The 281,601-nt window shown below is 46.5% G+C and overlaps 11 protein-coding genes, 1 long non-coding RNA gene and 1 other non-coding gene across 32 annotated transcripts; 3 read left to right on the top strand and 10 right to left on the bottom strand.

Moving 5' to 3' along the window:
- Positions 1 to 1,629: 1,629 nt before the first annotated feature.
- AJUBA (ajuba LIM protein) lies at positions 1,630 to 13,331 on the bottom strand. The gene is made up of 8 exons (XM_033188587.1): positions 11,364 to 13,331; positions 8,449 to 8,550; positions 6,749 to 6,816; positions 6,569 to 6,631; positions 5,393 to 5,523; positions 5,258 to 5,309; positions 4,493 to 4,561; positions 1,630 to 4,011 (listed from the first exon to the last, which is right to left on the bottom strand). Exons 1-8 carry the CDS (start codon positions 12,367 to 12,369, stop codon positions 3,886 to 3,888), a joined length of 1,617 nt encoding a protein of 538 aa, XP_033044478.1. The 5' UTR covers positions 12,370 to 13,331; the 3' UTR covers positions 1,630 to 3,885.
- Positions 13,332 to 17,012: 3,681 nt separating this feature from the next.
- Positions 17,013 to 44,320, bottom strand: CUNH14orf93 (chromosome unknown C14orf93 homolog). Of its 2 annotated transcripts, none has more exons than XM_033188588.1 (7): positions 44,257 to 44,320; positions 31,069 to 32,036; positions 28,580 to 28,900; positions 20,853 to 20,914; positions 20,529 to 20,632; positions 18,035 to 18,147; positions 17,013 to 17,766 (listed from the first exon to the last, which is right to left on the bottom strand). In XM_033188588.1, the coding sequence occupies exons 2-7, from the start codon at positions 31,663 to 31,665 to the stop codon at positions 17,347 to 17,349; spliced, it is 1,617 nt and encodes a 538-aa protein (XP_033044479.1). In that variant the 5' UTR covers positions 31,666 to 32,036; positions 44,257 to 44,320; the 3' UTR covers positions 17,013 to 17,346. The 2 variants fall into 2 exon arrangements, with proteins under 2 accessions (XP_033044479.1, XP_033044480.1); XM_033188589.1 differs by lacking the exon at positions 44,257 to 44,320 and adding an exon at positions 32,919 to 33,180 and having other exon boundaries at positions 31,069 to 31,791.
- Positions 22,128 to 22,788, bottom strand: LOC117069987 (40S ribosomal protein S3a-like). The gene has a single exon (XM_033188590.1). The coding sequence runs from the start codon at positions 22,757 to 22,759 to the stop codon at positions 22,289 to 22,291; it is 471 nt and encodes a 156-aa protein (XP_033044481.1). The 5' UTR covers positions 22,760 to 22,788; the 3' UTR covers positions 22,128 to 22,288.
- Positions 44,321 to 65,507: 21,187 nt separating the features above from the next.
- On the bottom strand, positions 65,508 to 75,981 carry PSMB5 (proteasome 20S subunit beta 5). 2 transcript variants are annotated; one of them, XM_033188585.1, is made up of 3 exons: positions 75,432 to 75,981; positions 74,212 to 74,518; positions 65,508 to 66,020 (listed from the first exon to the last, which is right to left on the bottom strand). In XM_033188585.1, the coding sequence occupies exons 1-3, from the start codon at positions 75,627 to 75,629 to the stop codon at positions 65,734 to 65,736; spliced, it is 792 nt and encodes a 263-aa protein (XP_033044476.1). In that variant the 5' UTR covers positions 75,630 to 75,981; the 3' UTR covers positions 65,508 to 65,733. The 2 variants fall into 2 exon arrangements, with proteins under 2 accessions (XP_033044476.1, XP_033044477.1); XM_033188586.1 differs by lacking the exon at positions 65,508 to 66,020 and adding an exon at positions 67,657 to 67,788.
- A 7,398-nt stretch (positions 75,982 to 83,379) lies between these two features.
- Positions 83,380 to 84,530, top strand: PSMB11 (proteasome subunit beta 11). The gene has a single exon (XM_033191380.1). The coding sequence runs from the start codon at positions 83,433 to 83,435 to the stop codon at positions 84,333 to 84,335; it is 903 nt and encodes a 300-aa protein (XP_033047271.1). The 5' UTR covers positions 83,380 to 83,432; the 3' UTR covers positions 84,336 to 84,530.
- Positions 84,531 to 88,330: 3,800 nt separating this feature from the next.
- Positions 88,331 to 98,888, bottom strand: CDH24 (cadherin 24). 4 transcript variants are annotated; one of them, XM_033188571.1, is made up of 14 exons: positions 98,560 to 98,888; positions 96,692 to 97,015; positions 96,220 to 96,514; positions 95,910 to 96,029; positions 95,668 to 95,835; positions 95,306 to 95,493; positions 94,664 to 94,917; positions 93,641 to 93,777; positions 90,986 to 91,107; positions 90,791 to 90,902; positions 90,292 to 90,540; positions 89,190 to 89,743; positions 88,731 to 88,783; positions 88,582 to 88,644 (listed from the first exon to the last, which is right to left on the bottom strand). In XM_033188571.1, exons 1-12 carry the CDS (start codon positions 98,878 to 98,880, stop codon positions 89,244 to 89,246), a joined length of 2,790 nt encoding a protein of 929 aa, XP_033044462.1. In that variant the 5' UTR covers positions 98,881 to 98,888; the 3' UTR covers positions 88,582 to 88,644; positions 88,731 to 88,783; positions 89,190 to 89,243. The 4 variants fall into 4 exon arrangements, with proteins under 4 accessions (XP_033044461.1, XP_033044463.1, XP_033044464.1 ...); XM_033188570.1 differs by having other exon boundaries at positions 88,331 to 88,644; positions 88,731 to 89,743; XM_033188572.1 differs by having other exon boundaries at positions 88,331 to 88,644; positions 88,731 to 89,743; positions 90,986 to 90,996.
- An 85-nt stretch (positions 98,889 to 98,973) lies between these two features.
- Positions 98,974 to 104,340, top strand: LOC117069983. The gene is made up of 2 exons (XR_004431746.1): positions 98,974 to 99,189; positions 102,655 to 104,340. It is a non-coding gene; the product is annotated as an uncharacterized LOC117069983 (long non-coding RNA).
- ACIN1 (apoptotic chromatin condensation inducer 1) lies at positions 99,705 to 136,710 on the bottom strand. 8 transcript variants are annotated; one of them, XM_033188562.1, is made up of 19 exons: positions 136,070 to 136,710; positions 134,608 to 134,673; positions 132,379 to 132,490; positions 131,840 to 131,959; positions 122,421 to 122,509; positions 120,224 to 121,483; positions 119,495 to 119,713; positions 118,834 to 118,949; positions 109,892 to 110,033; positions 106,385 to 106,427; positions 104,753 to 104,886; positions 104,503 to 104,655; positions 103,836 to 103,977; positions 103,428 to 103,573; positions 102,912 to 103,019; positions 102,664 to 102,771; positions 102,115 to 102,439; positions 101,901 to 102,001; positions 99,705 to 100,609 (listed from the first exon to the last, which is right to left on the bottom strand). In XM_033188562.1, exons 1-19 carry the CDS (start codon positions 136,379 to 136,381, stop codon positions 100,283 to 100,285), a joined length of 4,023 nt encoding a protein of 1,340 aa, XP_033044453.1. In that variant the 5' UTR covers positions 136,382 to 136,710; the 3' UTR covers positions 99,705 to 100,282. The 8 variants fall into 8 exon arrangements, with proteins under 8 accessions (XP_033044453.1, XP_033044456.1, XP_033044455.1 ...); XM_033188565.1 differs by having other exon boundaries at positions 104,503 to 104,619; positions 104,753 to 104,883; XM_033188564.1 differs by having other exon boundaries at positions 104,503 to 104,619; positions 136,070 to 136,509.
- On the top strand, positions 136,309 to 139,705 carry CUNH14orf119 (chromosome unknown C14orf119 homolog). Of its 7 annotated transcripts, none has more exons than XM_033188580.1 (3): positions 136,362 to 136,504; positions 136,871 to 137,135; positions 138,754 to 139,705. In XM_033188580.1, the coding sequence occupies exons 2-3, from the start codon at positions 136,975 to 136,977 to the stop codon at positions 139,175 to 139,177; spliced, it is 585 nt and encodes a 194-aa protein (XP_033044471.1). In that variant the 5' UTR covers positions 136,362 to 136,504; positions 136,871 to 136,974; the 3' UTR covers positions 139,178 to 139,705. The 7 variants fall into 7 exon arrangements, with proteins under 7 accessions (XP_033044468.1, XP_033044471.1, XP_033044474.1 ...); XM_033188578.1 differs by lacking the exon at positions 136,362 to 136,504 and adding an exon at positions 136,555 to 136,715 and having other exon boundaries at positions 136,871 to 137,062; XM_033188579.1 differs by lacking the exon at positions 136,362 to 136,504 and adding an exon at positions 136,574 to 136,715.
- Positions 139,706 to 140,150: 445 nt separating this feature from the next.
- LMLN2 (leishmanolysin like peptidase 2) lies at positions 140,151 to 146,041 on the bottom strand. Its single transcript, XM_033188584.1, has 16 exons — positions 145,715 to 146,041; positions 145,500 to 145,584; positions 145,358 to 145,409; positions 144,785 to 144,933; positions 144,587 to 144,662; positions 144,405 to 144,500; positions 144,044 to 144,169; positions 143,748 to 143,832; positions 143,459 to 143,604; positions 143,207 to 143,381; positions 142,951 to 143,020; positions 142,778 to 142,874; positions 142,400 to 142,672; positions 141,960 to 142,189; positions 141,609 to 141,788; positions 140,151 to 140,571 (listed from the first exon to the last, which is right to left on the bottom strand). Exons 1-16 carry the CDS (start codon positions 146,025 to 146,027, stop codon positions 140,364 to 140,366), a joined length of 2,361 nt encoding a protein of 786 aa, XP_033044475.1. The 5' UTR covers positions 146,028 to 146,041; the 3' UTR covers positions 140,151 to 140,363.
- Positions 146,042 to 158,417: 12,376 nt separating this feature from the next.
- Positions 158,418 to 161,520, bottom strand: CEBPE (CCAAT enhancer binding protein epsilon). The gene is made up of 2 exons (XM_033188576.1): positions 159,703 to 161,520; positions 158,418 to 158,935 (listed from the first exon to the last, which is right to left on the bottom strand). The coding sequence occupies exons 1-2, from the start codon at positions 160,210 to 160,212 to the stop codon at positions 158,600 to 158,602; spliced, it is 846 nt and encodes a 281-aa protein (XP_033044467.1). The 5' UTR covers positions 160,213 to 161,520; the 3' UTR covers positions 158,418 to 158,599.
- Positions 161,521 to 166,951: 5,431 nt separating this feature from the next.
- Positions 166,952 to 228,899, bottom strand: SLC7A8 (solute carrier family 7 member 8). 2 transcript variants are annotated; one of them, XM_033188574.1, is made up of 11 exons: positions 227,782 to 228,899; positions 209,935 to 210,139; positions 208,880 to 209,031; positions 184,720 to 184,845; positions 182,085 to 182,238; positions 181,042 to 181,165; positions 179,541 to 179,644; positions 173,115 to 173,211; positions 171,325 to 171,474; positions 169,656 to 169,833; positions 166,952 to 168,981 (listed from the first exon to the last, which is right to left on the bottom strand). In XM_033188574.1, the coding sequence occupies exons 1-11, from the start codon at positions 227,930 to 227,932 to the stop codon at positions 168,815 to 168,817; spliced, it is 1,608 nt and encodes a 535-aa protein (XP_033044465.1). In that variant the 5' UTR covers positions 227,933 to 228,899; the 3' UTR covers positions 166,952 to 168,814. The 2 variants fall into 2 exon arrangements, with proteins under 2 accessions (XP_033044465.1, XP_033044466.1); XM_033188575.1 differs by lacking the exons at positions 208,880 to 209,031; positions 209,935 to 210,139; positions 227,782 to 228,899 and adding an exon at positions 196,725 to 196,893.
- On the bottom strand, positions 198,761 to 198,866 carry LOC117071665. Its single transcript, XR_004432430.1, has one exon. It is a non-coding gene; the product is annotated as a U6 spliceosomal RNA (small nuclear RNA).
- Positions 228,900 to 281,601: the final 52,702 nt, after the last annotated feature.

Raw genomic sequence — 281,601 nt, 5'->3', positions numbered from 1 at the left:
GTTGGCCAAACAAGGTCTACCTTTTGATGTATACTTGGCAGCACCCCACGAATCTTTCATCATCAACTGTAAATACTAAAAAACTGTAAATACTAAACAGAAATATTTAGTCTCCCAGCAAATAGGAGGAAGGGAAGCTCTTGTGATGCAGGATATACCTGGGAGCCTGCCAGTGATGGTGTTGGGGTGGCTGGCACTGCTCTTTTGTCATGGCCTGCCCTTATCAGCTATTATCATTTATTTTTCCTCAGGAAGAAGTAGCCTCAGTGGCAAGAACAGAGTGTTGGGGAGCCCCGAGGCTAGGACAATCAGCACAGACCTAGAAAGGAATGAGTCAGATCAGGAACAGAAGAGGCCAAAATCAGTAAGAAACAAAGGGTCAGGAGCTGGGCACAGCAGCTCATGCTTGTAATCCCAGTGACTTAGGAGGCCAAGGTGGGAGATCACTTGAGGCCAGAAATTTAAGACCAGCCTGGGCTACATAGCGAGATGCTGTCTCTAAAAAAATTTTTTTAAACTTAGACAGGCATGGTGGTGCATACCTGTAGTCCCAGCTACTTGGGAGGCTGAGGCAGGGGAATTGCTTGAACCCAGGAGACAGAGATTGCAGTGAGCCATAATTGTGCCACTGTACTCCATCCAGCCTGGGTGACAGAGTGAGACTCCCAACTCTTTTTCCTTTTTCCTTTGAGATGGAGCCTTGCTGTCACCCAGGCTGGAGTGCAGTGGCACAAGCTCGGCTCACTGCAACCTCCGCATCCCGGGTTCACGCCATTCTCCTGCCTTGAGTAGCTGGGACTACAGGTGCCTGCCACCATGCCTGGCTAATTTTTTGTATTTTTAGTAGAGACGGGGTTTCACCGTGTTTGCCAGGATAGTCTTGATCGCCTGACCTCGTGATCCACCCGCCTTGGCCTCCCAAAGTGCTGGGATTACAGGCATGAGCCACCATGCCCGGTTTTCTTTTGAGACGTAACCTTGCTCTGTTGCCCAGGCTGGAGTGCAGTGGCGCAATGGCTCACTGCAATCTCCACCTCCCGGGTTTAAGTGATTCTCCTGCCTCAGCCTCCTGAGTAGCTGGGACTACAGGCATACACCACTATGCCTGGCTAACTTTTTTATTTTTGGTAGAGACGGGGTCTTACTATGTTGGCCAGGATGGTCCTGATCTCCTGACCTCATGATCCTCCCACCTCAGCCTCCCAAAGTGCTGGGATTACAGGGGTGAGCCACTGTGCCTGGCCAAGACTCCCAACTTAAAAAAAAAAAAAAAGAGGTGGGGCTCAGTGGCTTATGACTGTAATCCCAGCACTGTGGGAGGCTGAGGCAGGCGGATCATCCGAGCTCAGGAGTTTGAGATCACCCTGGCCAACATGGCAAAACCCTGTCTCTACTAAAAATACAAAAATTAGCTGGGTGTGGTGGCGCCTGCCTATAATCCCAGCTACTCAGGAGGCTGAGGCAGGAGAATCATTTGAACCCAGGAGGCAGAGGTTGCAGTGAGCTGAGATTGCACCACTGCACTACTGCACTTCAGCCTGGGCGACAAAACGAGATTCTGTAAAAATGAAAAACAAAAACAAAAACAAAAAACCTGAGGGGATGGATGTAAAGTTACACAAGCTTGTCTGGATTTCCCATCACAGGGCCTTTGTATTCACTTATTTAACAATAGTACAGAAGAAGCGATCTCAGCTGTACAAGAAGTAATTCAGTTTCTAGAACATTTCTCACTTCAACAAGGTGCATTTTCCCCTCTGGCACTCAGCTGTATAAATCTGAACTCTTTCCCTCTCACTCAAGAGATCTCCTCTATGTATTTCCCAGGTTGGCTGGCATAGTCATCTTAGAATAGCCCCCAAATGTGGAATTTCTGTTGTCAGGAGTCATCATTTCCAGTATGAAACTCACTGAGTGATAGAAAATGAGGACTAAAGATCAAAGATTACTAGATTAATTTGCCTAAAACCAATTCCCCTAAAACCAATTAGTCTAAAATAAATATTTATCAAATCTGCAGCATTTCAAAAGGGTTTAGCAGATTCACCCTCTTAGTTATTACTGTTGTCTGTATAACTTTTCATTGTAAGTCAACTGAATATGCCTCATGCCTATTCATTTGTTTAAGATATACTGGCCTTTTAACAGTAGGAATGTAGAAGTTAGACCAAAGCATCAAAATCACATTGAACTCCATTACATTTTTCAAGGCATTTAATTTGTAAAGGAATATTGGATTAAGAAACAAAAAAATGATACACAAAATGCCTGTACCAATTGTATTTATTGCTAGAAACTTTAAACTTTTTAAAAAAGTTTTTGAAAGGTAGATAACATAGAAAAAGACATCCATAAATGTAAGAAGCAATCTCATCATTTACAAAGTGCTGCAAATTTGATAAATTTATGTTGCTGATAATAACTCAGAAGTACTCTTGGATGAATAGATATAAATCCTTGAAATATCCAAAGCAAGACAAAAAGGAATAGGACACCTAAATGGATATAAACACACCAAAATAGGAATTGAGCTTTTGGCAAATTAGTTATTAAGTCATTAACTTTAAGCAAATAAGTTTTCAGTAAATTGGTTTTAAGAGATCTAGCTTTAGGTGAACTAGTTTCAGGCAAACTGACTAGTACCAAATCAGTGTTTTGCTCCCTCCAGTTCCCCCCAACTGTAGTTTTGGGATTGTGATGGATGCAATCCAGGACCCCTCTGAGAGGTGGCAAGTGAGATTCTACTAGGAAACCAAGTGTACAAGTGACCTAAGAGAGTAAGAGACAGAGAGAGAGTGTGTGTGTGTGCGCGCGCGCGCATGAACACAACCACACATGCATACTCTGGGCTGTATGGCTCAGTGCACCTAAACTTGGGAGTGTGGCTAAGCTGAAGCTTCCTAGACATCCCCCCACCAAGCTCCACACCCACGCAGACCTGCTTATTACCTACCAAAGCCAAGGAGAAGAGCAACCACGTACAAGCACCCACCTAGCCTCCCCAGACCCACGTGAGTCCCTCAGAAACAGGGAATACAGGCAGCAACCCCACTCAGAGCTGGTCCCCATTCTCAGCAGACAGATGAGGGGCTCTCCTAGTCCTTAGAAGAAGGCCAATAAATAACTCATTAATGAGGTCCAGAGTTTCTACTTCTTCATCCAGATATAGGTGCGGAACCCCCTATCTGACATCATGTGTCACAAAAAAGTGAGGAGCTTAAATTTGGTTGCCTAGCAGGAACTCACCACCCTAGACTTGCTGCCTCTCAGGGGGATCCCATCCTGCATCAACCACAACCCCAAAACTCTGGGGTTTGGGGGAGCTGGAGGGAGAATTACACTTTGATTTGGTTCTAGTCAGTTTAGCTGAAACTAGTTGATTTAAAGCTAGGTCCTCTACTCTTGGAATCCGGGACCAGAACATTATGTGACTCACGCACAATCATATACTAGGCCAGACACAGTGGCTTACGCCTGTAATCCCAGCACTTTGGGAGGCCAAGGTGGGAGGATCACTTGAGCCCAGGAGTTCAAGACTAGCCTGGGCAACATGGTGAGATCCCATCTCTAAAACAAACAAAATATATATACTGAAGGTACAGAATCAGATGTTCAGAAAGTACTGGAACCCTCCTGTGTGTGCCTAAGCTCAGGATGCACACATGGGAAAAAGGCCAGTCACCCCCACCCTGGTAAATATAAGGTTTCTCTTCCACAATCCATTTGGAATGTCATGATCTTTGGGTCTCCAGTCCTTGGGGTCCTCCCCAGAGGACTCTTCTGCCAGGCCTGTAGAGTGCATTATTTGCCTTGGCTGGCCTCAGAGAGGCCCACTGGCCACAGCAGTTTGTCAGTGGTGGTGACAGCAGCAGCAGTGATTGCAGCTCAGATATAGTTGGCAGGGGCTTGTCGGGCACTGAGCCGCTGCATGTGGCAGCCATGGCAAAGCAAGTGCCCATCCAGAGGGAAACAGCAGCAGCCTTCCTCATCACTCAGCTGCATCCGGCAGTCCTAGGGAAGAAGGCACCTAGTTCACCTCAGCCCAGGCACCTTGGATACTGAGGGCATCTTAGGAGTCTGCCCTGCTCAACACCTGACTCCTAATAACTGGAAGAAAGGGATGGGGTGGGAAGGGCAGGATGGAAGAGACGGAAGAGCAATCTGAGAAAATATTAATACCTCAGCTGGACACCAGGTGTCGCTGCTGCAGCAGAAATAATGACACAAGCCTGTCTTTACAGCAGTTTGACCAGACTCCCTACTCTTAGAAAGTCCTGACTCTGGGAGAGTCAGATTCAGAAAGGACTAAGTAACTTGGACCAGAGAAAGTGGCTGGAGGGGACAAAAAAAAAGACGGAAGATAGGTCACAGTATCTTTCTGGTTTCCCATGCCCTACACCTCTCCCATAGATGTCTGGTTGTTGCAGGACTTGACTCCTACCCTCTCCCCATTTCCACTTCTTCTCCAGCACCGCTGAACCCCAACACTCACCTCACAGTGGTAGCACTCAAAGTGATAATCCCGGTCCATGGATATCACTCTCACGATGTCCTCACAGCCCTGAAACATGCAGACCCCCATGGAGATGAGAGCAGCATATTGCTTCACCTCCACCGCCCTCATATATAGCCCTTCCCACCCCACGGGAAGATCATACAAATGGCCCCAGTGTCTCTCTGCAATCACCTGTAGTTTTAAGATGCCTCTGCAAATCCTACCAGAACTCTCCTTATCTCCTTCACTGGGCTGCCCCCATGTAGCACACTCCCTCTGTACAAGAGCCCTGGCCTTACCTGCGTCTCCCAGTTGTGGGGGAAGGAAAGGGACAGGAGGCATAAATAAAGTAGGCTAGGCTGACAACAAGGGAATCCAATAAGATCTGACTTCTCTCCGTAGGTACATCCTCTACACACAGCATAAATCATTTCTGACCCATTCCTACCAGTGCTGAGGATTCTTCCCACCTTTTTCCAGCCCCTACATCTGCAGTCTGGTGACCTCGACCTCAAAGAAAGTCTCCTCCTCTGGACTGGGATAGAAAAGATGGAGCCTGGGCCCAGTTAGGCTTTCAGACATGTCCAGGCCCGGATGTTAGGGTCAGGGTGGTGACCCCAAGAGGCAGAGTCACACGGGAATCTTCACAGAGTACATTCCTTGGCACTACCGCTTCCGGCAGGAGGCCAGGCAGCATGTCCCTAACCCTACGCCAGAAGCGGTGGCACTGGCTGCCCTGAAGGAGAACCCAGACATACTGACCTCAGAGGGGAGGATGGGTTGGCCACAGGCTGCACACTTAGGAGCATAATTTCTGAAAGACAGAGGAAAGAGATGAGCTGAGGTTGGGGAATCCCTGGACCCAGTTCCACACTGTATCCCAAGGGGTGGACTCACTTGTGGTAGTCGGTGACACAGTATACTTGGTTGGAGAAGTCCACTGTGAAGGGGATGCCATCCAGGCACTTGTTGCAAACAATGCATCGGAAACAGCCTGGGTGATAGGACTTCCCCATTGCTTGTAGGATCTGGCTCATGGGGTAGCAAGAGAATCAGTCTCCCTCCAGTCTCAGTTCTCCAGCTGCCCATTATGCTCCTTATTACTCCCATTAACCTCATCCAACCCGCTGCTATACCCCTAGAACAATGCTATGTAATGTGGAGGAAGAAGTCTTTAAATGGAGGCAGAAACCCTGAAAAATGCCTGACAGAGCATTCAGGCCAGTAGTGTTTAACTCTGGCTGCATATCAGGATCATCTAGGGAGCTTTTAAAAAACATCAATGCTTGGGCCCTCCTCCAGGCCTATTATCACAATCTCTGGTGATGGGATCCAAACTTTTTTTTTTTTTTTTAAGTTCTTCCCAGCTGATCTGCTAGGCCACCATGATTGATAATCACTGATTTAATCCTATCTCTCCTTTTTACAGGAAATAAAACTGAGTCCCAAGTGATTCTAACCAGTAGCAGAAAGGGGATTAAGACTCAGGACCCCAGGCTGGGCACGGTGGCTCATGCGTGTAATCTAGCACTTTGGGAGGCTTAGGCAGGAGGATCACTTGAGGCCAGAAATTCGAGACCAGCCTGGCCAACATGGCAAAACTCGTCTCTACTAAACATACAAAAATTAGCCACGCATGGTGGTGCACGCCTGTAGTCCTAGCTACTTGGGAGGCTGAGGCACTAGAATCACTTGAACCTGGGAGGCAGAGGTTGCAGTGAGCCAAGATCATGCCACTATGTCAGAGCGAGACTCTGTCTCAAATAAATAAATAAATAAATAAATAAACTCAGGACCCCACACTCCTAGCTCAGGCTGGAAGGCCTGGCTGTGCCCGCAGAATTAGGGAGGGGCCAAGTCACAGAAGCCTAGGTTGACAGGCTTTTGAGCCCAGACTTGATACCATAGGCAGAGGGAAGCCACTGTAAACAGCTGCTCTGGGGAGGAATGGGATGAAAGTGATTCATCTGGTGACAGGCTTCTTCCCCCAACCTTCTCTCAGTATCCATTTAGTCCCTGATTCTGCTCCTCAGCCTCACAGTGAGAGTTCTCAGCTGAAGGCACTTTACTTACCTTCTCCAAAATCAAGTGACCACAGACACAGCATTTCTCAGCTGCCTCCTGAAACCCTGAAAACTAAAGTAAAAGACAAAGGGAAGCTGTTATCAAACTCAGAATGATGGTACTCCAATGGGCCACCAAGAAGGGGGTCAGTATGGAAACCAATTCCAGGTCCAGGTGACCCTTACTCACCAGATAATCTTCCTCACAGTACACAGAGCCGTTGACACTGTAGAAAGCCTTGCAACGCAAAGTTCGCCCTAGAAACAGCAGAAAAGGGGCTGGAACCTATCCCACAGCCCAGGTGCAAGACTTCTGGGGTCACTGCTCCCCAGTGCTGCATAATATATTTAAACCTGGACTTTGTACTTTTCCTCCTAACTGCTGTCTGTCCTTCTTCCCCACACAAAAATTTCATCTGATGCAATTCCAATTTGCTTTGGCTTCATTCCAGCCAACTTCCCCTCTCTTCTGCTTGCTGCTCCTCCAGCTCCTGCCTCCTTAACAGTTTTCTAGGGCCCTCCCCTAAACAAACTGCCTTCCTCTCCAGTGCATAGGAAGCCACCTGGGAGAGTAAAGCCAACTACATGCTGGAATACATGAGCTCTTAATAAGGTACTATATGATTTGCATAGAGAGAATCACATTGTTACAGGCCTTGCCCTCTGGGACCCTTCAACCTAGAAGCCTTTTTGCCTGAGCATATCTATCCTGCTCTCAAAGGCCTATCTGTCTCCTTCTAGGGACAGACTCCATGGAGGTCAGGACTGGAGTTACTGCAGGAGGACAAAGTGCTTTGTTTGGAAGCAAAGCAGGTCCCCTTTCCTGTTTGTTTAAGGCTGCTTCCCTAAGCTTAGAGGGACCCAGAGTCTCTAGGGTAAGAGACAACCCAGGATCTTCTTCTAGCAGACAAGGCAGGACCATTCCCCATGTGACCAACCCCCAGGAACTGCTCCCAGGTGTCTACATTATCAGGGATAGGGGAGGAGTGAGAACAGGTGGAGCATGAGCAATTTTCCCACCTTTGCCTTCTTCCCCTCAAAATCCCCACTTCCAACTCTGTCCAATGGGTTAGGAAAGCTGACTTAGAAGCTCATGAGACACAGGGGAGGAAAGAGAGGGAAAGAGATATAGCCAGAAGAGGCCCTGTAAACAGAAGGATAGACAGACAGATGAGCCTAAAGAGAACGAGGCAGAAACTGGGGGAGTGAGAAAAGCTGAGTGCTGAAGTCAGACAGGCAGAGATAGGAGATTAAAGGTTTAGCAAAGGAATCAGAATGGGTAAGCAGTGAGGAGGGGGTAATGAGGGAGGGGAGGGGGGCAGTTAAGGCTGCTGGGAGCATCCCCCCTTTCCAAGTGGGCCTCCTGAGCTAACAGTGGCAGGCATTCCTGGAGCGTGATGTCATCAGCTTGGCATGGCCCGGTGGCCTGCACTCTAGTGAGGTGGCTGAACTCTGACCAGCCAAGAGAAAACCCCCTTCTCTGCCCCTAGCAGCTCCCCACTCCCCCAGCCTGCCCCCACCCTCCCCACATTCCAATCTTTCACTGTCGCCCCAGGCAACTTGGCTGCCCAAGACCAAGCCCCACCAAGAAGCTGGAGGGCCAGGCGAGTCCAGGATGGGCAAGCAGGGAGGCACGAGAGGGAGAAACAGAGGTGAGGAAGGAAGGAGGGACTCCAGGAAGGAGACCCACCAGGGGGAGGCAGAGCCAAGTAGAGGGCAGACAAGGAAGCAAGAGAGGTGGAGCAGCTGCGGACCTCCAGACACTTGGTGGGGATCCAACAGCTGCTCTGTGAGCAAATGAAGAGGCAAAAGCTCGCCTCCTGTTCCCTATAGCACTTCTGTGTATGTGGGCAGGGGAGGGGAGTGCTTGAGTGTTGGGGCTACACTCACCACAAGAGCAGCAGACAAAGCACTGGGTGTGGTAGAGGCTGTCCAGGGCCTGGCAAGCATTGCTCTGCCCATAGATGCCTTTGTTGCACTTGATACAGGTGCCTGAGAAGAGAAAAGAGTGTCACACTCTACTCCCCCAGGTCAAAACCAGGGATTCCCAAGCTTTCCTGACTGCCCTTTCCTGATGTGCCAGGGGTCACAGTCTCCCTTTGATGGGCTCCCTTCTGGGAAGAGACGATAAGAAGTAATGACATGTAGCAAGATCTTGGTTGAGCAGATCCATTCTTGTTTAATTGCTCAACAGATATTTTCTGAGCATCTATTTTGTGCTTAACACAGCACCACTACCTGAGGAAACCTGGAGAAAGTCAGAGATATGGTCCCTGGCATTCAGATGCTTAGTTTCTGTTGGGGAGAAAAGATTATACAGGCAAGGTATGATCTCTGTTGCAGTGTGTAGGATGAATGGTCAAAGATGCCGGTCCACAGGTGCTCAGCAGCAGACTTAAAAAAACTTTCTAGAGAAAGCAGGCTAGGCCCAGAAAGCCTCTCTGGGACTTCAGTTTCCCATCAGTCAAACGAGCTGTTCAGTTATAGAATGATTTCTCTCTGCTGCAGACTTCCAAGGATGGAGAAAAGGATCTGGCTCAGCAGAGGGCTGTGTGCAGAGGGGACCATGTGAGCATGACTCCTGTGGGGAGGTGGCTGCTGAGAATGTAGGGTGTGTTCCAGGAACCAGGGTTGAACAGGAAAGCAGGGAGAGTAGCAGAGCCCCTGATGCCTCCTAGTCACCTTCTATCTTGGGAAGAACACAGAACTGAACTGCTTGCTATTCCCCAAAATCCCCCGCTAAGATATATACACCTGGCTCTGGGACTCGCCTTTCCTGGGTGTGTTCTTCCCTCCCTCCACTCCCCAATTCCAGGCCCATGAGTGAGGGCTAGGGCCTGTCTTTGGGGAGCAGATCCCAACGGGCCCGCCCCACCTCTCCCCCTCGGCAGGCTGCCACACTCCCTGCCTGTTGGGGCCCATCCCAGTCTTTGCCCAGGGGCTTGGGAGCCTGTGCAGCAGCTGCAGCAACTGATGGGCCCAGACCTGTCCTGCTCCCACCCTCTGGCAGCTGGGCAAGGCTGAAGCCAAGGAAGAGGGCCCCTACTAGGGGCAGGAGGAGGGTATAGTCAAGCTGGGGCTGGCGGCACAAGGGGTATGTAGGGGTTGTCAAAGGAGGCAATCTGACTCCCAGGGAGAAGCGGCCCCATCTCTGAATTCAAAATGTGGCTTCCTCATGGAAGTGAAGATCTGCCCCAAGATTGCCATGCCAGGGGGTCCTGTCAGAGCTGTTCTTTAGGAAACCTTGGCCGTTATGGGAAGAGCAAATGAAACTGTTCAGGCACATTGGCCTTACCTCCTCTAACCCAGCATATCTACACCTACGTTCTTCCTTCTATTTTATTGCAGTTTCTCTGAGTTCCTTTCTTCCTTTTGGCTCGATGGTTCAGCCAAAAAGACTTCTTTACTAGCCACCTCTCCTGGGCCTCAAAATGAAACTGCTAAATGGGCCCTGTCATTCAGTCTTCCTTGATCAAAGCGGTTTGGCATCATCTCCTCTGGGCTTTCCTCTTGGTGGATTTGGAGGTGGGGAAAAGAATGGGGGTGGAGGTTGGGGGTTGAGTTATGCAGCGCCCTTGTAGCCTGCCCCCCTGCTACCTCTGAACCTCCTACCCAACCATCCCTCCCTGGCCGCGTTCCTCTTCCTATTCACTTTTGTAGCCATAGAGTTCTACAGCATGGGGTCCAGGAGTGAGGCATGAGCGGTGAGAAGAGATGCTTGGAAAAGTGAAAGAGGCCCACAGCCCTTAGGGGGTAAGCTGCCACTGCTTTCCAATCACAATCATATTCGAAGTTTTTTAGGTGTGTAGTAGTGCCTGTGAATTCTGACTAAAAGATCTTTCAAGACCCTAATGTTCCTCATAGCTGAGACATATAATCAATCAATACTTCTTGAACAGAGTAGGGGAGGGAGACAGCGACCAGGTTTCCTTAACAGTGTCAGGAAGTAAGGCGCTACTTCTAGCCTGAATTCTGACAGGTTATAGCCAGAATTCAAGACCAGGTTATTTCTGGCAATAACACAGGGTCGTTATCCATCCAGAGGTAATGGTGTCCCAGTAGTCATGGCTTTTGCCCTGACTTCCGGAGGATGGGGAAAATAGAGGCTGGTACTACTGGGTCTCTGATTAAATGCCCACGCACGCACCTAGCCAACAGGACTGGGGAGGGACAGCAGTTGGGTCCCAGGGCGCTCCATCCTGCCTCCCAGGCTCCATTTCCCCGACAGCCGCCACTACTGTGTGTGTGCTAGGGAGCGCCCCTCCATCCCTGAACCCTACCCCTCCGCCGCGCGGCGGCGGCCGCCCCGCCCATGGGCACCTGGAGCGCCCGGGCAGGAGTCGGCACGCACGCGGCCAGCCTGCCCCGCCCCCCCACCCGCGCATTCTCCAAATTCCTGCGGGCGGAGCCTGGGCCCGGGTGGGGGCGCGGCGCGCACAAACCTCCAGGGGCACCGCAGTGAAGGGGGGAGCAGGTTGGGGGGGATGCGCCCTCACCGCCCCACTTGGTCCCTTCCCTACGAGGCCTCCTGCCGCGAAAAACCGAGGTTCAAATGCTTGAGAAACGGACTCACGCGCTACCAGGAGGGTTGAATTTAGCAGAAATAAGGAGCCCTGGTTCATTTGAAAACTAGCAAGAAGGGGAAAGTGCTCTGGGGCCGCCCCCAATCCATCCCTCTTGTTTCTTTCCTAGTCCCGCGTCTTCACTTCGGACCCCCGGGCGCCGGCACTTTGGGCCGTCGGGACAGTGGAGAACCGAATGCTGTGACGGGTCCTTTCCCGTCCCTAACCACTTCTCTCACTCACCGAAGTAGTCCTCCCTGGCCTCCGACTCCCGCATCCTGGCCCGGGCGGCCTCCGGAACGAAAGGACCTGGCGGCTCTTCCAGACCCGACGGCTCAATCCCCGAGGGTTCTCCGCGGGCGCCAGCTTCTCGCCCACCGGTGCCCACCGTCAGGCGAAGCAACGCTGTTAGCTCGTCCTGGTACCGGGCGCCCACGGCGCAGTCCCCGTAGCCGGTCACAGAGTGTCGTCCGGGTTGCGCCCCCCGTCTCTCCAAGGGCCCCGCCGCTCCCACTCCAGCCCCGGCTAGAGCTCCAGGGCTGCCCAGGGCCGGGGGATACGAGTGGCGGCTTTCCTGGCAGCCGAACCCCGCAGGCCGCTGAGCATACAATCGGTCCAGGGCGGCGTGGAGCTCCGGATAGGCGGACGGGACCCCTCCGGGAGAATAGCCTGCCGGTGCTCCGGCCAGCGGTGGGCCAAACAGGCACGGCCCCGCTGGCAAGGGGCTCCCGTGGCGCTGGTCGTAGCCCATGCTGATGCCGCTGGTGCGATTGCTGCAGGGCCGGCTACCTCCAGCTCCGCCAGCCCCCGCCCCGTCCAGCAGCAGGCTGCCCCGGGGGCTGGACGGCTTGCTAGCGTCGCTGGCCGAGCTACTGGCGAAGCTGGAGCGGGGGCTGAGGGCCGGGGCCGTGGCCTCCAGCCGAAAATCGGGGGGCAACGACTGAGGTAGAGGCAAGGCCCGGGTGGGCGGCGGCCCCCCGGGAAAGGAGCCTTCGTAGCGCGGCGCCTCAAAGGAGCCGCGCTGATTCCGCTCAGCGTCCAGGGAACTTTGCTCCCGGGCCGGCTCTAACGGCTCATCCCCAGGTCCCCCAGTAGCTCCTCGGGGCCCTGACTTCCTAGGTCCCCCCAACCCACTTAGGCGCCCCTTGCCCGGCCCGGGGGTCCCGTCAGACCCAGACCGGCTAGATTCACCCTTTCTGCGGCCGAACTTCTCCAGCAGGCGACTGGCTTTCTCTCCTAACCGCTCCATGCCCTCGGGTCTGGGGCCTCTCGCCCCCTCCCCGCCTGGCACCCTGCGGCGTCTCGGCGGCCGGTTCTCTTTCTCTGCAGCCGGACTCTGGTTCCCCAGGGGCACAGGGGAAGTACAGGGGCTTAGCGGGCGGCCTGGATGCCCGGCGCCAGGAATCCCACAGCATCCCCCAGCGGGAGGGGCTGCGTCCCCTCGCGCATCTGGGGCTGAGCGGGGCTAGCAGGGTCTCTGGCCGCGGCTGTCCCGTCCGCAGGTCTATCTGTTCACGCGTCGACTCTCCCGACTGCCCCACTCTCCCCTGCCCCCGCCCCCCTCGCTCTCACGCTAGCCACGGACCGAACTTCTCTCCCAAACTTTTGTCTGCTTGGCCGGATCTACTTTCCTAGGAGGGCGGAGCGCCGTGTGTGTGAGAGGGCCGGGGGTGTCCGCGCAGGAATAGCTGGTGTGCGTGCAGAGAGGGCGCTGGCGCTAACTGCCCTGGATGTGGAGGCCTGCGGACTGTAGATGAGAGGCGGGCAGGGGCAGTTGGGGCAGCTGCCCCTACAACACTCAAGAATTGAAACAGGAAAGAGTGTGGGGGTAGGGGACGGGGACTCTTTGTCTGCAGTTGGAATGCGCGGAGGGGCATGGTGGAATGTGTCGCGGCTTGGGACCCGACGACAGGAGGCATGTTCTGCGCTAGCACCGTGACTTTGTTCCCAGCGTGGGGACTGTGGGAGAGGTGGAGAGAGACTGGTACAGAAATGGTGAGACAAGGAGAGAGCCATAAAGAGGAAGACAGAAAGAAGACAAATGCATAAAGAGGTTCAGAGACGTGTACGTAAAGACAGCCCTGAAAGGCGACGAAGCCCACAGAGAGAGGTGGAAGACAGGTAGCGAAAGAAAGGGAGAGCTGGGGAGCAAAGAGGAGTGTGGACGATGCAGAGACCGAAGGGTGCGCAAAGGAAAGGACAAGCTTGACCAGATAGAATGAGAGACAAACAGATAAACTGCAATTAAAAGGCACCACCTTCTGGACCCAAAAGTTTTGTGATGGTGGAGAAATTTTGTGTTTGTAAAAGCAGTGAAAAGGAGTGAGGAAAATGGGACTAACCTCTCCCTTGAGAGGGAGGGAAAGAGATCTACTGTGTGTGTAGAAGCAGTGAAAAAGAGTGAGGAAAAGGTTTGGGACTAATCTCTATCTTAAGGGTAGGACAATTAGAGAGATAGACAGACACCCCCTGGTGTTGGGAAATGAGATTTTTAGCAAACATTTCAGGTGATTATGGAGATCGAAGGCCTGGTTTTAGGGCCAACGAATACCTTCCCCCGTTGGTTTTGGTCGACAGAAGACTGGTGACACGGAGTAAGTATTAAGAGGAAGAAAAGAAATGCCATGTAGAGGATTTGCAAATGAAAATGAACAGGATGGAAAAGAGACTGATATTGAATATTTTAGAAGGATCAAGAATAAGGAAAAGAAACCCTGGCTGAAGCGGCCGGGCGCAGTGGCTCACGCCTGTAATCCCACCACTTTGGGAGGCTGAGGCAGGCAGATCATCTGAAGTCAGGAGTTCGAGACCAGCCTGGTCAACATGGTGAAATCCCATCTCTACTAAAAATACAAAAATTAGCCAGACGTGGTGGTGCACGCCTATAGTCCCAGCCACTCAAGAGGCTGAGGCAGGAGAATCACTTGAACCCGGGAGACAGAGGTTGCAGTGAGCCAAGATCACGGCCACTGCACTCCAGCCTGGGCCACAGAGCAAGCCTCCGTCTCAAAAAAATTCTAAATTTTTTAAAAGAAACCCTAGATGAAGCTAAACATACCTAATTAAATACCAGCCAACGACCGGGTGCGGTGGCTCACGCCTGTAATCCCAGCACTTTGGAAGTCCGAGGCGGGTGGATCACGAGGTCGGGAGTTTGCAACCAGCCTGGCCAGTATGGTGAACCCCGTCTCTACTAAGAATACAAAAATTAGCTGGCATGGTGGCACACACCTGTAGTCCCAGCTACTCGGGAGGCTGAGGCAGAAGAATCGCTTGAACCCGGAAAGCGGAGGTTGCAAAGAGCCGAGATTGCGCCACTGCACTCCAGCCTGGGCGACAGAGGGAGATTCCGTCTCAAAAATTTTTTTTAAAAAACAGCCAATTAATTTTGCCCAGACTAGAACATCAGGGGCAAGGGGCGGAGGAAGTAGAATGGAGAAGGAAATGACTCCTTTGTATTTAGATAGTAAACGAGTATGAAAATTATATGCAGATAAGTTGTGCATACTATTTTCATCTCAACATTTTGAACACCTTTTATAATCTTAGTGTAGCCTTAGGGAATGTGGAAAGAAAGGAGGTTAATATCTTTTGGGAAATTAATTTGTGCCAAACTATTTGGCTTCTTTGTCCTAGTTGCATTGTCTCCCTGACCTCATCTCCCCTGAGAATCAGCCTCTCTGTTTCCCTGGTCAAGGCCACAGCTTTTCTCTGATCCTGAGGAGAGTTTCCTACCAGACTGGAAGCAGGGAGGACTGAAAGCACTAGGAACAGAGGGGAGCTATCAGATTGCATCTAACACTGCTGTGAGCAACATCTTCAGAATTAACCATAATGTGTTCCCTCCTTTCCTGTGTCTGGATGGGGAAGGAGAACCTTGATTCTTCCTTCCAATTGCATCCAAAATATCCACACAACTTCCAAATACTAAGATTTGGAAGCTTTGATCCTTTGGGGTGAGGATGGGAAAGGAAATCTTACAAAATGTTGAGACGTCATTAAAGGAGGCCCATGCAAGAGGTGGTGGTAACATTGGGCACAATTGGGATGAATAGCCTGTGTTTTCAAGGGATAACTGGAAGCAGAGATGAGTGAAGGGGAAGAAGTAGAAGATGCATATGCTAATAGGGCATGCTCCAATAGTGCTCATGACCTCAGCTGGCCTCTCCAGTCTGAACTGGAGCTGGGATCTCCAAAGGCCCTCTTCATCCCCAATACTTTAATTATAATCTGTATACACAGGTGACTCCCTAATCCATATTTCCAGCCCAGTCTTTCTTGGACTTCAAAACTCAACGAACTACTAGCATCTCCACATGGCTGTCTCAGAAGCACCCAATATCCTAAACTGGGATCTTCTCTGCCTCATGAAACTGGCTCCTCTAGCATTCTCTGAGTAAATGGCACAATCCTGTTAGCTGCTTAAACTAGAAATCTGAGCATCAACCCTATGTCCTCCTTCTCCCTGAACCTCAAATCCAACCAAGTCCTATCAATCACCAAGTTCTATTAATTCTGCTTCCTAAACATCTTCCAAATCTGTCCTCCCCTCATCACCACTATATATGTCAAGTCACCATCTTTCCTCTCCTAAACCAATGCAAAAGTCTCCTGGTCAAGGCTTGCTCCCTGCAATCCATCTTATACCCTGAGGTCAAGTGATTTTTCAGTACAGAAGCTTTTCAACTTACAATGGAGTTATGTCTGGATAAACCCATCCATTATAAATTGAAAATATCGTAAGGCAGAAGTGCTTCTTCAACTTACGATATGTTCAGCTTAAGATGGGTTTATCTGATGTAACTGCATCATAAGGTGAGGAGCATACCGAATCATTTTGCACCTTCGTAAAGTTGAAAAATCCTAAGTCAAACCATCCTAAGTCAAACCAGTGAGTTGGGGACTTCCTGTAGGCAAAACCTGTCGTTTTATTTCCCTGCTAAAAAAAAACTTTCGACGATTTCTCACCGCCCTTGGGCTGAAGTCTGTACTCTGTATGATGAGGTCTCACTCTCCAGCCTCTCCTCTAGCATTATCCCTTCCCCAAACCAGTCTGCAGTAGAACTGGACCTTGTCTGTACTCTCTCTTGCCCCTGGACTTTTGTACCTGCTGTTCCCTGTTTGGAACACTCTCTTAGCCTCCCCTTTCCTTCTCCTGATTAACTCTTCCCCAGTTTAGACATTACACCCTCTCAGAAGCCACCTTTCCACACTGCAAGAGTAGGTTAGCTACCTGCTGTATATTGCTATAGTGCACTCCACTCCATCCACCATGGTCACCCTTATCACAGTTCATTTCATTGCCTACTCCACTGCCTGGCTTCCTGACTAGACTAAAAAAAATCTCTGTACAGCGTCCAACCTTATCCACCATAGCACAGTACCTGACACCTAGTAAAGCAATCAATATTTGTTGTAAGAATGAATAAATATAAAGCCATTTTTGCTTTTCAATCCATCCAAAATGCACACCCCTTCTTCAAAATACAGCTTGGCTAACAGGACCAAGAAATAGCTGCAAAGCTGTGTATTTTGCTTGGTCACATAGTGGGAGAGACGCTGCCGGTGAGACATGGGAACTCTTTAAGCCTAATTTCCTCATCGGCAAGATAGGAACAGTAAAATTTTCCTCATGTAATTCAATAAGCAATAGCTATTATATCAGGATCCCAATTCCCCAATAGTGAGAACTTGTGTTCCTCTGGTCAGAAGACTCAAGCTCATGACTGAAACTGCCCACCAGGTGGCGGTATTAACCTGGACTGGTCCTGTTCAGTTTCCACTGCAGAGCAAGACCAGTAGTCATGGGGAAGCAAAAGGTGCAACCTGGGAGGCTTCCTCAGAGCTTTGGGTGGAACTGGGCAGGGGCAGAAACAACTCAGAGACGGGACATATGTCAAGAAGGCCTCATGTTTCTTGGACCCATCCTCCTCCTTTTCTCATCCCAGGCTTCTCCGAGACACTGTTTATGCTGAGGAATAAACATTTTCTAGCTTACTGTTCACAGAGGAGGGAGTTTCTCCCCTTCTAGATAAGTTTTTATCCCACCAGAGTGTTCTGCTTCCATTTCCAGTAGAGACTGTGTTAAAAAAAAAAAAAAAAAAAAAGAGGCAAATATGCTTTCTCAGACTGCACAGAGCATCTCATTATTTTGTGAAGCCCCATGGCCACCTATTTCTGAGACATGGGGCATGGCGGAAGCCAGAGTTATTCTTGGTTGTAGATTTTATTCATCCTTTTCCACCTTGATTTCAATGAATGAGTTCAAGTCAGGACAGCAGGTTTTGTGGGGTTGGTCAAAAGATGGGGAGACAGGTGCATTCTCATCCCCTCCCTCATCTTCCTCTTCTTGGAAATTAGGATTGTAAAGTTCTGGTGGAAGGAGCTGGGCTTCAGCAGAAGGCAGTCTGTCTGAGGGAGGCCCATACACACGGTTGGCTTTGGTGCCATGCTTAGAGTTAGCATCCAGGTGGTAGCAGAGCTCTGTGAGGCGCTGGGCCCGGAAACGGGGAGGGCGGGCCACCCACACACCTGGCTCATTAAGACTGTCCTCTTCATCTGACATCAGCTCCTCTGTCACATCCTTCCACAGACGTTGGTCCTCAGGTCCAAAATGCCTCATGATACTGGATCGATTGGCAAAAAGCTAAGGCAGGAACCCAGGAGATAGATTAGGAAGGTAAACATTCTGTGGATTAGATTTGGGGAAAAGGTTTGGTGGGGAAGGCTGTGTAAAATCTGTGCCTAAGTGAACCCAGTTCCCAAGTCAGATCTTAGCACTGGCTCACTGTTCTTCTCTATCTTCCTACATTCCTGGCTCTCAACCCTATTCTCAGATGCCATGTCCTCTGGCCCTTCCCACTTAGGGAAGGGTTTAGAGTTTAGTTTCTTGAAAGAAAGGCCTAGAAACCTACCCGATATCGGCGACTTCGAAGTTTCTTCTCCTCTTTTTCCTTCAGGCCTTTAAAGGGGTTCAGGGAGTTGCGATACTCACGCCTCTTAGTAAGGAAGTAGGCCACACAGGCTCCTGAGGGGGAGGGAAGGGAACAAGAAGGAGGGTCCTCTAGAGTAGTGGTCCTCAGCCCGTTTTTCTGCCCTAACACTAATGAATGGGAGGTTGGGGATCACTACTTAGATGATGGGCTTTTTTTTTTTGAGACATAGTTTTGCTCTTGTTGCCCAGGCTAGAGTGCAGTGGCACAATCTCGGCTCACCACAACCTCTGCCTCCTGGGTTCAAGTGATTCTCCTGCCTCAGTCTCCCGAGTGGCTGGGATTACAGGCATGTGCCACCACACCCGGCTCTTTTTAGTAGAGACGGGGTTTCTCCATTTTGGTCAGGCTGGTCTCGAACTCCTGACCTCAGGTGATCCACCTGCCTCAGCCTCCCAAAGTGCTGGGATTACAGGCGTGAGCAACCGCACCTGGCCTAGATGCTGGGCTTTCTTGGCATAGACATTAGCATCTATTCACTCCTCTTTGGTTTAGGTTTCTTTTTTTTAATTTATTTATGATTTGGTACAAGACAGGGTCTCACTCTGTCACCCAGGCTTGGGGGCAGTGGCATGGTCATAGCTCACTGCAGCCTCAAACTCCTGGGCTTAAGTGATCCTCCAGCCTCAGCTTCCTGAGCAGCTGGGACTACAGATGCACACACCGTGGCCGGCTAATTGGTTTAGCTTTCTTTGCCCACCTCCATCTCCAACACTAACTCCTCCCAAATATCTCCCACTGGAAAAAGACAACTCCACTTGCTCCTGTGTCTCCCAGCTCCCTCCACCAAATAAAACCTACCCCTTCTTGGGCGTGGTGGCTCACACCTGTACTCCCAACATTTTGGGAGACCTCCTGCTAAGGCAGGAGGATTGCTTGAGCCCAGGAGTTTGAGACCAGCCTGGGCAACATAGTGAGACTCAGTCTCTATTTTAAAAAAAATTTAGGCCGGGCGCAGTGGCTCAAGCCTGTAATCCCAGCACTTTGGGAGGCCGAGACGGGCGGATCACGAGGTCAGGAGATCGAGACCATCCTGGCTAATACGGTGAAACCCCGTCTCTACTAAAAAATACAAAAAACTAGCCGGGCGACGAGGCGGGTGCCTATAGTCCCAGCTACTCGGGAGGCTGAGACAGGAGAATGGCGTGAACCTGGGAGGCGGAGCTTGCAGTGAGCTGAAAGCCGGCCACTGCACTCCAGCCTGGGTGGCAGAGCAAGACTCCGTCTCAAAAAAAATAAAAATAAAAATAAAAATAAAAATTAAAAAATAAATAAATAAAAATAAAAAAAATTTTTAAATGGCCGGGCGCGGTGGTTCAAGCCTGTAATCCCAGCACTTTGGGAGGCCGAGACGGGTGGATCACGAGGTCAGGAGATCGAGACCATCCTGGCCTACACGGTGAAACCCCGTCTCTACTAAAAAATACAAAAAACTAGCTGGGCGAGATGGCGGGCGCCTGTAGTCCCAGCTACTCGGGAGGCTGAGGCAGGAGAATGGCGTAAACCCAGGAGGCGGAGCTTGCAGTGAGCCGAGATTGCGCCACTGCACTCCAGCCTGGGCGACAGAGCGAGACTCCGTCTCAAAAAAAAAAAAAAAAAAAAATTAAAAAACAACAACAATCTACTCCTATTGCCACTCTTGATATAAGATTACAAGTATTTTTTCTTTTTTTTGAAACAAGGTTTGCCCACACTGGAGTTCAGTGGCACAATCTTGGCTCACTGCAACCTCCACCTCACAGGCTCAAGCAATCCTCCCGCCTCAGCCTCCCAAGTAGCTGGAACTATGTCATGCATGCCATCCCACCCAGTTGATTTTTCTTATTTTTGTTTGTTTGTTTGTTTTGGTAAAGATGGGGTTTCGCCATGTTGCCCATGCTAGTCTCGAACTCCTGGGCTGAAGCAATCCTCCTGCCTTGGTCCCCCGAAGTGCTAGGATTATAGGGATGAGCCACGGTACCTGGCCCTACCAGTACTTTTTCAGCAGAAGCTTTCGTAATACTGCAGTGTTAGCTACAAATAACAAAAGAGAGCAAGGAAAGAGAAAGCCTGGGAAATAATATTTAGGGACCAAGGGGCAGGCCTGGCTTCTGAACATAACACCTCCTCATAACACCTTAGATTCCTCCTTCTTATAACACCTTAGATTCAAGACCTGCATAAACAGAATACATGATGGTGTTCTAGCCCTTTCCTTCTCTCATTTTCGTTTCAGACTGAGAGGGAAATAAACAGGCAATTTGAGATAATTCTATGAATATATTTTAGGTGAGAATAGCCCAAAAAAGTTTCAAATCCACTATTTTCAAAACCACCTAAATCATCTCTATTATTCCTCTTCTTCTCTGACCAAGAAAGAGGAGTGGGAGGAGAGGGGGAGAAAGGATGGCATAGGAGTTAAACCAGTTTTTCTCACCTTTTAGCTCCTTATCAGTGTAATTGTGGGGACTGGTCACCAGCTCTTGCTTGAGCTTTTCCAGAAGAAACTTCACTACTGAAATATTCCAAGAGGACTTGATGCTGCCACAAAGAGAAGAGAATGAATAAGGTTGTTGGCTTTGTAAGAGCCAGACAAACAGAGGCACCTGGCACTAATCAACTTTGTGGCAAATCCCTCCATGGCCTAAGAAGGTGTGGTGAGATCAAAGCCTGAGTCTCATTGCTGTATTGGAGCATCCCCCTCTACTTCCCTGTCCTTAGCAAAGTACCTTCTCATTCTTTTTCCTCAAGGGGACCATACCTTTCAGACCCATTGAATCTCTTGTCATTGGTGATGTGGTTATGCACATTGTGGACCAGTTTCTAGGGGAAAAAAAGAAAACATAATCAAGCCAAGAGTGGATATTATAAAAATTCTCCTCTGGTCCCTACTATAAAAAGGCATTATCCCTAAGGGGCTCTCTGCCTGAATCCTTCCCATAGCCTAGGTACCATTTCAGTAGATGCCCTTTCTAAGCCAAGAGCCTATCCAAGTTACTATTTCAAGTGGGGTCTTCCCTGACTTTTCATTTCATGTGTGTCAGGATTCCAGGATCATCCCTGGCCTTACTTCTGCTCCTGAGTAGTGTGATCACTAGGGCAGAGGGTCTCAAACATTTCCATGAACATACCCCTGATACCAGAGAAAGCAAGTATATACCAGGAGTACTGCGAGTGAACATTTCTTTTTTACTTTTCTTTTTTTTTTTGAGACGCAGTCTTGCTCTGTCACCCAGGCTAGTGTGCAGTGGCGCGATCTCGGCTCACTACAACCTCCGCCTCCCAGGTTCAAGCAATTCTCCTGCCTCAGCCTCTCAAGTAGCTGGGATTATAGTCACCTGCCATCATGCCTGGCTAATTCTTGTATTTTTGCAGAGATGGGGTTTCACCATGTTGGCCAGGCTAGTCTTAAACTCCTGCTCTCAGGTGATCTGCCTACCTTGACCTTCCAAAGTGGTGGGATTACAGGCATGAGCCACCACGCCCAGCCAAGTGAACATTTCTTTTTTTTTTTTCACAAATAGCACTTTTTATTTGACACTAATTGAAGTCTGAACTTTAAACAGATTCTTGGACTGGTGGTTCATATCCATCAGCTTGTTCAACTTTAGCACCTGTCTCATCCCCAGTGGCTTTTCCAGAACTACTGCCTTCACCATGAAGCTCCATGAGCTTTCCCAATTCAAACTTGGGCTTCTTCAGCATTTTTGCTTTTCTTTTTTTTTTTTTTTTTTGAGACGGAGTCTCGCTCTGCCGCCCAGGCTGGAGTGCAGTGGCCGGGTCTCAGCTCACTGCAAGCTCCGCCTCCTGGGTTTACGCCATTCTCCTGCCTCAGCCTCCCAAGCAGCTGGGACTACAGGCGCCCGCCATGTCGCCCGGCTAGTTTTTTTTTTGTATTTTTTAGTAGAGACGGGGTTTCACCATGTTAGCCAGGATGGTCTCGATCTCCTGACCTCGTGATCCGCCCGTCTCGGCCTCCCAAAGTGCTGGGATTACAGGCTTGAGCCACCGCGCCCGGCCTCATTTTTGCTTTTCTAACAAAGACATCGTGGAGAGGATAAATCGATTGGCAAGCCTTTTCTATGTCTTTTCCAATGCTGTCTGGAATCAATTTATTGACCACTTCTTTCAAGTCATTTGCACCTCTCGGGTCATGATTTCCATCATCTTCTTCCAGATTTGGCGGACCTGTTGGTGCTAAGCATAAGAGGTCTTCCGTATCTGATTGTTGCATTTTTTAGTAAAACCAACACAGAACAGACGAAGCAAGTAACCATCGGTAGTCTTGACATCAACATGAGCTTCAATCATTGTCTGCCACTTTTTGACCATGGAACATATTTTGTCACGGGTAAGATCCATGCCATGGAAGTTAGTCAGGCAGTTTTTGCCCTGAACATCTTCAGTAATCAGCTTGAATTTTCTAAATGCAACTTCAACATTCTGCAAATCAGCAAGACTCACTTCAAACACACGACCCTTGAGACCATCAGATGCAATTTTGGTTCCTTGGGTCCTGGTGACGAGCGTCTTTCCAATATTTCTTATATTGAACATAGCAGGTGCTTTCACATCATACCAATCTTTCTTAGAAAATGGATCAACCACTTTCTTCTTGGCTCCCTTTTTGCCGCCTTTCGTAAGGCGCTTGTTCTTGCCAACCGCCATGGTGCTGGTCAGAGAGCCGAAAGGCGTGAACATTTCTTTAAGTCCTCTACTCTTGCACTTTTTTTCTTTTCTTTTATTTTCTTTTTTTTTGAGACAGAGTCTCGCTCTGTCACCCAGGCTGGAGTGCAGTGGCGCAATCTCAGCTCACTGCAAGCTCCACCTCTTGGGTTCACGCCATTCTCCTCCCTCAGCCTCCCGAGTAGCTGGGACTACAGGCGCTCGCCACCTCTCCCAGCTAATTTTTTGTATTTTTAGTAGAGACAGGGTTTCACCGTGTTAGCCAGGATGGTCACGATCTCCTGACCTTGTGATCCACCCGCCTTGGCCTCCCAAAGTGCTGGGATTACAGGTGTGAGCCACTGCACCTGGCCCCCACTCTTGCACATTTAAATTTTTTCTTCAAAATGTATTTGTATTTCTTTTTTCTTTTTTTTTTCTTTTTTTTGTGAGACAGAGTTTTGCTCTGTCACCCAGGCTGGAGTGCACTCGTTAAAATGTTTTGCCCGCTGGGTGCGGTGGCACATGCCTCTAATCCCAGCACTTTGGGAGGCCAAGGCGGGTGGCACAATCTCAGCTCACTGCAACCTCCACCTCCCAGGTTCAAATGATTATACTGCTTCAGCCTCTTTTTTTTTTTTTTTTTTTTTTTGAGACGGAGTCTCGCTCTGTCACCCAGGCTGGAGTACAGTGGCCGGATCTCAGCTCACTGCAAGCTCCGCCTCCCGGGTTTACGCCATTCTCCTGCCTCAGCCTCCCGAGTAGCTGGGACTACAGGCGCCCGCCACCTCGCCCGGCTAGATTTTTGTAGATTTTTTTAGTAGAGATGGGGTTTCGCCGTGTTAGCCAGGATGGTCTCGATCTCCTGACCTCGTGATCCGCCCGTCTCGGCCTCCCAAAGTGCTGGGATTACAGGCTTGAGCCACCGCGCCCGGCCTGCTTCAGCCTCTTGAGTACCTGGGATTATTGGTGTCTGGCACCACGCCCAGCTAATTTTTGTATTTTTAGTAGAGACGGGGTTTCATCATGTTGGTCAGGCTGGTCTCAAACTCCTAACCTTGTGATCCACCCACCTCAGCCTCACAAAGTGTGCTGGGATTACAGGCGTGAGCCACCACACCCGGTCTGTGTTTCTTTTAATATAAAAATGTCTTCTTAGCCGGGCGCAGTGGCTCACGCCTGTAATCTCAGCACTTTGGGAGGCCGAGGCGGGCGGATCACGAGGTCAGGAGATGGAGACCATCTTGGCTAACATGGTGAAACCCCGTCTCTACCAAAAATACAAAAAATTAGCCAGGCGTGGTGACCGGCGCCTGTAGTCCCAGCTACTCGGGAGGCTGAGGCAGGAGAATCGCTTGAACCCGGGAAGCGGAGCTTGCAGTGAGCCGAGATGGCGCCACTGCACTCCAGCCTGGGCGACAGAGCCAGACTCCATCTCAAAAAAAAAAAAAAAAGTCTTCTTGAAATTTTTTTTTTTCTTTTTGAGACAGAGTCTCACTCTTTTGCCAGGCTGGAGTGCAATGGCATGATCTCGGCTTACTACAACCTCCACCTCCCGGGTTCAGGTGACTCTCCTGCCTCAGCCTCCCGAGTAGCTGGTACTACAGATACACCACCACCACATCCAGCTAATTTTTGTATTTTTAGTAGAGATGGGGTTTCACCATGTTGGCCAGGATGGTCGCGATCTCTTGACCTCGTGAACCACCTGCCTCAGCCTCCCAAAGTGCTGGGATTAGTGGCATGAGCCACCCAGCCTGGCAGTCTTCTGGAATCTGCTAGTAAAACTGATGACCCAGGAAAAAGCCCTGGGTTTGTCTGTGGCTTTATATATCCCCTCGTGTGTTACCACGAATCTCAGGAGTATATACACAATGGTCTGAAAAACAGAAATCTAAAATAACAGAAATGTGAATGTGAAAGAACCGTGGAAGCTATATTTTTTTTTTTTTTTTTTTTTTTTTTTTTTTTTTTTTTTTTTTTGAGACGGAGTCTCGCTCTATCGCCGGGCTGGAGTACAGTGGCCGGATCTCAGCTCACTGCAAGCTCCGCCTCCCGGGTTTACGCCATTCTCCTGCCTCAGCCTCCCGAGTAGCTGGGACTACAGGCGCCCGCCACCTCGCCCGGCTAGTTTTTTGTATTTTTTTTAGTAGAGACGGGGTTTCACCGTGTTAGCCAGGATGGTCTCGATCTCCTGACCTCGTGATCCGCTCGTCTCGGCCTCCCAAAGTGCTGGGATTACAGGCTTGAGCCACCGCGCCCGGCCAGCTATATTACCCAATCTCCCTTTCACATCATTCAACAGGCTGTCTTTCCACTTTGTTTATACCCATCTAATGATGAGCTCTCCATTTTGAGTCAGCTTATTCTATTGTCGAACATTTTCACTCATTAAAAAGTTTTGCCAGCTGGCCGTGGTGGCTCATGCCTGTAATCCCAGTACTTTGGGAGGCTAAGGCAGGTGGATCACCTGAGGTCAGGAGTTCGAGACCAGCCTGACCAACATGGTGAAACCCCATCTCTACTAAAAATACAAAAATTAACCAGGTGTAGTGGCGTGCGACTGTCGTCCCAGCTACTCGGGAGGCAGAGACAGGAGAACTGCTTGAACTCAAGAGACGGAGGTTTTAGTGAGCTGAGATTGTGCCACTGCACTCCGGCCTGGGCAATAGAGTGAGACTCCGTTTCAAAAAAAAGAAAGAAAGAAAAAGTTTTGCCTTAGATGCTTCAAAATCTGTTCCCAGTTTTGTCCATAATGGCACCTAAAATATTTATTTATTTATTTAGAAATGGAGTCTTGCTCTGTTGCCCAGGATAGAGTGCAGTGGTGTGATCTCAGCTCACTGCAACCTCCACCTCCCAGGTTCAAGTGATTCTCCTACCTCAGCCTCCCAAGTGGCTGGGATTACAGGCACATGCCACCACACCCAGCTAATTTTTGTATTTTTAGTAGAGATTTGGTGTCTCCATGTTGGCCAGGCTAGTCTCAAACTCCTGACCTCAGGTGATCTACCCGCCTTGGCCTCCCAGAGTGCTGGGATTACAGGCCTGAGCCACCACACCCAGCCTTAATGCAGGGTTTTACATTTCCTTCAATTAAGTTTAGTTGTGTTGTTTCTGATTATATTTTCATCCCAAGCTCCCTCAGTCAGTGGAAATTACCCAGTCCCAAACTGACAGATTCATATCCTAATCCAAGGACTTTTCAGCTCCATATTCAGAAATCCCCAATTTATGCTTCTACCTCTATGGCTGATTCACCATACCAACTTAGGAAAGTATTGTCAACTCTTTATGGCTAGGGTCTCCACTCTGTAAAAAGGACCATTATTATACTAGCTGCATATTCAACACAGTCATTTTACCTCTTAGTAGTCCACACTTAAGGAATCACAAAGGAATGGGTGAATGTTTCAGAAAGTATTTGGGAGAGTTTCAAAAAAAAAAAAAAAAAGCAAAAAAAAAGGAGAAAGAAAAAAGGGAGTTACATAGCTTCTAACTCAAGTGGCTTTGAAGAGATCAGCTGATAAAAATCAAAACAGGCTTGACATGGAAAGGGAAAATACTCGAGACAGTAAGTGTGAGGAGTGTAAAGGCTGTTGGCTCACCTACCTCCTGAATAAGCTAAAAATATTTCCCCAAGGAGTGGCTGGGATCTGCAGCATTCCAAGGAATTAAAGAATTCTGGTTTGATCCTTTTGGTGTATAGGATCCCTAGCAGCAATCCTCAAGAGCCCCAGCCGATTGGAGAGATGCCTCTTTGATTCTGTCCCAGAGCTAAAGATTGGAACAACTGTCCCTCCCCCTCTAAACCCACAGTCTGCCACAAGAATATTTTAAACCTTCCTCCATGATGAGCAGCAAAACTCCCTGACTGGTCCTCCAGATCCTTCTCAAGCACAGAATAGAGAGAGCATGATGGTGAGTGAGCATACTGTCCTTCCTGCAGGTCTTCAGTTCCACCACACTCTCCTAAGGGAAGGAAGAAGCCAGGACTCAACGCTGTACCTCTCTCTGGAGGCAGCAGGCACAAGTGGAATGGAAACGATGGAAAATCCTGCTTTTATGAAAATTGTAACTATAAACTCATTATAGTCCATATGAACATTGTATGGCTAAAGAATATCTCCAGCTGAGTGCGGTGGCTCACGCCTGTAATCCCAACACTTTGGGAGGCCGAGGTGGGTGAATTGCCTGAGCTCAGGAGTTCAAGACCAGCCTGGCCAACATGGTGAAACCCTATCTCTACTATAATACAAAAATTAGCCAGGTGTGGTGGTACACGCCTGCAATCCCAACTACTTGGGAGGCTGAGGCAGGAGAATCGCTGGAACCTGGGAGGCTTGCAGTGAGCCGAAATCACGCCACTGCACTCCAGCCTGGATGACAGAGCGAGACTAAAAACAATATCCCCATGATTGTCAGAAAGAAGCTTTTGTGAGACCAGCCTGGGCAACTAAAATAAGCCAGGTATGGTGGTGCATGCCTGTAATCCCAGCTACTCTGGAGGCTGAGGTGGGAGATCACTTGAGCCTGGGAAGTCGAACCTGCAATGAGCCATGATCACACCACTGAGCTCCAGCCTGGGCAATGGGAGTGAGACTCTGTCTCAAGAAAGCAAAAAAAAAAAAAAAAAAAAAGAAGTTTTTGCATATAGAGTTGATCCCAAAGACTGTGGTCACTTTAAAGAAGATTTCTCAACCTCTTCACTACTGGCATTTTGAGCTGGATAATTCTTTGTTATGGGGGCTGTCCTGTGCACTGTAGGTTGTTTAGCAGAACACCCACCCGATGTCAGTAGCATTCTCCTTCCCCTGCCCCCAGCCACCCACCAGTTGTAATAATCACAAATGTCTCCAGGTGTTTCCAAATGTCCCCTGGGAGTAAAATCACCCCAGGTTGAGAACTGCTGCCCTAGAACTTCTCTAGGTTTGGTCAGCTGCCAGGATGGGGACTCCCAGCTCAGCAGGATGTTCTTTGGGCTCCCAGCCACTCCAAGAAGCTTTTAGGCAGACCTGGTTCAGGCCAGTCCCTTCCTGGCTAAGAGCTCTTGGGATGACTGGAATCTCCAAACCTCTATAACTGAGCTGAAGGTCTAGTGACTCTGCATCTCTGAAGCTTGAGACTACCTCAGGACAGCTTCACTTGCTTTTCCACCCAAGTTGTCCCTTGCCACTTACTCTGCACACTAGCTTAATTTGCAGGCAATTTCCAGAGTTACCCTTTGGTGATCAATCTGCTCAATCCCTTAAAGATCTTCTCATCAGGATTATTAGAACACTGGGAAGGCTGGTCATGGTGGCTCAAGCCTGTAATCCCAGTACTTTGGGAGGCCGAGGCAGGTGGATCACCTGAGCTCAGGAGTTCAAGACCAGCCTGACCAACATGGCAAAACCTGGTCTCTACTAAAAATACAAAAATTAGCTGGTGGTGGTGGCATATGCCTGTAATCCCAGCTACTCAGGAGGCTGAGACTGGAGAATCACTTGAACCTGGGAGGCGGAGGTTGCAGTGAGCTGAGATCGCGCCATTGCACTCCAGCCTGGGTGACAGAGTAAGACTCCGTCTCAAAAAAAAAGGACAGCAGGAGATGTGATATAAAGGAAGATTCCACATTATCTGGAAAAGTCTAAAAGTTTGATGTTTAGCAGGGGACTTCCTATCCCTAGTGTTACAGAATAACCTCTCTCCTTATCCCTCCCACTCTGGTAGGATTCAGTATAGTATTCATTCAATATGGGGGTGCCTAAAATCAACCCACCCTTCACTCTTCACTTATCTTTCCAGACTGAAGAAAAATTTATAGAAATTGAGCTCACTCACAGAGAGTACCAGATCCCGCTTGCGCCTGGAATTCTTCTGCCCACTTCCTCTGGTCCTGCATGGGGAAACAGTCAGCCCTAGAGAGTGTCTCAGCTCCCCAGTACTCCCAGGGCCTGAGTCTTCCAAGGCACTGTCCAGCGCAGCAGTGGCATTGAGCATGTCCTCAGGGCGGGGTGGTGGCAGCTTGGTTCCATTTTCTGGTCCTGTCTCTGAGGTTGCCCGCTGGATTGCCAGTTGTGTGGCTGGTGAGAGCTGTTTGGCATAAGCAGGGACCAGAACTCGCTGTACTGCACCCTCAGAGGCCACGTAATCATCCACCAGCTAAGAATGTAAAAAAATAATAGCCTATTAGCCAGCCAGGCTTAGGGGAACCTGGTTAACCATCATTCTTTGGCTAAGAATAGTGAACAGAAAGTGGTAAGAAGGGGGACTCTAGCACAGTCTTTAATGCTCAATGGCTTGTTTCTCTGGGACTCCTATGAGTGTTGGGCAAATATTTCTTGTGTGTACAGGGCCTCTCATGTTGGGGTGTTACCGTAGGGCTGCTCACAAGGAGAAAGCATGTTTCTGACACTGTTTGTGAATCGTCATTTATGGATAGCTCTTGGATATAAGAAATGTAGCTAGGTAAGTGTTTTGTCTGAAAGGACTGGGAGAAGAAGTGAAACCAAGCAAGAGAAGGAGTAAGAAAACAAAGAAAGAAAGAAACCAAGCAAGAGAAGGAGTAAGAAAACAAAACAGTGACAACAATAAAGAGGAGACATAAAAGAAAAATGAGCAAAGGAGGAAGATATAAAGTCAGAAATCCCAAGAGAGACTGGCAGTGACAGCTCCCCTCACCTATCCTCCATTCCCAGAGTCAGTCCATGCCCTCCCCTTGATCCTACCCCAGCCACATTCGACTGTCATAGCCCCTGACATCTACCTGACTGCCTGTGCCCTCAATCAAGGACATACAGAGCCGGGAAAGGAAGGAGGGAGCAAGGGAGAGAGGAAGAAAGGAGGGGGGATTTCTGCAGTCAAGAAAACAAAACACTGAAAGTGGGGAGACACACACACACAGAGAAAGAAAGAAGCGGGGGAGGAGGCTGAGATTTATAGACCTGCGAGCTGCTTTCTGCACTGTGAAATCTAATTCCATCCTGTCAGCCTGGAAGCCTTTCCTGCCTCAAAGAACCCACAGCTCAGGGCAATGCCTGGCCTGGTACCCTCCTGCTTCCCACCTTCCAGGTCCTCCTCTCTTGAGCTGGAACAACTGAGAGTCCTGACCAGCCACAGACTGGGGTGAGCAGCAGTGGCCATTACCCATATGGCTGTGCCTTCAGGAGAGCAATGACCAGTTGCTGTGTTACACTGGAGGGGGAGAGGGGGGTTATGTATTCATTTCTCAGATCCAGCAGATGGGCTGGGAGTTTCATCCCTCCCATCTACTCCATATGTTCTGCTCCTTTACTCTTTACTGGGGTGTCTATGTCTTGTCGTGGGGGGAGGAGAAAAAGAGAGGACAGACAGAGAGTAAGGTGGAGGAGAGCTGATAGAACTCCCACCGTCTCTCAAGTGGTACCACATCTGATATTTTCCTATCTCTAAGATCTCTATAGTTGCTCCATCTCCTTTTCATACTTCCATGTGTGACATTCTGCAGTTCTTACTCTACTCAGCCAGGATTTTCCTGCTCATATGGCCCTTAAGCAGTAAAGAAACTGAAATAGCACAATGTACATCTATGTCTTTTCCTGCTCACAAAATATGCTTGCTTCCTTCTTTTCTTCCCTCTTTCTCCCTATATGTTATTATCTTACTGTTAACACTCGGTTGGCCATTTCTTTTTCTCATTTCCCATTTTATTTCCTTTCCTCTACCTCCCTCTCGCCTTACGTCATAGTCTGTCTCCTGTGGTGTAGATTCTCTTTCCACATAGACTCACCTTTCTTCTGTGCTCCCTTTTTTCACTTTCTCTCCTCCCTTAGCCCTTCATTTCTACTTGTCTCTTTCCCTCCCTATACCTGTCATCTGTTATCTTCATCTTTGTCCTCTCACTTTTTCCTCCTCTCTCCACCTCTGCCTCTCTCCCCTGTACATTCGCATCTCTCTTTGTACTGAATTCCTCTTGGCAAGCAGAGGGCCTGCGATAAAATATGAATGAGCCGTCTGTGCACGGCAGGCATCCTCACCAGGAGAGGCAGAGCCCATGGAGCAGCTGAGACAGCTGTGGAGGAAAAGGTGCCATGCGGAGCTATTGAGAGAGAGGGAAGGGCACCCTGTCACTACACACAGCAAAAAATGACCTTCTGCCAAAGAGGCTAATGGTTCAGGAAGAAAATAGGAGAGCTGATTATCCCTGAAGGAAAAGGAAACTTGGTACTGTTTTACTTTATCACAAATACAAACAAAAGGTTTAAAGATGGAAAAAAAAAGAACAGAAAGGAAAAAGAGTGAAAGGCCAGGAAAAGCACTTAGGAGCAGCAGCCCTCTGCTGCCATACTCACAGGATTGAGCAGGGGGGGCCCCTCGCTGGCAGCCAGTGTGCACCCCGGCAGCCGCATGTCCCTCTGAGTTGCTGGGAAGCCCAAAGGCCCAGGCCCCACTGAGGCTGCTCCCAGCTGCCGCAGCTCCTCAATCACCACCTGCACGCCGCTACCCACGCTGTCACACTCCTCTTCCACAGCAGACAGAGCCTTAAAGGCTTCCCCGGGACTTTCCTTGAGAGGCCCAGGCTCCTCAGGTGGGGAACTATGTGCCCGGCTTTCCCCGTCTTCATCAGGGGTGGACACTTTCCCTTGCCTCAGCTCACCCATTTCCTCCTGGAGATGTTTTAACAACTCATTGTTGGCCCTGGCAAGACCCAGAGCAGCTTCAGCCAAACCCACTGCCTTATCCACCCGTTGGTAGATAATATGCAGGAGCTGCTCTGAGTTCTGAACAGCCAGGCCATGTCCAGTCACTGTGATGGGGGTGCTGGGAGGAGGATTCCCACCCTGGGAGCCTGTGTTGCCTCCATTAGTCTCACTCTTACAGGCACAGCAGCAGCATCTGGCCTCACTGCCACTGGGAGGGGAGAAGAGAATGGTGGCACTGAAGGACATGGTGGATGGGGCAGTAACAACCACGCTTACACTGCTGGGCCACTCCAACAGGTAGGAATCATCGACTTCTCTTGACTCACTTTCCTTTCTCAGTAAGGATGGTCAGAGAAGCCCAAGCTGTAGGGTCTGTGAAAGAAGAGTAGATAAGCCATGAAGAAGCACACAGTCCACGGCAGCCTCTCCTCGGCCTGCAGAAGGGAGACAGGTGCCTTCTATTTGCAGATCCTGTGCTCTCCTAGCACATCACAAATCAAGGCCTTCCTGATGAACGGTTTTAGAGGGTAGAGAGCGTTCCTTCTGCCCCCAAGCATGGAACCCCCGACTAGTGCAACCTAAGGAACAGGGAAGGGATCAGAAGGACCTTCCGGCATCTGGAAAGATTAGATGATTAAGGAAGAAAATGTAGATCTGTCTCCTCCTCCTCCTCCTCACCATCTTTACTGTAATAATGGTTCTGAATTTCATTGCTTTGACATTGTTCAAAGTTCAATGTCTGAACGCTTAAGGAGTTCAGAACGCTTCATCTACTCAACAGCACTAGGAAACATATATTACTCCAGGTCCAGAGAAGAGACATGCAGAGAAGTTATATGTCTTTTTCAAGGTCAGAGGAATAACAGCAGAATCCAGTTATTGCTACTTTCAATGTAGTGTTTTTTTTTTTTTTTTACCTGATACCACTTTTTGTTGACATTAAGAATCACAACAATGGCCGGGCGCGGTGGCTCAAGCCTGTAATCCCAGCACTTTGGGAGGCCGAGACGGGCGGATCACGAGGTCAGGAGATCGAGACCATCCTGGCTAACATGGTGAAACCCCGTCTCTACTAAAAACTACAAAAAAAAAAAAAAAACTAGCGGGGCGACGTGGCGGCGCCTGTAGTCCCAGCTACCCGGGAGGCTGAGGCAGGAGAATGGCGTGAACCCGGGAGGCGGAGCTTGCAGTGAGCTGAGATCCGGCCACAGCACTCCAGCCTGGGTGACAGAGTGAGACTCCGTCTCAAAAAAAAAAAAAAAAAGAATCACAACAATCATGATTCTACCCTCTCTGTAATTTTCATACAAATGCATTTAGAGTAAAACTCCTAAATAAGGAATACATCCATCACTGCCCCCCTCAGCATGTCACCAACTCCTCACTATTATATCATTAATGCTTTGGGGATGAGGGCAGGGAAATGAAATGAAAAGATCAAGGAATTGAGCAGGGGTAACCCAGGGCTGCACAGCCCCCTTTCCCACATAGTCGTATACCTGGGCCATGAGCCTCTGTAATGGAAACTAGCTGTCCTGAGTCTTCCAGCCAGGAGCCCAGAGAAATCACCTGTGGGGCCCCTTATCTTCATTTCTCATACTCCTTAAGGGTGGATCCAAAATTCAACAGGAATGTCTGAACAGCTATGCTGCCACTTTGCCTGCATGACTAGCCCCCATAAAAGGAGAAACCAGAATGTCAGTAATAAACCAAACTGCCTTTCTTTTAAATTACTGTAGTTAAGCAACTAAACTACTCCAGGAGAGAAAAAAAGGAGTAAAGAAGTTGATTTGAGGGCCGGGCGCGGTGGCTCAAGCCTGTAATCCCAGCACTTTGGGAGGCCGAGACGGGCGGATCACGAGGTCAGGAGATCGAGACCATCCTGGCTAACACGGTGAAACCCCGTCTCTACTAAAAAATACAAAAAACTAGCCGGGCGAGGTGGCAGGCGCCTGTAGTCCCAGCTACTTGGGAGGCTGAGGCAGGAGAATGGCGTAAACCCGGGAGGCGGAGCTTGCAGTGAGCTGAGATCCGGCCACTGTACTCCAGCCTGGGCGACAGAGCGAGACTCCGTCTCAAAAAAAAAAAAAAAAAAAAAAACAAAGAAGTTGATTTGTACCACTGAGAACACTCAAGGGAACTTAATAAATATTGTAATTTTCTAAATAATACTTGATAGTAGAAAAAAAATCCTTCTGATGCTCCATGTCAAAACCTTAAGTATGTTTACAATTTCCCTGAGAGATGCATTTCTCTCTTACCCTGTAAATTAAAACATTACAATTAAAAGGAGAGGAGAGACCGGGCATGGTGGCTCACGCTTGTAATCCCAGCACTGTGGGTGGCTGAGGCAGGCCAATCACCTGAGGTCAGGAGTTCGAGACCAGCCTGACTAACATGGTGAAACCCCGTCTCTATTAAAAATACAAAAATTAACCGGGCATAGTGGCGGGTGCCTGTAATCCCAGCTACTTGGGAGGCTGGGGCAGGAGAATCACTTGAACCCGGGAGGCAGATGTTGCAGTGAGCCGAGATCATGCCACTGCATTCCAGCCTGGCAACAGGGCGAGACTCCACCTCAAAAAAAAAAAGAAGAGTAGGAGGTTAGGAGAATTTTCTACATATTGAGGGTTTTCTTTTCTTTTCTTCTCTTTTTGAATAGGCAATCTCATTTCAGAAACAGGCAATATCAATGCCTCTGAGGTACTAAAACATAAATCTGACAATGCATTTTAATTACATGTGGTTATCAAAGAATAGTCTTTAATTTGCTCTTTCCACCCTTTATGTTGAAGAAATGGCTTTTTCTGTGCCAGATACTTACTTCTCACAAAAACTTAACTCAAATACATTTACAGCTTCCTTGTCATTATAGTCACTGGAAGGCACAGTTAAACCTGAAACTAAAGGTTAAACCAAATTAAAACTAAAGGTTAAAGGAAAGTACTAAGCGATTCTATGTCAATTTATGGATGAATCACTTATGTATTCTTTTCCTTCCTAAATAAGGGCCTACACTTCTCCTGCAGAGTTTTTTCTTTTTAATTCTTTCTTTAACCTACATCATGCAGGGAGTTTGCTCTTAAACATGGATGCTGTGGGCAAAAGAATATTTTGGTGATAATAAATAATAGTATTCAAATGCTTGCCAGCTCGTTCAGTATTTGTAAAATCAGTAATTATTAAGATGCATCAGGTTGGGACACTGGGTGAGTTGTCTAACTCCTTTCTGGTACCAAACTCTCTTGCCTCATGCACTTACTCTTTCTTGCAAGAGGCTTTTACCCCTACCAGTGTTGAGCCTGCCTCAAGCTCTTCCCCTCTCTTTTATTTTTATTTATCATTTTTTGAGACGGAGTCTCGCTCTGTTGCCCAGGCCAGAGTACAGTGGCAAGATCTCGGTTCACTGCAAGCTCCGCCTCCTGGGTTCAAGTGATTCTCCTGCCTCAGGCTCCCAAGTGGCTGGGATTACAGACACGCACCACTACATATGGCTAATTTCTATATTTTTAGTAGAGACAGGGTTTTGCCATGTTGGCCAGGCTGATCTCGAACTCCTGACCTCAAGTGATCCACCCGCCTCAGCCTCCCAAAGTGTTGGGATTACAGTTGTGAGCCACTGCGCCCGGCCCCCTCTTCTTTAAATAGTCTTTCCTTGGTCGTCTTTCCAAAACAGCACTGTATTGCAGGTTAAAAAGAAAAAAAAGGCCAGGCGGTGGCTCATGCCTGTAATCCCAGCACTTTGGGAGGCCAAGGTGGGCGAATCACGAGGTCAGGAGATCGAGACCATCCTGACTAACAGTGAAACCCTGTCTCTACTAAAAATACAAAAAGCCGGGCGTGGTGACGGGCGCCTGTAGTCCCAGCTATTTGGGAGACTGAGGGAGGAGAATGGTGTGAACCTGGGAGGCAGAGCTTGTGGTGAGCCAAAATCGCACCACTGCACTCTAGCCTGGGCAACAGAGCAAGATTCCATCTCAAAAAAAAAAAAAAAAGGGTGGCCAGACACAACAGCTCACACCTGTATTCCCAACACTTTGGGAGGCTGAGGTGGGTGGATAACTTGAGGTTAGGAGTTCGGGACCAGTCTGGCCAACATGGTGAAACCCTATCTCTACTAAAAATATAAAAATTTGCCAGCCATGGTGATACATGTCTGTAATCCCAGCTACTTGGGAGGCTGAGGGAAGAGAATTGCTTGAACCCAGGAGTCAGAGGTTGCAGTGAGCAGAGATTATACCACTGCACTCCAGCCTGGGTGATAGAACGAAACTCCATCTCAAAAAAAATTTTTTTTAAAATGAGGTTCTCCCCTGGCTGCACCATGTATAAGCTGCGTGAACATGAGTAAATTATTTCACTTTTCTGAGTACAAGTTTTCTCATCACTATCTACTTTGAGTGTTTTTTATGAAGATTATACATAATATATGTAAGGCACCTATAGAGTGCTGGCACATGGTCAGTGCTCCACTAGTAATGGCTACATGATATTATGATTATTCCTGTAATCTTTTGTGTTCCCACCCTGGACCCCATCCTGATTCCTAAATCTTTTTTTTTTTTTTTTAAGAGGCAGGGTCTTGCTATGTTGCCTAGATTGGTCTTCAACTCCTGGTCTCAAGCCATCCTCCTGCCTCAGACTCCTGAGTAGCTGGGATCACAGGTGTGAGCCACCACCTTGACTCCTGATTCCATAATTTTGAATAAAATGCAATGGCTTGAAACAGAATTTGGGGAAATTTGCCCCCAAATTTAATATTGAATTTCTAAGAAACAATACATTATTCCTCAAGTCTATGAGGATGCATTTATAGGTACAAAACCTTCTATGATGCAAATTAGAAAGGTAATTGAGTATTTGGAATTTACTTGCTATCATGACTTGGTCTCAGACTAAGGATAATATTTTATGCTAGTTTTTAATGCTAAATGTATTTTCCTATTGTGAGTTCAATTTGTTCCTCAATTTCTCTTCTGTTTTTCTACTTTGTATATTGAGTTCATCTTAAAACATCACATTCAGGGCAACAAATAAGTGTTTTCTTGAATTAACTTGCCTATAAAAACCTGGTACAGTGTGGTCTAGCACAATGGGCATTCAAATAATTCTTTTTTGGTTTCCATGGACACTAGTGCTAACTTAATTTCCCAGCCTCTTGCTATAGTCTGTCACCTAAACTTTATATTATAGAAAGAAATTGGGATCACCAGGTAATAAACGAATATTTCATGTTATATTTACTAACCAGGTAACTACTTAAGTGCTGGATACATGACTGAAAACAAAACATTAATTTCATTAGCTGCATATATCCCCATTAAAGAAGGTGAGGTGGGCCCGGCACTGTGGCTTACGCCTATAATCCCAGCACTTTGGGAGGCTGAGGCGGGCAGGTCACCTGAGGTCAGTTCGAGACCAGCCTGGCCAACATGGTGAAACCCTGTCTCTACTAAAGATACAAAAAAAAAAAAAATTAGCAGCACATGGTGGCGCGATGCCTGTAATCCCAGCTACTTACTCAGGAGTCTGAGGCAGGAGAATGGCTTGAATCCAGGAGGCAGAGGTTGCAGTGAGCTGAGATCATGCCATTGCACTCCAGCCTGGGAGACAAGGCGAGAGTCTGGCTCAAAAAAAAAGGTGAGCTGGTGAGTGCAGGCAGGTGTTTTTAGGTTCATATATATATATATATAATTTATTTATTTATTTATTTGAGACAGAGTCTTGCTCTGTCGCCCAGGCTAGAGTGCAGAGGCGTGATCTTGGCTCACTGCAACTTCCGCCTCCCAGGTTCAAACGATTCTTCTGCCTCAGCCTCCCGAATAGCTGGGATTACAGATGTGCGCCACCACAACTGACTAATGAATCCTGACCTCAAGTGATCTGCCCGCCTTGGCCTCCCAAAGTGCTGGGATTACAGGTGTGAGCCACTGTGCCCAGGCTCAAAAGTTTTTATATGTAAGGCCATGTTAAAGGATGATTCACCAAAATGGATTGCACCTACTAAGTACTCAAATGAAAGGAAGACAAAGTCTCTACCTACAAGGCACTTAAAGTGTATTTCAGATGGGAATGTCTTAAGAACATGGGATGTTCTAAACATGGACTATCTAAAAAACAAAGTGAGGCTGGGCGCAGTGGCTCACGCCTGTAATCTCAGCACTTTGGGAGGCCGAGGCAGGCAGATCACCTGAGGTCGGGAGTTCGAGACCAGCCTGACCAACATGGAGAAACTCTGTCTCTACTAAAAATACAAAATTAGCCAGGTGTGGTGGCACATGCCTGCAATCCCAGCTACTCGGGAGGCTGAGGAAGGAGAATCACTTGAACCCAGGAGGTGGAGGTTGCAATGAGCCGAGATTGCACCATTGCACTCCAGTCTGGGCAACAAGAATGAAACTCTGTCTCAAAAATAAATAAATAAACAAATAAATAGGCCGGGCGCGGTGGCTCAAGCCTGTAATCCCAGCACTTTGGGAGGCCGAGACGGGCGGATCACAAGGTCAGGAGATCGAGACCATCCTGGCTAACACGGTGAAACCCCGTCTCTACTGAAAAATACAAAAAATTAGCCGGGCGAGGTGGCGGGCGCCTGTAGTCCCAGCTACCCGGGAGGCTGAGGCAGGAGAATGGCGTGAACCCGGGAGACGGAGCTTGCAGTGAGCCAGGATCCGGCCACTGCACTCCAGCCCGGGCGACAGAGTGAGACTCCGTCTCAAAAAAAATAAAAAATAAAAAATAAAAATAAAAAAAAAAAAAACAAATAACAAAGTGAAATACACGCAAGTCCTAATAATATGGTATAGATTGAAAAATTTCTGGCCGGGCGCGGTGGCTCAAGCCTGTAATCCCAGCACTTTGGGAGGCCGAGACGGGCGGATCACGAGGTCAGGAGATCGAGACCATCCTGGCTAACATGGTGAAACCCCGTCTCTACTAAAAAAAATACAAAAAACTAGCCGGGCGACATGGCGGGCACCTGTAGTCCCAGCTGCTTGGGAGGCTGAGGCAGGAGAATGGCGTAAACCCAGGAGGCGGAGCTTGCAGTGAGCTGAGACCCGGCCACTGCACTCCAGCCTGGGCGGCAGAGCGAGACTCCGTCTCAAAAAAAAAAAAAAAAAAGAAAAATTTCTGAGTAGTTCAAAATAACGGAAAGATTAACAAAATGAAATCATACTGAGAAAGAGTTCTTACAGAATAAAAACTTCCAGTTGAGCCTTGAGCAATGTATCAGATGAACTGATAGGGTAGTAAGACATTCTAGGGAAAAAAAAATTACAGGACTTAACAGGGTACATGTCAGAGGTCAGAGCAAAGGGGCTTATATAGTAAGGTAAGGAGAATTGACAGAGGTATAGAGATGGGGTATAGAGATAACTGGTTTGGCCGGGCGCGGTGGCTCAAGCCTGTAATCCCAGCACTTTGGGAGGCCGAGACGGGTGGATCACGAGGTCAGGAGATCGAGACCATCCTGGCTAATATGGTGAAACCCTGTCTCTACTTAAAAATACAAAAAACTAGCCGGGCGACGAGGCGGGCGCCTGTAGTCCCAGCTACTCGGGAGGCTGAGGCAGGAGAATGGCATAAACCCGGGAGGCGGAGCTTGCAGTGAGCTGAGATCCGGCCACTGCACTCCAGCCTGGGTGGCAGAGCAAGACTCCGTCTCAAAAAAAAAAAAAGAGATAACTGGTTAAAGACAACTGCAAGATTATAAGCCTAAGAGTAACAGGATGGTACCACCACCACCACCAGAATGACAGAAATGAGGCAGTTGACAGGAAATACCATGGCTGGGCATGGTGGGTCATGCCTGTAATCCCAGCACTTTGGGAGGAGAGGAGGATCGCTTGAGCCCAGGAGTTTGAGACCAACCTGGGCAGCATAGCGAGACCCAGTCTTTAAAAAAATAAAGAGGAGGCCGGGCGCGGTGGCTCAAGCCTGTAATCCCAGCACTTTGGGAAGCCGAGACGGGCGGATCACGAGGTCAGGAGATCAAGACCATCCTGGCTAACACGGTGAAACCCCGTCTCTACTAAAAAAAATACAAAAAACTAGCCGGGCGAGGTGGCGGGCGCCTGTAGTCCCAGCTACTCGGAAGGCTGAGGCAGGAGAATGGCGTAAACCCGGGAGGCGGAGCTTGCAGTGAGCTGAGATCCGGCCACTGCACTCCAGCCTGGGCGGCAGAGCGAGACTCCGTCTCAAAAAAAAAATAAATAAATAAAAAAATAAAGAGGAGACACCAGTATATTAGTGATGTGTATTTATTTAACATTTTAAATTTCAACTGATGGCAACATGTTATGTAGACAGTCCTGAAAACAACTGACTAGGTCTAAAAAACAGAAAAAGATCTTCAATCTTGGGATGAGTTGCCAACACAGCAATGACAGTAGATGTCACACTTAGGTTTGCAAAAAATATATGCATTTGGGGTTCATTTCAGTATTGGTCTAATTTAAATACATGTGAAATGAGCCTTAAAAATGTACTTTCCAGTACTTTTGGTATTTTTCATAAATATTCAGATAAAAAAGAAAGAAAATTCATCTCCTTTAGACAGACAGTTGAGGGTAAGACTGTCCATAATTTTAACTATCCCTTTCCTCCCAAGTCACATTTTTGTTAGGAGTAAATATATCATACTCTTGGCAGTTCCCTTGCTTGCTTTCTCCCCATTCTGAGTTTGAATTTTCTGCATGACTGAGTTCACCTCCAAACTATGAAAAATAAAAGTTTTCTCACTATTTAATAGATGTGTATGATATGGTATCATTCAGATGATATATGTTTTTATAATGGGCGCTTGACTCATTCAGGGTCATGCTAGCAATAGACTTCCTTAAATGTGATTACTGAAAGCATGGCAATTCATATCATAATCTTCATTTTAAGAAATAAATAAGGTAAATGGCCACTTAAAACTCCTGCTGTGTTGGTCAGTCCTACTCCTCCACTTCAAGGTGCAAAATGGCTCACCTGTCAAAAGGTTCTCTCAAAACCTATTTTTATCAGAAATGAGCTCCTTATCACACAAGAGCAGCTAAGTAAATATCACAAAATACTATTTTCCCACATTTTAAAAGAGTGACTCGTCTAATGATCTGCAAAAAATCCAATACTTTATTTTTAGGGGTAAAAAACAGAACTGTAGACCCAGAAGGCCGAATGCGGTCTTAAAAGGATTCCATGTAATCTGAAAATTCCACGTATATTTCTATAACAGGATGAGAATTTTTAACCCAGCATAGCACAGTCCTTTTTATTTACATTTGCTAAGATTATATTGGTAAGATTAATATTTCCGATTTCAGGTTTGCCTAATGTAAGGGAATCACTACATTTATGGAGAAACTGAAAAATTAAAAAGTAGCTCCTAGAACTCTCTCTTGTGCCAGCGAGAACTTGGTAAATGTTAGTTGATTAAATATTAGTCAAGGATGACAAGGTGGACCCCAGGGACCGCAGAACCATTTCCGATGGGTAAGTGTGATTCAGCTACGGGCAGGGCGATCGCAGCGACGCAGGCGGCAAAGATCGGCGACTGCTCAAGAGGCCGCAGGCGGCAGGGTGACTCGCCACTGTGCCCAACCATACAGTGCGCTCTGGGTGTCCCGGGTAAAGGGGGTCATTCCCGGGAGGGCTGCGGAGAGCAGGGCGGCCGGAGGAGCGGCTGGGGATCTCGCCGGGTCACCGGGGAGGGTAGACTACGTAGCCCCGAGAGCTTTGAGAACCTGGGCTGAAGGCGGCGCTCGCCGTGAGAACCGACGCGGAGGTGCAGCTTAGCAGCCCTACGGTTGTTCTACCGCGTGTGCCCGGCGCTACCGCACAGACTGACTCAGCTAGGGTGGGGCTGAGGCGGGCGCGCCGCAGAGGAATCCGCGGCGCCTCCCCGTGTACCCGGCTAGCTCGCGCACGCGGGGAGACACCGCCCCGCTTGCCTTCTAGCTCCCGGTGATTGGCGGTTATACGACGGTTGGGGAGCAGCGTCACGGACACTATTGGCTGCAAACAACAGTCACTCAAAAAGTCAGGTAGGGGAGGGGCCTCCTCAGGGAGGGACAAGACTGGGAGGCTATTTCAAGGCCGTCAGACGCCATCTTTAGCTTGTTTTTGTTTACTTGCTTTTGTTCCCTGCTGCTCAGAAACCTGTGTGTACACGATTATAAGCACAGTGGCCACAAATCGGCGTCACACGTTGGGTGGTGGCCGACTTTTAGTTACTGCTGGCCTTGGTTACATTTCTTTCACATGTCACCTGCAAATTACTAGCTCATAGTTTTTAAGTTTCCGATACTAGGGGCCCCGAGGATTCCCAGGCAAAATCAACAGAGTTTAGTTTTGCTTTGCTTTGGAAGGCCAAGCCAACGATATATATGTGCGAGGAATTATCTCCTTTCCTACAAAAGAAAGAAAAAGCAGTAACTGGATATGACCCTACGTTCCTGGTTGTAGAAATCAAATGGCCTAGGAAATCAGGGACACGGGCTCTGCACTGTTCTGGGGAGAGCTTCCTTATTTTTTGAGAAGCTAAAAAGTAAAGTAAAAAGTATATGTGATGACCTGTATTGATGTGGAAAAGAGCTAAAAAGGGTAAAACTCCATTAAAAATTGCCGTCACTGGCTGGGCGCGGTGGCTCACGCCTGTAATCCCAGCACTTTGAGAGGTAGAGGTGGGCGGATCACCTAAGGTCAGGAGTTGGAGACCAGCCTGACCAACATGGTGAAACCCCGTCTCTACTAAAAATACAAAAATCAGCTGGGCATGGTGGCACATGCCTGTAATCCCAGCTACTCGGGAGGCCGAGGCAGGAGAATTCCTTGAACCCAGGAGGCGAAGGTTGCAGTGAGCCAAGATGGCGCCATTGCACTCCAGCCTGGGCAACAAGAGCGAAACTCCGTTTAAAAAAAAAAACAAAAACAAAAAACTACTGCCGTGATCACAGAGGTCACTAGAATCTGACTAGATTTCAAAGAAATGCAGGCCTGAACTTGTGGAATAATCCACAGTCGAGCCAGTATTTATTAAGCACTGGTCTGACTTGAATTGTTAGAGAATAAAAATACACTCAGCACAAGTAAGAAACCCAGAAAGCCCAAACAGGGCCACTTTTGTTATAAATTTGTACAAGTACTTTTATTGCAGTCGGTATTTAGGAGTCAAATACTGCTTGAAATAGAATAGGATGCTAGCTGTGTAATAGAAATGCATTATTATACAGAGGTTTTGTTGTAATGAAATTTAAATTCTACAGTAGATCCTTTCTTTTTAATCTCCTGGTTGTCACTGCATCTGTGACATTCCAGTTTCTCCCTCAGCACCCCATATACCTCCTATGCTTTCACTCCAATCTGCGAATACAAATTTGGATACAGATATTTTCCATACGACTTCTAATGAGGAGACAGTGATTCTGTAACCGAATGAAGTGAAAATAGGGCTCCTGTAACAGGAGGTTCTGCTCTGCGAGCCCGTTTTTCTCTAATTCACATACTTTTTTTCTGTGACTCTTAGAAATGAGGAGAAGGTTTTCCATTCTAAAAATGCAACATGATAACCAAAAGGCATTTCTTATCCCTTCTATTATTTGCCTTTGCATCCTCTTGGCTCCCTATCACCATCACCATGAACAGTTTTTGAGAATCAGACTTGACTGGATTTTTTTTTCCTGATACTTTGCCAGCTGTGGAGCTTTTCGAATAGATTCCAACCAATAAACGACCATTTTGTCAAAAAGCCAAGAAAGAACTTCCTTTCTGAACACACCAACCAAACCACACATAAAGGCCAAAATATACACAGCTGTACATTTAAGAACGTGAGACAATAAAAAGCAAAACCACTTAGGCAAAACAGTCACTGAAGGCTTTGAACCACAGATTCAATAAATTGCCTACTCTCATTTGCCACATGGACTATATACGCCTTGGCAATTATTTAATTATTCATTATTCTGATCCTTTAGGAGCAGAAAAATATAGTAAATGCACATAGAAAGTGCCTAAGTATGCTGAGCATAGGATTTCTTCTAAGCTCTGCTTTGCACACAAAATGTTTCGATCACATTTGGGAAGACAACAGAAAAAAAATTCACATCCTAGGGGATACTTTGCACACATAAAACCAGATATATCACTTTTGAAAATAAAATCTGATATGGCACATATACACACACATTGTACATATACACAACCCCAAATTATAACTTTACAAATTTGTTTCAAGAAACACACACACATACACACACACAAATGTTCTAATGAAAATGTGTGTGAAAGACACACTGTAAGGTCTGTCCCCCTTCCCTAGGGAAATGAATGTCTCCATTATTATATCCCAATATTAACCTATTGGCCTTGGACAAGTGCCACATCCCAGCCACTTGGTTTTGGTTCTGGGGAGTGGGTGTGTAAAAAGCACGCACACGGCTTTCTGTGGGAGCCTCAAATCTCTCTCTGCTTCCTTCGATGTTGCCTGTGGCAGAAATTTACATTATCCCTTCAGCCCGCTTAAAAAAATCTGTACTTCCCAAGCGGCTAAATTTTTAAAGTCCCTCAACCACAAAACTCTACCAGTTCTTAAAATGTGATATGAAAAAAAAAAACTATAAATTTGGCTGGAAACGGTTGTACACGGCCATCCTGTTTCTCAACTTCTTGGTATATTTAAAACCTTGACCAGGAAAAAGAAAGAGGAAGAGAGACAGAAAAAGAAATGGGGGAAAGAGCAAATTCCCCTTAGCAACAGTTTCCTCACCCCAGCACTGCTACAGATCGCTATTTTTAAAAATTTGAAAACACACACAAGATTAAGGAGGGAAAAAAATGGAAAAAGGATACCCGAAGGTCGTATGGCTCTTTGTATTCGTGTGTGTGCAAAAAGGAGGACTCGCGGAGCCCGAGCCGGCAAGCCCCGCCCCTCCCCGGACGCCCTCCCGGATTGGCCGCCCGCGGCCGCGGGGCGCCCCGCCCGCAAGCACACGCGCCGCGCCCGAGGCGCCAACCCCGGGCGGGGGGGCCCCTGAGGGCCACCGGACCGCCGACCCCCAACCTCGCCTGGACCTTGGCAGACACCTTCCCCACCTCTATCCCTTTCACTTTCTCACCGTCCTTTCACTCTTTCCCATCTTTTTTTCTCGGTGAAACAAGGCCCAGTCACTAGCATAACAATCCAGTGAACGACCTCCGGACACTTTGTTAAATTGGGCGAACTAGTCAGTAACATTCTAGACTGCGATTAAACATCAGGGACTTGGTGCATGGGCCCTACTCCGGGTTTCCAGGTGGAATGTCTCTGGGTCACGTGTGTTACTTAACACCCCCACGTTTAAATGAACGTTCAAGTATGGAACATTTTTCTGAAGAAAGGCAAAGTCTTACACTTCAGCCAGAGCTCCCAGTTTCTCTACCTGGCTCAGACCACATTCTCAAAACTAAAATGGTTCCTCTTTATTTCCTGGAAGACCGCTGGTATCCCTGGATTTTAAGCCAGCCATAATCTGGTCCCACTCACCTATCTGTTATTTATTTATTTATTTTTTTAGACAGAGTCTTGCTCTGTCACCCAGGCTGGAGTGCAGTGGTATCATCTCCCCTCACTATAAACTCCACCCCTCCGCCCCCACCACCACCCCGCCCAAGCGATTCTCCTGCCTCAGCCTCCCAAGAAGCTCTCGGCCTCCCAAGAAGCTGGGACTACAGGCACGCGCCACCGCACCCAGCTAATTTTTTGTATTTTTAGTAGAGACAGGGTTTCACCATGTTGGCCAGGCTGGTCTCCAACTCCTAACTTCAGGTGATGCACCCACCCTGCCTATTTTTTTTTTTTTTTTTCAGTGATGCGATCTCGGCTCACTGCAACCTCCACCTCCTAGGTTCAAGCGATTCTCCTGCCTCAGCCTCCCGAGTAGCTGGGATTACAGACACGTGCCACCACGCCTGGCTAATTTTTTTTTTTTTTAAGTAGTGACGAGGTTTCACCATGTTGGCCAGGCTGGTCTTGAATTCTTGATCTCAAGTTATTCCCCAGCCTCGGCCTCCCAAAGTGCTGGGATTGTGCCTGGCACATATTTGTTCTTAGTTCCCCCTGCGCTCATCTTATCAATCTTGTATTATTCCTTTACTCAAGTGCCTTTTTTTTTTAAGCCTGAATGATGCGTCTCCCATTCCCTGACTGGTCAATTTTTTTTTTTTTTTTTTTTTTTTTTTTTTTTTTGAGGCGGAGTCTCGCTCTGTCTCCCGGACTGGAGTGCAGTGGCCGGATCTCAGCTCACTGCAAGCTCCGCCTCCCGGGTTTACGCCATTCTCCTGCCTCAGCCTCCCGAGTAGCTGGGACTACAGGCGCCCGCCACCTCGCCCAGCTAGTTTTTGTATTTTTAGTAGAGACGGGGTTTCACCGTGTTAGCCAGGATGGTCTCGATCTCCTGACCTCGTGATCCGCCCGTCTCGGCCTCCCAAAGTGCTGGGATTACAGGCTTGAGCCACCGCGCCCGGCCGACTGGTCAATTTTTATCCATTCTTTCAGCACAGACCGCTTACTTCCTTCTGTCTGCTCCCATCAGCATGAACTTCATGCATACTCCAATTAGCAGCACGTAAATCTACCTTGATTCACATATTTTAGTAATTTCACTCCAGTGAACTGTTTGAGGTCAACGATCATATCTTAAAATTGTTTTTCCATCCAGGAACTGTTTGATTCTTACTACAATAGCTGCCATAATTGCAGATATTTGGTAAACACTGACAAAAAATTATTTATTTATTTATTATTATTTATTATTATTTTTTGGTCGGAGTCTCACTCTGTCGCTCAGGCTGGAGTGCAGTGGGGTGATCTCAGCTCACTGCAAGCTCCGCCTCCCGGGTTCACACCATTTTCCTGCCCCAGCCTCCCAGTAGCTGGGACTACAGGCGCCAGCCACCACGCCCCGCTAATTTGTTGTATTTTTAGTAGAGACGGGGTTTCACCGTGTTAGCCAGGATGGTCTCGATCTCCTGACCTCGTGATCCACCCGCCTCGGCCTCCCAAAGTGCTGGGATTACAGGCGTGAACCACCGCGCCCGGCCAAAAATCATTTATGATTAAATAAGTGAATTTGTTTTCTAGCGAAAACAGATTTTGAAACTCACATCCCACAAGAATTTGCCCTCTATAGTAAGTAGTAATTTGTGAGCACTTATTGTGCAGGAACTATTCTGAACACTTTATGTGTATTAATTTAGGTATTATTATTACTATTATTATTAATTTTTTTTTTTTTTTTGAGACGAAGTCTCACTGTCTCCCAGGCTGGAGTGCAGTGGCACAATCTCGGCTCACTGCAAGCTCCGCCTCCCGGGTTCACACCATTCTCCTGCCTCAGCCTCCCGAGTGACTGGGACTACAGGCGCACGCTGCCACGCCCGGCTAATTTTTTGTATTTTTAGTAGAGACGGGGTTTCACCATGTTAGCCAGGATGGTCTTGAACTCCTGACCTCGTGATCCGCCCGCCTCGGCCTCCCAAAGTGCTGGGATTACAGATGTGAGCCACCGCGACCGGCCGGTATTATTATTTATTTATTTATTTATTTATTTATTTATTATTTATTTATTTATTTATTTATTTTCGAGACGGAGTCTTTCTCTGTCATCCAGGCTGGAGTGCAGTGACCTGATCTCGGCTCACTGCAACGTCCGCCTTCCAGGTTCAAGCGATTCTCCTGCCTCAGCCACCCCAGTAGCTGGGATTACAGGCAGGCGCCCCCACCCCTGCTAATTTTTGTATTCTTAGTAGAGATGGGGTTTCACCATGTTGGCCACGCTGGTCTCAAACTCATGACCTCATGATCTGCCCGCCTCAGCCTCCCAAAGTGCTGGGATTACAGGCATGAGCCACTGCACCAGTTTAGGTACTATTATTATGCCCATTTTAGAGATGGGATCAAGGCACAGAGTGGTATAACAATTTGACTAGGGTTGTATAGTTAGTAGAGGTGGACCTGGGATTTGGACCTACAAAATCAAGCTCCCTAACCCAAGTTCGTAACTATTATACTATGTCTCGCTGGCTTTAAAAAATAGTTTAAGGCGGGGCAACATGGCTCATGCCTGTAATCCCAGCATTTGGATCATGAGGTCAGGAGTTTGAGACCAGCCTGACCAATATGGTGAAACCCCACCTCTACTAAAAATACAAAAAGTTAGCCAGGCGTCCGTCGTGGTGCGCACTTGTAGTTCCAGCTACTCGGGAGGCTGAAGTAGGAGAACTGCTTGAACCCAGGAGGCAGGGGTTGCTGTGAGCTGAGATCACGCCACTGCACTCCAGGCTGGGGGACAGAGCGAGACTCCATCTCAAAAAATAATAATAAAATAAAAAGGCCGGGCATGGTGGCTCACACCTGTAATCCCAGCACTTTGGGAGGCCGAGGTGGGTGGATCACCTGAGATAAGGAGTTCGAGATCAGCCTGGTCAACATGGTGAAACCCCATCTCTACTAAAAATACAAAAATTGGCTGGGCTTGGTGGCACACGCCTGTAATTCCAGCTACTCCAGGTTAAGGCAGGATAATCCCTTTAACCTGGGAGGCAGAATTTGCAGTGAGCCAAGATCATGCCACTTAAAAATAATTTTTTTTTGGCCAGGTGCAGTGGCTCACGTCTGTAATCCCAGTGCTTTGGGAGCCCAAAGTGGTGCGGCTGATCCCTTGAGCTCAGGAGTTGGAAACCAGCCTGGGCAACATAGCGAAACCCCTGTCTCTCCTAAAAATCCAAAAAGTAGCTGGGTGTAGTGTCGCATGCCTATAGTCCCAGCTACTCGGGAGGCTGAGGCATGTTAATCGCTTGAACCTGGAAGGCGGAGATTGCAGTGAGCCGAGATGGTGCCACTGCACTCCAGCCTAGGTAACAGAGCGAGACTTAGTCTCAAATAATAATATAGGGACATGACAACTACATGCAAAGTATGATCTGGGTCAGAAGAAAAAATGCTATCCTGGATGCTACCAGGATACTTGGGAAAAATTAAATATGGCCTGGATATTAGATAATTTGATTGCAGCAAAGTTAGACAGATTAGTGGCATCACCATTTTACAAGAAACTGAGGTTCAGAGAGTACTTACTACAAATTTACACAGCTAATAGGTGACAGACCTGAACCCCCAAGCCAGCTGTCTTATCAAGCTATTCAACATACACACACTCACACACACATTTTGACACTGGCCATCAGTCAGGCCTCGTCCACAAAATTGTTGGTTCTCAATGTACAGGGCATTGTTGGTAGGATCTAGTTCTCAGCAGAAAGGCTCAGTGCCTTCAATGTTGTTTTCACCCTAGAAGCACCCTAGCTTAGGCAATAGCTTTGCCTTTTACCTGAAAATGAGGTGCTATTGTTTACTTTCTCAAGGATTATAGACTTTCTGTGTTTTTGTCTCTTTTTAGAGACAGGATCTCACTATGTTGCCTAGGCTGGTCTCAAACTCTTGGACTCAAGGGATCCTCTTGCCTCAGCCTCCCCAATAGCTGGTGCATGCTACTGTGCCCGACATGTGTTTCTTTTTAGATGTTTTTCTTTTTTTTTTTTTTTTTAGAGATGGAGTCTCGCTCTGTCACCCGGGCTGGAGTGCAGTGGCCGGATCTCAGCTCACTGCAAGCTCCACCTCCTGGGTTCACGCCATTCTCCTGCCTCAGCCTCCCGAGTAGCTGGGACTACAGGCGGCCGCCACCTCGCCCGGCTAGTTTTTTGTATTTTTTTAGTAGAGACGGGGTTTCACAGTGTTAGCCAGGATGGTCTTGATCTCCTGACCTCGTGATCCGCCCGTCACTTTAAAAAAATAACACAAGCCTGGTTGGGCACGGTGGCTCATGCCTGTAATCTGAGCACTTTGGAAGGCCGAGGCAGGTGGATCAGTTGAAGTCAGGAGTTCAAGACCAGCTTGATCAACATAGTGAAACCTGTCTCTACTAAAATACAAAATTTAGCCGGGTGTGGTGGTGTGCACCTGTAATCCCAGCTACTCAGGAGGCTGAGGCAGGAGAATCACTTGAACCTGGGAGGCAGAGGTTGCAGTGAGCCGAGATCACACCATTGCCCTCCACCCAGGCAGGTGACAAAGTGAGATTCTATCTAAATAAATAAATAAATAAAGCCATGAGATCACTAGGAAAATATTAAATATTAACTCTTGATGAGAATGTACTAGGACATCTCATATTCTCAAATGTACAGGTGATATATATATATATGTGTATATATATATATGTGTGTGTGTGTATATATATATATATATTTTTTTTTTTTTTTTTTGAGGTAGAGTTTCTCTCTTGTTGCCCAGGCTGGAGTGCAGTAGTGTGATCTTGGCTCACTGAAACCCCTGCCTCCTGGGTTCAAGCAATTCTCCTGCCTCAGCCTCCAGAGTAGCTGGAACTACAGGCACCTGCCACCACACCTGGTTAACTTTTTGTATTTTCAGTAGAAACAGGGTTTCACCATGTTGGCCAGGCTGGTCTTGAACTCCTGACCTCAGATGATCTACCTGCCTTGGCCTCCCAAAGTGCTGGGATTACAGGCATGAGCCACTGTGCCCAGCCACAGGCGATATATTTTCAAAAATGTTAGGATTTTTGAAAATCCCTAAAGGGAAAACAGAAATGTTAATAATTATTAAAATCAACAGTTACTGAGAGTTTACTTGGTGCCAGGCACTCTGTATCTCATTTAATCAATTCTGTGAGATAAGTACTATTATTCTCCTTCTTTTACTGAGGAGAAAACTGAGACTTACAGGGGGACTGCTAAGTTACCTAGAGGTCGTTGAGCTAATTAACTCCATGGTGGTCACTAGTGGAATCATAGCTTGAACCCAGGTGTGCTCACTACAGAACCTGTGCTCTTGACCATTCATTAGTCTCTGTCTAAATTGAAACCCACTCTGCCTTGCTGTTACCCTCTTTTGTTCTCTTGTTCTGTCCATGAAAGACAAGCTGTCTTCACTTTGATGATCAATGGAATGTTCATAACTGCCATACAGTCTCCTGGGATATATTTTTAATTATGAGTCCATTACTCAAAGGTCAAAGTTAAGTTGGAGAAGCTGTATCTTGTTTTTTTTTTTTGAGACAGAGTTTTGCTCTTGTTGCCTAGGCTGCAGTGCAATGGCGCGATCTTGGCTCACCGCAACCTCCGCCTCCCGGGTTCAAGTGATTCTCCTGCCTCAGCCTCTCAAGTAGCTGGGATTACAGGCATACACTGCCACACTCAGCTAATTTTGTATTTTTGGTAGAGACAGAGTGTCTCCATGTTGGTCAGGCTGGTCTTGACCCCTGACCTCAGGTGATCCACCTGCCTCGGCTTCCCAAAGTCCTGGGATTACAGGCATGAGCCACTGCACCTGGCCTTTTTTTCTTTTTCTTTTTTTTTTATTTTTGAGACAGGATAACTTGCTTTGTCACCAAGGCTGGAGTGCAGTGGTGCAGTCATGGCTCACTGCAACCTCTACCTCCCAAGTAGCTCAGACTACAACTGTGTGCCAACATGCCTAGCTAATTTTTAAAATATTTTGTAGAGACAGAGTCTAACTACGTTGCCCAGGCTGTTCTCAAACTCCTGGGCTGAAGTGATTCTCCCACCTTGGCCTCCCAAATAATTACAGGCATGAGCCACAGTGCCTGGCCTAAATTTCTATTTTCCCCATGGTCATAGGAGAATCTTTGAGTAGAAGTTTTGAGTAATGAACTTGTGTGCTGTTAGGTAATGATAATAGGGAGAAAATGTACCATTTTCACCTAAAAATTACAATTTTCAACTCCAAAACATCTGAAATTTCAAATGTTAGACTTTACAGATGACTTGTCGATTGTAGAAAATTGCTAATTTGGCTTCGAATCAAGCAGATCTTTTATTTTAAGCTGTTTCTGTTCAATGAGATCCCAAAGGGGCCTCCCCTACAGTGAAATGTAACTTCCCCTAGAGTGAGGCCAGGAAGCTGTTTCTGATAGTCATTCGTTAACACATGGGAGAGCATTTTAGAACAGGAGTGGAAGGAAATCCTATAGCCAGCTGAGAATATGTCCTAAGAGACACTGGAGAGGAAAGTATGAGAGAGCTGAGATTCAGAGTTGAGAGAGGGTACAGAAAGGTGGAAGGTAATGCAAAGGAAATGACAGAAAAGGAAGATGGCAGGCAGCAGAGAACAGCCCTCAAGGAAGAGAGAAGAAGGGGTTTGTGTTGTAGCAGGAGTGAGAGTAGATTTGATTTTAAAGAAAAAAGTTCTGAATTTGATTGTTAGATGCAAAAATTTGATAAAAATTGTAGAAGCAACTGGAACATCTTAAGATCAGTAAAAAAAAAAAAAAAAAGTGTCAAAAACCAAAACAAAATAAATTAAAATATCATAACAGGCCAGGCATGGTGGCTTACTCACGTCTGTAATCCCAGCAGTTTGGGAGGCCGAAGTGGGCGAATCACCTGAGGGCAGGAGTTGGAGACCAGCCTGGCCAACATGGTGAAACCCCATCTCTACTAAAAATACAAAAATTAGCCAGGTGTGGTGGCAGACACCTGTAATCCCAGCTACTAGGGAGGCTGAGGCAGGATAATTGCTTGAACCCGGGAGGCAGAGGTTGCAGTGAGCTGAGATGGCACTCTAGCCTGGGTGACAGAGCAACACTCCATGTCAAAAAAAAAAAAGAAATAACATAAATGTAAAGAAGAGAATGAAGAAGGGAAAGAGGAGAAAAATGAGTAGATAGATGCCAGCTATTATATGTAGAATAAATGACAGAATTTGAAAAAAAAAAAAAAAATTTGGCAAACCCCAATGCAAAAATTAATAGGCAGGTGCAAGGTTGCGGGAGAACAGGATATTCACATTATCTCAGATAATCACTGTATTAGTTTGCTAAGGCTGCTACAACAAAACACCCTAGTCTAGGTGGCTTAAACAACAGAAAGTAATTTTCTCCCAGTTATGGGGGCTGCAGGTCCAAGATCAAAGTATCAGCAGTGCTGGTTTCTTCTGAAGCCTCAGTCCTTGGCTTGTAGAGAGTTACCTTCTCACTGTATCCGCACGTGGTCTTTCCTCTGTGCACTACAGGTATCTCTTTGTATCCAAATTCCCTCTTATAAGGACACCAGTCAGACTGGCTCTACCCTAAGTACCTCATTTAACTTAATCACTTCTTTAAAGACTCAATCTCCAAATACAGTCGAATCCTGAGATACTGGAGGTTAGGGCTTCAGTATATGAATTTTAGGGGAACACATTTCAGCCCATAACAATCACTCTATTTATTATTAGTTTACTAATTACAAATGGCAAATATACTTCTACAACAGAGACGTCTAGCAGACATGAATAAACTTGCAGTCACCAATAATAGAACAAACTGACATTATATGCCTCTTGATATGATACAATAAGAAGTATACAAAATTACCTAAGTAATATTCTTGCCAAAAATGTTTAACCTTGGTCTTGATGTGGTGGCTCATGCCTATAATTCCAGCATTTTGGGAGGCCAAGGCAGGAGGATCCCTTGAGCCCAGGAGTTTGAGACCAGCTGGGGCAACATAGGGGGATCTTGTCTCTACCAAGTAATAATTTTTTTAAATTAGCAGGGTGTGGTGGCATGCGCTTGTAGTCCCAAGCTACTCAGAAGGCTGAAGCAGGAGGATGGCGTGAGCTTTGGATGTCAAGGCTGCAGTGAACTGTGATTACATCACTGCACTCCAGCCTGGGTGACAGAGCAAGACCCTGTCTCAAAAAAGAAAAAAATAAAAAAGCTTAACCTGAACCTAATCACAAGAAAACAGATAAATCAGATTGCAAATAATGTCCTGACTCTTCCAGTATAAACACCACGAAAGATTCACACACATGCACGTGGCAAAGGAGCACAGCATTCAGGTGCAGTGCTGCAGAATCCTGTCCCACAACATTGCAAATGAGCTTGTCCTCAGTCTTGGGACACTTGTGGATGTGCCTCATATTGTCACAGTACTTGATTTTCACAGTAACTGGTTGCCAAGGAGAAAAACCATAAAGGCACCTATAATCCCAGCACTTTGGGTGGCCAAGGTGGGCAGATCACTTGAGGTCAGGAGTTTGAGACCAGCCTGGCCAACATGGTGAAACCCTGTCTCTACTAAAAATACAAAAATTGGCCAGGCACGGTGGCTCATGCCTATAATCCCAGCACTTTGGGAGGCCGAGGCTGGTGGATCATCTGAGGCCAGGAGTTCGAGACCAGCCTGGCCAACATGGTGAGACCCCCGTCTCTACCAAAAATGTAAAAATTAGCCAGGCCTGGTGGTGCGTGCCTGTAATACCAGCTACTTGGAAGGCTGAGGCAGGAGAATCGCTTGAACCCAGGAGACAGAGGTTGCAGTAAGCTGAGATAGCGCCACTGCACTCCACCCTGGGTGACAGAGCGAAACTCCATCTAAAAAAAAAAAAAAATTAGTTGGGCGTGGTGGTGGGTGCCTGTAATCCCAGCTACTCAGGAGGCTGAGGCAGGAGAATTGCTTGAACCTGGGAGGGAGAGGTGGAAGGGAGAGGTTGCAGTGAGCCAAGATCATGCCACTGCACTATAGGCTGGGTAAGAGACTCTATCTCAAAACAAACAAACAAACAAACAAAAAACATAAAGGACACATTTCACAAAATCATTAGTTTTTTTTTTTTTTTTTGAGACGGAGCCTTGCTCTGTCGCCCAGGCTGGAGTGCAGTGGCCGGATCTCAGCTCACTGCAAGCTCCGCCTCCCGGGTTTACGCCATTCTCCTGCTTCAGCCTCCCGAGTAGCTGGGACTACAGGCATCTGCCACCTCGCCCGGCTAGTTTTTTGTATTTTTTTAGTAGAGACGGGGTTTCACCGTGTTAGCCAGGATGGTCTCGATCATCCTGACCTCGTGATCCGCCCGTCTCGGCCTCCCAAAGTGCTGGGATTACAGGCTTGAGCCACCGCGCCCGGCCTAAAATCATTAGGTTTTAAGATGAGTGTGTATTTGAAAGTTTTGTGATGATTGTTTCTTTTCTTATAGGTTGAAACTTTTTCTCCTGTCTATAAGAAGCTCAAAGGCAAGAATGTTAATTTGGAATTCCCAGGTTCCATTGTAAACAAAAATGACTAAATAAAGTATCATTCATGGTTTTATGTTTGTTTGTTTGTTTAGACAGAGTTTGGCTCTTGTTGCCCAGGCTGGAGTGCAATGGCACGATCTTGGCTCACTGCAACCTCTGCCTCCCAGGTTCAAGTGATTCTCCTGCCTCAGCCTCCCAAGTAGCTGAGATTATAAGCGTGCACCACCACACCTGGCTAATTTTTGTATTTTTAGTAGAGATAGGGTTTCATTGGCCAGACTGGTCTCGACCTCCTGACCTTGTGATCTGCCCGCCTTGGCCTCCCAAAGTGCTGGGATTGCAGATATGAGCCACTGGGCCTGGCCCTAAGACACCATTTCTTTTTAATCCTCCCCTCCCCTCCCCTCCCCTTACCTCTGCTCCCTTCTCCTCTCCTCTCCTCTCTTTTCATTTTTTCCCCCGGAGATGGAGCCTTGCTCTGTCACTCAGGTTGGAGTGCAGTGGCATGATCTCGGCTCACTGCAACCTCCACCTCCCAGGTTCAAATGATTCTCTTGCCTCAGCCTCCCGAGTAGCTGGGATTACAGGCGTGCACCACCATACCTGGCTAATTTTTGCATTTTTAGTAGAGAGAGGGTTTCATTGGCCAGACTGGTCTTGACCTCCTGAACTTGTGATCTGCCCGCCTTGGCCTCCCAAAGTGCTGAGATTACAGATGTGAGCCACTGGGCCCAGCCAACACCATTTCTTAAAAAAAAAAAAAAAAGAAATAAGGCTGGGTGCGGTGGCTCACGCCTGTAATCCCAGCACTTTGGGAGGCCGAGGCAGGCAAATTACGAGGTCAGGAGATCGAGACCATCCTGGTGAACACGGTGAAACCTCGTCTCTACTAAAAATACAAAAAAAAAACAAACAAAAAAAAACTAGCCGGGCATAGTGGCAGGCACCTGTGGTCCCAGCTACTCAGGAGGCTGAGACAGGAGAATGGCATGAACCCGGGAGGCGGAACTTGCAGTGAGCCGAGATCACGCCACTGCACTCCAGCCTGGGTGACAGACCAAGACTCTCTCAAAAAAAAAAAAAAAAGAAAAAGAAAAAAGAAAAAAGAAATAAAATAAATTAAGGGAAACTAAAATGATAAGACAACTAAATGGGATATGTGAACCTTGATTGGATCTTGGATCAGGGAAAAAAAACCTGAAAAGCTGTAATGGACATTATTGGGACAGATGGGGAATTTGAATATGGACTGGATATTAGATAATTCGACTATAGCAACGTTAAGCTTTTTTTTTTTTTTTTTTTTTTTTTTTTTTTTTTTTTTTTTTACGTTAAGCTTTTTGATGTGATAATGGTACTGTGGTTTTATAAGAGAATACCTTACTTCCTTTTGTGTGTGTGTGTGTGTGTGTGTGTGTGTGTGTGTGTGTGACAGAGTTTTGCTCTGTTGCCCAGGCTGGAGTGCAGTGGTGTGATCTTGGCTCATGGCAACCTCCACCTCCCGGGTTCAAGAGAGTTTCCTGCCTCAGCTTCCCAAGTAGCTGGGATTACAGGAGCCTGCCACCACACCCGGCTACTTTTTATATTTTTAGTAGAGACGGGGTTTCACCATGTTGGCCAGGCTAGTCCCGAACTCCTGACCTCAGGTGATCCACCGCCTCGGCCTTCCAAAGTGCTAGGATTACAGGGGTAAGCCACCGTGCCCGACTGATAATATCTTACTATTTAGGAGACACATTTAGTGGTAAATTGTCATGATCTCTATTACTTTCAAATGGTTTCGGAAAGTAAATATATACTAATAAATAAATGGATGTACATAGATAGAGATAAGTCGATTGTGGTTAAACAATACCAGTGAATCTATATGATATTTATATGAGTATTTGTTGTACTATTCTTTCAACATTTCTGAAGTTTTGAAATATTTTGAAATTTCTAAAAATTAAAAATAGATATTTGCTTGAGATATTTAGATTCTCAGCCCTTTCTAGAGGCAAGGAAATGATATCATGGACTCCAGCATTCTGTGATTTATTCTAGGGCTACATTGTAATGCTTCAGAAAATTCCAAAGTGCACATTAGATGACCACCTAGGCTGTCAAAGCTTTTTTTAAAAAAATAGGTAGAAGAAAAAGAAATGGTGACAATTCTAGATTGTAAAGAAAACCAAAACATGAAGAAACATGGCTTTTCTACCTTTTTAGGGCATGGGGCTTGTTGATACAATTTATTCTCTTTCACCATTAGGGATCAGTCCTGACCTTATGGAGAGCAATGCATTCAAGCACCCGGACATCCAGGGACCACCCACACATCCAGGGACCACTCACATATTCAGGGACCACCCACAAATCCAGGGACCAGAGTTTCAGCTAAGCCTCTGTCCATGGGTCTAAAATAAACAAACAAAAGAAAATATGCTAAGGTAAATAATCTACAGAGCTACACCTGGGGCCCAGTTCTTCAGGGGCTGACCATATTTTGTGTGAGACTTATCCTGCCTTTTGAATAAAGAGACAGCAGGGCTGCAGAATGTGGAAAAGGCAGAAATGGGCAGGACTGCTTCCGAACTGGTTTTTATGACACCTAGTTGCCTTCCTTTATAATTAGGAGGTGGCATAACACTTTAAAAATTCACAAAACAGGCTGGGCACGGTGGCTCAAGCCTGTAATTCCAGCATTTTGGGAGGCCGAGACAGGCAGATCACGAGGTCAGGAGATGGAGACCATCCTGGCTAACACGGTGAAACCCCGTCTCTACTAAAAATACAAAAAAAGTTAGCTGGGCATGGTGGCGGGTGCCTGTAGTCCCAGCTACACAGGAGGCTGAGGCAGGAGAATGGCGTGAACCCAGGAAGTGGAGCTTGCAGTGAGTGGAGATTGCGCCACTGCACTCCAGCCTGGGCAACAGAGCAAGACTCTGTCTCAAAAAAAAAAAAAAGGCCGGGTGCGGTGGCTCAAGCCTGTAATCCCAGTACTTTGGGAGGCCGAGACGGGCGGATCACGAGGTCAGGAGATCGAGACCATCCTGGCTAACACGGTGAAACCCCATCTCTAGTAAAAATACAAAAAAAAAAAAAAAAAAAAATTAGCCGGGCGTGGTGGCGGGTGCTACTCGGGAGGCTGAGTCAGGAGAATGGCGTGAACCAGGGAGGCGGAGCTTGCAGTGAGTCAAGATCGCACCACTGTACTCCATACTGGGCAACACAGCGAGACTCTGTCTCAAAAAAAAAAAAAAAAAAAAAAAAACTCAGGGCACAGTGGCTCACACCTGTAATCCCAGCACTTTAGGAGGCCGGGGTGGGTGGATCATGAGGTCAGGAGATGGAGACTATACTGGCTAACATGGTGAAACCCCATCTCTACTAAAAATACACAAAATTAGCTGGGCATGATGGTGGGCGCCTGTAGTCCCAGCTACTCGGGATGCTGAGGCAGGAGAATGGCGTGAACCCCAGAGGCTCAGCTTGCAGTGAGCCGAGATAGGGTCACTGCACTCCAGTCTGGGTGACGGAGTGAGACTCCTTCTCAAAAAAAAAAAAAAAAAACAAGTAATTTTAATTTGTCTTAATTTTAAAAATTAATATATACGTTTCATAGTTTTTGTTTTGTTTTGTTTTGTTTGTTTTTTTGAGACAGAGTTTCACTCTTTCCCCCAGGCTGGAATGAAGGGGCACAGTCTCAGTTCACTGCAACCTCTGCCCCCAGGGTTTAAGTGATTCTCTTGCTTCAGCCTCCTGAGTAGCTGGGATTACAGGCGCGTGCCACCACACCTGGCTGATTTTTGTATTTTTAGTAGAGATGGAGTTTCATCACCATGTTGGCCAGGCTGGCCTTGAACTCCTGACTTCAGGTGATCCACCTGCCTCAGCCTCCCAAAGCACTAGAATTACAGGTATGAGCCACCATGCCCGGCCCACAGTATGTTTAAGAGCAGCAAACAGCATCTTAAAATTAAACAAATGGGAGTCACAGTGCTAAGAAGGGTAGGAACCACTGGCAAAATGACACCATAGTTAAGTCATTCATTAATTCTTTTTTTTTTTCCTCTTGAGACAAAGTCTTGCTCTTGTCTCCCAGGCTGGAGTGCAATGGCGCAATCTCGGCTCACTGCAACCTCCACGTCCCAGGTTCAAGCGATTCTCCTGCCTCAGCCTCCTGAGTAGCTGGGATTACAGGCGCCTGCCACCATGCCCAGCTAAGTTTTGTATTTTTAGTAGAGACGGGGTTTCACCATGTTGGCCAGTCTGGTCTTTAATTCCCGGCCTCAGGTGATCTGCCTGCCTCAGCCTACCAAAGTGCTGGGATTACAGGCATGAACCACCGTGCCCAGCAATCATTCATTAATTCCATTTATTTATTTATTTATTTATTTAGAGACAGAGTCTCGCTCTGTTGCCCAGGCTGGAGTACAGTGGCTGGTGGGATCTCTGCTCACTGCAGCCTCTGCCTCCCAGGTTCAAGCGATTCTCCTGCCTCAGCCTCACGAGTAGCTGGGATTACAGGTGCATGCCACCACGCCCAGCTAATTTTTGTATTTTAGTAGAGACAGAGTTTCACCATGTTGGCCAGGCTGCCCTGGAACTCCTGACCTCAAGTGATCCACCCACCTCGACCTCCCAAAGTGCTAGGATTACAGGCGTGAGCTAATGTACCCGGCCTCATTAATTCATTTATTAAAAGTACATTTATTATATATCTTTTCTGAGTAGCCAACAGCACGCAGCATGCTAGACACTATGTGGTAACAAATAAAAACTACAGTGTAGTGCTTAACCGAAAAAGCAGGCAGACATGCCATGAAACAACCAGAGACACTACATAGATGCTCTTTGATGTGGCACATGCCTATGGCTGTTTTTTTATTTGTTTTGTTTTGTTTGAGACAGGGTCTAAGTCTGTCACCCAGGCTGGAGTGCAATGGTGTGATTACGGCTCTCTGTAGCCTCATGTCCCAGGTTCAAGTGATCCTTTCGCCTCAGCCTCCTGAGTAGCTGGGACTAGAGGTGTGTACCACCATATCTGGCTAAATTTTAATATCTTTTGTAGAGATGGGGGGAGGGTCTCATTATTTTGCCCAGGATGGTCTTGAACTCCTGAGCTCAAGTGATCCTCCTACCTTGACCTCCCAAAGTGTTGGGATTACAGGTGTGAACCATGGCACCTGGCCCTAAGGCTGTTAAATGAGATGTAGAACAGTGCTGACCCCTAGCCAAGGACCACACTTGGATTGACCCACCTTTATGCATATTTTTCCTCTTTAGGAGATGCTTGGAAATGCAGGACTATGCTGAATATGTTGTGTTGGTTTAAAATGCTCCATTGCTTTCTTTTCTAAAGACTAAGCTATGAGCACAAACTCAAGACTCAAGGGAGACATGGTGATTATGAGCCCTCCCACATAACCATGGTGCTCAGAGGATTCCCTCTAATCAGACGATACCACACATCACTGCTGGAGATAAGCTGCTGTGTAAAAAAGCCTGTGTATTGTGTGAAACTCTGTGTCATGGGGAAGCTTAGAGTGCATAGATGTCCCTGGGATACTGATAGTGTTGAGGCTAGAATGAGAAAGAGCTGCAGTAGTGCAAAAACATCCCCTCTACCTTGGTGCCTTGTAGTCTACATGTACTTCTACTTGGACCTACTTATTTCCCTACTTACCTGACACATGTGCTATTCCTCAGTCTCCCTGGGAGGTAGTGGCTTCCCTCTCCTGACTTAGGCATCCTTGGCCCTGATCTGCAGGCATGTATGGAGAAAAGAGGATGAGTTATATGTGTATGATGCGTGTGTCCAAGGAGTATGGAGGTGTGGGAAGAGAAGGCTTCTTAGTGAACCTAAAAACAAATTTTCAAAGGTACTGAATCTGTGATCCTGCCTCCCTCACCCTGTTAACTTTTTTTTTTTTTTTTTTTTTTTTTTTTTTTTTTTTTGAGACGGAGTCTCGCTCTGTCACCCAGGCTGGAGTGCAGTGGCCAGATCTCAGCTCACTGTAAGCTCCGCCTCCCGGGTTTACGCCATTCTCCTGCCTCAGCCTCCCGAGTAGCTGGGATTACAGGCGCCGCCACCTCGCCCGGCTAGTTTTTTGTATTTTAGTAGAGACGGGGTTTCACAGTGTTAGCCAGGATGGTCTCGATCTCCTGACCTCGTGATCCGCCCGTCTCGGCCTCCCAAAGTGCTGGGATTACAGGCTTGAGCCACCGCGCCCGGCCGTACCCTGTTAACTTTTATGAGAGAGGTTTCTAATTTTCTGTCTTTGGCCTGGCTGGATTGAGATGGGGATTGTGAGAGCCCCAACCTTCTTTCCAACCTTGCATAAGTGGTATAGACATGGAGAGATTCTTGCAGAATTTAAGTGACTGTGACAGTACAGGGGCAACACACAGAGAGGCACGTGTTCATTACGTATGGCTGGAGAAATTATCTGTCTCCAGGGGGACATGTTTCACTGTGCATTAGCTTCGAGCCGCTTCCTTCCTCCCTGTTTTTCTGCCCACTCTCTCTATCACTGTCCTTCTCAGTCTCCTTTCCCACTCCCCTCCCTGTCTCCCCCCATTCACAGTCTAGCTCTACCTGTCAATGTCTCCATCCACCTTTCTCTGCCATGTTCACATCTCCCTCTACACTTTGCTCAATCTTGTGCTTGCTGCCTGGGAGTCGCTTTTCTGTTTGTCTCTGGTTTGTCTCTTGTTCTCTCTAGTTCACCTTCTGCCATTCCATCTGCATTTTCCTCTATAATACCAGGTTTTTGGGTACCCTGCAGCTAATGATAACCTTTTCTTGTTACATTAAAGCCTATAAGCAGCCCTTGGTTTACTGATTGATTGGTTTTTATTTAAACTCTGCAGAGGAAAGATAATTTTTATAAAGTGAGAGAGCAGAGAGAAAACATGGAATGAGGCAAAGGGACGAACAGCCTAAGATGGGGCCGAGGATAAGAAACGGGAGGTATCAGAAGATGTCGAACCCATGGTGTCTTATTTCCTTTCAAATAAACTAGGTCATATCTTTATGGCTGATGACAGCTTAATCTGGACCATAAAGAGTTAAATACCAACTTAGGCTTGGCACCTAACTCAGAGGCAAAAGCTTCTGGGAGAAATGAGTTGGGTCAAATAAGCCCAAGAAGCTGATGTGCGTAGAATTTCTTCTGCTTGACCCACTAACTACTGCAAAGGGGACATTTTAGAAATGTTTTTATTGAAATGCTTCAGTGGGGGCAGAGCTCCTGGAAACCAGAACTTGTCTCTGAAGCCAGGCCTGGGGAGCATGGGAGGCTGGCTTTGGGGGGAAAAAGAGGGGTGGCCCAGGTCAGGCAGAAGGTGGCAGCAGCTGCTGATCAGGGCAGTTCTGATTGCTGTGTTTGCACTCTCTCTTGCCCACTATAATTAAAGCTTTCCCAATAGGATTCTGGCTTCCTGAAGGGAAACTAGAACTTATAAAAACAAACAAGAGGCCGGGAGCGCTGGCTCAAGCCTGTAATCCCAGCACTTTGGGAGGCCGAGACGGGCGGATCACGAGGTCAGGAGATCGAGACCATCCTGGCTAACATGGTGAAACCCCGTCTCTACTAAAAAATACAAAACACTAGCCGGGCAACGTGGCAGGGGGCCTGTAGTCCCAGCTACTCGGGAGGCTGAGGCAGGAGAATGGCGTAAACCCGGGAGGCGGAGCTTGCAGTGAGCTGAGATCCGGCCACTGCACCACTCCAGCCTGGGCCACGAGCGTGACTCTGTCTCAACAAAAAAAAAAAAAAAAAAAAAAAGAAACAAACACAAAACAGCAGAGATGCTTGGTTGCAATATATGTATATTTTAAATTATAGAGCACTGCTCTACACTCTATACAGTTTCAAAGTCCATATCTGTTATAGCCCCGGGAGCAGGTCAGGGGAAGATCTAACAAAACAAATAAAAATAAAAGAAAATTAAAAATCTAAATGTAACCAATTAAAATTAGGTGTGATTATGTAGATTCTCTCCTAACCCAATCATCCTATCCTTGTTACTCCTGACACAAGAGAAATGCTCCCCTCAAAATTTCCGTCCACCTTTTTTTTCTACTTTATTCTCTTTTCATCCCACCTCTTGCTTCTGTCCCCTAACAGACCACATAGAATCCATGGGCCAGAATAAATCAGTTGTTTTATTTCCCCTCAGAGGATGTGACCTTACACTCCCCAAATGGCTTTGACAGTTTTCTCATTTGCTAGCTGAGGAGGATATCAAGAGACATTGACCTTCTGGTTTTGCCTAAAGAGGAACACTCAGTAACTATTATGCTTCAGTCTTTGATTTGCATTAACTGTGCCCTTCCCCCTCCTCCCCCACATCCTCACCTACCTTTTCACCTTCCTTCATGAACATTCTACTCACCCCGCAGTGCACTGCTACTCCCGACAGCCCTCCCTTGCCTGGTGTGCAGATACTGGAAGGCTAGCAAGAGAAAGCAAGGGGACTCCAGGAGTATTTGCTCCCTATTTAATCAGATTAGTCCCATCACCTACCCCGAGGAGCCAGATTTTGGTGTTACTGAGTTATCTGTTGAGGGAAGAGAAATTGTCAGACATCACTTAAAGAGCCCAGTCCGTTGGACGCCTGGGAACTGCCGAGAGAAATTAATCTTCCAGCTATTTAAGGCAATTTCTTTTCCATCATCCTTTGTCAAGAGGACTGCACTGGGAAATGAATCTGATGGGAGTCCCTGAACTGGTACACTCCACTCAAAAGCATCTCTCCAATCCTATGCGGCATCCATCATCCCCACACAAGCAGAGCCACACAACATCGCTGCAAAGCCAATTTCCCCCCAGTAACCGTCAGCAAGAAATCACAAATCACAGGGTGGATACCACTAGCCTACAGACTTGCAGTTTTTCTCTACCTCTGTTCTACTTTCTTCCCAGAAAAACCTACCACAAATTGAGCTCTTCCATTAAATGAGTCTTTTACCCAAGACCCAGGAAGGTAGATCAACAGGGATATGCCAGAATGGAACATGCATTTTCTCTTCTAACATAAGGACTCTGCCAGTGCAGAAGAGGTGTTTCCGTTAAACAGCTAAACCACTGCCAAAGCAAAGTGTGAGACAGAAACAGGGCAAAGGGTTGCATTGTTTCAAGATCATCCCTTCTCTCTAGAATGAATTTTCTGTTCATGGACCAAAGCTGGGGTATTATGCTCTCTGGGGTCATGTAAGGAAATTCCAATCTTCAATTATCTTTCTATCCTTAAGGCTATTTCCCAGGGAAGGGGTTTTCAAATTGTGTTCCTTGAGGTTCCAAGAAGTGCCAGGGACTATGTATGTGTATAGGGCTAACAAAGGGTGCTGCAGGGAGTGATTGGATGGGGAAGCTCAGTGGTTGAGGCTCTGGACCTCTCAGCTCAACTTCAACCTCTGATTTTTTTCAGGCATTGGGATTTCCCCTAAGAGTGCTTTTTTTTTTTTTTTGATCTGCAAACCATTGTCCTAAGTGAGAGGAAGATGACTGTACCTGTGCTTCTCACGCAGCTAACCATTTCCCAACAGTCTATGAGAAGGAAGATGTAGCTTGGGTCCTGCCTATTTCTTTCTCTCTCTTTTTTTTTTTTGAGATGGAGCTTTGTTTTTGTTGCCCAGGCTGGAGTGCAATGGCACGATCTCGGCTCACTGCAACCTCTGCCTCTGGGTTCAAGGAATCTTCCTGCCTCAGCCTCCTAAGTAGCTGGGATTACAGGTACCCGCCACCACACCCAGCTAATTTTTTGTTTTTATTTTTAGTAGAGACAGGTTTCACCATGTTGGCCAGGCTGTCTCAAACTCCTGGCCTCAAGTGATCTGCCCGCCTCAGCCTCTCAAAGTGCTGGTGCTGGGATTACAAGCCTGAGCCACTGTGCCCGGACCAGCTCTTGCCTATTTCAAGCGTGTAGTCTGAGTCCACACTAGCAGCTCCCTGACTCCAGGGGCTCCTGAGATACTTTTCTGCAAAAAATCTCCTTAGGCATGTCATTTGTTTTCCAAACCCCCTTCTCCGATTTCACTAATTCCCAATTTCCCTGCATTTGACAAATGCAATTAACAAGACTGATCAGTTCCTGGCCGACAGCCCTCATCAATCAATACAAAGACTGCACAAGGCTGAGAGGGGAGGGAAGGTAGCTGCAGTACAGGGGAGGTAGGCTTACCCCTCTTCTTCTACGAATGACTCCTCCAAACCTCTCAGTCTCAAAACATGACACTGGGTTGTCACCTTCACCAACCACTTTCTGCCTTCTGGCTAAATACAAGGTGGTATTGTTTGTGTCCTCCACTCCCATGTTTTAAAGGTTTCTCCCACCAACCTCCTCTATCTCCTGTCTTCTCCTTAACAGAAGGCCTTGCCATCTGCTGCCACCATAGCTTGGGAACTCCCCCCAACCCCAGTAGTGCTGGGTGTGATAAATCAGCCATCTCTGTGCTCTCAGCAGGGCCTCTTCCCCACCCACATATTCCATCGACAATTTAGTGCTGCTTCCTGACCAGGGGGCTATAAACTCCCCATCACTACCCTCTCCTCTCCACACATATGCACCAGAGGACCAAAAGGACAAGGATCACCAACCTTGTGGTTACTACTGCTTTCATAGCCGCTTCTTTGCCCTCCCCTTCCCAGGGTCCAAGCCTTCCCTTCCCAGTTGGTTTAAAAGTCAAGATTTACCCTCCTCACCCTTCAGCTCTGCAAGTAGCCTCAGCCTCCCCTCCCTCACCACAGGGTGACAGCCTTTTCCCCTGGAGCCCTGCCTGGTACAGCCCTGTGCATCTTTCCACCTCATCAACTTTTCATCTCTTTGTAAACCGAATCGAGAAGTGTCTCCCTCCTCCCTCCCTCTCTCTCCTTCTCCGTTATTAGCTTCATGAGTGGGGATGTTAATGTATTCACTAGACAATGTCTTCACATCACTGTTTCCTGTAATTACAGTCACTTCCTTCCCACTGTCCTGGCTTATTTGACTGAAAAGTGCTCGGAGGAGGGACAGTGTGACAAAAGACGCAACACAGGCTGAGGTTGAGTAGTGTAATGTTAACATCCAAGAAAGTAAAACAAATAGTCACTTCTGCAGCAGCTCATTAATGACTGGTAACACATAGAGGTCAATGTGCCAGAACTCAAAGTATTGATACAATTGAAGGCCCTTCCACTGTAAATAGGATGGGGGATGGGTCACTGTATCCATATTACCAATGACAGTCATCTCAAGAAACACAAGCAGCTGTATCCACCCTCTTTCAGGGAGTAGAGCCACTGTACTTCTCATGTAGATCAGCTACATTGTCACTGGAGACTCGGATCCAGCCATCCTCCCGCACGTGGTAGAGGTTGACTGCACCTCCTGAGTAGGCATCTCTGTAGGTGGCTTGGTAGATGGCTCGACGGGCCAGATCATAGGCCTGCTCCACTTCCAGGTCATAGGAATAGCCCCGATCCATGACCCCATACGCATACACAGAGCCAGAACCTACAGAGAAGGTGGCCCCTGAGATCCGGTTCCCTTCACTGTCCACGTAGTAGAGGCCTGGAAAGGGAGATCAGGTTAGCAGGAAAAAAAAAAAAAAGATCACCCCTTTTGATATCTAATTCATATGCCAAGGCAGTAGTTCTTTTATTTTGAAATGGAGTTTCACTCTTGTTGCTCAGGCTGGAGTGCAATGGTGCCATCTTGGCACACCACAACCTCCACCTCCCGGGTTAAAGTGATTCTCCTGCCTTAGCTTCCCAGGTAGCTGGGATTACAGGTGCTCGCAACCATGCCCAGCTAATTTTTGTATTTTTAGTAGATATGGGATTTCACCATGTTGGTCAGGCTGGTCTTGAACTCCTGATCTCTGGGGATCTGCCCTCCTCAGACTCCCAAAGTGCTAGGATTATAGGCATGAGCCACCTCGCCCTGTTAGCAGTTCTCTTAAAACCTAGAATAAAATTTAAAAAATAAAAAAGTAAGGCCGGGCGTGGTGGCTCAAGCCTGTAATCCCAGCACTTTGGGAGGCCGAGGTGGGCGGATCACGAGGTCAGGAGATCGAGACCCTCCTGGCTAACACGGTGAAACCCCATCTCTACTAAAAATACAAAAAACTAGCCGGGCGCGGTGGCGGGCGCCTGTAGTCCCAGCTACTCGGGAGGCTGAGGCAGGAGAATGGCGTGAACCCGGGAGGCGGAGCTTGTAGTGAGCTGAGATCCGGCCACTGCACTCCAGCCTGGGCGACAGAGCGAGACTCCGTCTCAAAAAAAAAAAATAAATAAATAAATAAAAAAGTAGGTCAGGTAAGGTGGCTCACACCTGTAATCCCAGCACTTTGGGAGGCTGAGGTGGGCAGATCACCTGAGGTCAAGAGTTCGAGACCAGCCTGACCAACATGAAGAAACCCCGTCTCTACTAAAAATACAAAATTTGCCGGGCATGGTGGCACATGCCTATAATCTCAGCTACTCGGGAGGCTGAGGCAGGAGAATCACTTGAACCTGGGAGGCAGAGGTTGCGGTGAGCCAAGATCACGCCATTGCACTCCAGCCTGGGCAACAAGAGCGAAATTCTGTCTCAAAATAAAATAATAATAAATAAATAATATACATTAAAAAAAGAGAAACCCAGGGAAGCCAACATAAATACAAGATAGGACTTCTATGAAATTATTATTATTCTTTTTTCTTTTTTTTTTTTTTTTTGAGACGGAGTCTGGCTGTCGCCCAGGCTGGAGTGCAGTGACCGGATCTCAGCTCACTGCAAGCTCCGCCTCCCGGGTTTATGCCATTCTCCTGCCTCAGCCTACGGAGTAGCTGGGACTACAAGCGCCCGCCACCTCGCCCGGCTAGTTTTTTGTATTTTTAGTAGAGACGGGGTTTCACCATGTTAGCCAGGATGGTCTTGATCTCCTGACCTCGTGATCCGCCCGTCTCGGCCTCCCAAAGTGCTGGGATTACAGGCTTGAGCCACCGCGCCCGGCCTATTATTCTTTTAAAAGCTAGCTGGGTGTGGTGGTGCATGTCTGTGGGAGGTTGAAACAGGAGGACTGTTTGAGCTCAGGAGGTGCAGGCTGCAGTGAGCTATAGTCACACCACCACACTCCAGCTTGGGCAACAGACTGAGATGCTGTCTTCAGAAAAAAAAAAAAAAAAAAAACCTGAAGGAATAAAATTTAATATTAAGACTCCAGGATTCTACAACATACCACCCCATCTCACCTTACATTATGGTAACTACCTTGCCATGTTGCCGATCCTCTCAGCACACCCACAAAGCAAGTATATTCCAAATGACTTAGGTTTCAAGCACAGAACTTCAGACACTGTTAAAGATAACATTTAAAACATAATCCCCAGCCAGGCGCAGTGGCTCAAGCCTGTAATCCCAGCACTTTGGGAGGCCAAGGAAAGTGGGTCACCTGAGGTTGGGAGTTCAAGACAAGCCTGACCAACATGGAGAAACCCTGTCTCTACTAAAAATACAAAATTAGCCGGGCATGGTGGCACATGCCTGTAATCCCAGCTACTCAGGAGGCTGAGGCAGGAGAATCACTTGAACTTGGGAGGTGGAGGTTCCAGTGAGCCGAGATCGCACCATTGCACTCCAGCCTGGACAACAAGAGTGAAACTCTGTCTCAAGAAACAAACAAACAAAACATAATCCCCACTCGCCCACCAAAAGACCCCATAATCCCAGTCACTTGAGCCCAGGAGGTTGAGATCACAGTGAGCTGTGATTATGCCACTGCACTCCAGCCTGTGTGACAGAAAAACAAATTCCATAATCCCAGAACTCAAAGAGTTTAAAATATCTGGAGAACAAGACATACTTTACACAGGAGGATAATAAAGCCTAGAGTTCGTAATCATATTGTAAAGACCTGCACTGTCCATATGGTAGCCACTAGCCACATGGGACTAGTTGAGCATTTGAAATGAACTAATACTACCTGCTGACATAATATTTTGGATTTATTAGGTTAAACAAAATATGTTGAAATTAATTTTTTTCTTTTTAATTTAAAAAATGTAGCTAGTATAAAATGTAAAATTACATATATGGCTCACATTATATTTCTATTGCTGGTATAGAACAGGGTTTGGCCAGGCCAACTGCCTTTATTTTTGTAATTAAAATGTTATTGGAACACAGCCACTGTTTCCATACTGTCTATGGTTGTTTTGTGCAACACCAGCAGAGTTAAGTATTTGAGATAAAGATTTAGGCCTGCAGGCCTAAAATATTTACTATTTGGCCCTCTATGTGCTCGCTTCGGCAGCACATATACTATTTGGCCCTCTATGAAAAAACTAGCTAACTTTTGGTACAGATGAAAATTTAGACAAAGTGTTCAATCCCAACTGCCTACTGGATCCCTCCAGCTGAATGCCTTTGTCATCAAGTTCAGATTCATACTTCCTAAACTTAGATACCAGTGGTTCTCCATTACCTACCAAACTCATCTCTCTTGTGCGCCACTAACCCACGCTTCCTCCTGTCTTCTGAAATTCTGCCAATGGCATCACTACTCTTTTTCCTATTTTAGTGGTTCTCACATCTCACCGTGCACTAGTCATCTAACAAAGATTTTTTTCAAAAATGCATAGGACTGCCGGGCGCGGTGGCTCAAGCCTGTAATCCCAGCACTTTGGGAGGCCGAGACGGGTGGATCGCGAGGTCAGGAGATCGAGACCATCCTGGCTAACACGGCGAAACCCCGTCTCTACTAAAAAATAGAAAAAACTAGCCGGGCGAGTTGGCGGGCGCCTGTAGTCCCAGCTACTCGGGAGGCTGAGGCAGGAGAATGGCGTAAACCCGGGAGGCGGAGCTTGCAGTGAGCTGAGATCCGGCCACTGCACTCCAGCCTGGGCGACTGCGAGACTCCATCTCAAAAAAAAAAAAAAAAAAAAAAAATGCATAGGACTTACCCTAGGTGTTTTTTATAACTGGTGTGGGGTGGGAAACAGGTATGGAACTTTTTTTAAGTCCTCCAGGTGATTCTAATGCAAGCCAGCTCGAGCACCACTGCCCTTATTGGTTTTCAGGTTCAGGTGATTCTCATGTCTACTTTACTGCTTTCTCTGGCCCCTTCTCAGCCCCACTGCCATGCTCTTGCCTAGGGGGGTCACCATCTGATTCCATCGTACCCTTCTGGCTTTTTGGCTCATTATTCCCCTTCACCCACTTAGTTCCAATTAAACTGGACTTTCAGTTACTCCTCAAAAGCTTCATGCTTCTTTCCTCCCTTTCTTTGTTATGTTCCCTTTCCCTTTTTCACATCCAGGACAACTACCACCAATCCATGAAGTCTTCCCTAATTCCTCCCATCATAAGTAATCTCTTCCTCCTCAAAACTCCTTCAGCATTTGACTGGTTCTTTTTATTGATTGACTGACTGATTTTTGAGACAAAGTTTCGCTCGTTTCCTTCGCAAGCTGGAGTGCAATGGCACGATCTCAGCTTACTGCAACCTCCGCCTCCCAGGTTCAAGTGGTTGTCCTGCCTCAGCCTCCTGAGGAGCTGGGATTACAGGCATGCCCCTCCAGGGTCCAAGAGATTCTCCTGCCTCATCTCCCTGAGTAGCTGGGTTTACAGGCATGTGCCACCACAATTTTGTATTTTTAGTAGAGACAGGCTTCCACCATGTTGGTCAGGCTGGTCTGGAACTCCTGACCTCAGGTGATCCACCTGTCTCGGCCTCCCAAAGTGCTGAGATTACAGGCGTGAACCACCGTGCCCAGCCAACTGGTTCTTTTAAAAATGGTATTTATCAGGCCGGGCGCGGTGGTTCACGCTTGTAATCCCAGTACTTTGGGAGGCTGAGGCAGGTGGATCACGGGGTCAGGAGATTGACACCATCCTGGCTAACACGGTGAAACCGTGTCTCTACTAAAAATACAAAAAATTAGCCAGGCATGGTGGCGAGTGCCTGTAGTCCCAGCTACGCAGGAGGCTGAGGCAGGAGAATGGCGTGAACCTGGAAGGCCGACCTTGCAGTGAGCAGAGATCGTGCCACTGCACTCCAGCCTGGGTGACAGAGCCAGACTCCGTCTCAAAAAAAAATATTTATCTTATTCAGCCTTGGGTTAAGTACAGTCATCCTTTTGTATATGAAGGGGATTCGTCCCAAGATCCCTGCATATACCAAAATCTATGCATACTGAAGTCCCAAAGTTGGCCCTGCAGAACCTGCATATATGAAAAGTTGGCCGGGTGTGGTGGCTCACGCCTGTAATCCCAGCACTTTGGGAGGCTGAGGCAGGTGGATCACCTGAGGTCAGGAGTTTAAGACCAGCCTGGCCAACATGGTAAAACCCTGTCTCTACTAAAAACATAAAAGTTAGCTGGCAGGGTGGTGGGTACCTGTACTCCCAGCTACTTGGGAGGCTGAGGCAGGAGAATCACTTGAACCCAGGAGGCGGAGGTTGTAGTGAGCCGAGATCGCGCCATTGCACTCCAGCCTGGGTGACAGGAGCAAAACTCCACCCGCAAAATAAATAAATGAATAAATAAATTGGCCTTCTGTATATTCGGGTTTCAAATTCTGGGAATGTGTATTTTCTTTTTTTTTTTGAGACAGAGTCTCGCTCTGTCGCCCAGGCTGGAGTGCAGTGGCCAGATCTCAGCTCACTGCAAGCTCTGCCTCCTGGGTTTACGCCATCCTCCTGCCTCAGCCTCCCAAGTAGCTGGGACTACAGGCGCCCGCCACCTCGCCCGGCTAGTTTTTTGTATTTTTTTAGTAGAGACGGGGTTTCACCATGTTAGCCAGGATGGTCTCGATCTCCTGACCTCGTGATCCTCCGGTCTCGGCCTCCCAAAGTGCTGGGATTACAGGCTTGAGCCACCGCGCCCGGCCCAGGGAATGTGTATTTTCAATCAGAATTAGGTTGAAAAATATCTGCGTATAAGTGGACCTGAGTGATTCAAATCCATGTTGCTCAAGGACCAACTGTAATATGAGGCAAGGGGCTGACTCACAATGAATGGGACGGCATAGTCAGGAAGGCCTCTTGAAAGTACTATTTAAATGATGCTCAGTCTCCCTGGATTTTCCTTGCTACCCAGTCCCTGTACTCTCTTACACTGTTTCCATCACCTAGAACAAATCCACCAGTTAAGGGTTCAAAGCAGCAATTCTAAAATGCTTCCCTGGATCATGTAAAATGTATGGAAACTGTCTTTTCCCACCTTTCAGAGAATAGCGTCTCAGTTTCCAAAGTAACAAACTGAGCTCCTCTCTCACATTCAGTTTTTAATTTCCTTTCATCCTCCATTGGGTAGTAAGCAGATACTCCCTACATCCCTTTCTATTCTCATTTGAAAGCAAGTGAAAAAGTGGTAGGTATCCTATAATTGTTCCACAAGGTAACTAGGTATTTAGTAAGCAGATAAATTAATGAAGCAAAAAAAAAGGAGGAAAGAATAATTATTTTCAAGCATATGGAAGGGAAAAGTAGAAAGTGACTAGCTATACTCCAACTTTACTAAAGGGACAATTCAAAACTGGCTGGTGAGGAAATGACATCAAATACAAAGTCGAACTTTCTGGCAAGTTTCTTAAATGCTGGAAAGGAAAAACAGGCTAAGGAACTTATTTTCAGAGATGATAGAACAGGACCTAGCACGATTGTTAAGGGTGATTATAAAAGAAATGAGCCCAGGACTGGGCGCAATGGCTCACCCCTGTAATCTCAACACTTTGGCAGACTAAGGTGGGCAGATCACCTGAGGTCAGGAGTTCAAGACCAGCCTGGCCAACATGGTGAAACCCTGTCTCTACTAAAAATACAAAAATTAGATGGGCATGGTGGCGCTTGACTGTAGTCTCAGCTACATGGGAGGTTGAGGCAGGAGAATCACTTGAACCTGGGAGGCGGAGATTGCAGTGAGCTGAGATTGCGCCACTGCACTCCAGCCAGGGCAACAAGAGTGAGACTCCATACCCACCCCGCCCAAAAAAAGAGAGGAGCCCAAAAGGCTCCTTCTAGGCCAAAGACTCTCTAAAGAAAAAAGGAGAAGAGGCCGGGTGCAGTGGCTCACACCTTTAATCCTAGCACTTTGGGAGGCTGAGGCAGGCGAAACACCTGAGGTCAGGATTTTGCGACCAGCCTGGCCAACATGGTGAAACCCCATCTCTACTAAAAATACAAAATTAGCTGGGCCTGGTGGCGGGCGCTTGTAATCCCAGGTACTTGGGAGGCTGCGGCAGGAGAATCACTTGAACCCAGGAGGCAGAGGTTTCAGTGAGCCGAGACAATGCCATTGCACTCCAGACTAGGCGACAAGAGCAAAACTTCGTTTCAAAAAAAAAAAAAAGAAAGAAAGAAAAGAAAAAAAACAGAAGAGAAATGACTAACTTTTGAGGGACAACCATATATTAGAGTCCAATACCGTAGCCACAAGCCACACATGGCCAATGAACACTTGAAGCACCACTGCTACATGTAGGATTCAACAAATTCTTAAATTCTTTTTTTTTTTTTTTTGAGACAGAGTCTCACTCTGTTGCCTAGGCTGGAGTGCAATGGCATGATCTCTGCTCACTGCAACATCCACCTACCGGGTTCAAGCGATTCTCGTGCCTCAGTCTCCTGAGTAGCTGGGCTTACAGGTGCCTGCCACCATGACGGGCTAATTTTTGTATTTTTAGTAGAGACAGGGTTTTGCCATGTTGGCCAGGCCGGTCTTGAATTCCTGACCTCAGGTGATCCACCTGCCTCAGCCTCCTAAAGTGCTGGGATTACAAGTATGACCCACCACGCCTGGCCTCTGGGTCTTATTTTATAGGAGAGAGCACAGATGGAAAATTATGAGCCAGACACTATACTAGTAGGTTTACATTTGTTACCTCACTTAACCAATATAACAGATGATAAAACAGAGGCTGAGAAAATATGCATGCCCACTGTCAAACAGGTAGTCAATGACACAGCTGATTTAACTCCATCCCTTTTCCTATACTACAGTGCCTTCCTTGAAAAAAGAGAAGGAACAGGCTGGGTGCGGTGGCTCATATCTGTAATCCCAGCACTTTGGGAGGCCAAAGCCAAGGTCAGTGGATCATGTGCATTCAATACCAGCTTGGCAAACATGGTGAAATCCCATCTCTACTAAAAACACAAAAATAAGGCCAGGCACAGTGACTCACGACTGTAATCCCAGTCCTTTGGGAGGCCGAGGAGGGTGGATCACCTGAGGTCAGGAGTTCCAGACCAGCCTGACCAAGATGGCAAACCCCCATCTCTACTAAAAATACAAAAATTAGCCAGGTGTGGTGGTGCATGCCTATAATCCCAGCTACTTGGGGGGCAGAGGCAGGAGAACTGCTTGAATCCCGGAGGTGGAGGTTGAAATAAGCCAAGATTGCACCATTGCACTCCAGCCTAGGTGACAAGAGCGAAACTCCGTCTCAAAAAAAACCAAAAACCAAAACAAAAACAAAAACTAACCAGGTATGGTGATGGGTGCCTGTAATCCCAGCTACTCGGGAAGCTGAGGCATGAGAATCGCTTAAACCTAGGGGCGGAGGCTGCAGTGAGCTAAGATCATGCCACTGCACTCCAGTCTGAGCGACAGAATGAGATACAGTCTCAAAAAAAAAAAAAAAAAAAAAGAGAGAAAGAAGAGCTAAGGACCTAATTACACTTCCTCAGCATTGACATCAAACCCTTTAATTCATCTGTCCATACAACTCCTCCTCTCTGTAGTGTCAGCCCAAGGATAATGTGGTTGCAACTTAACTCACCAGGGCCTCTCTTATCCCAGCCACAGATCATGGTGCCCATGGACAGCCCCATGCCTTTGTACTGATACACCATGTTGGCAAGCAGTTTGGAGGCAGCTGCTACAGAGATGCGTTCCTTATTTCGAAGCTCATAGATTCGACATTGCCGCGCCAACAGCCGTTCCCAGAAGCTGCAATCCGCTGCGCCCCCAGCCATGGTGCCTAGCAGGTATGGGTTGATCTCTATCACCTTCTTCACCGTCTGGGAGGCAATGTAAGCACCCGCTGTAGCCCTGGAGTCAGCTGCAACTACGACTCCATGCCGGAACTATTAAGATCAGAGGAAAATACAAAACAGGCCACATAAGACCACAAAAACACTCCTACCATACTTCTTTTTGCATCAGTCCAAACCCAGCACATCTCTTTCTCTACCTTTTTATACTTCACAGTATACTTCTCTACTTCCCCATATATTAATATCACCTAAGCTTCACATCTCACTCCCTTTACATGGATATAACTCATATTAAATTCATTTTATAGGATGGGCGTGGTGGCTCACTCCTGTAATCTCGGCATTTTGGGAGGCCAAGGCAGGAGGGTCGCTTGAGGCCAGGTGCTGGAGACCAGCCTGGGCAACACAGGGAGATCCATCTCTACAAAAAGTAAAAAACTTAGCCTGTCGTGGTGGTGTGTGCCTATAGTCTCAGCTACTCTGGAGGCTGAGGCGCTGGCACTATTGCACTCCAGCCTGAGCGACAGGGCGAAGCCCTGTCTCAAAAACAAAAAGAAAATCATTTTATAGATGAGGAACCCAGTTTCCCCTTTATGCCAGTTTCGGTTACCCTTGCCTTGAGGGGCCGCCCAGTTTCCAAAACTTTGGTAAACGGTTACAATAGCCTTCCCTCGGCCAAGGTTCATTTTTGTTGCGGCCTTTCCCCTTTCCCAGCTAGAAGATCCTGAACAGCAGCAACCTGGGGTCGCCTAGGAATCAACCCAAGAGGCCTCAGTTTCCTTCCCCAACTTACCCCCGGCCCCACCGCCACCCTCTCCAACCAGAGCAAAGATTCAGGGGCCTCCTGGGTCAATGAGACAGCAAAACTGCTGCGGTCCGAACGAGAGGACCGCGCCTCCGCCTGGGTTGGTGGCCAAGGCCACCGCAAACTCTGGTCAGGCTGGGAGGCCAGGCAAGTCGCGGGCGTTCAATAATCAGCCTGGCAAGGGGGCTGGCTCCGCACCTTGAAGGCCAGGGTGGTTGTTCCATGAAGCATTTCGATTCCTGGCTCTTCTGGGACACCCCAGCCGGGCGCGGCCAGGCTCAGCCCATCACTGGGACTCCCTGGACCTAGATCCAGCAGATCTGCACGACCCCCGAGTCCGAAAAACCCGCGCTGGTTCACCGGTAGCGGTCTCTCCAACACGCTGGCAAGCGCCATGTCTAGTGTGGGCAGAAAGAACTAACTCTGAGAACGCCTAGCAAAGATAGGTCGGGCAACGCCTCGCCGTCATAGCTTCACTTCCTATTAAATCTATTCCCGAAAGGAGCCATTTTGACTGCTGGCAACCACGCCTCCAAAAAGAAGAGCCAGATGGGAAAGACCATTTTCACGAAGGGGGTTGGGGAACTAGATGGCTTCACTAATCTTAAATTGTTAAAGGGCGTACCTGCCATCTTGGCTTTGGTCATGCAAGTAGTCCTAGATCAGAGTAACCTCAAATTCACAGGAAGTGTCTGAAAACGTCCATGTTGCGTGAGGGAAGTGAGGTCGGCCATCTTTGAGAAGGGCGTGACTGGTTGAAAATCGGTTCTGAACCCTTAGCGGTGAGTCCTCCCACTCCAGCCCGGTGTCGAGGCAACAGGTTACATCGTTGCTGCTTCAGCACCTTGTTAACGCCCCTGAGGTTGCCATCTTGTTTAAGGGCACCCTCTAAAATTGGATAAAATAATGATCCATTCTGAGGCCATGTCCCTATATTAGTTAAACCACATTAATTAGTGGTAAAAAAAACGCAGCAAAATAAAGTGCTATATCTCTTGTTGTCAGTCGCCATGCAGCAACCCTTCTTTAACAGTAACCGGTTTTTAATATCCAATATTCCTTCTCTTGACTCCTACCGTCTGGTGGAAATTCAAATAAGTAATGAATTGCCTAAAAGGCAGATGGAAGAAGAAAAAGCAAAGGGTCCAGTTAATCCGCAAACTAGATTCTCAAGTCAGACCTGAATAAGTGTCAGTAGTAATTTGCCATCTCAGAGCCTGGAGGACGGTTGAGACTGCATAAATATGTACCAAGAGATTCTCTAACTTCAACTTGCTAAGATGATGCCCTTTATTCAGGAACGTACTATATTTCATTGCCTCTTCCTCCCTCCACCCACCTTCATTTTTCAATTCTTTGGGAACTATAACAAACCAGGAAGTGTGCATATGTAGGAAATGTTGCCTCCTGCTTTGTGGTCCTATGAAGTCAGTGTCTGGCCTTCCTTGTTGGATTCTAGCAGCAACATCTATCAACATCAAAATTCCACTTCTGATGTCCAATTCAGCTCCATCTTTCCCCCAGCAGACTCTGCGTTTTTTTTTCTTTTTCTTTTTTTCTTTTTTCTTTTTCTTTCTTTTTTTTTTTTGAGACGGAGGCTTGTTCTGTCACCCAGGCTGGAGCACAGTGGCACAATCTCTGCTCACTGCAACCTCTGCTTCCTAGGTTCAAGTGATTCTCCTGCCTCAGCCTCCCGAGTAGCTGGGATTACAGGCGCCCGCCACCATGTCCAGCTAATTGTGTGTGTGTGTGGTGTGTGTGTGTGTGTGTGTGTATTTTTAGTACAGATGAGATTTCACCACGTTGGCCAGGCTGGTCTCGAATTCCTGACCCCAGGTAATCCACCCACCTCAGCCTCCCAAAGTGCTGGCATTACAGGCATGAGCCACTGCGCCCAGCCATATGCTGTATTTTGTTTGTTTGTTTTTGAGACAAAGTCTCGCTCTTGTCCCCCAGGCTGGAGTGCAAGGGCGTGATCTCAGCTCACTGCAACCTCCGCCTCCTGGGTTCAAGCAATTCTCTTGCCTCAGCGTCCTGAGTAGCTGGGATTACAGATGCCTGCCACGACTCTGGCTAATTTTTTTTTTTTTTTTTTTTTTTTTTTTTTTTGTGCGACAGGTCTTGCTCTGTCGCCCAGGCTGGAGTGCAGTGGCGCCATCTCAGCTCACTGCAAGCTCCGCCTCCCGGGTTCCCGCCATTCTCCTGCCTTAGCCTCTCTAGTAGCTGGGACTACAGGCGCCCACCACCACGCCCAGCTAATTTTCTTTTTCTTTTTTTTTTGTATTTTTAGTAGAGATGAGTTTCACCTTGTTAGCCAGGATGCTCTCCATCTCCTGACCTCGTGGTGCGCCCACCTCAGCCTCCCAAAGTGCTGGGATTACAGGCGTGAGCCACCACCCCAACCTCACTCCTGGCTAATTTTTGTGTTTTTAGTAGAGATGGGGTTTCACCATGACCTCAGGTGATCCGCTTGCCTCAGCCTCCCAAAGTGCTGGGATTACAGGTGTGAGCCACTGCACTCGGCCTATGCTGTATTTTTAATGCTGAAATTGGCAACACTTTCCAAGCCCAATCATCAGAATGCAATTAAGCAGATCTTTGTGTTTCACACTTGGATAGAGTGGAAAATGCAGTGTGTCTGTTTACTGGGCATATATTATTTTGCAGTCACTCCTGCAGTGCAACTAGTCCTTCTGGCTTCTTCCAGTGGTTTTTCACTCTGCCACTGATAGCATGTGTACCTCTCTTAAGGCCCTTTCACATTTTACCTGGTTAGAAATTACATTTATCTCCTACTGGATTGTGAGCTTTTAAATACAAGTTTTTACTATTCATTTCTGTACCCGCTGTATGCTTAATACATATTTGCCAAATGAACACCTGAAAGAATGACAGCAATGATCTTCTAGTCACAAAGGCTTGAAGCCCTTGCTCGTCTTTGACAACTTTTTTTTTTTTTTTTTTTTTGAGACGGAGTCTCGCTCTGTCGCCCAGGCTGGAGTGCAGTGGCCAGATCTCAGCTCACTGCAAGCTCCACCTTTCGGGTTCACGCCATTCTCCTGCCTCAGCCTCCCGAGTAGCTGGGACTACAGGCGCCCGCCACCTCGCCCGGCTAGTTTTTTGTATTTTTTAGTAGAGACGGGGTTTCACCGGGTTAGCCAGGATGGTCTCGATCTCCTGACCTTGTGATCCACCCGTCTTGGCCTCCCAAAGTGCTGGGATTACAGGCTTGAGCCACCGCGCCCGGCCGACAACTTTTTTCTTTCCTTCACATCCAGTTAGTTGCCTGCTCCTGTGATTATTTCCACTTCAATGTTTCTCACATTCTTTTTCATTACAACTGATACCACCTTTGGCTTCTTATGTCCTCATTCTGGAATTGCTGAAATATTCTCCTGATTTTTTTTTCTTTTTCTTTTTCTTTCTTTCTTTTTTTTTTTTTTTTTGAGATGGAATCTCGCTCTGTTGCCCAGGCTAGAGTGCAGTGGCACAATCTTGGCTCACTGCAACCTCTACCTCTCGGATTCAAGTGATTCTCCTGCCTTAGCCTCCCAAGTAGCTGGAACTACAGGAGTGTGCCACCATGGCTGGATAATTTTTTTTTTTTTTTTTTGTATTTTAAGTAGAGATGGGGTTTTGCCATGTTGGCCAGGCTGGTCTTGAACTCCTGACCTCAGATGATCTGCCCACCTCAGTCTTCCACAGTGCTGGGATTACAGGTGTGAGCCACCGTGCCTGGCCTTCTCCTAACTGATTTGTGGATCTAAATTTTCACTCTCTAATTCATTCTGCACAGCATCAGATTTGTTTTCCTAAAACACCATTTTTTTTTTTTGAAATAGTTTTGCTCTTGTCACCCAGGCTGGAGTGCATTGGCGTGATCTCAGCTCACTGCAACCTCTGCTTCCCAGGTTCAAGTGATTCTCCTGCCTCAGCCTCCTAAGTAGCTGGGATTACAGGCGCTTGCCACCATGCCCAGTTAATTTTTTTTTTCTTTTTGTATTTTTAGTAGATACGGGATTTTGCCATGTTGGGCAGGCTGGCCTTGAACTCCTGACCTCAGGTGATCTGCCCGCCACAGCCTCCCAAAGTGCTGGGATTACAGGTGTGAGCCACCGCGCCAGGCCTAAAACACCATCTTGATCTTAACACCCACCTGCTTAAAAATGTTCTGTGGGCCAGGTGTGGTGGGTCATGCCTGTAATCCCAGCACTATGGGAGGCCAAGGTGGGCGGATCACGAGGTCAGGAGATCGAGATCATCCTGGCTAACATGGTGAAACCCTGTCTCTATTAAAAATACAAAAAATTAGTCAGGCATAGTGGCACATGCTTATAGTCCCAGCTACTCTGGAGGCTGAGGCAGGAGAATCGCTTGTACCCGGGAGGTGGAGGTTGCAGTGAGCAGAGATCGCGCCACTGCACTCCAGCCTGGGCGACAGAGCGAGACTCCATCTCAAAAAAAAAAAAAAAAAAAAAAAAATGTTCTGTGAATTCAAGCTCCTCAGCATAGCAATCAAGGCCTTCCATAATCCATTCCCAACCTACCTCACATGCGTTCTCTGCTCCAGGGTCCCTATTCCTGGGGACCTCATTAAGGAGAAGTACGAATGGTAAGTGCTGTGGTTCAGGGGTGGGTGAGGGAGTCAATATAGATTGAAAAGAGGCTGTGGATCCAGGATGGCTTTGTCAAGGTCTGGATTCATTTTTCTAAATCTGACTTGGTCCGCTCACAGCCTCTCCTTTCTCAGCCCATACCTGGGAAGGAATTTCATAACAGGTGATACTTAAGCCAGATTGTGGAATAGGATTCAAATCGGTGAAAGGGAGGTGGGAGATGTGTTAGGAATAGAGAGAAAAGAGCCTGTGATAGATAGATTTAGATTGGACCATAGTGGGTCTTATATGCCAGCTTGGGATAGAAGAGAAAATCAAATCAGCAAGATTTGATTTTATCTTATAACTCTCCAAGTTTTCCTAGCAGAGAAAACACAGGATTTGAGTAATACTTTAGGAAAACATGTCCATGTAGAGGGTAAGATTACAATGGGAGACTGGTGAATGCTCAATTAGGAGGTCATTCAACTGTTCAGACCTGACTTGATAATGGCTTGACCTAGGGAGGTGGCAATCCATCTATAAAGAGTCTAAGACTTAGCCTTTAGAAAGACGATATATTCTAGGCTGGGCTCAGTGGCTCACACCTGTAATCCCAATACTTTGGGAGGCCGAGGTGGGTGGATCACCTCAGGTCAGGAGTTCGAGACCAGCCTGGCCAAGATGGCGAAATCCTGTCTCTACTAAAAGTACAAAAATTACCTGGGTGTGGTGGTGGGTGCCTGTAATCCCAGCTACTTGGGAGGCTGAGGCAGGAGAATCGCTTGAGCCTGGGAGGCAGAGGTTGGGTGAGCCAAGATCACACCATTGCACTCCAGTCTGGGTGACAAGAGTGAAATTCCATCTCAAAAAGAAAGAAAGAAGATATATTCTCACCTTTCAGCAAGATTTCCTGGTAGTCCTACGCCAATGAGAAGAGAAGGACTGGTTGGACCTTAGCATGCCCTTTGGGTTTCTCCAACTTTCCCATGGCCATGTTTACACCTTTCCTTAGTACTGAGGCCCCAGAAAGCTATGATGCCACAGCCCCACCATCATTATGTCTGGAAGGTCCAGACTCTTTCCTTTGTGTGTGGATCTGTTTCTTCAAATAAATCCATTTCCACAGCACCACCTTGAGCTGCAACGTTTAGTAAAAGATAAGTATGGCATATGTTGCTGGAGTAGTTGCAGCTTGTCACTCTGCCCCAGTTAACTGGCCTTTTTTTTTTTTTTTTTTGAGACAGGGTCTTACTTTGTTGCCCAGTCTAGAGTGCGTGGAGTGCAGTGGCACAATCTCAGCTCACTGCAGCCTCACTCAGTGAGTACTCAAGTGATCCTCCCACCTCAGCCTTCCATATAGCTGGGACTGCAGACACACACAACCACACCCGCCTAATTTTTCGTATTTTTTGTAGAGGTGGGGTTTCACCGTGTTGCCCAGGCTGATCTCAAACTCCTGGGCTCAAGTGATTCACCCGCCTTGGCCTCCCAACGTGCTGAGATTACAGGCGTAAGCCAACACACCTGGCCTTGACTTTAACCTTCTGAAGCGTCAGCTGTCAGGGTCCACCAACCCCACTCCTATAACACCCCTGGTTGGTCTAAGACTTACAGACTCAACATTATGGAGTTAAGATCAGTTGTTTCTCCTACCCTGAAATTACAAGCCTCTCTGTTGCCATTGTGAACTATTAGGCAGAAGGGGGAGCATGAGCTAGAAGACCACTAGATCCTTTGGACTTCAATACAAGTCAAAGATGTACTGCCAAAGAACTGTCAGGAATGCCATCTCTGTATACAGATAGAAGGACATATTTATCTCCAAAGCAAGGAAGAAAGAGACCTTCAGGTTCTAGTTTCCTTCATTCCTCAGCAATCTGCCTTTGTGGAAAATATTTCAGCCTCTTTCTCCTGCCCGCTGTTAAAAAGTTCTCTTGCTCTTTTTTCTCTTGTCTTTGCTTTAGTCCACTTTTAATTAATTAATTACTTTATTTGTTTCTTTATTTTTGAGACGGAATTTTGCTCTTGTTGCCCAGGCTGGAGTGCAAAGGCAGATGCAACCTCCACCTCCTGGGTTCAAGCGATTCTCCTGCCTCAGCCTCCCAAGTAGCTGGGATTACAGGCATCCACCACCACACCTGGCTTTTTTTTTTTTTTTTTTTTTTTTGTATTTTCAGTAGAGATAGGGGTTTCACCATGGTGGCCAGGCTGGTCTCAAACTCCTGAACTCAGATGATCTGCCCTCCTCTGCCTCCTAAAGTGCTGGGATTACAGGCATGAGCCACCATGCCCGGCCTTTTTAATTTAATTTAATTTATTTTCCCTTCTTTGTTTTTTATTGAGACAGGGTGTCACTGTGTTGCCCAGGCAGGAGTGCAGTGGCACAATCACGGCTCACTGTAGCCTTGACCTCTTGGGCTCAGGTGATCCTCTCACCTCAGCTTCCTGAGTAGCTGGGATTACAGGTATGTGCCACCATGCTTGGCTAATTTTTTTTTGTTTTTTTGTTTGTTTTAGACAGAGTCTTGCTCTGTCACCTAGGCTGGAGTGCAGTAGTGCGATCTCGGCTCACTGCAACCTCCACCTTCTGGGTTCAGGTGATTCTTCTGCCTCAGCTCACGAGCAACTGGGACTACAAGCGCATGAACCACGCCCAGCTAATTTTTGTTTGTTTGTTTGTATTTTTAGTAGAGATGGGGTTTCACCATATTGGCCAGGCTGGTCTCGAACTCCTGACCTCATGGTCCACCCACCTCAGCCTCCCAAAGTGCTGGGAAGCGTGAGCCTCCGCTCCCATCCCCGGCTAATTTTTATTTATTTTGTAGAGATGGGGGTCTTGATATGTTGTCCAGGATGGTCTGGAACTCGGGCTCAAGCCATCTACCTGCCTTGGTCTCCCAAAGTGCTAAAATTACCAGTGTGATCCACCGCACCCAGCCTCAGTCCATTTTTCTTTCCCCATCTATCCCTTGAGTTCGAAGTGTGAGCTGAGTTCCTTGCTCCCATTTCTCTGAAGAGAGTCCACAGCACCAAGGTCTCCTGCCTCAGTGGGGTTACAGCACTCTATTCTGACCACATCAGTCCACTGAATTGTCTTTACCTCATCCTAGGCTGGGAGCCCTCTCAGGCCAGGGACAGGGCCTTATTTGTCTCTATACGCCCAGTGCCCCGCATGGGAGAAATAAGGAGCCCAGCCCTGCTGTTTCCATTTGTGCCCACTTTTCTCTGCATTACCCCAGCCCCCGACCCAACTCCAGATAGTTGGAGGATGACAGACAGGAGACTCTTTGGGTGACTCTCAGATGCGTCATGGGCAGCAGAAGGTGAAGGTCTGACTGCCAAGGCAGCGTCTTCCTAGTGCTGGAGACTCTACAGGCCTCATCCTGCCTCCTTTCAGCCATCCTCTGAGATGAAGGCGGCTGCTCCATCAGCCAATCCCAAAGCCTGAATTGGGGGTTAAGGAGAAATGAAGCGTCAGCTCACATGCCTTTCTGGCCAGTTCTGGCTGTGGCCCAGCTTCTCTGTAGCGTCCCTCCTACCCCACCAGACCCCAGTCACAAATTCCTGGCTTGCTTCTTCCAAACTTCACTCAGCCCCAGGGATGGCTCTGCAGGATGTGTGCAAGTGGCAGTCCCCTGACACCCAGGGACCATCACCTCACCTGCCTCGGGCTGGTGGCTGGGCTGTGCCCCGGGGCTGTGACCCTCAAACCTTCCTGCAGATCCATGGCCCCAGATTGGCCCATGGCACTACCACCCTGGCCTTCCGCTTCCGTCATGGAGTCATTGCTGCAGCTGACACGCGTTCCTCCTGTGGCAGCTACGTGGCGTGTCCAGCCTCATGCAAGGTCATCCCTGTGCACCAGCACCTCCTGGGTACCACCTCTGGCACCTCCGCCGACTGTGCTACCTGGTATCGGGTGTTACAGCGGGAGCTGCGGCTTCGGGAACTGAGGGAGGGTCAGCTGCCCAGTGTGGCCAGTGCTGCCAAGCTCTTGTCAGCCATGATGTCTCGATACCGGGGACTGGATCTCTGTGTGGCCACTGCCCTGTGCGGCTGGGACCGCTCTGGCCCTATGCTTTTCTACGTCTATAGCGATGGCACCCGCCTGCAGGGGGATATCTTCTCTGTGGGCTCTGGATCTCCCTATGCCTACGGCGTGCTAGACCGTGGCTATCGCTATGACATGAGCACCCAGGAAGCCTACGCCCTGGCTCGCTGCGCCGTGGCCCATGCCACTCACCGTGATGCCTATTCAGGGGGCTCTGTAGACCTTTTCCACGTGCGGGAGAGTGGATGGGAGCATGTGTCACGCAGTGATGCCTGTGTGCTGTACATGGAGTTACAGAAGCTCCTGGAGCCAGAGCCAGAGGAGGATGCCAGCCATGCCCATCCTGAGCCTGCCACTGCCCACAGAGCTGCAGAAGATAGTGAGCTCTCTGTGGGGCCAGGGGAGATGACACCAGGAGACTCCAGGATGCCAGCAGGGACTGAGACAGTGTGAGAAGCAGGACTTGGTTGGGGGTGGTGTAGGCCTGGGGAGCAGGTGGGAGGATGAGCAGTGGGGGAGGGTCCTGCTGGCAGCAGCCTCACAGCATCTGACTCTAGCCTGTATGGGTTGCTGGCTTCATTTATTGCAAGTCTCTGTCCTTTCATGACTCCCAGAGCTGTTATGGCTCTGCCCAACAAGTTCCTGCTGACTCCCAGTGGATCGGTCCAGCCTTCTTCTTGGCACCAAGTCCATCTTTCAGTCAATACTTGCAGTGTGCCTACTGCATGCCAGACACATGCTAGGTGCTAGACCCTCTTTTCTTGCCATCTTCTCTGCTTTTTTCCATCATCTCATCCCCAGTTTCTCTTAGTTTCGGTCCTCTATATGTCTCAGCTTCAGCGTCTTTGTCTCTTTCTCCTGATCACTTTGTCAGCTTGGTAAGATGGGGCACCCGGGAGGGAAGCAGCCCCTCTCAGAATGAGGTGTAGCGATAGACACCCTTTGAATGGTGATGGGCTTGTCTTATCTGCTCTCTTCCTCTGTCTTGACCATAATGACTAGAATGATTTTTCCTTTACTGAATGCAGTTCTCATGACAACACTTTGAGGTAAAATAAGTCTCACTTTACAGAAGAGGAATCAGGTTCAAAGGGTTATGTGACTTGCCCGGGGTCACACAGTAAATGGCAGAGATGAGACTTAGATCCAAGCCTTCTCCTCCAGGGTCCATGCTCTTTCAGCACAGCTCTCCCTCCCTGGCCCTCTGCCCTGCCTTTCCTCTCTTCCCTGCAGGCTTCCGGAGAGGGATGCAGAGGGAGAAAGTAGCTGGGCCAAGCCCCTGCCTGTTGGCCAGGGTTGAATGAACCCTGAGGGCCTGGAGGTTGTGAGCTCACAGCAGCTGCCGCCTGCACAGGCTCATGTGGCTTTATCTTCCAGGCCTGGAGCCATCCCCCACAGTCCGCCCTTGCTCTCCAGCTTTCTGGGCCTGGCGGTGCTGCTGCCAGATTTCCCCTCCTCTTTTCTTCCCTTTGCCTTCTTTCCAGCCCCTCCTTCCTGATGCTCACTCTGGAGAATGAAGACAAGAGGGAGGTGGCTGTGCCAGTGGGAACTGTCTTGCTAGCACATCCTCTCCTGCCCCTGCTGTCCCCATTCCCACTCCCCTAGAAGCCCAGACTTGAAGATCCAGACTAACACCTCCAGGAGGGCCACTGCCCTGCTGTCCCCTGGCCAAATGAGAGAGAAAGCACTGTTAACCTGTGAGATAGGGCCTGAAGGAAGGGTGCTGAAGTTGCTTTCCTCACATCCAACCCTAAAGCTTCCAGTCCCAAGAATAACAGCTTCCTGCCTTCCCTCCTGGACACCCGTCATCCCCGGCTCTAGCATAGGCCTGAGCCTTAATCTTGCACCCCAGATTAAACATTCCTCCAGGCAGGAGCTGGACAGACAGACCTCCAGACTCTGGTGCAGAGCGGGTGACTGGGGATGGGGGAGGTCCCCTGACTGGGGAAAGGTCAGGGGGCTCCAGAAGGGAAAACCCCAGAAAGGACACAGTAGGGAGACATTGTGGTGGACACCACAGAAAGGTGTCCACTACGGGGGGACTGGCCTTCAAGGAATCTGGCCAGTGGCCTCTGCGGTCACCCTTCTTTACCCCTTGCTCACTCCCCAGCCTCAGGGGAGGAGATGTGGGACTCCAGGACTGCTAACTGGGAGGCAGGGATCCCAGCGGCCTAGTCCTGGAGGAAGTTGTGAGGAGGGGCAGCTTTTGCATGGGGTTCAAGTGTTTGACTCGGCATAAAAGGGTGCATATTCATGTCCACAGGTGTATGCAGTTCTGTGTCCAGGTGTAGGTGAGTGATACAGGATGGGTTTGTGCACATGAGTGTGGCAGGCGATGCATGTGCAGTTCCTGTGTGCAGAGACAAGAAACAGACTGAAAGAGAAAGAGCAACACCTGAAGAAGGAAATGAGCCTCTCAGCAGGAAGACTGCCAGGCCTTGTCACTTCTTTTGGGGAGTGCTCCAAAGTAACGAGGAGGTGGGGGACAGGCTCACACCACCAGTTCTCTACTTCCTCATCCTCCCAGCCCTATCCTGAGCCTCTCAGGAAGTGAGAAAAGACAGGCAGGGAGGGGTGGCCTGGGGCCTGGGATTGCCACCTGAGCGCAGCCAAAGGTGGGCTGTGAACTGCATGCAGCTGTCTCCCCCTGAGATGCTTGGCGCCTCACCCCCATTCCCAAACTGGAGGGGGAGGATTGAACTCAGACCAAGAGGGCAGAACCAGACCAAGAGGGCAGAACCGGGGGTGGGCAGACCCTCCTCTCTTTTCCTTCCATAGTCCCACCCATCTTCACTCCCTTTGACAGGTCCTGTCCTTCCAGAGGATGAGGTAGTTGAGGCCAGAGATGAGCCCATGGGTCTTGCTGACAAGCCGGTTCCCTCTGCCCTATTATTTTCCTCTCTGTTTTTAATGAGTTGGTGGGGAGGACCTTAGGAGAGTCTTAGGGAGGGCTGGGCAGACAAAGGCCAACACCCCATTCCAATGCACCCCTCACTGTCTAAGAGTAGCCCATGAGTCATTTCCCCCATTTCTCTACTAATTCCCGAAGGCTTGATACAGATATGAGGTTGAGACCAAAGGGACAGAGATCTTGCCCTTCCTGCCCCAAACCAGAAGACCTTGTCCCTCTGATTCCCTGCTGGGGGTGCCTACCTCCTCACAGTCTCTGGAGAGCTCGGAGATATAGCCTGCTCTTACACAAGCCCTTGGACTGTCAGAGGTCCAGGGTTCCATCCTTCAGCAGAGTAAATGACTTGAACTCCAGCACTGGAGGGAGGGGACTTGTTCTCCCACCTCCTGCTTGTCCTTATCAAGCAGGTGGGGAAGGTGTGAGGGAAGGTATGTTCACATTGAAGCAGCTTTCCCCAGCTGCCAGTACCCCACACGAAGGGGGAGTCACAAGGACCTATCTTGCCTCGCCTACTTGTGCGTGCCTCTGGAGCCCTGGAGTTGAGAGGCCTGGGCTCTCATGCTGGTTCCTGGGTGGATTCCTTCCCTGTACATTGGGAGATGCTTGCAGTTCTGGCTCAGCTCCCACCCAGTTGACTGCTTCTGTCCCTCAACAGCCTGCCTCCCTGGTCCTCTCCCTCCTCCTTTGTGTTCTGCAAAGACTAAGATCATGGCCTGCGGGAGAATTAAAGGTGGAAGCAGCGGGCCCAGATTCAATGTGACTGTCTCACTCTGGTCCACCCTTTCCCCACTTGGCACTACGAGCCCCAGGAAAGGCTGGTTTGCCCCCCACTGTAGCCTGCCACCCCCATTGTTTTTCTAGTCCAGAATCCCCCTTCCCCTCTTAGTCTTTTATCCCTCCTGCCCTCTTCTTGGCAGCTCTCACACTTCACCCTCTACTTCTCAGAATCTTGCCCTCTGAACAATCCCCATATCTTTTTTTTTTTTTTTTTTTGAGACAGAATCTCGCTCTGTCACGCAGGCTGAAGTCCAGTGGCACGATCTTGGCTCACTGCAACCTCCACCTCCCAGATTCAAGTGATTCTCCTGCCTCAGCCTCCTGAGTAGCTGGGACTACAGACATGTGCCACCATGCCCTGCTAATTTTTTGTAGTATTAGTAGAGATGGGGTTTCTACTGTTGGCCAGGCTGGTCTTGAACTCCTGACCTCAAGTGATCCACCTGTCTCAGCCTCCCAAACTGCTGGATTTATAGATGTGAGCCACTGCGCCTGGCTGAATCCTTATATCTTAATTTCCTTGGACAGCTTGAGACTAACAGAGAACCCAGGAAGTTGGTGGTGAGAGTGGGGCGGAGTCATCATCTCCTTACTCATGGAATTAACCCAAGTCCTCCCCTATCTAGAAGGACATGAAGTGGATTTTCCCCCAAGGAGAAAGGAGAATGAACTGGGAGGCAAATAGGCTAGGCCTCTCCTCCCATCCTTTGGGACAATGAAGCTTTGTATAGAAACCTGAGTGCAAAAACAGAAGCAGGGCTCCAGCTTTACAAAATAAAGTGTGTGTTTATTATGAAATTAGAGATGGAGGCCCCTCCCCTTCCTCCCTCTTTCCCCTTCCCCAGCCGCCTCCCCCTTTCCTTTCCCTACTCCCTCAGGAAGCACACAAGACAATGCCCAGGGCTGGGATGCCCAGGGTAAGGTGACAGCTGGGCAGAGCTCCAGGGAGGCGGCCACACGGGAGGCTGGAGCTCTTGCCCTGGGAGGCGGGCTGGTTCCCTCTCTCAGCTGGAGGCCAGTGGAGCCAGGATGAGGCTGAGGCCATGAGTGATGGATGGAACCATGCAGGCAGGTCTGTAAGGACAGGGGAGCCAGTTTAGAGGCAGTGGGGAGTGGGAGCCTTCATCCACTGCCTTGCCCCACAGTCTAGAGGCACTGACCTGGGGCACAGCATCCCCTGCAGGAGGGTGGGCAGCAGTGGCTGGAAGTTTCTCTTGATTTTGGGATGGACAACAGAAAAAAAACAAAAAGCCAGTCACAGGGACCCAGAGAGAAGGAAAGGAGATGTGGGCAGAAGACAGACACAGAGCATGTGTATGGGCAAGGGAGACACAGGGAGACTGTGTGTGAACTTCAGAACTGCAGAGACAAAACAGCCACGGAGGAAGGAGAGGAATCACAGTGAGAGAAGGCAGGGCCAGGGCCAGGAAACCCAGGCCCGGACGGAGGAGCGTGTCACAGATAGAGACAAAGATCCCTGGAGAGAGACACACAGACCGACTCAGGAGGAGGGAGGTGAGAGCGAGGGTGCCCCGGGGAAGCAAGGAGGGACACAGGGACAGGGAGGAGGCCTGGGGCCCCTGGGCTGCTGCCGCCCGCCTGGACCCCGTGGGGCTCACTCAGAGGGCCTGTGCCCGCTGGCCCCGCGCGGTGGGCCGGGCCAGCGCGGGCGCTCAGGGGGCCGGGGGCTCTTTGGCCCCATACAGCTCCGCCAGGGTGCGGAAGAGCGGACCCCAGTCGTCCAGCGGCTCCGCGGGGCCGGGGACGCCGCCGGCTTCGCTGCCGGATCCCAGGGAGCTGAGGGAGCCGCAGGAGGAGCCCCGGCCCTCGTAGCCGTACACCTGCACCGAGTCGTACGGGGGTACGCTGGGGTCCTCGTCCGCCTCGCGGAGCCGCAGCGCCAGGAGCTGCGCCACATCGGCGGGGCCGGGGGGTCTGGGCTGGCGCGACACCCGAGCCCGGGGCAGCACGTCTCGGCGCGTGGGAGGGCCGGGCGCCTGGGGGGCCGCCCCGTCCGGGTTCTGCAGGGCCGTGATGTCGAAGGCCTCGGTGTCCTCCTCGCCGCCGCCCTCGTCGTCGTAGGTGATGATGTTCTCTCGGACGTCCTCCTCCTCTAGTACCATCAGTGCTTCCTGCTTCTGCCGCCGCAGGGCCACGAAGAGCACTACCAGGGCTGCGCGAGAGACGGGCACACAGGCCCTGAGCCAGCAGGGCCGGGAGCTGGCGGCCTGTCTCCATGTGAATGGCTGACCCATCAGGTGACAGAAGCCGTGTGGCTAGGGGCTGACATCTAGCAAACCTTGCATTGAATCCTGACTTCAGCCCTTACTCACTGTGTGACCATGGGAAGTTGCTTGACTTCTCTGAAGCCTCAATTTGCCCCTTCGATTACTTGTGGGGAAAACAGGGAAAATATATTTACTTCTAAGGGTTGCTGACACAATAAAATGAAATCCTCACAAGTGATGTGCCCAGCACCATACTTGGCACAGAGTAGGGGGCTCAATTAACCATGGTTATGGCTTGTCATTGTCATTATGATTGGCAGGTCACAGATAGAGGCCAGAGCTTTTCTCTTGGATGCATCAGGTGGTGGGAAAATCCAGGCATGAGGGTCGTTCAAGCCCTAAGGTGGATTTCCCTATGTCCAGAAGCCTGGTTCTTCTCCATACCCCTGCAGGCCCAGATCCCACAGCTATGTCCCCCTGTGGCCTGACTCACCAAGCAGGGCACCCACACAGGTGATGATGGCAAGCAGGGCACCAGTGCTGAGCCCAGCAGCTGAGAGGTGAGCCTCAGGCCAGCAGGATGCCACAGAGCCGTCAGGCTGGCAGCGGCACACACTAACAGTCACTGTGGCAGTGCTGCTCAGCGCCGGCTGCCCCCAGTCCCACAGTTCTATGGGAACCAAGTAGGGGGCCTGGCGGGGTGGAGCAGGGCGGGAGGGCAGCAGCAGGCTGGCGGAGCCATCTGTGGGAGAGGGAAGGTGTTGAGGTATCTTCTGGGACACCTTCCAGGTAGGATTGGTCCAGCCCATAGAGCCAGCTTCCCATGGGGAAGTTTACAAAGAGCCAACGAATAAGTATAAGTCCACACCCATCTTCTGTTGGGCAGAAGGCCCAGGCATGTGGGGCAGGGGTCAGGCAGGGTGGGCTAAGGGTGGAGGAGAAGGAGAGAAGGACAGAGGCAGGTATGGACACAGTTGTAGGAGGCTACCCACCTCGGTTGTCCCGGACAGTAAAGTTGGCATCGGGGCCCAGAGGACCTTGAAAGGAGACATGGCTACTGTTGCCAACTTCATCTCTGTCCAGGGCCCGGATGACCTGAATCAGCTGGGAGGAAGAAGAGAGAGGCCTTGTATGGAGTGGGCTGCTGGAGGCCTTGACGTCCCAACCCCTCTGCCTCAGTTGCTCACCTGGCCAGGAGCTGCAGAGTCACACACAAAGGTATCGTAGGGCTCAGCCAACTGGGGAGCATTGTCATTCTCATCCAGGGTCTGGATGGTCACTTGCACGCGCGAGGCCTGTGCAGAGCTGTCTGAAGCCAGAACACCAAAACACACGCCACACACACATCACACAGTTTACACGTAACATATGTGGTGCATGGGCATGGATGCCACATGCAGCATATAGCATGCACAGGAAACACATGAAATATGCATGTAATGTACAAGTAGAAAACAATGTTGTAGAATGAATGGAACAATAAATACCAAGTGCATACAATATTCACGTAATACCCAAGATATGTGCAATATACAATAAACATTCAACAGGAATGCCGCAGCCATGATACACATATACAATAACCCACATGCAGGGCACATGCAGCATAAATGAAAGATAGAAGGTGCATACAAGTTGCATGCAGACAACAGCCACGAATATACAAAACACATTCATACCATATATCCAATGTACACTCAACATTTAAAACAAATGGAATGTACATGAAGCAGATGTTTGATACGCATAGTGAATGCAGTGCCACATCCCCCGACAACACCCAGAGCCCATAGAATGCATTTTCACGCATAGAGGCCATGCACAGCACCAGTGGAGTGGACAGACACATATACACCACACACACACACACACACACACACACACACACACACCATCAGAGGTCTGGGAGGCTGTAGTACAGCAATGAGCATCACTTAGAGTTGACCTTGGGTAGGAAGGAGCTGCATGATCTACAGGGTGCAGAGCTCAGGGCAGCTTGGGCACCACAGCCAGATACTGGCCCTATCTTTACCCATCCCTTCATCAGGTGACTACCTACCATTACCCTACCTTGCTTCTCACTGCCAGTGCCTTCCAAGAGAGAACGCAAAGTGTGTCTCCCTGCCACCTCTCTTAGGCCGGGTCTCCCAATTCCCTTAGTCTTTCCCCTAGGCAGAGGGATAGCTGGCTGGGCCTGGTGAAAGGGGCTGAGGTTGCAGCATGGGCAGGGGAGGCTGAGTGGATCACCTGGCTAAAAGGATTGGGATACCCCAGAGAGAGGATGGGGAGGGGGTCTACTTCTTCACTGCAGTAAGGGCCCAGTGCTGCTAGTTGATATCTGGGTGAGGGTAGGAGCAGGATTTGGCAGGAGAATGAGAAGAGAGTGACAGGAAACACACACACACACAAACACACACACATAAAGTTATGTATATACAAGCAGCCAAAAACATACTGTGTGTACACAGACACACACACATGGCCATCCATGCACTAACAGAAAACATGTGCACTGCCAGGTAGTATCTGTGCATATCACTATGCACACAGTTGCATGTACAGAAACATAAACCTAGACATTACATAGAAACATAAACATAGCATTAAACACATTTGAGAGGCAGTATGGTGGGGATAACAGCTCAGACTCTGCACACCGACTGGGTCTCATGGCTCCACCACTTAATCTCTATGTGACCTTGGGAAGTTACTTAACTTCTCTTTGCCTGAGTTTCCTTGTTTTAAAATGGGGAAATAATCATACTTCCCTCATAAAGTTGTGGTGATGATTAAATGAATGAATCCATTTTGAAGATGGATAGTGCCTGATACACAGTAAGTAATAAATTATCTGTCCACAAATACCCACATACACAAAACACATACAAACAGCTGCATGTGCATACCACTATACATATCCAATCACACATATGCACAATATAAATATAATTATGTACCCTCAACTGTAAACACATATATATCCATTACAGATATACACCCACAAATATATATGTGTGTATATCTACATACTTTCCCCACATTTGGAATTATATGCATGGCTGAGAACATACCCACATGTACACATTCATAGAGCTCTTCACTGACACATTCAGATATCCACATATGCAAGGAAAATTTTCATATGCAGTATGAAGACAAAAGGGTAGAGGAGCCCCTGGGGCATAAGCAGGGATGATAGGGGCTGTTCACAGAAGAGTGGGAGGGAGGTCTCCCTGTCTCTATGGGCTAGGGCTGCCCAGAGGCAGCTGAACCCGCTGCTGGCCGGACTGATGGGGACACCGCATATGGAGCTGGCACTCCTCCCCTTCCTTATGGGTATCCACTCCCCTACCTTGGGGGATTCCCACAGGGCTTCCAACAGGGCTTATCTGGGGTAGGGCTGCTGGTGTGCTCCACTTAGCAACCAGAGGAGGTACCCAGCCCCTTTCCAGCCTGAAGCAGAGAGTGGACAGGATGGGGTCTGTCAGTACACAGATTGGGGGCTATGTAAGATCTAGTTTATTTCTGGGTTGGGGCAAGTCAAGTAAGGGAATGAACTGAGGGTCAGAAGAATGCTCAGGCACACCCACTGTGCCAGCCCAGCCCAGCCTAGGGGGCTAGGAGACCAGGAGGCCTGCCCTGCCTGGTAGCAAGGATCCAGGCTAGGACCTGGATCCAGGCTAGGACTCGGATCCAGGCTAGGATTCGGATCCGGGCTAGGACGCAGTGGCCACACGCTGGTGAGGGTGTGATGGCAGTGAGCACCCTTCCCCACCCCCACACCCAGGGACAGCCCCTCAGCCAGGAGGCTGCTGCCGCCTTGTGGGCCCTGGACTCCTCACCGAGCTCTGTAGCCAGCACAGTGAGGTTGTGCCAGACACGAGCCTCGCGGTCCAGGGGTGCTGCTGTGTGGATGGTCCCTTCTTCGGGCTGGATAGAGAAGCAACGCTCCGGATCCGAGTGGGGGAGGATGGAGTATCTGGGGAAGGGAGACACATGCCGGGGCTGATTTGGGGCGGTACTACAGCTTGTTCCACCCCCTCCCTTCTTTCTTCCCTCTGTTCACCTTGCCAGACCTCATGACTCCTCTGGGCAGAGCCATAATTCAGGTTGGAGTCCCCTTAAAAGGCATATATCCCTGGGGGATCACCACCATTAAACACCTGTTAAGACTCAGGGCCACCGGGCTTCATGGGGGGAGGGGGAGAAGATACAGAAGGGAGTAGAAGAGGGATAAACAGACCTTGACTTTCAGACTTCTGGGCCCTGTTCTGAGAACCCAGGGACCTGTGTTTCAGCCCTGCTCTGCCTTGGACTAGCTATGCGACTTAGGGCAAATCGTTTAAGCTCTGTTTACTCAATTGAAAAATGGGAATGACACCAGTGCCCCCCTCACAGAGCTGTGACAGGGATGCTGGCCGGGGAGGGGGAAAGAGTGGCTGTTCTGCCACTTACCAACTGTGTGACCACTCATGGCTGGCTTCTAAAACAACTGGTGATGAGAACACCCACTTCACGGGGCTGTTGTGAGAATTCAGTATCAACAAGAGGGTAAACTGTGAAGCACTTTGGGAGTGATCAATAGAGATCCACTCATCAAATGAGATTACATCTGCTTGCACTGCCACTGGGAGGTGCCACCATCATCTACCCAGAGGGATGGATAGAGGGTTGAAGAATGGTCAGCCAGGCCCTCCGGCTCTCCCCTGGCACCCAGACCTGTAGACCAGCAAGCCCAGCTGCAGGGAGGGAGGCTTTTGCTGGGATATGAGTGATTTGCTATAAGGTAGGGGGCACATTTACTCATTCTCTGGGTGGGAATAGCCTGCCATCTGGCTCCCCAGCCCACACCCCAGCTCACCTACCTGATTGGGCTGGCAGGGGAGTCCAGGTCAGCCGCTGAGATCTGGCCTACCAGGGTCCCTGGGGCCTTGTTCTCGGGCACTGTCAGGTGGTAGGCAGCCTGGGTGAAGGCAGGTGGCTCTGGGGCATCTTGCACCACCACACGCACAGAGGCCACATCCTTGAAGGGCCCTCGCCGTAGATAGGCTGGGTCAATGAGTGTGTTGGTGGCCTCCACACGGAAGGAGTAGGAGCGCCGGCTCTCGAAGTCTAGGGGCTATAGTGAGGGGAGAGAGAGAAAAAGTGAGGCATGTGGAAACCAGGGCAGGTCCCAGGCTCTTGGACAGTGACAAGTCCCCTCCTCACATGCATGCAGTGCTCAGTCCTCATGTGAGGAGAGGTGGCACTGGAGGGACAGTGGCCTTGGTGGTCAGGATGCACGGCAGATTACTTAGTAACTCTAGGTCTGCCCCTAGCTCCATCATAGACTTGTTATCACTTCTTTCTAAGCCCCAGGGCCTCATTTGAAAGATGAGGAGGTGACCACGATCTCTAAGCTCCAACAGAGAGATCCTGAGTCTGTTCTAGAAGAACAGTTAAATATGTGCCCTATGGGTCGGCAGGAGGCAGGTCTAAGAGAAAGCATTAACAGGCAGGAGACTAACCTTGCGGACAGTGAGGAGCCCGTCTCGACCCTGGGAGTCTGTGCTGATGCTGAAGGCCTCAGACCCCTCCCCATCCAGGATGCTGTATGCCATCAGGGCGTTGTCCCCCAGGTCTGGGTCCTGGGCCCGGAGCCGGCCCACCAGCGTGCCAGGTCCAGCTGTCTCCACCACGGAGAACTGGTATAGGCCTTGGGGTGACAGAGGGGAGACACCTTAGAGAGGTCCCCAGCCCTCCTCCCTCCCCATAGCACTTTCTTCTCCCAGGGTCTGGCTGGGGAGGAGGCGAGGAGGGAAGGTTTCTCCAGACACTGTAGGGGTGGGGTGGTCAAAGGATGGCTCAGGTGGCAGCAATGGCCCCTTACTCTGTGGGAACTTGGGGGGATTGTCGTTGACATCGCTGAGTGTGACAGTCACCGTAGTGCTGCCTGACAGCCCCCCCATGTGGCCGCCCATGTCCTTGGCCTGGATCACCACCAAGAACTCCTCCTGTGTCTCCCGGTCCATGTTGGGGATGGCTGTACGCACCACTCCTAGGAAGACACACTGGGTGAGAGGTTGTCTGTCCCCTTGGCTGTCCCACTGGGTTCCCAAGCTCCATCCTCACCAGTCTGGGGGTCCACAGAGAAGAAAGGCAGTCCATCCAGAACAGTGTACACCAGCTTGGCGCTGTTCCCATAGCTGGGGTCATCAGCATCGTGAGCAGTCACCTGGATCACTGATGTCCCTGTGGGGGATGCCAGCACCCCATTCAGCAGCAGCAGGGCAGGAAGGGGAAGAATAGCAGACAGGGGGATGCAGACATGAGGGAGGCTGAACTGAAGGGGGCAGGTTCTGGGGCAGACAACAAGAAGGGAAGGAGAGGTGAGAGAGCTCCAGAAGACGGGAACTGGGGCATTGAGAGCTGGGGTGCTCACCGACATTGGACATCTCGGGCACGGTGGCATGGTAGGGTCCAAGGGGAAAAATGGGTGGATTGTCGTTGATGTCTTGCACTTTGATGATGAACTCTGATGGGGGCTCCAGGGGCCGGTTGGAGGCTCGGTCCACAGCTTGGGCCAGTAGCACATATTGTGCCTTTTCCTCCCGGTCAAGGCTCTTGGTAACATGAATATTGCCTGTGGCCTCATCAATCACAAATACGGTGCCTGCCCCCTCCCCGGTCAACAGGTACTTGGTGCGGCCCTCTCCCCGGTCAACATCCGAGTGCAGCTGCAGGGGTCAGGAAAAGATGGCAGAGGGCTCCAAGTACAGAGATACTTAAATAGTCTAGGTTTGGGTAGAGCGTTGGGAGTCCTGAGGGACCAGGGTCATTGCAGAAGTGATGAAGTTGCAGGGCAGGGCCTAAGGGTCTCGTGTCAGAGTAGACATGGGAGGGGTCATCCTTACCTTGCCAATGAGGACAGGCTCTGGACCAGCATATTCCTCAATGACAAAGAACTGGTTCCAGACCCAGCTCCTTCGAGTCCGCAGCAGAGCAGGCCCTGGGTGTCCCCGGGACCCTGCCCAGGCACGGGCTGGGGCTGCCAGACGCCCCATGCATCCCCAGCCACCCAGCCAGGCCAGCAGGAGCCTCACCAGGCCCCACATGTTTGGACTCCAGCCAGGGCTCTGTTCACTGGCCCTGGGTGCCGAGGCCGGGCCAGGCCACGTGGCCCATGAGCGGCTGGGGTGGAGGGGAAGATGCGTTGAGGCTACCCCATGGATCCACACCTGCAGGACAAGCAGCTGCTCAGGCTCAAGGAAACCCCTAGCCCTCCTTCCCCCAGAATTAGATGCTGAAGACCAGACCTCCAAGGAATGAGACACTCCACTGCCCAGAACTCAGACTAACACAGAGAGCAGAGAGGCTGATCTTTCCTCTACCCAGGCTCTGCATGTATTCACCTCCAGCCCTCCAAGCTGATAAATCTCTGGTCAGTCAACTCCGAGTAGAGAACTGGGGAGGAACACAGCAGACGGGATGCTGGGAGGGCTTGGAATCCCAAATCTGGTCTCTGTCCTCCCAGGTTGGGCATGTAGCCAGGTATTGGAGGAGGCGGGGCTAACAGAGAAAGGGCTTAAAATTACAGAGTTGGGATTCATGGAGGTGTGGCCTTAAGGTGTCTAGGGTCAGGATGAGATGACAAGGAGAGCAGCCTCAGGCAGGGTTGAGAGTGGGAGAAAGTCCCTCCCACAAGGGGGAGCCCCACTTCTCTAGGCCCTGTCTCCAGCCCACACTGCCAGTGCAGTCCTTGAAGGGGGACTGGGCTCATGAGACGGGAGTTGGGAGCCCTAGCTGAAGGAAGAGGATACAGGGTGGGGGACAGGGGAGGTGACCGGGGAGGGAGGCCGACCCAGAGACTAGAGATACAGCATGACTGACAGCTAGACTGACTCAGGGACTGTCCGGCAGAGACAGAAATGACTGGATGAGAGACAGAAACAGAACCGTGGCAAGAGATAGAATGAGAGAGACCAGGGCAGCAGCCTGGGTGTCTGAAGGCAGAGAGGAGTCCTAGGGGCCAGGCTTGGAAACGGGTCACTCGGGGCAGTTCCGGGCAGGCAGTGGCAGCCCTCAGCTTCGGGGGTGTCAAGTCAGGCCTCGGGAACTTAATTCTGGGAGAAGGAGCAGACAGGAGGGGTGGAGGCAGGGAGGGGCCGCGGGAAGGGAGCTAGAGAGGAGACCCTTCCCACTGCTGTCCTTTCTCCCAGAGGTGGGTGGGGGGACCCCTCAGGTAGCTGTGGCTTCTGCCCCTCCTCCCTCAGAGCAGACACACACCTGACAGTCCCTTTGCTCCCGAGGGAAGGGGGAAGCCGGAGGAAAGCTGGGGACCAGAGAGAAGGCGGGATGAGGAGGCCAGAAGGAAGGAGATAGAGGAGTGGGAAACAGGATAGCGGGAAGGGGAGAGGAGAGGGAGGGAAAGGAGAGCAATAAAGAGAAAAGAGAAAGACAGCAAAGGGGAGAAAGGTAGAGAAAGAAAAAGGCAAAGAGGGAGAGGAGATGGAAAAAGGACAAGAGGGTGAGGGAAGGGTTGGGGAGATAGAGGGAAGGGATAAGGAAGGCAAACGGGCAGAGAAGGAAGGGTGAAGAGAAATCGAGAGAAGAAAGAGGGAGAGAGGTGCGAGGGGAGAAGGGAAAGAGGCAGAGCGCGGGAGAAGGGAGTAGGCAGGGGTTCCCAGCCACGAAGCGCACCCCTCCGAAGACCCCCTGGCTGTGGGCCCCCTGCTGCCCCTCCGCGGATTCCCGACCCCTGCTCCGGGGCAGGCGCCCTTACCTGGCACTGCCGAGGGGCCCAGGCCGGCGGGAAGCGCCCCCGCCCGCCCCCGTCGCCGGGTCCCGGGGGCGCAGCCCCGAGCCGATTGGAGCGGGCGCCGCGGCTCCGCTGCAGGTCTGAGCGGCCCCGGCGAGAACAAGGGAGCGAGACGGAGGGGGCGGGGGAAGGAGGCTCCGCCTGCGGAGAAACGAGGCGGCTCCGCGCCGCGCGGGAGAGAATAGCCCAGCCTCCGACCCTCCCCGGCCAGCCGGGCCCGCGCGGCGGGGGCGGAGGCGGCGCCGCGCGTCCGCCCCCTCGGCGCTCCTGGGCTGCGGGGCGCATACAGATGTGGCGCCCCTCCCGGACTGGGCCCGCAGCGCCCGGCAGGGCACTGGGGCGGGAGGGCGTCCAGGCCACGGCGCCCGGCCATTTCTGAAGAGCTGGCGGGGCGGGTGCACCTGGGAGCGGGAAGCTGCCAGCCCGCCGCCCGCAGCGGACAACGGGCGAGCGCACGGTGAGGTGGGGAATTCCGAGCCCACTGCGGAGAGACCCGGCTCCGGGCTCCCGGTTCCCGGCTGGCTTTTGGGACTGATGTGGATTCCATCTGCAAGGCGGTGGCGTTTTGAGAGCCCGTGCAGAGCACGCTAGCAGGTCAGCTGGGGGACACTCAAGGACGGCATAAGGGTCCAGAGAGTCCGAGGCCCGGGCCCAGGGAGCGGTTCGGGGACAGACGCACGACATCGGCGGGAGGGCCGAGGCGGGCAGTAGAGCCCTTTTTGGGAAGCTCGGTTACAGGGGCCAACAGAGCGAGGAGCTGCTGCCCGCTGGCGGCAGTTGTGGGAAACACCAAGGTGGCAGACAGGTGACCAAATCCCTAATTTAACCGTGCACAGACAGGACCATGAACCAGAGGAGAACCCACCCTCCTAGCCCTGCTGGGGTGCCGCCACGGACACAGGTTGCTCCATTTCCCAGTAGGGCCTTAAGGTCCACAGCTTTGGGCTGGTCAGGGCCAAGGCAGGAGATGGAAGACAGTGGGAAGTTCCTGTTTCAGTAAGCAGGAAGCAGTCAGCCTAAAGGAACACATGGTATGGGAGCAACTCCTACTCCAGGCTACAGATATCCACAGTGTGGCTTAACCTGCCCAACGAAAGCCACTCACACAGTTTAAAACTAAGTCAGATTTTTATTTTTTTTCATAGACCACATCATTTAATAATAAAAAAAATAAAAATAAAAATTGAACAAAAGGAAAAGGTGGATATAAAGTGGAACCTGTGGGAAAGAGACAAGGGCTGCAGGACAAAAGAGACTGGGAACTGCAGGGGCCCTGGGACTCAGGAGGAGATGCTGATTCAGCTCATAGGTGACCCAGTCCTGGCCCCGGCTGTTCCCAAGAGAAGGCTGTAAGTACCCAGGGAGGTGGTAAGCAGGATGGAGGAAAAATCAGAGGACTAGGGCACCTGGCTGTTCCCCATCTCTGGCCAACCGCCTCCTTGCCTAACCTAACTCTTGCCTCTCAGACTTAATGGGAAATGAGAGGGAGAGGAGGGCTGTCCCAAGAGATAGGTTAAGGGGGTGTGTTTGGGGGAAAGGATGGCCACCGTTCCATTTGGTATGTATGTAGGGGTAGGTGGTGTGAAAGACCCTTGGCTCCAGGGTGGTGGAGACTGTGCCTATCCCTCTGTGGCCGTAACCCCCTGGGGCCGAGTGGCTGGTACCTGCAGCTCTAGTGTTTTCCCCACTAGCGGCGCCCACCCCGGTCCCGCACAGGTGTGCTCCGACTCCGGCTTCTGCTGTGCCGCTTGGTGTCCCTGCGATCCCTTTCCCTGCCTCGTTCTCGGTCCCTTTCCCTATCCCGATCTCGGTCCCCCCTGTCCCGCTCCCTTTCTCTCTCTCTCTCCCTGTCCCTCTCCCGACTGTGCTCCCGACGTTTCTCTCGCTCCAGCTGTCGGTTCCGTTCACGCTCGGCTTCCTTCTCCCGCTCCTTTTGCTCTTCTTCTTCTTGCTCCTTTCGCCGCTTCTCCCGCTCCTTGGCCCGTTCGGCCCGCTCTGCCTCCTTCTGAACGATCTGCAGCCAGGTAGGAAAGGCACAGAGTAGGCAGCTCAGTCCTGGTCACAGCCTCCATTTGTGCCTGGACCCCGTCTCCTAGCTCAGGATCAGCTTTTCAGTTAAGCAGGAAGGGTTTAGGGGTTCAGCAATTGCATCCTGTCTTTCTTAGAGCACCTTTCTCCAAGTTTCAGCCTTTTTTTTTTTCCTTCTTGAGACAGAGTCTTACTCTGTCGCCCAGGCTGGAGTGCAGTGGTGCTATCTTGGCTCACTGCAGCCTCTGACTCCCAGGTTCAAACGATTCTCCCGCCTCAGCCTCCCTAGTAGCTGGGATTACAGGTGTCTGCCACCATGCCCCACTAAGTTTTGTTATTTTTAGTAGAGATGGGGTTTCACCATGTTGGCCAGGCTGGTATCAAACTCCTGACCTCAGGTGATCCGCCCACCTCAGCCTCCCAAAGTGCTGGGATGACAGGTGTGAGCCACCACACCCGGACACCATGTTTCAACTTTTACACACATTGACAGGTACTGGCACCACCCATGCCTGTCCCTTGGTGCTTCCCTAGCTCCCTACCATCAGCATAGATGTGAACAAATCTTTTTTGAGTAGCATAAGCCTAAAATTCCTAAAAGGCCTGTTACTAAGAAACTAAATTAAAAATGCAAAAACTCTTAAAAAGCAGGGAAATGAATTTATAAAACACAATTTCTCAGCTAAATAGAGTCAAGTTCTTTTTTTTTTTTTATTGTCAAGACAAGAGTTTTGTTCTTGTTGCCCAGGCTGGAGTGCAATGGCACAGTCTCTGCTCACTGCAAGCTCTGCCTCCCGGGTTCAAGCAATTCTCCTCTTCAGCCTCCCAAGAAGCTGGGATTACAGGCACCTGCCACCGCGCCTGGCTAATTTTTGTATTTTTAGTAGAGACAGGGTTTCCATGTTGGCCAGCCTGGTCTGGAACTCCTGACCTAAGGTGATTCACCCGACTCAGCCTCCCAAAGTGCTCGCATTACAGGCGTGAGCCACCACACACTGCCTAAAATCAAGTTCTAAGAAGCTTGGTTGGCACAGCCAGCTTCCCAGACATCCACAAACCTCAGCTGCTGTGTGCCCATCATTACACTCCTTGGTCTGGTTTCTCTATGGTATACCAATTAACTGAAAACTGCCTTTTTGTGATGCTTAGTTTTTTCCCCTTTAGCCTAAAGCTAGTAAGTACTTGGGACAACTCACTCCCACAGTCACATGAAGCTCCCCTCACCCTGACCTCAAGCCTCGCTGCCATTAGGAGCAGGGCACAAGGAGAGCACTCACCTGGCTGTCAGTTAGTGGGAGCCAATAGATGCACGGAGCTGCCTTGGTCTTTCGGAAAAGGTCATCCAGCAGCTTGGCAGGTGGTTCCTCCTGGGCTTTCTCTGAGGTAGAAAAAAGCGAACCAGATTTGATGCATCTGACCCTCTGTCCCATCCCATCTGGGTCCCTTTCCCACCTACTAGTGGGTATGCATACCCCATAGCTAAGTACCTACCTTTCTTCTCACTCTTCTTTTCTTTAGACTTTGCGCGTTCCTTGCGGCGGCGGTCACGGGACCTTGATCGGGAACGGGGCCCTTCCCGAACTTTGTCCCGATCCCATTCACGCTCTGATCGAGTCCGCTCCCGCCGCTCCATTTCCCGTTCCCGCTCTGCCCACTGTTCCCGCACTGCCCGTTCCTGCTCCCGCTGCTCTGCCCGGGGGTGCTGTGGTGGCTGGACCGGGGGTGGGGGTGGGGGGTGCAGGGGCCGTGGTATCCCCTGCTCCTCTGTCTTAGTTTCAGAGGGACGGTCCACCAAGAGGCCTCGGTGATAATCCAGCTGTGGGGAGAGGAGGGACAAGGACAGTCAGGATAGAGGTGGTATCACTCCCACTCAAGGAGCCCAGGTACCACCTTGAAGCCCCATGGTACAATTAAAGGAACCAAAGCCAGGGAAGAACAGGAAAGAACAGAATCTCAAGGTCTGGCAGGGATCTCTGCTGAAATCTAGCAGCTAATGGCTTCCCCTGCCCCTCCCCTCCTTCCTCTCCCTAGGTTTCTTACCTCATCTTGCTCGGCATAGTCAGCACAAAGGAATTTGGGATTGGACTGGGGCCATTTGACCCCATGCAGAGCTGTGCGGGTGGCAACAGCTTCCTCTACTGTTGAGTACTGGTGGAGGAAGGGAGAAGATGGAGGGTCACAGTGTGTCTGCAACCCTTCCCACTTGCTGCAACACCCTTAAACCTGCCCACACTGGTCACAAAAGGAAATACATGCCATGACCTACAGAATCAGCTTCTTCCCCTCACCGTTACAAAGCAATGAGATTTGATCTTGTCAATCCAGAAGGCCTCTTCCACCAAGGTTCCTGTGCGCCCCAGCAACTCCTTTAGCTGGCCTAAAGTGAAAGGACGGACCTGCCAATGAAAATAGACTTTCAGAGTCTTGAAGAAGGCAAGACCACCACCCATAGAGCCAATCTTTAGATTTCCCAAGCTGCTGTCACAGGACTATAGTTTCAAGGTTTGGGTGAGGGCAGAGAGTTTAGGAACCTTGCAGTAAGAATGTGAGAAGAGTGGTGGTGCTTCCCAGCACTGAGACATTGTATATGAGGCCCTCTGCAAGTCCTCAAAACAACCCTGCAGGGCGACAGCTTTTCCCCCTCATTTTCAGATGAGTAAATAGGTTAAGTAACTCACTCAAGATCAGTGAGTAACTTAATCTATTGGTAGACCAGTTCAACTATGAGTGGAACCTGAGAAGCGTAAGCCTAAAGCTCACACTTAACCACTAAGCCAGCTGGGATGCGAGACACAATGACTTACCAAATTGGAGATATGGACAATGTTGCTAATCTTGCCCCGGGGTGGGGAGGGCACCTGGGCAGTTCGGACTGGGTCATCAATTGTAATGGAAACTCCGGACTTCTGCTGGCTAATGGAACGTCGAGTTAAAGTATCTCCTAAAGTCACTATGAAGAAGACCACAAGAACAGCTTTTGGTAGGAAGCAATACTGGCTCGTTTCACTTTCAATATAACTATCACGGTTCCCTTTCTTTTATACCAAGCAGCCACTCCTTCATCTAAACGTGTAGAGCACCTATAATCTGCAAAGTACTGTGCTAGGCTAACCTCATCATGGAGATTCAAAGATTAAACAGAGTCAAATCTAGCCCTCAAGCCCTCCTTCATATGTAGGAGAAAGATACGATATACGAAAAGCGTCACTCACCTTTCTTTACTTCATGCTCTGCAGGCGGGGGCAAGGCCACCTCTACTGACACCTGGGGAGGTACAGGAGGTTCTGCTTCAGGTTCCTTCTCTTCTTCCTCTTCTTCCCTCTGCCCATTCTCCTGGCCCTCTGCAGGTACTACCTATCAAGGTGTCAGAGAACAGAGCAGGTCTGTTAAACACCAAAATGGCATATTCTTTTCAGCTTCTGGTTCCCTGGTGAGAGCAGCAGTCAACTCAGCATGTTCCTTCTGCTAGGTGTATTTCATTATCCAGCTCACCTCTACTAGATCCTGGGATTGTTAGGGCCTCAACTTTGCCTTGAGGAAAACTAAGGCAGGAGTTGGTCAATTTGTTCGGTAGAGCAAAGCAGTACTTCAGGTGTTGCAGGCCACATAGTCTGTTTGCAACTACTCAACTCCGGTGATGTTGTAGTAAACAGCCACAGACAAAAGTGAATGAACTGGTGTGGTTGTGTTCCAATAAAACTTTATTTATAACAGGTAGCCAGCTGGATTTGGTAGTCTGACCCCTGAAAGTGTCGATCAACCCAACCCTCTGCACAGACAGGAAAGTTCCCTCCAAAGACTTTATCTCAGCTCCTCAGCTGGCTGCTCTGCATCTACTGCTCCCACCTTGCTCCCGACACTGGGGTGCAGAAGGCTTACCTGAGTGACTGTCCGGCATATTTTCAGCCCCTTGTCATGGGTCCCATCATCGCCATTACGCTCTGTCTCATCCTCAGAGATGTGAGAGTCATCAGCATGAAGATCCACAACAGCCTCCTGCCCCGCCAGGGGTTTGATGTCGGGGATGAGGCTCTGGGACACAGATACCCCCCACCCCGTTACACTGGGCCCATGTCTACTCCCACCTTAACAGGTCTCATCCTCCCTTCCCTGGCTCCTCCCACCTCACCTTGAGTGATTCAGTGGTGATACTGATGGAAGGTTTCTTCTGTGTGGTGGCTGTGCTGGCTCCCCAACGTCGTTTCCGACCAGGCTGGCCCCCCTCTGTGTCACTGTTTCCAGCTGGCACCCCCTTGGTAGCTGCTGTCCCCAAGAAATAGACCCAACAGTTAGATGGTCTCAGGACCTCTGCTAGTTCAAACCATAATACCTACAGGTTACCTCTGGCTGGAGTTTTGGAAGTTAAAGAAATCAGTGTGTGGGTGTGGTGACTCACGCATGTAATCCCAACACTTTGGGAGGCTGAGGCGGGTGGATCATGAGGTCAGGAGACCAGCCTAACCAACATAGTGAAATCCCATCTCTACCAAAAATACAAAAATTAGCCAGGCGTTGTGGTGCACGCCTGTAATCTCAGCTACTCAGGGCGCTGAGGCAGGAGAATTGCTTGAACCTGGGAGGTGGAGGTTGCAGTGAGCCGAGATCGTGCCACTGACTGCACTCCAGCCTGACAACACAGCAAGCCTCCATCTCAAAGAAAATTAAAAAAAAAAAAAAGAAGAAATCATATTTGGGAACTGGCAAACCATGGCTTCAGACTGAACACTAAAAGGGCTGAGGTCCCTTCCTGATAGAAACTACTGATCTAAAAGCAGTAAGGGAGGGGTAGCTAGTGTGATGAGCTGTTTAAACTTTTAATGGTAGACAGTAATATCTTAAGTAGTGTGGAAGAAAAACTGAGAGGATGTGAATGCAGAAGAAACAAGAACACTACGTGATACTAACATCTAAGCAGAACTAAGATCATGATGGGATCTGGTCTTCCTTTAATTTTCACACCACAGATTGATATTTAAGTTATAAACATCTATTATACTTTTGTAATCTAGAGTTCCTCATTGGGGAAAATGTTAAAATTGTTACTGTTTGAGGTGTGGGGCACTTTCATTTCCTCCGGTGCTCTCTTAGAATAACCCATAAACAAGGTCAAGTGCGATGGCTCATGCCTGTAATCCCAACACTTTGGGAGACCGAGGCAGGCAGATCACGAGGTCAGGAGTTCAAGACCAGCCTCGCCAACACGATGAAATCTCATCTCTATTAAAAATACAAAAATTAGTTGGGCATGGTGGCACATGCCTCTAATCCCAGCTACTCAGGAGGCTGAGGAGAACTGCTTGAACTGGGACCTGGGAGGCGGAGGTTGCAGTAAGCCAAGATTGCACCACTGCACTCCAGCCTAGACTACTACAGAGGAAGACTCCGTCTCAAAAACAACAACAAAAAAACCCAGAATAATTCATAAACTGCTAAGCATTCCATAGGAGTCCTTGAAACTCATTCGTTGAGTATTCAGGTATCTGAAATAATAAATGCCTCTAAGGCTAAATGGGACATGGTCTCAGACACCTCACAGTATATCTCATTAAAATGTGACTGGAGAAATACGATGGGGATTGTCTCAAGCTTTGAATTTCAAAATGAAACCCTACGTAGGAAAGGATTCAAATTTGCTAGGCACAAGGGGTGGGGCAGGAGGGAGTGACCCAAGAATGCCACTGAGAATGAAAATCTGCTTCTCAATGAATGCTGATTTTTATGGAATTCCTGACTTTTATCAGGGACTTGGGGCTAGACTTACAGACAACGGAGATCTTCCTCTTGAATGATTTGGGCAGCGAGCTCTGTATAAAGAAGAAAAAGGGAAAAAAGAGAAAGAGAGACACCCCACAGAGAGGGGGGAAGGAGGTTAGATGGGGCAGTCTTAGCATAGCCTCCAAAGACACAGAGAGAGTGAGAGAGAGAGAGACAGAGAGAGACACAGAGACAGACAGAGACCAAAACAGAAGCGGCAAACGGCAAAAACGAAGCAGAATCAATGCAAGTTAGAGAAAAAAAAAAAAAACAAAAAACTAAACATCAGAGCAGGGAAAAGTCATCTACTCCGTATCACACCTGTGTATTAGCTTAACCAGAAATAAGCTGGAAGAGGAATTCAGTAGCCTCTCAGCCCCTTAAAGATGTTGGTCATGCCCTCTCTCACTGTCTGAGTCGAGAGGACACCAAGCCAAACAAACTGCCCCAAACTGGGTCATCTAGTCCTCCCACTTCCTTGCTAACTGGAGGAAACAAAGAAAACCAACTTTGGATGGCAACTTCAACAAGGTAACCCTCCTTTCTTCAATGGCCAGACTGATGCCCAATGACAATGGCTTTGAGATGCCTGGACAGCAGACTGTCATGTCAAGGCTGCCCAGACCCCCACCACACTGTGGAAAAGGGCAGCACTAGACCCACTGGAGATGAGGCTCTTGAGCCAAGTGCTAGCAAAAAGAACTTAAAGGTGTCTTTGGCAAAGGAAGGTTTTTATGAAGTGCAGACTGTCCCCAAGGAGATTCGTAAGACTTTCCAGCCACCTCAGGGAGCTTTAGCAGAGTCTTAGTGTTTCCTCTGCAACCAGGGCTCAAGCCTTAGAGGCCCAGTCAAGGACCAGAAGACATCTTTGGGACAAGTTTCTACCCCAAACACTCTGGGTGAATGACAAAAGACTATGGAGAGAGGGGGGGAAAAAAAGCAAGAGAAAAAGGGAATAGAGTATTTTTAAATGTAGGTGCTTATTTCTGGAAAAACTAAGACCTCTCTACCACTCTTCTAAAGGGTAGGGCAGAAACCTCGTGATGAAATCCCTTTCCATCCACCCCCGCCCCAGCCCCGTTTGTGTCGTCTAACCAAGTCTCCTTGGTCTCTGTTAAGGGCCAGCCTGACCCCTAGCTGGGCCGCTCTCGATGGGTAAGTTAGTGAGGAGGAAAAAAAAAAAAAAAAAAAAAGTCTTAATTAAAACAGGAAAAACATGAACCAAATAAATAAATAAATCAGAAAAAATAAAGATATAGAAAAAAATAAAATAAAATATTAAAAAAGAAGAAGAAAATAAAGAAGAAAATAAACTAGGAATATGACAAATGTTCCAGGTACCATCTCACACCTGGGATCTTCAGTTCAGCCAATCGCACCTCACTGTGTACTGTATCTAGTCAACCGCCGGTCCAATCAGAATGAGCCCTCCCTGCTAGGCGCTGTGCAATTGGTGGGGGGTTGGGTTGGCAAAAAAGGTGGGCGCACGGCGTGGTAGTCAGCACGGCACTGCCAGAGTCCTCCCAGGGGCGCAGGGGGGGCGGGAGGGAAACGTGTGGGGGGACGCTGCCCAGTTTCCATGATGTCAAGACAGTTCACTGGCGGTGGCCAGGTTCAGCGAGGGATAGAGGGGGGAAAGGGGCAGAGACATCAGTCCTGGCCCTGTAGGGACATCATCTTGCAGTCCCTGATGAGATGGCCTGTGAGTAGCAGGAATGATCCTTGCCTTTTATCGTGAGAGGCAGGCAGGACCCTATGTCCACCAGTGGCAAGCTGCAGCAATACCACCACCCAATACTTGGAATCCAGGTGATGACTCCAGAGTCCCTTTCTCCTCTGCCTGTAACTGGGGAGGGGGTCCTCTCACCAAGTGGGATCATGGAGCCTCTGATGAAGGTAGCCTGGGGATAGTAGGTGAATATCCCCCGGACCTGGCACACATTCAGCAGCAAGGTCAGAATACTTCTCTTCGGAGAGTTGTGGCTGGCATCTCCTCAGGGACTCCAGCTGAGACAGTGGTTCCAGTCAGGTGGATGAAATGAGTCCCTGCCTCCAGGGATGGAGGAGAAGTTGGAGCAACCAACATGCTGCCCTTCACCATGGACAACAGGGACCAAAGGAAAGTCCATCTGATGAGCAAGTGGTGATACATGGGCTGGGCTGTCATCAGCATTAAATCCCCAGGGGCTCAGACCCTAGACTCCTCTGCACGGTTCCTAGTCGTCACAGCTTAAGTAGAGGGTCCCACTCAGTGTTTTACAGCATGGCACTGCGATCACAAACTTTAGGAGGTCTTGGTGCCCTAGACGGGGATCCCAACAGTCTGTAGCAAACAAGGCAACCCACAGTCCTCAAAAGGGCAAGGGCATGTGGGCAGGCGCCCCAGCACTGGCACAAGCTCTTCTTGGGGTGTCCCAAGTAGGGAGATGATGCAAGTCCACCCCTTTCCAAATGTTTTTTGCTTGCTCAATACAAGTCTCTCCAGAACAGTGTTCTTCTTGGCCCCCTGATGTAAGCAAGACAGGGAGGCAAAAGGGGGCCCATCACAGGAGCCCATATACATGCCCCCCTCTGGCCAAGACACCTGGATAGCAGACTTGGCTCTGATTGGGCAGCTCAGTAGCAGCGGGTGGGTCCAGAGGAAGAGGCGGCATCAGCGATTGGCCAGTTGGGCAGGGTTATATTTTACGGGCGGATTACCGTACATGAGGTACTTGGACAAAGTTTTACGGGGAAGAAGGACCTTGTAATAAATAATATTCTGCACATCAAATCACTTTCACCGGCCCCCACCCCCGCAACACACACCAGAAAAAGGCTACACACACAACAGTCCCTCCCACCCTGTTACCCCACTCCTAAACCCAGCTCATTCTTTCTCAATTACTTTAAGAGCCAAGAAGACTTCGCTGGCTCTGATGGGGGAAGCCCCCTGAATTGGGTGCAGGACACAAGATAACATATGCCAAAAAAGGAGGTAGAGGGGTCAAGGATAACTGAGAAGGGGCCTTCTGGATCACAAGGGCTGACTTCTAAATAGCTACATCTCTGCAATGAGACCACTGGGGGGCAGAGGAGGAACAAAAATTTCTCAGCATGGCTGGTCTTGTGAGAACCATCAATGTCCACTAGATGGCGCTGGGCTCCATCAGGCTTTTAAAAAGGAGGGAAAGCTAAAGGAGTTACCACCAGAAGCTTGGGAAGACAGCAGGAAAAGCTGAACATAAATCTTAGATAAAGGGCCATTATCAGACTTTCCAGTTTGTTACAAACGTCTAGAATCTGGGCACTACTTCCCCAACAAGGAAAGGAAAATGAATGAGCCCTGTCCCCACCACAAGAGGTCTCCCTTGCTAAACCAGCGAATTCTCCCTTGGCCCTATTCTGATCCAAGTCCCTGCCTCATCCTTCCTTTAAGTTAACCCACTGTGTAAAACGGATCACTAGAGTGGTCTACTCTTTCCCTTAGGTCCATTCCTGCCCACCCACCCCAACAGGTGGCTTGGATGTTTACCTCTTTCTTCTCCTCATCTTCAACACTGCCCTCCGGGCGGTCATCATTGCTGACTTGGTCTGCAATAGGCATAGGAGGTTCTGGAACATCATTTTCAGGTCTGTTTTCACTTGTGTCCATGGTCACTTCCTCCTTCTCCTCACTGACAGGAGGGGGGGAGTGGTGGGGGGGGAGCGCAGAAAAGAACCAAGGGGGAAGAGAGAGCAAGATGTTAGTTACTGGGTCAGGAAACCCCCATGCCTCCTCACTTGGGTGGGATTAGGAGGGCTGCTTTGCTGATCAAGGTTAGAGACCTTGTCCCAATGGGAAAAGTGGGAAACAGATTTTCCTTGGGGAAAGAGTGTGGATCACAGCAACCACATCCACCCATTGCCCAGATGAGTTAAAGTTGTCATTTGTGGGGTTAGGACTGCAACTATTCTCAGGTAATAACTCACCAGAGTACTCTTACATGAAGGGAGAAAAACCCTCCTCTGAAAATAGTCCCACAAAAGTGACTGTGATTTACCCACAACCCCGTGGCCTCAGTCTCCCTGGCCACAGGCACCTTTACATAGCAAAATTGCATAAAAAACGAAGGGAAGCCTGAGTCCCTTAAAAAGACAAGAAAGAATGGCCACGGCTTTGGCAAAAAAGCCTGACCTGTGTTTAATCAACTGCTTAATAAGTAAAGGCCTGCTGACCCTCAGGATCTGGAGACACCAGCATGGAGAAAATGGTGGGGGTGGGGGCTGCAGGGAAGCAGGCCTGGTGAAGGTTCAAGCTTCAAGGACCCTCTCATTCAAAAGGAAAAATTAAAACTGCTGAATTGAGTACGAGAGCTCAGAGAAGATTAGGGCCACTTTTACCTGCTCAGAGGTGTAGAAACTGTTCCTACATTCGGCTTTCACCCAGTTTCTCCCACTCCCTCATTCCAACTTCCAAGAGATAAAGAGAGCAGGCCTCCTAGTCAGGACACACCCTCCCCCACACAGGCAGCTTCCCCCACGAACACCAAACCCACTCTCCCACTCTTAATCTCTCAAGTTAGCTCCCATTTCAGGCAAAGAATCCCAGAGATTCACTTCAGATAAACTATCTTTCCACCTTTGATTTGTCTTCATCTCCAACTTCTACGTCAAATCTCACCCCCTCTACCACCCAAACACCAAGCAAAAAAAATCAAAGATGATCAGAGGCCTAAGGCTCAGGAGAGGGGAAACCAAGCCTCCCAGGCCGATAATCACCACCAGAAAAGTCAGCATTCCCAACAGGCTGACTGACACTCAGAGGTCAGAAGAACCTCCCTAGAGCAGTCAAGGAGGGATGCACTAGGGAGTTAGGGGGAGGGGAAAATCGGAACTGGGCCCCCAGCTAACAGGCCCCCACAGAAACACGAGATTGAACTGCTTATATCTAGAGAAAAGACTTATATAAAAAAAAAAAATCTATTTCCCATACAGAAAGGGCAAATGGGGCCAATTAGAAACTGGGCAGGAAGGACAAAGGGGGAAAGCAGAATGACTGAAAACAAACCAAAACGCAAGACGGAATGAAAGCCATGAGGAAGAGAAGGAAGATGAGGTGAGCTAGAGCGGTGGGGAAAAGGCATACATGGAAATGTGAAGCTCTCACCCTTCTTTGCTTTCTGATAACATGATTTTTTTTCTCCCCCTGGAAGTGCTGTTTATCCCTTTCTGGAATGGAAGAAATAACAAAAACCAAACAAAAAAAATCCTAAAAAAAAAAAGAAAAAAAAAGCACACCTTCCTTGTCCCAAGATCCCACCACCTCCTCCCCAGCCACCCGATCCAGAGAGAGAAAATTAAGATGTAGCAACCGGGGATCCAAAAAATGGTAAATGGAAGGGGAGGTGGTGGTGGTGGTGCGGGGAGGCTAAAACAGATCTGGCTTTTAAGAGATAAGCGTTAAGTCCTCACGGCAAACCCCGAGTTCAGCTGGATTGGTCTCTCTGGAGAAGGAGGAAGAGGGCCAGGCTGCTGGTAGTGGCTGGCTCTATTGTATTGGCGGAGCGGCAGCGATCAGCCGGAGACATGCAGGGGAGCCATCTTGCCACTTACCCAGCAGCCCGTGTGTGCGGATGGGGGAGGGCCTTGCTGCAGCAGGGGAGGGGAAAGAAAAGAGGGAGGGAGCTGCGTGAGCAAGGTTCTTATCCTTTGGCAGGCCACAGGGAGCTGACTGCCGGCTCCAGAGGCCTGGCCTTCTTTTCTCAGGTTACAGCAGCTACAGAGGCTTAACCCCCGAGGGCCGGGGTGCTCCCTCCTGGTCTTCCCAGGGGACAGGGGAGGGGGCTGGCTGTAGGACATGTAAAGTTACAGCTGCTTGATTGGAAGATTCCAGAGAATAGAAGGCAGGCAAACAGCAGAGGTGGGAGTGAAAAAGGATTAAATAAAAGAACGATAAAACCCAAGTTGAAAAGTGATTAAAGAAGGATGGTAATGAAAGCTGGATACAGGGTGGGGCATGAGCAATGTTTTATGTGCCTACCACCCTCTATCCAGTAATCTAGGCATGGAACACTGAAACCAGACCAACCAGTCAGTGCTGCAGGTAGGGAGGTGGCATGGGAATTGTCACTATCCAATCACTACAGTAACTGGCTGCTCACCCCGGCAATGACCACGTGTTACTACTCCAACATGTCCTTTTCCCAGGGATGGCGGAGGGAAGTGGATAAGCAGGGAGAGTTCTTTTTTCAATTACCAGTAGAAGCGGGGCAGGGGGTGGTGTCTCTGAAGAGATGACAGACAACTTTGTTTTATAGAGTCTTTAATAAGGTCACCCTGCCCCAGGGTCCACTGGGGCCAGAAAAAGAAAGGATAAACAGGGCAAGGGGACCTTGGGTAGCTGAAGCTTCAAGGCCACTTCTTGAAGCAAGGGCTCCAAGATGAGGCTCTAAAGCAGATAAGACAGTGAAGTGAGAGTGCTGCTATAATGGGCGGGGGAGATCAGCTGGGCAGAAAGCCATTGGGAACTAAGCAGAAAATATTCACCATGGGAATCTTCACTAGACCAAAGTGGGTAACATGCTAATAATTCAAAAAGTGCTCAGTAGATACTCAAAATGCTTATTTGTTGACTGCAGAGATGTTCCTTTCGTATCGTAGTGGCAGAAGTTTACACTAAGACAAACTTCTGAGAACCAAAGCTCAGTGTCTTGTGTAACATTTGAGCTTTTAGCTAGGAATGAAATTTTCTCCCGGCTGCTTAAAATCTTACACTTACAATGCCAGCTGCATGCTAAAGTGGCCATATTTATACATTACTTTAAATGTTTCCTTTCACATAGTGGTCCCTGTCTGCTCAGGGTAAGAGTGAAGCCTTTGGAGTCAGACTGGCCAGCCCCACTCTTTTGAAAGTTGTGTGATAGTAGGCAAGTTCCTGGTTCTGTGTATCTGTTTTGTAATCTGCAAAGTGGGCATAATAACAATACCTATTTCATGGAACAGTGTAACAAGTGTTAGCTCCTAAGAGTCTGGCTTGGAGGACACCCCAAGTGAAGGTACAGATATATGTAAAATACATGCACACTCAATAGGCCATTATCTCATTTGATGCCACCTCTGGGGCTTTGAGTTTCCTCAAAAGAGTAGACTGCTTGTTCTCTGAGGCAAAGCCATTCGGTGATTGGCATGACAGGTTTTCAACAATGCCCTTATCACTCTGTACAATAACTGCTACTTTACCTGCCCCCCATCTCTACCTTGCATAATTCCTCAAGGGTAGGGATTGCATCTCTTGGCCCCCTAGCCCAGGGCTTAACACAAAGTAATGTTCCCTAACTATTTCTGAATTAGGGTGTCACTGTGGGTACCAAGTGGACACCTACTAAATGTTTGCTAATCTGAAAGTTTTCTTTTTGAAAAAAAATTTTTTTGGCTGGGTGTGGTGGCTCACGCCTGTAATCCCAGCACTTTGGGATTTGGGAGGCTGAGGTGGATCACCAGCCTGACCAACATGGAGAAACCCCATCTCTACTAAAAATACAATATTAGTGAGGCGTGGCAGCGCATGCCTGTAAATCCCAGCTACTCAGGAGGCTGAAGCAGGAGAATCGCTTGAACCCAGGACGCAGAGGTTGTGGTGAGCCGAGATCGTGCCATTACACTCCAGCCTGGGCAACAAGAGCAAAACTCCGTCTCAAAAAAAAGAAAAAAAAATTTTAATAGAATCCCCCAAAGAATGTTATGTTACAGAAAATGCTACCTTCAGCCATCCTCAAATAAAATGCTCTGTTTATCCACTGTCCTAAAATACTCTCAGCTGCTAATATGCCTCTCCAGAAGTGGCTGATTTTGAGAGATTTTGTTATTGAAAATTCCTTTTTTTTTTTTTTGAGACAGAGTCTCACTCTGTCGCCCAGGCTGGAGTGCAGTGGAACGATGTCGGCTCACTGCCAGCTCGCCTCCCGGGTTCACGCCATTCTCCTGCCTCAGCCTCCTGAGTAGCTGGGACTACAGGTGCCTGCCACCACGCCAGGCTAACTTTTTGTATTTTTAGTAGAGATGGGGTTTTACTGTGTCAGCCAGTAAAACCTGATCTTGATCGCCTGACCTTGTGATCCGCCCGCCTTGGCCTCCCAAAGTGCTGGGATTACAGGTGTGAGCCACCGCACCCGGCCAAAAATTCCTTTTTTTAAGAATAAGAATCTTACGACGCTCTCCTTTACCCTCTGAAGACACAGGAGGTGTGTGTTTTCTATTTCCCCATGATCTATTCTGTGGGACCCAAGAATTCCAAACATTTTATTTTCAGACAATAATCAGGGCCGGGTGTGGTGGCTCACACCTGTAATACCAACACTTTGGGAGGCTGAGGCAGGAGGACTGCCTGAGGCCAGGAGTTTGAGACCAGCCTGGCCAACATGGTGAAACACCATCTCTATTAAAAATACAAAAATTAGCTGGGTGTGGCAGCCTGCGCCTGTAGTCCCAGCTACTCAGGAGGCTGAGGCATGATAACTGCTTGAACCCAGGAGGTGGAGGTTGCAGTGAGCAGAGATTGGGCCACTGCACTCCAGCCTGGGTGACAGAGTGACTCTGTCTCCAAAAAAAAAAAAAAAAAAGAAAAAGAAAAAAGATAGAGGAATCCTTGAAACTGTCCCCCCCAAATGGACTCTATCTACTTGCAGGACTAGTACCAAAGCCTTGATAACTATGTGTCAGAGCCCAATACAGCTTAACAGTCTGTGAAATTGCACAGAATAAGCAGTGGGGATATCTACCCATAATTAAACAGTACACAAAGAAGCCCAGAAGAAAACAATGTGACTACTTGGAGGCTAATAATACCATATTACAATTCATATGTGAATATGAGATTCAGAGAAGCTAATGGAAAGGGAAATTCCTATAGCCATATATGTTCAAATTTTAGTTACTATAGAAAATTCATGAAGAGCTGAAAAACTGATGTGAAAATTTAGTAAGAAACAGTGGGACTAGATACCCTCAGGAGCATACTGGTCCCAAGATAACCAAGAACAGTATGATTTTGGGGTATATGTCGTTAGATCATTTCTCAGTGGAGCAAACTCTATTGATGACAACAAATTCTGCTTTTTCATGCATCATTTGGGATATTGGCATTGTATGTCCCCTGAGAAGTATCAATTACACCATCATATTGGCTTAAAGAACCATTACCTTCTTCCTACACAGGCAGAAGGACAAATAGGCATTGTACCAAGAACCTAAAGCTGCTACTTCCTGCTAGGTCTGTGAATATACAGGAAGGTTGTATCGAGAGAAATCCAGGTCTGAATTAACTACAGCTGAATGATACAGCTGCCCACACAAACAAATCCCCTCTTTCATTTCTTCCTCTGTTTTTTTTTTTTTTTTTCAGTAAAAAGAGAATACCACTATTTTCTGCTATATAGGGACATTTTTGTTATACCCACAGGAGGCAGAAGACCAGAGTTTTGAACAGGGCTCAACTGAAACAGGACTGAGGACCCATAAATTCCTGCTCCAAGCAATGAAAAAGACACCTTACCTCATAAATTTAGAATTCCTCAGGCACAATCAGAATCAGAATGGATTTAACCAAACACAGCAAAAAAGTTGGTCAATCTCTTCCAAGTGGTGACAGGTCCTTGAAGTCTAATTTTTTTTTTTTTTTTTTTAACACTTTACTGCTCTGTTTTTTAAAGTCATATGACTTCTTGTTGAGACAGACAGAAAAACCAAGGTTAAACCATAAATGGTCTTTTCCATTTGTTTTTTTTGAGATGGAGTTTCACTCTTGTTGCCTAGGCTGGAGTGCAATGACGTGATCTCAGCTCACTACAACTTCCGCCTCCTGGGTTCAGGTGATTCTCCTGTCTCAGCCTTCCGAGTAGCTGGGATTACAGGAATGTGCACCATGCCCGGCTAATTTTGTATTTTTAGTAGAGAGGGGGTTTCACCATATTGGTCAGGCTGGTCTTGAATTCCTGACCTCAGGTGATCCACCTGCCTTGGCCTCCCAAAATGCTGGGATTACAGGCATGAGTCACCACGCCTGGCCACACCATAAATGGTCTTTTCCATTTAGCATTGTTGATTCTGCTTTCAAAATTGGCCAGGGCTCTAGAGGGCTGCCAGGCTGCACATTTAACACTCTGGAAGGGTGAGAGACCAGGAAGGGTGTTGTTAATCAGTTGTGGTAGGGCCTCCAGAAATGTACGCAACCTTCTCAAAGATTTACCAGATCCAATGCCTATGGGTTTAGGCCTTTGGGCATCCCATTTTGTTAGCATGTTGAACAAACCATCTGGTAGGCAGGTAGAAGGAAAGCAGGTACGAGTGATGTGTGTGAACTGCTCCTCAGTGAAAACTGCATTTCCCCTTCTATACACTACTCCACTGAAGCTAGCCTAGGCAACAACGGACAATCTAAATATCTGCCCAAGATGCCACCTGCCCATCACCTTATTAGAATCAATGTGACTAAATTATCTCAGTCATAAAATGAAGATCAAAACCACCTTTACCTGGAGTGAGGGGACAGGAAACTCTATGACTTCAAGCTTCATGAGCCCTGGACTTGCATGGGAATGTCCAGAAAAAAAGCTGCTTCAAAACAAAATAAAATGCCTTTCTGTTGCTGGATCTCATAAACCCACAGAATTTTAAGGCTAGCAAAGAGCTTTTCAGAAAATCACTTTCTTCCCAAGGTGCACAGGAAGCAGTTCCTCAGGCCCGATTAGTAGCAGGCTGTCAATACCCACTTCAAAACTGCCATTTCACAAAGGACATGCTTTTGTAAAATGGAATGTAAAATGTACCTCCATGGAATTGGGAGGAGGTGGGCAGGTATTATGTCTGGTTGAGGGATATGGAAGAAAAAATGTCACCCCATTTCCTCATCGATGATGTAGCTGGGGAATCCTGAACACCTTCCAGAATCCGCTGAGTTTTCACTTTATGGTCCTAGAAGAAAAACCCTTTTCCAAAAGGATAATGTACCCATTCCAGAAGGGGAAAAACAAAAAAATTTCAAAGGAAGTAGAGTGAACTTTTGGCTGCCAAACAAAAAATGTTAACAGCCACAAGATGGCAGCAGAGGTAAGACTATCAGAATGGACAAGGATATACCCCCAGCAAGAGTATACCCCCAGGCAAAAGCTATATAGTAAGGTCTATAAAACTATCATTAAAGTCACAAGCAAATCAGATATATCATGTCACCTGCCCACTACTCTCCAAAAGTCAGAGTTAAAGTACAGTTTGAAGCTCTCAGAAGAGTGTAAATTATTAGACAATTACATATAGGGGAAAATCATACTGGTAGCATTAGTGTTAATATGGCATAAAAACAAGTATAGAATAACTTTAGGCTAACAATCTACATAGGACATTCTACAAAGCAGTTCAGGGTTCCTGATATCTAAAAGCTAAGCAATCTTATTCCCATAAGCCTTCATTTTTTCATTTCCCATAAGACTATGAAGCCAGGAATTCTGGCTCATTGGCTTCTTAATTTATAATACCTATCTCAGAAGAATGAATGACATACCTATTTAATTACAAATTTAACCTGATATAAGTATTTCTCTAGGACTTAATATAAGGATTTAAAAAATTCACATTAATTGTATAAATCTTAAGTTCAATCAAGTCTTAAAGGCCCAGGAATAAACTTCTGACTTGAAAGGAACTTTGTAATTTGCTGTACTGTATGCTGTTAAGAACTAGGATAGCTTTTTTTTTTTTTGGAGACAGAGTCTCGCTCTGTCGCCCGGGCTGGAGTGCAGTGGCCGGATCTCAGCTCACTGCAAGCTCCGCCTCCCGGGTTTACACCATTCTCCTGCCTCAGCCTCCCGAGTAGCTGGGACTACAGGCGCCCGCCACCTCGCCTGGCTAGTTTTTTGTATTTTTAGTAGAGACGGGGTTTCACTGTGCTAGCCAGGATGGTCTCGATCTCCTGACCTCGTGATCCGCCCGTCTTGGCCTCCCAAAGTGCTGGGATTACAGGCTTGAGCCACCGCGCCCGGCCAGAACTAGGATAGCTTAATGACAGGTAGTAACTGGGGAAAAAGCACAAACTAAAAAATAGCACCCAGCTGTGCCTTTCTTTATTAAGACCCTCAAAATCCTTTATTAAACTGGGTTCCTAGGTAAACGTGAGTTAAAGGTTAAGATGCCCTGAGTCAATTCCTTTACATGGTTTTGAGTGTGGAAGCAGAAGCTTCTATTGCCTGAACCTTAAAGGAGTTGATTATTTTGGCTGGATGATCCCAGGTGAGTTTTCCTTGTGCCCTGATGACCACTTTTCAGGTTACCTTAAAGGTGGTGGCTCCCAACATAGAAACTGAAGTCTAGCCTTTGTCCAGATAAAGCTCTGCCTTTATGTTTTAAAAGGAAACTAGGACTGCCTAGTCAAAGAACCCTAGGGAGCGAAGAACTATCGCACACTCATAGTTCCTTGTTATACCCCGGTCGAGATATAGCACTTACACAGTGTGATGAATTCTTTCTGATTCTGGCAGACGAGAGGTCTGAGTCTCTGAGGTTTGGGGCTGTGTGGCAGCTGGTGGCTCTGCCTCTTCAGCTTCACACTTCTTTGGGCTCCCCTGTCAGGAGATAGCAAAAACAAACAGCAAAATATTTAAATCTGCTTGGCTCCTTTTCTTCTACAAGGAGCCTGAAAAAGGCAGGGCAGGACATACACAGTACCAGCTCTACACACAGCTCTCTGTATATTTCATTTTAGAATAAGGAATGGAACATGGCTTAAAAATAGGTACTTCAAGAATATTTATGCCAGCAATCATTTTATCAGAATTTTTAATTTTTTTCCTTTTCCTCAATGATCCTTGTTCTGACAGATTTCTTTTTTGAGAGAACTAAGAAAAGGTTGCTTCCTTTTGGCAGATAAAAGGAGGAGTTATGAGGAAGAATTGACCGTGGGGGCCCTGGAGATAACCCTGATGCTCAGCCTCATGTAGAACTTCCACGAACCAGGGAGCTGGAAATGAGTTAAGAAGGATTAACAGGTATCCACTACATTTCTACTGAACCTTGTCCAGACTTAACTTTTTAGTCTTATAGCAAAGACAGGAGGGAAGATCTTGTTTAATCCTCCATCTCTGTGTAGGGAGGGGTCACAATAGCCTACCCGCTCAGGCTGTAACCTCTGGGTCACACGCTTTTCAGCTGGTTCAGGCTGACTCAGACGCCTTGCTTGGACAGAGGATGAGGAGGTGGAAGTCCTCTCCTTTGGCTCACGGACCTGTAGTTGTGGCACTGGTGGAGTTGCAACCTCCTGACCAGAAGAGGGATCTTTGGTTTCAGTATAGCTGGTGCTGCTATCCCTGGAGACTCCAGGGCTCAGAGACTAAAATAAAATGAAACACGTAACAAGGAAAATTATTGTATATGGTATATATTCAGTAGATTGCTGAGTTTTCCAGTTTCCATGAACCAAATTTTATACTCTGGACCTTTCTGTCTGTGTTTACTTCCATTTTGTCTGTGTTTATTCCCATATAGTGATCTCCTTGACCACTTATTTAACAAATTACTAAGTTTTAACTAGATGCTAGATCCTGGAACACACACGTAAAAGGGCATGCCCATACCCTCAAGAAGTTTTCATCTAGTGGAGGAGATGAGTATGTAAATTGAACATTCTATCAAAGGGACTCAAAATGAAAAAGAACCCCATTTTAGGAATCAATTAATTGAAAATTCGATTCTGAAATGAAGAGAAAAGTAATCAGTGAAGGAGACTAAAGGAGGCTTTTCCTATTTCTTTCAGAAATCATGACCGGTCCTCTAGGGGCTGAAATGAAAACCACTGGAATATGACAGAACATTAGTACACCTAGGATTCTCTCATACTCACTTTTCTGCTGTTGCTTGATGCTGAACGAGAACGTGAACGTGACCTTGATCTGGACTCTGAGGTTGATCTGGAGCCTATCTTGGGTCTACCACGAGGGTTGGCATGAGTACGTGCCTGGGCTACATCTCTCTGCGTGGATCTGAGCGGCGAATGAGAACGAGAACCTGAACTGTCAGGAGAGCGAGATCTTGATCTAGAACTGGAGGAGGAAGATGACGAGGACCGGCTAGAGGATGAATCAGCTGACTGTTTCAATCTGTGGCTTGGGAGAAGGGTATGAGAAGCTCTTCTGCCTTCCTTCTGTTCCAAAGATGGCTGTTCCAGACATTCTTCAGTGATTCCTTTGGCCAGTGCTAACTCCTCAATTTCTAGAGGGAGTAGCTGAGCAGATTTGTCTGACTCAGGTTCAAGATCCTTCTGGGCTGAGTAGTCAGCCAGTGTGCTTTTCTGAACCAGAGGCAGGACACTCTCCTCTGGCACTTTCTCTGCTGGAGATTCTGCTTTGGTGTCTGCAGGACTTGACAAAGGAGACAGGCCTCCTACCAACTGGACAGTATGCTGAGATACTAATAGCTCCCTGGTCTCAGCATCTGTATTAGGAGGAGATAACTGAATGAGGACAGGGGGGGCTGGGCCTTCCATGGGCTCTATTTCTTCTTCGCTACGGAGTTGTATATGAGGTGGTGGAGAAGATGCTTCCTTGGTAAGTAAAGGTGGAGGAGTCTCCTCCTCGCTGGCAGTTTGCTCTGGTTGCACTACAAGGGGGGCCTTCTTTAGATCTTCAGTCAGTCGAGGAGGGGAAGGAGACTTCGATTTTTCCTTTAAGCCTTGTGCAGATTTTATTTCTCTTTCTTCCTCCTCAAGGGGAGATGTTGTTTTCATTTCCTTCTCCTGCTGCTGTCTGGCCAGATGACTTTTTCTAGCCTCTTCCTGGGATCTTGTAACTCTCCCTCCTCTCTCTAACACCTCCTGTTCCTGGGATCTTGTTTTGGGTCTCTCATCCATCATCTCCTCTGGTTTTACTCTAGGCATCTCTTCCCCTTCTTCCTTAAACTCTTTCAGGATTGGTGCCTCCCTAGATTTTTGTCCCTCATCATCATCTTCCTCTTCATCTTCTTCTTCTTCCTCCTCCTCCTCCTCCTCTTCCTCCTCTGTTTTCAAATTTCGTTCTGCTCTGACCCTTAGGTTTCTGGAAGGTGTTTCTTGATCTTCTTCCTCCTCACCAGGCTGGCTGCCCTCAGGGAGTTTAGCTGCTCTTGCCTGAAATAACAGATATACAATGGCTCCAAATGTATTTGCTCACAATCAACAGAGGAGAGAAAGTATCTAATGAGATAACCCCTAGGAAGGAGAAATTCAATGATACATACTTTCAGCAACAGAAACAGGAGTGACAGGAGACAATCATGACTAACTGTGGCACTTAGGGGAATCAAAATAGAGTGACCAAAAGAAGTACAATAATGAAGCTACTTCTATGTAGTTTAAATTTTAGCTTCAAGCACCCTTTTTCTTTCCAGTAAAATATTAGCAGAGCATCTAGAAAGTAGAAGGGTGGACAGGGGGCTGAGGAGAACTAACCTACTATCAATTAATATGATTATCTTTTTATCATTTTAGTATATTTCTTTTTATTCTTTCCTCTAATCACTTCCTTTGTACAGTCATAATTACACTACACGTAACACTTTTGTATTCTGCCCACTTAGTATATTATATAACTTTAAGGCTTTAATTGAATGGTTAATTATGTCATATCTTGTCTAATAATGTGCTTTAAGAATACAGAGCAGCCTGCTAACTTTCCAATTTAAACTTTGTAAAAATATTCACTTAGAAATCTGAAAGGTAGAGCAGATCTAAATAAAAAAACAAAATGAACAACAAAAAGATGACAAAGAGAAGGAAGATGACTACAAAGAAATCTAGAGGCCAGAGCAGTGGCTCACGCTTGTAATCCCAACCCTTTGGGAGGCTGAGGTGGAAGGACTGCTGAAGTCTAGGAGGTCGAGGCTGTAGTGAGCTGTGATTGCACCACTGCACTCAGGCCTAGGCGACAGAGTCAGACTCTGTCCCAAAAAAGAAAAACAAAACCCCTAAATGTAGAGACATACGAACTCGAAACAAATTTGAGGAGGAAAAGAAGATATCCAAAGCATTACTAAAGAGGTGATGCTTTAGGAGGTATCTGAGTTACCTGTCTGACCCTAGATGATCGTCTTTCTCCTTTCCTCGGTTTCTCATCATCAGAGTCACCTTTCTCTTCAGAAACTGAGGAGCTTTTTCCTATTGAATGAAAAAGAATCAAGTCAGATTCATGAAGTGAAGACTCATTCACGGCTTTTTAAAAATCAGACTTTCTAATATCCAACCAATTACAGCATATGAACCTATCAAGACTTATCTGTATCAATTTCTTTGACTTCTATGCTAAAGAAAAGACTACATAAAGCCCTAAGGTCAGGGTCTTATTGGTAATTCTTGGTGTGCATGTCTAGTATATTTTCAACACCTCAAAGCCAATTCACATATTATAAATAACTCAAACAAATGTAAAATAATTTCCAGGGGCTTCAAATTGTCTAGCAAGGATGTACAAATACAAAGTGTACTTATATAACTATTCTACAAAGTGTTCTTACTCTGAATAAAGTTTAAGACTTCATTATGTTCTGTATCCATTTTTCTGGATTGCCTATTACTACCACTTCCTAATTTCAACCAAAATATTATGATTAAATACATGAATTTGCACAATAACAAACTCAAGAAATAAATACTTAGAGGAATGTTTTTCAGCACCCTAAAGTTCCCAGAAATTACTTGAAGCCAACTGGATGGGGTTTCAGAACTGGGTCCTCTCTATTAGGTTTTATGTATTAGAGCTCAAGGTAAGATTTTTTTTTTTTTTTGAGATGGAGTCTCACTCTGTCGCCAAGGCTGGATGCAGTGGTGCAATCTCGCCTCACTGCAACCTCTGCCTCCTGGCTTCAAACCATTCTCACGTCTCAGCCTCCTGAGCAGCTGGGATTATAGGCACCCACCACCATGCCTGGCTAATTTTTTTATTTTTAGTAGAGATGGAGTTTTTTTTTTTTTGAGACGGAGTCTCGCCCTGTCGCCCAGGCTGGAGTGCAGTGGCCGGATCTCAGCTCACTGCAAGCTCCGCCTCCCAGGTTCCCGCCATTCTCCTGCCTCAGCCTCCGGAGTAGCTGGGACTACAGGCGCCCGCCACCTCGCCCGGCTAGTTTTTTGTATTTTTTAGTAGAGACGGGGTTTCACCATGTTAGCCAGGATGGTCTCGATCTCCTGACCTCGTGATCCGCCCGTCTCGGCCTCCCAAAGTGCTGGGATTACAGGCTTGAGCCACCGCGCCCGGCCTCTTTTTTTTTTTTTTTTTTTTTGAGACAGTCTCTCGCTCTGTTGCCCAGGCTGGAGTGCAGTGGCCGATCTCAGCTGACCACAAGCTCTGCCTCCCGGGTTCACACCATTCTCCTGCCTCAGCCTCCCAAGCAGCTGGGACTACAGGTGCCTGCCAACACGACTGGCTAATTTTTTGTGTTTTTAGGAGAGACGGGGTTTCACCATGTTAGCCAGGATGGTCTCGATCTCCTGACCTCGTGACCTGCCTGCCTTGGCCTCCTAAAGTGCTGTGATTATAGGAGTGAGCCACCGTGCCCCGCCAAGATGGGGTTTCACCCTGTTAGACAGGCTGGTCTCAAACTCCTAACCTCAAGTGATCCGCCCGCCTTGGCCTCCCAAAGCGCTGGAATTACAGGCATGAGCTCACATGTTTTTCTTTTTTTGAGACAGAGTTTTGCTCTTGTTGCCCAGGATGGAGTGCAAAGGCATGATCTCGGCTCACTGCAACCTCTGCCTCCCGGGTTCAAGCGATTCTCCTGCTTCAGCCTACTGGGCAACTGGGACTGCAAGCGCATGCCACAACACCTGGCTGATTTTGGTAATTTTTGCAAAGACGGAGTTTCTTCATGTTGCCTAGGCTGGTCACGAACTCCTGGGCTCAAGCAATTCACCTGCCTTGGCCTCCCAAAGTTCTGGAATTACAGGTGTGAGCCACCGCACCCGGACTACGTGAGTTTTGTTTTGTTTTTTTTTTTAAAGGGAAAAAAGTTCTATTAAAAGAAAGCTTGGAAACCACCAATCTAGGTTATCCTGAACAATTAATCTATGTAACACTGAAAGAAAGTTTCGCTCAGATTCCATGAAGGAAGGTAACTGGGTAAATTAAGTAATTTGAGTCTCAATATCTTTCTTTTTAGACAGTGTTTTGCTTTGTCACCCAGGTTGGAGTGCAGTGGCATGATCATGGCTCACGGCAGCCTCAGCCTCCAGGGCTCAAGTAATCCTCCCACCCTGGTCTTCCCAAAGTGCTGAGATTAAGGTATAAACCACTGTGTCCGAGTCTCAAATGTCGTGATTGAGAAAAAGGAGGGGCTTCACTAGATGATTTCTAAATTTCCTACCAGAATTAAGATCAACTAGGCCCAGGGACGGTGGCTCACACCGGTAATCCCAGCACTTGGGATCACGAAGTCAGGAGATTGAGACCATCTTAACACAGTGAAACTCCGTCTCTACTAAAAACACAAAAAATTAGCCGGGCGTGCTGGCGGGCGCCTGTAGTCCAGCCACTTGGGAGGCTGAGGCAGGAGAACTGTGTGAACCCGGGAGGCGGAGCTTGCAGTGAGCCGAGATCACGTCACTGCACTCCAGCCTGGGCGACACAGCAAGACTCCATCTCAAAGAAAAAAAAAAAAAAGATCAACTATGTAGAGTAGCAATACCAATAACAATGAGAACCAGTTTAGAAAATAGCAGGAAGATAATTATATTCCAGATATTTAATCAGCTAGATTGGACTCAATTTTAATACAGTACAAAAGGTTTAAATGATCCACAAAACTATGTTCTATAGTAATAGTGCAAATAAAGCAGGTGGTATGCAGCTCTAACCCCAGATCTTCTCTCTCTTTTTTTTTTTTTTTTTTTAAGACGGAGTCTTGCTTGTTGCCTAGGCTGGAGTGCAATGGCATGATTTCAGTTCACTGCAACCTCCGCCTCCTGGGTTCAAGCGATTCTCCTGCCTCAGCTTCCTGAGTAACTGGGATTACAGGCGCCCACCACCATGCCCAGCTAATTTTTGTATTTTTAGTAGAGACGGGTTTTTGCCATATTGGCCAGGCTGGTCTTGAACTCCTGACCTTGTGATCTGCCCGCCTCTGCCTCCCAAAGTGCTGGGATTACAGCTGTAAGCCACCGTGCCCGGCTTTCTCTCTTATTTCTATATCCTTTCAATCTAAAATGAACTAGGTGAATGCTTCTGTAATAATAAGTAAAAAATCAAAATGAGGCTGGTCATGGTGGCTCACGCCTGCACTCCCAGCATTTTGAGAGGCCGAGGTGGGTGGATCACGAGGTCAGGAGTATGACTAGCCTGGCCAATATGGTAAAACCCCGTCTGTACTAAAAATACAAAAAAAAATTAGCTGGGTGTGGTGGCGCACGCCTGTAGTCCCAGCTACTCAGGGGGTTGAGGCAGAAGAATCGCTCGAACCTGGGAGGCAAAGTTGCAGTGAGCTGAGATGGTGCTACTGCACTCCAGCCTGGGCGACAGAGCGAGACTGTATCTCAAAAAACAAAAAAAACAAAAAACAAAAAAAAAACAAAATGAAACTAATGAAATCAATTAGAAGACTACACATATTTTGTAAAACTTTACTTCATGATCATTTGATTAAAAGGACCTCTGAGTATATACCATTTCATATCTGGATAAGTGAAGAAAGATTTGTGTTATGGTTGTTCATACAGGATATATGATTAGGATACACAGTAACAGGCCAGACTCTTTAGCAAACATTTGAAGTTATCTGTAAGACAGTAGTAGTGCAGTGAAATGAAATAATCATTTCATAATTCGGTGATCTGAAATAGGCTAAATTATAAAATGAGTAAAACCAAAATAAAAAGTTTTCATAAATGTTAGGCAAAGTTCCTTCGCAAGTATCAATGAAAGAAGCTAATTTATCTCACACACACCAAAAAAAAAAAAAAAGGGCATGTACAAGGTTGGTCAGAGATAAATGTGTTAAAGTCAAGGCTGGGTGCAGTGGCTCACGCCTGTAATCCCAGCACTTTGGGAGGCTGAGGCGGGCAGATCACAAGGTCAGGAGATCGAGACCATGGTGAAATCCCTTCTCTACTAAAAATACAAAAAATTAGCTGGGCGCGGTGCCGGGGGGCGCCTGTAGTCCCAGCTACCCGGGAGGCTGAGGCAGGAGAATGGCGTGAACCCGGAAGGTGGAACTTGCAGTGAGCTGAGATAGTGCTAGTGCACTCCAGCCTGGGTGACAGAGCCAGATTCTGTCTCAAAAATAAAGGAAGTCAAATAACTGAGTTGCAATTTTAAAATTAGTATGTACAAGCAAAACAGCCTCTTTACCTACCTACTGTGAACTATATGCTATTTATTGGATTGTTATTTTTGATACTGTAAAACTGCAGTGATAGGATTTCTAGATGATTACTCCTCTGGAAGAACTCTTAGTAAGTCATCAAAGATATCTGGAGAAATGAGCAGGGCTGTTCAGAAAGGTTTGGTCACCACTGTTTTGCAATAAAAGTGAAAACTGGAGGGGCCTTAGAAATGAAACAAGAAATTACTCAGCAATGCAAAATATAAAGAGATGAGGAATCTCTTTCTAATTCCTTGGAAAGAGCTGATGTGATGCAGACAAACTTCTGAGAAAGGTTATACCTTCTATTACAAGAACATGGCCACACTGAATGTCTTAGGCCAGATGTTAGTAACACATGTAGACAGTGAGTGCTTTAGCTAAGGGTGGAGCCAATACTGATAACAGGCTAATAAATGTATTTCAGGATTCGAAAAACAAGTCGGGGTAAACATTAAATTTCTAAGAGTCCAAAGCCAGAAGTCTTCACAGAAAGGAAAAGGCAGGTGCTAGACAATGCAGGATATATTAAAGTGCAGAATGTTTAAGGGTCATAGAGGAAATAGTTCTTCATCCTAGAAAACAAAATACTGGGCAGGATTTGTGGGACCAAAGTAAGGTAGCCAGAGATCGAACAAAAGCCTGTGGCTAAAAGGTAACCTTAGGTGTGAATAAGAAGCAGGAATGAAGAGAATACAGACCTGGAAACAATACCAAACCTAAATCTGACTCATGTTAGACCTGTAAGTAAGTTACCTAGCGTTTCTCTACAATTTCAGCATCCAGGTTTTAACATGGAGAAAAAGGAATGAGGGGCATACTCTATAAGCCAAAGGCTAGCTAAAGTCACCTTTGTTAAAGAATCAATATTCTGGCCGGGCGCGGTGGCTCACGCCTGTAATCCCAGCACTTTGGGAGGCCGAGACGGGCGGATCACGAGGTCAGGAGATCGAGACCATCCTGGCGAACACCGTGAAACCCCGTCTCTACTAAAAAATACAAAAAACTAGCCGGGCGAGGTGGCGGGCGCCTGTGGTCCCAGCTACTCGGGAGGCTGAGGCAGGAGAATGGTGGGAACCCGGGAGGCGGAGCTTGCAGTGAGCTGAGATCCGGCCACTGCACTCCAGCCTGGGTGACAGAGCGAGACTCCGTCTCAAAAAAAAAAAAAAAAAAAAAAAGAATCAATATTCTGAATATCCATTTTAAAATGTATTTTCTTAGTTTGAGCTCTTTTTGAAAAAATTAAGGACAGTAAGAATTTTTGTACACACAGTCATGATATAGAAGGAAATTCAGATAATTTCTGACTATGGTAGGTGGATAATGAGTCCCAACACCTTAGAAAAATCTGAAGAAAGTGATGGAGACATAAGAAGGAAAGTCAGACAGGATTTTATAAACCAATTATTTCTTTGAGACAGGGTTTCACTCTGTTGCCTGCCACCTTGATCTCTAGGGCCCAAGCAATCTTCCCACTTCATCCTCCCGAGTAGCTGGGACCACAGGCATGTGCCATCACAGGCAGCTAATGTTTTCTATTTTTTTGTACAGATAGGACTTGCTACGTTGCTTAGGCCAGTCTCCTGGGAGATCCTCCCACCTCAGCCTCCCAAAGTGCTAGGATTACAGATGTGAGACACCACACCATACCTGGGCAAACCAATTCTTCCTTCCTATTTGGGATTTTGCCAATAGCACATAAATAGGAGGATGCTGGAATACAAACCAAAGATCTTGATAAATTGTAACACTGAAAAACTCTTCCTTCAGTTAGTCATTCATAAAATGAATTGGTCAACAGATCCACTCAGGGACTTTTTAAAAAATCTAGTCCCAGGACTCCCATTCCTTGAGATTCTTTGGGTAGGGGCCAGGAATCCATATTCTTAAACATAATAATATTAAAACAAACAAAAAATCCCCCTCAGGTTCCAAAAGTGTTTTGAAAAAGGTTAGTAGGAAACTTAATCAAAATTTGTTATTCAAGAAAGAACCCCAAAACATCCAAAGCTAACAAATAAGCTGCCACTGCAATGGCATACTGGCATATGGCAGACTGAGATACTACACCTGGAAGAATCTGATTTCTGGGCAAACACTAGGGTTAATGCTGATCCAACTAAGCACTGATAGAACTCCAAACGGCCACTCCATTCAGGACCTTAACTGAATGTTGTACAACATCAATAATGGGATTCTTATTTAAGCCAAGATCAGAGGTAGGAAAGTTTACGGCATAAAGGACACTGAAGAGCATGTAAGGAAATGATAACAGTACTCTACAATTTACTACATTTATGCTTTTCAGTTTATTTTTCACTTTTTTTTTTTTTTTAACCTCTGGGTTATTTTTTTTTCATCCATCAATTATTAGCCATGGGCAGGGTCTGATGACATAAAGCACTGAAAAGATTGGCTACCCTTACTCTAAATCTTTGCTTTTGAAATCTATTTCAGAAATCATTTCTCATTTTCATTTCAAATTATATTAAGAACTGAGAGCCGGCCGGGCGTGGTGGCTCAAGCCTGTAATCTCAGCACTTTGGGAGGCCGAGACGGGCGGATCACGAGGTCAGGAGATCGAGACTATCCTGGCTAACATGGTGAAATCCCGTCTCTACTAAAAATACAAAAAACTAGCCAGGCGAGGTGGCGGGCGCCTGCAGTCCCTGCTACTCCGGAGGCTGAGGCAGGAGAATGGCCTAAACCCGGGAGGCGGAGCTTGCAGTGAGCTGAGATCCGGCCACTGCACTCCAGCCCCGGCGACAGAGCAAGACTCCGTCTCAAAAAAAAAAAAAAAAAAAAAGAACTGAGAGCCTCTTTTTTTTTTCTTTAAAAGAGAGCTCCTTATCAAATCATGGTTCTATAAAGAATTTTCAATGGTTCCCCCATTACCTATAGAACTGAAAAAAAAAAAAAAACCCTCATAGCCTTATTGGCCTGGCATTTAAAGCCCTCTGTGTATCACCCTAATCTACCTTGTAATAGTCTACCTTGAGAATACTCTACTTTGGCTAGTCTACTACCTCTCCTTTAAAAATACCATATTCATTCCTCTGTCTCTGCCTTTGTTCCTTCCTAAAAATATCTTTTTGTATCCTCTCTGCCAAACCATTTCTAAGGCTCAGCTCAAATCCTATACCTCTTTATGAGGCTTTCTCTAATCACTGTAGTCCTCAGAGCTCTTCCACTCTTTTGGGTCCCTATGTCTCTATCACTGTCACATACTATCTTCTATTGTTCGATTTATGTGCAATTGTTCTCTCTTTCTAACAGACTTTACGCTGTGCTAACTCCCAACATACTCTCACATGGAGATATGTACGCAGTAGGAATTCAATAAATTTTTTTTTTTTAGTTTTATGTGAGAAGAAATACTGACAATTTTGTAAGAGCTTTCTATTTCCTCCTGGCTTTAAAACTGGGGGGGAAAGGGCGCAGAGAGTAAAGTGGATCAGCTGAGGGTCTAATACTCTCACATTTAAGGAGAAAAGAGGTCCCTAAGGAACTTAATAATTCCGAAGTATTTTCTTACTTAAAGATTTCTAAAAATGTCTTTCTGGGTCTAAGACTCGGATCAAGAAAAACAGGGACTAAGTAAAACATGACTTTAAAACTAGGCTCAAAGGCCCTCTATTTTCTCTAACCTTTTGGATAATTTCTTTCCCACCATTAAATATCTCCTAAAAAATCTATTTCCATGAAGATTCTATCGCTGCTTAGCCTTTTGACTAAAACCAAGTGTAGTCCACGAAGGAATTCTATATTAATCAGAAGAGCTGGAAACTTCCATACATCCTAAAAATACTGATTATTGTGGATTCCGCACCGCCTCAACATACGAATTATTCAAAATACTTGTTAAGTTACGCATTGGTTTAATAAATCTACTAACAATTCAGGTGTCTTACATACATATTAAGTATCCCTTTCCCAAAATGTTTGGGATAACAAGTGTTTTAGATTTTGGATTTTTGAATATCTGCATTATACTTTCTGATTCAGCATCCCTAATCTGAAAACTCAAAATCTGAAATGCTCTGATGAGCATTTCCTTTGAGTGTCCTGTGAATGCTCAAAAAGTTTTGGGTCTTTGGATTAGGCATGCTCAACCTGTACATGTTCTCCTGAAAGTATACTGACTTAGACAGGGAGTACCCAAAAGACAAAGGCTATATTTATAGACTTCTGCTTGAGATATCATGCAAAATTGGGTGCTTATTGTTATATATATTTTTTGAGACAGAGTCTTGCTCTATTGTCCAGGCTGGAGTGCAATGGTGCAATCTCGGTTCACTGCAACCTCCGCCTCCCAGGTTCAAGCTATTCTCCTGCCTTAGCCTCCCGAGTCACTGGGATTACAGGTGCCTGCCACCACACCCGGCTAATTTTTGTATTTAAGAGATGGGGTTTTGCCTTGTTGACCAGGCTGGTCTGGAACTCCTGACCTCAGGTGATCCACCTACCTCGGCCTCCCAAAGTGCTGGGATTACAGGCGTGAGCCACCGCGCCCAGCCTGGGTGCTTAATATTTTTTATAATGTGAAGAAATTAATTAATCTTGCCTGAACCAATCCCATATACTAGGTTAGAGCTCCCTATCATAATATGCTCACATAATACTCTGGGTTGCCTTGCACAGCAGCCAATACAACTGTAACTAATGTCCATCTCCTCACTAGACTAAGTTTCTTGGGGCTGAGACTTCTTTCTTTACTATATTCCTAGTGCCTAGCATGTGCCTGGTATACAAGTATACAATAAAAATCTGTTGATTAGACCACAGCAGATGCCCAATTCGGGGAGATGACTGAATGTGTTAACATGTAATATACACAATTGGTGAGGAGATGAAAAAGAGTTGACTGTTGCCAAATTCAGAGGTAGAAGAGTTGAAGAGGTACAGATGAGAAGAAAAATCACACTGCTTCGTAAAACACTGAGAAGGTAACACAATATATAGGTGAAAGCAGACTTCAAAAAGGATGTATACTTTCCATGAGAAACAGATGTCAAATATCAATGTCACAGAATTTCCCTGGGACTTTCATGGAGGCTTAGCATGAAAGGAGGTGTAACTACCTCCCCCCACCAACTACGCAGGATTGACAAAACAGCGCAGTGGGGAGGGAGATACGTACTGGGCGAATGTCTGCTGAGCTCCAGCTCTGGTCTCTCCAGGCTGCTCTGAAAGTCAGGAGGCAGTAGGGAAGCCACTCCCTCAGGATGGATCATCTCGTCCTCCGACTCAGCTGAAGCTTCTGCAAAGTACAGATCGGGTCGGGGCAGGGAGGGAGTGAAGGACTCAGCATGTAGGAATATGTAGAGGAGTGAAGGAGGTCAGCAAAGTCACAGATACAGAGATACATACCAAAAAGAGCACCATATACAAAGAAAAAACTCCCTGGGATTCAGCACTACTTCATCTAAATAGTAGCTTAATTTACTTATAACTCTTCCTGTTGGCAGGAATCCTCTTCTAACAAGACAGTCAAATTAAGTGTCCTCTTCCCTGACAAAAGTAAATAGTAAATCACTTGGCTTCACGGGCTATGAAAGCAAGTAAGTAGCAGTCTCAGCCTCACTTATTTCTGAAATTGCCTAGTTAGACAGGCCTATCTACTTGGTGACAGGGATAAGAATGACGAACTCCTTGTTAAAAGTGACAATCTGGGCTCACCTTCAAGTTCTGCAGCTTCTCGAGCTTCACGTTCCAGACGCTGCCTAAGTAGCTCCTGCTGCTTTTCCAGATACTGTTTTATGAAACTGTTCTGGCTCATTTCCTCACCAATCTGTGTAGAGGAAATGAAAAAAGAGGGTCTAGGAAAACAAACCAGGAAAACGCAAAGAAGAAAATTCCATGGAGCAAAGTTGGACCCAAGAAAGATAACTAAAATGTTGGAAGGCTCTTTTCTAAGTTGGTTCTATATTGCAGAACAGAATAGTCTTGAGTCACAAAAAAAAAGGCAAAAAGAAGAGCTGCATATAATTTTTTGTTTTAAATACTCAGTTTCCAAAGAGTGATATTGGTACACAAATTACTTTTTTTAATTTTTATTTTCTGAGACAGAGTTTCACTCTGTTGCCCAGGCTGGAGTGCAGTGGTGTGATCTCAGCACAATGCAACCTCTGCCTCCTGGCTTCAAATGATTCTCCTGCCTCAGCCTCCCGAGTAGCTGGGATTACAGACATGTGCCACCATACCCAGCTCATTTTTGCATTTTTAGTAAAGACAGGGTTTTGCCATGTTGGTCAGGCTAGTGTCAGACTCCTGACCTCAGATGATCCACCCGCCTTGGCCTCCCAAAGTGCTAGCATTACAGGTGTGAGCCACAATGCCGGGCCTCATATCCAGGAAACATTTTATCAAACGTCTCCAAAATTCAAGTACAGTATTTAAAATTATGAAATCAAGAGACTAAGAAAAGGGATATCCATTGAGCATTTAGACAAAGTTATAACTCCATATTGTATGGGTGAAAGGAAATCCTTGGTAATAGGAGCTTATGCCTTTTCCTATTTTTTTCTGTAATAGATTCCCAAGTTGCTCTTCTGACCTCCAGCTTTCTCTTCACAAGTTCTCCTCCCTAGAACCTTCTTGCTTAGCAAGTCCTATTTAGAACTCCCGAAAAAGCAAAAAAAAACTGAATACTTTCTAGTCATTAAGTCATGTTTCCTAAACATAGTAAATGTTTATTTTCAACTAAAGTAGAAATGAGTCTCTTGGCACTCAATGGACATTGCCTAAGGGTGGGTTGCATGTATTACAGAATAGGCATGTTTGCTGCAAAACCCCTGTGTTAATAAAAGCAAAGCTTCAAAGACTAAAATGCAATGGGTAAAAAGAATACAATTAAGCTGATTAACTTATGCAGTTTCTTATGCTTGTTAAAGTACTTAATTGAACCTCTGAAAGCTGGCTAGATTATGATACTTACAGCTTAATGAGGTGATAACAAGGGAGTAGGAGGGCTCTCTTGTTTTCCACAGTATCCTGGGACTTCATCTAGTACTGAGGCTGCACACCACTGCTTTAACAAAGACTTGGATTTTTCCTTTAAGTATATGACACATTATAAAGAAGGGATTTTCAAAAACTGAAAGAAACTTTAAGAGACTGTGCAGCCTAATAATTTTTGGATTTTAACTGTGGAATAACTCAAAAGAAATCTTATGCAGAAACTCAATAGTCAAAGCGGATAAAAGTAGATCTAATCTAGTTTAAGAGAGGAGTATGAGCCTTGCTTACTTGGGAAAAAGGTATTTCCCCAGGATGCTCCCCAAAGCAGCTCCACAAAACCCCAAGAGAGCAGTTATAAATCCATGGGTTTAGTTTGACTTTTTCTCATATTACAGATAAGGAAATGGAGAAAACCAAGGCCTCCAAAGGTTAAGTTTCTTATCCTAAGCAAAGGAGCTATTAGTAATGCTTATGAATAAATGCACTGAGTTAGTAGTTAACACTAGTAATGGTGGGTGACTTACACAGGATTGAACTCTTGGAAAATCTACATCAACAAGAGTTCTTAATTAGCAACTATTTTCCTACACTGTCACATTGGTGGTCTACTTCATATCCATACTCAAAGACATCAACTACCTTTCCTAAATTCATGGCAGATAAATGACTTCAGATCTCTGTACTACACGTAATTAATGGAAGCCACACCTTTCTGCACATACCATTTCAATTATTATAAACTAATAGCGCCTCTGAGTCTGTTCTTTACTCCAGGCCCTTGTATACAACTGGGTGATTAGAATTCAACTGTCCTGGTTTGAGAACATTTCTGACCAAGGGAACTCAGGAAAATAGCCGTGAGGAATTAAGCATGAAATATACAACACCACGTCCTGCCACGTGTCTGTATATCCAAAGAGCCCACTCCATTGAATAAACCTTTCTCACCTGGGAATTTGGCTGGAATGCAGCATGGGGTGTTGAGTGTTTCTGTAAATTTTCTAGCATTAGAGCCTGGTATAGAGAAGGGTAAAAGTCAGAAATGATGAGGAAAAAAAAAAAAGAAAAACTCCCACCTCTACCACAACCTCTTAATTAAATGCAATGACTTAAATACACACAATTAAACTGTATTCCTCTTCCAGGGACCTGAAAACCCTTTACTAACACTGTTCTCATTCATCCTCAGAAGACCCTTAAAGGTAGCCATGGTTACTGTTACTAAAGGTACGTATGAAAATGCAGGCACACAGAATCAGTGACCTGGCTATGTCACAATATCAGTAATAGAACCAGTACTAAAATCCCTATTGTCTTCTGCACTTGTGCCAAGTGCCCCTTCTAAATCTGATCATGCAGGTAAAATTACTTAAAAATACTCAAACCAGCAGCCATGGGGCTCCTGGTTTTTGCCTGACGGAATTACTTGGTCAAAGGGTTACCCAGGACTAGAGTCAATTTGTATAATTTCCAGTACTGTGGCACCTAGATTTACCAAATTTACAAAATCTTCAAAGAGGAGGCTACAGAAGAAAATGACCAGAGACCCTGTGAACTGTGTGGTCTAACCTAGTCCGTCCATCCACACACACACACACACACAATCAGCTTCTGTATAAGCGTTGGTCTGCCAACTCAACCCTGGAGCCAGCCCAGACCTAATCTGCACTACCTGCCACGTATCCTATTGAATTCTAATTAAAACCAAGACATCCTCATCTTCCCTTCTTTAAACCAAACCTATACACTCGAATCGATCTACACCTGCCTCATGACATTCCCACCTTAATCTACTCAAACCGATTCAAAAGCCCCAATATATATCAACCTGCCTCGCCTCTCTCACCAATATTCACCAAACTCTTAACCACCCAAACTGCCACTAGATGCCCTACAAATTAGACACCTCTCTCACCAAGTCCCTTCACATAAAGGTCTCTCTTCATCTCACCTCCTCATCTAATCGAACAGACATTTTACCCTACCCCAATTCTATTCCTGTGGATACCGATACCAACCCCATCCACCCCTCCGCGCAACTATACCCCTAACTCCGACCCAGCCCGACTCGCCCCCCTCCGGCCAGCAACGCCGTAGGTTGTAGTGGGATTTAACTCCTTCTGCAGCGCATGCGCCGAAACCACAGCTACAAACAAGGAGGGGGTGGGGGAAGGAGGAAGGAGCTTAAGACACTCCTGGAGAGTAGTGCACACCCTCCCATTTGGGCTCGCGCTGCTGCCGTTAAGGCGGGAACCGGCGCGATCGCCATTCCAGCGCGAACCTCACCAACCACCGTGCGCACGGATCCAGAGGCTCGCGCCGAGCCCGGATACTGCGCCTGCGCCGCGGCAGAGGCTCGTCTCTACCGGGTCCGCTCTCCTCCGACACCCCAGCAACGCCGACTCCTCACCCCTTTGAGCCGCTTGACCAGGGCACTCTTCTGCCCGCTCTTGGCTAGGCCTCGCTGCTCCAGTGCGGCCTTCAGGTCGGTCACCCGCAGCGCCTGAAGAGGCTTCCCGTCCAGAGTCACCTCCTCCAGCTCCGCCATCTTGCGTGAGGTACTCGGGTCCGTCCCGACGGCTTCGGGCATCTTCGGTAATTTCCGCCAACGCCCTTCGAACGTACCGAGATGACCCCGCCCACTGCCATACTCTACCCCTCGATTACCACTCAGCACTCTCCGGCTTCCTCCGGATGTCCTCGGATATTTCCGTCTCCACATCGGCACCAATCAATTCTTTCCATCCGCCCTGCAGCTCCCCCTATTCTCGCCCTGCTTTCAGGCTCGGTTTTCTTCGTCTTGCCGAAGCTTTGAATCGAATATATTCGGAAGCCCTCGACTCTGGTATACCCATAATCGGAGATGTTCGTTTATCTCCGTACCTGGCGATGAGGCGCTGGGGCGCTTGGGTGTTTGGGGCGGGTCCGAGGCCGGAAGTGCGTGGGCTGCCGGGCTGGCCCAGCTTAGGGTTTTCAGGAAATTTGGAAGCTGCAGCCGTAGTTGGAGTCGAAGGACTCCTGATAATCTTCGGGTGCCCTCCGAGAGAAAAGGGGAGGTAAGCGGGGTGGAAGTACCTCTGTGGGCCGGGTCAGACTCGGTGTTTGCGGACTATCCTAATAGGGCAAGCCTCCTACTCCTGAACGCAAACAGCTTCTGCCCTCTGTCCTCTGAATCCCAGCCACTCCCATCTTAGGCTTTTTTTTTTGGTAGGGCCTATGGAGGGGGGCGGAATCGGAATAACAAGCTCCGTGGCCTCCAAATTGGGGAAGAGGCAGGCAGCGCCGTGTCTTCGGACCCAGACTATGAACTGATTTATGACGCTCAACTTGAGTTTGAGTTTGCGTTTGCCTTGGAAGCCGTGTGGCAAGATTCTGGGAAAATTCTCCGTTTCTCCAAAGAAGAGAGTAAGTTCCCTTGGAGGAACTGCTTCCTGTAGGGCAAGAACTGAAAAATGCAAGCGCCCTGAACTTTTTTGGCACTTGAACTAATATTGTTTAGGGGCTTCTTTCTTTGTCACTAGCAATCCTCCAACTTGTTGCAGAAGAAACACAAACAGTAAAATAGGTCACAGACAAATAGTTTAGAGATTTAAGAGATATGTTAGAGATTTAAGAGACTGAAAACTACTGAAGTCAAATGGGCTGATCTTTCCGTTGCATTCATGATGCAAAATTAATGTCAAGGCGCCGGGCGCGGTGGCTCACGCCTGTAAGCACTTTGGGAGGCCGAGGCAGGCGGATCATTTGAGGTCAGGAGTTGGAGACCAATCTGGCCAATATGGTGAAACCCCGTCTCTAGTAAAAATACAAACAAATTAGCCGAGCGTATGCCTATAGTCCCAGCTGCTCGGGAGGCTGAGGCAGGAGAATAGCTTGAACCCGAGAAGCGGAGGTTGAAGTGAGCCGAGATCACGCCATTGCACTCCAGCCTGGGCGACAGAGCAAGACTCCGTCTCAAAAATAAATAAATAAATAAATAAATAGCAAAGCACCAATAGATGCCATACTAAAAAAAAAAAAATTTTATTTGTCACTCCACTCTGGATCACTCCACTTTGAACCAGGCTGGAGTGCAGTGGTGCGATCAGGGCTCACTGCAGCTTCAACCTCCCGGGCTCAGGTGATCCTCCTACCTCAGCCTCCTGAGTAGCTAGGACTACAGGTAGGCGCCTCTACGCCCGACGAGTTTTTAAATTTTTTGTAGAGATGAGGTTTTGCTATGTTGCCCAGGCTGGTCTCAAACAACTGGACTCAAGTTATCCTCTTGCTTCGGCCTCCCAAAGTGCTGAGATTACTTTGGAAGTGCAAGAGCCACTGTGTCTGGCCCATACTAAATATTAAGGGCAATTGTTTAAAGACATGGATTGTCATGAAGTAGTTTAACAGTTGTTAGATCTCTAAGCCAACAAACCAACTGGACTCTTTTTTAAGTCTCAAACACCCGGACTTCTGGTTCTTTTACTGCGTTACCTTATTTTGAGCAAGGCCCTTACTCTGCTCTTTAACTTTTCCTGGTACTTTACAGGAAATACAAGGAGGTAACGAATGTTATGAAGTTTTTGGCATATTTCAGAGCCTTATATGCACATTGAAGCCTCTTTCATCATAAATAATTTTTTTTCTTTCTTCTCCCACTGTTGATAGCTACAAAACAATTAGCATCAGCCTTGACCAGCTGCACGAACTAGATTTTAAAATGTGTGCTTTTTCGTTTTGGAGAAGATGTGATGGACCAACGTTAATCATTGTTTTTTTCTTTACCCAGTCTGGCACATAGAAGTAAGAGGGAGAGAGTGAACAAGAAATATATTGGTTATTTTTAGGTTCTTTATAAGAAAGATGGAGGGTGACAGTGGGTAGGGAAGAATGGGTTTGAAAAAGGCAGGCAAATAGGAAACGAAGTTATTTTTGGTGATTTCTCTAAGGTAGTTGGATAACCTAAATAAAAGACTTTATTCATTTTGAGTCTTTGAATTCATAAAAAGCAATTTTCTCTGTAGATGCTAATTGAGTGTGGTAAGATGTCTTGTTGCTTGAAAGTTGTATTTTCGTTGCTCTACCTGGAGAGCGTATAACAGTGCTTTTATGTTTCAGGATGCCACTGGAGTCATCCTCTTCAATGCCGCTATCCTTCCCATCTCTCTTACCCTCAGTACCACACAATACTAACCCTTCCCCTCCTCCGATGTCTTACATCACCTCCCAGGAGATGAAGTGTATTCTTCACTGGTTTGCCAATTGGTCAGGTCCCCAGCGTGAACGTTTCCTAGAGGACCTGGTAGCTAAGGCAGTGCCAGAAAAATTACAGCCACTGCTGGATAGTCTGGAGCAGCTTAGTGTGTCTGGGGCAGACCGACCACCTTCTATCTTTGAGTGCCAGCTACATCTTTGGGATCAGTGGTTTCGAGGCTGGGCTGAGCAGGAGCGCAATGAATTTGTCAGACAGCTGGAGTTCAGTGAGCCAGACTTCGTGGCAAAGTTTTACCAAGCAGTGGCTGCTACAGCTGGTAAGGACTGATAGGCATTCAGACCAAAGAAGATAACCATAGCTGATGGAGCCAAAGCCATGACTCTATAAAATGATAATTCAAATGTGTCATCTAAAGCTCTGGAACTGGTATTCGGACCAGCTGACTGAACTCACTGACCAGTATAGGCATGGTTATTTCAACAGTAATAGCATGTCAACTGGACTCCTATTTGTAAATATTATCAATCTAAGCAATCTCGCTTATCAGTCTACTAGTTTGCTTCTTTCTAAGAGATGTCAAATCCTCAAGAATTTGATGGCTTCTTCTGCAGCTATAACCAAAAGGAACCTACACATTATAACTCAGGCCCACTGCTGGCTCATGAAGTGTGTAAAGTAGAACCCTCCTTCCCCAGAAATAAGACAGGACAATAAAAGGTGACATTTTTATAATTTACCTGGATTCCATTGGCTGGTTTTACCACTCCTATCAGATTCCAGTGTAATTGTATGATACCCAAACCATTAGTTTTCCCAGTGATGATTTAATAAAATTATGAAAAATCAGGAGAGGGAGATAATTAGTTGCTTCCTTCTCCACACTGAATCCAAATCACAATGACTTTTTTTTTTTTTTAAGAGATGAGTTGTCACTCAAGTTTGGAGTGCAGTGGCATGATCATCAGTGAGTGTGAGATCGCTGTAACCTCAAATTCTAGGCTCAAGTAATCTCTCTGCCTCAGTCTCCTGAGTATTTAGGACTACAGCCACGCACCACAATATTTTTAAATTATTTTGTAGATATGGGGGTCTTGCTACGTTTTCTAGTCTGGTCTTGAATTGGTGGCCTCAAGCAATCCATTCTCACCTTGGCTTCCCAAAATGCTGGGATTACAGGCATGAACCATCATACCTGGCCTTTTTCTAAGGCATATGCATGTGATACTCTTGGAACTGGTAGCAGGTGTTCCTATTCTGTAAGTTTGCTTCATAACAATATTAAAACAGGTGACAATTTACAGGTTGAACAGTTTATTTTTGTACCAAAATAAAGAATGGATCTTTAGAACTGTAAAACTTTACCCTTTTTTTCTTTGCCAGGCTATATAAAATTGATATCCGGGGAAAGGCATTCCAAAGAAAGTAGAACTTAAGTATACACAATAGATTTTCCATCCAGTTGTCTCCCAAGAAATGATTCTCTTCCTTACCCCCTGTCATGTTCTGGGCAACATCACACCTCCCTTATTCCTCTAACTGGGACCCTTGTGCCATGGAGCTCTGGTGAATGGTAAGAGGCAGATGGTCTTACAGGAAGAGTGGCTCTTTTCTGGTAGGCTGTGGTTCCCAGTACACCCACAAAGATTAGCAGCATTAGGCAGAGTCCCATGGACAGCCTTAGGTGGGTCATGGAGGGATTATGGTCCGAAGTAACCAGCAACCTAGGAACACAGAAGGTAATATTTGGCTTGGAATAATGCCTAGGCTTAGTAGATAAAGGGGCATTACCTTTTGTGTTTTTTTTTTTTTTTTTTTTTTTTTGGAGACAAGGTCTTGGTCTGTTGCCCAGGCTGGAGTGCAGTGGTGTGATCTTGGCTCACCGTAACCTCCGCCTCCCAGGCTCAAACGATTCTCCTACCTCAAACTTCCTAGTAGCTGGGACTACAGGTGCATGCCGGGCCACCACATCTGGCTAAGGGGCTTTGCCCTTAAAGATAGAGCTCATGAAACCTCACCTCATCCAGGCATTAGGCTAAACAGGACATCATTAAGAGGGACTACAGAACATGAAAGTAGAAATAAGGTCAAGATCTAAATCTTCCAGCATCTTAAATTATTGGAAGAAGACCTAACTTGGCGGCGAGGGAAGTGGCTTAGGGGAAGAGTCAGTCTATGGTCTTTAGGTAGCTAGGCACAATCCCTACCAGTGCTTAAGAAAGGAAGGGGGCCGGGAGTGGTGGCAGTGGCTCCCAGCACTTTGGGAGGCAGAGGCGGATGGGTTGCTTTAGCTCAGGAGTTCGAGACAAGCCTGGGCAACATGGTGAAACTGTTTCTACCAAAAATACAAAAATTAGCTGGCACGGTGGTGTGCACCTATAGTCCCAGCTACTTGGGAGGCTGAGGTGGGGGAATCACTTGAACCTAGGAAGGTTGAGGCCACAGTGAGCTGAGATCACCCCACTGCATTCCAACCTGGGTGACAGAGTGAGACCCCGTCTCAAAAGAAGAAAAAAAAAAGCGGGGGGGGGGGCGGGGAACTAAGATATCTATGTCCTAGAGATGGGGGAATGTGTTATTGTATGGGAGAAGGGAGCCAGGTAGTGACGGGACTGGATGATCGTGTTAATTAGGGATCTTTGTTCTCTGAAACGCAACCGTGTCTAGGACAATATACACATGAGTGAGTGCTTAATAAATTTAATTTCAAACATCTGGACTCCATGGATTTGAAAGAAAAGTACTTGGAATATTATCTTACTTGCTGAGTTGTGTGGTAAAGTTGGCTCCTCCATGATACACTTCTAGGGGTTTTTTCTGGAGAGTCAGAGTCAGGGCCCTGTGCAACATAGCCACTGAAGGCCCTTGGCAGCCAGGGGACTTCCACATATGCACAGTAAACACCAAGCTAGTGGTAATTGATGGGCTGTGGAAATAGCACCTAAAGGGACATTTGAATGTTTTAATAGAGGTATAGTTCCTGGCAGAGTATATGTCATGAAACAGGTGCAGGCTTAAGAGTGGGATGAACAAAAGGTCTTCAGAGGAGAGTCATCAAGTAAAGGACTTAGGGATTCTCCTTGACCCATTGTATAAATACTCAAGCTTTTACCTGCCAGTGCCACCTCTGCTCGCCAAAGCCTGCAGTACTGCTTCAGCCAGCCCTTCTTGCTGTTCTTTCCCCAGAGAGCGGCCTGGAGGCCCAGCTAATCCTAAAGAGAGCTGGAATAGTGGATCTGGGGTTGAAAGACTCACAGGTGGGGAAGTAACAGCATTGATATCTTCATTAGTCTGACACAGCCGACCCCGGGGACAGAAGAGAAGACCATAGTACCCAGGTATCTGCAAGGAAATATGTAGCAGGATATGGTTTTGCTTTGATTATCTGTTCAAGTCTTCTAAGGAAAATGTATTCTAGGTCAGAGTCATGGACTCAGTGGGTACTTAGGAAAACTGTATGTACATCAAAACAGGTTGGACAGTACCACCATACAAGTATTTCCCAACTTCTGTTTGCCAGTATGCTGCCACTATTCCTCTTATGGTACCCACCTGTATAACTTTTCCCGGAAGGCATGGGACCCAAGGTGAGCCCTCCACCTGCACCTTGTAAGCTCCCCTCCCTGTGCATTGATGTAAGTAGCAGCGGCCCATGAGCTCTGCTTCCTTGAGGTGTGGGGTAAGAGAAGGATGCCTGGTCTTATCCCTAGGGAGCAGCTGTGAAGTGAGGTTGGCAAAGAAGCAACGGCTCTGGGGATGGTAGATTTCCCCATGGGGATTCTCCACCCCAGCAGGGAATCCATTTTCCTTCTTCCAGCATTCACTCTGAAGGGCAGGTCAGAAGGTAGAATAGTGTTTGTTCTGATGCCTTTGAAGCTGACTCCCTTCCAGACCCACTCAGTTTCATTGTCTGCTCTCTTGTCTACTCACCCTATTGATTAAGGGCTTGTACATGCGGCAGCCTTCCAGCATGGGGTCTGAGGAGCAGCTTCCCTTGTCCAGGTGCAGGTAGTGGCAGCCGAGCCCACTGTGGGGAATGGATGGTAGAGTGACACTAGGATCACTGACCGCCGTACAATCCCCTAACCACTCAGCACACACACCTGCCAGTACAGAAGAAGTCCGAGGACCCAGTCCCACATGTGGTCACCAAGCCAAATTCTGGGCCAGATCCTGCTTGACAGATGAGAACGAGAAGGAAAGAGAGTCCTCAATAAATGAAGCCCAAACATCCTTCCGCACCAGCTATCCTCATAGCTTCGATTATACATCAGCAACAGAAACCCCTCCAGCCTCCCACTTCCCCCAGAGCTGACTTGGGTCATGAGTGCCTCTCTGGAGGTCTGCCTTATTTCTCACCCTGGCCCCACAACAGCTCCTCTGCAGCGCTGTGGTTGACCTGGTACCAGCCTGAGTCTTCGAAGGCAGCGAGGGTGATTGGGTCGAGTCGAGTGCGCTGGGCTCCATCAAAGGTAGCAGTCATTAAAGAACCCTGGAGTAGTCTGGCCTCCCAGTGCGAGGACAAAAGGCCCTCCTGGAGGAGGTGGCAGATGGCTGGTTGTTACCTGGCTACTCCTTTCTTCCATTACCCCAAGGTGTTCTCATTCTCACCTCTTCTTCCAAGGGAACACCCAGTGAAGCCCCGGGCACTCCCAAGTGTTTGGCCAGGCTGAGGCTAACAGCTGGGGTGGTGAGAAGCAGTTGTCCCCACTCATCTTGCCTTGTCACTTGTTGCCTTGTAGAACAGTTCTCTCTAACTGAGTGCAGAAAAGGAAGAAGGCAATACGAGGAGAGGAAAACTTAGGAAGAGTGAAGTAAAATTAGAAGGAAGGAGGTTATGAGATAGTGAATTCCCTCTGGTTGATTGTGGGAAGTCCTTAACCTCATTCCTCTCATTTACCGCTGAATCCTGAGGGGCAGTCTTGCCATTTCTTGAAGAGCTGTTCAGAGAAACCTAAGGCATGTAGCAATTCATGTAGTGTGGCCTAAGGACAAATGACAGCCCAGTAAGGGGGCCGAATTTGCAGCAGGATTGACCAAACACTCTATACCCCTCTGCCCAATCAGCTCTTCCTAGAGCTTGAGGCACCTTCTATTCCATCCTCTGTGGGTTCTTTGACTTTATGGGAAACTGAGTAACCTGGCCCCCTACCCTGCAACCTGTTTGCTTCTCCCTATTCATCATGCAGCAGTCACCATGACGATGTCACTGTGGCTGAGGCTGGGGCTGGTGAGATGTTGGGCACAGTAGACAATGGTGCCGGCAAGGGGCCTGTCTTCTGAGTCCAGCTGGCAGCAGGCAGCATAGGCTATGACAGAGGGCTGTGGATGGGCCAGGACAGGGTAGGGCCGGAAAGGAGAAAAATAGAGTATCACAAATAAAAGAGATCCTCTGAAAATGGAGGACCAGGGGACTCTGCAAAACTCTGCAGGAGTGGTATTGAGGGATGGCTATGGATGGGGGTAGCCTTTACCCAAACGTTACTAACATTCCCTAAGTTATCCCAAATAAGCGCAACTTAATAAAAACTGCTTTTGGCTGGGCATGGTGGCTCACGTCTGTAATCCTGACACTTTGGGAAGCCAAAGCGGGCAGATTGCTTGAGCCCAACAGTTCGAGACACAGCCTGGGCAACGTGACAAAACCCCGTCTCTACAAAAAAATACAAAAAATTAGCCGGACATGGTGGTGCACACCTGTAATCCTAGCTACTCAGGAGGCTGAGATGGGAGAATCACCTGAGCCCAGGAGGTCAAGGCTGCAGTGAGCTGTGATTGGGCCACTGTACTCCAGCCTTGGCAACAGAGTGAGACTCTGTCTCAAAACAAAAGCAAAGCAAAACAAAACAAAACAAAAAACTGCTTTTATGCTCCCTAACCCTCCTCATGAGATTTAAGATTGAGAGAGACAGCAGGGAAGGGAGATTTGATTTGAACCTCACCTCTTGGTGGCACTTGGAAGTGTGAGCAACTCGCACATACAGAAGAAAATCAGTGTTTTGGACCCCAGGCCCATCTGGCTGGACCAGTTGTGGGGGACCCTGCTCTGGCCACAAGGCGTAACCGCGAAGATGGGCGTCAGGAATCTGGCAGGGAGTGAAATGTTGCATTAGCAGATGGGCTGGGACAGTAGGAAATTGGGTATGAGGAGTAGGGGAGAATGAGTCTGTTTGGTCTGTCTTAGTGTTATCTAGGCAGCTGGCTAGAATACAGAGTTCTGCCCCTTCACCCCCAGTCTCTGATTTACTAAATTTTAGCAGGGAGAGGAGCTCAGGAATCTACATTGTTAAGAAGCACACTAAGTAACTCTGATGCTGGTGGTCTTGGAATGGTCATGGCAGGCTGCAGATCTCCAGATCCTTGAGACTGAGAGGTGAGCCTGCTCAGGATCCTGTCTTCCATCCCCTTCTTCCTGATGTACTTATTTCTGGCTTTCCTCTCTTTACTATCTGTGTATCCCCCCACCACCCTTATTTTTTCAAGATTTCAGTGTTGTTGACTCAATCTCACCTTTGCCCCCAGGCAACTCTCTCCTTTGTACCCTGGGTTCAAGAGGCTGCACCTATAAGAGTGAATATCTGTAGGTGAGCTGCAGACATTTCTAGGTATCCCTGAAGAAGAATTACATACATTGTCAATGACATGAACTCACCTGTGGTAGTTTGGGGTATTTGGGTCTCCCCAGACAGCATGGCAATACCGTGCAGGGTCTCGACTCAGAAGTAGGGGTCCTTGCACTGGAGGGACTTGACAAGAGGTCAGTTTCCCTCCATATCTTGGAATTCCAGTACTTTTTCTGGGTTGATCTTCCTCCCCTGGACCTCTCTGCTCCTCAACCCTCCATGACACCTCTGTTCCCTCACTCACCTGCTAGAACAGCCTGGATTCGCTGAGTGGCCTCTCTCACTGCGGCCAGGGCTCGGGATACCCCTCTCGTCCCTTCCCCCTCAGGATCCCAAGCTCCATCTGATATATAATCTCCTAGATAGCAGGTTTGGATTCGTAGGGGTTGAGGATCACCGGAGCTAGGGAGGGTGAGGGAGGAAGAGCGATATTTTGGGGGGAGTTGGGAGAAAGGGGGCCTGAGAAGGCTCACGGACTTCTGTGTCTCATCATGTAGACATCGGCTTGCAGCAACCCTGAGGACTAGTGGTGGCAGCAGAAGCAGCAACAACAGCATCTCCCTTCTGTGTCTCTCCGTAGATACAGCCTGGATCCTGTCTTCCATCCCCTTGTTCCGTGGCTCACTGTTTCTGGCTTTCCTCTCTTTACTATTTTTCACCATGTACCCCCCACCACTCTTGCTTATTTTTTCAAGATTTGAATGTTGTTGACTCAGTCTACAGTTCCCTACCAGGAGGTCGGATATGAACCACCCTCTTCCAGAGGGGCCAGAGGTGGAGTGCTGGGGGAGGGGAAGTGTTATTCTGAGGCCTCAGCTGACCTTTCCAAAGAGGAGCCTGCCTTATCCATGATGAAACTCTTTCCTTGTTTTTTGTTTGTTTGTTTTGTAGAGATGGAGTCTCCCTATGTTGTCCAGGCTGGTCTCAAACTCCTGGCCTCAAGTGATCCTCCTGCTTTGGCCTCCCAAAGTGCTGAGATTACAGGTGTGAGCCACTATGCCTGGCTGGGAACTCTTTCCTAATCCTTTCCATCCCTTGTCCTATTTCTTTTGCCTTTCTGAGTAGAAAACCTTGAAACCTTCACAGAACTAGAAAATTGGTGTCACCGGCCGGGCGCGGTGGCTCACGCCTGTAATCCCGGCACTTTGGGAGGCCGAGGCGGGCGGATCACAAGGTCAGGAGATCGAGACCATGGTGAAACCCTGTCTCTACTAAAAATACAAAAAATTAGCCGGGCGCAGTGATGGGCGCCTGTAGTCCCAGCTACTCAGGAGGAGGCTGAGGCAGGAGAATGGCTTGAACCCGGGAGGTGGAGCTTGCAGTCAGCCAAAATTGTGCCACTGCACTCCAGCCTGGGCAACAGAGCAAGACTCTGTCTCAAAAAAAAAAAAAAAAAGAAAAGAAAATTGGTGTCACCATAACAGGGGAAGTGGGGGACAGAGGTATTCTTTGCTTTGTAGTTGCCTGCTGGCCTCCCTGGACATGGGCAAACAAGGCTTCTGCATTTCACTAGCCCCAGTTTCAGAACTGGGTGGCCTCTAACTAAACTACAAGACTTCTAGGATCTCCTATATCTATGTAGGGCTCTTAGTGGGAGCTCAACAAATACATGTTAGTTGACTGACACCTCCTCTAAGAGGCTGTTGTGTTAGGTCTGTTAGGTTTCACAGAAGCTGCTTTTAGGTGTGCAGAGGAGGGAAAAGAAAACTCTTTTTTTTTTTTTTTTTGAGACTGAGTTTCGCTCTTCTCGCCCAGGCTGGAGTACAGTGGCACAATCTTGGCTCACCACAAACTCTGCCTCCTGGGTTCAAGCGATTCTCCTGCCTCAGCCTCTGAAGTAGCTGGGATTACAGGCGCCCGCAACCACACCCAGCTAATTTTTTTGGTATTTTTAGTAGAGATGGGGTTTCACCATGTTGGCCAGGCTGGTCTCGAACTCCTGACCTCAGGTGATCCACCTGCCTCGGCCTCCCAGAGTGCTGGGATTATAGGTGTGAGCCACCGCGCCCGACCAAGAAACTCTTAAAATGGACATTAATCTTCAAAGATGTTCTTAAGGAACTCTGTTTTCTTTGTTCATGCCGTGTTTTCACATCCTGTTTCCCTTGCTTGGATACCGCCCCCTCCCCTGCCTGCCTGGGTAATTTCTACCTTTCTGGTAATTACCCCTGGAAGCCTTTCTTAATACCCCCAGCCCAAATTCCACACCTGCCACAGTGGGTGGGGAACCACCTCACAGGAGGGGTCTCCCCTCCCAGCTCCTAACAGAACACTGTCATCCTCTGTTAAAATTGTTGGCTTAGCGGCTCTCCCTCCACATCCTGAAGTCCTTGAAGGTAAGCCTGCTTCCTGTTGGTCTTTGTGTCCACACCACTCAGCACAGCCCTTCGGGCCTGGTCTTCAGTGTGTGGATGAAAACAAAGAACCTAACCCCATTATTTAACTTTTGAAGAAACGTTTGTTTTAAGGCAGCATGTTTTAATAGCTAACTGGTGACCAATATGGATTAGAGTTTAGAGTAGGGCTGCTGACTTCCCAAGGATTTTATACTTTCACATGCCAGAACTGTGGTTGAAACTACTGATTACAAGGGAGACACCTGTTGGGGCTCGGAAACCATAGCCCAAAAGACAGCATTGACATGCTGAACTGAAGAAGCAGCCTCAAGGTCTTCCTGACCATCCTGCCTTTCCCCCTTAAACACACACCCACACCCCTCATCTCTCCCAAAGCGCAGGCCCTATCTGCCTAAGATCCAGACCCAATAAGTAAAGCAATTCTTTTCTTCTTCCCCTAAGACCAAGAATGTAACCACACCTGAACAGGCCTTTTCACTGTTAGAACTGTTTACAAGTTAATCTCTGTTCCCAGATTCATTCATTCTCCTTAGTAATCATTTATTGCCCCTCAACAGAATTCCTGTTTTTTGCCCCTCCTATAACCTGTTTTGCTAGGATCCAAGGCACCATTCTTTCTGTAACCTCAAGACCATATATAAGCTTCTGCACTTCATGGGGGTGGGGTTAGGTCTTCATTCTGAAGGTTCTCTTTTTTTTTTTTTTTTTTTTGAGACGGAGTCTTGCTCTGTCGCCCGGGCTGGAGTGCAGTGGCCGGATCTCAGCTCACTGCAAGCTCCGCCTCCCGGGTTCACGCCATTCTCCTGCCTCAGCCTCCGGAGTAGCTGGGACTACAGGCGCCCGCCACCTCGCCCGGCTAGTTTTTTGTATTTTTAGTAGAGACGGGGTTTCACTGTGCTAGCCAGGATGGTCTCGATCTCCTGACCTCGTGATCCGCCCGTCTCGGCCTCCCAAAGTGCTGGGATTACAGGCTTGAGCCACCGCGCCCGGCCTCTGAAGGTTCTCATATGTACATGTTAAATAAATGTGTATGCCTTTGGAGAATCGCTTGAACCCAGGAGGTGGAGGTTGCGGTGAGCCAAGATGGCGCCATTCTACTCCAGCCTGGGCAACAAGAGCAAAACTCCGTTTCTAAATTAATAAATAAATAAATGTGTATGCCTTTTCTCCTATTAATCTGTCTCATGTCTGATTTTTCAGTGACCCTCCAGGGGCCCAGGGCCTTGGCTTTCACACACCCAAACTCTGGAGGCAAACCCACTCTGCCACTTTTTATCTATATAAATGTATATGTAACTTTGACCAAGTGCCCCAGTTGTTCCATCTATAAAATAGGGGTGACTGTACTTTTGGGGTTGTTATTGAGAAGTAAGTGAATATTTATAAAGCACTGAGAACAGTGTATGGTTTATGGTAAATACTAAGTCAAGTAAAAAAATACGTATTATACACAGTGGCGTGGCTCATGCCTGTAATCCCAGCACTTTGGGAGGCTGAGGTGGGATGATCACTTGAGTCCAGGAGTTTCAGGCCATCCTGGGCAACATAGGGAGACCCCTCATCTCTTAAAAAAGGAAAAGGAAAAGAAAAAAGAATACGTATTATATACACTGTCAATGCAGAGGAGACCTGTTCTTTTATTATTGACTTACATTTATTATTATACTATTTTATTTTTCTAAGACATGGTCTTGCTCTGTCCCCAAGCTGGAGTGCAGTGGCTCAATCACAGCTCACTGTAGCCACAACCTCCTGGGCTCAAGCAGTCCTCCCACCCCAGCCTCCCAAGTAGCTGGGACTGGAGGTGTGCACCACAGCGACCAGCTAATTTTTGTGTTTTTTGTAGAGACAAGAGTTTCGCCATGTTGCCCAGGCTGGTCTTGAACTCCTGAATGCAAGTGATCTGCCCACCTTAGCCTCCCAAAGTGCTGGGATCACAGGTGTGAGTCACCATGCCTGTCATATTTTAAAATTTTATTTTTATTTTCATTTATTTTTGATACAGAGTCTTGCTCTGTGACCCTGGCTGAAGTTAAGTGGCATGATCATAGCTCACTGCAGTCTCGAACTCCTGGGCTCAAGCCCTCCTCCTTCCTCAGCCTCCTGTAGGTGTGTGCTGCCATGCCTGGCTAATTTTTAAATTTTCTGTAGATCATAGCTCACTGCAGTCTCGAACTCCTGGGCTCAAGCTGTCCTCCTACCTCAGCCTCCTGCAGGTGTGTGCCGCCATGCCTGGCTAATTTTTAAATTTTTTGTAGAGACACGATCTTGCTGTGTTTCCCGAGCTGCTCTCGAACTCCTGGCCTGAAGTGATCCCCCAAAGCACTGGGATTACAGATATGAGCCACCACAGTTGGCCTGTTCTTTTATTATCACCATGTGTGTACCAATTTTTTTTTTTTTTTTTTGAGATGGCGTCTCACTCTGTCGCCCAGGCTGGAGTGCAGTGGCGCGATCATGTGTACAAATCTTTAGAGGACTCTTGTTTTTTCCCTAAGGCAAACCTAGTCTTTTTCTCCAAATGTCTGAAGTCTTTTTTCCCTCAGATTTCTTAGGTTTCTCTGGCCTAAGTCTGCAGCTCCTAATGCTCTGCTGCTCCCCTGTGGCCATACTGAGACAGGGTGTGCTCTGGTCACGATATGAGCTGACTTCATGCATTTTAATAAATCCTTCCTGTCTTTTTAAAATTTAGATTTTTAATTTTTTGAGACAGGGTCTCACTTTGTCACCCATGCTGCTATGCAGTGGTGCGATCACGGCTCACTGCAGCCTCAACCTGGGCTCAAGCAATTCTCCCATCTCAGTCTCCCAAGTAACTAGGACCACAGGTACATGCCACCATGCCCAGCTAATTTTTTTTTTTTTTTTTTTTGAGACGGAGTCTCGCTCTGCCACGGCCCAGGCTGGAGCGCAGTGGCCGGATCTCAGCTCACTGCAAGCTCCGCCTCCCGGGTTTACGCCATTCTCCTGCCTCAGCCTCCCGAGTAGCTGGGAGTACAGGCGCCCGCCACCTCGCCCGGCTAGTTTTTTGTATTTTTTTTAGTAGAGACGGGGTTTCACCGTGTTAGCCAGGATGGTCTCGATCTCCTACCTCGTGATCCGCCCGTCTCGGCCTCCCAAAGTGCTGGGATTACAGGCTTGAGCCACCGCGCCCGGCCCTAATTTTTAATCTTTCTTCTCTTTACACTACAAATTCTTCTTCATCTTTCAAGATCCAACCCTGAGGTTATCTGCCAGTTGAGACTTCTTTGCTCCCCCAGGTAGAGTTCTCAAATCTGTTCTCCAATAGCATTTCTTTCACATCTTTGAAGGAGCTCTCTTATAATGTTATCCTGACATTTATTTTTGTATTTTTTTCCCTGCTAGATGGTGGGCAGGGGCTGAGTCTTATTTGTCTCTGCCTGTTTAAAGAGGTATGAAGTAGTTGCAGGGCAATAATGGAGGTAAGATGATGAAGATGAGGTAGGAGCAAGGAGGTAAGGAAAGTGTGAGAATACTATTCATTTTATGGGGCACAGCTTTGTGCCAACACGTTGTTCCAAGCACTTTATTTTATTTTATTGATTGATTGATTGATTGATTGATTGAGACGGAGTCTTGCTCTGTCACCCAGGCTGGAGTTCAGTGGCATGATCCCGGCTCACTGCAACCTCTGCCTCATGAGTTCAAGTGATTCTCCAGCCTCAGCCCTCCAAGTAGCTGGGATTACAGGCATATGCCACCACACCTAGCTAACTTTAGTATTTTTAGTAGAGATGGGATTTTGCCATATTGCTCAAGCTCAAACTCCTGAGGTCTCCCCAAAGTGCTGGGATTACAGGCGTGAGCCACTGTGCCTGACCCAAGCACTTTATACTCGTATAATTCTTTCAGCCACCTCATGAGGTAGGCATTATTATTATCCCAATTTTACAATCAAGGCACAGCAAAATTAGGCAATGTACGTAGGTGGTAAGTGGCAGTATAGGAGTTGAACTGACATAGTTAGGCACCTGAGCCCAGGCTTGAACCCACTCTGTAATCCTGCTTCTTCAGTGTGTAGTGATGAGAGGAAGAGGATGAGGAGAAAAGGAGGTAATGAGGAGAGAATGGGGATAAGGAGAGAGGATGGAAGGATAAGAGAGGATGGGGTTAGACAAAAGAACAGAACTTAGAGAGAATGGGATGAAGGGGAGAAAAAGGGTGTGGTGGTAGGAAATTAGGGATAAGGAGAGAGGATGTTGATGAGGAACTGGGTGGAGATGAGAGAAATGTTGGCTGTGGAGAGAGGCTGGTAGGAGAAAAGCTGTCGTCCAGGTGGGGTCATCATTCATATGGATGCTCCCTCTGGCAGGCCGGCCTCTCGGCTCCCTCACCCTCTGTCTCTAACCATCTCCTCCATTCCTCCTAGTGAGCCTCTCCCAGGGCCATACCCAGAGCCTTATCACCACCAGAAACTGCAGCACCTATGAAATAATGGAATCAAACATCCCATGCTGATAGAATCTCCTTTCCTTATGGTGGTTTGCTCAAGCTGCCTCCCAGCAGCTGTTCTATTAAGCTCACTGAGGAACCACAGCCCTTCCCATCTTCACATCTCACCTTCTCTGCCTTAGGTTCCAGGCTCACCACTGCAATCCCCTTTTGTTAATGCCTTCAACTCCTCTCCCCTGTCTGTCCTTTCCATCTCATCTCCCTGGTTAAGTCCCAACTCTAGATGGACCTAACATTTGTCTTCTCCGCATTTGCTCTCAAGCATCTAAGGACCACTGGATAAAATCATCCCAGAGGACATGTCACTCTAAAGTGGTCATCATCAACTTCAGTTGGATGCTCTCAAGTCAGAAATCTCAGCAATGAGCTCCCTCTTCTACTCTCACCAACTAGGATTTTATACTTTCTTTTTTTTTTTTTTCTCTTTTTTTTTGAGCTGGAGTCTCACTCTGTTGCCCAGGTTGGAGTGCGGTGGCGTGATCTCAGCTCACTGCAAGCTCTGCCTCCTGGGTTCACGTCATTCTCCTGCCTCAGCCTCCCGAGTAGCTGGGACTACAGGCATCCACCACCATGCCCGGCTAATTTTTTGTATTTTTAGTAGAGACGGGGTTTCACCATGTTAACCAGGATGGTCTTGATCCTGACCTTGTGATCCACCCGCCTTGGCCTTCCAAAGTCCTGGGATTACAAGTGTGAGCCACCGCGCCCGGCCAGATTTTATACTTTGAAACCTCCAGCCTCCCCTCCTTCTCAGTGACTTTTGATTATCTCTTCTTTCATGGTGAAAATAAAAGCCGTAATATAGGAACAGCCCCAGCCTGCTACAAACCTATTTGTATTTGATTCTGTTGCCATCTCCTCTGTTTCTTGTTAAAAGAGAGGAGATGTCTTCTTCCCTTGGAAGGCCAGTTCTCCCTCTGATGCTCTGAATCCCATCTGAGGGAGCTTCTGGCTTCAGCTTCTTCAAGCCTCTCTGCCTCCTCTCAGCATCTTGCCCTGCACCCCCAGCCTTCAGTCAGTGAATGAGAAGGACCTGCTTGGGAACCTTTGCATATACTTTTCTCTCTGTTGGGAACCCCCACTTTTTGCCAGATGAATTTCTACTCACCATTTAGATATCCACCAATATGTTACCCCTTCAAAGAAGCCTTTCCCGACCCTCACATTTAAATCAGGTACCCATGTTAATATTGGCCATCAGTCACCCCTTTACTTTTGCTAGATGACACTGCCCACAATTTGTTTGTGGTCTTATGTTTGTCACTTTCACTAATCTATAAACCCCCAAAGGGCAGGGACTGTTCTCCTTATGTGTCCTGTAGCTTCTATAACAAAATGCTTGGCTTCAAGTAGGTGTTCAGTATGTATTTTTTGAGCAAATGAATGTGGTGAGAAGGCAGGAGGGAGGTGAGGGATGGAAGGGTGAAGATAGAAGATAGAAGGTGAGTAAATGGACAGTGAGGAGAGGATGATAATGAGGAAAGTATGCAAAAGTGAGGCTGGGGATGGCGGGGAGAAGGGGTGAGGGGAGGACCAAGGAGAAGGGCTCTTTGCACTGGACCTGTGTAATGCTTCCAGACCCTGAGTAGGCTCCCAGGAGCTCTGTTTCTTGGGACCATACTGCCTGCGAGGTTTGAAGGCAGGGCTGAAGGGAGGAGCTAGGCTTTATCTTAGGGTGCAGCCCTAACCTCCGATGGTGACAGAGGTGCAGCCAGCAGGGGTTTTGCAAACCGTCCCGATTGCAGCAGGCCAGCAGTCTCGCTGGGGACGAGCGGGTGGGGCCTGAGCTTATCTCCTGAGTACAGTCCTAACCTCAGATGGTGACAAAGCGGGAGCTAGAAGGCGTTTTGCAAACCGTCCCGATTGCAGCAAGGTTGGATAGCCTGGCCAGGGGTGACAGTGCTAGGTGTGGGAGCGGGGCAATACGGGCTTGGACAGTTTAGGACTCCAGGGTGAAGCTTAGCTCCTGGGGCGTAGGGGATGGATCCATTCTATGTGTGGCTTGCCTCTACCTACCCCCAGAGCCCTGTTTCTTCTAAAAGGGAAGCAAATCTAAGGGAAATATCTAGTCTGTCCCTGGACCTAAGATAAACAAACAAACAAATAAGTACATAAATACATAAATAAATAATAAAAGAGAAGCAAGAGGCTACAGCTCTGTGGCGGGTCTCTCCCTATCAGGAAGCCTGCCCCTTCCCAGGCCCTGGGACCTTTCCACTGCTTTATGAAGTCAGAACTGATGGCCATTTTGGTAAAGTTAAGTTGCAGCCATTTTCCTCTGAAAACCCCCACCCTCTTCCCTTGGGGAGAATTTCTCATGTGCCACTGAGGTTTTCTGAGGCTAGGCCAGGCCTGGTTATGGAAGCAGCTGACAGAGGCCAACCAGGGGTTCTGTCCAGTTTGGACTACTCCCATTTTGGAGCAGCCCATGCTGAGTCTTGGGAGGAGGGGTCTGCCTGCGGGGGGCTGGTGAGGGTGATGGGAAGTGACTGGCCTGTCCCAGAGGAGACATACAGGCCCTCAGCCAGCCCTGCCTATTGTTGCCTCAGCATCTCCTGAACAGCCCCCTTCATCCCAGAGTCCCCTCACTGGCTTGGAGCAGGGTATAGGGGGTGGAGGTGAAGAGGCCCCTTTCCACCCACAACCCCAACCGGGATCTTGCAACACTGGGATGGGGGCCCTGGGGGCCCAGACATGTGGCAATCTGTGTAGAGGGGTGGGGAGGTGTGCACCGAGCAGGGGGGTGGGGGCAGCTTTCACAAGCCACCACCGCTGCTGACTGACCTTGGCAGACTCACCTTGGGCAGCTTCCTCCCTCTGCAGTGTCTCCCCACAGTCTGCCTTCTCCTCTGCAGCTTCCCTGTGGCCTAAGATCCTGTCTCTCAGCTCAGGATTCTCATTCTGCTCCCCAGTTCTGCTCCAGAAAGAAAAGTGGGCCTGAGCTGTGGGTGCTGAAGCAGTAGGACTGCTTGTGTGTGCTGTTTGGACCTTGATTTGCTGGTTTTCACTGGTCCTGCTTCATTTCCCCAGGCAGGGTTTGGCTAACTGCCCTTCCCCGGGCCCCTTTCTGTCATCTTCCCCAGTGGTGACAGCCTTACTGTGGTGAAGGTGACAGGAGGACCAAGGGACAGGGAAGCTGAATCCAGGGGCAGAGAGAACCCTGCTCTCCACCTCCCCCAGCTTCTTAGGTACCATCCTTCTTGACAGAGGGAATGAAAATAGTCATTTGCAACCCCTGGAGCCCCATTCTGGAGGGAAGATGCATCTTTTTCTTACTTATCCTCTCCTTCCTTCTTTCATTCAGCATCCACTCCTGGCTTCCTTTTTCTTGGTCACCTTAGGGCTTTTGCATTTACCCTTCCCTCTGTTCACGCTTACACTCAAAGACATACCTACCTCCTTCTCAAATTTTTTCAAGTTTCAATTGAAATGTCATTTCCTCAGAGAGACCTTTCCTGGCCACCCCAGCTAAATAGCCTCCCTATCTGTTGGTTTATTTGGTTTTCCCAATGGGCTATTCGAATGGAGTAAGCAGGAGAAGTTAATTAAGGTGCTTTATGAAGATGTGAACCAATAGTATCCGGGAAAAGTTCCTGGAGTGGTGAAGTCCCCTGGGCTAGCCCAGCATGGGGGCCTGAGGGCCAGGAATCCTTTGGGAGGGACTGTGGAGAGCGCCGGTCAGCAGGGGGCTCCCATCACTCTCTTCCTGCCAGTCTCACCCGCACCCCCTGAGAAGCTGGTTGATGTAGGGAGGCATCCACCTGGGGACTGTGTAGGGTGATGAAGGGTGGAGAGGGTTCTGGAGGGGCAAAGGAAGACATTCAACACACTTGTTTATTGACTTTTTCTTCCTACTCCTGCTGAGAACTTGTCTCATTTCCAGAAAAGATACTCAACAAATACTTGTTGGCCAAAACCAACTGAGGTCAAATTGAAAGCCTTCTTCCGGAAGTGTGCCCTTTGGTTCTGACTCATCCCCCTGGAATATGATCTGACGCAAAGGATTGGGATGTATTCAGCTGCTGCACACCACGCTGGGATCACAGCAGGGAGATGGGGATGTGACTCCTCCAGACTGGGTACCAGTCAGGAAGGCTCCACTAGGCACCGGCCCTGAGGACCTGACAGGGTGAGTGGGGGCCTGAGAGGAGACACAATTCAGAGCTGTGGGAACGAAGCCTGGGCTTGATGCTGAAGCAAGCCAGATCCCATCACCCAGAACCTTGAAAGTACGTCAAGGGACAGTGGTCTTGAGCTGAGAGGAGGAAATCCGGAGGTTGAGTCATTTACCATGTTCTGTACAAACCTGCCTTATGCAACCTATCCCCCGGGCTGAAAGGAAGGTGTGAGGATTCTCCCAGGTGCCCACAGAGACTGGTACGTCCCCTCCTTCCAAACTCAGGAAGCTCCCATCAGTCCCTCCACTGAAGGTTCAGATCTGTCCCTCCAAACCAGACCTGGGGCACGGGCCTCCAAGGACACAGAGGTAGGAGAGATGGTGCCCGAGAGACACAGAGGCAAAGGCAGGAAAAGGACTGAGTCCTGGGCGAGATAGACATGTCGCACACAGATGCCTGAGGTGTGGGAGGGCTCTACTGCTGGAGATTTGAAGAAGGAAGAGAGATCTGGGATGATCCAGACACCAGTCTCTTGCCCTCTCAGAAAATTATTCCTTGATGTCTGACTCAGGCTTTCCCAGCACTGGCCTAGGAGAGACTTTAACAAGCCCTTAATCTGTCCCTAGTTCCCTGATACTGTTGAGCACTGTTCTTTATTGAATGTGATTCATGTGACACTCAAACTGAGTCTCCGTGAGGAGAGTGTAGCATGGAGTAGAGAGACAGGTACTATGTACTGAGGCAGCAAAGGGATTCAGTGAGTGTCAGGAGAAGCCTCTTATCCCCTCTGGCCCTCAACTGCTTTATCTATAAAATGTGGCTCACCCTATCTTGCTGGTCTGAGGGCAGAGCCCACCAGATGATCTCTTGAGGTCTCTTCCAGCACATCTTGAGATCTGTGATTTTATGGAGCTAATTTTGGTTCTGTCTCTAAACAATTGTGTGACCCCAGGTAAGTCCCTTCCCCTCTTTGCGGCCTGTTTTCTTACCTACTAAATGAGTTTAGATGAGATCTCTGAGGTCCTTTCAGTTCCAGCAAAATGGAGGAATCATCATAAATATGCTTATTACATACAAAGTTTTCTTTTTCTATGAATATAACACTACAGAGTGGGTACGAATATTGCTACCATTTTGCAGATGAGGAAACTGAGGCACAGAGAGACGTAATGGCTGAAGGCTCACAGCTAGTAAGTAGCAGAGTAAGATTCAAACTGAGGCTCTTAATTACTGTACCATCTGTCTCTTAGGCTGGAGTCCAAAATGCAAAAGAAAATGCTGCTTTGAGTGAGGGGCTGCCCTGGCACAGGCAGATTGGCGTCCTCCTTCTCATTACCAGTGTTCTCATACACAAATCCGCTTTCCAGCTCTCTCCCAAGTGATTCCTGTCCCATGCACGCAATTCTCAAGCTTTATGGAACTGGAGCCCCAGGGATGAGGGACAAAGGATGGAAATGGGTAGGTGGGAGCAGCATTGGGAGGGTGTCCATCTGGTAGACTGAGGCATTGGAACTGGAGAGAAGAGATGGCAGGTTGGATCAAGGGACCATAAATATGGCAGAGCCATCAGGAATTTTCCTTTGGTCACCTGGGGCAGGAGCTCCCAGACCTATACTTCGAGGTGAGAGAGAGTGGGCCTGGGAGCAGTAGGCCTGGGCATGAAGGACTGTGTGGTGCCAGGATCTCCCTACAAGCTACAGATCTTTGTTAGCAGAGGAAAGGTTGCTCCAGGTCCTTCGAGGGGCGGGGATGTGCCTTCAGATCACAGAAGGGGGTGATGGGGATGTCAGGGAGAGAAAAGCAGAGTGGCAGATACATGGCCTGGTTGTGTGGCATGTAGGGGGCGGGCTGTGGACAGCATGTCTGTGTTTCCACATGTCCATTTGGGCATGGAAACAAGAGGTGCAGACCTAGCCACATGCATCCTCTGTCTCCAGGGTCCTCCATGACACACATACACACACACACACACACACACACACAGCCAACAGTCCCAACACCCAGTCACAGTGCAACTTTATTCAGCCACATAATCATTATGCTGGGTCCTGCCCTTCCTTGCCACCCCTGTTGCCATTTATCCATGGTCTATGTCTCAGGGTTCTAGGCCCCCAGCAGGATGGGGGTCCGCAGAGTCAGGCCGTGCCACGGAGCCTGGTTCCCACAGTCCACCAGCCAGACTCAGCTGCAGCCCCCCACACCCTTGATGAGGTTGGCCGCCTCAGGGATCTGGCGGAAGAGGTTGCGGAGGGTGTCTAGCTCCTGGGTGAGCTGCTCCACGCGGCTGCGGAGGCGCTCGTTCTCCGCCATATACTCCAGCACCTTCTGCTGCGTCTCCAAAATGCGCCTCTTGGCCTTGTCTCGGCTCTTGCGCACGGCGATGTTGTTGCGCTCCCGCCTCAGCCGGTACTCAAGGCTATCTTTGTTCACTGCCTTCTTGCCCTTGTGTAAGGGGCCAGCGGGGGAGGGCGCCTTCAGGAGGGGACTGCAGGGCGGTGCGGCAGTGGCCAAAGGGGCCTGGAGGGGAAGGCACGGAGACGGAGAGGTGAGGGCTGGCCAGGAGGCAGAGCGAAGGCGAGGCGGGAATCTCTGCAGCCAGGGCACCCTTGCTGCATCGAAGGAATACAGGACTCAGAGCCAGCTCCTGTCTCTCAGGTCAAAACTATCATCGCCCTGCTTCTGGGAGATGGTGACCCAGATGCACAGGGTCCTCTGCTTGAGACCAAAACTGCCTTTCATGTCCTCACACTTTCTTTCTTTCTTCTTTTTTGTAAAGATGGAGCCTTGCTATGTTGCCCAGGCTGGTCTCCAACTCCTGGTCTTAAGCGACCGTCCTGCTTTAGCCTCGCAAAGCACTGGGATTACAGGCATGAGCCACCGCACCCAGCCAATGTTCTCACACTTTCTGAGTACACTTTCCCTCAATCTGTCTTGAGTCTCCTGTTCTATGACCAGCAGACATTTCTTACAGAAGCAGGTGGCAGAGAAACAAGAGGAGGGGGCATCGTGAGCAGCAGAGAAGCTGGTGGGGAGCCTGAGATCAAGGTAGGAGGCTAGCTTGCCACAGGGTCTTTGGGACATGGTGGGGATTCAGGGTGGGAATGAATTCACAGAGAAGGAAAGGGAGGTCATGGTGCAGTGTGAGCACAGAGGACTGTGGGTTGGGTCCATTTCACAGAGCAACACCAAGCACAGACTCAGCAGCGTGAGCAGGGGCACAGGGTCCTGTCCACACCAGCCTCTCCAGCCTGGGGCAGGAGGGAGGAAGGCTGACCTGCTCTTACCTTGAGAACGCGCAGAGGCTGGCCGGGTGCTGCCAGGGTTGGGGGCAGGTGCATGGCTGTCTGCCCACAGTGTGCCACTTGGTACTGCAGGGGATTGTAGCCACCTCGGCTGGCAGCTCGGCTGCCCTCTGGGCCCCGGGGCTCCTCCTTCACCGCCACAGCCCTGGGGTCGTAGCTCCCTGGGTTGCTGTAGATGCCAGGCCCCAGCGCCTTCCTGTCTGGGCCGAAGGTATGTGGAGGGTAGGCAAAGGGCCGAGGGTCAGGCGGTAAGTAGTGGGGGAAGGCAGGGGTTCCGGGGCCCTTGAGGCCTCTGGCCTCAGGCGCTGGCTTCACCGCAAAGAGATCGGAGAGAAGCTGCTCTTCCCCAGACTCGATGTAGGCAGAGAGGTCAATGGAGGCCTCATGCTCACACATGTCCCCCAGATCCCCGGGCCCAGCTCGGGCCCCTGAGAACTCAAGTGGCTGCTGGCTGCCCCGGGGCTCACACTCGTAGTAGGTCCCGTGGGACATGGCCGGCCCGCCCCCTCGGCTCCCCGCCCCCACCTGCTCTTGAGGCACCCCTTGGGGTGCTCGGGCTGCCCTCTCTCTACCTCCTCCTGACCTGGGCCTGCCCTCTCTCGATCTCCTGCCCTAGACCTGCCCTCTGCAGTCTCCTCTGTCACCCACTCCTGTGTGGCCTCTCTCCCCGCTCTGCTCTGCTTCCTTTTCCTTCCTCTATAGTCAATGCCTCTCTTCTCTTCCCTTTTTTCCCCTCTCTCCCCTTGGGGTGACTCAGGGAGGGGCAGGACACACCCCAGAGGGAGAGATGTAAGCCTTAGAGAAAGGCGACTCCCGGCCTATTCAGCAGTTGGGGACACTTCTTGGTCAGGGTCCAAGCCAGGGTTCTGGAGATGCCAGATCTGGGAATGCTGTCCACTCCCTGCTGAGCCCAGGGGACTCCAAATCCTCACCAAGGGCAACACGCTACTCTGAGTGTCCTCCTCCCTCCAACTTTGAAAAAGTTCTATGCAGAATGAGTTTCCAAATTAGAGTGAAGAAAGCCCTCTTCCAGTGCCGACCCTCAGTTGGGTCTCAGCTCCTCCCTTGACATACCTTCCTCTGGCTCTCCCCTGCTGCTGGGCTCCACCTACCCCCAAGAGACAGTTTCTTTTGTAGCCTCACCTCCCAGAGCATTCTCTGAGTGTAGGCCAGGGTTTTGTTTGGTTTTGGTTTGTTTTTGAGGGGTCTGGGGAGTAGTGATAGGTCCTAGGAACAAGCTATACATGGGAGCCTGCATGGTGCTCGAGAGAGTATGCTCATTTGCTAGGTTTTTGCACAGGGGCTGTGCAATAGCCCAAATATGAGTATGTTTCCAGCCCCAGCTACCTGTAGCAGCCTGGCACAGTTCCTAACTCCCTGGGCTTGGCTGAAGCACCTGGTCAGGACTTGGGCCTTGCACCGCAGGCCCAGGCAGGCTGCTGCCCTTGGAATAGACAGCCATAATCCTCCGGTGGCTCCAGCACTTCTCTCTTCCAGCTGTTCTCTGCTGCAAGAGGCTCAGGCTGGTGCTTTGCCCCTCACCCTGGGCCTGAGGCTCTGCCTCTGGTTTCCTGTGCCCTGGGCTGCAGGGCTCAGGAGCTTGCTGCAGCTCGTTTGCTGTCTTTCCTTTTGCATGGCCGCTCTCTGATCTCCAATGCGTGTCTCTTGGGTCTACTTCCTCTTGTGAGGTTTGAGGAGCCTCTTATGTCATCACCTCTTCCTGGGGCTCTGTTTTAGGGTCTCCAGGAGAAGCCCATGGCTCTTTCTCTGCAATTCTTGGTTCTGTGCTGGCTCTCCTCTTCCCTTTTCTCTTTCCTTTGGGAACTCCCAACTGCCTCCTTTCAGAGACACCTGCTCAGGTCCTGCTTTTACCTGTTGAATTTCATCTCCAAAAGGGATTGTAGGTCCAGCGGGGGTGAAAAAAAAGGGCACATAGAAATGTTACTGTCTCTTTTAGGACCAGCAAGTACTCTGGGTGCCCCAGGGGGGCCAGAAGTTTTTGTGAGTTGGGCCAAACAAGGGCCGGGTCACTGTGAGTGGGCCACAGTGGGACAAGTGCAGAGAGGATGTGTGTGGCATTGAACATTAAAATTTTAAAAATGGGTATTCTGGTTAGCATATTCCTTCCATCCTCCCTACCCCAACACCTACCCTAGATGCTCTCTGTGCATGACTTGAGACACAGCCAGATATGCTTTCTCTGAAAGCACAGTGACCTGGCGTGAGGAGATCTGTGTGCATCCCAGAGACAGATGTCAGGAATTAGGGAGATTTCTCCATTTCAAAGCTGAGCTCTCAGTTTGGTGGCAGTGCTTCTGTTGACCACCAGGTGGCAATATTGGCCCCAATATTTCGGACTTGGAGGGCTGCTGTGGTTCGGACTCAGGTGGACAGCAGAGGGCAGCCTCTCACAGCTCTGGCTCTCGGCAAGCTCCTGCGGGGCGTCTGGAAGGAGGACGAGGAAACCTGGCTGGGATGGGGTCTTGCAGTGCAGTTCTAGGGAGAATAAGCAGCCTGCGAGTCCTGGGTCCAGGGCCTTGTCTCCATGAGGAGAAATTCTGTCCCCTCCCCTACTTTGAAATAATGATAATGAATAGGCCTTGTGCTTTCTGATAAATTAATGCTCTTTCAATCCTTGAAACATACACTTTTTCATGCTCTTTACCCATGGGTTGTGCAGGAAGGTAGGCAAGGCAGACAGTATTTTTATTCCTACTTTATAAACAAGGAAAACAAGGCTGAGAGGCTGAGCTGCCCAAGGTCATCCAAGGAGGATGCCTGGTTCATCTCTGGCTGAAGGGATGGGAAGGGGTTGCTATGTGACTTGGAGAACCTTCCTGGCCCTCATTTGGCCACCATGGGGAGGGGGAAGTCTGCATCAGTAGCTGCGCAGGAGGAAGTGGGAGGTATGTAAATAGAACCGCAGGAAATGAGAAAGTCAGCAGCTTTAGCCATGGTGAGATAAATCTCTGCCCTGGCCTCCCCAGCTAGTGCTGACGTTGCTGGCACGCTGACCTCAGTGTTTCCCAGTAACAGGGGTTTGGCTGGGGCAGGCAGGACTCTGGATGTCAGGGTAGGGTAGGGGGAGCTCTGGACAGGAAGGGGAGGTGGGGAGGGCAGTGCCAGTCAGTGGCTGGGGGATTCTTGCTCAGGAGAGGAAAGAAGCCCTCCCGGGACCATTTTTCCTTTGCCACTGCAGTTACTACCTGTTTGGATTAACTGAAATGATGCATGTTTGTTATCTTAGTGACTTTGTAACAGGCCTCCTTCCAGTGCCACCTCTTTGGTGAATTAAGACTTTCCCAGTAGGAAGGTAGCTGAGCATGGCTGTGAAGTGTTAAGAGAGAACTGGGCTCAAATCTGGCCTCTGTCACTAACCAACTCCGTGACTCTGGGCAAGTTACTTAATCTTCCTTGCAAAGTGGCAGTAGTAATACCTCCTTCATAGGGTTGTTTAATTTAAACTGTGAATAACATAATGTATGTCATGCAACTGGTCTTAGTAAATGTGAAGTCTCCTTCTTCTCTTCCTCTGACCTCTCATTGCAGTTTTATCTGTGTCTCCTTAACACTCACTACCTGCTGCCTCATGTGGTGCGTCAGTTTGACAAACATTTTTGAGCACGTAGGTACCAGGCACTGCACGGGGTCTGGGGATGTGTTGGGTTTAGCCCTTGCCAGTAGGGATCACAGCCCAGCAGGAAGGCCCACAGGCAGTGGTTCCAGCATGGCATGGGTGGTCTATGGAGCCAGGATGCGCACACATATGTGTGCCATGCGTATCCTTGGTTTCGTTCCCCTAGCAAACTATTTGCTCTTTGAGGGTAGAGTCAGTTACATCTTTTGGACCTCTTCAACTATGGTGACCATATTTCCTGAATTAAAACGAAGGACAGGGCCGGGTGCGGTGGCTCGCGCCTGTAATCCCAGCACTTTGGGAGGCTGAGGCGTTCGGATCACGAGGTCAGGAGATCAAGACCACCCTGGCCAACATGGTGAAACCTCGTCTCTACTTAAAAAAAAAAAAAATTAGCTGGGTGTGGCAGCACGTGCCTGTAATCCCAGCTACTCTGGAGGCTGAGGCAGGAGAATCTCTTGAACCTGGGAGGCGGAGGTTGCAGTGAGCCAAGATCACGTCACTGCACTCCAACCTGGCAACAGAGCTAGACTCCATCTCAAAAAAAAAAAAAAAAAAAGAAGGACAAGCAGGTTGACACATCTGAATATCCTTATGGAGACAATGGAAGAAAATATTTGAAGTCTATGCTGACTTAGAAAAATCAGGAAATCGGCCGGGCGCGGTGGCTCAAGCCTGTAATCCCAGCACTTTGGGAGGCCGAGACAGGCGGATCACGAGGTCAGGAGATTGAGATCATCCTGGCTAACATGGTGAAACCCCGTCTCTACTAAAAAATACAAAAAACTAGCCGGGCGAGGTGGCGGGCGCCTGTAGTCCCAGCTACTCGGGAGGCTGAGGCAGGAGAATGGCGTAAACCCGGGAGGCGGAGCTTGCAGTGAGCTGAGATCTGGCCACTGCACTCCAGCCTGGGCGGCAGAGCGAGACTCCGTCTCAAAAAAAAGAAAGAAAAATCAGGAAAAAAATTTACTATTTCTACAGCATATAGCAAAGTCTTTGACAGAATGGTCACAAAAAGATTTGTTGTGTGACCACATTAATTAATGAATGCATAAACAGCTACAATTTCAGTGACTTTCAAAATGTTCCCAAATTCCCTAAACTCAGAGCATGGGAAATTCCTAGCATTAAAGTGACTGACAGGGTTAAGACAGGAAATGGCCAGGTTAAAAGTAAATGTTTGTTGCCCAGGAGGGGACCCACATTTGCCCAATTTGACCAGGTTGAAAAGATCAGCAGGTGTCACAGAAAGAGAGGGTGCACCTGAAGGACAAGTGCCTCCATGGAGTGAGAAGGATGAGGGACAGGACTTGCTGGAATGGGGCAATAGGGAGGAGCCTGGGGCAGTCCAGGGAAAGGAAAGGTGTGTGTGCTGGAGAAGGGAGCCCCAAAGGGCGGATGTGAGGCTTGGACAAGACTGGCCTCTGCCTTTTGGGACAACCTAAAATTGGAAGATTGAGGAACTGTTTGAGATTAGGTCCAGCTCTCTCTCTTAAAATGCTAAGCAGGTAAGGTGACTTGCCCAAGGACACACAGCTGTTTAGTGGCCGGCCTCCCAGCTCGGCGTCCCTGTTGAATGGCGAGCTTTCAGCCCGTCTGGAAGAATGACAGTCACAAAGCAGGAGTGTTGGCATCAGGCCAGGACTGGGAGTGGCGGCATCTTGCCTGCCTTGTCCTCACAGTGTTCCAGATGGTGAAGGGTGATGTCTTAACACCACTGCCCCTCCACCACCCCCTTTCCCCCACCCTTGCCCTACATCTGCTAGCAGTGCTGGCTCTGGACACGCAGTCAGGAGGGCAGCCCATAAAGACAGGGACACAAAGCAAGGACTGGGGCTAATCCCATCAACTTCCTCTAGTAGTTAACCCAAAACTCCAGGAAGTACTTGTACATACCTTAACGACTTCTTCCTTTTTCCCTGTCCTAGTCCAATGGTCCTCCTACTCTTCCTCCTAGAGCTAACTCTTCTTCTCAGATGGCTCTGTCTGGCTGAGTGAACCTAGCCTTACCTCCCAGGCCCTCCCATCAAGCTCCTTGGATCCTGACTTGCCCCATAGACTTGGCTCAGGCTGTGCTGATGAGAGAAGCCTTTGCTGATCAGGCTTTGGGAGGACGTCTGCCTTTGCCTCTCTCAGCTTGGCTGGGTGCCGTCTCTCCCTTGCCCACGTTCCCACCCTGGGCAGTGTTGAGTTCTTCCCAGTTAGTCTACAGGCTTTCAATATGGTGCACAGAGCAGGAACTTAGTAATACTTCGTGACTCCAAGAAGGAATGAGTGAGTGTTGGTAAATAAAAAAGTACAGAAGGTCATGGTTTTGGACTAAGCTCCTGCTCTAGGCCCCACAGACCAGACTAAAATAAAAATGGAATCCCCCATGCTAAAGTTCCACATCACCAAATCTAACCTAAGTTGTTATCTGACCTTCCTAGAAATCAGGAGAGAGCTATAACAGCCAATTAAAACAGGTCAATTTCAATATTCAATGGGCATGATAATGAAGTTCCCTCTGCTTTAATCTTTACACAAAACAAGGTAGCCTGAGGGATCCTGATATTAACTAATCAGTTATTTTTCTATTGTTCTGTCTCCCTGTCCCCACCTTACAAGAAAAGTAACTTTGTTTTTTTTTTTTTTTTTTTTGAGGCAGAGTTTCGCTCTGTCGCCCAGGCTGGAGTGCAGTGGCCGGATCTCAGCTCACTGCAAGCTCCGCCTCCCGGGTTCCCGTCATTCTCCTGCCTCAGCCTCCCGAGTAGCTGGGACTACAGGCGCCCGCCACCTCGCCCGGCTAGTTTTTTTGTATTTTTTAGTAGAGACGGGGTTTCACCGTGTTAGCCAGGATGGTCTCGATCTCCTGACCTCGTGATCCGCCCGTCTCGGCCTCCCAAAGTGCTGGGATTACAGGCTTGAGCCACCGCGCCCGGCCGTAACTTTGTTTTTGAAACAGGGGCTTGCTCTTCCACCCAGGTTGGAGGTGCAGTAGCGCAATCACAGCTCACTGCGGCCTCGACCTCCCAGGCTCAACCCGTCCTCCTTTCGGCCTCAGCCTCCCAAGTAGCTGGGACTACAAGCACATACCACCATGCCCAGATCATTTTATCTTTTGTAGAGATGAGGTCTTGCTATGTTGCCCAGGCTGGTCTCAAACTCCTGGGCTCAAGAGATCCTCCCTCCTCAGCCTCCCAAAGGGCTGGGATTACAGGAGTGAGCCACTGTGCCCAGCCAAGAAAAGCAACTTTGAAAAGTGACTAACCAGCTTTCTTCAGCCCTTTCCTGTCTGTAAAGCCAACCTCTTCTGCTCAACTCTTTGGAACATGTATTCTATTTTATGGAATGAAGTGTTGCCTGATTCCAGAATTACAGTAAACAGTTGGGATCTGTAAATTTGTTGTACTTTTTTCTTTTGATGATGTTTTTGGTTCAGAATGAGAGTCAGTGGTTTGAATGCACTGGCACTGAGTCCCTACAATAGCTAGAAGTTATAGAGAGCAAGAGCTTTTAGGAATGTCATTCTGGAAGGAACCTGGCAAGATCTCATAAGAGGAAATGCCTGGTGACTCTGTCTCAAAAGGTTACTTAATTATCAACACCACCAACTTCATTTCCGTTTTAAATTTTATTACATCAAAAGAAAAAACCTCTCCACAAAACAAATCTTAAAACCTACACCAAGCGAAAGAAATTATCATCAAGGCTCTAACTCCACCCCCAAAACAACCTTACATTTAAAAAAATCCAAAAGAAATAATAGAAATACCAGCTTCAAAAATATTTATCCAAAAAGTAAGGCATCAACTTTACAAAAAAATAATTGAAGGAGGGGAGGAAGTTGGAGGAATGAGAAAAGAGGGAACAAGAAGATGGTCCCATGACCCTCCAGGGGCCAACCCCAGCCTGCCGGGCATCTACTCTGAAGGGGTCACAACTCAGACCAAACTCGGCATCTCACCAACTATGGGGCAGGCAGGCTGGGCAGGGAAGCTGGGAGATACCACCCAGGTCAGGAAGGGCTCCCGTGTATTCCAGTTTAAGCAGACAGAACTGGGGGTGAGGGAGAGAATCCCGATTTGTGATAAAAGGATCCTAAGTCCTTAGTGCAGCAGGAGTGACTGGGGAGGTTGCAGGGCCCACGACAAACTCCATGGCCTTCCTTTGGAGCCCAGGGAAAGGTCAGAGGCCACCAGCCACAGAGGAGGACCTTTTTTGAGGACCTCTAGAGTGGGCGCCCTGTTGCCACTGCCCTCTCACCCTGCCCCAAGACGGCATGGCACTGAGACCTGAGAGGAGTGGGGGGCTACTGGAGTTGAGGATGGACGGGAAAGGAACTGGGCTTCAGTCAATGCTCTCCCCAGTCTCCCAGGGTATGGAATGGGCACCTCTGGGGAGGGGGAAGGCGCCCTCCCTCCCAGGGAAGGCATTTAATATCAGATCCGTCCTGAGGGTTAGAAATAGGGGAGTATTTTTAGGCCAAGTTCTTGGATGGGAGGTGACTTAAGGCTGGTTTGGCTCTGATCTCAGGCCTGAAGGGCTTGGGGATCCTTCACACCCGGTCCCAAGCCAAGGCCCAGAGAGGAGAAGGGCATGGTGGGGGCGGTGGTGCTGGCTGTGTGCGGGTGTGCTGGGAGTGGCTGCAGGGATAGCAGGGGACTGCTCCTTCCTGTGATGGGGAGGTGGAGTTGCTGAGAGAGATGCCCACTAAATTAAAAATCAGAAGCCTTTTTGGCTTCTGGAAGCTTTGGCACCATGTTGGGGGCAGGATGCAGGAGGCAGGGGCAGGGCTGGGTTTCTGCAATCTGAGCCTTTCTCAGTATGTTCCTCAACCGCCTGGCTTGGGGGTGGAGAGGCTGTTCTTCTCCTTGGTCCTTAGCTCTGGGAGTTGGCATCCTGAGGAGAACTGAATTCTGGACAGGGAACCCTGGCTGGGGTGGGTGCAGGTATGATGGGGAGGGGCAGGAAAGAGGGCAGAGGGAAGCATCCCCTTGGATTTTGGGTCCCTGGTGAACAGATAGGGTCTTGGGTCTCTCCAGCTGACCCCTTGATGGGGACAGAATTGCTTGAGCCTGTCCCCCCACAACACAGCCCCTGTGGCCGCCCCTCCTCTCTGAAGGGGCCTCCCTGGGAGGGAAGGCAGTAATGAGCTCTGGTTCCTGAAGAGGCAGCTGAGGGTGTGGCCCGGCATCTTGGCACCTTGGCATCTCCCCTCTCCTCCAGCAGCTGGGAGTGTGGGCAGCACTGGAGTGGGGCCTGGGACATGGACCCTGGGGTGAGAGTCTGGTTTTTTGGGTATGAATGTGAGTTTTTGTTTACAATTTCTCACTACCCACACCGAAGTCCTACCACTGCCTGACAAAAGCAGAGAGAGGGGTGTGTGTGTACTTGCATGTGTTGGGGGGACCAAGGCAGGGAGGTAGGATAAAAGGGGAGGGAGGAGGGAGTAGCCAGCTGAGGGAATGGTGGTCCTCAGGGCTGGGCCTGCCCCGCCACGTCCTTGTCCTTGGTGGGAGTGGGTTGGTACATGGGCTGCTGCTGCTCCCCCATGTCCTCATTAGCCTCCTCTGTCCCTGAGCCCCGCTCCACCTCGGGGTACACGACCACACACATCTTCTGGCTCACCAGGGTTAGCAGCTCTGTAGGAAGAGATCAAACAGAAACCAGGCCAGTGCGGAGCATCCCACCAACCTGGCCAAGCGGCCCCGGCCCTTCCCAGCTCTCCTGCTCCAAGTTCTGCCTCTTCAGAGCAATCAGTGCCTTGAGGGGAATCTTTTCCACCTGGTCTGCCTCCTGCATCTCCCGCCAGCTGCTCCTTGCTCATGAAGGCCCCAGCCTTCCATCTTCCCTGTGCCCACTGACCCCCAAGTCCAGGGTCTCCGCTGGTCTCCACCCAGCTTGGGGCAGCTCTCACAGGATGGCTGATAGGTTGCCTATTTAATTTTAAAATTTTTAGTAATAGAGATGGGGTCTTGCTATGTTGACCAGGCTGGTCTCAAACTCCTGGGCTCAAGTGATCCTCTGTCTCAGCCTCCCAAAGTGCTGGAATTATAGGTATGAGCCACTGTGCCCAGCCCAAGTTGCCTATTCTTGCAGGTCTAAGGTCTGTATGGAAATGCCAGCTGTTCTCCTCTCTCAGAGGTCTCTGGGAAAAGGCATCTGCTTTCCCTGCTCTGGACTCCTCCAGAGCTCTGTGGACTGAGGAGAAGGCAAGCCTACGTCTCCTGGCCCTGGTGGCTCCCCCACCCCATCACTGACCACTGCATTCTAGCCCAGGAGGCCCTCAAGCCAGCCAGAGCCTCCAACAACTCACCAATGAAGTCACTGAAACACTTGGGCTTGTGTTGCCAGTAAACACCCAGGAAATAGACAGGCACTCCTGTCAGCATGATGGCCAGGCCAATGCCACACACCACCGGCTCTGACCATAGGCTGAAGACCAGCAGGAAGGCCCAGAACAGCAAATAGATGATGGGGAACAGCAGGTTGATCTGTGGAGCAGAGGCATGAGGCATGTGAATTGTGTAGGCCCTGTGGCCCCCAGGACTAGGAACTGGGGCATTCTCTCTCTTCTTCACCCACAGAGACACATCCTCAAGGGCAAAGGCTGGGCTTCCCTCAGCTCTGTGGTCCCACACTCATCCCTGATAGGGCAGGGGCTATATGAACAAATGTTGATGAACATGGATGGTCAGACAGGAAGAGGATGGGGAGGAGCTAGGGAGGAACGGACCCTCCTTGCCCATGTCCTCGATCCTGGGTGTGATTAGACAAGGCCTCATCATGCATGCCATGTGCCTGTGGCAGCCAGAGAAGCCCATAGGGATAGAGAAGCTTGCTGGCACATGGGTGCATCTGCTGAGGTCCTAGGATGGAGGGGAGGTGTGGCAATGCACAAAGTGCAGGCAGGAGACGATTCAAGTCACTCAGGCTCCCTGGTCCTTGCCCACTTCTATGCAGGGCCCTTATGTGGGCACAATATGGCAAATGTCAGCTCCTTATGGGCCACATGTGGGGAGTTCCCCAGAGTATCCTCTTCAGGGCTCCAGGGGCAGTCCTGATTCAGCTGCCTTTCTCTTCCTTGTCTTCCTTGCTCGAAGGGATGTGTGTGGTGGGGACCTGGGGTTATTCTACCTCCTCTTCCCTCTAGCAGGTTTTCTAAGAGTGAGAGTAGAAAATGGTGGTGGAAATGCCAGTGAGGAACTGAGAGATTTGGAGAGCCTTTGATTTTTCAGCTGGAAGGATCTTCTAGAAGAATCTAGGCACTGTTTCTAGAATAGGATTGTTCAAATAGCTCCAGAGTACACTCTATTCTTCTAATTTGTTGGAGAACTCATAATCCTCTAGCATGTCTTGTTCTGAGCAATCCCATTAATTTCTATCACAGAGTTATATCTTGTAGCAATATTAGGTTCACTGAGCACCCTATATGTGTAGGGTTATAGGAGTTTAAAAAGGGAGGATCATAGAAGGTTGCAGTGGACTAGAAAACTTCAAGAAAGAGGAGGTACTTGAGGCGCATTTGGAAAATGGTTAAAATGTAGATGGGCAGATGGGAGGAGGAAAGTCATTCTGGGATGGAGACATAGCACATAGTGAACCCAGCTATCTGGAGGGACAAGGAGGAAGTGTTGGGGAGATAAGAGAACCTTGAAAAGTCAGCTGGAGTTTGAAAAGTCAGCTGGAGTTTGAAAAGTCAGCTGGAGTTTAAGGCTTAGACTGGTAGGAAACAAAGGAATGTCAAGATGAAAGTGACATTTTATCTGACTTATTCCCCAGCTACAGTCTGCTCTGATCTCATCCCCAGTGGAGAACGCAAATGGTGGTCCCATTCACAAATGGCCCTTGCTTTCCAAAGGGTCTGCTACCATCAGAGATGATGATGTGTGGTCAGCAGCTAAGAACAGAGGTGATTTAAACATCTGAACTGCAGCTAGAACCACAGAGGAAGGGAAGGGGACCCCAAAGGGAGGTTCTCTCACCTTGATGGGGCGGGGGATATCAGGCTTCTTCCAGCGAAGGACTATCTGTCCAGCAACTGTGACCCCATAGAACAGGTAGTTGATGAAGCCCACATAGTTGATGAGTGTGTACATGTCGCTGGTGACCAGCATCAGCAGGGTGGAGATGCACTGGGGAAGTGGAAGGAGCTCATCAGTGATCCGAAAGATATTCAGAGACTGGTATTATAGATTAGGGGCTGTCCCCCAGCCTCCAGGCAGACGATGCCATTATATAATGGATGTCTCGAAATGGGGACTTTAGAACCTCCCCTAGTAACCTAGGACGTTACAACATCTTTATTGCTAGGAAGTCCTTTCTTATTATAGGGGTGATGATAAAAATATTTAACCACTGGTATGGCATGGGCACTAACCACTTAGAATGGATACTGGGCGTAAGCAGCTAGACTGGCCACACTGGTATAACGTGGCTCTGTGTCAGCCCCGGTCTCATTTGTATGTCTCTGTTGGTTATAGCTCAAGCTAACTTCATTTTTTTTAATCCCTTAGGGAAGATTGTTAACAACAGATTAAGGCTTTATTCCTGCCCTCATCCTTTTCTCCTGGCTGAGTCATCTATTTTTCTTCCTTTTCTTTATTAATTTCAAAACTGGTTACATAGAACTTACTGTGTGCCAGGTCCCTATTTTTAGCATTTGACGAAGATTAACTCACTTAACCCTCATAACATTCGTATGAGGTTTTCTTGACAGAGTCTACTTTCCAACCTCAAAATCATCTCTGTGGCTCTCTTGGAACCATACTCCTCCCCTCTGATAACTTGTGAAGGTCAACAAAAGTTCCGTTCTCCTGTGAGAGCCGATGGTTAAAATAATCGAGATGCTTTTAATGGTTCTTGCTGCATCTGCCTTTTAGTCACACTACTGCACCAATTGCTCTAACTGGGAAAAGAAAGAAAAAAAAAGGGTATGGCCCACTGGGAGTACTGTCTTCTCCAGCCACCTTCCACAACCAACCAGTCAAGGTGACCTTCATCCTACATCTGAACATTCTGATGTTGTACACCAATGCTGTACAATGCTCTTGACTCCCATGAGCTCTGTTATTCTGATTTCTAACTGCTTCGCCAGTGGACCAAAGTCATTTTTAGTGTTTTATTCAGGATCCAGAAGGAAAATAACAATAACTCAAAAGACTCAATGGGGACAAGTCTTTGTTCCTTCCTTTAGCTCTCTCTAAATGATTCTACTCTGGGGATATTTTATTCCCATCTCTTTCCAGTCCCAAGTTTCCTTTTCAGTTTTCAGTTTATCAGTCTTCCTCTATGATTTTTCTTATTTGGTGTACTCTTAACACTAAATTCATTTCAGTGATGTTTCCAAGAGACTGGCAGGCTGCCCTGAAGCTTGATGTGGGGAGTGGGTGTTTGCAGGGACCAACCAGCCACGAGCAGAGACCAGTGCCACAACCCTGCAGTAACAGGTGTGAGGAGAGCCAAGGGAGACATTTTTTTTTGAGGCTGTAGAATCCTGAGGCAGTCAGTTCAGTCTGACCCAAAAGGATGGGAGAATGGAAATAAGTTAGCCCGAGAGCCTTAGGTATTTCAGGACTCAGGATCTTCCCTTGCTATATCTCTTGATATTAACAAAGCTGATGAGTATCATTTGCCAGATCATCTAAGATCCATTGAGACCTAGCAGCAGACCGGAAGGGTAACAGGGGTGTGTGTGAAAAGCATGAACTCCCAGCTTAGACTAGGCACAAAAAGAGGGAGGTGTGTGGAGAGTTACAGCAGGAAGGGCCCTTACTGTGAAGAGCAGGGCTGGGATTGGGGTGCAACGCTTCACGTGGATCATGGCCAACACACTGGGAAGGTGGCCCTCTCGGGCTCCAGCGAAGAACAGCCTGGCAGGGAGAAAAGCAGGTCAGCCTGGGATAACCCATGGACCACCAAGCCCGAGTTCCTTCATCCATGCCTACCTTCTGCCCACACAGGGGCATCCTCCCTCCAACCAGGCACCTGCCTTCACATGCACACTTTCCGCCCCACCAGCCACAGAACCTGTGTTCACAAATGCCGGTGCACGCAAACCAGAGGCAGCCAGTGGAAAAGTGGATGAACCCTGGGTATGTTAGACCCTGAATGTGGTATGGGTGGCTCAGGGTTACTGATAAGTGTACTGTCACTCAGTGGGGTGCTCCCAATGCCTGGAAGGCTGCAGGAACAACCTCTGTCTGTTGCCTAAAGTCTTCATCTCTTTAAAAGCATTCCTCACATCCTCAAAGGATGCAGATTCCCTGATACACTGGGACCGAACTGCATATGGAAAGCTTTAAAAACACTTTTTTTTTTTTGAGATGGAATCTTGCTCTGTTGCCCAGGCTGGAGTGCAGTGCCACAATCTCAGCTCATTGCAACCTCCACCTCCCAGGTTTAAGCACTTCTCTGCCTCAGCACCCCGAGAAGCTGGGATTACAAGTGTGTGCCACCATGCCCGACTAATTTTTGTATTTTTAGTAGAGACGGGGTTTCACCATCTTGGCCAGGCTAGTCTTGAACTGCTGACCTCATGATCCATTCGCCTCGACTTCCCAAAGTGCTGGGACTACAGGTGTAAGCCATCATGCCCAGTCTAAAAACACTCTTATCCTAGTCAGAGAGTAGTTGTTTTTGTGGTAGTGGGGAACTGGTGGTGGAAATGTTCTATATCTTGTTTTGGGTAGTGGTTGAATTTTGACGACTATCAAAATTCATCAAATGGAAGCCAGGCACAGTAGCACACACCTATATTTCTAGCTACTTGGGAGGCTGAAGTAGGAAGACTGCTTGAGCCCAGAAGTTCAAAGCCAGCCTGGGCAACATAGTGAGACTCTGCCTCTAAAAAACAACAATGAAAAACAAAAATGAACAAACACAAACAAAAATATTCCCACAAAACTCATCAAAATGAACATTTATGATCTGGTTTTTTTTTTTTGAGACAGAGTTTCGCTCTTGTTGCCCAGGCTGGAGTGCAATGGCGTGATCTTGGCTCACCGCAACCTCCGCCTCCCAGGTTCAAGCGATTCTTCTGCCTCAGCCTCCCGAGTAGCTGGGACTATAGACATGCGCCACCATGTCCGGCTAATATTTGTATTTTTGGTAGATATGGGGTTTCTCCACGTTGGTCAGGCTGGTCTTGAACTCCTGACCTCAGGTGATCTGCCCACCTCGGCCTCCCAAAGTGCTGGGATTACAGGCGTGAGCCACCATGCCCAGCCTATGATCTGCTTTTTTTTTAAAAAAATGGAGGCAGGGTCTTGCCATGTTGCCCAGGCTGGTCTTGAACTTCTGGGCTCTAATGATCCTCCCGCCTCGGGCTCCCAAAGCGTTGGGATGACAGACATGAGCCACCACGCCCAGCCTGCATATTTTATTGTATGTAAATTGTACTTAAAATTTTATATCCTGTCTTGTGGGATTGAGTTAAAAAAAAAAAAGATATCCTGTCTGGGCTTGGTGGCTAACACCTGCAGTCCCAGCACTTTGACAGGCTGAGGCGGGAGAATCATTTGAGCCTGGAAGTTTGAGACCAGCCTAGGAAAAATAGTGGACCCTTGTCTCTACAAAAAATAAAAATAAAAAAATTAGCCAGGCATGGTGGCGTGTGCCTGTTGTTCTAGTTACTCGGGAGGCTGAGGTGACAGGATCACATGAGCCTGGGAGGCTGAGGCTGCAGTGAGCTGTGATTGTGCCACTGCACTCCACCCTAGGCGACAGAGCAAGAACCTGTCTCAAAAAGAAAGAAAAGAAAAGAAAAGAAAAAATTGGAAATATCCTAAGTGCCTAAAAGTAGGAGGTTGATAAAATAGATTTGGCATAAGATGAAATGTTATGGGCTAGGCACATTGGCTCATGCCTGTAATCCCAGTGCTTTGGGAGGCCGAGGTGGGTGGATCATCTGAGGTCAGGAGTTTGAGACCAGCCAGGCCAACATGGTGAAACCCCATCTCTACTAAAAATACAAAAATTAGCCAGATGTGGTGGCACGTGCTTGTAATCCCAGCTACTTGGAAGGTTGAGGCAGAATTGCCTGAACCCAGAGGTGGAGGTTGCAGTGAGCATTGCATTCCAACCTGGATGACAGAGTTAAACTTCTCTCAAAAAAAAAAAAAAAAGGAACATTATGTAGTCATAACGTTTTTGAAAAAAATTGATTACATGAGAATATGCTCAAAATATAACATTAAATTAAAAAACAGGACTGAAAACTATAATGCAAATAATTTTTCTTTTCTTTTTTTTTTTTTTGAGACACGGTCTTGCTCTGTTGCCTAGGCTGGAGTGCAGTGGCACAATGACGGCTCCCTGCAGCCTTGACTTCCCAAACTCAAATGATCCTCTGTCTCAGTCTCCCAAGTAGCCAGGACTACAGGTGTGCACCACTATGCCCAAATACCAATTAATTTTAAGATTATTTATTAAAATGCTAACTGATTATCTCTGGGTGGTGAAATTCTGGTTAACTTTAATTTTCTTCCTTATATATTACAGAAAAAATTTTAAAAATTGTAAAATGCAGCCTGGGCAACATGGTGAAAACCTGTCTCTACAAAAAATACAAAAATTAGCCAGGCATGGTAGAGTGTGCCAGTAGTTCCAGCTACTGAGGGGGCTGAAGTGGGAGGATCACTTGAGCCTGGGAGGTTTGAGGTTGCAGTGAGCTGTATTTGCACCAGTGCACTCCAGCCTGGGTGACAAAGTGAGACCCTGTCTCAAAAAAAAAAAAAAAAAAGAAAGAAAAAAAAAGATAAGGAAAAAAAGAATAAAATTCTAAAATAGATGGAATATTTATAATCAGAATAAAGATTTTTTTAACTTAAAAAAATTAAACTTTTTATTTTTCCAATTTTTAGAGATGGGGTCTTGCTCTGTCCCCCAGGCTGGAGTAGAGTGGCATGATTATAGCTCACTGCAGCCTCCAATTCCTGGACTCCAGTGATCCTCTAGTCTCAGCCTCCTGAGTAGCTGGGACTACATGTACGTACCACCATGCTCAGTTAACTTAAAAAATGAAAAAATTTTTTGAGATAATTGTAAATTCACATTCAGTGAATCTTCCAACCAAGTACAGTTGTAAGAAATAATAAAAAGAGATCCTATGTGTCTTTTGCCCAGTTTCCTCCATGGGTAACATGCTACACAATTATATTATAGTATCACAAGTAGGATATTGATGTTTAAATCAATTTTATTTTTTACTTATTTTTCTTTCTTATTTTTTTGTAGTGACAGTCTTGCCTTGTTGCCCAGGCTGGTCTCGAATTACTGGGCTCAAGCAATCCTTCCACCTTGCCCTCCCAAAGTACTGGGATTACAGGCGTGAGCCACCATGCCCAGCCCCAAAAGTTATTTTTTTTTTTTGACGTTATTTTTTTTGAGATGAAGTCTTGCTCCGTCACCCAGGCTGGCGTGTAGTGGCATGATCTTGGCTCACCGCAACCTCTGCCTCCTGGGTTCAAGTGATTCTTCTGCCTCAGCCTCCTGGGTAGCTGGGAGTACAGGCACCTGCCACCAAGCCTAGTTAATTTTCATATTTTTTTTTAGTAGAGGTGGGGTTTCATCATATTGGCCAGGCTGGTCTCCTGACCTTGTGATCTGCCCGCCTCAGCCTCCCAAAGTGCTGGGATTATAGGTGTGAGCCACCACACCTGGCCATAAAAGTTATTTTTAAAAAGAAAAGTTTTAGGCCAGGCGTGGTGGCTCACGCCTGTAATCCCAGCACTTTGGGAGGCTGAGGTGGGCAGATCACGAGGTCAGGAGATCGAGACCATCCTGACTAACAGTGAAACCCTGTCTCTACTAAAAATACAAAAAATTAGCCGGGTGTGGTGGCGGGCACCTGTAGTCCCAGCTACTCGGGAGGCTGAGGCAGGAGAATGGTGTGAACCTGAGAGGCGGAGCTTGCAGTGAGCCAAGATTGTGCCACTGCACTCCAGCCTGGGCAACAGAGCGAGACTCTGTCTCAAAAAAAAAAAAAAGAAATTTTAAGAGAATAATTTGAATGTTCCTAGCATAAAGAAAAGACAATATTGAAGGAGATGGGATATCTCAATTACTCTGATTTGATTTTTACACATGATATCAATGTATTGAAACATCATCTGTACCTTGAAAATATGTACATCTATTATATACATATGAATATGAAACTTGAACATAAAAATCAGCCCTCCTTCCCTTTTACTCTCCTAAGAGAAAAGTGAATATTAGGGGCTGTCAACAGTAATTTACATGTCAGTGCAAATTGGACCACTTTTTTCTTTTTTCTGGGGAAAGGCTCACCTAAGGGATGACAGGCAGGGTACAGCTTGATAAGAACAAAAAGGCACAGATTCAGTGCACTGGGAGTTCAGAGAATTGTCACTTACTTTGTAATTTGTGTATGGAGTAGACTGAAGCTAACAGCAGCAGCTCATCAGAAGTGTGGGAGGTGACTATATCCCCAAATACCCATAAGCAGTAACCATAATGAACTCCCTAGGCCAGTGTCACTAGTTTCATGCAGCCATACACATCCCTGTCCCCTCTCCCATGCTGCCGCCCCTCTACAAGGCAGTCTCATGCACCAGGTGCTCTGTGGGACTTGTCATGCACATAGCCAGGGTCCTGCATTCACGTCCCTCCCCCACATGCAGACAGGACCAAGTGTAATTGTCCAGATCCGACAGCATTTGCAAGTGTCAAGTTCACAACAGACAGTCCTTGCCCAGCTAGCCGACAACGGAGGAGACGATGACATTAAGCATAACACACATCCACACACTCTGACTCTTCAGGAAGGATCATCCACTCCCTACCCGAGAACACAAAGGAGTGACAGGAGATAAAGAAGGAGGGAAGGAGAAGGAAGGAAGAAGGAACTGGAAAGATGAGCAGAGGAGGCCTGGGTGTGTGAGGTCTCACCTCTGAATCGGAGGTGGAGCACACCATGCGCCACCGTTTCCTGCATGCACACACAACTAGACCACATGCACGCAGACCGCTGCTTGGCCTGCCTGAGGGACAAACCCCACTCTAAAGTGACTGTAGCCAGTCACTCTCCTCCAATAGATCTCAGGGAGCCTCATGGGTCACTGTTCTTCCACCGCTTGGCGGGGCCTCCACGTGGCCACTGCTCCTGTGTAACATGCACACGAGGTTGCTGTGGGTGAGTGTCATAAGGTCCCAGGGTACAGGGGACACCCACACCACCTCTTTCCAGCCCTGGGTCCTAAAAACATGGCACTACCTTGTTATTTCACAGGAACCCTTCCCTGATGTGATGGCTTTGGAAGCAGCTGAACTCAGGGACTCATCTTTGGAGCAGGACTGTACCCTGAGGGCAGGGGGTGCTTTCTGAGAACCTGGGAGGACCCCTTGAACCACACAAGTGGAAGTCATTCAATATCTGCTACCCTCAACAGCCCCTTCTGAAGACAGCAAAAGAAAGGGCCAGGTCCCTGGATGCGTGGAGGCAGGACCTGGGACTCGTGGATCCGCTTGCACTTCTGGCTTCTGAGAGAGCTCTGGGGTGGGGGTCATGAATAAAAGGCTCTTTCTTTGGACAAATGTTTGCTTTCCACTTTCCCCCACCCTCTCACTTCACATTCTCCACCTGAGTCTCATGGGTGGCCTCGAAAAGGCCTTTCCAGCCGCCTCAGTTGAGCAGGGAGGAGCTCTGCATTCTTGGAGCAATTAGGGTGAACCCATCCCACCTGCAGGCTAGTTCCAGAACAATCATGGGAGGCCAGACCCAGAGGCCCCAGGCACAAGTCTCCCTCTTGGTCCCTTTCCAAATGGGGTTCTTTTCCAGCCAGCAGCAGCCTGTTTCCAGGCAAGTGGAAATGGGGGCTCTAGGACTGCAGCCAAGATACTGTCTTGCTGCCAACTACAGCCCCTGACTGGGGGCTGCATCAGGCAGGCTGGTGGCCTCCTCTGTCTTCTGCTCCTTTCGAAATGAGACAGGCTACTACATGTGAAGCACCTAGGATCCATATGCCACACACATCGCAGGTGACCACGTGAGCAGCACACACTCCTCAGCATCCACACTGACACACACGCCCTCATGTGAGCAATCACCCCTCTTCAAGCCCACCATCCAGATGCCCACACAGACCCCTGCTGACAGAGACAAACCCACCATCTACAAACAGAGCAAAGTGCACAGCAGAGTGGCCCCTGGCCAGAGAAGGGCCCAGGCAGCACTCACCGAGAGGAGGTGAAGAGAGACCCATTAACTCCTCCAAATGTGGACAGGGCAACAGAAATGGGCATGATCCAGGCCATGACTCCTAGGAGCTTCTCTCCAAAAGTCTGGGAGAGGAAACAAGGAGATAAGCAAAGAAGGAGAGGTTACCACTCCCCAACCCCTTAGCTCCCACTTCACTCTGGGAAACCATTTCTCCCATCTCCACCTTTGTAATTCTCTCTGGCCAAGTTCCTTAAGAGCCCCCACCCTCTCAAGGGTGGACCCCCTACACAGGGGGTTAATGCATGTTTTAGGCTAATTAACTGAAGAAGGTAGTACACAGTGGTAATAGTAATAATGAACTAACACTATTCTTGTTTTATGGATAAGGAAGTGAGTCACACAGTGATTAAGTAGCTTGCCTAAGATCACACACCCAGCAAGTGGAGGGACCAGCATTGGAAGCCAGGTGATGTGATCCAGGCCTGACATACATTATATGATTTCTCCAGCACAGGGAAGGGCATGGGCTTGTCAGGAAGATCTGCCAGGCAGATCCAGGCTCAAATCCTTGCCCTCCAGCTAGGAGCTGTGAGACCTTGAGCAAAGTTTATGATTTTTGAGCTTCTGTTTCCCAACTGCAAAATAGGGATTAATCCAGAATCACAGGGTGAGAATTTCTCAATTCATCAAAACAGATGAGTTGGGGGTAAAATTAGAAGAATGAGCCCCTCCTTAGTCTGAGAAAGAAAAGGCTATGAAGCTATAGACGAATCTTCATGTATTCAAGGACTATACAACGCAGGGGACCAGCCTTTTCCATAGTCCCTGAGCTAGGTTTACAGCACATTACTGAGGAGAGACTGTTCAGCATAGAAGGCTGTTGGTCATAAGAACAGGCTGCCTCAGGAAATGGGAGGACCTCTTTCTTTACGGTTTTTTGAGATAAGGCCAGTGAAGAGACTGGCAGGGTGGGTGGTGGCCCAGCCTGATGCCAGGTGAGGGAGCAAGGTGCCTCCCAGGTCCTTCTTAGAGGTCAAGGATCCCAACCCCTTGCACCAGTATGGTCTCTTTCCCCAAAGAGCACACCTGACTTCTGCTTCTGGATATGAAGGCAGAGAGAAATGGCATGTCTTGTGCAAGATTATGTCTTTCTGAGGAGGGGCCTGTCTGCTTCATACCACTCTCACATTTAGAGCTTAAAGTGCCCAAGATTAGGAGTTGGCAAACTTTCTCTGTAAAGGGCCAGGTAGTAAATGTCTTATAGCTTCTTAGCCATGCGGTCTCTGTGGCCATGACTCAGTTCTGCCATTGTAGCTGTTCTAGGTACAACCCAGCCACCAGTTTGCTCCTGGGCATTTAAAGATACCCCAGCCAATGACATATGTGGTTTCTGTCCTGAGAACTTGGGGGTGATTTCCACTTCCACAAGGCCATGGATCAGGGAAAACTGAGCAGGGCTACAGCAGGCAAGTCTATGTCCACATTCCTCATATGAGAGACTGGGACTTTCATTTCTTACCACAGCAACGGCGTTGGATGCCAGCAGCTCCTGGGGGGACATTGCAGTGACATAAGCGACATTGGCAAAGACATACACAAATGTGACCAGTGGGATGGAGATGAAGATGGCTCTGGGAAGGTTCCTGTAGAGGGAGAGGAGGTGAGGGGAAGGGCTGGCACCCGGGACGCCAGACTTGCCATGGAGTCCGGGGGGTGTTTTCTGTCTTTCTGCATGTGCTTAGCCTTGCAGACTTCTGTGAGGCTTCCTTTCCCTGGGAGGTGGACTTTGCCTCCATATGGGCAGGATAATTTAAAGGAAAAGAGGCTGAGCGTGGTGGTTCACACCTGTTATCCCAGCCCTTTGTGAGGCCAAGGAGGGAGGATCGTTTGAGCCCAGGAGTTCGAGGCCATCCCTAGCAACATAGCAAGACCTCTTTTTTACAAATTAAAAAATTAACTGGGCATGGTGGCATGTGCCTGTAGTCCCAGCTACTCAGGAGGCTGAGGTGGGAGGCTTGCTTGAGCCCAGGAGATTGAGGCTACAGTGAGCTATGATTGTACCACTGGACTCCAGCCTGGATGACAGAGTGAGACCTTGTCTCTAAAAACAAAACAAAAGAAAAAATAAGTTAAAAAAATGAAGGCAATAAAACAACTCAGGTTGGAAATATGCTCCACACCTGTTGATCTTGACCTGGATCTCCACAATGCACCTTTTCCCCCTGCCTCAAGACACCAAGACTGGCCTGTCCTGAAACAAGCAAGATTCCCAGAAGCCTCTCAGGGCACAGTTCGTTGTCTAAGGCAGTGGTGTTAATGCAGTACAGTTTTCAGCTTCTAATCAGGTCTGGGAAAGTCACTGGATCCTTTTCTCCTCCTGGTGGGGTGAACGGCAAATGGTTTAATGCCTGGGAAATGAACTACAACTTCAGGATAGATCAAATCACAGTCCGAATGGGGCTGAGGAAGGCGAGGTGGGCAATGTACACCTGCTCCCTCTTTCCAGCAGCAGGTGCTGTGGCCCTTCAAGGGAGAGGGAATAGCCGGGCTCTTTCAACTCACTTGTAGGGATCAACAAGTTCCTCAGTCACATAATTCAGAAAGTTCCAGCCTCCATAGGCAAAGGAGCCCTGAAGGAAAGCCAGTGCGACGAGGCCGATGTCAGGTTCCTGGAAATTCTCAAATGCATTCTTTGGCTCCAGCCAGAAGTATTCTCCTGTGGACACATGCAACAGGAGGCTGCTCAGTGAGACAAGTCAGGAGCCCAGCAACCCCTGGCCTGCCCTGGCCCACCTCTCACCCCTCCGTGTGGCAATGACACCAACTCTGTCTTGTCTCCAGTGAACCCAACATATTGGATACATGGGGATAAAGGGAGCAGGAAAATTCAGGTCCAGGGCTTCCGAGGCCCTGGAAACTGGGAGTCCAAATGAGGGTTTAGGTTCAAAGCACAGTTCTGAATGCTCATTCTATAAAAGGTAAAGTTATTTAAAAGGAAAGGACATGGTAAATTGGGCTTTGGAAATACAGGATTGGAGTCATTGGTAATCTCCTGACCACTTTCTCTGATATCTAAGTTTCTACATTTTCATGAAGAAAGCATCCAGGGTTGGGCACAGTGGCTCAGGCCTATAATCCAAACAATTTGGGAGGTCAAGGCAGAAGGAATGCTTGAGGCCAGAAGTTTGAGACCAGCCTGGGCAACATAGCGAGACTCCCATCTCCACCACTAATTAAAAAAATTAGCTGGGTGTGGTGGTGTATGCCTATAGTCTCACCTATTTGAGAGGCTAAGGTGGGAGGATCACTTGAGCCCAGGAGTTTAAGGCTGCAGTGAGCAGGAGAATCACTTGAACCTGGGAGGTGGAGGTTGCAGTGAGCTGAGATTGCGCCACTGTACTCCAGCCTGGGTGACAGAGCAAGACCCTGTCTCCAAAAAAGAAAAAAACAAAAACAAGCAAGCATCCAGAACAACAAACACTCAAACGTGAGTTTCCATAATGCTATATTAGTTCAAGCTTGTTTTGCTGCTTGCTTTGTTGATATCCTCCTATCTGTTTCTGAGATGTGTGTTTGGTCTCTCTTTTCTTTTTTTGAGATGGAGTCTTGCTCTGTCACCCAGGCTGGAGTGCAGTGGCATGATCTCAGCTCACTGCAACCTCCACCTCCCAGGTTCTAAGTGATTCTCCTGCTTCGGCCTCCCGAGTAGCTGGAGTTACAGGCATGTGCCACCATGCCTGGCTAATTTTTTTGTATTTTTAGTAGAGACAGGGTTTCATCACGTTGGCCAGGCTGGTCTTGAACTCCTGACCTCAAGTGATGTGCCTGCATTGACCTCCCAAAGTGCTGGGATTACAGGCGTGAGCCACCATGCCTTGCCGTCTCTCTTTTCAAGATTCCCCAAGGACAGGAATTTTTTTAGCAAAGAGCTGTTTAAACTGCCTTCCCAGCCCCTAGCACAGTGTGCTGCAGACTGTGGGCCCTTGGAATCGTCTGCTGACTGGCTAAAATTTCAATGAGATAGAGAGTAATTGATCATATGTTACTTATTCATCTGCAGTTTAGCATTGGGACAGGAAATAAGGAGATTAGGGTGACCAGGAGAAAGAATTGAGGCCAGTTTAGGAGGGACTCACTATTTTTGACAAGATAGTGCAGTGATTTCCTTAAGTCTAAATGCCTGAAAGCAATATATAACCTGTTAAAGAACTTAATCCAACTGTTTAAAACAATCAGACATATTATATAGCAGAAACTTAATTATGTTTCCTGGAGTAGAAATCCAGGCTGCCCACACTGCCTTCAGGGCTTGTGGGAAGTTTCCCTGTTTGTCACCTGACTTTCTCCCAGTGACACTGGGCAGAGCCTCACGGTGCCATGGGTCCCATGGAAACCAAATACAGCCTCAGGCTTGGAAAGGGCCAAATCCAGTGGGGAATGTTGGCAGGGGTCCCGGGAATGCAGAGCTCTCTCTCTCAGAGATTATAAGTAATTTTGAAACATAAAATACCTTTTTCTGTCCTCCACTTTAAGATGTGGACAAGATTCAACAGAAGAGGCAGGGAGCTTCCCTGGGGTTGGGGGAAAAAGACAATAGGAATCTAGAGATCTGGGGTTTTTGTTTGTTTATTTGTTTTTGAGACAAGGTCTTTCTCAGTCGCCCAGGCTGGAGTGCAGTGGCACAATCATAGCTCACTACAGCCTCAAATTCCTGGGCTCACGTGATCCTCCCACCTTAGCCTCCAGAGTAAGCGAGACCACAGCCATGCATCACTATGCCCTGCTAATTTTTAAGATTTTTTGTAGAGATGGGATTTCACTATGCTGCTCAGACTAGTCTCAAACTCCTGGGCTCAAGTGATCCTCCTGCCTCATCCTTCCTAAGTGCTGGGATTACAGATGTGAGCGACCACACTTGGCGGATATGTGGGGTCTTTACCTAGCTGTGCTAGAGCCTTGAGGTAAGCATGGGAGAGGTGACCTTTGCAGCCTAAGGGGAGTATTCCCTACCCCCAACCACCTCGGGGAAAATGGTTTATCCTTCCCTTTTGTCAAGCAAGGGAAGAAGAAGAGAAGTCACTCAAGGCTAGAACTGGGGAAATCTCAGGGTGTGCATACCTTCAAAGCTGGGCTGAGAGGGTGTGTATATGCAAGGGGAGGAAAGGTGGGCAGCACCTGTTGTTCCTGTGATACTCACCTTTGCATATCTGTACAATCCCCATGATGATAATCAGGGCCAAGGCCAGGAGCTTCCCAGCTGTGAAGATGTCTTGAACCCGGGTGGCCCACCGCACACTGGAACAGTTGACCCATGTGAGGAGCACTGAAATGAAAGACCCCCAAACAGATCTTCAGAGGCTGTACCTGGCTGCATGATGCCCAAGGCACACAAGCAGAAGTGCTCCCTCGTCCTGATGATGAGATTGTAATAGGTGAGCCAGATACCCAGCAAGCTCAACCCCAGGGACCAGAGACTGTGGCTAGGTTAATGGGTTACAAATGAGGATTACATGTCCCAAATTAGAGCTTGGGAACAGCATGCCCTGCTGAGGGCTGGAAGCCAGAAGTAGGCATGGAAGTGTAGGCACTGGCTTTGGGGGTAAAATCATATCTGATCAGGGCACAAGTATGGGCTTTGTCTTCAAATTATTATTTGTGCAAGGGGAGCTGTGAGCAGCTGGTGGGATTCAGGAAGTCACCTTCCTAAGCCTGATTTTGGGGTAACAGAGGCTTAGGGGAATCTTCTGTTACTTAGGCTTATTGAGATATAATCTACATCTTACTAAAACTCACCTTTTTTTTTTTTTTTTTTGAGACAGAGTCTCGCTCTGTCGCCCGGGCTGGAGTGCCGTGGCTGGATCTTAGCTCACTGCAAGCTCCGCCTCCCGGGTTTATACCATTCTCCTGCCTCAGCCTCCCGAGTAGCTGGGACTACAGGTGCCTGCCACCTCGCCCAGCTAGTTTTTTGTATTTTTTAGTAGAGACGGGGTTTCACAGTGTTAGCCAGGATGGTCTCGATCTCCTGACCTCGTGATCCGCCCGTCTTGGCCTCCCAAAGTGCTGGGATTACAGGCTTGAGCCACCGCGCCCAGCCAAAACTCACCTTTTTTAAGTGTACAGTTTGATGAGATTTGACAAATGCATTGAATGGCTTAATCACTTCAACACTTCATATGTAGAACATTCCCGACACTCTAAAAAGTTTCCTTATGCATCATGCTCCTTTGTAGTCAGTGAGGCAAATCTTCTTACCCTACCTCTACAAGCATTACTTTGACTTCTATCCCTATAGCTTTGTCTTTTTCAAAATGTCATGTAAATGGAATCATACAATATGTGGTCTTCTGTGTTTGACTTCTTTCACTTAACATAATGCTTTCGAGATCTACTCATGTTGTTGCACATATTACAATTTGTTCTTTTTTATTGCCAGATAGCATTCTATGATGTAAAGGTATCTGTTTGTTTTTCCATAGACATTTGGGTTGCTCACAGTGTGGGACTATGATGAAGAGTTGTGATAAATACTTGCGTAGATGTCTTTTTCCTTTTTGTGGATCGTAGAGATCTTTGAGTGGGGTTTTCATTGCTCTTGAGTAAATCCCCAGGAATGAGATTCTGGGCCATAGAGTAAATGTGTTTAACTTTATAAGAAACTACCAAACTTGTCTTCCACAGTGGCTGTCTCCTTTTGCATTCCCACTGTCATGTCGGAGTTCCTGTTGCTCTACATCTTTGCCAGCATTTGGTATTGTCAGTTTTTGCTAATGGGCGTGTAGTTGTATTTCATTACGGTTTTGATTTGCATTTCCCTAATGACTAATGATGTTGAGCAACTTTTCATGTGCTTATTTGCCATCCATTTACAAATCTTCTTTGGTGGCATGGGGAGTTGTAATTCTCTACAAAAAATTTTAAAAATAAGCTGGGTGCTGTGGCAGCTCTGACTTCACTTGAATGGCTGATCAAATTTTATCAATATCTTATTCTTAAATGGTACTTCTACTTTCCAAGTATTTCCCAACCTTACTTGATGCTGAGAAGGTTAGGGTAGGATGGTCCTGACATTACCCGTCTGTAACCTTCCTTCGTGCACCGTCTCCACCTGGCAAATCCCTTCTCCTCTTTCAAGATCCAGCTTAAATGTCACCTGTTCTATGAATCTTTATAATTCAGCATGTTATTTATTCCTAACAACATGCCTGCAAGAGAAGATATATCAGCTGTGTTTTGTACACGAGGAACAAAGTTTGTTCCTTCTTTCCAGAACAATCCCATACCACTTTGTTTATATCTAATATTGGGATGTATTTCTTTTTTCTTTTCTTTTCTTTTTTTTTTTTGAGACAGAGTCTCACTCTTTCGCCCAGGCTGGAGTGCAGTGGCGCAATCTCGGCTCACTGCAAGTTCCACCTCCCGGGTTCACGCCATTCTGCTGCCTCAGCTGGGACGCCACCACATCCAGCTAATTTTTTGTATTTTTAGTAGAGACAGGATTTCACCGTGTTAGCCAGAATGGTCTCAATCTGCTGACCTCATGATCCTCGGCCTCCCAAAGTGCTGGGATTACAGGCATGAGCCACCGTGCTCGGCCGGGATGTATTTCTTTGTATCAAAATGACCTGCTTCTGGCCTGGCGTGGTGGCTCACGCTAGTAATCCTAGCACTTTGGGAGGTCAAGGTGGGTGGATCATGAGGTCAGGAGTTCGAGACCAGCCTGGCCAACACAGTGAAATCCCGTCTCTACTAAAAATAAAAAAATTAGCTGGGCATGGTGGCGAGTGCCTGTAATCCCAGCTACTCGGGAGGCTGAGGCAGGAGAATCACTTGTACCTGGGAGACGGAGGTTGCAGTGGGCCAAGATTGTGCCACTGCACTCCAGTGTGGGCGACACAGCTAGACTACATTTTTTTTTTTAAGACACCAAGGGCAAGTAAATGTTTTCATGTTTTTAAATCTCAGGACATATCATTGGTGACTGCAAATAGTAGGTGCTCAGCAAGTATTTAATAAAAGAATTTAAAAATATCACAATTCATTAGCCTTCCAATATCATCTCGGTCTACACGTTCCACAATGCACATCAACCTCTTCTGCTCCCCAAGAACCTCATCAAAAGGAGACACAATCCCTAGTTGGCTTCACGTTGCCAAAGGGCAACAGGAAACTTGACTTCAAGAGTAGAAGCTCCTGACTCCTCATGGAAGAGCTATTATCCAAGATGATGTCATATAAGGAGAAGCAAAACATGTTGTCAGAGGAAGGATTTTAAGTGCCCAAGCAGGGAGAACACTTTGTAATACTCGAATGTTCCAGATGGACTGACATCCTGATAAATACACATTTGGTTTGTCTTACTCAATTCAATAAGGATTTCAGGATCATGTGCCTGGTGACAAGCCAACCTAGGTCACTCTAAACAACTGGGTCTGTGATCTCAGCTTCTTCCCTGGGCCCTGAGGCATGCAAGGTACAAGGCTGGGCCCCTTCACCCAGGAATTCAGGCAGACACAGCAGTAACTCAAGGATAAAGGAGATTGAAAAAAGGAAGGAAGGAAGATTAGGAAACAAACCCCATGAGCCTCAGGGATAGGTAAGGATTACACAATAAGGAACCAGATCTTGATCTCAGGGAAGAAAATCCTTCTCCAAGGGGAGGAGAGGGCAGGAGGGGGAAGTGACAGAAAGTACTTGAGGAAAACAAGGGCAAAGCGGGACAACTCAAAGAAATCTCTCCTCCCCCAAGCAGACCACCTCCCTGTTGTGCTGGAAAAGAAAACATGAAATCATCTCTTTACAAGATGGACCTTACTGAGTCACACAGAAAGACACCTTTAAACTGTCAGCTCTGTGGTCTTCCTGGGGTGACAGAGATAGGGATGCTTTGTCAAATAACCTATCTGTGGCTATCTTCTGTCTTGCCTAACCTTATCTCCATCACTTCCCAAGAACCCAGCCCTTGACGAATATTTAACCTTTCACCTTCACAATAATCTTTCAGAAACAAAAAGAAATTCGGAGAATGAGGTGGGGATAGGCAGGTTGCCTGTGACACCTAATCTCCTTGGAACAATGGCTGCAGGCCCCAGATCTGGCCCTTCACCCTGCAGTTGGGTGATCACACCATGTGACTGAGGGGAAAGATGGTATCAGTCTCCTGATACCACAAGACAACTTCCCTCACAGCAGGCTGAAACCTGAGCCTCCATCCAGAGAGGACAGGTCAGTGGGTGCTTGCCAAGTTCCTGCCCTGCTTAGGAGCCCTGCTGCTGGCTAGCTACTGCCTGGCACTTGTCTGTTGCTGACGATGAAATTCTAGAACCCTCTCTTCTCGGCTAGACCCTGAATTCTGCATGCCTGAGATACAGTGGCCTCAGGGAAGCTACATGTAGATGAGGATCATTGGCCACAGCAGCTTTGAACTGTGAGGGGCTTTTCATCTATCCATCCATCCATCCATCCATCCATCACAGATCCATTCGCCCATCCACCCATCTAGCCATCCATCATCCATGCATCCATCCACCCACCCGTCTATCCATCCATCATCCATCCACCTACCCACCCATCCAACCATCCATCATCTATCCATCCATCCACTCATCCACTCATCCATCATTCATGCAGGGCCTCCATGTACTAGGCGTTCTAGTTGGTGGGGAGGTAATTGATAAGACACAAGTCCCTGCCTTTAGGAAGTTGGCCGTGTAACAGGGATGACAGGTGAAGAGATGGCCACGAAACAATGAGGTGATGGCAAAGTTATTCGCAGCAGCTAGTGGGCATCTATGAGGAACCCCTAACTCAGCCCAGGGGAATCAGAGATGCCTCCTTTAGGAGGAAGAGACCCTGGCAACATGGAGAAATTTATAATCCTGGTCCAGCTGGACAAAATAAAAAGTCATAAGACTCTGGTTCTTGTCCACTGTAATCTAGTTGTGGGAGTGGTTGCTGCTTCTTTAGAGGCCCTCATGGAATTCCAGGCTTGTATATATATATTTGGGCATTTCCTCCCCTCTTTCTTTCTTGCTTCCTGGGTAAAAAATAAGATGACAGACTATTAAGAAGACAAGAGTTCAAGAATATGCTTAAGTCAGGGGCGGGTTACTTAATCCATCCAGTTTGAAATACTCAACATCAAGGTGACAGAAGAGATACAAAGAATGAGTCAGGCAGGAGGAGGAAAATTCAGATTCTAGCAATCTGGAACTCTGCCCAGAGTCCAGGGCCTCCCAGCTGCCAAGTAGGAGAGATGGGCTCAATGCTTTCTGCAGGACTGGCAGAGGGATTCAGAGTCCTTGCTGCCGACCTGTAACTGGCTTGCCCACTGTGGAGGGCTGGGCTCCCTGCAGAGAAGGTGCCCTCAGCCCCAGCCCAGCTCTGACCGCAGACTTTGATCTCCAGGAATTACAGAAGTCTCTCCTTTACTTCCTCCCCTTGGCAATGACAGCAGATCTTTTTGTATTGGGGGCAGCTGAAGGTAGAATTATGACCATCCAAGATATCAACATTCTAATCCCTGAGATTTGTGACTATGTTATTTTAAATGACAAAAGCAACTTTGCAAATGTGATTAAGTTAAGGATTTTTTTTGGAGATGGAGTTTCGCTCTTGTTGCCCAGGCTGGAGTGCAATGGTGCAGTCTCAGCTCACTGCAACCTCCGCCTCCCATGTTAAAATGATTTTCCTGCCTCAGCCTCCCAAGTAGCTGGGATTACAGGTGTCTGCCACCACACCTGGCTAATTTTTGTATTTTTGGTAGAGACGGATTTCACCATGTTGGCCAGGCTGGTCTCAAACTCCTGAGCTCAGGTGATCTACCCACCTTGGCCTCCCAAAGTGCTGGAATTACAGGCCTGAGCCACCACGCCCAGCCATGTTAAGGATCTTGAGATGGGGAGATTATCCTGAATTATCCAGAGGGCCCAGTGTTGTCACAGGAGTCCTTACAAGAGGGAGGTAAGAGGGTCAGAGTTACAAAAAGACATGTGATCATGCAACCATCAGACAGAGAGAAAGAGAGACTTGAAGATGCTATGCTGCTGGCTTTGAAGATGAAAGATGGGGCCATGAACCAAAGAATGCAGGAGGTCCCTAGAAGCTAGAAAAGGCAATGAATTCTCCCTAGAGCCTCTAGAAGAAATTCAGGCCTGCTGACCCCAGAGTTTAGGACTTCTGACTTCCAGGACTAAGATAATACATTTGGCTGGGTGCAGTGGCTCACGCCTGTAATCCCAGGACTTTGGGAGGCCGAGGCGGGTGGATCACGAGGTCAGGAGATCAAGACCATCCTGGCAAACACGGTGAAACTCCGTCTCTACTAAAAATACAAAAAATTAGCCGGGCATGGTGGCGGGCACCTGTAGTCCCATCTACTTGGGAGGCTGAGGTAGGAGAATGGCGTGAACCCAGAGGCGGAGCTTGCAGTGAGCGGAGATCAGGCCACTGCACTCCAGCCTGGGTGACAGAGCAAGACTCCGTCTCAAAAAAAAAGATAGTACATTTGCATAGTTTTAAACCACTAAGTTTGTGGTTACTTGTAACAGTACCAATAGGAAATGGATACCAGACAGATATTATGCTGAAAGACCAGACAGCAGGGACATACCCTTAAAGAGAAAAGCTTTTAAACAGCAGCCAGGCAACACATACCAGGAGCCCAAAGGAGTGTCTGTCCACAGGCCTTGCAGGACACCAGATGGAGGGAAGGGATGTTGTTCTCTAGAAGTGGGTAGTGAAGGTGAGATCACCAGTGTGCTCACCTGGTTAGCAAAGTTCCACACCACATAGCTGCTTCCCACTTCTTCCAGCTTCCCAACCCTAGCTGGCATCCCACAGCTAAAGTGTTCCTATTTCCTCTTCCTCCATTTGGTAATTCAATACAGTAGCAAACAGCCTTGTCTTGTAACTCTAGCAGTGTTGTTTTTTCTCTTTCCTTTTAGAGAAATCCAGGGCAAAAGACACGATATCCCTTCTTCATCTAATTCAGGTTCTCCTTCAGTCTCCCCTGTATTCCTTACAACTTCAGGCCCACCCACACAACCCAGATACACACACAAACACTGGTCCAAGAATCACAAACTTCTTGCAAGGCGAGGGGAGTGCCAGGATGTTCACAGACATGAATCCTTTATTTTCTGCCCCCATGATTTTGTTGGTCTCCTTATTTTACTGGCCAGAAGCCACAATCAAAGGCCACAAAAGAAGTCAAGATAGAAAGCCAAGAGATTATTATCCCAAGAGTCCTGAGTCTGAGTACACTGTTCACATCGGAGGGGACAGAGTGGCCACACCGTGTACTGTCCTGTGGTAGACAACACCAAAACACACCTTGGCAGAGCTTGCTCTATATCCTTCCAGGCTGAGTCACCCCACTTTTAACCCTAAATTAATACACAGTCATGTGCTACATAATGACATTCTGGGCAACAACAGACTACTTATACCTTAGTGGCCCTGTAGGATTCGAAGACCATATTTTTACTGTATCTTTTCTGTTAGATATGTTTAATGAACAAATACAACTGCCTACAGTGCTCAGTACAGTAACATGCTGTACAGCTTTGTAGACTAGGAACAACAAGCTACACCATGTAGCCTAGGTGTGTAGTAGGCTATGCATCTAGTTTCATGTCAGTACAGTCTATGATGTTTGCATAATGACTAAATTATCTAAGGATACATTTCTCAGACTGTATCCTTATCATTAAGCAATGCATGACAGTATTATAGACTATAGGTAAAAGAAACAATTTAAAATTAATTTCTTCAGTGCATTTTGAAATAGAACACCAATGAATCATTAGCATAAATAAATAAATCTGCATTTAGAAGGTTTTAAGGATGGATTGGGGAGTTGTGGAGCTGGTTTTAAGTCCCTGCAATCATTCCAGAGGTGAGGCTGTGACTTTATCACTCTTCCCCTCAACTCTACCTAGCAGCACCTGGGAAGTGAAGGATGATGTGGGTTTCTGGAGTCTTTTTTGGGTGTGGAACAAGCGAGCAGAGCTCAGAGGAGTTTGTGTAAGGTGTGAAGTGGTAAGAATGGGGAGGAACATCACCAGCAGCATGAAAGATAGAAGCCAGAGACGGCTCTCTCAGAGGGACCCGGCAGGTCTGAATCCGAGACTCACAGAACTTTTGAACTTGAAGAACTCAGTGGCCATGGTGCCTTTGCCAGCTTAGTCACGTACTCTCAGTTAACCTCTTTGAACCTCCCTTTTCTCCAGGTAAAATCTAAGGTCCATTTGAACAGTGTGACGATACTCTGTATCCTGTGTATTGTTGCATACATTTTTTTTTTTTTTTTTTGAGATGGAGTCTCGCTCTGTCACCCAGGCTGGAGTGCAGTGGCACGATCTTGGCTCACTGCAAGCTCTGCCTCCCGAGTAGATGGGACTACAGGTGCCCGCCACCACGTCTGGCTAATTTTTTGTATTTTTAGTAGAGACAGAGTTTCACTGTAGTTAGCCAGGATGGTCTCGATCTCCTGACCTCGTGATCCGCCCACCTCGGCCTCCCAAAATGCTGGGATTACAGGCATGAGCCACTACGTCTGGCCTGTTGCATAAAATGTTAAATGGTTATTTTTATTGTTTATCTTAAGAAACTGTAGACTAAGAAAGTCAAAAAGAGCATGTGATTTGCTCAGGATCATGCTGACACTCAGAAGCAAAGCAGAGTGGCGGGGAATGGGAATGGTTTGGAAGATTTTAGAGAGCATATCATGCATCAGACCGCATTGTACATCGTGCCCCTGATCCTTCTCAATTTCTAATCTGTTCCATGTTTTTCTCAGGAGGATGCTCCTCCACAAATGACCTGCCCTGGGGTCCTTCAACCCAGCTGTCTGGAAGTTGGAAGTGGGTCACAGGTACAGGCTGTGGGGCTGGGGAGCACCGGCCAAGCACTGGACCAGGAGCCCAGATGGTCAAACATGTTCCTGTGCCTCAGTTTCCACAAGGGATGAAAATACCACCAGATCTTATAAGTCACGTGCCTCTGTCTGCTAGGGAGGAACACCCTGCAGAAAGCCGAAGAGCTGCGTGGTTGCTGCCCGTGCTGCCCCACTCCTCAGGCCCCACAGAGACTGTCTGCTGCCAGCGGTGTGCACACAGCCACAAACAATCCCCTGGTGGCCGTAGTGGCCTTGAGGTCCTGTCTGGCACACAGTAGGTGCTAAGCTTACTGAATGGAAATGACAGACAGATACATCTACACAGAAAATTCAGGGAGAGTGCACATAGAAGCCATTGTGCTGCTCTAGGGAGTAAATATCACGTTTAATATGTCATGGGATGGCCCATGAAGCAAGGCAAGTGCCCCGGATGCCAGACAGAATTGTGGGGAGAGGGTACATATTGTGGCTGTCTCTCCTTCCTCTAAGAAAGCTCACAAAGTACAACCAGGCATAGTTACTCACACCTGTAATCCCAGTGACAGTAGAGGCTGAGGTGGGAGGATCAATTGAGGCCAGAAGTTTGAAGTTTGAGGCCAGCCTGGGCAACACAGCAAGATCCTGTCTCTTAAAAAATAACAGAAAATTTGCCAGATATGGTGACATGTACCTGTAGTCCCAGCTACAAGGGAGGCTGGGGTGGGAGGATCACTTGAGCCCAGGAATTCAAGGCTGCAGTAAGCTGTGATTATGCCATTGCACTGGCCTGGGTAACCCTGTCTCTTTAAAAAAAGAAAAAGAAAAAGAAAAAAGCTTGCTGGGCACGGTGGCTCACACCTGTAATCCCAGCACTTTGGGAGGCTGAGGTGGGTAAATCACTTGAGGTCAGGAGTTCAAGACCAGCCTGGCCAATATAGCAAAACCCTGTCTCTATTAAAAACACAAAAATTTGCTGGGTGTGGCAGTGCATGCCTGTAATGCCAGCTACTCGGGAGGCTGAGAATTGCTTGAACCTGGGAGGCAGAGGTTGCAGTGAGCCAAGATTGCGCCACCACACTCCAGCCTCGGTGACAAAGACTCTACCTCAAACAAAACAAAACAAAACAAAGAAAAAAAAAAGCTCACTAAGAGTACACGTTATTCCCAGAGAGAGACTACTTGATAACTGTTTTCTTTTTTTGAGATGGGGTCTCATTCTGTCACCCAGGCTGGAGTGCAGTGGCCTGATGTTGGCAAACTACAATCTCTGCCTCCCAGGCTCAAACAATCCTCCCACCTCAGCCTCCCGAGTAGCTGGGACCACAGGTATGTGCCACCCCACCCAGCTAATTTTTTGTATTTTTGGTAGAGACAGAGTTTCCCCATGTTGCCCAGGCTGGTCTTGAACTCCTGAGCTCTAGCAATCTGCCCACTTTGGCCTCTCGAAGTGCTGGGATTACAGGCATGAGCCACCGTTGTTTTTTTTTTTTTTTTGAGACAGGGTCTTACTCTGTCACCCAGGCTGCAGTGCAGTGGCATGATGATGGCTCACTGTAGTCTCAACCTCCCTAGACTCAGATGATCCTCCCACCTCAGCCTCCTGAGTAGCTGAGACTACAGGTACGTGCCACCAGGCTCAGCTAATTTTTGTATTTTTTGTAGAGACGGGGTTTTGCCAGGTTGCCCAGGCTGGTCTAGAACTCCTGGGCTCAAGTGAGTCACCTGCCTTGGCCTCCCAAAGTGCTGGGATTACAGGTGTGAGCCACCACACCCGGCGATGACTGTTTTCAAGTGCTTCCTTGCTTTGGCTACAGGACTCTGGCTTCTCATTGAGCTGGGCCAGCAGGGGTTCATTTTGTGCCTTCCTCAAGGAGCCAAAGAACATTCCCACATGGATCCCTGAACTAATCTCATTTCTTCTACTAAGCCAGCTGCCACTCGATGAACCACACTATTCTGGTCTGACAGGGTAAAGATTGGGATAGGGCCATCTGGATACGGGGCTGGATTGGTTGTTATAAGGACAGTGCTAAGAAGAATGAACTAGTTGGGACTCTCCTTGTAGCCAACTCTTGGCCCTAGAGGTAAATATTTGAAGCCTGCACCCTACCACCCAAGGCTTGTTTCCAGCCTCATAGGTGATCAGAGGCAGGAATGACCTTAGAAACTCAGAACCTCATTTTATTTTATTTTTCTTTTACAGATGGGGTCTCATTCTGTTGCCCAGGCTGAAGTGCAATGGCGTGATCATAGCTCATTGCAGCTTCCAAGTCCTGGGCTCAAGCGATCTGCCTGACTGAGCTTCCCAAAGAGCTAGAATTACAGGTGTGAGCCTCAATGCCGGCCGCAGAACCTCATTTTATATGTGAGTGAATTTAGACCCCGGCTAATTCACAGTAAAGACCAGACTGGGACTGCCCGATTCCCAGTTGCTTGTTCTGCCTCTGCTCAGCCTTTCTTCATCATACACACATCACTCTGCTTTCCCTTGGACACTCCCACATCATCTCTCCTCCTGCTTGGGTCAGTGGTACCCATGGTCACTACTGCCAGTGCCACTTGGGACTCTGGATCTGTCACCAAGACGCTGTCACCAAGTCCAGCCTGGACTGCTTTCTGGGCAGCAGGAAGAAAGATGCCAATATGGCAAAAGGGGAAGACTTTGACAGTTATGCCTCAGAAACCAAGAAAGGTGCATCCTTTGCTCCTAGGGCTTTAGCAAGTCATTTCCCACAGGGATCTCCACCTTGGGTCCCCTCCACCAGCCCCCTTATCAATGTCACCGTCACATGTTCCCTCCAAACTCCCGGAACTCCATGTGGATTTCTCGGTTTTGCTGGCTTGCACCTTTCTCAGGAGTGGGTTGGACTGGCTTGGAAAGGCTTGGTTTTCCTTTAACATTTCCAGAACCAGGCCTCTCCTTCTAGTCTGTTCAGATAAGTGAAAACAGGCAGTAGAAAGGGGGAAAAGTGTCCAGACTTGCCAAAGTCCACAAAGACAGATGGTGAAGAAGAGAGGGAAAGAGCACAAGAAACCACAGGGCGGGAGGGAGCAAGCGGAGGACAATGCAGATGAGTGGGAGAGAAAGAGGGCTTGAGAGGAGCACAACAGAGAGAGGCCAGGACTGAAAACAGCAAGATGGAATGTACTAAGCAGACGGCTGCTGACAAAGGAAGCAGTGACGCCACTCTGTAGAAATCAGAACGCCCTGTTCCTCTCCAAACCTGCAAAACAGGCACCTTTTCGGATGGAGCTCCCCAGCCCTCTGAAACGCCATAAATTTCACCTGGGTCATGGCTGCCAGAGGGTTGGCTTCTCAGCCTCACCTTTTGCTGGGGCGTGCACTTCTCTGCCTTCTGCCACGCTCTGGCCAGCTCCCACAGACTCCCTCCCCTCCAGCTGGAGCAAAAGGGGTGAGGCATGTCCCTCCCAGCAGCGCTCTGGGTCTGGGTGCCCAGGCTGGAGGTTGGAGCCACAGGGAAGCCAGGCCTGCGGGGGCGTGGGTGTGGCTACGCTTGGCTCTGTGATTGGTTGCACCGGGCTCCTTGGCCACCTCCCCCGCTTGGGCAGGAACTGAGCACGTGTTTCTAATTGTGGAAAAGCCGCTTCGTTTCCAGATCTAGGATCTAGGAGGTAAGCAGTGCCGGCTGCCAAAAGGCACTGACAGGCAGAGAAAACACGGAGGCCTGTTTGACCTCTAACGCACACAACCCAAGGCTCTGATAAGGTTCCAGTTCTGCCCACGCAGGTCACACGGAACAGTCTTTCCTCGTCAAAGACCCAGAGAGGCCTGGAGGTGTGGGGGAGTGGCGAGACTCGGATCCAGCTGCACAGAATCCTCCTAGAATCCTTCTCTATTCCCTGCTAACCCCCACCTCAGGGCCAAGACATTTTTCATAGCGGGTGAGGAGCCACATTATAAAGTCTTTCGGCACCTTGATTATTGTACATGTAATATAACTTGTCTGATGAAGTTATACATATAACTTGACTGGTGAAAGACAAAAACGTTAAAAAAAAAAAAAAGCCACACAACAGCAACCAAAAAAAAAAAAAAAATCAAAATCAAAGCAGCCCTTCCTCATAAACTGCGCTTTGATCCCAGCTTCTATAAAGTGCACAGTGGGGAGTGTGGTTTTGAAACAGATCTTGCCTATCGCACTATAGTAACATTTCCCCTTCTCCAGCCCTTTTCATCTCGAAGCGCTTAAAATGTTTTAGAAATCTCGGAACCCCCTCCAAAGGAGAGGAGGTGCTCTGAGCCTTCCGGAAGGGCCTCTCTCTTCCAAGGACACACCAGCAGAGGAGGGGAGGAGGGTGCCGAGAAGCTGTGAGGGCTGTGAGTGCTCCTGGAGGCACACAGCTTTTACCAAACACTTCCAGCTAAGCTCCTGCCCATACTGCCCCATCCCCTCCCCTCCTCCCTTCGTGGCTCTGTCTTCCCCTTCCTTCTTACCCTGTTAGCTCCTGTGCCAGCTGCTGGAGCTGGAGTTTCTGCTGAATCACCACCCAGTACTTAGCTCAGCCAAGAGGCAGGAATACCCAGCTCAGCATTTTCCAAGAGCTGAGTAGTTCTCTCTTCAGCATGAGCTAAACATGGCTCCTCAGCTGGCCTGAGTCGGAGAGAAGCGAAAAACTGAAGACACCAGGAAATCCAGGGGTGGCCTGCCATGCCACAGTGGGAAACCCTATTTTAACCCTACTCATTACTTTTTCAGCCTGGACCTGAAAAATTGCTCTCACACCCCAATTCTCAAGGCTGATGTCCCCTAGATGCAGAGCAAGGTGGATGAGAATGGGTTCTGTTGAGTCTGCACTGAGCCCAGGAAGGCTAGCCTGACCCTCCATCATATTTCAGTCTTGGAAGACAGGGTATGGATCCTGTGAGGTTTAGTTGGTTCTTGGACCAGAAGGCTTGTAGGCTCTGTTGGTGTTCACTAAATTCTATAAACCTGGACCCAGGCTGCAAAATTCTCCCAAAAAGGTTCGGTTATAACCCAGTTCCAATGGTAGCTCGTACTCAAACTTGCTAAACTCTTTTTTCTTTTCTTTTCTTTTCTTTTTTTTCTGAGATGGAGTTTCGCTCTTGTTGCCCAGGCTGGAGTGCAATGGTGCGATCTCGGCTCACTGCAACCTCTGCCTCCCGGGTTCAAGCGGTTCTCCTGCCTCAGCCTCCTGAGTAGCTGGGATTACAGTCATGTGCCACCACGTCCAGCTAATTTTGTATTTTTAGTAGAGACGAGGTTTCTCCATGTTGGCCAGGCTGGTCTTGAATTCCCGACCTCAGGTGATCCGCCAGCCTCGGCCTCCCAAAGTGCTGGGATTACAGGGGCGCGCCACTGCGCCTGGACTTTGTTCTTTTTTTAATATGGAATGCTTCGCGAATTTGCATGTCATCTGTACATGGGGCCATGCTAATCTTCTCTGTACTGCTCCAATTTTAGTATATGTGCTGCTAAAGTGAGCACAACTTGCTGAACTCTTGTAACAGAGATGCCCTTTCTTCTTTCCCCCAAAGCTCCAAGTACCACTGGGCCTCAGTCCCATAAGCCTTCTGATTTTATGTTCTTAGGTATGTAATATAAATTTGGTGTGTCACATTAATCCTTAAAAGTTTACCAGACATAGGGCCGGGCATGGTGGCTCACACCTGTAATCCCAGCACTTTGGGAGGCCGAGGCAGGTGGATCACCTGAGGTCCAGAGTTCGAGACCAGCCTGACCAACAGGGGGAAACCCTGTCTCTACTAAAAATACAAAAAAATTAGCTGGGCATGATGGCGCATGCCTGTAATCTCAGCTACTCAGGAGGCTGAGGCAGGAGAATTGCTTGAACCCGGGAGGCGGAGGTTGTGGTGAGCCAAGATCGTGTCATTGCACTCCAGCCTGGGCAACAAGAGCAAAACTCGATCTCAAAAAAAAAAGTTTACCAGACACAATTAGTGGGTGACTCTATTTAAATCATGGGCCCTGGCTGCTCTGAGAAAAACAAAGTGATCCTTGACAGTCAGCAACAAAAGGCCAGAGGAGAATTTAAGTTTCTGGCTGGTACAAGAAAGTAGGCAAATCTTTACCATACCTGGTGGAAGCTGAACTCCAAAAGAGTTTCCTGTTTCAGGAAACCTCAGTCCCATTCACTATTCTCCCAATCAGAAGTAGACGTATTCCCAAAAACAAGCCCCTCATTCCCCACTTTCCAGGGTGTGGGCTGTGTAGACACACACACTCTCTAAACAGCAGAACTTCGGTCTGAGAGTAAAAGCTGAAGAGCAGAAGAGACACTATGGGAATCAGGAAAGAGAAGGTGATCTGGGAGAGCAGTTGAAGCACATTGAAAGGAAGAAGACTGACTTTTCAGGTAGCTTACTTACTCTGCCATTATAGATATAGAGTCCAAAAGCACAGGGGATGCTTCCTCAAGTCCCAGCAACAGATCTTAAGTGTTGAAGAGTGAGTAAAAAGGGTGACAAAGACAGAGGGGTCAACTTGACTAGTCTGAGCCACACCAATTCAGACAATATGACAATATGTACAGACAATACGAACCAGTGTTGTCCCTGATTTACTTCACCTGTATCCCCAACAAGACCATGCAGTCCTTGACTCCTTCAACCTTAATCACTAAGAGCTACCAATTTCACCTCTAAATGCCAAAAGCATCTACTTTTCTCTACTCCCACTGCCCCAAGATGCACATGACGGTCATCTCTAACCTGAATCCCTACAGCCGCATTGTAATCGTCTTTTCTTGCCTCTGATTTATTCCCCTCACCAATCCATCCTTTAGCCTTGCAGCATGACTCTCCTAAGATACAAATACGATCATGTCGGTCTTCTGTTTGAAACCCTTCAAACCTCATTCCTCCTAGGGGAGAGCCCAATCTCTTTATGGCCCATGAGGCCTTTCGTGATGGGGTCCTTGCTTCTATTATACATTGCTTGCCTCCTAGTCTATGGTGTGGCTATACTGAACAACCTTTAGTTCCCACAAACAGCTGTGATTTTTCCTGTCCTCAGACCTTGACACATGTTAATTCGATCTGCTAGAACATTCTCCCCACCCCATTCTACTCCACCCTCCCTCCATGCTGAACATTGCCTGTCTATTTCCAACTGGTCTTTCAGCCTCAATTTACATGTCACTTTCTCTAAGAGTTTCTTCAACCCCAGTCCCATCTTCACTTTTCTTGCAGGAGCTGCCTGGATGCTGTCCTCTTGGGGAACTGGAACTCCAGTTTGAACTGGAGTTCCCTGTATACTTGTCAGGAACATCCACTGGACTGTGAGTTCCTTAGTACAAGAGCTAAGTATCCCCATGCCTGCCACAGTGCCTAGAGCAGAACAGACACTCAAATATTTAATAATGTATGACTGATTCTGTATTACCTGCGGCATCACTAGAGGACACACAGGTGGCTGCAGTATAATCCGTGTTAAGAAAGAAGACTAAATCTGCTGCTGCTGCTTCACATGAGAATGAGAGTCTTTTGGTTCATTGTTGTCTCCTCTGTGCCAAGAACAGTAACTAGCCCATCATGGGCACTTGATAAATGTTTGTTGGAAGAATGAAGTGTGGCATTTATATAATATTTCCCAAGAGTCCTAATCCCTTTCTAAGTTATACTGCTCTAGAGCAGGCAGAATTTTGAGCAGGATCCTGGAAGTACTACCCTGGGGAAGATTCTAACCAGAGACCTGCTCAGCACCCCTCGGGGCTCTAGGGAGGACATAGAAGGCAAACATAGAACACATTTTTTTTTTTTTTTTGAGACAGTCTAGCTCTGTTGCCCAGGCTGGACTGCAGCAGCACAATCTCGGCTCACTGCAACCTCCGTCTCCTGGGTTCAAGCGATTCTTCTACCTCAGTCTCCCGAGTAGCTGGGACTACAGGTGCGCACCACTGTAAATCATACCTTATCTCTTCTTAGTGTAGGAGTTCAGTATGGTGATTAGCTGATGGAATTTTTTTCTTCGTTTTTTTTTTTTTTTTTTGAGACGAAGTCTTGCTCTGTCCTCCAGGCTGGAGTGCAGTGGTGTGATCTCGGCTCACTGCAGCCTCCACTCCCAGGTTCATACCATTCTCCTGCCTCAGCCTCCCGAGTAGCTGGGACTACAGGCGCCTGCCACCATGCCCAGCTAATTTTTGTATTTTTAGTAGAGATGGGGTTTTACCATATTGGCCAGGCTGGTCTCGAACTCCTGACCTCGTGATCCACCCGCCTCAGCCTCCCAAAGTGCTGGGATTACAGGCGTGAGCTACCGCGTTCGGCCGACATGGAACACATTCTAACTGCTTGTCATCAATGCTGGAAACATTTAAGTTGAAACATATTTCATTTTGATTTGGAGACAAACTAGATTCCTTCCCTTAGTAGTCCAGCTGATTCTACTCCTAAATCGTTCTTGTCTTTGTCACCTCTCCATCCTTGTTACTTCATTCTTAGTTCAGGCTACCATCTCTCTGACCTGGACAAGTGCCTATCCTGCTTGTCTCTGCTTCAAGTTTCATAGTCTTTTCTTTCCCAAATGTGAACCTAATCATGTTACTCCTCTGCTCAAAATCTTTCAGTGATTCCCTGTTCCTTAGATAAAATCTACTTACCCTTCAGCATTTAGCTCAAGCTGGGAGCCTTTCCAAGCACTCTCTTCCCAACTTTGAAGCCCCTTTCTCTATGTTGCCCACATTTTTCCCCCATCACATTGTATTGTAATTATGTGTTTTTGCATACCATTCTCTTCACTAGACTAATCTTTTCTAAGACTCTATAAATTATACTTTATCTTCTCTTAGTGTAGGAGTTCAGTATGGTGATTAGCTGATGGAATTTTTTTCTTTTTCTTTTTTTTTTTGAGACAGAGTTGCACTTTGTTGCCCAGGCTGGAGTGCAGTGGCGCAATCTCGGCTCACTGCAAGCTCCGCCTCCCTGGTTCACGCCATTCTCCTGCCTCAGTCTCCCAAGTAGCTGGGACTACAGGCGCCCGCCACCACGCCTGGCTAATTTTTTGTATTTTTAGTAGAGACGGGGTTTCACCGTGTTTGCCAGGATGGTCTCGATCTCCTGACCTCGTGATCCATCCGCCTCGGCCTCCCAAAGTGCTGGGATTACAGGCGTGAATCACCGCGCCCGGCCTCTTTTTTTTTTTTTTTTTTTTTGAGACCAAGTCTCCCTCTGTCCTCCAGGCTGGAGTGCAGTGGCGCGATCTTGGCTCACTGCAACCTCTGCTCCCACGTTCATGCCATTCTCCTGCCTCAGCCTCCCGAGTAGCTGGGATTACAGGTATGCGCCACCGCGCCCGGTCCTGCTGATGGATTTTTTTAGTTTCTTTCTCTTTTCCAAACACACACACACACACACACACACACACACACACAAATCTGCTTACAGAATAATTTTCATCTTAATGCATCATAAAAATGAAAAATGAGATGTTAGTCAAACTGGCTATTGAGTAAAAATCAAGAGATTTTCAATACATTTAGATTTTAAATGCTGGCTAGTTAAAAGGTGTACAGAGAACAATAGAGTCTTGGATGTACAGGAATCAAATGTAGGCCAGTCTGTATTTGTCTGAATTCATATAAACAAGGCTGCTCGGATACCCGAAGAGCTCTCTGGGGACTAGGGAAGGGCAAGAAGGCAGTGCTGCCCAGGTATCTGAAGGAATATGTTTAGTGTCTGGGGATGAGAAGTTTGGGGGTAAAGAATATGAAGGCTCAAGGGAAAATAAACTGAGGTTAAGGGATTTAGATGATAGGAAAGCCTGTTGAATGCTCTGATGTCAAGGGATTGATTAAATTTGTAAGAGACGTGCAAAACAACCCACAAGTTTCTCTGTGACAGCATTCTGCACCAGGCAGTTGGAGGCTTTCTGCAGAGGAATTGCAAAGCAACTCAGGAGTTTGAAGCAACACGTGAAGTCCTTTCCTTTCCAAATAGCTCAAGGAAGAAGAGAAATCTGAAGCCCTGGAAAAACCTAGCCTCTTAGGAATCTCAGTAGCAAGATAGAAAACAAGATTAGACGCATTTTTTCCTTGAGAAATGCATACAGGATATTTCTTTCTCCTGAGGGTGAGGAAGGAGAAGGAGCTTCTTTAGGTCAAGACATTCAGGGAGAAGTGAGGAAGTTGAATAAAAAGAATTGATTCCACTAAGGTGCTGGACATGACTCCAACCCCAAATGAGAGGAAGGAGGCCAGGAGCTGACTGAATGAAAGGTGACCCAGTCTCCAAGAGAACGGGGGACAAATATATCCCAAAGGAAAACTCAGAGTTGCACAGATGCACATATGGAACCTGGGAAAGGGTGTCCCCTGGACCCAGAGCTTCCTTTGGATCACTGTGGACACTTTGTTTACAACTAGAGACCCAGGTAACAGCCAAAATATATGGCTACAGGATAAAAGGGCAAGCTGTAGGCTGGGTGCGGTGGCTCACGCCTATAATCCCAGCACTTTGGGAGGCCAAGGTGGGCGGATTACGAGGTCAGGAGATCGAGACCATCCTGGCGAACACGGTGAAACCCCATCTCTACTGAAAATACAAAAAACTAGCTGGGCGTGGTGGCGGGTGCCTGTAGTCCCAGCTACTCGGGAGGCTGAGGCAGGAGAATGGCGTGAACCCAGGAGGCAGAGCTTGCAGTGAGCTGAGATCGCACCACTGCACTTCAGCCTGGGCGACAGAGGGAGACTCTGTCTCAAAAAAAAAAAAAAAAAAAAGGGCAAGCTGTAGGAATAACCTGTCAATACATATGTCTATGCAGCCAGATTTGTACAGTAACAGATGCACTTTATTTAGAACTATCCACTATGATGGCAGCTACTGGCCAGGGGCTGATGATAAGGGCAGCTATTGCTGCTGACTCTTTTTATATGTTACTTGGATCTTTTATATGGGGAATATAGTCATTTACTTATGAAATAATACAAAAGGAGAAAAACACACAAGCAAATCACAAAAGGTATCAAAACCAAGTTCTAACACTTCCCAGTCCCCTCCTAACTCCCTCCCCTCCCACTAATAGACTTGTTCTGGAGAAGGGAGAAGGGCTTTTTATTTAATTAAAATGTAAAATGCTTTCTCTCTCTGTGTGTGTTTTTTTTTACTTTTCTTTTCTTTTTTATTGCCAGGTGGCTAGGGATATTCTGCTGACTCAGCAGTGAGTAATCAGCTTTGACCTAAATAATAGAATAACTCGAAGTGGCAGCTGCAGTTGCATAAGTGTGATCCAAGTCTGCAGTTCCTTCCCTCTCCCTCTCCTCTCCCCCACCAGCTCCAGGACCCGGCAGGCGAGCCAGTTTCAGCAGGTTCTTTCCGCCTCTCCACCCCCACCACCTGGCTCGTCCCAACTTCATTTCTCATCAATTCTTTTCCAAAACAGCCCCACCATGGAAGCAGACTTGACCTCATCTCCTCCCTTCCCCAGCAAACCCTCACCATGGGCTTTACCACACGGGCTCTCCCTGCTGGGCCCTGCGCCCTGTCCTCCAGTGCCCTCCATTATACACTCAATGACCTCTCCACAGAGGGTGGCCTTTCCTCAAAACCTCTCGCTTGACAGTCATCAGCATGTCACCACAGGACAGCAGGAAGCAGAGTTCCCCATGTGCATATGTTCACGCCACACTCGAACTCTCTACTACGTCTCTCAAAACAGATACAAGCTGGGCTTATTGTATGCAGCTGGCTTGCCTGGCACCTGCTAAGAGGATGAGGAGGGCTGGATGATGGTGGGGGTAGGTGGATAGGTGGAAGGGGTCCTGGAATAAAAAGTGCCAGCATTTAATGAAAGATGGCATCTACCAGCCGGGCTCAGTGGCCTCACTTTGAGAGGCCGAGGTGGGTAGATCACTTGAGGTCAGGAGTTCGAGACCAGCCTGACCAACTGGGGGAACCCCATCTCTACTAAAAATACAAAATTAGCTGGGCGTGGTGGCGCATGCCTGTAATCCCAGCTAATTGGGAGGCTGAGGCAGGAGAATCACTTGAACAGGGGAGGCAGAGCTTGCAGTGAGCCAAGATGGCACCACTACACTCCAGCCTGGGTGAGAGTGAGACTCCGTCTCAAAAACAAAAACAAAAACAAAACATCTACCGAGCCTTCCTGACAGCTTGGTTCTTGTTTTATTGAATACCTTATAAGAGGATTGGATGCTTATCTGGTATGGCCTGCCATAAAATAAAATTGAAAAAAAAAGAGGACTTGAGGGGCCTATGAAAGTGGATTAAAAAAAAAAAGTATTCAACAAACCAGAAAACAGAACGTCTGTACACAGACTCAAAGCAACTGGGAGTGTCAGGCATAAGGAAAGGGAGAAAGGAAGTTTGTGTATAGCTAATGCATGTACGTGTGCACCCTGCTGGGCAGAGGGATGGCAGCTCCACATGGCCTTCACAGCTAGGAGGAAAGGGATGCTGCAGCGGGACAGGTGTGGAGCTGGTTTCCATTTCCCCTAAAGGAAATAAGGAGGAATACGCTTGGGAATAAGAAGGATTTAAGAATATTTTTCTGCTTATGAAGGTAGACAAATATTTGAACACGTATTTCAAGGACACTGAAAATTCCTATCTTTGGAGGACAAGATTGGCTACTGTTAAGTTGGAGATAATTTCCTTGCAGTTCTGCTGAGAAGGCAGAGGACGAACTTAGATAAGCTTTATTGAATCTTTGACTACAGGAATAGAGGAGGGGGGTCTTGTCATTTTTGTCATCAACCAGTTTCTAAATTTCTCCTTGGCTTGGTGCTCTCAGAGTGTAGGTGAGGGGTAGGCTGTGGAGAGGACTGTGTAACCTGTCATTCTGGAGCAGGGCTACGGGCAGGTGCTGTTCTTATCTCCTAGGAGGGTTTGGATCTTTCTGGTCTGAGGGGATGCCCAAAGGGCTACACTACTTTGGAGGGTCTTTGTGCAAGAAGTCAAACCCTTGGCAGATTTGGGGAATGCAAAGGAAGCCATGGGGTCTGGCTGCCCGAGAACTTCATCAACCTGTGGCCTGGCTCCTCTCCTAGGGAACAAACTGAACAGCCTCAGGGTTCTTGATTTCTAGTAGGAGGGTAAGGGTAGCCTCTTGTCTGAGACACTTTAGCAGCGTCAGCGAAAAAAGGAAACTGTCTGTGTGCAAAGAAACACCAAAACAGCAGTGGCCAGCACTTCTGTGGCCCTGCTTCCCACCCTCCCATTAGCCAATCTGATGACAGAAACGGCACTCTTCCTGCATTCCCACACCCTCACTCCTCCTCCCCCTCTCAACTCTGGATTCAGCTAGGACGCAAGAATAAAGTGGCCCCAGCATCTTGCCCACCCTCAGTGACTGATATGACTGGGGTACTGGGTGTCTAACACTGTGCTGAGGGTGTCCCCTTCCTTCTCTCTTGCAGTCCTTGTGACCGCGACCTCTTGAGGCAGCTAGGATTCACTCCCCACCTCACAGTAGGGTGGGCGGGTGATTCTGCTCAGCACTCACCACTGCAGTTAGAAAGTGGTGGACTGGAGATGCAGGTGCAGGCAGCCTGGTTTTGGAGCCTGTAGTCCTCTGCCTCCAGATCTGTGAGCAGGCCCGACCAAACACAAGGAATACACCCCCCAAAAAATGTCTTGGCCCCATATCACAAATGGCCTGGGTGGTGGAGGTCTGTCCCAGGGTTGACCACCACTTCCAAAGAGGGCTCACTTGCCAAGGAGACCGCCTCTTGGGTCCCAGCTGCCCGCCTTGTAAGAGGCTACTGAGGTAGGTAAGTGATCTCTTCCTCCCCCATCCCATAGCAGGACAGAAGGAAAAGTGTCAGGACCTGGGAAAGCATATGGCCAGGATAATCACTACCCTCAGCTAAGTGTATGTGTGTTAGAAGGTGTGGGAAGTCAGGGACCGAGTGAACTCTAGAGGTGGAGCCCCTGAAACATATGTAACTATTTACTTTAGAAATTAGTTTTTGATTAAAGATGTAAGATACCCCAATCCATTGAGATGACTAATATCAGAGATAAAGTTTTGAGACTTCCTAGAAATACAGCTCTGCAGAACTTCTCTAGAAAGCCTCGCTAACCTGTTCCAGCCCACAGAGATCTTTTCCCCTTCTCTGAATTTTACTGTTACTGTTGTTTTTAATTTTTTTTCTTTTTTTTAAGAGCTAGGATCTCACTATGTTGCCCAGGCTGGAGTGCAGTGGCTATTATTCATAGGTGTGATCAAGCTCACTATAACCCAGAACTCCCAGGGTCAAGTGACCCTCCTACCTCAGCCTCCCAGGTAGCTGGAACTACAGGTGTGCACCACCATGCCTAGCTCCCGTCTCTGAATTTTTACTGCAATTGAATCCTAACCACAGTATCCGTCTATATGGCTTTTCTCCTAGTTAGAAAACTCATCAAGGGCAGGGACCATGGACAAACTCTTCTCTAAGAGAGTTAAAAAAGTGTGACTTGACAAGTTGGGGTAGAAGTAGATGTGGACTTACTGCCATAAAGCCAGAGTAATCTTCCTAGGCGCAGCTGGGAGTAGCCAGCATAGTGCAGTGCACTGGACAGACAAGAAATCAGGAGCCCTTGCACTCCACGTGGCCTGCCTCCCTGGGCAAGTCACTTGTCTGGCTCTCTGTTTCCTTATCTGTTCTGGGAAAATGTTAATACTGGCCCAGCTTACCTCATGGACTTGTCATTAGGCCCAAATCAGATAATATAGGTGAAAGTGCTTTGACCCGGCCAGTGAAAATTACAGTGATTCCAAGGAGCTACTTAAGTTTCTTTCCTTCTTTCTTTCTTTCTTTCTTTTTCTTTCTCTCTGTCTTTCTTTTCTTTCTCTCTGTCTTTCTTTCTTTCTTTTTTTTTTTTTTCCCACCAGACAATTGTATGCAGAATCCATTCATACAAAACACACTTGCAGGAAACTGAAAGAAAAGTAATGGGGAAAAGAAAAGGAGGCAGGGTGAGATGGCTCAGGCCTGTAATCCCAGCACTTTGGGAGGCCAAGGTGGGTGGATCACTTGAGGCCAGGAGTTCAAAACCAGCCTGGCCAACACGGTGAAACCCCATCTCTACAAAAAATACAAAAATTAGCTGGGCATGATGGCTCATGCCTGTAATCCCAGCAACTTGGGAGTCTGAGGTGGGAGAATTGCTTGAACCTGGGAGACGGAGGTTGTAGTGAATGGAGATCACGCCACTGCACTCCAGCCTGGGAGACAGAGTGAGACCCTGCCTCAAAAAAAAAAAAAGGAGAGAAGGAAGGAGAGTCAGAGACATGTAGACCACCAGGGAGGCTAAAAGAGGCCATCCCTCAGACCGTGCACAGTGGTTCACACCTGTAACCACAACACTTTGGGAGGCCGAGGCAGGAGGATCACTTGAGCCCAGGAATTCAAGGCTGCAGTGAGCTGTGATCATGTGACTACACTCCAGCCTGAGTGACAGAGGACTCTGTTCTAAAAATAATAATAATAAATATAATAAAAGAGGCTGTCTTGCTACCAAGACCCAGATGACACTTACATAAGCAGATGGCAGCCAGGAGCCGAAGGCCAGACTCTGGGGGGAAGCAGGTAGGGAAGAGCGGCTGCAGCACGTAGTTGGAGAAGGTGAGGGCAATGACAGCCTGGTTGGTGGGGTAGATCACCAGCACAGCAATCCACAGCCTCAGGAACCTGAAGGAGGAATGGGACATCCCCGCCGACAGGCATGGCAGGGATGCAGAGCCATCAGGGGAGAGCCCGGGCAAGTCATGCATCTCTTTTTTATTTTCAGGGATGCTGAAGAGCCCAGCCTCTGCCCCCACCCACAAATGAGACACCCAGCCTTCTGCAATGACAATAAAATGGTTTAATGATGAATAACTAAATTTCCACAAGCACTAACACAATTCTTGGCATTCTTTCTTTCTCTTCTCTCCTTTCATCATCTCTTCTCCATCACTGTGGCCACCAGCATCCAATGGTGGAAAAACAAAATTTGCAACCCCAGAATGTTGATAGACAGGACATACTAAGTGTGTGGTTACAGAAGCAACAAACAGGAGAGGTATCAAGTGGAGGTTTGTAGGGGAAGCACCTTTCACACCCTTTGGCCCATTGGTGAGGGTTTACCAATGGCAGGGATGCAGAAATTGAGGATATTTAAGATTAGGGTCCAACTCTAGAGGAAGGCCATTATCCTTGGTAGTGTGAGAAGAGGGTACACTCTACCTTAAGTGGCCGCTCTCACTTGTCAAGATAGAAGAGCTTTGTTTTTGTGATGTGCTTTCTCTGGGAATCTATGGTCAGTGTTGTTATACAGTTCTGTTTGCTCTCACTCATAGAATCCTTCCCACTAAGATCAACATAGAGGTCAAAACTACAAAACTGGTCCCTCCATCATTCTCAGGAGCCTCAAGGGCACACAAGGCTACACTAGCAACCATGGCAGGAAAGCAGAAGAGACATTCCATTCTCTAGCACCCCCGGCACACTGGAGACTGGAAACTCCTAGCATTGGCCTTTTCCGATCTGACCTCCTTCTGAATGTCTTCCTCCTTTTCCCTAGACCATTCAGGTCTCCACAGATCCTCTTACCCAGCCAGTCCTCCGAAGATGTCCTTGACATAGGAGTAGTCACCTCCAGATTTGGGGATGGTGACCCCAAGTTCAGCATAGCAGAGGGCTCCCACAACTGTGATGAAGCCTGTCACGATCCAGACGATGAGAGCAAGGCCCACAGAACCGGCATTCTCCAGCACGCCCTTTGGCGAGACAAAGATTCCAGAGCCGATGATGTTCCCTGCGTGGGACACCAAGGGTAAGAAAGGGAGACAGTAGAGACAGGATGGTTGGCAGGATTGGCATTTGGAGGGTGGTCTCATCTCTGATCTGATTCTGAAATGCCTTGGAGATACATAAATGATCTGCAGGCAGATGTCTAGCAATAATTCTCCCTGAAGTAGGGTAAAGAGGAGCAGAGAACTGACACATATTGACTAGGAACTTGGTCAGGTACTTTCCACATCTCATTTAATCCTCAGGACGACACTATGGAATCAGATATCATTTCTCATATTTTACAGAGGAGGAAACTGAGTCTCAGAGATACCAAGTGAGTTGCTTAGGTCCACATTGCAGTCAGTGATGGTGAAGTATCGAATCTCAGGACCCTCCAGCTGAGAGACATGTGGTCCACCCAAAGTGACAAGGCCCTCAAGACTCTGAAAATGGCAGGGCTGGAAAAGTGGACTGTTTTCAGAGAACACTTGCCCACTGGAAGGCTTCAAAAATGAGCCAAAGGACAATCTTTTTTGGACAGATTGTGGTCACACCCCAAGATTGGGGGTTTTCAAGACTTGTGAGTGTGGAAAACACTCCTGGAGGCTGGCTTCTACCCTAGACATGACAGCCCCACCCTTGGTGAAGAACGTAAAATAACTCTATAAAAACAGTGCTAGTAGTTTAGAGGTGGTGTGTAGGAACGCAATCTGTACAAAGCCTCAGTACTATATTCTTTCAAAGGTCATTACCCACCAATGTTTCATGTGACCCTCAAAACAACCTTATGGAATTCAGGGAGAGGAGAGAGGCAGGTACTTCCCTCTCTATTTTACAAACTAAGAGATTAAGACATAGAGGGGTTAAGTGGCTTTCTCCAAATTCCACAGCTACTGATGGGTAAAATTGGATCTAGAAGTCAGTCTCCTGATACTTAATCCAGCGCTCTTTCCACTAATCCACTTCTGCTTGTGTGCAGGGGCTGGTTTTCTCCTGAGAGGTGAGGCCCACAGCCAGTACTGAATGGCTGGCTGCTGGGTTGTGTGTGTTACGCAGAGGAGGAACAGGAGTGTGGAGGCTGTTCCTGACATGCTTCTTCCCAACTGTCCCCCTGTCCACTTCTTGTGATAAAATAGGTCATCCAGGTCCATTGGGTGGGTGCTTTGAAAGTGCTGCTTCATGCTCTGCCCAGCTGCACCACTAAATGCCTGAGGAAAGGAGCAGAGACCAAACGGATCCAGGTGGAAAGGCAGAGCTAGAGTACCCTAAAGTCAGCTGGATTTGACTGTGTTCTAAGGACATCTCAAGCCTCCATGAGCTCTCTGTAGTGGTCTGGAACCAGTGAGATGGAGATTGTAAGGTCCTATGCTCAGCTTTCAAAAACTGACGCTCAGATCTCAACCATAACACAACCGCAATCTAGCCCTGAGACTGAAATATAAAATCAGGGGGCAGAGGCTGAAGTTAGATACAGATGAAAAGGAAGCACATATTTGTCTCAAATATGTCTTCCTAATTTTGGTGCTAACAGTCTTTCGCAACAGACAGGGGCTGCTTATAGAAACGAAACTAAGAAAAATAATTCCTCATCATCAAATTAGTGATATAACTATCAGGCGAAGAGAAGATAGAAAAAGGAGATTCTGGCCGGGCGCGGTGGCTCAAGCCTGTAATCCCAGCACTTTGGGAGGCCGAGACGGGCGGATCACGAGGTCAGGAGATCGAGACCATCCTGGCTAACACGGTGAAACCCCGTCTCTACTAAAAATACAAAAAATTAGCCGGGCGCGGTGGCGGGCGCCTGTAGTCCCAGCTACTCGGGAGGCTGAGGCAGGAGAATGGCGTGAACCCGGGAGGCGGAGCTTGCAGTGAGCTGAGATCCGGCCACTGCACTCCAGCCCGGGCGACAGAGCAAGACTCCGTCTCAAAAAAAAAAAAAGAAAAAGGAGATTCTGAGTGCCACCAATCCTTACAGACTTTTCCTCTTCTTGTAAGTTTATGTAAAGTTCTATGATAGGACAACAGGACATCTTTCAGCCTCCTCTCTCAGACAGTCCCCATATGGTCTGTTCAGAAGTACTGGGTTAGTAGAGACTAAAAGACCTGCTTGTAGTATTCCAGGATTTAGGACACATTCCCCTTGTCAAATGATTCTTCGCCTGCCAAACTGCTGTTCCCTGAAAGACATCAAGTGCTGGGAAATGACAGATCTAGAGACAGGTTTGCTAATAGTGCTGAAAGACGATAGTAAATTCCTTGCCTAGCAGGAAATTATCAAAAGAGTGATCTATAGGGCATTTCAAAGCCTGCCAAGATGAAAGCAATAGAACTAGGGTTATAAAACCAGCTCAAGGGGTTAGAAAAACAATCAATAGCAGCAGAAAAACAAGGTTTGACTTTGGTCTTTAAGGTACTGAAAAGGGAGGAGTATATAGCTAGGTGCTTCTTAGAGCCAAGAATGGCTGTTGCAAGAGGGAAAATGAGGATGGGTGTTATTTACTAGATCTGATCTTCTCAGGAATGAAGAGTGTCAATGTTCCACTAAGGGTTTGTAGAAAACAAACACTGCAGCAGGGATCAGTGAGTGCTTCTCTTCTGTTTTCACTCTGACATTCTGAGTGTGTGTGCTCTTTCCCTTGTTCTAGGCCACAGGAGCCACTGGAAGGTGGGATGTGCAACACTAACTGCCCACTTCTTGCCTTCACTTCTTCTTGGAGGCCCCAGCCTTTAAGAACTCTAGGAGAGAGCTGCCAGAGGGATTGCGAGGGTCACAGTAGATTGGCATTGGAATAAGAGTCCTCACTTCAAAAAATTGTGTTTCTCTCCCCAAAACTTTAATTTTGACCAAATTAAAATTACAAAGATAGGCCAGGCATTGGTGGTTCATGCCTGTAATCCCAGCACTTTGGGAGGCTGAGGCGGGAGGATCACTTGATCCCAGGAGTTTGAGACCAGCCTGGGCGATATAGGGAGATCCTATCTCTAAAAAAAAAATTTTTTTAAAAAATTAGCCAGACTGGTGGCATGCACCTATAGTCCCAGCTACTAGGGAGGCTGAGGTGGGAGGACTGCCTGAGCCTGGGAGGGCGAGGCTGCAGTGAGCTGTGAGTACACCACTGCACTCTAGTGACAGAGCAAGACCCTGTCTCAAATAAATAAATAAATAAATAAAATTACAAAGATAAAAGCTAAAAAATATTGAGCTACACTAGTGTAAATTAAGTGCTAGGGAATAGGAAAAAAATGAGTGTCTCTGATTCTAGGAAATCACCCCCTAGCAAACTAGAAGTCGAGAACACTTCCTTCACCTTAGCAGCCTCTGGGACTTCTGCAGGGGAAAGAATGTCACTCACAGCAGCAGAAATATGTTCTAGAATGGAAAGAAAATGGACGTTACATTTACTCAACAGTAGGGTCTACTACTTCTATCCAATCTTTAGTGTGATCATCTCTCTGATATTCATCTCCTCCAATAGACTGTAAGCACCATGAAAGCAAGAACTATGCTGCTTTCCCTTATCTGTGAAGTATCCCCAGTAGACACTCTGTAATGTTTAATTAATAAATGATATCTGACATCGTTTGTGCATCTCTACAGAGCAATTTAGTATACCTATTTCTCTGGAACATCCAAATCCTGTGAGAATGTTAAGCATATATTGCAGGCAAATGAGTAAAGCAACCCACTTATTTCACTGCTAAGGAAAGTAGACTGACTATTATTACCATCTCCTATTTATTTATTTATTTACTTTGAGATGGAGTCTCGCTCTGTCACCTAGGCTGGAGTGCAGTGGCACTTTCTCGGCTCACTGCAACCTCTGCCTCCCAGGTTCAAGTGATTCTCATGCCTCAACCTCCCGAGTAACTGGGATTACAGGCATGTGCCACCACACCTGACTAATTTTTGTATTTTTAGTAGAGATGGGGTTTCACCATGTTGGCCAGGCTGGTTTATAACTCCTGACCTCAAGTGATCCACCCTCCTTGACTTCCCAAAGTGCTGGGATTACAGGCGTGAGTCACTGCGCCTGGCCTACCATCTCCAATTTATCAGGGAAGAAAGTAGGACAACTATTATTCCTTTTTCAAGTGGGGAAAATGAGGGCGGTATTATTATCCCTATTTTATGGATGAAGAAACTGAGACCTAGAAAGGCAGTTATTTGCCTATATCATAGGGTAAGTTCGTTGTAGCTGGACTGGAACCTAAATCTTCTGTCACAGCCTCCAGCTTTTCCCTGAAAATAAAAGGTCTTCCTAATACACTAGGGTCAGTCTTCCATGCTCTACTTTATAGGCAATGGGCATGGTTCACAGGAGCAACTTATTAAAGAGTTGGAACACAGATCTGATTCATTCCTTCTATTGCAGTACCACTTTCAATGGGGATTTATAAAACATGGTATCCATTACCTTACTTGGTCTCCTAACTACTTGCTTAGGTGCACAGGGCAGGTTGTATCATTCCTATTTTACCATCGCAAAAACTGAGGCTCAGAAAGGCGAAGGGACTTTATCAAAGTCATGCACTGTATAAGTAGCAAGACCCGGATGAGAAGCTAAGTCCTTAGACTTGTGGTCGAGGCTTTCCTCCATGATTCCATGTTGCCTACCCTCTGGAAACTGCACAACAGACACTTTAACAGTTGGGCTTTTCAACTTGGACACTGTCTAAGTGAGACTTTTCCAGAATGGCTTTGAAAAAGACGAACTGGGAAAAGGCTTTTCTACTTAGACTATGAACCTTTCTTTCTTTCTCTTTTCTTTCCTTTTTTCTCCTTCCTTCCTTCCTTCCCTCCCTCCCTCCCTCCCTTCCTTTCTTCCTTCCTTCCTTCTCTTTCTCTCTCTGTCTCTCTCTCTTTCATTCTTTTTTTTGAGACAGAGTCTCACTGTGTCACCCAGGCTGAAGTGCAGTGGCACGATCTCAGCTCACTGCAACCTCCGCCTCATGGGTTCAAGTGATTCTCCTGCCTCAGCCTCCCGAGTAGCTGGAATTACAGGCATGCGCCACTATGCCAGGCTAATTTTTATATTATTAGTAGAGATGGGGTTTCACCATATTGGACAGGCTGGTCTCGAACTCCTGACCTCAGGTGACCCGCCTGCCTTGGCCTCCCAAAGTGCTGGGATTATGTGCTTGGCCGTAGGTCTCACCACTCTTTCACCCAAGCTGGAGTGCAGTGGTGTGATCATACTCACTGCAGCCTCAAACCCCTGGGATCAAGTGATCCTCCTGTTTCAACCTCCCGAGTAGCTAGGACTATAGGTGTGTGCCACTACACCCAGCTAATTTTTTTTTTAGGCGGAGAAGGGGGGGGGTCTCACTATGTTGCCCAGGCTGGTCTCGAACTCCCGGCCTCAAGTGATCCTCCTGCCTTGGCTTCCTAAAGTGCTGAGATTATAGGCATGAGCCATCCCGCCCGGCCAACAAACATTTCTTGATGAGATACAGGAAGAAGGTTGATCACTGTGGGTTTTTTCCTCCAATGTTTTAGCTTAGACTCTTTGTCTGTAAAGCCACTTAGAATGAGATGCACATCTATCTGGTATTGCTGAGGTACTCAAGGTTAGAGTTTTCGTCCTGCTTCTATCCCCCGCAACTAATAAGGTAATCATCTTATCACACAGATCTTCTTTAGTGAAGAATGAATTCTAGGATGCCTGGACAATGAAACCCAGTTTGGCTTGTTCTGTCAAAGAAAAACCAAGCAAACCATTTCATTAAAAAGGAGCCACGTTGTCTCAATGGGCAAGTCTTCACTAGAAAAATTGCCGGAATTGAGAAAACCCACATTTGCCGTGAATAATCACTAACTCCCCCATCTGCAGACCAATATCCATGTGACTCCCATTAAAGCATTACTCACATCTAGGCTTGTCCACACTAGAATGTTACAGCCATCAGAGAATTTCCTAAGGCATGAGATTACAGACTTCTGACGCCCAACAGACCCTCAGATCCAAAGGGCTTTGGCCTTCCTTACTCATGCTAGCCTTGAAATCTAGCCACAGCCTTCTCCTGGGGCTTGGAGGTTTTGGCCATTTCCATGATGTCCAGAGAAAGCTAGGTGATCCTGCTTTGTGTTTCTTCCACAAAGTGGCTGAGAGGATCTCAGAGCTTTTCAGGACTAAGGGAACAGCGTGAAAGCAGGTCTGGCATGTGGGGCCCAGGCTTTGATCTTCACGCCAGGCCTGGAAGCTCACCATGCCTCTCACCCTGTTTACACTTTCCCATCAGGACTGTACAAACAGCTCCTCAGGGGTGGTAGCAGGTCAAGACTCTGACACATGCCCTGAGGAGTCAACATCTTCTGCAGATTGAGATGTGGAAGGCACTGCAGAACTCTACTATTCTGGATTCCTTATTGAAAACATGGAAAGGGCACTAGACTTAGAGCTGGAGGAGAAACTTTGTTCTTGCTTTGCTATGTGACCTGAATTTTTGTGAAAATCACTCTCTTCATCTGCAGAATAGGAGTAATTGTTCCAGCCCTGCCTACCTCAACAGGGTTGTTGTGGGGAATCAAGGAAGAGCCTATATGTGAGGCACTTTACAATTTGTGAAATGCTAACAAATGTAAGGAATGGCTAGGATTTGTAGCAGTAGGGACAGAGACCAGTCCTAGAAGAATTCAATGGACTTGCTTTGGAGGCTTGGCTCCAAAACAGTACTGTACAGCCAGGACTGTAAAACATTCTCTGAGTCATTTGTCTGCTGGTCTAGGTGTAATTTTTAGATGCCGCAGGTGGGCGGACAGCAGGTAATCACATCTCAAAAGGTATTTATTGAGCGCCCACTCTGTACATGCTTGTTTTGGAAGGTAATGGGGAAGCACTTGTTCACACACGGACTTTTAATGAAACGAATGGAGCCAACTACCAGTTACTGAAAGACAGGCATCGTAGCCTGGGGGTGGTGGGGGGCTGAGTGTTGAGCCCTCAAATAAGCCCATGAAGGACCCACATCTTGCCTCCAGCATTCCCGGCCCAACTGGGGAGCCAGGCATCTACAGTGAGAGGCTTTGTCTTCCTCGGTGGTTTTCAACTGAGAACAACTTTGTCTACCACCTCAAGAAGACAGCTGGCCGTATCTGGAGACACTTTTGGTTGTCACAATGAGGGTGGGAGAGCTACCAGCACCTAGTGTGTAGAGGCGGGTAATGCTGCTAAACATCCTACAATAGACAGGACAGCCTCCCACAACAAAGTATCTGGGCTTCATTGAAGTTTGAAGGTAGAACAAGGCTTCTCAACCTCAGCACTGTTACCTTTTGGTTGAGCTCTAATCCCTTTCAAATTTGAGCCTGGATGATTTTTTTTTTTTTTTAAGCTAAGCACAAAAATGTATTATTCATGGGAATAACTCATTTTTAAACAGAACACAATTTTCATTGTGGTAAAAACACATAACAAAATTTACCATCTTAACCATTTTTAAGTCTATAGTTTAGCAGTGTTAAGTATATTCACATTGTTGTGAGGCAATCTTGAATGATGATTTGTTTTTGACTGACTGCTATTATTCAATACTCACCATGTACTAGGTTATAGGATGTGAAAGTGAGACACAGTGCCTGGTTTCAAGGAACTGTATGGAAAGGGAAGACACATATGTACAGACACAGAGCTGATACCACCACACAGAGCAGAAGCTGCATGAGGGCTATTGCAATATATGACAAGATTTTAATGCGTGGAAAAAAAAAATCACTGGCATAGGCTGTTCAGAAAAGTCTTCCTGGAAGAGGGAAGTGTCAGACTGATGCTGATGAGTGTCAGACTCAGCTCAGCAAAGAGAAAAAGAAAAGCAACCAGCTGGTTGCTAAGCAGATCAGACTTGGGCTGAAACGGTCAGTCTTCTCACTGGATCCGTCCAATTCAAATTTCAGAACCAAAATTATTGAGTGTGTGAGTTGGAGGTGGGAACCACTAATCATCAATGGTTCCCCCCATTCTACAGCATACTGATGCACTATGGCATTTTCCAATAAATATTAATTTATTTCTCTCTTTGGGTTAAAGGAGTGCAAGGGCTTTGTTTTATTTTTTTAATTTTTACTTTTTTTTTTTTTTTGAGACAAGGTCTCACTCTGTCACCCAGGCTGGAATGCAGTAGCACTATCACAGCTCACTGCAACCTCTGCCTCTGGAGCTCAAGCAATCCTCCCACCTCAGCCTCCCTAGTGCTGGGACCACAGGCATGTGCCACCCCACCTGGCTAATTTTTAAATATTTTGTAGAGGCAGGATCCCACTGTGTTGCCCAGGCTGGTCTTGAACTCCTGGATCTGAGTGATCCTCCCATCTCAGCCTCCCAAAGTGCTGGAATTACAGGTATGTGCCACCCCACTCAGCCAGCTTTGTTTAAATACTCCACAACAAATTTCCATTGCACAGCTAAGTAAACTGATAATTAGCTTGCTCAAGATTACGAAGATTGTAAATGGGGAAGTGGTTTGCAAACTTAAGACTATCTCTAAAGCCCATCTTTTTCTAATCAGTGGTTCTTCCCATTCTATGGCATTCTGATGCAAATCATGGAAAAATTCACATTAAACTTTCTGCTTTCAGTATCAGGGTCCAAATATCACCTTAGGTCAACCTGACCTGTCTTTATCAGCTGCTTACTAAACACTATCTGCAGAACTATACTCTTAAAAAGCAGCTGAAGTATTTGTGCATTTCCTAAATGTACAAACAAGCACCTTTAAAACAGAGAGACAGATGAGAAAAGTCATAATTCTGCAGCAGTGGTGCTCTGTCTGAGTAATCTGCTTTTGCAATGTGCAGTTGAGTGTGAGGTTGCCTGGTCCATCTTCAGACATTGTGAAACCTTCTCCCCAGAAGTAACGTCACTGCTGATGCTGAGGATATTTAAAGCAGGGAGCAAACCAATGAGAAGACATGTGACTGTGACAAAGATGAGGGATGAGATGTGATCAATAAAGGTTTTCAGCTCAAACTTCACTCATTCTATAAATAAAACAGCTTAAAATAGACTTGAGGGATTATTTTGCCTCCTAGAAATAAAATTCACCAGTGCTCAGGACAAGGCCTAGAATATAGTGTGCTCGGTGAGTGTTTGTTAAAATATGGAATAATTCTGAATCCCGTGTCCAGTTGCTCCCACTCCTGCCGCAGAGAGTAGCCTGCAGTTTGCCATTTCCAGATATCCAGGGAGAAGGGATCTGGGGGCCTGCTCTCATGTTCTGGGAGGGGAAGAAGGCATGGTCCTCCATGCTCTGTGTGCTCAGCAGGGGGTTAAACATTGGAAAGGAACAGTTTCTAGCCCCCTGGGTTCCTGAATGGCTCTCGTTTTCTGTAGTTTGGGATATACTCCTGGGATCATTTGTGTGTGCCTGCTTTTCTAGATCCATCTCCCTCTCCTACAATATCAACAAAATGACAACAGAAATTCCTGAGGCATTTCTTTGAAGGCAGCTGTGCTGCTGGATTACTCATCAGAAAGACAGAAGACCTCGGTAGCCTGGCAACTTGAGAAGCCCTAGCCAAGATACCCTACACCTCTACCCCACTTCAATAAGCTGATTTAACTCAGAAAAGTGTATATATGGTGCTGGCCTCCCTGAGAAGGTTATTTGATTTGGGTACAGTGGTGTTTTTTGTTTGTTTGTTTGTTGTTTTGAGACAGAATCCTGGAGTGAGCAGTAGTGCAACTTGGCTCACTGCAACCCCCACCTCCTGGTTTAAGCAATTCTCGTGCCTCAGCCTTCCAAGGAGCTGGGACTACAGGCACTTGCCACCACACCTGGCTAATTTCTGTACTTTTAGTAGAGAGGGGGTTTCACCATGTTGGCCAGGCTTGTCCCGAGCTCCTGACCTCATGTGATCCACCCACCTCAGCCTCCCAAAGTGCTGGGATTACAGGTATGAGCCACCACACCTGGCAGGTACGGGGTGTTTTTAACTATGGTTGTTTAAAATGGCTGTCTGGTGTGTCTCTTGGACATAGTGTTTTACCTGCCAGATTCCTACTTTCTTTCCCTGACTCTAAGCATCTCCTGCTAGTAAGTCATTCTGTGTAACTCTGCTCTTTGAGGGAATGTATTATCGCCCTGACAACAGCAGATTCAACCAAATTACTCCTTGAGCTCTCTGGTTCCTGGAGGCAGGAAGCATCCAACCAAGGATCCCTGGTCCCAGACACCTTGCACTCCAGACTGAGGAGCATTTTAGTTAAGCCCAGGTACTTCAGAGTTTAGTGACCTGGGTGGGAATCTAGGTTCTATCATCACCCAGTTACTTAACTGTTTGAACCTTTCACTTCTATAACAGTAGTTATTGTGTGGGATTAGATGAGAACACTTATAAAGTACTAATCGGGCACTATAAATCTGGTGCATAGTAAGTGCTCAGTGAATGGTAGCTACTTAATTATTATTACATTGCTGGGTATATAGCCTTTCCCTACTCACCAAGATGTGTTTGTTTTGAAATACCTCCTAGTGGCTTCTGTCCCAGAATTTTATTTGAGAACAATGAGAGTTTTAATCACATTTTCATCCTGAATGAACCAAATCCTAATCCCTCCATGTTTTGTGTGTGTATTTTTTTTTTTTTATTGAAATACAAACTCAAGAAGCAGTTTTCACGCTCCATCCTTCTGGTCAACATCCAGTAGATATTTTTGGGATTAGAAGCTAATACATCATATTCGAGACTAAAATGCAAAATCTTCTAAAATGGTATAGACTACATGGGTGTGAGATCTTTCATACTTGAAATTTTTCCAAGTCAGCCTAGAGCCATTTTGGTACAGGTTATACCCATAGCCACACTTCTCTGTTGACAGAAACCCTTAAAGTTTTTTTGTCCCAATTTTTTCAGTATCAGACACCATAGTCTTTCTGGACTCCAATCTCAGGGTTGTCTTCTTCCATGGCCAACTGCCCCACCATGCAATACACATCAGCCTCCTCCTGTCTTGGTTACCAATTAGAAATGGGAAATGGTTAAGTGTTTTGGCTATGGAGTCATCACAGTTATCAGTGGTGTGACCCTAGGAAAATTAGCTACCAGCTCTGTGACTCAATTTCCCCATTTTTAATGTACAGGTAATTATAATAAGTACTTTCTTAGGATTGTTGTGAAGATTGAATAAAATAATATATGTAAACAGCTTATAACTCAGGAATTGGCATTTAGGCCAGGCGCGGTGGCTCACCCCTATAATCCCAGCACTTTGGGAGACCGAGGCAGGTGGATCACTTGAGGTCAGGGGTTCGAGACTAGCCTGGCCAACATGGTGAAATCCTGTCTTCACTAAAAATACAAAAATTAGCTGAGCGTGGTAGCTCATGCCTGTAATCCCAGCTACTTGGGAGGCTGAGGCAGAAGAATCACTTGAACCTGGGAGGGGGAAGTTACAGTGAGCTGAGATTGCACCACCACACTCCAGCCTGGGCGACAGAGTGAGTGAGACTCTGTCTCAAAAAAAAAAAAAAAAAAAAAGAATTGGCATTTAGTAATAGCTCAATAAATACTATTTTAAAAAGTCATGTTAGTTGGGAGATAGTGGTCTAGTAGCTAGATCTGCATCCAGTATTGTTCCGTAGCAAATATACCAAGATCCCCCATAAACATAAATTGTGCTGAAAATAAAATGGTCTGACATTATATACTTTTTGGATTTATTATTACAGCTCTCCAACCAGCTTTTTCACCTTTGTTAAGTTTAGCTTAAAGCTGCCTCCATACATATTTTAAATTCCACTTAAAGTTTTCTCTATATGTAGTGAAACGTAACCTAACTGGATGTGTAAATAGACTGTAACCTACTTTTGTACCATTAACTGAGTTTCAGCCAATCAAAGGCAGCCAACTATCCAACCCATGTTCAAATAAGGCAAACGTAGAGCTGTAACCGATCCAGCTGTTTCTGTACCTTACTGCCATTTCCTGTATGTCACTTGCCTTTTTCTGCCCATGAATCTTCTTCGACCATGAGGCTGCCCCAGAAACTCTGAACAAGTTCTAGTTCAAGAGGCTGCCTGATTCACAAATTGTTCTTTGCTCAATTAAACACTGTTAAATTTAATTTGTTTAAGGTTTTCCTTTTAATGCCTTCAAGACATAGATTCTGGTTACATACCTAGATATGTGACTGGTATAAAGTACCTAAACGGCCAAGAACTCTGTGGGCACCTCTAACATGGCTGGGAAGAACACTGGTCCATAAAGGAAAGGTGTGCATGTGCAGGAATGAATGTAAGCATGGTCTGTGCTGGCCAGATGCCCCTCAGGCTCACCCAAATCTTCCTGCAATTGCACTGGGAATATTACTTTCTTCTACACCCAGCTGACAGCCCAGCTCCTCCATATAATGGGAACCTTCCTCACTGGGAACACAAAATGAGTTGCTATACAATGAACATTCGTTTATAAAAATGAATAAAGATCTCTGTCCAGATTCTAAAAGAAAATGCTCCTTTAGGAGATAAAAAGAGAAATAGTGAAGAATAATGCTTACGAGCTTGATTCAGGATTCAGACAAGCTCTGGGTTTGAATCCTAGCTCCAATATTTTTTAGTTGTGTGATCTTCAGCAAAGTTGCTTACCCCTTTGAGTCTCTATTTCCTATCTGGAGGAAGAGATAATAAAGTGTCTACCGAATGAGTTATTGTGAATGACAAATAAGTTCAGGTATGTTAGATAATTGGATGAGTACCTGGCATATACTAAGTGTTTAATAAACACAGCATTAACAGTACCTTTGGTATCATTAATAAATGAACTTTGCTGTCTTCCACACCCTCTTTCGGCTTTGCGGGGAACTCCACATGCATGGTAAAATCTAAATTAATATGCTACCAACAGGTTTCCTTAGCAAAGTACATGGAGAGCAAAAGCCTGGTTAGGTTAGGGCAAGGGTGATGTTAAAAGATTAAAATAGGCCGGGCGCGGTGGTTCACGCCTGTAATCCCAGCACTTTGGGAGACCGAGGTGGGCGGATCAAGAGGTCAGAAGATCAAAATCATCCTGGCTAACACAGTGAAATCCCAAAACCCTGTCTCTACTAAAAAAAAAAAAAAAAAAATTAGCCAGGCGTGGTGGTGCATGCCTGTAGTCCCAGCTACTCGGGAGGCTGAGGCGGGAAATCGCTTGAACCCGGGAGGTGGAGGTTGAAGCTACCGTACTCCAGCCTGGGTGACAGAGACTCCGTCTCGGAAAAAAAGATTAAAATGGGCCAACCTAATTGTCCAGGTTGATCAAACTACTCCTAGCTTAAAGATTTTCAAGCCAGGTTCCCAGCAGCCCTGCAGATAAGTGTTTCCTATTCATATTTTTGTCCTAGAGTCCGCTAAATTCAACAATCATTTGAGTAAGTATTCCTTAGCAGGCACTCTGTTAAACGCTAAAGATTCAGAAATACATAAGACAGTTGGTTTTTTTTTTTAAGAGGCAAGGTTTTGTTGGGCATGGTGGCTCACACCTGTAACCCCAACACTTTGGGAGGCCGAGGCGGGAGGATTGCTTGAGCCCAGGAGTTTGAGATAGCCTGGGCAACATAGGGAGACCCTGTCTCTAAAAAAAATTAAAAATAATTTAAAAAATTATTAAACTACTTGGGAGGCTGAGGTGGGAGAATTGCTTTTAAGACTGCAGTGAACTATGGTTGCACCACTGTACTCCAGCCTGGTTAACAGAGTGAGATCTTGTCTCCAAAAAAGAAAAAAAAAAAAAATGGGAAATGAGGTCTTGCTCTGTTGCCCAGGCTGGCCTGAAACTCTAGGGCTAAAATGATCAAGTAGATGGGACTACAGGTATCTACCACCACACCTGGCTCAATTTTTCTCATAGTTCAATTTTTTTTTAAGGACACAATCTTTGATCTAGGAAATAATAGTTTAGTCATTGTGCTTTTACCTACGAAAACTCCCAGAATCCCCTACTTCATCTTCTCCTCAAATCCTTCAAGATGCTTCTTAATCTAGTTCTTAGTAAGAACCTCTCTCTCCTTGCTTCCCACCATTCACCTAACTTTGCCCTCCTTCAGCTCTTACACAACTAAACCATGTCATTAATTTTCAATGTTCTCTGTTTAGTACATACACATCTCATCTTCCCAATCAGGTTATAAGGAACTCTCTGGCATGAGTCTTCTATTAATTCATAGTATATTTCCATAACACCTACCATTCTGTTATCCCTGCTTTCAATCATCCATTGAATGATATTTTATAAAACATGTACTTTAGGACAGGCGTGGTGGTTCACTCCTGTAACCCCAGCACTTTGGGAGGCTGGGGTGGGTGGATCACCTGAGGTCATGAGTTCAAGACCAGCCCGGCCAACATGGTGAAACCCATCTCTACTAAAAATGAAAAAAAAAACTAGCTGGGCGTGGTGGTGCGCACCTGTAGTTCCAGCTACTCGGGAAACTCAGGCAGGAGAATCGCTTGAACCTGGGAGGCGGAAGTTGCAGTGAGCTGAGATCACGCCACTGCACTCCAAGCCTAGGAGGTTGCAGTGAGCTGAGGTCGCACCACCGCACTCCAGCCTGGGCAACAGAGTGAGACTCTGTCTCAAAAAAAAAAAAAAAAAAAAAGTAGTTAAATTATCCCTCTAAGTCAGTTAGGTATGAGAGAGAGAGATTTAGGGCAAATGTACCTTTGACACAGTCCCTGAAAAAAAAAAAATAAAAAAGATTTGGGGGCCGGGTGTGTTGGCTCATGCCTGTAATCCCAGCACTGATAGGCTGAGGTGGGAGGATTTCTTGAGCCCAGGAGTCGGAGAGCAGCCTGGGCAATATAGTGAGACCCTGTTTCTACAAGAAAAAATTTAAAATTAGCTAGGTGTGGTGATGCATGCCTGTGGTCACAGCCACTGAGGAAGCTGAGGTGGAAGGATCGCTTGAGCCCAGGAGTTTGAGGCTGCAGCAATGCAGTCAGCCCACCACAGCACTCCAGCCTAGGCAACACAGCGAGACCCTGTTTCAAAAAAAGAAAGAAAGATTTGGGACAAATGCCACTTTTCCATACCACATCACCTGATTCACTTAGAAAACTTCCTTTCTCTTTTCGACCTTTTTTTTTTTTTTTTTTGAGATGGAGTCACGCTCTGTCGGCCAGGCTGGAGTACAGTGGTGCAACCTTGGCTCACTGCAACCTCTGCCTCCTGGGTTCAAGCGATTCTCCTGCCTCAGCCTCCCGAGTAGCTGGGACTATAGGCATGCGCCATGATGCCTAACTAATTTTTTGTATTTTTAGTAGAGATGGGGTTTCAACGCGTTAGCCAGGATGGTCTCGATCTCCTGACCTCGTGATCTGCCTGCCTCGGCCTTCCAAAGTGCTGGGATTGCAGGCATGAGCCACAGTGCCCGGCCCTCTTTTTACCTTTTAGTTCTCTTTTTTTCTGCAGTGTTGACATTGAACACCAGATCCCTGAAATATACACAGAAAATGCCATTTCTATTTTTGCATTTGGTCTTGAAAACACTTGAATCACGATCATCCACTGAGAAACTTCTCCAGAAGAGAAAAGGGCAGTTCCTCGGCACATCTGCGACTCAACAGCCATGCAGGAGCGGAAGCAGAATGAATTTTTTCCCCTGTATCATCTTAAAGGGGAAATTTGTGTCTAGCTTGAGTTGAGGTAGAATAGTGCCTATTAACTCTACAAGGATTCTCATGCTTTGCAAAAATATCCCGATTTCTGTAAAATCACATATTTGGAATCATCACAGAACACCAGAGTTGCCATTCTTGTTACTGCAATGTCACCATGGGGAGCTTTGAGATTATTCTCCCATTGAAGTACCATCCATAAGGTTGTGGACAAATCAGTAGTAACATATACCCATAGAAACTGTACTTATTTTATCTGAACACTCCCATTTCTTCATAGTCTTGAAAAAGATGTTAAAGGAAGAGACAAAAAAATCAGTATACAGGAAAATACCTTCTACCCTTGAATACCTGAACCTATGTTGGGAAGGGTAAGCCAGACTGAGGCAGGAAGAAGGATGTTTAATTGTGCTTTTGTGCCTGTGGGCGTGCACATCTGTGTATAAGTCAGAACCTTCATAGAGGGAGGAAAATGCTTAATTCTGTCAGTCAAATTGGTGAAAGAGGTATCGGGCTCTGGGCTATTTATAGACCTTAAACTGGCATGTGCTATACATACTGAATACTTGGCTGTTCTCTTTTTTTTTTTTTTTTTTTGAGTTAAAGTAAAGGAGAGGCAAAAAAAAAAAAAAAAGGTCATGAGAAAAAGTAAAGAGAGATTCAGATCATGACTATAATTTTTCTTAGAACATTATCTTTCTTATAACTGTAGATGGCCTGGAAAACTTCCCAGAGTCAGAGAATCACATAAATAGGATTCCAGAGGGTGGGAGGAGGTGGGGGTATGGGATTTCATTTTAGAAAGAGACTGAAGAGAGCTTGGTCACTGAAGTTCCAGGTGTGGAGGTGAAGAGGATTATCTGAATACTGTACTGATTTTATTTGACTTCAAGAGTGTTCTCCAGTGTCACTATTGCTCAGATGCCAAAATATCTCTGAGCTATTGCATAGAACATGGCGTCAGCCAGAGAAACTGGTTCAGGGGCACCCGGACACAATGAGCTTTCATAAAGGAACTCTGGAGAGATGACAAAGAAGCATATCTATGCCTGACTGTCCTGCACTCCTTCTTCTGGGAAGAAAGTGAAGCCCTCTACCAAAGATAGCAGAACGATATCTTACTCTGAAGTGAGGGCAGGAATAGTGAGCTTATTGCCTGCCATCCATCTCTAAGGCTTCTCTGGAAAGAGGATGTGCTGTCTAGAGACGAAGCTGTATTTGGGACCCCTGCCCTGCAAAGTACAGCCAGGGGGTCTGAGTGGCCTGCACTGGCACTGTTGGGGCCACCCAGGTTCCCCACCTTCAGCACCTCCCAGCTAGGACACATATTTTACCCATCAATTCCTCCTCAACTCCACATTCTACACATTCTAGTTACTCCTGATTCCCTCTAAGAGCCTCACCAGGTCCTCTGTGGCTGTTAAGAGACAGGTGGACTCCACCAGGCAACTAGAGAAACGGCAAACTCTCCATTTACCGAGAGGCACAATCTGTCCCCTTTTCTTCCATAACTTCCCCATCTGTGAAATGGGAATAACAGCCCTGTCACAGCTACTTCATACAGTAGAAGTGCTGCATAAGGCGGAAAACGCTAAAATAAAAAGGCAGGGCATTAATGTTGCTATTTTTAATACCTATCCCATAGTTTCATTTAACATGAAACTGCAAAATATGCCTTAAGAGCCCATCCTCAGCCTGGGGAGAATAGCTGCATAAAAACTTGTTCAGATTCCTCAGTCCCACCTTAAACCTATTGAACCAGAACCTCCAAGTGTAGGGACCAGGAGCTGCATTTTTAAGGAGTTCCCAGGCAATGCTAATCATGAGTCGGGTTTCTGACCACGATTTGCTCCCTTCCATGAACATTGGGCAGAATCTTTGCCTGGTTTGGAGGAAGAGATGTATGATGTATTTCCTATGTCTCTCAAACTTGACCAATGGAGATGGGTTACAGCTCAGGTGACTGACAATCCTTTTTAAGGAATAGGAAGAACAACAATGCTCTCGAAGGGTTAAGATCTCACAGGAGGACCACCAGAGGGGAGAGGAGGGGTCGGCGGGAGGAATGGAACTCACCTACGATGATACCACAGGCACTGACCAATCCGATCTCTTTCTTCAGGGCTACTCCGCCCCCTCCGGAACCAGCCTCGGAGCTGGCGTCCGACTCGCCCCCACCTGCGTGTTTCTTTTCGGTGTTGTTTCGGTGCCTGGCTCCTTCTTCCATCCTTCTCAGTAGGATTGCAACCTCCAAAAGCTGCCTCCCTTTCTAAATGCGTATTCGTGTAAATATATTGGGAGAGAGCTTTGAATTAGAACGTCCTTTTCCGAAATAGGAACCACTCCTAACCTCTAAAAAAGGCAAGCAGATAAAAGAGAAAACGAAAAATATTCCTACTCCGTATTCACACTTTCTGGTCACTCGTGTTTACAAAGAAGAAAAGTGTTGCTTTAAAAAAAAAAAAAAAGGCCAGGGGAGACATACATTTAAATATAAAAATAGAACTGTGCCAGCGACTCCAGCTGGAATTCTGCTGAAAGGGATGTGTCTTCAGAAACCAGGATGGTTCAAACTGCTGTGTGCACCAGGCAGTGGTTCATTCCAGAGCTTCAAAAAGAGAGCCTGGATTTCCCTTCACCTCTCCCCCTAATAAAACAGGAGATTGCCTTTACCTCCCCTTAGTTTTTTCTTTTATGATAAAGACAAAAGTAGTTTTCATTAACGGTAGGAAAAAAGGGCAATCCTCAGGTACTTTCTTCTCTTCCAGAAAAACAAACTGTGAACCTGACCGTGTTGCTCTAGATCTGGTTTCCACCTGCTATGGATTTCTTTTCCCTTCCCCGTCTTCTGCTTCCGCCTTTCCCAGATGTCCTTTTCTTTCTCGCTGTCCTTCGTGCGCTTGTTTTCCTCTTTTCGATCCCCGTTCTACTGCACAGCCGGCCCCATCCCTCCGGGTTTCGGGAGAGTGGCTTCTCCACACACTAACGTGCTTCTCTTTAGCGAGGGGTTTTATTCGCCCGCCGAGGCTCCGCCCCTACCTCCTCTGCTCCCCTCCATCCTCAGTCTCGTCTCCTCCCTCCTCTGCAATTGAAGTATTAGCGCAGAGACCCCAAACAGCACTGAGAAAATGGACTAAGTTATTTCCTTTTGCAATCGTCTCTCGCTTTCTCCATCTTTCTCCTTGCAACCAAGTGGAAGTAAACTCCTTCCACGTCAACTGTTCCGGGAGAGCTCATTAGCTAGTATAATGTTACAGGTCATACAACATCTGTGAGCTTTATAAATAAGGGAACAGTTGTGCAGATACTTTTAATGCCATCAGAAATAAACTAGCCAAATGTATTAAAATATTTAGGACTAGATCATTTGAGAATACAGGAGAGAACGTTGAAGAGACATCTTCCGGTTTCCTAAAAACAGGGGGAATCGACGGGTCGGGGAGGGAAATGGAAGGAATTAACAATGGGGAAAAGGTTCTTCTACTGTAATTGTGAGCTACTAAGAGTACAGAATAAACAAAATCGCCTGGAGCTGTGGCTCACGCCTGTAATCCCAGCGCTTTGGGAGGCTGAGGGGGGAAGGATCACGTGAGCCCAGGAGTTTGAGACCCTGTGCAACAGAGCGAGACCCTGTCTACTAAAAATTTAAAAATTAGCCGAGTGCAGTGGTGCAAGCCTTGTAGTCTTAGCTACTCAGGAGGCTGAGGCTGGAGGATTGCTTGAGCCCAGGAGGTCAAGGCTGCAGTGAGCTATGATGACGCCACTGCACTCCAGCCTGGGAGGTAGAGCAAGACCCTGTCTCAAAAACAAAACAAAACAAAACAAAACAAAAAGCCAGAATAACCACATGCACATACAAAAAGATAAAAAACAAAATCACCAGGTAGCCTTGTTCACAGCTCTTATTTAGGGCTGGCTGAAACATTAAAAAAAAATGACTCAAACTGCAGTTCTGCAACTTCTAATATTTTTGCACTATAAACTATTTGAAAAGCACACACGAGGAATTATGAGTACATCGCTGATCATGAAACAGACTTATTGATGTTAGAATAACTGTCTTATTACCATATTGAAATTATGCCTCCACTTCCCTGAAGAATTTCACTCAGAAACTGCTGCCTTAAGGTGAGAGCAACAATGTCTATTTATAATTGTAAAGTATTTCAAAAAAACAGTATGAAGCAATATAGTGGACAACACTATAAGTCTAAAATAAAGTTAATTTTAGTCTTATTAAATATATTATGCAAAATTATTTAATTTTGAAGTGGGCCTAAAAAATAAAGTTCCCCCAAACTGACCTCTAACTACAGAAATTTGGCCTCACTTTCTGGAAAATGTTCCAAAAGATTTTAGGTTTTAAGGAAAATAAATGCTTAATTCCTTAAAATGAGGTTGGTTGAGCTATCGTAGCAAAACCTTTTTCAAATGGGGTAAAGTTCAATCAGCAGTCATCTGCCCCCTTGATCACTCAGCAAGTATTAAGAGGTTTCAAAGGTTGGGAGGAACTTCCTCTCCTCCTTTTGCTAGTTCAAGATACAGCAAATTGAAAGGCTCAGCAAAAAAAAAAAAAAAAAAAAACACCAAACAAAAAATTCCAGACAAGGCAGGGAATATATAGCACAAAACTCCATAGGAGGGAATGAGTCATGGGAAATGAAAAAATGTTGAATTTGCCTCTAGCCTTTCCTGACAACCTTAGAAAGCACTGAGGGAAAATTTGGTGGATTAATTTGTAAACATTCAGTTTTGAAGACTTCTGCTCAGATTTCAACATCATCGTATAAGACAAATAATGCTTCTGCTTCTCAAACGTGAGGTCCTTCAGTAATGTTTGGTAGTTCTACTTTATATGATGCAGACTTAATGTGGGATAAAACATGAATATGATGAATTTGAGGTCTCTTGCTAAAAGCAGTGCAAACTGATAACAATAAGGTAAGCTTTAGCCCTCTCAAATTATGAACTAAGAAGTTAAGGGGGTTATGGGATCAAATACATTCTTGGAATACAGTGGTACTAGGTGCACAAGTTGAAAAGGAAGAGCTGCTGAAGATTAGTATTTCTATTTCTTTAGCATTTGGAATTCATAAGTGGCTTATTCCCATCTATTACTGATGCAAGGTAATATATAGGAAAGGGGTTGGGCATGGTGGCTCATGCCTGTAATTCCAGCACTTTGGGAGGCCGAGGCAGGTGCAGTGCTTGAGCTCAGGAGTTCAAGACTAGCCTGGGCAATATGGTGAAACCCCATCTCTACAAAAAATACAAAAATTAGCTGGGTGTGGTGGCTCACGCCTGTAGTCCCAGCTACTCAGGAGGCTGCGGTGGGAGGATCGTGTGAGCCCGGGAGGTTGAGGCTGCAATGAGCCGAGATCGAACCACTGCACTCCAGCCTGGGTGGCAAAGTGAGACCCTGTCTTTAGAAAAACCAAACCAGGCTGGGCTCGGTGGCTCACGCCTGTAATCCCAGCACTTTGGGAGGCCAAGGCGGGCGGATCACGAGGTCAGGAGATCGAGACCATCCTGGCTAACACGGTGAAACCCCGTCTCTACTAAAAATACAAAAAAATTAGCCGGGCATGGTGGCGGGCGCCTGTAGTCCCAGCTACTTTGGAGGCTGATGAAGGAGAATGGCGTGAACCCGGGAGGCGGGGCTTGCAGTGAGTCGAGAACGCACCACTGCACTCCAGCCTGGCCTACAGAGTGAGACTCCATCTCAAAAAAAAACCAAAACCAAAACAAACAAACAAACCTAGGAAAGGAATCTCCCCACTTTCAAAGGGATCATTATTTATGTTAAGTGCCACTCTTGAGGTTGGAATCTTTTTGTGACATAAACTCTTGTGTCAAAATTCCATGTGACTAACATTGAACACAAGGCAGAAAGAAAAGCCTTGGTGTAATATGTTGACAAAAATCTGTAAAAAATTACAAACTAATGTTTATTCGATTTTGAACACTGTTTTTTTTTTTTTGAAACGGAGTCTCACTCTGTCACCCAGGCTGGAGTGCAGTGGTGCGATCTCGGCTCTCGGTTCACTGCAACCTCTGGCTCCTGGGTTCAAGTGATTCGCCTGCCTCAGCCTCCTAAGTAGCTGGGATTACAGGCGCCTGCCACCACTCCTGGCTAATTTTTGTGTTTTTAGTAGAGACTGGGTTTCACTACATTGGTTAGGCTCATCTCGGACTCCTAACCTCGTGATCCACCCGCCTCGGCCTCCCAAAGTGCTGGGATTACTCTATTCTGCATTTGACTTTATATTTTTTTTCTATTCTCTACATTTAAATAGTGTTTTATAGACTAAAAATGGTTTTCTGAACAATATCTCAATTTTTTCCTCCTCATGTAGTTTCTTGGGCAGACGAGGCAGTTATTTTAAAGATTTTAAAAATTAGAAACCTAAGGCTCAAAGAAATATTTTACATGAGGTCAAAGACAAGCCAGTCTATTCAAGGGCAAATGGGAGATCGATAGTTTACACCAAGCGCTTTTTCAGGATGCCATAGCTACTGGTCGAAGCCTCAACTTCTTTCACCTGAGGGAAACTCTGTGTTTTTGCTTTGGTGTCTTAACTGTGCCTTTTAGAGACTCACCTTGATGCTAACACTTACCTGCTCGGTGAGACCCACAGGACTTCACCTGGGCCCCCCCAACATTTGTCACTCCCTTCGCACAGTCCTCAGTGTGGCCCTATCCCAAGTACTTAGTACAATTCTGTTTCCAATATCGGAGCCACTGTTTCAGTTGTTTTACATGCTTCAGATAGGAAGAAATTGATCCCTTTAACTAGGGAAAATTATGGATGAAAGGGCCGTTTTCTTACAAATAAGGATTTAGAAAGAGAAAGGCTGTGCGTGGCTGACACCTACTGGACAGAAGAGGTTATGGCTTGGAGACATGCTGCTTCTAATAGTTAACACACACACACACACACACACACACACATACACCCCCAACGCAGTCAAGTTCTAATATTTCCCTACTCCCCCTTTTTTTAGAGACAGGGTCTCACTCTGTCATCCAGGCTGGAGTGTAGTGGTGCAATCACAGCTCACAGCAGCCTCAAACTCCTGGGCTCAAGTGATCCTCCCGCCTCAGCTTCCTGAGTAGCTGGGACTACTGATGTGCGCCACCACACCTGGGTTACTATTCCCCTTCTGAAACAAGTTAGACGTGTTTGTTAATGCAAAGGAATGGAGCACAAAGCTCATCCACTCCATTCCTGATTTTTTTTCTAGATCCAATAGACAGCACTTTATTCTTGCTTTTTGTAACTGAGCTGGGAAGTTTGAGGTTACCAACAAAGGACCCAAATCCCTCCCTGGAGTCAACTCAAAGTCCATGCTCTCACTCCACCCTTCTTCTCATATCTATGTGCCCCATATCTATGTGTTTTGGTTCAAAGCAGAAGGAAACCCTGCTTAAACTAAAGCCAACTTTCTTCTCAGAGTCCCAGGGATCACTGCCTATGGTCGATTAGATGGGGGCTTCCTGAGCCAGCAGTTTTAGAACACTTTACTTCATTAGAAAATGAAAAGCAGATGAAAATTAATGAGAAAAGAAGAAAAAAATAAAAAAAGAAAAGGCCAAAATAGGTCAGAAAGAAAGGAAGATGAAATGAGAAGACTCCGTCAGTGATTAAGCCCTTTTTAGTGTATGCTCTGTTTGCCTTTTGGGCATATTCATAAGTTCAAAGGAAGTTGTGTCTTCTAGGGTTTATGCAGTTCTGAGAATTTGGATGCAGCAGACCCTGCTTTGTTATGATGGTTAATTAATTCAGCTCTTCTGGAGATAATGATGAATCCTTGCTCTGACACCAGAGACAAAAATTCCAGCAGATTACTCCTCTGTCTGCTGCACTTGGTGGGATTCCACCAAGCCAGCCCAGCACTAGTGGGAAAGAAATAAAGAGGCACTCCCTGTGGCAGGCCAGATCTCTGCATTTTCTTGATTCTTCTGCTGGGCCCAATCTGTCATGGGGCCTTAAACATGGGGCCTTAGATCTTCTTTCTAAGGATTTAAGTGATTCCAGTTTTGAGTACTTAAATATGGAAACTTCCCCTTCCTAATCTAATTGGTTTTCATTATGTTTAATAAAGATGAGGTTTTTTTTTTTTTTACTTTTTGGAGATAGGGTCTCATTCTCACTCTGTCACTCAGGTTGGAGTGCAGTGGTGTGATCACAGCTCACTGCAACCTCGAACTTCTGGGTTCAAGTGATCCTCCTGCCTCAGTCTCCCAAGTAGTTGGGACTACAGGTGCACACCACCATGCCTGGCTAATTTTTAAAAACTTTTTAGTAAAGACGCAGTCTTACTATGTTGCCCAGGCTGGTCTCAAAGTCCTAGTCTGAAGCAGTCCCCCAGCCTCAGACTCCCAAAGTGCTGGGAGCCACTGTGTGAGCCACTGTGCTGGGCCTCAGGTTTTTAAAGATGTAGGCAAAGACCTGCTTTGTTCACTGCTATAGCCCCAGTACTTAAAATGGTGCCTGGCACTCAATAAATATGATTGATTGAATGAATGAATGAATGAATGAATGAATGTATAAATAAGTGTTGATGTACATTAATGCATAATAAATAAGATAATTACCAAATTGACTCCTTGGTATACCAACTAATTGTAGCAAGACACAGCCCTTGGTGCCTGTACAGGGGCTGGACCACAGAAAGAGAAGAAAAAGACAATCAAGGTTTTGACTTTGAAGATTATTTTATACAGAGCACAGATCTCAAGCAGGCCCTTAACACTGCCAGCAATCCTACCACAATCTTGTAGTTAACTGACCTTTCCACTTACCTGCTCCTCTCTTCAAACCAATACCATACCCCAAATCTTAACTTCTAGTTGATATCTTTGACTATTGTTTAATGCAGAAAATGGAAATAGGCAGAAGAGAACTTCCCCATGCTCCATTTACTAAATCTGTCAGTCTACCTGTAGCTTTCCCCACATCCTCTGCCTTCCCTCTCATTGAAACGAATGTGCTCTCTGTGGTCCTATGTATCTCCGCTATTTGTGCGCTAGCTTCCCTGTCCTATCTCCCTGCTCAGGGACTTTGCTCTTGAAATTATTCCCTTCTCTCCTGCATCATCAGTTTTTCACTGTCTCCTGGATTATTCCTGTCAGCATACAGATGTGCTGTAATACCTCCCATTGAAAAACAAACAGGCTAGACTGGGTGGCTCATGTCTGTAATCCCAGCACTTTGGGAGGCCAAGGTGGGAGGATCATTTGAGTTCAGGAATTTGAGACCAGCCTGGGCAACACAGCAAAACCTTGTTTCTACTAAAAATTAAAAAAAAAAAAAAAAATTGGCTGGATGTGGTGGTGCATGCCTGTAGTACCAGCAACTCAGGAGGCTGATGTGGGAGGATTGCTTGAGCCATGGGGTTGGGGCTGCAGTGAGCCATGTTCATGCCACTGCACTCCAGCCTGTACAACAGAGTGAGATCTTATCTGAAAATATGTGACAAAATGAACAGAACTTCCCTTGAGGCTACATTCCTTTCAGCTACCACCCAACTTCTCTGCTCCCATCTCCACTTCCTCATCTCCATTGATGCTTGGAATTACTACATCAAAACTTTTGTCCCCATCACCTCATGGAATCCATTCTTGTCAAGGTCATCAACAGCTACTCTATCAGTTGGACCACTGGAGGTCCAATCTAGCAATCATTTCTCAGTCCTTATCTTATTGATCTTACAACAGCATGTGGCCAGCTAATGGCTCTGGAGCACCCACTCTCCTGGCTTCCCCCAACCTCATTTGTCTCTTTTTAGGCTCCTGGCTGGATCCTTTCCTTTCCTCAATCTCTTCTCTTCTCTATCCTCCCTCTCTAGCTGTGTGATCTCATCCAGTCCCATGGCTTTCAGTAGCAACTCTATACTGATATTTTCCAAATTTATAGATCTAGTCCTAATCTCTTGCATAAACTCTAGAACCAGCTATCTAACCACCTAACTGATGTCTCTGCTTTGGGTGTTTCATAGGCACCTCTAGCCTAATATGCCCAAAAGCGAGTGCGTGCTTTCCCCTCCAAACCTGACTTTTGCCCAGTATTCCCCACGTTAGTAAATGGCACTAATTGGTCAGCCCAAAACATCTTGGAATTAACCTTGACTTACCTTTTTCTCATATATCCTACATTTGGTTTGTCAGCCAATCCCTGTTAGCTGTAGCTTCAAATCAAATCTTGCAAATATCGAGAGAGTAGTCACTTCTTACCATCTCCACTGCTACCACCCATTAAGTGATTCATCACCACTGCACCATCAACTCTCACCCACGCTGTTTCAATAGCCTTCTAATTGGTCTCCCTACTTCCACATGTTTCTCCTACAAATGTTCTACACTTTATTCTCTACATGGCAGCCAGAATGATCCTTCATAATCACAGATCAGGTCATGTCCCTCCCTGTTCAAAACCCTCCAACGCTGCCTATCACAGCTAACTAGAATCAAACCTGCAGGTCCTGGTGGCTGCTTGGACTTCATATCCTTCTCTCCCTTTCACGTGGTCCTCCAGTCTCATAGGCCTCCTTCCTAGTCCTTGAACACTAAGCTCTGCCTCAGGGCCTGGTGCTAGTTGAAGCCTCCGTCAGGGTCAGTCTGCCTGCAGACCCGTCTTGGGGGCATCGTCGCGTTCTCACATCATGCACATCCCTCTGCAAATGTCACCTCCTCATGGGGGACTTCTCTGACCACCCAATAGAAAGTCCATCTCAGGCCACGCGTAGTGGCTCACTCCTGTAATCCCAGCACTTTGGGAGGCTGAGGTGGGTGGATCGCCTGAGGTCAGGAGTTCAAGACCAGCCTGGCCAACATGGCAAAATTCCGTCTCTACTAAAAATACAAAAAATAGCCAGGTGTGGTGATGGCGCGTGCCTGTAGTCCCAGCTACTTGGGAGGCTGAGGCAGGAGACTTGCTTGAACCCGAGAGGTGGAGGTTGTAGTGAGCCAAGATCACACTGCAGCCTGGGTGACCAAGTGAGACCTTGTCTAAAAAAAAAAAAAAAAGAAAGAAAGAAAGCCCATCTCCATCCCATCCCATCACCTGTACCTTGCTTTTTATAATATCTGTCACTACTTAACATAATTTGTTTGGTTTTTTGTTCCTTGTTTGTCTTTTTTTTTTGAGGCGGAGTCTCGTTCTGTCGCCTGGACTGGAGTGCAGTGGCCAGATCTCAGCTCACTGCAAGCTCCGCCTCCCGGGTTTACACCATTCTCCTGCCTCAGCCTCCCGAGTAGCTGGGACTACAGGCGCCTGCCACCTCGCCCGGCTAGTTTTTGTATTTTTAGTAAAGACGGGGTTTCACCGTGTTAGCCAGGGTGGTCTCGATCTCCTGACCTCGTGATCCGCCCGTCTCGGCCTCCCAAAGTGCTGGGATTACAGGCTTGAGCCACCGCGCCCGGCCGTTTGTCTTTCCTATTAAAATGTAAGCTCTGAATTATTGATGTTGTTAGTTGGTTTTTCTTGGGGGTAATGATATTACAGCTATCGTTAAAAAGTTTTATCTTTTAGAGATATATGTCAATATATTTATGGATGAAATAATCTGATATCTTGGATTTGTTTCAAATAATATAGGAGGAAGGATAGAAGGAAGGATAGGTTACCAGTGAAAACAGGCTGAGTTTATATTGTTTAAGTGGGATGATGGGTAAGAGTCCATTAGACTGTCTTCTTTTGTATATGTTTAAATTTTTCTGTAATAAAAAACAAACAAATAAAACCTTTGCTTGCTTCTTCACCATTATTTCCCTAAGGCCTAAAGCAGTTCTTGGCATATAGAAGGCACTTAACAAATGAATATTCGATATTCACTGTATATTGAATCTTTGGGAGAGTAAACGTGTATTTTCAAGATAAATTTTGTTCAATTACTGCAAATTATTGGAAATCTAAATTCTTGTTTCCAAAGGAGGATTTTACAGAGTCTGCCCTTTCAGGCCATGCATTCAAGAATATTCTAATTATGGGAATGCCAGAAACTATAGTCACTAATTTGGTGATAGCTATGCCTTTATGCCTTTAATTATCTTCATAAGACCAATTTGTTAAAAATATAGCTTTATTTGCCTTACCTCTTTTTCACCAAATCATAATCATCAACTGCACTCACCTGTACCAGAAATGTGTGGCAAAGTTGGGGAGAAAACCCAAAAGTTTAGTAAGGGGAAAATGTGTAGACCCAGTCACTTGAAACTTTGGCCAGACTATAGTTTGGAGATCACTGATATAGAATATAAAATTCATGGTAACAGAATGTGGCCTTTTTGATTTCTAGTACTATACAATTTATCAGACTAACAGAGAAAGCTATTCTAATAGAAAATGAATTACAAACACCTGGATGTATTCAGTTAACTTCATCAACATACTCAATCAATAGTAATCAACTGTTTACTATGCTAGACACTGGGGATATTATGGTGAACAAAGACCATCTGCCTTCAAGGACCTCCTAGACCTTAAATACAAACACTTCTGATCTTTCTCTTTCCTTTTGAAGTCCAGGTATAGCTTAGTTACCTAGAGTCCCCAGCAAAGGAGCACTGCACATTTGAGGTAAGCTCTGGCATGAAAGTCACAGACGATAACAAACATAGATGACGCTGGGGTTGGAAAAACCTCCCCCCAAATTGTACTTTTTATACTTAGAGGGGTAAGAGAAAGTGTTGCTTCCGTAAAACAAAACAGGAACACTCATAAAACAATAGAAAGCTCTTAGAAATTAAAATATGATGAAAGAAGTTAATATTCTATAGAAGCATTAGAAAATAAAGTTGAGGTCGGGCGCGGTGGCTCAAGCCTGTAATCCCAGCACTTTGGGAGGCCGAGACGGGCGGATCACGAGGTCAGGAGATCGAGACCATCCTGGCTAACATGGTGAAACCCCGTCTCTACTAAAAAATACAAAAAAAACTAGCCGGGCGACATGGCGGGCGCCTGTAGTCCCAGCTGCTTGGGAGGCTGAGGCAGGAGAATGGCGTAAACCCGGGAGGCGGAGCTTGCAGTGAGCTGAGACCCGGCCACTGCACTCCAGCCTGGGCGGCAGAGCAAGACTCCGTCTCAAAAAAAAAAAAAAAAAAAAAAAAAAAGAAAATAAAGTTGAGAAATCTCTAAAAGATAGGTTAAAAGATGAAAAGACAAAATATAAAATTAGAGGACTAATTCAGGATTTTCCAACTTCTGACTAATGGAAGCAAAACAACAGAAAACAGAGAGGAGAAAACAAAGAAATAATGCAAATAATGCAAAAATGATTCTGGAAGTGAAAAACACAAGCGTCCACTTTGAAACGGCACACTGAGCACCTAGAACAATAAAAGATAAAAAAAGAAAGTCCCATGTCAAGGCACACCATGAGGAATGTTCATACTACTGAGAACCAGAGAAGATCCTGAAAATCTCCAGCTAAGAGAAATGGGTTATACATAAACAATGTTACCAGAGGCCAGGCGTGGTGGCTCATACCGTAATCCCAGCACTTTCGGAGGCAGAGACAGGTGGATCACCTGAGGTCAGGAGTTCGAGACCAGCCTGACCAACACGGAGAAATCCCATCTCCCCTAAAAATACAAAATTAGTGGGCGTGGTGGTGCATGCCTATAGTCCCAGCTACTCGGGAGGCTGAGGCAGGAGAATCGCTTGAACCCGGGAGGCGGAGGTTGTGGTGAGCCGAGATCGTGCCATTGCACTCCAGCCTGAGCAACAAGAAGAGTGGAACTCCGTCTCAAAAAAAAAAAAGAACGCTACCAGAATGGCACTGCCTTTCTCAGCAGCAATACTATTATAGAAGTTTACATGGAAAATGTCTTCAAAATTGAGAAGGAATATGATTTTCAACTCAGAAAATTATACATAGCCAAAGTATCAATCAAAAGTGGGTGTAAAATAAAATCCCTATCAAAATGTAAGATCTCACATTTACTTCCCTTGTATTCTTTTTCAGAAAGCTATTGGAGAATGTGCACCACCAAAATAAGGGAATAAGTAAAGGAGGAAGAAGACCCTGGGTTCAGGAATAAGGTACCACAACTAGAGACAGTCAAAGAGAATTCCTAGGATAAGAGGGTGTATCAGGACCAGACAGCCACCTCTCCAGAGGGATGGCAGAATGGAGGACTCAAGAGGATGTCTCCCAGAAAATAAAGATGCAGCTAAGGATTACTTGATGTTTGACAGCCTGGAACAGAGTATCCAGGGGTTGGATTTATGTTTTTATCAAATAAGTCTAAGAAGAACTAGTGATAGTGACATAGAAAAGCAAGTAAATGAAAACATGAGGCAAGTATTAACTTCAAGGAATTGTTTGATTTGGCTCAGCAATAAAGAATATGTAGATAGTCATAATAATACATACTAATAGAAGATTCAACCAAAAAAAAAAAAGAAGGATGGAAAGAGAAGAAGAGTGGGGGTAGTTATTATAAGTTATATAGTACAATATGACTTTTAAAACCATATACTATCTTTTTTGTTTTTTTTCCTGAGACGGAGTGTTACTCTTGTTGCCCAAGCTGGAGTGCAGTGGTGGTGTGACCTCGGCTCACTGCAACCTCTGCCTCCTGGGTTCAAGCAATTCTCCTGCCTCAGCCTCTCAAGTAGATGGGATTACAGGAGCCTGCCACTATGCCTGGCTAATTCTTGTATTTTTAGTAGAGACAGGGTTTCACCATGTTGGCCAGGCTGGTCTGGAATTCCTGACCTCAGGTGATCCATCCGCCTTGGCCTCCCAAAGTGCTGAATTTACAGGTGTGAGCCACCACGCCTGGCCTCATATACTATCATTTAAAAATTAAAAACAAAAGAGGAAAATAGGTAGCAGACTAGCACTAAATAAAAATGGCAGCAATGGTATTATCAGTCACATTAGAATTTAAGGCAAAAAGCATCAATATACATAAAGGAGGCCAATATAAAATAATTTAAAAGAACACTCAAGCAGATATGACAATCTTGAACTTCTGTGTACCTAAAAATAAGGCTTGAAATACATGAAGAAAAAATTGATAGAATTGAAAAACAAATTTGAAAAATTTCTAATCATTGGGAAAAATTTTAATGTATCTCTGTTAGAAGCTGATGAATCAGCCAGGCGCAGTGACACACACCTATAATACCAGCACTTTGGAAGGCCAAGGCGGGCAGATCATCTGAGCTCAGGAGTTTAAGGCCACCCTGGGAAACATGGTGAAACCACATCTCTACTAAAATAAAAAAAATCATCTGGGTGTGGTAGTGCCCACCTGTAGTCCCAGCTACGTGGGAGGCTTAGGCATGAGAATAGCATGAGCCTGGGAGGTGGAGGTTGCAGTGAGCCAAGATTGTGCCACTGCACTCCAGCTTGGGCTACAGAGTGACACTCTGTCTCAAAAAACAAACAAACAAACAAAACAACGCTGATATGTCAAACAGGCCAGAAAAATTAGTAAACAGATAAAATATTTGAACAAATTAGCAAGCTTGATCTAACAGATTTCTAAAGAACCGTGCATTAAAAAATGGAGACTATACATTATTTCCAAGTAGGCACAGTATATTTAAAAACATTTCGATTTACTGGGTCACGGAGGAACTCTAGAAATTTCAAAGATGTGAAATCACACAGCATCACACAGATTCTTGGGTCACAACAAAATTAAATTAGCAATCAACAATTAAAATAGAAAATAAAGTAAAGACTTCTGGGAAATTTGAAAATGAACTAACTAACTCGGTTAAATAACAATAATGGAAATTATGAAATAACTAGAAGTTAACTGACAATGAAAGTACTGCATATAGGAGCCAGGCGTTGTGGTGCATGTCTACAGTCCCAGCTGTTCAGGAGGCTGAGGTGGAAGGATTGCTTGATCCAAGGAGTTCAAGACCAGCTTGGGCAACATAGTGACTGACACTCTGTCTCTAAAGAAAAAAAAATAAAGAATTGCATTGAAAAACCCATGAGATGCAGCTAAAGTAGTATTCTGAGGTAAATGTAAAGTCTTACAGGTTTAGAAAACACGAAAGATTTATAATAAATGAATTAAGCTATCAGAGGAACCAAATGGAATTATAAATGCTTGACTTGTAGCCCATCTTCACCATGTCTCTTGTCTACCTCTAAGGCTTCGTTCTTCTTTGTTCCCATGATTCACCCTTACTGCTCCAGAACCAATTGTTTTGTAATGCTCTTCCTTCATTATAGTCTCATTTCTATTCAGTAATTCAATTTAGTGCTAATTCTCCCCTACTTCATGCACTCATTTCATGTGCTCAGTATCTTCTTCCCACACTCCTTGGACCTCCACACCTCAAATGAAACCTGTGCTCTCCCGACAGCACATCCACCCTCCTAATATTCCTCAGTAGAGATGGTTCCTTGCCATGTTCTGATGGCGCCTGGACGGTGGAAGGGACTAGCATGTATTGAGCAACCACTATGTGCCAGACATTTCGTGGAGCAAGGAATTTCATCATGTTTAATCTCATTTAACCTTCCAAACAACTTTTCAAGGTAAACGTTGTTTTGCATTTCACAAAGGAGGAAACGGGTTCAAGATTACTTGACTTGCCAAGGACACACACAACGGCAAAGCTGTAATTGGACTCTAAATCTTGACTGACCTCACTGCATTTGCTCTTTTCACTGTGCCAGGGGAGAAAAAAGGTACAACATTCTTTTCTACCTCGGTTGCTTTCAATCATTACATTGTTATTTCTCAGTTCTTCTCTGGATGCTTTGTAACACTTGGTCACATCCTCAATTGCTGCTGTCACTGACCTCTGAAAACTTCCTTATGAACTGGAGCACCTGGCTTAGCATTTACTCTCCAAACCAGAGCCTAGACATTTAGCCACCATGGAAAACTGCCTTTTACCAGGTGCTGAAAAATTTCTTTCTGATTGTAACTACCAATCCTTTGAGCGTCCACTGTCTCTCTATCATTATTCTTTCTGCTCTCTCCAGCCTGCCCCTGTCCATTCTTCACTCTGAGGCCTGAGTAATCATGCCAAAATGCATGGCCCAACCTCTGGCTGGCTTCCAAGCCCACTCTGCGTCACCACTGCTCTCTGTGCCACAGCCACATCAAGCTCCTTTTAGTCCTCAGATGCACCTACCAAAAGGCTTAAAAAAAAAAAAAAAAAGAAAAGCAACAGGGGCTTGCTCTGTCAGACGGGCTGGAGGGCAGTGGAGTGATCATCAAGCAATCTTCTTGCCTCAGCCTCCTGAGTAGCTAGGACTACAGGGCTGCACCACCATGCCAGCTAATTTTTAAAATATTTTCATATAGATGGGGTCTTGCTATCTTGCCCAGGCTGATCTTGAACTCCTGGTCTCAAATAATCCTCCTGCCTAGGCCTCCTAAAGTGCTGGGATTACAGGCATGAGCCACTGTTCTAGGGCCCAAAGAGCTTTTTTTGTGTCCATGCCCTTTCTTCTGCCTAGAGGCTTCTCTTCCCCCTTAGCCTAGTTCACTGCTATTCATCTTTCTGATTTAGCACAAGCGTTACTTCCTCAGAGAGCCCCCACTCACCCCATTCCTGGCCCTAGAGTGTGTTCTTTGTTTCAGAGTCCTCACTTGTGATTATACATTAATCATGCAGTATCTGTATTAACTACAGTGATTTTATGATTAATGTCTACCTCCCCAACTAGACTGCAGACTCCATGAGTGCAGGGTCAATGGCGCTTTTTTTACTCACTAATGTCTCCAGGGCCCAGTGCAGTGCCTAGGACTAAGTAGGTACCCAATTTAAAACTGCTGAATGAATGTATACAGGACATGTATGTGGTAACACTTGGTGGATAGTTGGATATATGGTATCCCTAGCCCAGGAGAAAGATTTGGGCTAAAAAATCAGATTTAAGAATTAGTACATAAGTGGTCACTGATATTATCATCCAAAAAGGGTGGGAAAAATATAACGAGAGGCCAGGCACCGTGGCTCACGCCTGTAAGCCCAGCACTTTGGGAGGCCGAGGCGGGTGGATTTCATGAGGCCAGGAGTTTGAGACCAGCCTGGCCAACATGGTGAAACCCTGTCTCTACTAAAAATACAAAAATTAGCCATGTGCGGTGGCGCATGCCTGTAGTCCCAGCTACTTGGGAGGCTGAGGCATGAGAATTGCTTGAACCAAAGAGGCGGAAGTTGCTGTGAGCCGAGCTGAGCCATTGCACTCCAGCTTGGGTGACAGAGTGAGACCCTGTCTCAAAATAAATAAATAAATTAATAAATATTAATAAAATGAAATAATAAAAAAAATAGTGAGAATACAGTGAGAAGAATACAGGATCCAGCTCAGAGCCCTGGATCTGTACCAGTCATTAGGTTCAAAGTCAAGCTCTTCTCAGTTCCCTGGCCAAAGCTATTTTTCCTCCTGTGCTCCCCGTTTCTAGCCATGGCCACAGCATCATGCTTTCAATCACCCAGGCTGAAGACTTCCAACTTTTTCCTTCCCTCTTCCCTTTTTAGCCCCATATCCAATTGGTTACCAAATCCTATCAGTCCCACCTCTGAAATTTGTTTCACAGCTGTTTTCTTCCCATCCCATAGCTGCTGCCCTATTCCAGAATAATTCATTTCTCTTTAGTCCCATTACAATTGCCTACCAACTAATTTCCCTGTCTGTGACCTTCCATCCCTTTTTTCTATCCCCAGAGTTATGTTTTGTAAAACATGGGTTGATCATGTTTCCAACCTGCTCAAAACCTTTGATGGCTCCCCATTGCATAAAGTGGTGGTCCTTAAGACTAGCTGAGTACACATCACAATCAGCTGAGGAACTTCAAAAAATATACTTGGGGTGGGTGTGGTAGTGCTTTCCTGTAGTCCCAGCTACTTGGGAGGCTGAGTTGGGAGGATTGCCTGAGCACAGGAGTTCGAGGCTATAGTGAGCTATGATCGCGCCACAGCACTCCAGCGTGTGCAACTGAGCAAGACCCTGTCTCAAATAAACAAAGCAAAAGCCAGCCAAACAACCCCCCGACCTGAATCTATACCTACGTATGTGTGTGTGTATAAATATATATGTATGGTTGGCACAGGCAAAGTGTGTAATAATTTCTCAGGTCGGCCTTCTCCAATGGTACCCTCTAGTGACAACTTCATGCTGTGGTCCATCTTCATTTCACCCACAAAATTCTCTGAAATTCTAATTCAGTGGATCTGCCTATTGCTTAGATTTATTTATTGAATTTATAAATCCAATAAATTTATACTCTATTTTCTAAGCTAGTGGTGAGAAAATAACCACTAGGATGGAGGCTTGGATGGAGGTTTCAATCCTTTCTCTCCAGTTTTTGTCCCATAACATCTTCTTTTCTCCACCATCCCTCTTGATGTCCCTCAGCCATGCTGGACCACCCTATACCTTCCCATATGAACCTTTACTTACCCATTTTCTCTGCCTGGAATGCCCCTCCCATCCATCTCTGCAGAATGAAACTTTCACAAATACCTGGGCCTCTAGGCAATGAGCCTGATCTCTCTTTTCTCTGTGCTCTCAAAGTATTCCACATTTCCTCTAGGAAGCCTTCCCAAATGATATGCTCTCATGGTTCCAGGTGTTTGGTCTTTTATGACAATACTTAACATATTTAATGGTTATATATTTATCTGTGAGATTTTACAGAAGTATGTATCTTGAACTCAAGAGCCCTATCTATTACCATGTACTGTTGATTCGTAATATGGTATTATTTGTTGACTGGATGAATTAATATTTCTGAAATTATTACATACTCTCACTTTGTAGTGTGTGAAATTGTATAGATATTTGGATTCCCAAATGGGGAATAGCTTTTTGAAGGAGTTTCATGTCTTTACATCCCACCCCTACCCCTACCTAGCTTTGTGCCTCAGATACTGTGGGAGCTTAGATAAAATTGTCCCACTAGAACCCTACAAGAACGTAAACTCCAGGAGAGCCAGGACTTTGTCTTCTTCCTTACACTATTATCAGCGGTTTAAACGGTGGTTGGGGCCGGGCGCGGTGGCTCAAGCCTGTAATCCCAGCACTTTGGGAGGCCGAGACGGGCGGATCACGAGGTCAGGAGATCGAGACCATCCTGGCTAATACGGTGAAACCCTGTCTCTACTTAAAAATACAAAAAACTAGCCGGGCGACGAGGCGGGCGCCTGTAGTCCCAGCTACTCGGGAGGCTGAGGCAGGAGAATGGCGTAAACCCAGGAGGCGGAGCTTGCAGTGAGCTGAGATCCGGCCACTGCACTCCAGCCTGGGTGGCAGAGCAAGACTCCGTCTCAAAAAAAAAAAAAAAAAAAAAAACGGTGGTTGGTCCATGACATTTGCTGGGGAAATATTTGTTGAGTGAATGATTTAATTGTTAGATGAATCTTTTTCCTGGAGTACCCAGTGCTGGCAACTTCACATAACCACCAATCTTCTTCATTTTGTCCCCAAGTTTCTTTCATCCTTGATATGTATTCCTGTGTGAGTGTGCTAAAGTGCATCTGAAAGTGGGGTAACTTTTTCCCTGATAATTTATTTTCCTATTCCACCATTCATCAAATACTTCTAAGAACCTTTCTCTCTGTGTCTCTCTTTCTTTCTTTTCTTTGTTTCCCTCCTTTTTTGAGACACTGTCTCCCTCTGTCACACAGGCTGGAGTGCAGTGGTGCAATCTCGGCTCACCACAGCCTCAATCTCCTAGACTCAAGCGATCCTCCCACCTCAGCCTCCTGAGTACCTGGAACCACAGGTACCCTCTGCCACTCCCAGCTAATTTTGTTTATTTTTTATAGAGGCGAGTTCTCACTATGTTGCTCAGGCTGGTCTTGAACTCCTGGACTCAAGTGATCCTTCCACCTTGGCCTCCCAAAGTGCTGGGATTACAGGCATGAGCTAACTGCACCTAGTTGTAAGCACCTTTTACATGGCCAACACCTTAGAATGGTTGGTAATCCCCAAATGAAGATACAGTCCCAGTCTGGTTAGAGAGAGATTAGCGAGCAATTATAACACGGTGAGGCAAAAGCTACAGTATGCAAAGGATACTAGGGGAGCACCCCTTAGATGGGCAGGTTAGACTAGGCATCTGGAGAAAGTGGTTTCTGAGCTGAATCTGGAAGGACGAATAGAAGTTATTACAAGAAGGTCACGGTGGCTCATGCCTGTAATCCTAGAACTTTGGAAGGTCGAGGTGGGCAGATCACTTGAGGTCAGGAGTTTCAGACCAGCCTGGCCAACATGGTGAAACTCCATCTCTACTAAAAACACAAAAATTAGGCCGGGTGAGGTGGCTCACTCCTATAATCCTAGCACTTTGGGAGGCCAAGGCAGGTGGATTGACTGAGCTCAAGAGTTCGAGACCAGCCTGGGAAACATGGTGAAACCCCGTTTCTACTAAAATACAAAAAAAAAAATTAGCCAGGCGTGGTGGCATGCGCCTGTAGTCCCAGCTACTCAGGAAGCCAAGGCAGGAGAATTGCTTGAACCTGGGAGGCGGCGGTTGCAGTGAGCAGAGATCATGCCACTGCACTCCAGCCTGGGACAGAGCGAGACTTCATCTCAAAAACAAACACACAAACAAACAAACAAAATACAAAAATTAAGCTGGGAGTGGCAGTACATGCCTGTAGTCCCAGCTACTCGGGAGGCTGAGGCAAGAGAATCGCTTGAACCTGGGAGGCAGAGGTTGCAGGGAGCCGAGATGGCACCACTGCATTCCAGCTTGGGCCACAGAGTGAGACTCTGTCTCAAAACAAACAAACAAAAAAAAGGTTAATAAGGAGAATATGCCAAGCAAAGGGAAATCATGTGCACAGAGACACACGGGTGAGACAGCATGATTTAAATTTAATGTGACTGAAGTTTGGTAAAGCCTTTTACCAAATATTGAGAGGTGCAAAAAGAAATGTAGATTATGAAGAGTTTAGTGCCATGCTCATTAAGTTGTCTTTAAAATGTTCTGTAATTTTAAGCAGAACAGTGATTGGATCTGGCAGCAGTGGTAGGATGGGATGGAGCTGGGCAAATCTAGGGTCAGGGAACAGCGAAGACGCAATTAATCAAAGCAAGGAATAAAGAAGGACGGAAGTAAAGCAAGAGTGGCAAAAAGGGAAAGAAATGGATTCAAGATATAGTTACAAACTGTGTATAATCAACGAACAATTGTACTTCTAGAAAATTACTTTTACATATAATTGCATAAGTGCTCAAAGATAAATGGATAAAGATGTTTATTACAGCATTTATTACAATTAAAAATTGGAAACACTCTATAAGTACATCAATATGGGATAGATTAATTAAATTAAGGTGTAATTAATCAGATAACTTTTGACAAGAACTATGTATAAAGATAAAAATGAACTATCTACTAAATAAATTACAGATATTATGTATAATACCACATTTTAGTTTAAGTGTATATAATATATATGTATGTTGTGTGTTGGTATATGCACTGAAAGAAATTCTGGGAGGATTTATACGAAGGCTGTCAACCATGTTTGTCTTTGGGGAATAAGATCAGAGGTGATGGGCTTTCAATTTCTAATTTATAAACTTGTGGCTGGGCGTGGTGGCTCACACCTGTAATCCCAGCACTTTGGGAGGCCAAGGCGGGCGGATTACCTGTCTTGATATTACCAAAAGGAAATTTTAGATTACCTTTAGATGATGTTCCACGTTACCTAGGAATTTAGTCTAAAAGGTATAATTACAGAAATTTTCATTTCTTTTAAGGTTGTTTGTGGCCGGGCGCAGTGGCTCATGCCTGTAATCCTAACACTTTGGGAGGCCGAGGAGGGTTGATCACTTGAGGTCAGGAGTTCGAGACTAGCCTGGCCAACATGGTGAAACCCCGTCTCTACTAAAAATACAAAAATTAGCCGGGTGTGGTGGTGAGTGCCTGTACTATAGCTACTTGGGAGGCTGAGGCAGGAAAATCACTTGAACCTGGGAGGCGGAGGTTGCAGTGAACCAAGAATGTGCCACTGCACTCTAGTCTGGGCGACAGAGTGACTCTGTTTCAAAATAAATAAATAAATAAGTAAATAAATAAAATAACAATACTTTATAAACTTGTGTTTTAATCTTTTTTAACAACTAAATGTAACATGATTCTGGATAGAGAAAACACTTTTTTTCCCTCTCTCTTTTTCTTTTTCTTTTCTTTTTTTTGTTGAGACGGAGTCTTGCTCTGTCGCCGAGGCTGGATTGCAGTGGCATGATCTCGGCTCACTGCCAGCTCTGCCTCCCAGGTTCGTGCCATTCTCCTGCCTCAGCTTCCCGAGTAGCTGAGACAACAGGCACCCACCACCATGCCCAGCTAATTATTTTGTATCTTTAGTACAGATGAGGTTTTACCGTGTGTTAGCCAGGATCGTCTCAATCTCCTGACCTTGTGATCTGCCCGCCTGGGCCTCCCAAAGTGCTGGGATCACAGGTGTGAGTCACTGCACCTGGTCCCTCTCTTTTTCTACAAAGGATATTTGTGGGAAAATTGGCAAAATTTGCATAAAGTTTCTATATTAGACAATGCAATATCAATGTTAATTTCTTGATTTCGATAACTGAACTCTGCTTATGTAAGAGAATGTCCTTGTTTCTAGGAAGTACACACTAAAGTATTTAAGGGTAACAGGGCATTATGTCTGCAACTTATTCTCAAATAACACAGAAGAAAACAATAATGGAGAGAGAATAACAAAGCAAAGATGGTAAAATAACATTTGGAGAATCTGGATTACGGTAAACGGGAATTCTTGTTCTTTTTCTTTTCTTTGTTTTTTTTTGTTTTTGTTTTTTGTTTGTTTTTGTTTTTTTTTTTTTTTTTTGCTAGTCAAGTGAAACAATAGGAATGGAGAAAGAACAAGGAAATCTGTAAGAGGGCTCAGGGTGCCGTGGCTCACACCTGTAATCCTAGCACTTTGCGAAGCTGAGGGGGAAGGACTGCTTGAGTCCAGGAGTTCAAGACCAGCCCTGGACAACCTAGGGAGATCCCCACCATCTCTACAAAGAAAAAAAATTTTTATTTTAATTAGCCTGGGCCAGACGCGGTGGCTCACGTCTGTAATCCCAGCACTTCGGGAGGCCCAGGTGGGTGGATCACCTGAGGCCAGGAGTTTCAGACCAACATGCCTGGCCAACATGGCGAAACCCTGCCTCTACTTAAAATACAAAAATTAGCTGGGAGTGGTGGTGGGCACCTGTAATCCCCGCTACTCAGGAAGCTGAGACAGGAGAATTGCTTGAACCCAGGAGGTGGAGATTGCAGTGAGCTGAAATCACACCATTGCACTTCAGCCTGGGTGACAAGAGCAACATTCTGTCTTAAAAACAAACAAACAAACAAAAAATTAGCCTGGCATAGTGATGTGCACCTGTAGTCCCAGCAACTTGGGAGGCTGGAGTAGGAGGATTGCATGAGCCCAGGAGGCAGAGACTGCAGTGAGCCGTGATCATGCCACTTTGCTCTAGCCTGGGTGACAGAGTCATATCCTGTCTCAAAAAAAAAAAAAAAGAAATCTATAAATGGTTGTGCTCAATTAGTTGTAAACACCACTGTGCTTGGACAGCCCAAAATTCTTTGTTCTACATTTGTACTTTTCTGTATGCCTGAAATTATAAATGGAATGTTTTAAAAGAGGTCTAGAACAAGATATAAAGTCGGTTACCATTTGTGTGTGTAAAAATGGAATATATGTAGATATTTGCAATATGCAAATGATCTGTGGAAAGATACACAAGAACTAGTACTATTAATGGCCTTTGGAAGTGAAAATTTGGTGACTGAGAACAGAGGAAAAACGAAGACTAATTATTTATTGCAAGCCTTTTGACAGCTTTTGAATTTTCACTAATTTGCCTATTTTAAAAGTAAATATAATTAAATAAGTAAATTAAAAATTATTTTAAAAAGCAAATATAACTTAAAAATAATACAAAATATTGTATAATAAAGAATTTCAAACATTCCCCAAAGGAGAGAGAATAATACAATGAACTCTCACATATCAAAATCATCACCCAGATTCTACAATTATCAAGATTTTGCTATGTTGTTTTATCTAGCTATTTCCCCCTTCTATGTCTTGTCTTCTTTACTGAAATGTTTAAAAAATAACTACAGACATCATGCTATTTCATCCCCACATATCTCAATAAACACCTCTGAAAAAAATTATGGAATTGTCTTACATAACTCAAGGCCATTATCACACCTAATGAAATTAACAATTCCATTGGTATCAACTAATATCCAGTTTATAATCAAATATCTTCAAATATCAAAAAAGGTCCACATACTGGAGCCAAGTGTGGTGGCTCATGCCTGAAATCCCATCACTCTGGGAGGCTGAGGTGGGTGGATCACCTGAGGTCAGGAGACCAGCCTGGCCAGCGTAGTGAAACCCCCATCTCTACTAAAAATAAAAAATACTAGCTGGGCATGGTGGCGGGTACCTGTAATCCCAGCTACTAGGGAGGCTGAAGCAGGAGAATCGCTTGAACCTGGGAAGCAGAGGTTGCAGTGAGCCAAGATCACACGATGGCACTACAGTCTGAGAACAAGAGCGAAACTCTGTCTCAAAAAAAAAAAAAAAGGTCCACACTGCATGTAAACACTATACTCTAGCTGGTAAGTTTGTTTCTCATGGTATATGGGTTAATAGTTGTCAAAAGGCTTTACATGTATACTGGGGCTGAACAAATATGTAAATGTATAGTGGATTTTGGGAGGCAGGGTTTTCACTATGAGAAAGAGAAGTAACATAAGCAAGGAGGGAAAAATAGAATGAGCCCTTGGGTACTGGATAAGAGTTGGTTAGCTAGCTTGGTATATATATAAACAGAAATATGTGTATATACATGAGTCGGTATACACACAAATATTACCTAATGCTATACCTCATGCTGTCCACTGAGAGGGCCTAGAGGCAATCATACCCCATAGCAATGGGCACATCTTGTGTCCAGATTTTGGTTTCAAAATAATGTGAACTCCGAAAATTTGAAACAGGTCTCAGTTAATTGTTTATTTTGCTAAGGTTGGGGACATATGTCCGTGACAGCCTCAGGAAGTCCTGAAGACTTGTGCCCAAAGTGGTTGGGGTATAAAACTAATACATTTTAGGGAGGCATGAGACATCAATCAGTATATAAGAAGTACATTGGTTCAGTCTGGAAAGGCAGGAAGACTTGAAGTGGGGAGGGGGCTACCAGGTCACAGATAGATGATATACAACAAACAAAAGAACACTCCTGGAAAATGTATATAGGCCACATTTCTCTGAAGTCTATAGTCAGCAGGCAGGTATGAAAGTGGCTTATGGCCGGGCGCGGTGGCTCAAGCCTGTAATCCCAGCACTTTGGGAGGCCGAGACGGGCGGATCATGAGGTCAGGAGATCGAGACCCTCCTGGCTAATACAGTGAAACCCCGTCTCTACTAAAAATACAAAAACTAGCCGGGCGAGGTGGCGGGCGCCTGTAGTCCCAGCTACTCGGGAGGCTGAGGCAGGAGAATGGCGTAAACCCGGGAGGCGGAGCTTGCAGTGAGCTGAGATCCGGCCACTGCACTCCAGCCTGGGCGACAGAGCGAGACTCCGCCTCAAAAAAAAAAAAAAAGAAAGTGGCTTATGTATGTAAATATGTTGCTGTTATTTTCTTCTGAAGTTTAAGTTGTTTAGTTTCAGTTTGCAGGGCTTTAAGAAAACACAGCTTAGTTTTCGGTGACTCCTAATTAGGAAAAATGGGAAAAAAAAGAAGGAAAAAAAGAAAAAAGTTGAAAACATTATTTTGAAGACTTGTAACCAAGAAACAATTAGAATTCAGCCCAAACTGTAGAACATAAACAAACAAACAAAAAATAAAACTTAGGCAAGACTAGACTCTAACAACAAGTGTACTATCTTCTTAAAACATATATATTTCTTTCTCTGTCTAGTTTCCCATTTTACTAAAGACAAATCATGGTAGGACTGGTTTGCTTATTATGTTTGGCCTAATTATTTGTATACAGTGCAGCAAGAATAATTATTTTTTATATAGGCTTTTAAATGGGCTTTGATGAAACTTTGTTCCATAGGAGGAATCTCAGATAAGATTTTAAAGCTGAGTCCAGCCGTGAATTTGTGCCATCAAACATGTACGAGTTAGGTGAATTTCCTCTCCCCCAACTTTTTTTTTTTTGAGAGAGATTCTTGCTCTGTCACCCACGGTAGAGTGCAATGGCATGATCTTGGCTCACTGCAACCTCCCCTTCCTGGGTTCAAGTGATTCACATGCCTCAGCCTCCCAAGTAGATGGGATTACAGGTATGTGCCACCATGTCTGGCTAATTTTTGTAATTTCAGTAGAGCTGGGGTTTCACCATGTTGGTCAGGCTGGTGTTGAACTCCTGACCTCGTGTAATCCACCGGCCTCAGCCTCCCAAAGTGCTGAGATTACAAGCATGAGCCACCGCGGCTGGCCTTACTTTTAGTTCTTTAAGGAAACTCCACACGGTTTTCCCTAGCAGTTATACTAGTTTATGTTACCACCAGCAGTGTAGAAGTGTTCCCTGATCACCGTATCCATGCCAACATCTACTGTTTTTTGATTTTTTGATTATAGCCATTCTTGCAGGAGTAAGGTGGTATTATTGCATTGTGGTTTTTATGTGCATTTCCCAGATCATTAGTGATGTTGAGCATACGTTTGTTGGCCATTTATATATCTTCTTTTGAGAATTGTCCATTCATGTCCTTAGCCCACTTTTTGATGGGATTGTTTGTTTTTCTTTTACTGATTTGTTTGAGTTCATTGTAGATTCTGGACATTAGTCCTTTGTCAGATGGATAGATTGTGAAGATTTTCTCCTATTCTGTGGGTTGTCTGTTTACTCTGCTGACTGTTTCTTTTGTCGTGCAAAAAAAGCTCTTTAGTTTAATTAAGGCCCAACTATTTATCTTTGTTTTTATTACATTTGCTTTTGGGTCCTTGGTCTTGAAATCCTTGCCTAAGCCAATGTCTAGAAGCATTTTTCCAATATTATCTTCTAGAGTTTTTATAGTTTCAGGTCTTAGGTTTAAGTCCTTAATCCATCTGGAGTTGATTTTTGTATAAGGTGAGAGATGAGGATCTAGTTTCATTCTCCTACCTGTGGCTAGCCAATTATCCCAGCACCATTTATTAAAAAGTGTCCTTTCCCCACTTTATGTTTTTGTTTGCTTTGTCAAAGATCAGTTGGCTGTAAGTATTTGGGTTTATTTCTGGATTCTCTATTCTGTTCCATTGGCACATTGTATGTGCCTATTTTTATACCAGTACCATGCTGTTTTGTTGACTATGACCTTATAGTATAGTTTGAAATCGGTTAGTGTGATACCGCCAGATTTGTCCTTTTTGTTTAGTTTTGCTTTGGCTATGCAGGCACTTTTTTCATTCCATATGAAGTTTAGAATTGTTTTTTTAATTCTGTGAAGAATGATGGTGGTATTTTGATGGGGATTGTGTTGAATTTGTAGATTGCTTTTGGCAGTATGGCCATTTTCACAATATTGATTCTACCCATCCATGAGCATGGGTATGTTTCCATTTGTTTCTGTCATCTATGATTTCTCTCAGCAGTGTTTTGTACTTTTCCTTGTAGAGGTCAACAAGGACTCTAAAAGCACATATAGAAAGATACATGGATGTAATACCTTAGTTTAAAAACATGTTTTATCTCGGTTTTTTCCTAAGCAAACCAAAACTTAATAATAATATTTGGACTTTCTGGTTTGTCCTGAACATCCCTCCTTCTTAAACAACCAGTCATTTTATTTCAGGACTAAAAATTTACTATATAAGATTCTTTCTCATATACAATTATTTCTCTTTAAGTTTTCTTACCACACACACAAAAAAACTCTTTATTTTTATTTTACATCTGTTTTTATTTCCTGGTTCCTTTTATCTTGTTTTATACATAACCTTTAAATAAGCTTTGAATTAGACAAAAACTTTTCACCTTTTTTTTAGAAAAGGACACCTTTTTTTTTTAAAGCAAGAATGTTTTCCTACAATATATATTTATTGGAAAATACCCAAATAATAAAATACCTATTATTTAATTTAACTTTATTTCTAAATTAAGACCAGTTTGTCTACAAGTATTTATCCCATTACATTTACCTAATTATTTTTTACCTAGATTATTTATGAAAACTGTGAGTCATGATTTAGAACTATGAAACTGCCATTGCAAAATTATAACTGAGACAGTGAAAAAAGATTTGACTTAACTGACTCCATATTGCTCTTCACCTCCAAGCTGTCCTTGTTCATTCCTGGACATAGGTTGAACTAATTTTGGGCAAGAACTGAGTTTATAGTTTTGCTTTGAAACAAAGACAATAACTATCCTTTCCGACAACAAATCTCCTTACTGTCTGTGGACCAGACTGCCTAAAGCCACAGGTTTAGAAGTTATGGCAATCTTATTAGATTCAAAATGCAGCTATTTTTATTAAACCCATATCAATGTCTTACTTATTAAAAATTACACAAGCATAGATCACTCTGCTTTGGCCTGGGTTTATAGTTTTGTCATCTCTATGCCAAAATTGGCACCTCACAGTATTTGGCAGGGATGAGTATGAAATTTGCTTGATTAATAAATGCAAACAAAGTGTATGCTGGCAATTCTTTAGACATTTCTAATAGTACTTTACCAGTAATTTTAAAGCTAGTTTACTTATTAAAGATTTTACTTATTACATAAACTTGAAAAAGCATTTGACTAGTCTTTTTTTTTTTTTTTTTTGAGTCGGAGTCTTGCTCTTGTCAGTCAGGCTGGAGTGCAGTGGCACGATCTCAGCCCACTTCAGCCTCTGCCTCCTGAGTTCAAGGCATTCTCCTGCCTCAGCCTCCCCAGTAGCTGGCATTATGGGTGTGCACCACCATACCCAGCTAATTTTTGTATTTTTAGTAGAGACAGGGTTGAGACCAGGCTGGTCTCAAACTCCTGACCTCTTGATCCACCTGCTTCGGCCTCCCAAAGTGCTGGGATTACAGGCGTGAGCCACTGCGCCCAGCCTAGTCTTTTCTTTTTTAGTATCTGATTTACATGCTTGTATTTTTCTTTAAGCCAATTAATTAGAGCTCTTTCATATATTTTTAGTAGTGAAACATTTTGTACACAACACATAAATACTTATAAAGACATGTTAGGCATGCTGACAGAAGTACATTTTACAGATTTATAAAGACCCCCCCCCCTTTTTTTTCCTATCTTAGACTTTCAGATTCTTGATAACCTGTTTCACAAGCCTAGGCAGTTGTCAGCTAAATAGCCTTAAATTTGCCCATTTAAGGAAACAACTCAGGTGAAAATCAAATAGCAAAATTTACATCATAAGGTACAGAGAGAAAAAAATCTGGTGGTGCTAGAGGGAGACACTTTTATTTTTCTTTGAGTCAAATTAAACATAAAATTAAAGTACATTCTGTCTTAAAAACCCAAGAGTAGCTTCTGTTGCAATAAGTATTTTAGTCAAAAAAAAAAAAAATCAGGTGAAAACAGAATTCAGATAACTGAGAAGAAAAAGAAAAACTTTTGTTAAAAAAAAAAGACAAGGTCTTAGGAGAGAAAAACAAATAAACAACAACAAAAAAACAAAAACATGAAGGCCTTTCAAAATACAAACATGCACACATACATACATGCATCTTGAGTGTGTTATCCTTTTAATTAAGCTGACTTTTAACCATTGAGCTCCTTAAAAAAAAAATGTTTATTTAACTCTTATTACTATATTTCAGCCAGGACAAAATGCTGCTATTTCAGAAGTACAGTCAACAACAAGAGTTAAGCAAAACTAACAATGATCACACAAATTATACAATTTCTGAGTGTTCTAAGTGTAAGTAGAAATTAACACCAGCTGGCTGGTAAATGCTAACTTTAGTCATTTAAAAGGAATTTGCAAGACAGAATCCCAAACCAGTTTCTTACCAAGTGATTAGTTGTGGGCTGTAGACTGCTCTCTACCAGCCTAGAGGCAGGAAAAAAAATCCTCATCTTCCCTGTTGGAAGCCAGCTCAAACTCCATAAAGGAGTTACCTGCCTTTCATTGTCACAGAAGCAGAAAAACTTGCCTTCCTGTTGGAAGCAAGTAAAACTCCAAAAAACAAAAAGAGGAGTTGTACAGCAAAATAAACTTTAGATCTCCACCAAATTTGGGGAGATCAGGCATTTTCTGTAGAGGGGATTTTCAGACCTCAGCAAATTGTCCTATTGGTTTGAGGCATAGAGTTAGCTCATGCTGGTACCAAGCACCGATAGGAGATTTGTCAAAAGTGGGGGGCAACTCCACTCAGAATTCCCCCATGGTTACCAAAATGTGAATCCTGAAAATTTGAGACAGGTCTCAGTTAATTTAGAAAGTTTATTTTGCCGAGGTTGAGAAAACGCGCCCATGACAAAGCCTCAGGAAGTCCTGACAACATGTGCCCAAGGTGGTCGGGGTCCAGCTTAGTTTTTTTATACATTTTAGGAAAACATGAGACATCAATCAATGTATGTAAGAAGAACATTGGTTCAGTCTGGAAAGGTGGGACAGCTTGAAGCAAAGATAGGCAGACTCTAAGCGGAGAAGGGGCTTCCAGGTCATAGACAGATGAGAGACATTGCATTCTTTTGAGTTTCTATTAGCCTTTCCAAAGGAGGCAATCAGATATGCATCTACGTCAGTGAGTACAGGGGTGACTTTGAATAGAATGGGAGGTAGGTTGGCCCTAAGCAGTTCCCAGCTTGACTTTTCCCTTTAACTTAGTGATTTGGGGGCCCCAAGATTTATTTTCCTTTCACAATAAGGGCAACCTGGGCTCCTTGGAGAAATGGCTGATTTTAGAGCTGGGGCAAGGAAAGCACAGGATAAATCTGGCACATTTCAAAAGACTTAGGAGTCGGATGTGGTGACTCATACCTGTAATTCCAGCACACTGGATGAGAAGATCGCTGGAGGCTGGGAGTTTGAGACCCTGTCTCTCCAAAAATAAATAAATACATAAATTAGTCCGGAGTGATGGTGTGTGCCTATAGACCTAGCTACCTGGAAGATTGAGGCTGGAGAATCACTTGAGCCCAGGAGTTCAAGACTGCAATGAGCTATGATCACACTGCACTCTAGACTGGGTGATAGAGTGAGATCCTATCTCTAAAATATGTATTATATATATATTTATATATACATATATTTGTAGATATATATGTATATACACACACACACATATATATATATGACATAGGAGTCAACCTGAAAGTGCTTTTCCATCGCCAAAGCTGGAATAATTTGAGCAACAAAATAAGTAGCATAGTATTGTTACAGGAAAGGGGTCCAGACCCAGACCCCAGGAAACCAAGGGTTCTTGGATCTCACGCAAGAAAGAACTGAGGGTGAGTCTGCAATGCAAAGTGAAAGCAAGTTTATTAAGAAAGTAAAGGAATAAAAGAATGGCTACTCCATTGACAGAGCAGCCCCGAGGGCTGCTGGTTGCCTTTTTTTTTTTTTTTGAAACGGAGTCTCGCTCTGTCGCCCAGGCTGGAGTGCAGTGGCGGGATCTCGACTCACTGCAAGCTCCACCTCCCGGGTTTACGCCATTCTCCTGCCTCAGCCTCCAGAGTAGCTGGGACTACAGGCGCCCGCCACCAAGCCTGGCTAATTTTTTTAGTAGAGACGGGGTTTCACCATGTTAGCCAGGATGGTCTCAATCTCCTGACCTCGTGATCCGCCCGCCTCGGCCTCCCAACGTGCTGGGATTACAGGCGTGAGCCACCGTGCCCGGCCTGGTTGCCGTTTTTTTTTTTTTTTTTTTTTTTTTTGAGATTGCACCACTGCACTCCAGCCTGGGCAACAGAGTGAGACTGTCTCAAAACACAAACAAATAAACAAAAAATACCCCATGACTAAGTTGAATCATGATACAAGCATCAGACAAGCCCAAACTGAGGGACATTCTACAAAACACCTGACCCATTTTCCTTAAAACTGTCAAGGTCATGAAACACAACAAAAGATTGAGAAACCGTCACTTACCAGAGAATGCTGATGCGACATGACAATGAAATGCAATGCGGTATATAGGATTGGATTGTAGAACAGAGAAAGGATATTAGTGGGAAAATATGAGATTTGAACAAAGTCTGGAGTTTAGTTAATCATAATGTGCCAATATTGGCTTCTCAGTTTTGACAAATATCACATAAAAATGTAGGATGGGGTGGGCGTAGTTGCTCACGCCTATAATCCCAGAACTTTGGGAGGCCGAGGTAGGTGGATCACGAGGTCAGTTTGAGACCAGTCTTGCCAACATAGTGAAACCCCGTCTTTACTAAAAATAAAAAAATTAGCTGGGTGTGGTGGCGTGTCCCTGTAATCCCAGCTACTCGGGAGGCTGAGGCAGGAGAATTGCTTGAACCTGGGAGGCGAAAGTTGCTGTGAGCCAAGATCGTGCCACTGCCCTCCAGCCTGGGCAACAAAGCAAGACTCTGTCTCAAAAAAAGAAAAAAACAAGCAACGAATTGAACAACTTAGATAAAAATGAACAAGCTCCTTGAAAGACATAAACTTGAAAGACATAAACACAGGCAAGATGAATAGACAACCTAAATATCTCTATATCTATTAAAATAATTGTATTTGTAGCTAAAAATCTTCCCACAGTGAAAACTCCAGGCTTAGATGGCTTCACTGGTAAGTTCTACCAAACATTTAAGAAAGAAATAATGCCAGTTCTACACAAATACTCCCCAAAAATTAAAGAGAGAGGAATAGTTCCCCAATGATTCTTAGAGGTCAGCATTATTCAGATACCAAAATCATACAAAGATCGTATCAGAAAACTAAAGACCAGTTCCTCTCATGAACATAAATGCAGCAAATAAAATCAAACAATGCATAAAAAAGATAATACGCCATGAACAAATTTATCCCAGGAACACATAATTGGTTTAACATTCAAAAACAATGTAATTCACCATAGAGACACACTTAAAAAGTAAAAATTATTATTATTATTATTATTATTTTTGGGACAGAGTCTCCCACTGTCACCCAGGCTGGAGTGCAGTGATGCAACCTTGGATCACTGAAACCTCTGCCTCCAGAGTTCAAGCATTTCTCCTGCCTCAGCCTCCCAAGTAGCTATAGGCACACGCCACCATGCCTGGCTAATTTTTTTGTATTTTTTTTAGTAGAGACAGAGTTTTGCCATGTTGGCCAGGCTGGTCTTGAAGTCCTGACCTCAAGTTATCTGCCTGCTTCAGCCTCCCAAAGTGCTGGGATTACAGGCATGAGCCACCGTGCCTGACCCAAAAAGAAAAATTATATTAACAGATACAGCAAAAGCATTTAACACAATCCAATATCCAATCCTGACTTTTAAACAATCTCAACAAATTAGAAATAGAAGGGAACATCCTTGAAAGGGCACTTAGAAGAAAACTGTAGCCAGCCTTACACATAATGATGAAATACTGAATGCTTTTTCCCTGTGATCAAGACTAAGACAAGGATGTCTGCCTTCACCACTTCTCTTCAACATTATGCTGATGGCTATGGCCACTGCAGTTAGGCAACAAAAAATAAAGGTATACAAACTGGGAAAGAAGAAGTAAAACTGTTTTTTCTTTTTTTGAGCTCTACTGCTTAAGAAGTAAAACTTAAAAGTGTTTTTACTCACAGATAGCATGATTATCTATCTAGAAAATCAAATGAAATCTGTGAAAAAGCTCTGTAATAATGGGGTTTGACAAGTTTGTAGAATACAAGATCAATAACAGAAAAATCAATCCTATTTCTATACAATAAGCAATCAGAAATTTAAATTTTATTTTTTATTTTTAAATTTTATTTTTTAATTTAATAGAGTTGGAGTCTTGCTGTGTTGCCCAGGGTGGTATCCTCCAACCTCAGCCTCCCAAAGTGCTGGGATTACAGGTGTGAGCCACTATGCCCACCCAGAAAATTAAATTCTAAAAGACAATACCACTTTTTAGGTATTTTTTATTTTTCTAAAATTATTTAATTTCTTTTTACAATTTTTTGAAATAATTTCTTTTTTGCCAGCCTAACAGTAGATTTCAGACAATATCATTTATGATAGTATAAGCAAATATAAAATTCTTTTTTTTTTTTTTTTTTGAGATGGAGTCTCGCTCTGTCGCCCAGCCTGGAGTGGAGTGGCCGGATCTCAGCTCACTGCAAGCTCCGCCTTCCAGGTTTACGCCAGTCTCCTGCCTCAGCCTCCCGAGTAGCTGGGACTACAGGCGCCAGCCACCTCGCCCGGCTAGTTTTTTGCATTTTTTAGTAGAGACGGGGTTTCACCGTTTTAGCCAGGATGGTCTCGATCTCCTGACCTCGTGATCTGCCCGTCTCGGCCTCCCAAAGTGCTAGGATTACAGGCTTGAGCCACCGCGCTCGGCCAAATATAAAATTCTTAGGGATAAATCCGATAAAACATGTGAAAGACCTGGACACTAAAAATTATAAAACAGGCCAGGCGCGGTGGCTCATGCCAGTAATCCCAGCATTTGGGAGGCCGAGGTGGGCGGATCACGAGGTCAGGAGATTGAGACCACCCTGGCTAACACGGTGAAACCCTGTCTCTACTAAAAAATACAAAAATTAGCCGGGCGTGGTGGCGGGCACCTGTAGTCCCAGCTACTCGGGAGGCTGAGGCAGGAGAATGGCGTAGCTTGCAGTGAGCTGAGATCGCGCCACTGCACTCCAGCCTGGGCGACAGAGGGAGACTCTGTCTCAAAAAAAAAAAAAAATTATAAAACATTACTGAGAGAAATTAAAGAAGACCTAAGAAAAAAAAGAGATATACTTTGTTCATGAGATGGAAGACTCAATATTGTTAAGAAGTCAATTTTTCCCAATTTGATCTATATATTCAATGCATTTCCAATAAAAATGTCACCAGGAGTCATGAGGTGGAAAGAAGAAGTATTGAGACAATTAATCCACATTCTCCTGCCCCTCTGGGTATCAGCATATCACTGCAGAGAGCTAAACTTCCACCCCGACTCCGCAGCAAGAAGGTGGTGGGAGTCAGTGCTCAGCTTTACCCGGAAAGGTGTCAGTGGGATCCAGTGGGGAGCTGAACATTTACCACTTTTAGGAACTGTGTGCCATACCTAAACAGGGTGACTGCATGCTGAATGAAGAAAGAGAGAGAGAGAAGGAGTGAGGAAGAGAGGTAGAGAGAGAAAAAATGATTCAATCTCACAAAATAATACTCAAAATGTCCAATATATAATCAAAAAGCATTCATCATCATACAAGAACCAGGAAAATTTCAATTTAAATGGAAAAAACCACAACAGTCAACAGGCACTAACATTTCAGTGTCACATAGATGTTAGCATTATCTAACAAGGATTTTAAAGGAGCCACCATAAAAAGTGCTTCAATGAATTGGGTGTACCTGTAGTCCTAGTTACTTGAGAGGCTAGCACAGGAGGATCACTTGAGTCCAGGAGTTCAAGGTTGTAGTGTGCTATAATGTAATCCATAGGCAACATAGTGAGACTCTGTATCTTTTTTAAAAAAAAAAACTTCAATAAACAATTACAAAAACACTTATAAAAACTTTTTAAAGTAGAAAGTCTCAGCAAAGAAATAGAAGATACAAAGAAAAACTAAGGCTGGGCACAGTGGCTCAAGCCTGTAATCCCAGCATTTTGGGAGGCCAAAGCAGGTGGATCATTTGAGGTCAGGAGTCTGAGACCAGCCTGGCCTACATGGTGAAACCCCATCTCTACTAAAAATGCAAAAGTTAGCCAGGCATGGTGGTGCATGCCTGTAATCTAGTTACTTGGGAGGCTGAGGCAGGAGAATCGTTTGAACCCAGGAGGTGGAGGTTGTGGTGAGCCAAGATTGCGCCACTGCACTCCAGCCTGGGTGACAGAGCAAAACTCCATCTTTGTCTCCATTTGGGGAGAAAGTAAGGGAAAAGAGTAACAGTCTCTGCTTGGTAATCCATAGAATTCTTCCAGATCATATCCAAGACCACCAACGTGGTACTTCTGTGAGTCTGTAAAAATCACATTATTATAGGGCTTGGGGCCCAGGTCTGTTTGAATACCTAGAAAGCGTTCCCAAGAAGGACAGGCAGAAACAAGCCCAGAACATGAAGACTACAATAAATAAATAACTCGCCAGTTCCCAGACACTGATGAACATCTACAAGCATCGACACCATCCAGGGAAACATGACCTCATCAAATGATCTAAATAAGGCACCAGGGATCAATACCGGAGAAACAGGGATATATGACTTTTGAGGCAGAGAATTCAAAATAGTGTTTTAAGGAACTCAAAAAAATTCAAGATAATACGGAGAGGAAATTCAGAATTCTATCAGATACATTTAACAAAGATATTGAAATAATTAAAAAGAATCAAGCAGAAATTCTAGAGTTGAAAATTGCAGGCGGGATGCTTGGCTCACATCTGTAATGCCAGCACTTTGGGAGGCTGAGGTGGGCGGATCACAAGGTCAGGAGATCGAGACCATCCTGGCTAACACGGTGAAACCCCATCTCTACTAAAAATGCAAAAGTTAGCCAGGCATGGTGGTGCATGCCTGTAATCTAGTTACTTGGGAGGCTGAGGCAGGAGAATCGTTTGAACCCAGGAGGTGGAGGTTGTGGTGAGCCAAGATTGCGCCACTGCACTCCAGCCTGGGTGACAGAGCAAAACTCCATCTTTGTCTCCATTTGGGGAGAAAGTAAGGGAAAAGAGTAACAGTCTCTGCTTGGTAATCCATAGAATTCTTCCAGATCATATCCAAGACCACCAACGTGGTACTTCTGTGAGTCTGTAAAAATCACATTATTATAGGGCTTGGGGCCCAGGTCTGTTTGAATACCTAGAAAGCGTTCCCAAGAAGGACAGGCAGAAACAAGCCCAGAACATGAAGACTACAATAAATAAATAACTCGCCAGTTCCCAGACACTGATGAACATCTACAAGCATCGACACCATCCAGGAAACATGACCTCATCAAATGATCTAAATAAGGCACCAGGGATCAATACCGGAGAAACAGGGATATATGACTTTTGAGGCAGAGAATTCAAAATAGTGTTTTAAGGAACTCAAAAAAATTCAAGATAATACGGAGAGGAAATTCAGAATTCTATCAGATACATTTAACAAAGATATTGAAATAATTAAAAAGAATCAAGCAGAAATTCTAGAGTTGAAAATTGCAGGCGGGATGCTTGGCTCACATCTGTAATGCCAGCACTTTGGGAGGCTGAGGTGGGCGGATCACAAGGTCAGGAGATCGAGACCATCCTGGCTAACACGGTGAAACCCCATCTCTACTAAAAATACAAAAAAGTAGCCGGGCGTGGTGGCACACACCTGTAGTCCCAGCTACTCAGGAGGCTGAGACAGCAGAATTGCTTGAACCTGGGAGGCGGAGGTTGCAGTAAGCCAAGATTGCACCACTGCACTATAGCCTGGGTTACAGAGCGAGACTCTGTCTCAAGAAAAAATAAATAAAAAGAAAATGCAATTAACATGCTGAAGAAAGCCTCTTAAAAGTAGTCTCTTAAAAGTAGAATTGATCAAGCAGAAGAAAGAATTAGTTTGAAGACAGGCTATTTGAAAATACAGAGTTAGAGAAGAAGGAATTATGTGAGTCTGGGAAGTTGAGGCTGCAGTGAGCCATGATCACACCGCTGCACCCTAGCCTGGGTGACAGGAGTGAGATGCTGTCTCAAAAGAAAATACAGAACCAGAGAAAACAAAAGAAAAAAGAATAAAAAACAATAAAACACACCTACAAGATCTAGAAAATAGTCTCAAAAGGGCAAATCTGAGTTATTGGTCTTAAAAAGGAGGTAGAGAAAGAGCTAGGGGTGGAAAGTTTATTCAAAGGGATTATATCAGAGAAGTTCCTAAACCTAGAGAAAGATATCAACATTCAAATACAAGAAAGTTATAGAACACAAAACAGATTTAACCCAAAGAAGAGTACCTCAGGGCATTTAATAATCAAACTCCTAAAGGTCAAGGATTAAAAAAAAAAAAAAAGATTCTAAAAGCACTAGGAGAAAAAACAAATAACATGCAATAGGGCACCAATATGTCTGGCAGCAGACTTTTCAGTGGAGACTTACAAGCCCTGAGAGAGTGGGATGGCATATGTAAAATGCTGAAGGAAAAAAACTTTTACCTTAGAATAATATATTCAGTGAAATATCCTTCAAAAATGAAGGAGAAATAAAGGCCTTCCCAGACAAACAAAAGCTGAGGGATTTCATTAACACCAGACCTGTCCTACAAGAAATGCTAAAGGGAGTTCTTCGATCTGAAAGAAAAGGATGCTAATGAGCAAGAAGAAATCATCAGAAGGTATAAAACTCACTGGTAATAGTAAGTACCCAGAAAACCACAGAATAGTATAACACTGTAATGGTGGTAATTTCTACTCTTGTCTTAAGTAGAAAGACTAAATGACGAACTAATAAAAAATAACAACAACTTTTCAAGACATAGACAGTACAATAAAACATAAAGAGAAATAATAAAACGTTTAAAAGCAGAGGAATGAAGTTAAAGTGTAGAGCTCTCCTTCTTCTCCTTCTCCTTCTCCTTTTTGTTTTCTTTTTTTGGAGAGAGAGTCTCACTCTGTCACCCAGACTGGAGTGCAGTGGCATGATGTTGGCTCACTGCAACCTCTGCCACCTGGGTTTGAGTGATTCTCGTGTCTTAGCCTCCCAAGTAGCTGGAATGACAGGCGTGCACCACCACGCCCAGTTAGTTTTTGTATTTTTAGTAGAGTAAAATTAAATTTAATTAAATTTTAGTAGAGTAAAATTAAATTTAATTAAAAATTAAATTTTTAGTAGAGTAAAATTAAAGAGACAGAGACATGGCTCTGCTAAATTTAAAGAGACAGAGACTTTTTATTGTGACTTCTACCTTGTTACTTGTTATTTTTCTGTTTAGGCTTTGGTTTTTCTTCATGGTTCAATCTTGGTAGGTTGTATATGCCTAAAAATTTATCCATTTCTTCTAGATTTTCCAATTTATTGACATATAATTGTTCATAGTAGCCACTAATAATCCTTTGAATTTCTGTGGTATCAGTTATGTCTCCTTTTTCTTCTCTGATTTTATTTATTTGGGTCTTCTCTTTTTTTTCTTATTCAGTCTGGCTAAATGTTTATCAATTTTGTTGGTCTTTTCAAAAGAACGTTTTTTGTTTCATTGACCTTTTGTATTGTTTTCTTCATGTCAAATTCATTTATTTCTGCTCTGATCCATATTTTTGCTTTTCTTCTCCTAATTTTGGGTTTGGTTTGCTCTTGCTTTTCTAATTCTTTAAGATGCATGATTAGGTTATTTGTTTGAAGTTTTTCTTCCTTTCTGATGTAGGCACTTATACATTTCCCTCTTAATATTGCTTTCACTATATCCCATAGAGTTTGGTATGTTGTGTTTCCATTATCACTTGTTTCAAGACATTTTTCAGTTTCCTTCCTAATATCTTCATTGGCCCACTGTTCATTCAGAAGCATACTGTTTAATTTCCATGTGTTTGTATACTTTCCAAAATTCCTCTTGTTAGTGATTTGTAGTTTTATTCCATTGTGGTCAGAGAAGATGCCTGAATGTTTTTTGAATGTTTTCAGATTTGTTTGGTGACATAACATATCGTCTATCCTTAAGAATCATCCATGTGCTAAAAAGAAGAATGTGTATTCTACAGCTGTTGGATAAAATGTTCTGAAAATGTTTATTAGGTTCACTTGCTCAGTATTGCAGATTAAGTCCGATGTTTGTTGATTTTCTGCCTGGGAGATCTGTCCAATGCTGAAAATGGAGTGTTGAAATCTCCAGCTATTACCGTATTGGAGTCCATCTCTCTCTTTAGCTCTAATAATATTTGCTTTATATATCTGGGTACTCCAGCATTGGTTGCATTTATACTTACAATTGTTATACTCTCATGCTGAATTGACCTCTTTATCATTACAGAATGAGCTTCTTTGTCTCTTCTTACAGTTTTTGTCTTGAAATCTATAAGTATAGCTATCTTACTCTTTTTTGGTTTCCATTGTCATGGCATATCTTTCTACATCCCTTTATTTTCAATCTATGGGTATCTTTCTAAGTGAAGCATGTTTCTTTTTTTTTTTTTTCTATTTTTAGTAGAGACGGGGTTTCACCATGCTGGCCAGGCTGGTCTTAAACTCCTAACCTCAAGTGATCCGCCCACCTCAGCCTCCCAAAGTGCTGGGATTACAGGCGTGAGCCACTGCGCCTGCCCTGAAGCGTATTTCTTGTAGGTGACAGATCAATGCATCTTGTTTTTACATCCATTCAGCCACTTTTGATTGGAGAGTTTAGTCCATTTACATTCAATGTTGTTATTGATAAATAGCAGCTTACTCCTGCCATTGTATTTGTTTTCTGGTTGTTTTGCAGTCTTCTCTTCCTTTTTTCCTTTCTTTCTCTCTTCCTTTTAGTGAAGGTGATTTTCTCTGGTGGTATGCTTTAATTTCTTGCTTTTATTTTTTGTGTATTTGTTTTGTTTTGTTTTTTGACACAGTCTCACTATGTTGCCTGGCTGGAGTGCAGTGGTGTGATCTCGGCTCACAGCAACCTCCATCTCCTGGGTTCCAATAATTCTTGTGTCTCAGCCTCCCAAGTAGCTGGAACTATAGGTGTGCACTACCAGACCCAGCTAACTTTTGTATTTTTAGTAAAGATGGGATTTTGCTATGCTAGCCAGGCTGGTCTTGAACTCTTGGCCTCAAGCAATCCACCCACCTCGACCTCCCAAAGTGCTGAGATGACAGGCATAAGCCACCGTGCCTGGCCTTGTTGTACGGTTTTTGTTTTTGTTTTTCCCGAGATGGAGTTTTGCTCTTGTTGCCCAGGCTGGAGTACAATGGTGCCTTCTGGGCTCACTGCAACCTCTGCCTCCCAGGTTCAAGGGATACGCCTGCCTCAGCCTCTGGAGTAGCTGGGATTACAGGCATGTGCCACCATGGCTCTGCTAAATTACAAGAGACAGAGACCTCAGTGATCTGCCTCAGTCTCCCAAAGTGCTGGGATTACAGACATGAGCCAGCCTTTATTAGATTTCTTTTAGTTTGTTTGTTTGTATATGCAATTAGCGTTGTCATCAGTTTAAAATAATGGGTTCTAAGATAGTATTTGCAAGCCCCATGATAACCTCAAATCAAAGAAACACACAACAAGGGGCTGGGCACAGTGGCTCACACCTGTAATCCCAGCATTTTGGGAGGCCGAGGCAGGCAGATCACTTGAGGTCAGGAGTTTGAGACCAGCCTAGCCAACATAGTGAAACTCCATCGCTACCAAAAATACAAAAATTAGCCAGATATGGTGGCACATGCCTGTAATCCCAGCTACTCCAGAGGCTGAGGCAGGAGTATCCCTTGAACCTGGGAGGCAGAGGTTGCAGTGAGCCCAGAAGGCACCATTGTACTCCAGCCTGGGCAACAAGAGCAAAACTCCATCTGGGGAAAAACAAAAACAAAAACCGTACAACAAGGCCAGGCACGGTGGCTTATGCCTGTCATCTCAGCACTTTGGGAGGTCGAGGTGGGTGGATTGCTTGAGGCCAAGAGTTCAAGACCAGCCTGGCTAGCATAGCAAAATCCCATCTTTACTAAAAATACAAAAGTTAGCTGGGTCTGGTAGTGCACACCTATAGTTCCAGCTACTTGGGAGGCTGAGACACAAGAATTATTGGAACCCAGGAGATGGAGGTTGCTGTGAGCCGAGATCACACCACTGCACTCCAGCCAGGCAACATAGTGAGACTGTGTCAAAAAACAAAAACAAAACAAATACACAAAAAATAAAAGCAAGAAATTAAAGCATACCACCAGAGAAAATCACCTTCACTAAAAGGAAGAGAGAAAGAAAGGAAAAAAGGAAGAGAAGACTGCAAAACAACCAGAAAACAAATACAATGGCAGGAGTAAGCTGCTATTTATCAATAACAACACTGAATGTAAATGGACTAAACTCTCCAATCAAAAGTGGCTGAATGGATGTAAAAACAAGATGCATTGATCTGTCACCTACAAGAAATACGCTTCAGGGCAGGCGCAGTGGCTCATGCCTGTAATCCCAGCACTTTGGGAGGCTGAGGTGGGCGGATCACTTGAGGTTAGGAGTTTAAGACCAGCCTGGCCAGCATGGTGAAACCCCGTCTCTACTAAAAATAGAAAAAAAAAAAAAAAGAAACATGCTTCACTTAGAAAGATACCCATAGATTGAAAATAAAGGGATGTAGAAAGATATGCCATGACAATGGAAACCAAAAAAGAGTAAGATAGCTATACTTATAGATTTCAAGACAAAAACTGTAAGAAGAGACAAAGAAGCTCATTCTGTAATGATAAAGAGGTCAATTCAGCATGAGAGTATAACAATTGTAAGTATAAATGCAACCAATGCTGGAGTACCCAGATATATAAAGCAAATATTATTAGAGCTAAAGAGAGAGATGGACTCCAATACGGTAATAGCTGGAGATTTCAACACTCCATTTTCAGCATTGGACAGATCTCCCAGGCAGAAAATCAACAAACATCGGACTTAATCTGCAATACTGAGCAAGTGAACCTAATAAACATTTTCAGAACATTTTATCCAACAGCTGTAGAATACACATTCTTCTTTTTAGCACATGGATGATTCTTAAGGATAGACGATATGTTATGTCACCAAACAAATCTGAAAACATTCAAAAAACATTCAGGCATCTTCTCTGACCACAATGGAATAAAACTACAAATCACTAACAAGAGGAATTTTGGAAAGTATACAAACACATGGAAATTAAACAGTATGCTTCTGAATGAACAGTGGGCCAATGAAGATATTAGGAAGGAAACTGAAAAATGTCTTGAAACAAGTGATAATGGAAACACAACATACCAAACTCTATGGGATATAGTGAAAGCAATATTAAGAGGGAAATGTATAAGTGCCTACATCAGAAAGGAAGAAAAACTTCAAACAAATAACCTAATCATGCATCTTAAAGAATTAGAAAAGCAAGAGCAAACCAAACCCAAAATTAGGAGAAGAAAAGCAAAAATATGGATCAGAGCAGAAATAAATGAATTTGACATGAAGAAAACAATACAAAAGGTCAATGAAACAAAAAAAAGTTCTTTTGAAAAGATAAACAAAATTGATAAACATTTAGCCAGACTGAATAAGAAAAAAAGAGAAGGCCGGGCGCGGTGGCTCAAGCCTGTAATCCCAGCACTTTGGGAGGCCGAGGCGGGCGGATCACGAGGTCAGGAGATCGAGACCATCCTGGCTAACACTGTGAAACCCCGTCTCTACTAAAAAATACAAAAAACTAGCCGGGCGAGGTGGCGGGCGCCTGTAGTCCCAGCTACTCGGAGGCTGAGGCAGGAGAATGGCGTGAACCCGGGAGGCGGAGCTTGCAGTGAGCTGAGATCCGGCCACTGCACTCCAGCCTGGGCGACAGAGCGAGACTCCGTCTCAAAAAAAAAAAAAAAAAGAAAAAGAAAAAAAGAGAAGACCCAAATAAATAAAATCAGAGAAGAAAAAGGAGACATAACTGATATCACAGGAATTCAAAGGATTATTAGTGGCTACTATGAACAATTATATGTCAATAAATTGGAAAATCTAGAAGAAATGGATAAATTTTTAGGCATATACAACCTACCAAGATTGAACCATGAAGAAAAACCAAAGCCTAAACAGAAAAATAACAAGTAACAAGATAGAAGTCACAATAAAAAGTCTCTCAATAAAGAAAAGCCCAAGACCCGATGGCTTCATTGCTGAATTCTACCAAACATTTAAAGAACTACTACCAATCCTATTCAAACTGTTCTGAAAAGTGGAGGAGGAGGGAATACTTCCAGACTCATTCTATGAGGCCAGTATTACCCCTGTACCAAACTAGACAAAGAAACATCAAAAAAAGAAAACTACAGGCCAATATCTCTGAGGAATATTGATGCAAAAATCCTCAAGAAAATGCTAGTAAACCAAATTCAACAATACATTAAAAAGATTGTTCATCGGCTGGGCGCCGTGGCTCAAGCCTGTAATCCCAGCACTTTGGGAGGCCGAGACGGGAGGATCACGAGGTCAGGAGATCGAGACCATCCTGGCTAACACGGTGAAACCCCATCTCTACTAAAAAATACAAAAAAAAAACTAGCCAGGCGAGGTGGCGGGCGCCTGTAGTCCCAGCTACTCGGGAGGCTGAGGCAGGAGAAGGGCGTAAACCCGGGAGGTGGAGCTTGCAGTGAGCTGAGATCTGGCCACTGCACTCCAGCCTGGGCGACAGAGCGAGACTCCGTCTCAAAAAAAAAAAAAAAAAAGATTGTTCATCAGCTGGGTGTGGTGGCTCACACCTGTAATCCCAGCATTTTGGGAGGCCGAGGTGGGCGGATCACCTGAGATCAGGAGTTTGAGACCAGCCTGGCTAACATGGTGAATTCCCGTTTCTACTAAAAATACAAAAAATTAGCCAGGCATGGTGGCATGTGCCTGTAATCCTAGCTACTCAGGAGGTTGAGGCAGGAGAATGGCTTGAACCTGGGAGGCAAAGGTTGCAGTGAGCCGAAATCACGCCATTGCACTCCAGCTTGGGTAACAAGAGTGAAATTCTGTCTCAAAAAAAAAAAAAAAAAAAGGAAAAGTAAAGAAAAGATTGTTCATCATGATCAAGTGAGATTTATCTCAGGGATGCAAGGATGGTTCAGATATGCAAATCAATACATGTTATACATCATATTAACAGAATGAAGGACAAACCATATGATCATTTCAATTGATGCTGAAATACCATTTGATAAAGTTCAATGTCCTTTCATGACAAAAAAAAAAATCCTTAAAAAACTGGGTATAGAAGAATGATACATCAATATAATAAAAGCCACATATGACAGACTCACAGCTAATAGTATACTGAATGGAGAAAAACTGAAACCCTTTCCTTTTCGATCTGGAACGTGATAAGAATGCCCATTTTCACAACTGTTATTCAACATACTACTGGAAGTCTTAGCTAGGGTCATCAGACAAGAGAAAGAAATAAATGGAATCCAAATTGGAAAGGAAAAGGTCAAATTATCCTTGTTTGCAAATGTTATAATTTTATATTTGGAAAAATCTAAAGACTCCGCCAAAAACTATTAGAATTGATTTTAAAAAATCCAGTAAAGTTGCAGGATACAAAATCAACATACAAAAACCACGACATTTTTATATGCCAACAGTGAATAATCTGAAAGAGAAATAAAAAAGTAATCTTATTTACAACAGCCACAAATAAAATTAATTACTGAGGAATTAACCAAAGACCTAAAAGATCTCTACAATGAAAACTATAAAATATTGATGAAAGAAATCGAAGAGAACACACACACATCCCAAGGAAAGATATTTCATGTTCACAGATTGGAAGAATCAATATTGTTAAAATGTCCATGCTACCCAAAGTAATCTACAGATTCAATGCAATTCTTATCAAAATACCAATGACATTCTTCACAAATGTGGAATGTCAAAAGAAAAAAAAAAAACTATCCTAAAATTTATATGAAACAACAAAAGACCCAGAATAGCCAAAGCTATCCTGAGCAAAAAGAACAAAAAGGGAGGAATCATATTATTTGACTTCAAATTATGCTACAGAGCTATAGTAACCAAAACAGCATGCTACTAGCATAAAACCAGACACACAGACCAATGGAACAAACTAGAGAATCCAGAAACAAATCCACACACCAACAGTGAACTAATTTTGGGCAAGGATGCCAACAACGTACACTGGGGAAAAGACAGTTTCTTCAGCAAATAGTGCTGGGAAAACTTGATGTCCATATGCAAAAGAATGAAACGAAACCCCTATCTCTTGCTCATATGCAAAAGTCAAATCAAAATGAATTAAATAATTAAATCTAAGACCTCAAATTATGAAACCACTACATGAAAACATTGGGGAAACTTTCCAGGACACTGGTCTGGGCAAAAATTTCTTGAGTAATACCCCACAAGCTCAGGCAACCAAAACAAAAATGGACAAATGGGATCACATCAAGTTAAAAAGCTTCTGCACAGCAAAGGAAACAATCAACAAAGTGAAGAGACAATCCACAGAATGAGAGAAAATATTTGCAAACTTTCCATCTGATAAGGGATTAATAACCAGACTATATAAGGAGCTCAAACAACTGTATAGGAAAAAATCTAATAATCTCATTTTTTAATGGGCAAAAGATTTGAATAGACATTTCTCAAAAGAAGACATACAAATGGCAAACAGACATATAAAAAGGTGCTCAACATCATTGATCACATAAATGCAAATCAAAACTACAGTGATCAGATTAAGACACCTTGATGCCCCCCCCAAAACCTACAATAAGATATCATCTCACCCCAGTTAAAATGGCTTTTATTCAAAAGTCAGGCAATAACAAGTGCTGGTGAGGATGTGGAAAAAAGAAAACCCTTGTACACTGTTGGTGGGAATGTAAATTAGTACAACCACTATGGAGAACAGTTTGGGGATTCCTCAAAAAACTAAAAATAGAGCTACCACATGATCCAGCAATCCCACTACTGGGTATATACCCAAAAGAAAGGAAATCAGTATATCAAAGAGATATCTGCACTCCCTTGTGTGTTGCAGCACTGTTCACAATAGCCAAGATTTTGGAAGCAACTTAAGTGTCCATCAACAGATGAATGGATAAAGAATGGAAAAAGATGCCTTGTGCCATCTTTTTGGTGCTGGATCAGTTTCCCCTCCCTTCCTCTCCCCTCTGCTCCCCTCCCTTCCCCTCTCCTCTCCTTACCTTTCCTCTTTTTTTTTTTTCCTTTCCTTTCCTTTCCTTCCTTCTTCTTCTTCTCCTTTTTTTTTTTTTTTTTTTAATAGAGAGGAGGTCTCCTATGTTGCTCAGGCTGGTCTTGAACTCCTGAGCTCAAGTAATCCTCCGGCTTTGGCCTCTCAAATTGCTAGGATTACAGACATGAACCATCACACCCTGCCCTTCAGCCTGTTTCTTGATTGCAGTGGTGGCTTCACACATCTTCACATGTGATGAAATTGTGAACACACACACAAACGAGCATATGTAAGACTAATGAAATCTGAGTAATGTCATGATGTCTGTGGATGGTACCAATGTCAATTTATTGGTTTTGATATTGTATTACAGTTATATAAGAAGTTATCACTGGGGAAATAAATGAGTCAAGGGTATATGGAACCTTTCTACACTACTTTTGGCAATTTCCTATGAATCTATAGCTATTTTATTTTATTCTTTTTTTTCTTTTTGTAAACCAGAGTAGAAACTTTATTTGTTGATCAGGGAATGGAGAAGGGGAGTTTGTGCTCAAAGCACCTTCTCTCTGTAATTATTTTAAAACAAAAATTTACAATTTATGGTATTAGAAAGCAGGACAATGGTTGCCTTTAGGGTAGATGGTGTATGGAAGCGGGCACAGGGGTTTTCTGGGTGCTGGGAATGTTATGATTTCTGATCAGGGTGGCTGATTACATGGGTGTGTTGAGTTTGTGGAAATTCAGTAAGCTATGTTTGTAAGAAATAGGCATGCTTCTGTATGTATATTATACATCAGTATACATTGAATATATATTTCATATCAATATACATTGAATATACATTCAATCAAACAAAAAGTGTTTTTTTGTTTATTTTGAGACTAGGTCTAGCCCTGTCACCCAGGCTGGAGGCAGTGGTGCAATCACCGCTCACTGCAGCCTCAACCTGCAGGTTCAAGAGATTCTCCTACCTCAACCTCCCTAGTAGCTGGGACTACAGGCACGCATCAGCATGCCTAGCTAATTTTGTATTTTTTGTAGAGACAGGATTTTACTACATTGGCCAGGCTGGTCTCAAACTCCTGGACTCAAGTGATTCACCCGCCTCAGCCCCTCAAAGTGCTGGGATTATAGGCTTGAGCCACCACACCTGGTCAATAAAAAGTTCTAAAAATATAAAAGTTTTTAAAAAGATCTCATCAGGAAATTCCAGGCATGGTGGCTTAAGCCTGTAATCCCAGCACTTTGGGAGTCCGAGGCAGGTGGATCACCTGAAGTTGGGAATTCCAGACCAGCCTGACCAACATGGAGAAACCCTGTCTCTACTAAAAATACAAAATTAGCCTGGCGTGGTAGCATATGCCTGTAATCCCAGCTACTCAGGAGGCTGAGGCAGGAGAATCGCTTGAACCCAGGAGGTGGAGATTGAGGTGAGTTGAGATCGTGCCATTGCACTCCAGCCTGGGCGACAAGAACGAAACTCTGTCTAATAAAAAAAAAAAAAAAAACTCATCAGACTCCTTTTAGAAATTGCTTATCTGATAATAAAATTCACTTGGAAATGCAAATGAGTTAGAACAGTCAAAGCAACTCTGAAAAAGAAGAACAGTCTGGCCAGGTGCAGTGGATCACAGCTGTAATCCCAGAGCTTTGGGAAGCCAAGGCAGGAAAATAACTTGAGGCCAGCCTGGGCCACATAGTAAAACCCTGTCTCTATCAAAAAAAAAAAAAAAAAAAAAATTCACAGGTGTGGTGGCATGTATCTGTAGTCCTAACTACTTGGGAGGATGAGCAGGGAGGATCACTTGAGCCCAGGACTTCCAGGTTGCAGTGAGTTGTGATCACATTAATGCACTCCAGCCTGGGTGAGAGAGCAAGACTCTCTCTCAAAAAAAAAAAAAAAAAAAAAAACCACAAGAAGAAGAAGAAGAAAGAACAAAGTTAGAGGATCAAGACTACCTCATTTCAAGACTTATCATAAGGCTACAGTAAGTGACAGTATGGTGCTGGCATCAAGACAGACAAATTGATCAGTGGAACAGAATAGAGCATGCAGAAATGGGCTTGAATATGTATAGACAACTGATTTTCCTTTTTATTTCGGTAAAATACATATAATATAAAATTTGCCATTTTAACCATTGTTAGTGTGCAATTCAGTGGCAATAGGTACATTCACAATGTTGTACAATCATCACCTCTCTTTCCATAATTTTTCATAACCACTAACAGAAACTCTGCACCCATTAAGCAATTACTTCCTATCTCTCATTCCCCCAGTTCCTGCTAACCTCTAATCTACTTTCTGTCTGTATAAATCTGACTGTTCTAGATATTTCAGTGAGATTATACAATATTTCTCTTTTTGTGTCTGGTTTATTTCACTTAGCATAATTTTTTCAAGGTTCATCCATGTTGTAGCATGTATCAAAACTTTATTTCCTTTATGACTGAATAATATTCCATCATACATATATATGTTGTGTGTATATATATGTGGTATATATATGTATATATAACACATTGTTTATCCATTCATCTACTAATGGACATTTGGGTTGTTTCTATCTTTTGGTTATTGTGAGTAATGCTGGTATAAATATTGGTGTATACATATCTGTTTGAGCCCCTGTCTTAAATTATTCTGTATACACCTAGGAATGGAATTGCTGGGTCACATGGCAGGATAGTTCTATTTTTCACTTTTTGAGGAACCACCAAATTGTTTTCCAAAGCAGGGGCATCATTGTACATTCCCATCAGCAATGTACAAGGGTTCTAATTTCTCCATATCCTCCTAACACATATTTTCATTTAGAAAATTATAGCCATCCCACCACATGTGAAATGATATTTCACTGTGGTTTTAATTTGCATTTCCCCTATGACTAATGATATTGAGCATTTTTTCATGTGTCTGCTGGACACTTCTATATTTTCTTTGTAGAAATGCCTATTCAAATATTTTGCCTGTTTTTAATTGGGTTGTTTGACATTTTTATTGTTGAGTTATTCTTTTTTTTTAAACAAAAGGTCAAAAAAAAAAAAAAAGGTCTTACATATTTATTACTGAACCCAGCATACTAGCCCACAGCAAATAAACAAACAGAAAAAATGTATTCCCAATAAAACATGCCCAACTGTCCAGATAGTGGTGACATTTTTAGCTTGATATGGTAAGATGGTTACGACCTTGATACTGCATAAATATGTGTGCCATCTCGTGTGCAATTCCTTATAGATCCAGCTTGAATCTTCTCCAATGTCTCCTTTTAAAGTTGTACCTGATTTTATGATCAGTTTTCATCCAAATCCACTGGAGAATGGGATGATTTTGCTTTTGTTTCTTGGTAAGGAATTGCTTAATACTGAAAGTCTTGTGAGAAGACATGGCGAAGAAGCGGAGTCAAATACACACCACAATGGTGGAAAAAGGAAGAGAGAGAGAGTTGTAGTTCTTTTTATATTTTGAATATTAAACCCTTATCAGATATATGATTTACTAATATTTTCTCCCATTCTGTGGGTTGCCTTTCACTTTCTTGATAGTGTCCTTTGTTGCACAAAAGCTTTTAATTTTAACTAAGTCCCTTTTATTTATTTTTCTTTTGTTACCTGTGCTATTTTTGTATTTAAAAAAACATTGCCAAATACAAGGTCATGAGGATTTTCCCCTATATTTTCTTCTAAGAGTTTTATAGTTTTCACCCATACATTTAGGTCTTTGATCCATTTTGAGTTAATTTTTGTATATGGTGTAAGGTAAGGATTCAACTTTATTATTTTGCATATGGACATAGATTTCCCAGCACTGTTTGTTGCAGAGACTGTTCTTTCCCCTATTCAATGGTCTTGACACCCTTGTCAAAAATCATCTGACCATAGATGTGAGGGTTTATTTCTGGGTTCTCAGTTCTATTCCATTGGTCTATATATGTCTATCCTTATGCTAGAAACACACTGTTTGGATTACAGTCACTTTGTAGTAAGTTTTGAAACTAGGAAATATGAGTCTTCCAAATTTGTTCCTTTTTAAGATTGTTTTGACTATTCTAAGTTCTTTGAAATTTTATATGAATTTTAGGATGGATTTTTCAATTTCTGAAAAAAACAGTTGGAATTTTGATAGGGATGACATTGAATCTGTATATAGCTTGGAATGCTATTGTAAACAATATTAAGTAGTGTTCTATGTACAAACAAGTCTTGTGCCTCTCCTTGATTAAATTTATTCCTAAATATTTTATTATTCTTGATGCTCTCACAAATGGAATTATTTTCTCTGGGCAATCAATTTTTGACAAAGGCAATTTAGTTGAGAGAAGTTGATCTTTAAAAAAAATGATGCTGGCCAGGCGCAGTGGCTCAAGCCTGTAATCCCAGCACTTTGGGAGGCCGAGGCGGGCGGATCACAAGGTCAGGAGATCGAGACCATCCTGGCTAACACGGTGAAACCCCGTCTCTACTAAAAGATACAAAAAAAACTAGCCGGGTGAGGTGGCGGGCGCCTGTAGTCCCAGCTACTCCGGAGGCTGAGGCAGGAGAATGGCGTGAACCCAGGAGGCGGAGCTTGCAGTGAGCTGAGATCTGGCCAGTGCACTCCAGCTTGGGTGACAGAGCGAGACTCTGTCTCAAAAAAAAAAAAAAAAAAAAAAAATGATGCTGAAACAATTGGATATCCACATGAAAAACACATGCACATACACACATGCAAATTTTAATCCATACCTCACACCACATAGAAAATTAACTCAAATGAATCATATACCTAAATGTAAAATCAAAATTACAAATCTAGATTTCTAGAATTTTTGAAGAAAATTTCCAGAGGTACCCCATTTTCCTTTCAGGGTAGAAGATAAGAATATTTAAAGAAAAGAAAATTTTGTCTGGATTTGGTGGCTCATGCCTGTAATCCCAGCACTTTAGGAGGCTGAGGTGGGAGGATCAGTTGAACCCAGGAGTTTGAGACCAGCCTGGACAACATGGTGAAACCCATGTTTCTGCAAAAAAGAGCCCAGGAATTTGAGACCAGCCTGGGCAACATGGTGAAACCCTATCTCTACAAAAAAAAAAAGAAAAATTAGCCGGATGTGGTGGTATGCGCTTGTAGTCCCAGCTATTTGGGAGGCTGAGGTTGGGGGAATCATTTGAGCCTGGGAGGTTGAGGCTGCAGTGAGCCATAATCATGACACTACACTTCAGCCTGGGCAACAGAGTGAGACCCTCTCTCAAAAAAAAAAAAAAAAGAATTCTCAAAACTCAACAATAGTAAAATAAACAACTCAATTAAAAATGGGTAGTCTGGGCATGGTGGCTCATGCCTGTAATCCCAGCACTTTGGGAAGCCAAGGTGAGCAGATCACCTAAGGTCAGGAGTTTGAGACCAGCCTGGTCAACACGGTGAAACCCTGTCTTTAGCAAAATACAAAAATTAGCCAGGCCTGGTGGTGCATGCCTATAGTCCCAGCTACTCAGGAGGCGAAGGCAGGAGAATTGCTTGAACCTGGGAGGTAGAGGCTGCAGTGAGTCGAGATAGTACCACTGTACTTGCACTCCAGCCATGTATATCACGTTTAAGAAAGCACACCCAAAAAGCCCAGAACACTCAAAACCAAGATATTTTCTAGGAAAACTGTTGGTCTCTTTTTTTTCTTCAACTGTTCAAATTTCTATTAAGTTGTTGGTTTTCTTTTTTAAAAAGCTCTTTGTATATTAAAGCTACTAGCCTGGCCAGGCGCAGTGGCTCATGCCTGTAATCCCAGCACTTTGGGAGGCTGAGGTGGGCATATCATGAGGTCAGGAGATCGAGACCATCCTGGCTAACACCGTGAAACTCCATCTCTACTAAAAATACAAAAAATTAGCTGGGTGTGGTGGCGGGCGCCTGTAGTCCCAGCTGCTGGGGAGGCTGAGGCAGGAGAATGGCATGAACCCAGGGGGCAGAGCTTGTAGTGAGCCGAGATCATGCCACTGCACTCCAGCCTGGGTGACAGGGTAAGACTCCGTCTTGAAAAAAAAAAAAAGCTATTAGCCCTTTATGATTTAAGTTGATTTTTTTGTAATTTGTCACTTTGTGCTTTACTTTTCCTGTGTGTGTGTGTGTGTGTGTGTGTGTACATGCAAAATTTTTTTTTAAAATTATAGTCAAATTTGTCAATCCTTTCTTTTCTTTCTTCTAGATTTTTGGATCCTAGGAAGATTTCCTGCACACCTAGGTTTTAAGAGTATTTACTCATATTTTCGTCTGGTACTTGTCTGTTTAGATTTCTGATCCATTTGAAATTTATCCTGGTAAACAGTATGAGAAACAGACTCAATTTTATATTTTTTCAAATGGCTATTCAGTTGTCACAATTCTATGTATATAAAAATTCAATTCCCCATGCACACTCACCAATTAAAATTTATTAACGTACTTGGTTCTATTTCTAGACTTGCTTCTGTTTCATTGGTCTACATGTTTATGCACCAATACCACACTTTAAATTACAGATGTTTTATAATATATTTTAATATTGGATGGGGCTAACACCGAACTTCACATGGCACTAAAATATTTTCCAATGAAAACTTTTATGTAAGTAAAATTAAGATTACTCAAGCATGATGCCACATACCTGTAATCCCAGCTACTGGGAAGGCTGAGGCAGGAAGATTATTTGAGGTCAGGAATTTGAGACCGGTCAGGAATTTGAGACCAGCCTGGGCAACATAGTGAGACCTTGTCTCTTAAAAAAATATAAAAAATTAGGGCTGGGTGCCGTGGCTCATGCCTGCAATCCCAGCACTTTGGGAGGCCGAGGCAGGTGGATCACGAGGTCAAGAGTTCAAGACCAGCCTGGCCAACATGGTGAAACCTCATCTCTACTAAGAATACAAAAATTAGTCAGGCGTAGTGGCGAATGCCTGTAATCCCAGCTATTTGGGAGGCTGAGGCAGGAGAATTGCTTGAACCCAGGGGGCGGAGGTTGCAATGAGCCAAGATGGCGCCATTGCCCTCCAGCCTGGGTGACAGAGCAATACTCCGTCTGGGAAAAAAAAAAAAAAAAATAGCCAGGCAAGGTAGAGGAGGCTGAGGCAGAAGGATTCCTTGAGTTCAGGAAGTCTAGGCTGTAGCAAGTTATGATTGTGCCACTAAACTCTAGCTCGGGCAGCAGAGGGAGACACTCATCTCTTAAAAACAATTATATTTAAGAAAACTATTTATGGAATAGTTTGATTTGTAACCTGAGCTAATCACTTTGTTCATGGAATACTGTTTTTACTTGAAAGAGCATCTAACATACAAACTATTCACACTTGGGTATTTGGTAGGCATTTTCTCAAAAATAAACAAAATGGCCTTGTCACTTCAAGGAAAACCAGTGATAGTATTTGTTGCCAATGATAACATTCAAGGTTTCAGATAAAAATTAGAATTTTGGAAAATTTGTACCTGCAATTGTGAGCTTGACAGCTTCCCAAGACTCAAATACTCACCTGATGAGATAGGTAGTGATATTAACAAAAGTGATTTTTTATATTGTATAATGAATGGTGTCAATATTTAATCTTCTATAACAAAATGCACCAATGTGTATAACTCAGTGAACCAAAATTTTTCAAACGACCAGTTTGGTCTAAATGTATGATGTTACAAAATCGTGCATAGGCAAAATATCCATTTAAAGTGCAAAACAGACCAACTCATTTTAATGTAACAGGCTATAAAAAGTTCATTGATATGGTTTCGGATCCCACTTTGCAATCAACTTTTAACTCAGACTTCCTGAATTTTGATGTGGTATCAAAGAGAAATGTTCACAATGATCTGAAAAGGCCATTTAAATACCATTCTCTTTCCCTACATATTTGAGTGAATCCAAATGTTCTTCACACACTCCAACCAAAACAGCGTACTGCAAAAGTTAAAGCAGAAGCAAATATAGGACTCCACCAGCTTTCTATTTAGCTACATAGTAAGAGATTACAAAAATGTAAAAACAATGCCACTCTTTTCACTAAATTTTTCTTGTTTTGGAAAACACATTTTCCATAGATTATT

This window comes from Trachypithecus francoisi, unplaced genomic scaffold (genome assembly GCF_009764315.1).
Source record: "Trachypithecus francoisi isolate TF-2019V2 unplaced genomic scaffold, Tfra_2.0 Lachesis_group3, whole genome shotgun sequence".
Taxonomy (NCBI): domain Eukaryota; kingdom Metazoa; phylum Chordata; class Mammalia; order Primates; family Cercopithecidae; genus Trachypithecus; species Trachypithecus francoisi.
Note: the sequence above shows the minus strand (reverse complement) of the source record. Positions and strands in the feature narration are given on the sequence as shown.

What these genes read in the sequence shown, in the direction of transcription:
- AJUBA (XM_033188587.1), bottom strand. Translation starts at nt 12,369, where the DNA reads ATGGAGCGGTTAGGAGAGAAAGCCAGTCGCCTGCTGGAGAAGTTCGGC. An exon ending in TGTGTCACCGACTACCACAA is followed by an intron (nt 5,310 to 5,392) that starts GTGAGTCCACCC and finishes TCTGTCTTTCAG; the next exon opens with AAATTATGCTCCTAAGTGTG. An exon ending in TTGAGTGCTACCACTGTGAG is followed by an intron (nt 4,012 to 4,492) that starts GTGAGTGTTGGG and finishes CTTCTTCCCTAG; the next exon opens with GACTGCCGGATGCAGCTGAG.
- LOC117069987 (XM_033188590.1), bottom strand. Translation starts at nt 22,759, where the DNA reads ATGGCGGTTGGCAAGAACAAGCGCCTTACGAAAGGCGGCAAAAAGGGA.
- CUNH14orf93 (XM_033188588.1), bottom strand. Translation starts at nt 31,665, where the DNA reads ATGTCCTTCAGTGCCACCATTCTCTTCTCCCCTCCCAGTGGCAGTGAG. An exon ending in AGCGGGATCTGGTACTCTCT is followed by an intron (nt 20,915 to 28,579) that starts GTGAGTGAGCTC and finishes TTTTTCCCCTAG; the next exon opens with AAACTGGTCCACAATGTGCA. An exon ending in CACTGATAAGGAGCTAAAAG is followed by an intron (nt 18,148 to 20,528) that starts GTGAGAAAAACT and finishes CCTCCCCCTCAG; the next exon opens with GAGCCTGTGTGGCCTACTTC.
- PSMB5 (XM_033188585.1), bottom strand. Translation starts at nt 75,629, where the DNA reads ATGGCGCTTGCCAGCGTGTTGGAGAGACCGCTACCGGTGAACCAGCGC. An exon ending in CAACCACCCTGGCCTTCAAG is followed by an intron (nt 74,519 to 75,431) that starts GTGCGGAGCCAG and finishes TGATCTTAATAG; the next exon opens with TTCCGGCATGGAGTCGTAGT. An exon ending in CTGGGATAAGAGAGGCCCTG is followed by an intron (nt 66,021 to 74,211) that starts GTGAGTTAAGTT and finishes CTCCCTTTCCAG; the next exon opens with GCCTCTACTACGTGGACAGT.
- PSMB11 (XM_033191380.1), top strand. Translation starts at nt 83,433, where the DNA reads ATGGCTCTGCAGGATGTGTGCAAGTGGCAGTCCCCTGACACCCAGGGA.
- CDH24 (XM_033188570.1), bottom strand. Translation starts at nt 98,880, where the DNA reads ATGCGCCCCGCAGCCCAGGAGCGCCGAGGGGGCGGACGCGCGGCGCCG. An exon ending in TGTGCTGGCTACAGAGCTCG is followed by an intron (nt 91,108 to 93,640) that starts GTGAGGAGTCCA and finishes TTCTGGCTTCAG; the next exon opens with ACAGCTCTGCACAGGCCTCG. An exon ending in TACTGTCCGGGACAACCGAG is followed by an intron (nt 90,541 to 90,790) that starts GTGGGTAGCCTC and finishes CCTCTCCCACAG; the next exon opens with ATGGCTCCGCCAGCCTGCTG.
- CUNH14orf119 (XM_033188577.1), top strand. Translation starts at nt 136,354, where the DNA reads ATGTCCTCGGATATTTCCGTCTCCACATCGGCACCAATCAATTCTTTC. An exon ending in CCTCCGAGAGAAAAGGGGAG is followed by an intron (nt 136,716 to 138,753) that starts GTAAGCGGGGTG and finishes TTTATGTTTCAG; the next exon opens with GATGCCACTGGAGTCATCCT.
- ACIN1 (XM_033188562.1), bottom strand. Translation starts at nt 136,381, where the DNA reads ATGTGGAGACGGAAATATCCGAGGACATCCGGAGGAAGCCGGAGAGTG. An exon ending in GAAAGAATTCATCACACTGT is followed by an intron (nt 110,034 to 118,833) that starts GTAAGTGCTATA and finishes CCCTCCTGTCAG; the next exon opens with TGAGGAGAAGGAGGAAGTGA. An exon ending in AATCTCATTGCTTTGTAACG is followed by an intron (nt 102,772 to 102,911) that starts GTGAGGGGAAGA and finishes TTCCTCCACCAG; the next exon opens with TACTCAACAGTAGAGGAAGC.
- LMLN2 (XM_033188584.1), bottom strand. Translation starts at nt 146,027, where the DNA reads ATGCTGTTGTTGCTGCTTCTGCTGCCACCACTAGTCCTCAGGGTTGCT. An exon ending in AATCCAGGCTGTTCTAGCAG is followed by an intron (nt 145,585 to 145,714) that starts GTGAGTGAGGGA and finishes AAGTCCCTCCAG; the next exon opens with TGCAAGGACCCCTACTTCTG. An exon ending in AATACCCCAAACTACCACAG is followed by an intron (nt 145,410 to 145,499) that starts GTGAGTTCATGT and finishes TCACTCTTATAG; the next exon opens with GTGCAGCCTCTTGAACCCAG.
- CEBPE (XM_033188576.1), bottom strand. Translation starts at nt 160,212, where the DNA reads ATGTCCCACGGGACCTACTACGAGTGTGAGCCCCGGGGCAGCCAGCAG. An exon ending in AGCCTCTGCGCGTTCTCAAG is followed by an intron (nt 158,936 to 159,702) that starts GTAAGAGCAGGT and finishes CTTCCCCTCCAG; the next exon opens with GCCCCTTTGGCCACTGCCGC.
- SLC7A8 (XM_033188574.1), bottom strand. Translation starts at nt 227,932, where the DNA reads ATGGAAGAAGGAGCCAGGCACCGAAACAACACCGAAAAGAAACACGCA. An exon ending in TCTCTCTTCACCTCCTCTCG is followed by an intron (nt 173,212 to 179,540) that starts GTGAGTGCTGCC and finishes TCTCCCTGCCAG; the next exon opens with GCTGTTCTTCGCTGGAGCCC. An exon ending in ATATCCCCCGCCCCATCAAG is followed by an intron (nt 169,834 to 171,324) that starts GTGAGAGAACCT and finishes TCTGCTCCACAG; the next exon opens with ATCAACCTGCTGTTCCCCAT.